Source organism: Hemitrygon akajei, chromosome 8 (genome assembly GCF_048418815.1).
Source record: "Hemitrygon akajei chromosome 8, sHemAka1.3, whole genome shotgun sequence".
Classification (NCBI taxonomy): Eukaryota; Metazoa; Chordata; class Chondrichthyes; order Myliobatiformes; family Dasyatidae; genus Hemitrygon; species Hemitrygon akajei.
In genome coordinates, this window is record NC_133131.1 from 78719808 (window position 1) to 79008165 (window position 288358).

General features: G+C 43.3%; 2 protein-coding genes across 3 annotated transcripts; both read left to right on the forward strand.

The window, feature by feature from the left end:
- The first annotated feature begins 21777 nt into the window (after positions 1–21777).
- LOC140732011 (cell adhesion molecule CEACAM1-like) lies at positions 21778–149055 on the forward strand. The gene is made up of 10 exons (XM_073054078.1): positions 21778–21947; positions 35426–35569; positions 65885–65976; positions 70713–71033; positions 104175–104459; positions 106937–107221; positions 110761–111045; positions 114501–114794; positions 146764–146892; positions 147292–149055. The coding sequence occupies exons 2-10, from the start codon at positions 35538–35540 to the stop codon at positions 147381–147383; spliced, it is 1815 nt and encodes a 604-aa protein (XP_072910179.1). The 5' UTR covers positions 21778–21947; positions 35426–35537; the 3' UTR covers positions 147384–149055.
- A 30756-nt stretch (positions 149056–179811) lies between these two features.
- LOC140732012 (T-lymphocyte surface antigen Ly-9-like) lies at positions 179812–243511 on the forward strand. 2 transcript variants are annotated; one of them, XM_073054079.1, is made up of 6 exons: positions 179812–179910; positions 198261–198581; positions 210998–211318; positions 217526–217810; positions 229551–229871; positions 237897–243511. In XM_073054079.1, exons 1-6 carry the CDS (start codon positions 179847–179849, stop codon positions 237923–237925), a joined length of 1341 nt encoding a protein of 446 aa, XP_072910180.1. In that variant the 5' UTR covers positions 179812–179846; the 3' UTR covers positions 237926–243511. The 2 variants fall into 2 exon arrangements, with proteins under 2 accessions (XP_072910180.1, XP_072910182.1); XM_073054081.1 differs by having other exon boundaries at positions 229551–229844.
- The last annotated feature ends 44847 nt before the right edge of the window (positions 243512–288358 follow it).

The following is a 288358-nucleotide window of genomic DNA, read 5'->3' on the forward strand; positions in this document are numbered from 1 at the left end:
TTCTTCCGGAGGCGACCGTCTCCTGGTCAAGGGCGCTCACCACGTGGTAGTAACACGTGGGATCAGAGGATATCTGCTGAATCTGGAACTGGGCTTCTGCTTGGCTAAATCACACACGTGGTCGCAGCGTCCAGAAAGTCGGCAGTTTTAGCGAAACTGCGTGAACAGATGAAGAGTCGGTCATCTTTGGTCCAAATCACGTTTGGACCGTCGGGGTCACCAATGTAGCGATGTGCTACACACAGCGCTGAAATAACGACACGCAGTCGGTAAGTCGTTTTGAGACTAGTTTATTCAAACTTCACGGCGCTGGCATTTAATCCCTAGTGCCCGCCCTCTCCGGGCAGAAATGACGTCAGAGGTGCATTACCAAAGTCTCCCCCCACGCGCTGGCTATTTGTGAGCTGGTTTGCCTGTGCAGAAAGTGGGTCGCCACAATGTTATAATATTAATGGTAAGACACTTGGCATTGTAGAGAATCTGAGCGATCTTGGGGTCTGTGTCCAGAGGACACTCAAAGCTGCTGTGCATTGATCATCTGAAAGTGACTGCTGAAGTTCCAGTTCCCAAGTATGTTTAACCTTATCATTAGACATCATTCGTAAATTCATAAGCCGTTTATATATAATGCCTATCAATCCTTTTTGTGATGGTTTAAGCTGAAAAATAACATCTATCATATTTGGTAATTCAGTAATAAATCTGGTAGAAAATTCCTAACTTGTAAATATCTAAAAATTGTGCATTAGATATATAATATTTATCCACTAGCTGCAAAAAAGACATTAAACAATTCTCTAAAAGCAAATCTAAAGAAGTTTTTATTCCCTTAGCTTTCCATATTAAAAAGGCCTTATCCAGAATTGATGGTTTAAAAAATAATTAAGATGGATATTACTCGAGAGAACGAAGTTATTCAAATAAAAATATCTGTGAAACTGAAACCAAATTTTTTAATGTATGTCTAACAGTGGGACTAAAATCTTGTCTACCAATCCTAGAAAACAAAATAGAAAACAAAAAAGGAAGCGGAGTTCCCAATAAGGAAGCCAAAGAAAAACCCCCTTACCGAGCTCTCCTCCAAGTCCAACCATGAAGGACAGTCTTGATTATCTATACCGTCAATCCAAAACGTAATATAACGAATATTAATTGTCCAATAGTAAAATCTAAAGTTTGGTAACACCAATCCTCCATCTTTTTTTGATTCTTGCAATAAAGGTTTACTCAATCTAGAACTCTTATTATTCCAAATATATGACAGGATCATAGAATCTATTCTATCAAAGAATGTTTTCGGGACAAAGGATGGAACAGCTTGAAATGTATATAGAAATTTTGGTAAAATTACCATTTTTATAGCATTTATTTGATCAATTAACAACATCGTCATAGGCGACCATTTAGAAAGCATTCGTTTTGTATATTCAATTAGAGGAAGAAATTTATACTTGTATAAATCTTTAAAATTTTTAGTAATTTTAATACCAAGATAGGTAAAGTAATTTTTAGCAATATTAAAAGGTATTTGTTCATAATAATCAGAATTATTATTAATAGGAAACAATTCACTTTGATGTAAATTTATATCCAGAGAAAATACTGAATTCAGTAAATGTGGATATCATGGAGAGAATAGATTTCCTAGGGTCTCTGAAATATAAACTAATAAATCATCTGCGTATAACGAAACCTTATGTAATTTATCCCCTCTCTTAATTCCCTGAACAGAGTTAGAATCCCTAAGAGCAATAGCAAGTGGTACTAAAACCAAATTAAATAATAAAGGGCTAAGAGGGCAACCCTGACAAGTTCCTCTATATGATCTAAAATAGGAGATTTTTGATTGTTAGTTATAACCATAGCCATCGGGGCTTGATATATCAGTTTGATCCAGCAAATAAATCCCGGACCAAAATTAAACCTCTCCAAAACCTGAAACAAATAAGGCCATTCCACCTTGTCAAAAGCTTTCTCTGCATCATGAGAAACAACACATTCAGATTGTTTGACTGAGGGGGAATAAATAATATTAAACAATCTTCAAATATTAAAATGTGAATACCTGTTTTTAATAAATCCATCTTGATCATTTGAGATAACAGTAGGCAAAATATTCTCAAGACTATTAGCTAAAATCTTAGAGAGAATTTTAAAATCCACATTCAATAGGGAAACTGGTCTATAAGAGGCACATTCAGATAAATCATTTCCTTTTTTAGGAATCAATGAAATTAAAGGTCTTTAAAGGTCTGATGAAATTCCACTGTATATCCATCTGTCCCCGGTGCTTTCCCTTATTGCTTAGAGGATATAGCCTTGGCTATTTCCTCTTGTTTAATAGGTGCATCTAGTACATTAATATCTTGAGTAGAAATTTTAGGTATATTTAATTTTTGCAAAGATCTATTCATAATAATAGTATTATCAGGGAATTCAGATTTATAAAGATTAGAATAGAAATCCATAAATATCTTATTAATTTCATAAGGGTCTAATGTTTCAGTTCTATCTGATCTACGTATTTTAAAAATCTGTCTTCTGACCATATTTGCCTTTAACTGACCAGCCAACAGTTTACTAAATTTATCATTTAGTTAACGATTCATCCATCTGCGCCCATCACTCCTTGATTCAGTTCAAGGTAGTGCACAGGGCGCATATGTCAAAAGATAAACTAGCGCATATTTTTTCTGATATAAATCCCACCTGTGATAAATGTAATGCTGAGGTGGCTACCTTAACTCATATGTTTTGGTCTTGAATAAAGTTAAATAATTTTTGGGGAGGTGTTTTTAGAACGTTATCCAAAGTCATAGGTTTGGACCTACAACCAAATTCACTTATGGCAATCTTTGGGATCACTCCAAAGGAAGCAGGAAATGTTTCTGCTTCCGCTCAACGTATTATAGCTTTTTCAACGTTATTGGCTAGGAGAGCTATTTTGTTGTATTGGAAAGATCCTAATCCAACTACTGCTCTTTTTGGCTCTCCTCCATTATGTTGTGTTTAAGCTTGGAGAAAATTAGAAGTCGGAATGTTTGATACATCTTTTGAATTTGAGCGAACCTGGTGACCTTTCATTCAATATTTTCATATGATGTAAATTTTCTTTTTACTTTTTTTCACTTTTTTAGGTAATCTTTTGTCTTCTCCGTGATGTTTCAGATTTGATCGGAAGGACTTTTCTCCCTTTTTTTGTAATTATATCCTCAAATGGAATGCCCAGTCTTTTTTTTTGGTTTTAGGTTAGTTTAGTGGGGTTTTTTCTTCTTAATAATAAAAATTTTTAGTCTATTTTTTCTTGAATTGTTAAGAGGAGTTGTGGTTCCTTTTATATATTAGCTCAAAATATTATATATGATTTTGATCATGCACACTCCTTTTTTTGTTTGTACTTTTATTGGAATATGTATTTGATATAACTTCTCTGATCTGTATTGTCTTTATATATTTTTAAATCAATAAAAAAAGATTAAAAAATGAAAGCTGCTGCGCAGGGAGACAGTGTTGTTAAGAAGGCATATGGTGTGTTGGCATTCATCATCTTTGGGACTGAGTTCAAGAGCCAAGAGGTAATGTTACAGCTATATAAGATCTTGGTCAGACCCAACTTGGAGTATGATGTTCAGTTCCGGTCACCTCACTACAGAAAGGATGTGGATACTGTAGAGAGAGTGCAGAGGAGATTTAGAAACATAGAAAACCTACAGCACAATACAGGCCGTTCAGCCCACAAAGCTGTGTCAAACATGTCCTTACCATAGAACCACCTAGGCTTACCCATAGCCCTCTATTTTTCTAAGTTCCATGGATCCATCCAGGGGTCTCTTAAAAGACCCTATCATTTCCGCCTCCACCACCGCCACTGGCAGCCCATTCCACGCACTCACCACTCTCTGCATAAAAAAAACATACACCTGACATCTTCTCTGTGTCTACTTCCAAGAACCTTAAAACTATGCCCTCATGTGCTAGCCATTTCAGCCTTGGGAAAAAGCTTCTGACTATCCACACAATCAGTGCCTCTCATTATCTTGTACACCTCTATCAGGTCATCTCTCATCCTCCGTCACTCCAAGGAGAAAAGGCTGAGTTCACTTAACCTATTCTCATAAGGCATGCTCCCCAATCCAGGCAACATCCTTGTAAATCTCCTCTGCACCCTTTCTATAGTTTCCACATCCTTCTTGTAATGAGGTGACCAGAATTGAGCATAGTACTCCAAGTGGGGTCTGAGCAGGGTCCTATATAGCTGAAACATTACCTCTCGGCTCTTAAACTCAATCCACGATTGATGAAGGCCAATGCACCATATGCCTTCTTAACCATGAAGTCAACCTTCGTAACAGCTTTGAGTGTCCTATGGACTCGGACCCCAAGATCCCTCTGATCCTTCACACATCCAAGAGTCTTACAATTAATGCTATATTCTACCATCATATTTGACCTACCAAAATGAACTACCTCACACTTACCTGGGTTGAACTCCATCTGCCACTTCTCAGCCCAGTTTTGCATCCTATCAATGTCCTGCTATAACCTCTAACAGTCCTCTACACTATCCACAACACCCCCAACCTTTGTGTCATCAGCAAATTTACTAATCCAACCCTCCACTTCCTCATCCAGGTCATTTATAAAAATCATGAAGAGTAGGGGTCCCAGAATAGATCCCTAAGGCACACCACTGGTTACTGGCCTCCATGCAGAATATGACCTGTCTACAACCACTCTTTTCCTTCTGTGGGCAAGTGGGTTCTGGATTCACAAAGCAATGTCCCCTTGGATCCTACGCCTCCTTACTTTCTCAATAAGCCTTGCATGGGGTATCTCATCAAATGCCTTGCTAAAATCCATATACACTACATCTACTGCTCTACCTTCATCAGTGCATTTAGTTACAGCCTCAAAAAATACAATCAGTCTCATAAGGCACAATCTGCCTTTGACAAAGCCATGCAGACTATTCTTAATCATATTATGCTTTCTCCAAATCCTCATAAATTGTGCCTCTCAGGATCTTTTCCATCAACGTACCAACCACTGAAGAGAGACTCACTGGTCTATAATTTCCTGGACTATCCCTACTCCCTTTCTTGAATAAGGAAACAAAATGCGTAACCCTCCACTCCTCTGGAACCTCTCCTGTCCTCATTGATGATGCAAAGATCATCACCAGAGGCTCAGCAATCTCCTCCTTGGCTTCCCACGGTAGCCTGGGGTACATCCCATCTGGTCCCTGTGACTTATCCAACTTGATGCTTTCCAAAAGCTGCAGCACATCTTTTTCCTTAATATCTACATGCTCAAGCTTTTCAGTCTGCTGCAATTCATCCCTACAATTGCCAAGATCCTTTTCCATAGTGAATACTGAAGCAAAGTATTCATTAAGTACCTCTGCCATCTCCTCCGGTTCCATACACTCTTTTCCACTGTCATACTTGATTGGCCCTATGCTGTCATGTCTTATCCTTTTTCTCTTCACATGCTTGTGGAATGCCTTGGGGTTTTCCTTAATCCTGTCCTCCAAGGCCTTCTCATGGCCCCTTCTGGCTCTCCTAATTTCACTTTTAAGTTCCTTCCTGCTAGCCTTATAATCTTCTAGATCTCTATCATTACCTACTTTTTTGAACCTTTTGTAAGCTCTTCTTCTTGACTGGATTTACAACAGCCTTTGTACCCACGGTTCCTGTACCCTACCATCCTTTCCCTGTCTCATTGGAACTTATCAATGCACAACCCACACAAATACCCCCTGAATATTTGCCACATTTCTTCCATACATTTCCCTGAGAACATCTGTTTCCAATTTATGCTTCCAAATTTCTGCCTGATAGTCTCATATTTCCCCTTACTCCAACTTGTCTGTTCCTATCCCTCTCCAATGCTATGGTAAAGGAGAAGAATTGTGATCACTAGCTCCAAAATGCTCTCCCATTGAGAGACCTGACACCCTGACCAGGTTCATTTCCCAATAACAGATCAAGTACAGCCTCTCCTCTTGTAGGCTTATCTACATCTTGTGTGAAGAAACCTTCCTGAATACACTTAACAAAACTCCACCCCATCTAAACCCCTCACTCTAGGGAGATGCCAATCAATATTTGGGAAATTAACATCTCCCACCACAACAACCCTGTTATTATTGCTCCTTTCAGAATCTGTCACCTTAACTGCTCCTTGATACTATTGGGTGGTCTATAAAAAACACCCACTAGAGTTATTGACTCCTTTCTATTCCTAACTTCCACCCACAGAGTGGGTAGACTCCGTAGACAACCCCTCAGTGACTTCCTCCTTTTCTGCAGCCGTCACACTATCTCTGATCAACAGTGCCACACACCCACCTCTTTTGCCTCCCTCCCTGTCCTTCCTGAAACATTTAAAGCCTGGCACTTGAAGTAGCCATTCCTGTCCCTGCACCATGCAAATCTCTGAAATGGCCACAACATCATAGCTCCAAGTGCTAATCCACACTCTCACTCATCCACTTTACTCATAATACCCCTCGCATTACAGTAGACACATCTCAAACCATTGGTCTGAGTGCCTCCCTTCTCTATCACCTGCCTATGCTCCCTTTTGCACTGTCTCCTAGCTTTGTCTATTTGTGAGCCAACCTCCCTTTCCTCTGTAACTTCAGTTCTATTCCCACCCCCCAGCAATTCTAGTTTAAAATCTCCCCAATAGCCTTTGCAAACCTCCCCGCCAGGACATTGGTCCCCCTCAGATTCAAGTGCAACCCGTCCTTTTTGTACAGGTCACACCTGCCCCAATAGAGGTCCCAATGATCCAGAAATCTGAATCCCTGCCCCCTGCTCCAATCCTTCAGCCACGCATTTATCCTCCACCTCATTGTACTCCTATACTCACTGTCACGTGGCACAGGCAGTAATCCCAAGGTTACTACCTTTGAGGTCCTGCTTCTTAACTTCCTTCCTAACTCCCTGTAGTCTGCTTTCAGGACCTCCTCCCTTTTCCTACCTATGTCGCTGGTACCAATATGTGCTCCTTCCGACTTCAAGATATCGTGGACGCGATCAGAAGCATCCTGGACCCTGGCACCTGGGAGGCAAACTACCATCTGCGTTTCTTTCCTGCATCCCCAGAATCGCCTGTCTGACCCCCTAACTATAGAGTCCCCTATCACTGTTGTCATCCTCTTCCTTTCCCTACCCTTCTGAGCCACAGGGCCAGACTCTGTGCCAGAGGCGCGGCTACCTTTGCTTCCCCCAGGTAGGTTCCCCCCCCCCCGCCAACAGTACTCAAGCAGGAGTACTTTTTGTTAAGGGGGGACAGCCACTAGGGTACTCTCTAGTACCTGCTTCTTGCCCTTCCCTCCCCTGATTGTTACCCACTTATCTGTCTCTCCAGGCCCCGGAGTGACTACCTGTTTATGGCTCCTCTCTATCACCTCCTCACTCTCCCTGACCAAAGGAGGGTCATCAAGCTGCATCTCCATTTCCCTAACGTGGTCCCTAAGGAACTGCAGCTCGACGCAACCGGTGTAGAACCGCTGGGAGCCTCCAGGATCTCCCACGTCTGACACTGAGCACAGAAAACACAGACTAACACACTTTCTTCCTGTCTGTATGTTGCTTCTTGTCCTTATGAGAATAGGTTGAGTGAACTTGGTCTTTTCTCCTTGGAGCGACGGAGGATGAGAGGTGACCTGATATAGGTATATAAGATGATGAGGAACATTAATTATGTGGATAGCCAGAGGTTTTTTTCCCAGGATTGAAATGGCTGACATAAGTGGGTATAGTTTTAAGGTGCTCAGAAATAAGCACCGAGGGGATGTCAGGGATAAGATTTTCAGAGAGAGTGGTGGGTACGTGGGATGCATTGCTGGCAGCAGTGGTGGAGGCGGATGCAATACGGTCATTTAAGAGCCTCTTAGATAGGTACATGGAGCTTAGAAAGGATAGAGGGCTATACGCTTGGGAAGTTCTAGGTAGTTTCTAGAGTAGGTTACATGGTTGGCACAACACTGTGGGCCGAAGGGCCTGTAATGTGCTGTAGATTTCTATCTTCTAAAATCGGACTGCTGTCTTCTCAACTTTAAGTATATGGCATTGGAAACACTTGGGTTCAGCTGAGTCGATGAAAGTCTAAGTAATCATTTTTAAATCCTTTTTTTAACAAGTGATATATTTTTTTATTGCCAGATCCGGTGACTTTTCTTGGAAATGAGCAGAAAGCAGCAATCAATACGGATCACCCAAAGAAATGTCTGAAAACAACTGGGTAATGGGGTCTAAGTCCTCACAGGATTTGGGCATGTACTCTACATCACGGGATTTTACATTTAACTGGCTTCTAAATCCAAAAATGCCAGTTGTCCATTGAGGGAATACTTTTGTGGTTGGTTGACACGTTAAGTCCTCTAGTTGGTGTGATAATTGCTGGTGAGTGAATTCCTTGCTCAAGAATTAGGATTTCGTGATAGAGTGTGAATAGACTGTGTGAAATCTCAGTGATAGATAAGACTAAATGAGATTCCAGATATTAGGCTACATCTGATGATCTAACACATAAAAGCAGAAAATAATATTCCCAATGTTTGAGCTACCATCATTACATAGAGACAACATGCCCACTGTACTTACAGAGTAAACAGCACATGGACACCGGAACAACAGAGTCATAGACCTGTACAACATGGAAACAAGGTCCCTAACTCGCCCATCCAAGCACGTCATCTGTCTAAGTTAGTCCCATTTTCCTGCATTTGACCCATTTCATCAATCTCAGAACATGGAACATTAGAGAGTGGGAATGGGTCCTCCGGCCTATGATGTGCCAAATTACTTATGTTAATGACACCCAATCCTTTCTGCCTGTACAGAGTCCATATCCATCCATTCTCTGCTTATTCATCTGCCTATCGTAAGAGTCTCTTAAACTTCTATATCATATCAGCCTCCACTACCACCACTGGCAATACATTCCAGGCACGCACCAATGCCGGTGTTAGAAACTTGCCTAGTACATCTCTTTTGAACTTTACTGCTGTCACCACAAATGCATGCCATCTAACTTTGTTCAAGTTTAATTGTCATTCAGCCATACATGTGTATACAGGCAAGCACAAGACGAAGGCGCAAGATGTAGTGCATAAAGTGATACAAAGCACACAGCACATGTGGTTACAATAGCACATACGGTCTGACAGCACGTCTAGTTACGACAGAGAAAACAGAGGCCGGTTTGCCCAGCCTCTCCTTGCAGTCTATGACCTCAAACTGGGCAGCATTCTGATAAGCAACCTCTACATCCTCTCCAAAACCTCCACATCCTTCCTATATTAGGGTGTCTGGAAATGAATTTAATCATCCAAATGTGGCCTATTCAGAATTTTATAAAACTGTAACATAACTTTATTTCCCATGAATTCAATGACTTGTAAAGGAAATCATGCCATTGACCTCCCCCCCACCCCTCCCCCCCGGTGGATTTGTGCTGCCACTTTTAGAGAACTGTATATTGGTGGTTTGCAGGGTGAGGTGGCGCATTGGGCCAGAAGGGTCTGTTCCCCACTGTATCTCTAAATAAATAATGCTGGAGGGATTCAGCAGGCCAGGCAGTATCTGTGGAGGGAAATAATTACTTGCCACTTTGGGATAAGACCCTTCCCTAGGCCTGCAATCAAATGGAGCAGATCCACAATCTTCAATTGCAGAATTGTGTTTCCATTGATAATTGGAGGCCAAAAACTGTTCATTGTGAAAAATCAAGAACAAATTTCAATAAATGAATCTAGGTTGACAAAAACATGCCTGATGCAACCCCCTGGTTATGTTGTTTGCTGACAAACATTTTAATGAGTGACGTCCAACTTGTATTTTAAACTGAACATTGGGACTGAAATTGACAGCAGAATGGTGACATCACTCCTGAACTGAGCATTAAGCGGTGTGACTTACTTTTTAATTGAATAGGGTTATGGACATTTTATTATGTTCCTTACATTAGCCATGTCCAAAGATCTTGATATCATAGAGGAATGTTATTTATTTTACGCAGCTGCATGTCAGAAAATTATAGAGTGTTTACTTAATTTCAAATGATAACTTCAAATTTCACACCACAAGGTAGCATTGCAAATTGCTTTAGTGACACTTGATATGATTATTCTGCCTATATTTATTCCATAGGGCCAATGTCCACCCAGTTGCTGTGTTGCTTTAGTTTTGCAGGTTTCACCATGGTAATGATTGTTGATGTGAAACTTCACAGGATGAACTTGACGCCAACCTAATAAACAGCAGTAACAGTTCTGGTTTCTGCTCTCAGATACAGCAAAATCACTTAAGAGTACTGGAAAGCAAATATTAATGATATTCATCAGTTGAGTTGCAAGCATGATGATTTTGGGGGGAGCATGGCATCTTGTAAACCTGTCTCGAACTGCTGAAAATGGCAATGCAGCTGGTGACCAGTGCGAGGCAGTATTGAGCTCTCTGAATGAAGATAAAACAGAATAATCTGGTTCAAGTTTTGCACAACCAGAGCACTTAATCCCTCATTGAACGGTGTAAATCAACATGAATACGAGGCAAAAATACCTTCAAACATGGTAATACCATCACAGGAAGTGGTAGAGAGTCACCTGAGTAATCGCAAGGGTGTCACCCTGAGAAAGATTGAGTGATACTGAGAACACATTATTCCAGAACAAATGATAAGAAATAGGAAAACACAGGGAACACTGTGACCAGGAGCAAAGTGTCATCTGGGAGAAACTGGAAGCGACAGTACAGATGTCCTAACAGTGAGAATGGTAGCATTGAGGACAGTTCTTCATTTTCTTTGTCTTCAATCAGTGACAGAACCAGCTTATTAGAATATCCTGTAAGGAAGACTGAAGTTTTTCACCACCAGACACTGAATCACAGATCAATGTCCAAAGGAATGGTGAATAGAGGTCTTCAGTCTATATATGGACCATATAGAAGAGGAAAACAGCAGAAGATTGAAAGAAACCTCACAGCACAGTGAGAAAGATTTATCATTACAACTGAAAGGATGCACTGTGAGGGAGAGACTTGCAGAAACGAAGTCAGCATCAGATGTCTCTGAAGAGCTTGCACAGTTGCGGCATAACCATTACTCTGGAACAGAAAATAAGTCAATCACACCGTAAAACAATGTACCCATATGAAACCCTGCACCACTGGTTTCAGCATCCTGTGCCCTGGATTCACAGCTCAGAATTTCACCAGAACATCAACTGGCATTTCCAGCCAGGAAACATTCTTGAGCAGGAACGATTCATAACTACAGTGAATCAGAGCATCCGAATGAAAACCTGCACAACTGGTTTCACCAGGCAGCGTCCTGTCTTCATGTCCAACCCAGCACATCAGAGGGACAGAAACTGGCATTTCCATACACTTTTATAAATATATTGTAAACAAAAACCCCTTGGGGGGCGTCATGTGATGACATAGGATCGAGACGTTGGGAATCCAGCTCCCTCATAAAAAATAATGAAATAGGGTTTAAATGAAGAAGAGTTAACAAATACCTACTAGAAACTATTTATAGGTAACTCAGGATTATCTTTTGATATGGCTCCTAAACCGAAACAGAAGAAAGCTACTACTTCGAAGACTGCGCAAATCGGCGGGGTAAAAGGTCTAACTGTCTCGGCGAAGCCTCGGACTCAAGTTGGATCTCCTCCCGGCGAAGTGCATGGCACTTCTGATGATGCGGGACAGGAAGTTGCAGCAATGTCGGCGGTCTCTAAGAAGAAACGGCAAGAACAACGCATGCGCGAAGAAACAAGTATGCATGAACAGATATTAACAAAACTACAAATCCCAACTATGGCTGGAAGTGAAATTGGAAGTGAATCGGAAGTGGAATCAGACTCTTTGGGGAAATTCAGAGGAAGAAGAAGAGGAAAAGAAGGAGGAGATTAAAGGAGACATAAGAGATATCCTGATATATATGATGAATGAATTAAAAGCTATAAGAACAGATATAAGAAGGATGCAGAATACACTCGATAATGTGGTGGAAAAACAAAAGAAGATGGATAATAAAGTTAAAGAGATGGAAGTAAAAGTGGAAGAAAACACTGAAAGAATAGATAAGATAGAAGACAATAATCTTGCCTGGACAATAGAAAGAAAACGGATGTTGGAAAAAATAGATGCGCTTGAAAACTCTAGTAGACAAAATAATATTAAAATATTAAAATTGTTGGTCTTGTGGAAAGTACAGAGGGAGAAAATCCAAAATCCAATAAAATTCTTTCAAGAATGGATTCCGAAAATTTTGGAAATGAAAGAAGGAAGCCAAGTAATTGAAATTGAAAGAGCACACTGAGCTTTAAGACCAAGACCTCAACAAGATCAAAATCCAAGATCAATTCTGATAAAATGCTTAAGATATCAAGATAAAGAAATGATCTTGAAGGCAGCTACTCAAGGTGCTAAAAAGAGAAATGGGCCATTGATAATAGAAGGGAAAAGAGTTTTTTTTAATCCAGACATAAGTTACGAAGAGGTGGAAGGAATTTAATCCAGTGAAAAAATCTTTATGGGAAAAGGGCTATAAATTTATCCAGGAATCTTCGTTTCCTGGATAACGAAGAAAGAAGATTTTTCGTTGACTACCGGAAAGCGGAGAAATTTGTACAAGAATTACCTGATGTCCATGAAGAGGAGTAAAGAATTATAGAAAGGAAGTGGACTAATGATGAAGACTGAAACAAGGTTGGACTTGATGGACATTTATAAGGAAAAAAATAGTTGATGAGTATTAATTGGGAGTAGAGACATTAATTATTTTCTTTTTTTTCTTCACTAATATATTTTCTTTTTTTTGCGGGGGAGCTAGAGGAGCTCCTGATCGATGGCTGCGAGTTTCACGTGTACAATCATGGCGATTACCATGACTCGTAAAATGGGGGGTGGGGGTAATGTTGTGTTCTTTTTATTTGCAACATTAGTGGGGGGGGGGGTATTTTGTTTTTTTTCCCCTCATATATTAGTTACTTTTCTTCTATTTTTCTTCTTTTTTGCCTGGATGGTTGGGGAGAGACTCATAGCAACATGGAGAATTTTAAAGAGTTCCCAAGGTATTATGAATGATTCATTTACTTAATTTTTAAGTTTTAATGTTAATGGACTTAATGGACCTGTGAAAAGAAAAAGTTTTAACATATATTAAGAAAATGAAAGGAGATATGTCTTTTTTTACAAGAAACACATTTAACAGAAATAGAACATAAGAAATTAAAGAGAGATTGGGTTGGAAATGTCATTGCAGCTTCATTTAATTCAAAATCGAGAAGAGTTGCAATTTTGGTTAATAAATCTTTACCAATTAAAATACAAAATGTAATAATTGATTCTGTGGGGAGATATGTGATTATACATTGTCAAATTTTTTCAGAATTATGGACTTTTATGAACATTTATGCACCAAATGAAAATGATGCAAAATTCATACAAGAAGTTTTTTAGAACTTGGCTGATGCACATGATAAAATATTAATAGGTGGAGATTTTAATTTTTGTTTACATCCAGTTTTGGATAGGTCAACTAAGGTTGCTACAAAATCAAAAGTAATAAAACTAACTTTATCATTAATGAAAGATTTAAACCTGATTGATATATGGAGAAAAATTAATCCAAGAGAAAGAGATTATTCATTTTATTCAAATAGACATAAAACTTACTCAAGGATCGATTTTTTTTTATTATCAAAAAATATTCAAGATAGAGTGAAAAGTGTGGAATATAAAGCAAGAATACTGTCAATCATTCCCCCTTGATAATGAAAATGATAATGATGGATAAGGAGGAATCGATTTATAGATGGAGATTTAATTCAATTTTATTAAAATGTCAAGATTTTTGTGATTTTATGAAAAAACATATTCAATTGTTTTTGGATACAAATTTACATTCAGTTGAGGATAAAATTGTATTATGGGAAGCAATGAAAGCATATTTAAGGGGTCAGATTATAAGTTATACATCTAAAATTAAGAAGGATTACATGGCAGAAATAGATCAATTGGAAAAAGATATCATAAAGTTAGAAAAAGAATCTCAAAGATATATGACAGAAGAAAAATGAAGACAACTTGTTAATAAAAAAACTACAATATAATACACTCCAGACATATCGTACAGAAAAAGTAATTATGAGAACTAAACAGAAATATTACGAATTAGGTGAAAGATCACATAAGATTCTTGCTTGGCAGTTGAAAACAGAACAGGCTTCTAAAACAATATATGCAATTAGAACAAGTGTAAATAAGGTTACTTATAAACCTTTAGAAATTAATGAAACTTTAAAATTTTTTTATACTGAACTATATCAATCAGAATCACAAAATAAGATTGCTGAGATAGATAATTTTTTTTTATCACAAATAACCCTTCCAAAATTAAATTTGGAAGAACAGAAAGGATTAGATATGCCCTTTACATTAAAAGAGGTTGAAGAAGCTTTAGGATCACTTCAGAGTAATAAATCCCCAGGAGAAGATGGTTTTCCTCCTGAATTTTATAAAAAATTTAAAGATTTATTAATTCCTCCTTTTATGGAATTAATATATCAAGTGGAAAGAATGCATAAACTCCCACAATCTTTTTTAACAGTGATCATAACTGTATTGCCAAAAAAAGATAGAGATCCTTTAAAACCAACATCATATAGGCCTATTTCTTTGTTGAATACAGATTATAAAATAATAGCAAAAATTTTATCTAATAGAATATCTAAATATTTACCAAAATTAATACATATGGATCAAACAGGTTTTATTAAAAACAGACAATCAATGGATAATATAACCTGGTTACTTAGTATTTGGCACAAAAAAGAGAGGAAATGAGTGTGGCCGTTGCTTTGGATGCAGAAAAAGCATTTGATAGATTGGAATGGGATTTTTTATTTAAGGTATTGGAAAAATATGAGTTAGGAAAATCTTTTATACAATGGATTAAAACCTTAAATACTAATCCTGAAGCTAAAGTAGTTACAAATAGTCAGATTTCATCACCATTTTGCTTAACGAGGTCAACTAGACAAGGCTGCCCATTATCAACTGCTTTATTTGTATTGGCAATAGAACCATTAGCTGAATTAATTAGAACAGATTCAGACATTGGGGGCTTTAGAGTTCATCAAGAAGAATATAAAATTAATTTATTTGCTGATGATGTTTTGATTTATTTAACAAACCCATTGCAATCTTTGCAAAGATTATCTTTTAGATTGGAAGAATATGGGAAAGTATCAGGCTATAAAGTAAATTGGGATAAAAGTGAAATTTTACCCCTTACCAAAGGAAATTATAATCAATGTCGATTAGTAACTCAATTTCGATGGTCAATAAATGGGATAAAATATTTAGGTATTAGAGTTGATAATGATGTAAAAAATTTATATGAACAAAAATATTTGCCATTATTAAAAAAAAGAGGATCTTGATAAATGGATGATGTTTCCAATAACATTAATAGGTAGAGTTAATGCTGTAAAAATGAATATATTTCCTAGATTGCAATATTTATTCCAAACTTTACCAATACAATTATCTCAGAAGTTTTTTTCAAGAACTGAATAAATATGTAAGGAAATTTCTTTGGAAAGGAAAGATGTCAAGAATATCATTGAAAAAATTGACATGTAAATTTGATTTAGGAGGGTTACAACTTCCAAATTTTAAGAATTATTATAAAGCAAATCAACTTAGATTTATTGCGTCTTTTTTTGATGAAGAAAAACTGGCATGGATTAGAATAGAATTAGATAAGATAGGAGAAAACATACCAGAAGATTTTATATATAAATGGGAATCCAAATGGATATGGGAAAAAAAAGAATCTCCTATATTAAGACACTTGATTGATTTATGGAATAAGGTAAATATGGACGATGAGATAAAGAAATCTTTATTAGCAAAAGGAACTTAAATCCAAAATAGGCTTATTCCTTTTACAATGGATAATAAACTTTTACATAATTGGTTCCAAAAGGGGATTAAACATATAGGTGATTGTTTTGAAGGAGGTATATTGATGTTGTTTGATCAATTAAAAAATAAATATCAAATATCAAATAACACTCTTTTCTGTTATTTTCAATTAAAGGCTTATTTACGAGAAAAGCTGGGTCAAACAATGTTGATGCCAAAACCTAGTGAAATAGAAATATTAATTCAAAAAGGAAAAATTAAAAAAATTACATCTTGTATGTACAATTTGATTCAAGAACAGACAATTAAATCAGGAATTGATAAATCAAGACAAAAATGGGAATCTGATTTGAATGTTAAAATTGATGGAAAAAGCTGGTCAAGATTATGTTCTGATAGTATGAGAAATACAATAAATGCTCGACTTAGATTAATACAATATAATTTTTTACATCAATTATATATAACACCACAGAAAATAAATAGATTAAATTCAAATATATCTGACCAATGTTTTCGATGTAATGAAGAAATTGGTACTTCTTTACATTCTACTTGGTCTTGTTTTAAAATTCAACCATTTTGGATAAATCTAAGACTTTTATTGGAACAAATTACTGGAGTACAACTCCCACATAGTCCAGTATTATTTTTATTAGGAGACATTGAAGGGACAATACTGAAACTTAAATTGAACAAGTATCAGAAAAAATTTATAAAAATTGCATTGGCAGTAGCCAAAAAAGTTATCGCAGTTACTTGGAAATCTGATTTATATTTAACTATGGATCATTGGAATAATGAAATACATAGTTGTATTCCACTTGAAAAAATTACATACAGTCTAAGAAATGAATATGATATATTTTTGAAAATTTGGCTTCCATACCTACAAAAGATAGGATTAAATACATAGGTCCTTTAAAGATAAAATTATAAAGTAATTGGGGAAAGTAAAAATAAATATTAAAATTATTTTGAACTCCATGGAGCATGTGGGGATCCTCCGATATCCAGGCAATCTTTCTCTCCTTTCTTTCTTTTTCTTTTCTTTCCTTAGATAAGGGTTAAGGGGGGGAGGGGGGAGGGTTAATATTATTTTTCTTTTTTTTTACTATTTTATCATCACATTTATTCTTCATAATTTTCTAAAAATTTAATAAACAAAAACAAAAACCTCTTCTGAATAGAAGTAAACTGGTCTGTTTAACGGCATTTTTCTGAAATTCAGCTGAAGTGGGTGGAATTATTTCTGGACTATTAGTAAAGTTAACAGTTTTGTCTCACATCTGCCTGGGACTGCCGTGTTTGGCACTATGCAGATTTAATGTTTTTTGTGAAATATTCATATATTAACTTGCGTCAGCCTTATAATTTTTATTATTGCGCTTTTTGCATTTCTACCGTGTTGTCTCACTTTTCTGAATAAGTAATATTTTCTTTTGAAGACATTAAATGGTGTAATTATTGAAGCCGATCAAGACTGTGACTGATAAACTTGTGCATGAACTGCACGACTGTCAAGCGATCCCTCACAGATGGCACAGAAAATCGATGAATGAGGTTTGTTGTGTTGTGACAGCAGGCATAACAAATCACTATAAACCAATAAAATAATAGAGATAAATGTAAAACAAATGTAGTAACACAGTGGTCATGGACTGTTTAAAAATCTGATGGCAGAGGGGAACAAGTTGTTAAACTGTTGAGTGCGTTTTCGGCTCCTTTACCTCCTCCCTGGTGGTAGCGATGAGAAGAAAACACATCCTGAGTGTTAGTATTAAATATAATAAGTGCTTTATTGATCCCGAGTGGAAATTATTTGATGACAGCAGCAACATTTAAAAACACACTTAGCGATAATAATAAATATAATAATAACTAATAATAAAGTACAGAATAATAATATACACAATAATTCACCAATATGCAATGATAATGTATGAAATAATAAAACAGACTATTGTACTATGATGTGTGTTCTCCTGTTGTGCAGAGATGTATATGCTTATTGCATTTGGTAGGAAAGATTTTCTGTAATGATCCTTGTAACAGTAGAGCTGAATGAGTCTGTTGGAAAGGGTGCTCCACTGCTTATTCAGTTGGTCATGGAGAGGATGTGCCAGATTGTCCATAATAGATAGTTTGTTTAGTGACCTCCTCTCCAGCACAAACTCAAAAGAGTCTGGGTTGTGATGGGGGTTCTTCATGCCACTCTATTCATTCACTGGCTTTGAACGGTCCTTGATGATGGGGAGGCTTGATTAATTTATATTTATAAATACATTATGGTGATTTTGTAGTATTTTCACACATTGCACTGCACAGCTACCACAAAACAAGAAATTTCATGAGAATCTTCCCCTTATGATTCTGTGAATCAATTATCATTATGACTCAAATTATATAATTTAAGTGGTGGGATGGAGGTTTATTGCTTGTCATACAAAATAATGACATAAAATGATGCTACAGAAGTAAATGATCACAAGTGCTGTTGCTGTAGATATTGTTGATTCTTCCTGTAATCATGGGAGGTTCCTCACACATGTACAGGTTGATTGATTTATTGATAAATTGTCCATAGTGTGAGGGTGAGTAGCGGAATTCAGTGTTTGCGGATAGTGATGAGAATGAGGAGAATAATGGGTCATATTGGTTGTAGACAGGTCATATTCTGCATGGAGGTCGGTGACCAGTGATTTGCCTCAGGAATCTGTTCTGGAACCCCTACTCTTAGTGATTTTTATAAATGACCTGGATGAGGAAGTGGAGGGATGGGTTAGTAAATTTGCTGATGACATAAAGATTAGGGGTGTTGTGGATAGTGTGGCGGGCTGTCAGAGGTTACAGTGAGACATTGATAGGGTGCAAAACTGCACTGAGAAATGGCAGATGGAGTTCAACCCAAATAAGTGTGAGGTGGTTCATTTTGGTAGGTCAAATATGATTACAGAATATAGTATTAATGGTAAGGCTCTTGGCAAAGTGGAGGATCAGAGGGATCTTGGGGTTCGAATCCATAGGACGCTCAAAGCTGCTGTGCAGGTTGACTATGTGGTTAAGAAGGCATATGGTGTATTGGCCTTCATCAATTGTGGAATTGAATTTAGGAACCAAGAGGTAATGTTGAGCTATATAGGAGACTAGTCAGACCCCACTTGGAACAGTTCTGGTCACCTCACTATAGGAAGGATGTGGAAACCATAGAAAGGGTGTAGAGGAGATTTACAAGGATATTGCCTGGATTGGGGAGCATGCCTTATGAGAATAAATTGAGTGAACTCAATCTTTTTTCCTTGGAGTGACGGAGGATGAGAGGTGACCTGATAGAGGTGTATAAGATGATGAGGGGCATTGATCGTGTGGATAGTCAGAGGCTTTTTCCCAGGGCTGAAATGGCTAGCACAAGAGGCCACAGTTTTAAGGTGCTTGGAAGTAGGTACAGAGGCGATGTTGGGTAAGTTTTTTATGCAGAGTGGTGAGTGTGTGGAATGGGCTGCCAGCAACGGTGGTGGAGGCGGATACGATAGGGTCTTTTAAGAGACTCCTGGACAGGTACATGGAGCTCAGGAAAATAGAGGGCTATGGGTAACCTAGGTAATTTCTAAGGTAAGGACATGTTCGGCACAGCTTTGTGGGCCAAAGGGCTTGTATTGTGTTGTAGGTTTCTATGTTTCTAATAATATGGGTAAGGTAAGATTTATGTTTAATAATGGGTAATTGATGGCCAGTATAAACTTAGTGGGCCAAATAGTCTGTTTCCATTCAGTATCTCTCTATGATCAATATGAACTCAATGGACCAAACAGCCTGTCTCTGTTCATTATCTCTCTGTAGTCAGTATGAACTCAGTGAGGTGAACAGTCTGTATCTCTATGACCCTACACCACTGTGAGGGTTATGTAACATATAGCATTGGTGGAATGAGTATGATTGTGAGATGTTCCTAAATATTAATATCAGGTCAATGTTAGACCTGTGGATTTAAAGTGTTATATAAACATGGAACACAGATGTATATAACATTGGGGATCTGATGTAATTATGCACTGAGTTGGCAAGCAGCAATCAAATGGCATCTTGTCTTCTGTGCCAGGAAATATATTTTGACCTGACAGAGCATTGGTTTTATTGCCAAGCATCATCACCACACATTTTGAGGTCTTACAGATTAAATATTAAATCAACACCCTCCCTGCACTTTCAAAGATTGAATCTATTTTAAAGAACAGAGGAGTTATTTTCAGTGCTCTGTCCAATATTTATCCCTGAATGAACATCAGGAATAGAGTTAGCTGATCATTGTTACTAGATGTGTATGTATCCTGTGGAAAAACTGACTGCTCTCAGAGAAACGTTTGGGACCTTCAGAGTCTGTGAATGGTATTCTCATGTATGCATTTACCAAATATTTATTCGCATGTGGTACATTTTGTATCATCAGATCCCAAGACTTTTCTTAGAAATTAGCAAAAAGAAACAATTAAAAGCACTATTGATCCCTTGAAGAAAATGTAAAGACCACTGGGTAACAGAAGACTGAATACTCATTTGATTTGGATATGTATACTGTGTCATAGTATTTTTAACTGACTTTTAAATCTAAAGATAGTTTTGACCAATCAAGGAGTAAGCTCATGATTTGGTGGAACGATAAGTCCACTAGTTCGTGTGATAATTACCGATAAGTATTCCCACTATTCAACAGAGGAGTGACATCTTTGCTCAAGAATTAGGACTTAGCGATAAGGGTGGTGGGAACAAACTATGTGAATTCTGTTTTAGATGAACTTGCAGTCATAATCGTTAAGCCTTCAGTGTGATGCCTTTAACCAGTTGTGAGCATCTGATGCTGACCCTGACATATTGCAGCCAAACAAAATGCTGAAAAAACATAAGTTCTCTACCCTTGGTCTCTCCATCCATAAATAGAATCAAGATATTGAGTGATCTGTGCTGAAGTCTGCTAAGTGAACATCAACCATCTGGGGTCCTAAATATCTGTGCCTCCTAACACCAGGATGGGACAAGATGAGGGATCATTTGTGAAGAGCAGCATGATTAAATAAGCTGCCAAAATCCAGAAGAACCATGATGACTAGACTCCAAATGAGATGTGAGACAGTAGTATTACCAAGCGTTGATAATATTATCTTTCAATTCAATGTGTTAAATCATCAGATGATGGAACATGTGGAAGTAGTAGATATTACCATCAAGGTTTGTGCTGCCATTGTTACATAGGCAACATTCCCACTGTAATTAGAGTCAATAACACATGAACACCGTAGAAACAAAGAGTCATAGATTTATACAGCATAGAAACAAGCCGATTTCCCAACTCGTCCATTCAAACCATGTCATCTATCTGAGTTAGTCCCATTTCTTTGCATTTGGCCAATATCATAGATCACAGAACATGGAACAGTGGAGAGTAGGGATGGGTCCTTTGGCCCATGATCTTGATCCATTTGAATCATATTAATGGTACCAATCCCTTTACCTGAACATGGTCCATATCCCATTATTCTCTGCATATTCATGTACCTATCTAACAGCACCTTAAATCCCTCTGACATTTTGAGGAATTATATGCAGAATGAAAAAGGCTAGAACCTAACTGACTTATTGACAGCATGAAAAGTTGTTTGTGAGAATAATGTGTGAACAAAGAAGTCTTTTTGCATGGAAAAGCTTATCAGTCTACCCTTATCTGTATGTGATAACAATGTATAACAGCGACTCCACGCAGTGTTCTGGGCTCACTTGGCTGCAGATTTTCTCAAGCTCAGTGAGCAGACTCTGTGTTACCAACTGAGCACGGAAGCTTGCTAATGAACAGTATGTACTTTTCTGTAAACTGTGTTCAACGGTTATTCCCTGGGTTTGAACCTAAAGGCCTCTGGTAGAGAGCCAGATGGACATCTTGACCCCTCGCCAAAATTGAGTACATAAGTGGATGGAGTAGGAAATGAACGGGACCACAAGGTAAGCTTTAACCTTGGTTAACCTCTGAAGACTCTGTGTTTTCCCTCATTTTTTTTGCGGGGAAAATTCACTGACGGGACCTAATCACCCAAAGGGAATAGTAAAGGCGGGCGGTTCAAGACCCCCGGAATACAAAGTTTGGGGGGGGGGGAGTTGTCCGTTACAGAAAATAATAGACAAATATTCAGACAAAGAAAAGAAACAGACAAATGTTCCAATTGTCTAAACATTTGGGAAAAGACAATTGGTCTGCAGGAGGGACATTTGATTTAAATTTAATAAGGAAAGGGAAGGCAGGGAACGAGTATGGTTGCCTGATTGGCCTATGGCGACAAGAGGCAGAAATAAAAGAAGAAAGACATAATTTTTTGGACCGATAACGCTAAGCGAAAAGGGATAGACGAAGAGGTAGTCCTAGGAGTTGGCAAGAGTTGAGAGCGATTTGTGAAGAATGTGATAACGGACAGAAACACAAAGGAAATGGGGAAAAATTGTATCAGAGACAAAACATACTGGCCACGGAAGAACAAATAAAGGGAAAAGTGAAACGGAAAACAAAAATAATTCTGGGGTACCCCGCCTCTATCCAGACATACCAACCAATTTCCCAAATGATACTGATGATGATTCGTTGTCGTTGTCACATCTGGAATTTCCATTTGGCGGACGATTTCCCTCCACTCCGCTCTGACATGTTGGGAAATCGTACTCGGCAGGTTACAGCAGTGGTTTGCCATTGCCTTCTGCCGGGCGAGTTTAAAGAAATCACCACCTCTTGCGGTGGATGATCAGAACGTCTAAGTGTCTTATCGTGCTCTTAGCGCTCCAGCAACGCCTGCTGGCCTGCCTTCTTGACCATTGGACCATTAATCGGTCTCCTCCGCTCAATCTGCCAGGGCCAGACGTCACACACTAGGACAGACAGATCCCCTACCTCACCGAGGGTCAAAGACCCCTCAGCTACCCTCACCTGGTTTGGCCCGTCTGCCGACACGGTTTACTGGGGTGTGGCTACTGAGCGTGTTACAGCTACTTGGAGCCACTGGTGAGAGCTGAGCACCAGGTGGGGACCAAAGGTGGATAAGCTGCCCTAAAAAAGGGCACGGCAGACCTCCCCACAGGAGGTGCTACCCCTCCCTAGACACCCCATGATGATTAGGAATGGGTAAGGTGATGTAATAATCCCGCTATACTATCAACAGCTGAGTCGGCGTCAGTTTTACCACGGTCAGGTTCCCCACCCCTATATGGTTCTCACCCTGGTGACTCAGCCACCAAATTGACAGTCATTGCATCGCCAGACTGATGTAGTTCCTCCAGAACGGTTGGGAAGCCCAATACTGTACCCATATCTGTCCGCACACGCAGTCAATCTGGACCCCTGAATAGGGCCCATTGGTTTTACTGGGATCGATACAGACTCATTATCATTTGCCCATGAGGACCGTTGCTAACCCACAAGCCGGAGTGGCAGGACTATGCAAATCTATAAACCCTGGACCCCTTCCGAACTCTGTGGTATACTGAGCCCTGCCCTGACAAAAAGGTCGACCCCCAAGGGTTTTGTAATTAGTAAAGAACTGTCCTGACTATTTATTACGCTAACTCCTGAGATTTGTTCCCTCTGGCCCTTACTCCGACTGATCAGACACGATTCACCACATGGCAACTACGACCAGTTAATCGAGACTGGGCAAACCAAACCACGGTTGATTGAAAATATATTGGATGCCTTGTCCCACGCTCTGGCTCCCTCCATATATGTAACTAAGGTCTTAGAGTGTAAACCTAGAAAAGGTGAGACCCCTAATGATTTCCTAGAACGCCTTAATGCCGTTTATTCTGCACAATCGGGAGATCCGCTCTATGCCACAGGGAACCAGTACCCACAGTACTGTGCTCTCCTCTTCCAAGCCCCGCCCAGTACGGTGGCTGAACAGGTTGAAGTCAACAATATGAACTGGTCGGAATCCATTCAAGCTTCAAAAACCCATTATAAATTAGTAGTTCACAAAGACAAAGTATTTCTAGGAAAGCTGTAAATCAGATAAAGATGTACATTATTTATCATTGTAGCTGTATTAACAATCTGTGGCCTTGTCAGAAAGAAGTGTCAATCTTTCAAAGCAAACCACAGAGGGAAAATCGTTCATTTAAATTTTCAGTGGGTGGCTAGAGCAATCTTCCATATTTTAATATATCTTTTCTTTCCCTGTGAGGGAAGGTTGATTTTTTTATTTTATCCAAGTCTGAACAAATATAAGGACACTACATAGATTTCTATGTTCTATGTTCTACATTATGCTTTAAAAAAAAGTCTAGTGTGTTAGTTTGTCAGAAAAAAAGATTGATTTGTTTTTAAAAGGTTTTGTTGTCAAGTGTGGCACCAATGTAGTACAGCTCTTAATAGACCAGAAGGTACCAGATTCAGCCCTTGACCTGTGCCAATTAACCCCCTTTGGTAACACACTACACACTGACTCAGACATGTAAATTCCTGGGCCTTGTCAACTTCTCCTACAGAACCCCCTTTTCCATCTTTTCCCCTGTTCTGCTATGAACCCAGCCACGTTTTCAGAATGCCCACCTGAGCATCTGGATTCTCTGCCCCATGATTGTGCAGCAATAAATCACCAGCTGACAGAAGTCCGACCTGACATGACTGACGTCTCCCTCGCTAACCCGGACTTAGTCTTCTCGGTTGATGGGAGCTCCTTTATTGACAACCAAGGCCAGCACCATGCAGGCTATGCAGTTGTTTCCAACATACAAACCGTGGAGTCCACTTCCTTTCTTTGTCCTCACCCAGCGCAGCAAGCTGAACTCTTTGCACTCACTAGAGCATGCATCCTAGCCACTGGGAAATCGGCCAATATTTTTACAGTCTCCACATATGCCTTTAGAGTTGCTCATGACTTCGGGCAACTTTGGAAAGCTAGGGGCTATATCACCTCCTCTGGTACACAAATCACAAATAAAATTTACATCAACAACCTCATGTCCACCATCTGTCTTCCTTCACAATTGGCCATTATTAAATGCTCTGCACATGCTAAAGGTACTACTGAAATTGACTGTGGAAACAACAGAGCTGACTGGGCTGTGAAACAAGCTGCCCTTACTGGAGCACTGAATGTTGCCCAAATGATGAATCGCCAGGGAAAAACTGAATCTCCTGTATCCAAATCAACCGGTATGCCTGGAATTGAGGATGTGCGTGTTTTACAGAGGGACACCTCTGAAAAAGAGAAAGCCACCTGGGAATCGGCTGGATGTTTTAACTCTTAGACCAAGGATCTTTGGCTTACTCCTCCCGTCAGGTCTGCATACCTGAACCGGGCTATACTGTAGATTTTGTACATATGAATACTCACCTTGGCAAAGAGGGAATGGTAAGGCAATATTTGGAATCATGGTGCCCGGACCTGGAGAAAGTAGCAGAGAATGTTGCCAGACGATGTCTGATATGCCAAGAACATAATCCAGGAAAAGCCACCCCACGCCCAAAGGGATATACCACATTGCTAAGGTACCCTTTCTGCCAACTACAACCCAATTTTATCAAATTACCACACATGCACTGTTATAAGTATTGTCTTGTAATTCTTGATGTTTTTAGTAAATGGATTGAAGCATATCCCAGCATTGGTAACAAAGTCGATACTGTGTTTGTGAATTTTGTTGAAGTAAATCATTCCCAGATTTGGGATACTGAAGCAAGTTGTATCTGACAACAGCTCTCATTTTGTGGGCGAGTTTAATACCCAACTCTGCCAGGCTCTGGGGATTAAACAGCCACTCCATTGCCCTGCACACCTCAGGCCACCGGCTTGATTAAAAGGGCTAATGGGACACTGAAAAGCAAATTGGCTAAATTAGGACAAGAAACCAGTCAAGATTGGTTCAAAGTGCTACCGATCGATAATCCTGTTCCAGACGAGAACTCATTATCAGACCAAACATGGTCTGTCAGCTGCCAAAATAGTATATGGTAGACCGTTAAGGAACACCCTGGAAGGCTGCCTTGCCAACCCCAAAATTATCTGAGATGGATCTGAATCAAATGTCGAATGAAATTATGAGGTATATCCTGGCACTAACCAAGTCTCTCCAGGTGTTGCAGTCACAGGTGAAGGAGGCCCACTGAGAAGGAGAGGAACTGGAAAGTGAACATCGAGTTCACCCAGGAGACTGTGTTCTCGTAAAGAACTATCTTAGAAAGAAGCTTAAGCCTCACTGGAAAGGACCCTACCAAGTGTTACTGACAGCAGTCAAACTACAAGGACTTCTGAAATGGACACATCAAACGTGTGCATTCATGATTAAGCTATTACTGTCTATACTTGTAATCTTAAGCACTTGTATTGTAGTAACCAAGCCAAACACCTTCCTGTTGCTTTGCTATAGTTATGCTGGGAAAACTAACTCATCTGCCTGCTCAGTGTGTGCAGCGATTCCTCCGCGTGGGAAGATAGAGGTTCCCCTAATAGCCATTCTGCTGACCAGCAGTGATAACAGTGAGTCTTTGCCTTTTCTAATGACACTCAGACAAGTGAAGTACAAATGCCCTGACTTTGATAGCCCTAGTTGTCATGGAATGACAAAAGGAGGGAATGAGGAATTATATGCAGAATTAAAAAAGTTAGGACCTAACTGACTTCTTGTGAGCTTGACAACTTGTTCTGTGAGAATAATGAGTGAACAAAGAAGTCTTTTTGCATGGGAAAGCTTATCGGTCTACCCTTATCTGTATGTGATAACAATATACATTTGTATAACAGCGGCTCCATGCAGTGTTCTGGGCTCACTTGGCTGCAGATTTTCTCAAGCTCGGTGAGCAGAGACTCTGTGTTGCTAACTGAGCACACAAGCTTGCTAATAAACAGTATGTACTTTTAAGTAAGCTGTGTTTGACTGTTATTCCCTGAGTCTGAACCTAAAGGCCTCTGATAGAGAGGCAGATTGACATTACCACCCCGGCAATGTATTCGAGTCATCCACCAATCTCCTATGGAACTTGCCCCCTCTCACCCTGAATGCATGAAATCTATTATTAGACATCTCAGTCCCTGGGAAAAAGATACCAGCTTTGTATTCTAACTATGCCTCTCATAATTGTGTTGACTTCCATTAAGCCTCATGTCAGCCTCCACTGCTCTTGAAAATACAACCCTAGTTTATCCAACCTCTCCCTATAACACAGACAACATCTTGATAAACCTCCACAAACTTCCTTTATTAGGGTGAGCAGAAATGTACTGTACTCCAATTTTGCAGCCTAACCAGAGTTTTATAAAGCTACAATGTGATGTCCTGACCCGTGACTAATAAAGCAAATCATGCCGTAGACCTCCTTTTCCTCCCTATTGATTTGTGCTGCCTCTTTCACGCAATTATTAGATCACTCTGTACATCCTGCACTTTCCCTTTATATTTGATCTCCCAAAGTGCAACACCTCACACTTAACCTGGATTAAACTGCAAATTCTCTATCAATATTTGCATTGGATCTATATCCTGCTGTATCCTTTAGATAGCTTCTACACCATCCACGACACCACCAATCTTTGTGTCATTGCAAATGCGCTAAACCACCCATCCAAGTCATAGTACTCTGAACTTTTCCTATTCATTTACTTGTCTAAATGCATTTTAAATGTTGTAGTACCTGTCTCTACAATTCTTCTGGCATCTGGTTCCATATCTCCACCAGCCTCTGAGGTGTGAATAATTTGAAATGACTCCTTTCACTGCTTGTTGATCTCCAGCAGAGGTGGACTGGACAGGACAGTGATCATGGTGTATCAGTAAGCATGATGTGATAGTTATTGTGAGCGGTGTTGTTGGGTTTGAGGGAGGGGAAATTGGGTATGGTGAAACAAAGATCTGACTACAGAACCTGCAAAAGCTCAGATAATCATCGGTCAATAAGCAGTTTTGACCAAGTGATTGAAGTGGTATTATTAAAGAAAATGGTGAAATAAAGATCTGACCTAAGAAAACAAAGGAGCAATGGAGACAGGCTAACCCCTATTGATGCAATGGATCTGGGGTTGAGAGGGTTAACAGCTTTAAGTTCTTGGGCATGCACATTACCGAGGATTTCATGTGCTCTGTACATACCAGCTGTGCAGTGAATTGAACACAGAAGCGCCTCTTTCACCTCAGATGGTTGAAGAAGTTTGGCATTAGTCCCCAAATCCTAAGGACTTTCTACAAGGGCACAATTGACAGCATCCTGACTGGCTGCATCACTGACTGGTATGGGAACTGTACTTCCCTAAATCTCAGGACTCTGCAGAGTGGTGTGGACAGCCCAGTGCATCTGTAGATGTGAACTTCCCAGTATTTAGGACACTTACAAAAACAGGTGCATAAAAAGGGCCCAAAGGATCACTGGGGTCCTGAGTCACCCCAACCATAAACTGTTCCAGCTACTACCATCTGGGAAGTTCTACCACAGCATAAAAGCCAGGACCAACAGGCTCCGGGGCAGCTTCTTCCACCAGGCCATCAGACTGATTAATTCACGCTGACACAATTGTATTCTGTGCTTTATTGACTGTCCTGTTGTACATACTATTTATTATATATTACTATAAATTGCACATTTGGATGGAGAAGTAACAAACATTTCTACTCTTCATGTATGTTAAGGATGTAAGAGATAAAGTCTGTTCAATTCAAGAACCTGCAACAGTGCAGATATTCATCAGTCAGTAAGTGTTGACCAAGTGGTACAGTGGATTGAAGTGGTTCAGTTCTATTCCCTCTGGATTAAGTGTGACAAAGTCCTGAATATCATCATAAATTACTGCGTAATATTTAATCGAGTTTGATCATCCAATTAAGTTACATTGATAACTGGAGCAACACACACAAAATGCTGTGGGAACTCAGCAGACCAGGTAACATCCTCAAAGGGAAAAGAACAGTTGATGTTTAGGGCTGTGACACTTCACTAGGACTAGAATTGAAGGGGGCAGTTCAAGAGAATCTGCATCTGTAGAATCTCTACTGATAATTGAAGGTTAATAACCATTATTTGAAATTTGCTCTTGATTTTCACAAAACTTAAGCTTGGTTGATAGAAGCACCCCAGGTACAACCAGAGCACCAATATTTTACATGTCTTTTGGTGGGGGCCATGAGGAACCAGAAAGATTTGTTATTGTTTTAAATCAATCTGGCTAAACTATTTAACCTTGTGGGTCTTGAGTCTGGTTAAGGCCATGGATCACTTCGGTCGCTGACAAACATTTTAATGATCTGAGCACTGACTTGTATTTTAACCTGAAAATTAGGATGCTGGGCATTTGAGTTACTGTGTGGTGGTCTCTCTCTCTCTCTCTCTCTCTCTCTCTCTCTCTCTCTCTCTCTCTCTCTCTCTCTCTCTCTCTCTCTCTCTCTCTCTCTCTCTCTCTCCTCTCTCCTCTCTCCTCTCTCCTCTCTCCTCTCTCCTCTCTCCTCTCTCCTCTCTCCTCTCTCCTCTCTCCTCTCTCCTCTCTCTCTCCTTTCTCTCTCTCTCCTCTCTCTCCCCCCCCTCTCTAACTTCAGGATACTGCCACGTCCACCTTCTGTCTGGAAACAGTCACCTCCTGCCCTCTGCCTTGCTCTTCGTCCACATCATGAAGAAGTGAATCCTTGCCACCATCATCTCCTTTGCAGGGACCTCTGTCTCACCAAGAGCTGGAACAGAGAGCTCCCTTGACCAGATGGAGATGGACAGAGGGACAGTGGGGAATGGGTTGGGGTAGATAGAAAGAAAGAGGAGAATAGGGAAGAGTAAAAGAGTGCGAGATGAGAGGGAAGGGGAGGGGGGACATTGTATGTTTGTTTCTGTGGGGCTGGAGAGAAGGAAGTTTTCAATGTTGCTGCTTGTCTTGGTCAAATGTACTTCCTGGCCTCTTCATTGTCCACATATATTGATGTTTAAAACTAATCTGAGGTCAGAGAAGAGATTACTCACCAAGTCAGGAGCTGATCGATTACAGGCATGGTGACAGACTCTCTACATGTTCACTAAAAATAATTTTACCACACTCAGTACTTGTCCTCAACTTTTCTGGGAGACAGAATTAGGGAGATTGAAATGGAGAAAGGTTTATTCTGGATTGTGTAGAGCACTGGTGTACATCACAGCTTGAGGACTGTGCACTGTTCCACTCAGCACCTGACAAGGAAGAAGTGACTGCACTGAAGAATTCCATTAGACATAGGAGAAAAATAGGCCATTCGGTCCATCAGATCTGCTCCCTGACTAATCAAGAACCTATCAACCTCTGTCTTAAATACACCCGATGACTTGGCCTCCATAGCTGCCTATGGCAATGGATTCCACAGATTCACCATCCTCTAGCTAAAGATTTTTCTCTTTAACTCTGTTCTAAATGGCCTTCCCTCTATTCCGAAGATATACCCACTGGTCATAAACCCCCACAATAGGAAAGATCTTCTCCACATCCACTATGAGATCCTCACTCATTCTTCCAAATCCCAGCAAGTAAAGGCCCAGAGCCATCAATCACTCCTCGTATGACTACCCTTTCATTCCCAGAATTATTAATATGAACCTCCAATGAAGTCTTTCCTATGTGAGCACACATTTCAAAATGAGGCACAAAACTCTAAGTGAAGCCTCACCACTGCTTTATAAAGCCTCAGCATTACATCCTTGCTTTCATATTTTAGTCCTCTCGAAATGAATACCAACATTGCATTCACCTTTCTCCCCACTGACACAACTTGCAAATAAACCTTTATGCAGTGCTGCATGAGGCCTCCCATGTCCCATTGCACCTTGGACATGTAAGTTTTCTCCCCATTAGAAAATAGTGTTTGCTTTGATTCCTTCTGCCAAAGTGCATGATCACACACTCTTGACACTGTATTTCATTTGCCACTTCTTTGCCCATACTCCAAATCTGTCCAAGTCCTTCTGCAGCCTCCTTGTGTTATGACATGTATCCAACCACGCCAGCTCCCAGGGTTATAAGCTTTAGCTCTCTGGTCCCTTTAAATATGCAGGCCGGACCCGCCAATTGGGGCCATATTTTGGTGCCAGGATTTTAATTTTAAAGAGCCCCTGAACTGAGGTTCGATGCTCAATTGTCCGCTCAACATTGGATTCTCGTCTCACATCTAGTTTTGAACCCTGTCTTTGTTTCAGTCTCGTAACGTGGTTCATAGGATTCCACACTGGAAATGTGGCTGCAGGTGGGATACAAGTGTGTTTAAGGTAACAGGGTTTTAAACTCACAATACTGACTATGTTGCTGGCAAACATGCAGTCTCTGGTGAATAAAATCAATGATTTCAGGGCCAGGTTGCTGAATCAGAGGGACATGAGGTGTCCTTTGGTTCATGGAATCCTGGTTAAACCCCTTCGTACCAGATGCAGCGATTCAGATCAATAGGTTTACTATATGCCTTCAGAAAAGATCTAAAGAATCTCTCAAAAGCAGAGTTGGAGGAGTATGCCTCATGATCAACTCTTCTTGGTGCACAAGTATATCAGTGCTGTCCCAATTTTGTTCAGCAGACCTGGAATATCTAACAGTCCATTTTACCTACCACAGGAGAGTTCAGGGATCATTTTGGTAGCAGTATACGTTCCACCTCAGGCAAACATCAATCAGGCTTTAGATGATCTGAGCAATCAGCACAACAGCGCACCCTAACACATTGTTTTGGAAGAGTTAGCTAGGCTAGTCTGAAAAAAAATCACTGAGCAATTACCATCAATAGCTCACTTGCAATACCAGAGGAAACAACATACTGGACTGCTGTTACACCACCATCAAGAATGCCTACCATGCTATTCCACACCCTCACCTCAGGAAGACTGATCACCTGGCTGTACTTCTACACCCTGAGTATAGGCAGAGACTGAAGACTGTAGCACCAGTCGTGAGGACCAAGAAGGTATGGACAAGGGAAGCACAGGAGTGCCTACAGGACTACTTTGAATCGGTAGACTGGACTGTATTCAGGGATTCATCTTCGAATCTGGATGAGTATGCTGCAGTTGTTACTGACTTCATTAAAACCTGTGTGGATGAGTGTGTGCCTACAAAGACTTACTGTACGTTCCCAAATCACAAGCCGTGGATGAACCAGGAGGTACGTCGTCTACTGGAAGCTAGATCTGTGGCATTCAATTCTGGCGACCCAGGACTGTACCAGAAAACCAGGTATGATTTGCAGGGGGCTATTTCAAGGGCAAAGAGACAATTTCGAACGAGGTTGGAGGCGACATCGGATGCACGGCAATTCAGGCAGGGTCTGCAAGACATTACTTTCCACAAAGTGAAACCCAATAGCATGAATGGCAACAATGCTTCACTACCAGATGAAATCAATGCCTTCTATGCACGCTTTGAAAGGGAGAACAGAACTACAGCTGTGAAGATCCCTGCTGCACCTGATGATCCTGTGATCTCTGTCTCAGAGGCCGATGTCAGTTTGTCTTTAAAGAGGGTGAACCCTCGCAAGACGGAAGGTCCCGATGGCGTACCTGGTAATGCTCTATAAACCTGTGCCAACCAATTGGTGGGAGTATTCAAGGGCATTTTCAACCTCTCACAACTACGGGCAGAAACTCCCACTTTCTTTAAAAAGGCAACAATTATACCAGTGCCTAAGAAAAATAATGTGAGCTGCCTTAATGACTATCGCCCGGTAGCATTCACATCTACAGTGATGAAATGCTTTTAGAAGTTAGTTACGACTAGACTGAACTCCTGCCTCAGCAAGGACCTGAGCCCATTGCAATTTGCCTATCGCAATAATAGATCAATGGCTGATGCAGTCTCAATGGTTCTTCACATGGCCTTAGACCATCTGGACAACACAAGCACCTATGTCAGGATGCTGTTCATCAGCTATAGCTCAGCATTTAATGCCATCATTCCCACAAGCCTGACTGAGCAGTTACAGATCCTGGGCCTCTGTACCTCCCTCTGGAATTGGATCCTCAACATCCTAACCAGAAGACCACAACCTGTGCGGATTGGTGATAACATCTCCTCACTGATGATCAACACTGCTGCACCTCGGGTGTGTGCTTAGCACACTGCTCTGCTCTCTCTATACCCATGACTGTGTGGCTAGGTATAGCTCAAATACCATTCTATAAATCTGCTGATGATACAACCATTATTGGTAGAATCTCAGATGGAGACGCAAGGGCAAGGAGTGAGATATGCCAACTAGTGGAGTGGTGTCACAGCAACAACCTTATTCTCAACGTTATTAAGACAGAAGAGCTGATTGTGGACTTCAGAAAGGATAAGTTGAAGGAACACATAGAGGGATCCATAGAAGTGGAGAGAGTGAGCAGTTTCAAGTTCCTCAGTGTCAAGATCTCTGAGGACATAACCTGTTCCCAACATATTGATGCAGTTATAAAGAAGGCAAGACAGTGACTGGCACCGAAAGAAGCTACAGAGGGTTGTAAATCTAGTCAGCTCCATCTTGGGTACTAGCTTACAAAGTACCCAGGACATCTTCAGGGAGCGGAGTCTCAGAAAGGCAGCATCCATTATTAAGTACCTCCAGTACCCAGAGCATGCCCTTTTCTCACTGTTACCATCAGGTAGGAGATACAGAAGCCTGAAGGCACACACTCAACAATTCAGGAATAGGTTCTGCCCCTCTGCCATTCGATTCCTAAATGGACATTGAACCCGTGAACACTACTTCAGTTTTTAAAATATATATTATTTTGTTTTTTGCATGATTTTTAATCTATTCGATATACATATATTGTAATTTATTAATTATTATTATTACTATTATTGTTATTTTATTTGTTTTTCTTCTATATTATGTATTGCATTGAACTGCTGCTGCTAAGTTAACAAATTTCATGACACATACCAGTGATACTAAACCTGATACTGAGATCACAGGCCTCAATTGGCATCATGTTTTGGAAGGCATTCTGTACACTGATTAGGGCAACTGCAAACCTTTCCGCTGGGTTTCACCTGCAGGCTAATGGCCAGATGAAGCAATTAACCAGGATATGGAATGAACCCTAAGGTGCCTGGCCTGAGAAAAACCAAATTACTGGTGCAACAATTTGATGGGGACAGAGATCACCCAGAACACTTGACAGTGTTTTGTGCATGAGATGTCTCTGTTCGAATTCCAGCTTGGGTATTCTCCCGCACTCTTTCCAAAGCAGGATGCTGAGGTTGGGGTTCCTGCAGCTGAAGATCTCGTCCGACACTGCAAGAAGAAATGGACCAATGCAAGGGAGGTTTTGTTTGCATCTACCCAGAAGGCAGAAATAAAGGTTAAGAGAAAACAAGGACCAGCTTTGCAGCCTGGGCAAAAGGTCTGTCTGTCTACTCAGGATTGCCTCTCTGGGTGGAGTCTAGGAAATTGGCGTCCAAGTTATTGGACCCTTCAATGTTCTCAAGAAAGTAAACCCAGTGACTTACTCATTGCAGCTCCCCAAGACTCACAAGATCAATTGCACCTTCCACATTTCCCAATTAAAACCTGTAAACACCAGTCCTTTAGTCTCACAACCATTCGACCCACCATCACCCAGGTTTGTCGATGGGGAACAGGTCTTCACTTTAAAGAGAATTCTTGATTTATGAACTGCTCGGGGAGTTGGCAGTTTCTAGTGGATGGGGAGGGATTTGGACCCAAGCAATAGTGCTGGGTTCCTGAAAGAGACATCTTGGATCCGGCTCTCATCCATGTCTACCATCATCGTCTCCTTGATCAGCCAGGATCATCACCAGTTAGCCATAGGGTAGGGGGTCCTGTTGTGACACACCCAACCATGCTCACTTCTGGAGTGTAGACACTCTAACTCTCTGGAATATGGAGAGTTGGCACCGGAACAATGTCTGTGCCAACCATGATGCCAAATTAAATTAATTCCATCTGTCTATACGTGGTCTATATCTCTCCATTCTCTGCATGTCCGTGTGTCTAATCTGGACACACTGACAATTCCGTTCCCACCAACTGATTCTATTCAACATGATAAGTTCCTCCAGCAGGTTGTTGCTCCTGGTGGGAAAAAGACTGAACAACAGATAAGTTTTACAAAATAATCAATTAAACTGTCAGCCTGTCTGAGATTGAGAGATTCTGGTGGTGACATAAGTCGCCCTGTCACCATTTCAAATGGACTCAATTTTGTTTTCTTCCCTGGGGTTCTGGGGCTGCTCTGATGCCACATAAAACCAAAGGGGCAGCTGGGAGCTGTTGACCATGGTACACCTTCTTTCCTTGTGATAACCAGTCAGCCGTTGTTTGATGATAAAAGCAAAGAGACAGTAACATGGCCATCCTCATCTGGGAATATAGGCCTTAATTAGAGTTTTGGCAGTAGCTTATCTTGTTGGCATGGCTTCCACCCACCTTGAAAATTTGTCCACTGTTACTAATATATCTGAATATACTTGGCAATTTAGTAAAGTAGTCCATTTGTAACTTCTCCATTGATCAAGGGTTCATCTTCCGGCATGCCACACATCTCTCAAACTGTTTGCCAAGCAGACATCCTGAACTTTGGATTCCACCACCATTGGGAGAACCTGTCGACCATCTTTTTGCACACCAATGTGTCCTGAGGAGTGTATCTGCTGTGTCGGGTAAGGAATCAGCTTGGCTGGGGCCACCAGTCTATGACTAGTGTCATCTCTCCATACTCTGTCATTTAAAAACCCACCATTTTCCATACAGTACCACTTCCCTTCATTTTAGTTCTGATCTTCCATTAGTTGAATACCTTGCATGTTGGTTTGTTGTGCAGCTCTTAACTTGGTTTCCATGGTTTCGATTATTGGGATTTCTTTCACTTCTCTGATTTTCATTATTCCTTCTTTCACTGCCCATTTTCCAGGTTCATCTGCCAATGTTGTCCATTGTGGTTATTTTCAAGTGACCTTTCTTTTTTAATGCAACAGCTCCTGATGGTAGCTGCATGACTTCCATAAGCTATCATGTCAGTTCGACATTCTCAGTTGGAGTTCCCATGACTGTAAGAAATCCTTGTTTTCCCCAAAATCATGAACAACTCTGAAAGCACATTGGGTATTCATGTAGTTGTTAGCTGATCTTCCTTCAACGAGCTTACAGGCTTCAATTCAAGCATTAAGTCTGCCTTTCTGCAGGGGTACCCACAGCCGTGTTTCCTAAGGCCATCACTTCATTTTTTGTGACAGCAGCTCAACCAGCTTTTCAAATTCCTCTCTCAGTGGTTGAGGAGCCATTGGTGTACAGAATCAGATCTTGGTTCAATAAAGACACTTCTTTATTATAATTTGCATCTTCTTGGCATCTTACTGTTCTTGCACAGTCACAATCATCATAATCTTCCATATCCACTGACGACAGTGCAGCTGGATTTGTTGAACTTGGACCATGAGACATAGGAACAGAATGAGGCATTTGGTCCATTCATTCTGGTAAGCCATTCAATCATGGCTGATCCTTTTTTTTACCCTCCTCTGCCCCACTCTCTGCTATGGCCAAACAAGAACCTATCAGTGTCTGTCCAAACAGCTCCACCTGGTCTCCACAGCTGCCTGCGGTAACAAATTCTACAAATTCACCACTGACTGGCTAAATAAATTTCACTGCATCTCTGTTGTAAACAGACACTTTTCTATCCTGAGGCTGTGCCCTTTTATTCTAGACTGCCGCACCATGGGAAACACCCTTTCCACATCTACTCTGTCTGGGTCTTTCAACATTCAAAAGGTTTCCCCCTTTATCCTTCTGAATTCCAGCAAGTACAGCCCCAGAGCTATCAAAAGTTCCTCATATGATAACCCTTTCATTCCCGGAATCATCCTCTTGAACGTCCTTTGAACCCTCTCCAATGCCAGCACATTATTTTTAGATGGGAAGCCCAAAACTGTTCACAATACTCAAGGTGAGGCCTCACCAGAGCCTTATAAAGCCTCAGCATCGCATCCTTGCTCTTGTATTCTAGAGCTCTCGTAATGAATGCTAGCATTGCATTTGCCTTCCTCACCCCCAACCCAACCTGCAAGTTAACCTTTAGGGCGTTCTGCACAAGGGCTCACAAGTCCCTTGCATCTCAGATTTTTGGATTTTCTCCCCACTTAGGAAATAGTCTGCACATTTATTTCTTCTACCAAAGTGCATGACCATGCATTTTCCAACATTGTATTTCATTTGCCTCTTTCTTTCCCATTCTCCTAATCTGTTTACGTCCTTCTACAGCCTACCTGTTTCCTCAACACTACCTGCCCCTCCTCCAATCTTCATATCATCTGCAAACTTGCCAACATTGACCCTTGCAGAACACAACTAATCACTGGCAACCAACCAGAAAAGGATCCTTTTATTCCCACTTACTACCTCCTACCAATCAGCCAATACTCTAACTATGCTAGTAACTTTCCTGTAATACCATGGACACTTAACTTGGTCAGCAGCCTCATTTGTGGCACCTTGTCAAAGGCATTCTGAAAGTCCAAATGTCCAACATCCACTGCATTCCCTTTATCTATCCTACTTGTAATTTCCTCATAGAATTCCAATAGGTTTGTCAGGCAGAATTTTTCCTTAAGGAAACCATGCTGACTTTGCCCTATCTTGTCCTGTGTCACCAAGTATTCGACAAACCTCATCTTTAGCAATTGACTCTAACATCTTCCCAACCATTGAGGTCAGGCGAACTGGTCTATAATTTCCTTTCTGCTGCTTCACTCCTTTCTTAATGAGTGAAATAATATTCACAATTTTCCAGTCCTCTGGAACCATGCCACAGTTGAATGATTCTTGAAGGGTCATTACTTATGCCTCCACTTTCTCTACTGCTACCTCTTTCAGAACCCTAGCATGCAGCTCATCTGGTCTGGGTGACGTATGTACCTTTAGGTCTTTTAGCTTTTTGAACATCTTCTCCTTTGTGATAGTAACTTCACTCACTTCTCCTTCCTCACACCTGGTACACTGCTAGTGTCTTCCCCAGAGAAGACTGATGCAAAATACTCATTTAGTTATTTTGCCATCTCCTTGTCCCCCATTATTATTTCTCCGGCTTCATTTCCTAATGGTCCTATATTAAATCTCATCTCTCTTATTTTTTATATACTTGAAAAAGCTTTTACTATCCACTTTATTGTTTGTGAGTTTGCTTTCATATTTCTTTATCCTCATAGGTTCTTTTAGTTGCTTTCTGTAGGTTTTTAAAAGTTTCTCAAATCTCTATCTTCTCATTAATTTTTGTTTTGCTGAATGCCTTCATGTTTGCTTTTACATCAGCTTTGACTTTCCTTGTCAGCCATGGTTGCACTATTTTGCCAGTTGAGTACTTTTCATTTTTGGAAAACATCTGTCCTGCACCTTCCTCATTTTTTTCCCAGAAGTTCACACCATTGCTGCTCTGCTGTGATCCATGCCAGTAGATCATTCCAATTTACTTTGGCCAACTCCTCTCTCATACACTGTAATTCCCCTACTCCAGTGAAATACTAATACATCAGACTTTACTTTCTCTCTATCAAGATTCCTAAGAGTTCCTTTACCTTAAGCTCCCCAATTCATTACATAACGCCCAATCCAGTACAACTGATCTCTAGTAGGCTCAATGACAAACTGTTCTAAACAGCCATCTTGTGGGTATTCAAAAAGTACGCTCTCTTGAGCTCCATTACCAGCCTGATTTTCCCAATCAACGTGTATGTTAAAATGGCCCATGACTATAATGTTGCCCTTTTGACATGCCTTTCCTATTTCCCATTATAATCTGTAGTCCACATCCCAGCTACTGTTTCGAGGCTTGTATATAACTGCCATCAGGGTCCTTTTACCCTTGTAGCTTCTGAACTCAACCCACAACCTCTTCCGATCCTATGTCACATCTTTCTAATGATTTGATGCCTTTCTGTACCAGCAGAGCCATGTTACTTCCTCTGCCTACCTTTCTATCCCTCCGACACAACGTGTAACCTTGGACATTCAGCTCCCAAGTACAACAATCTTTCAGCCACGATTTATTGATGGCCCCAGTATCATACCTGACAATCTGTGACAGTGCAACAAGATCATCTGCATATAGGCAGATGATCTCGTTGCACTGTCACAGATGTTGTGGGTTGAGTTCAGAAGCTGCAAGGGTATACTCTTTTGTTATTTTGTTATTCATATACTCTGTGCATTGATATATAACACTTCGAGTACTGTATTTGCTACGCTCTTTTATTCTGCACTGATATTCACCCTGCTGGCTGCAATTTGAGTGGTGCAACCCGTCCCTTTTGTAGAGTCCTCCCGCAGAAGAGATCCCAATGACCCAAGAACTCAAAGCCCTGCCAGATCATTCTGTTTCTACCATCATTGGTGTGGAGTGGCACAGGTAGCAATCCAGAAATTGCTACCTTGGAGATCCTACTTCTCAGCTTTCTGCCTAGCTCTCATTGAATGATGATGGTGCTTCAAGCACAGTGGACCTCTTGGAGCATCGAGCAGCTTCACTTGAGAGGCCTTGTACAGTCAATAAAGTGTGGACTGAGAGTGGACACCGAGTATTTAAAGTCTGACCCAGCACACTGTTAGAAACAGTCATGACTACCAGATAAGTTGCTTGCACTGCTTGTAGACATAAACCCCATCCTAAGGCCACATTGTCCATTTTGGTGGAGTAATAACCAACGGGACACTGCTGGTCTCCATGTTTTTCAGTTAAGACTGCAGTCATGCAGCCATGCTTCTCGTTGACATACAGGGTAAATGGCCATCCCATGTCAGGCATTCCCAACACAGGTACAGTATTTAATATCTTTCTTTATCAAATTTTATTAGTTAAATAAAAGAGTACATATATCTATAAACATGAGGAGAATTATCTCAAATATCTATATCTATAACAATTCATATTAAAGGTAAGATAAACATTATCAAGATCACACATAGTATTAATCTAATACTGTATAATAAAGAAAACAATAATTGATTCTTCTCTTATCTGTAAAAAGAAGAAAAAATATAAAGAAGCTTTTATAATTAAAATGTACACAAAAAACCCCAAAACATAAAAAAAAAGAACTGGGCATCTCAAACTGAGAGTGAAAGCGAGAAAAAAGGAAACACTTTCTGATCGAATCCAACACTTGGAAAAGGTAACTAGAAGGACCATATATCAGACTGTCCAGGAGGCGCTCATGGCATGAGGTTCACGCTGGCTTCACTACATTCCTTTTAATCTTTTTACCCATAATCACCCTTATTCATTTTGTTTATACCTACACTAAAGGGTTTATACCCAGATATATTTTTGGACTTTGATTTTAATTTGCTGAAAATGCAGACCATAGCTCAAGAATTTTAAAAGGGGAAAGACTTCAAAGGCAATGGAAAAAAAGATGGTGACCCTAAATTATGTAAGCAAGCTCCATTAACTTATGAAACGATGTTGAAGCTCCCAGATGAAAAACTCAGCCAAAGATACGCTGCATTTGAAGGAGTTTTAAAAGCAGTTGAAGATAATTTTAAATCATTTAAACATGAAATTGAATTACAACAAGCAAGAATTTCAGAACCTGATTAATCTGCCTGGCAGAGGGACCGTAGGTTTGATACTCTCGGAACAAAATCTATCTTTGACATCTCAACTGCTGGAACACTATAAATCCAAGATTATCGAACCCGAAATTGATCCTGGAAACAGAATATATGGATAATTGGGCTTCCCAAAGACATCGAGATGGGTGATCCTATCAAATGCTTTTCTCAATTTCTATATGATGTGTTTGGTTCAGAAGTTCTGGACTCCCCTCCGTTGGTTGATCACGTTCACCATACTTTGCGGGCTAAACCTCTGAGAGAATCTAAACAGAGACCAGTGATAATTTGGTTCCATTATGTTCACATCAAGGAGCGTTTAATACGAGCTGCCCGGCGGAAAGGTATGTTCGAATTTCAAAGTTTCAAATTCCACTTCGGTGAAGATTTTAGTCCCGAAGTTCTAAAGGGACAGATGGCTTTTAAACCTCTGATGTCCAAATACTATCAAAAGGATTTTAAACCAGCCTTGCTTGTTTAAATCTCTAACCAAGCTCAAAGATTTCTGGATGATCAGCGTTCGTTAGCTTTGGACTAATTAATGTACTGTCTTTTGTTTCATTTCTGTGTCTACTTGTTTTTTAAGCTAATAACTAGCTTGCAGATCTGGATTTTTATAATGTGAGTATTTTCATCTTTGCTTTGTAGTGTAGGTATTTTTCGTATTTCTAGGCTTAAGTTTTCTTTTTCCTTTTAATGATTCTGTTCTTTTTATTTTTAATCTTTTGTTTTTGAAAGTAAGTAGAAGATTTGATCTTTGATTCCTCTGTTTTGTAACTTTAATGGAGAAATATTCAGATTATTTTGTTATTTTACATTTCAAGATGTCTCGTCTTCTTCTTCTCCAATGATGCTAGCTTTTCATTGTGCCATTTTCAAACATTTGTGTTTGAAAGTAATTAACACTGAGTTGGTGCTGGTTGTTCTCTTTTTTTTTGGAAAAAAAATACTTTTCTACTAATTGCTGCAGTTTTTATTCCATTTATGATCATCTCTTTTTTAACTTTTTTTTGTTTTGACTGTGGGTGTTTTTTTAATAAACATATATCTTTTGAGCCGCCTTCTGGAGAGATGGGGTTAGATTTAGTGTTAGATTACTCTTTGGCCTATTTGTTTTGGGCTTTTGTGGGGGGGGGGAGGGGTGTTTCTATTTTAGTTTACATTTTTTACAACTGGGCTGATTTGAAACTATTAAAATAGCTGAAATGTCATAACTTCTGGTTCCTCTTCGAACGTTTTTTCCTCTTTCGGATTCATAAGTTTGTATTCTGGTTAACCCTTTACGTACCATATGGCTCATTCTAGTAACATGGATAATATTATCAATTTTGTTTCTTGGAATACAAATGGTTTAAACCATCCAATTAAATGGATTTTTTTTAAGTATTCCATAGAATGAATGCTCATATCATCTTTGCACAAGAAACTCAGCTTTTTTTTTTAGGTATTGGAAGGATAAACAATACCATTCAAATTCTCAGGCAAAAGTGCAAGGAGTTTCTACTTTTATAGATTCTTCAACCTCATTTGTTCATCAGGAAACACTTTCAGATCCAAATGGTAGACTGTTGTTAATTACTGGCTTACTCTGTAACAAAAAAGTTGTTATGGTTAATGTTTATGCTCCAAATGTCGAATTTTTAAAGTATTTATTTACATCCCTTCCTAATTTAAATGATTATATGTTGATAATGGGTGGGGATTTTAACTGCTGTCTAAATCTCCTGATAGATAGATCTGTGCCTAATCAGACATTTCTGAACAAATCGGCTACTCTTATCAATTCTTTTATGATTGATTCGAGAATTTCAGAAATCTGGAGATTTTTACATTCTAAGGATAAAGAATTTTTATTATTTTTTCATGTATATCACAACTATTCCAGAATTGATTTTTTATTGCTTCTCGTTTAATTCCACATTGTTGATTGTACCTATGATTCCATTGCCATTTCTGATCATGCACCCTTGAAACTTTCTATCAAGTTATTGGCTATACCTTCTAATACTAGACAATGGCGGTTCAATTCTGTCCTACTTCAGGACTCAGCCTTCATTAATTTTATTAAGGAACAGATTGATTTTTTCTTTTCAACAAATTCTATGGAAGAAACTTCCAGCAGGGTACTTTGGGACACTTTTAAAGCATTTATCCATGGACAAATTATTTCATATTCTGCTGGATTGAAAAAAAAACAAATTAATAATGAAATACTTAAGCTAGTTGACAAGATTAAGGAAAGTGAAGAAATATTCCACTGTTCCTAGTAAGGAGCTTTATAAAAAGAGGGTTGAACTTCAAATGGAGCATAGCTTATTATTAACATCCTTGATTGAAAATCAATTAATTAGAACTAGGATTCAATTTTATATACATGATGATAAATCTGGTAAATTATTGGCTACTCAATTGAAAACTGCTTTGGTTAAATGCCAGATTATTAGGATTCATAAATGAGATGGTACTCCAACAGTTAATCATAATGAGATAAATAAAGCTTTTCAAGAATTTTATACTACTGTATATCAATCAGAATTTCCCAATGACCCTACTATTACACATGAGTTTTTAATGAAATTGAATATTCCAAAACTACCACTCAATGAATGTTTAACATTAGATGCACCTATCACAGAAAAAGAAATAAAAGATGCTATTTCTTCAATGAATTCAGGTAAAGCACCTGGTCCAGACGACTATACAGCAGAATTTTTTAAATCCTTTTCTACTATACTTTCCCCTTGGTTGTGCAAAATCTTCTAAGGACGCATTATTTGCAGGTAAATTACCACAATATTTTTACAGAGCCCCTATTTCCCTAATTCTCAAAAAAGGCAAGGATCCTACTGAATGAGCATCATATAGGCTCATATCCTTGCTGAATGTAGATTCCAAGATTTTTCTAAAATACTGGCGACCAGGTTGGAGAATGTATTGTCTCAAATTATTTCTATTGATCAGACTGAATTTATTGAAAATCATTATTCGTCCTTTAATATTAGGAGACTAATGAATACTGTTTATACTCCTTCATCTAGATCTCCAGAATGTGTCATTGCACTGGATGCTGAGAAAGCGTTTGACAGAGTTGAATGGGCATATTTATTTAGTATGCTTGAGAAATTTAACTTCAGCCCAAAATTGATATCTTGGATTAATTTGATAAACCATACCCCTTTGGCTTTGGTATTTACCAATAATCAAAGATCTCCCTTTTTTCAGTTGTTTCGAGGCACCAGGCAGGGCTGTCCTCTTAGCACATTATTATTTGATATTGCCTTGGAATCCCTAGCTATTGCTTTTCGAGACACAACTAATATACTTGGTATTACCCGTGGGAATGAGATACATAAATGATCACTATATGCAGATGATTTTTTGCTATATATCTGTAATCCTGAGATATCCATTCCTGCAGTAATATCCCTGCTTGATCAGTTTAGTAATTTTTCTGGCTACAAATTGAATCTTAATAACAGTGAACTCTTCCCATTAAATATGCAGGTTCCAACTTATAGATGTTCACCACTCAGATAGGTTACTGACTATTTTACTTATCTGGGTGTTAAAATTACTAAGATACATAAGGATTTATTTAAGATTAATTTTTACTTTTAATTGATCAGCTTAAGCAAATGCTTACTAAATTGTCTCAATTGTCTTTATCACTGATTGGTGAAATCAATGCTATTAAGATGATTATTCTACCTAAATTTTTATATCTATTTCAAACGGTAACAATTTTTATTCCTAAATCCTTTTTTGATACTGTTGACTAAGATTTCTTCATATATATGGCAAAATGAAAATCCTAGGTTAAGTAAAAAATACCTACAAAAGCATAAAAATGATGATGGTTTGGCATTATCAAATTTAAGATTTTATTATTGGACAATTAATATTCGATATTTAATATTTTGGACACAGGATTTGGAGATAACTCCAAGTCCACAATGGGTAAACCTTGAATGTAAATTGGTACAAGGGTTTTCATTGGTTTCTATTTTAGGGACTTCACTTCCCTTTGTTCTTTCTAAACTGAATAAACAAATGGCTAATAGAGTAATTAAATATACACTACAAATATGGTTTCAGTTTCATAAATTTTTTGGTTTGAATAAATTTATCCTATCAAGCCCAATTATATCTATTTTTTTCCAACCCTCTGTTATGAAGCATACTTTCTTCAGCCAATGATTGGTGTGTCAAGGCCGACCTGGATGGGAAAGGCAGTTTCCTGGAGCAAATAGTTTTCGGCACATTGCGTCCAAATATAATCGTCTGGTCTGACACCAGTAGAGAAGTGGTTATTGGTGAACTCACAGTCCCCTGGGAAGACAACATTGATGAAGCCCATGAGCGCATGTTAACCAAGTATGCAGAATTAAGATCAGAGTGCAGAGACAGAGGGTGGAAGGTCTCATGCTATCCATTCGAAGTAGGATGCCGTGGCTTTATTGCATTCACTTTCCAGAAGTGGCTGTGTGACCTTGGCTTCACTAGAAGAGAGATCAAGTCAACCAGCCGGGCTGTAGCTGAGGCAGCAGAGGCAGGATCATCATGGGTGTTGACCAAGTACGTCCAGAGGGGCAGATAGTCTGACAGTGTATCCATCTTTTGTAAACACTTCAGTAGCTGCATTGATACCTGAAGAGTAGACTATCTGTTGGATGGAAGCGACCAACAACTCTGATAGAGGCAGATGCCAAGTTGTTAAGCTCATCAGTGGGAGGTGGTGCTTTAGCACTGCTGGCCCACCACCTCGAGGGAGTCTTGATCATAAGCGGGCCAAAACTCCTGAAGACAGGTGGTAGATCAACTGATGATCTCATTGATGACAGCACAGGACAGTTAACATCTTAGTCCACGTGTATTTTCAAATCTGGATCAAGCTTTTTTGATATGGAAAATGAAGGGCATAATATGCTTTCGTTTCTTATTTTTGGATAACTGTTTTATGTCTTTTGAGCAGTTGTCTAATAAATATAATTTGCCCAGATCCCATTTTTTTAGATACTTACAAATTAGAAATTTTCTGAATATAACATTATCTGCTTTTCCGACTTCATATCCAACTGATATCACAGAAAAAGTTTTAGGTTAAACCCTTATCAGAAGGTTTTAATAACTACTATCTATGATATGATTATGAAAATACAGCCAGGTATCTCTGATAAAATTAAAAATGAATGGGAAAGGGAACTTCAACTTGTATAACCGATAGAGAATTGGGAAAAAATTCTTCAATTAGTTAACTCTTCCTCTATATGTGCCAAACATGTGTTAATACAATTTAAGGTGGTGCATAGGGCCCACATGTCTAAAGGTAAACTAGCTCATTTTTACTCTCATATAAATCCTGTCTATGATAGATGTCATTCTGAGGTAGCTTCTTTGACCCACGTGTTCTGGTCTTGTCCGCTTTTGAAAAAATATTGGAAAGATATTTTTGATACTATCTCAACAGTTTTGCGTATTGATTTGTAACCTCATCCTATTACCACAATTTTTGGCTTACCAATGTAGGAACATAGTTATTTATCCTCCTCAGCTCGTCGGATGATTGCTTTTGCTACATTAATAGCTAGAAGATCTATTCTGTTAAATTGGAAAGAGATTAACCCTCCTACTATTCTTCAATGGTTTTCCCAAACTATATCATGTTTAAGTTTAGAAATAATCAGAAGTTTCACTTCTGATCCTTTGGTTACATTTTAAGAAAGTTGGAGACTATTCAACACTTTCATATGATGTAACTTGACCTTTAAGAATTCCTATTATCAACCTTAAATGTATAGATAGAGGAGCGGAACTAATGACATTAATGATTCTATCTGATGTAATATAATAGCCCAGCTTTGTTTAGTTTAGTATACTTCTTTTTTCAATTTGGGTTTTTTTTGATACTTTTTCACTTTTTATACCATCTAAAACTACATTAAGAGTTTGGGAGGCTTAGTATACTTATGTTATTTCTAGTTTATATTTGTATATGCAATTGTCAATAATGTAATCCCATTCTCTTTGTACTTTTACTGTTGTTGTGTATATAAATTTGAAAATTAATAAAAAAGATTGAAGAAGAAAGGACCATATGTCAGAACATATGAAAATATTGAATAGAAGGTCACTAAGTTTCCTTAAATTTAAAGGATGTATCAATGTATGGGACATTGGAAAAAAGTTGAATTTCCCCATGGGGTTGAATAAAGTATCTATCTATCTATCTATCTATCTATCTATCTAAATGTCAGGCTTGTTATTTTATCTAAACTTAAACAGGACATAATGGAGGTAAGCCAATAAATAGCAGTAGGTGGATTATAATCCTTCCATTTAAGCAAAATGGCTCTCCTAGCTAATATGGTTGTAAAAGCTATCATCTGTTGGGCGGAAACAGGAATATCTTTTGCCGCTGAAGGAATGATCCCAAAAATTGCTGTAAATAAATTTGGTTGTAGATCCAAATTCAAAACTTTTGATAATGTTTTAAAGACTTATTTCCAAAAATTATCTAACTTGATGCAAGACCAAAACATATCTGTTAAAGTAGCCACCTCAATATTATATCTATTGTAATTAGGATTAATATTGGAAAAGATACGGGCTAATTTGTCCTTTTACATATGCACCAAATGCACTACCTTGAACTGTATCAAGGAATGATGGGCACAAGTAGATGAAGTATTTACCAAATAAAAAATTTTATCCCATTGATTATCTGAAAGTGACTTTCAAAACTCCAATTCCCACAGGGCTTTAATTTTATCATTAGGATAACATACACAAATTCAATAACTATTTATAAATTATCGCTATCAGTCCTTTTTGAAATGGTTTAACCCGTAAAAGAGTATCAATACTATTGGGTGAATAAGCTGAGGGAAAATCTGGCAGTAAATTATGTAGAAAATTCCTAATTTGTAAATATCTAAAACAGTGTACATTAGATAGGTCATATTTATCCACTGAGTGAAAGACATTAGACAATTACCCATGAACAAATCTAAAAAAGTTACTATTCCTTTGGTTTTCCAATTTGAAAAGGTCTGATTGGAAATTGATGGTTTAAAAAATAATTAAGATGGATTTTACTAGAAAGAACAAAATTATTAAAGTCAAAGTATCTATGAAACTGAAACCAAATTCTTAATGTGTGTTTAATAATAGGATTAAGGTCTCGACTACCAATGTTAGAAAGCAAAAGAGGAAGTGGAGCTCCCAATAAAGAGGCCAAAGAATACCTCTTCAACGAGTTTTTCTCCAAATCCACCCATAAGGGACAGTCATGTATATCTGAAAAATGAATCCAAAAAGAGATACAACGAATATTAATTTCTCAGTAATACATTCTAAAATTTGACAAAGGGATACCACTATACTTTTTTAAAATTTCTGCAGTAAAGGTTTACTCAGTATAGGATTTTGATTATTCCAAACGAAAGATTAAATTTTAGAATCTATTCTATCAAAAAACAGTTTAAGAACAAAAGAGGGGATTGCTTGGAATACATATAGAAACTTCAGTAACACTATCATTTTAATAACATTATTACAGCCAATTAATGATAATGTCATAGGAGACCATTTAGATATTGCTTGTTGCATGTACTCAATTAATGGAAGAAAGTTATATTTATACAGGTCGTTGAAATTTGGTGATTTTAATGCCAAGATAAGTGAAGTTATTTTTAGCAGTACTAAAAGGAATTTGGTCATATTGAACCAAGTAGTTGTTAATAGGAAATAACTCACTTTTCTGCAAATTGAATTTATATTCAGAAAAACTACTAAAAACTACTGAATTCAGAAAATATAGATAACATAGCAGGAATAGATTTCTTAGGATCTGAAATATAAACTAACAAGTCATCTGCGTACAATGAAACCTTATGCACTTTATCTCATCTCTTAATACCTTGAACCTCATTGGAGTCCCGAAGAGCAATAGCAAGAGGTTCTAGAGCCAGGTTGAATAACAACGGACTAAGAGAACAATCCTGCCGGGTACCTCTATATAACCTAAAATAAGAAGAATTTTGATTGTTATTTATAACTGCCACCATAGGGGCTTGACAAATCAGCTTAATCCAGGAAATAAAACCTGAACCAAAATTAAATCTTTCTAAATCCTCAATAAATAGGGCTATTCTACCCTATCAAAGGCTTTCTCTGCGTCAAGGGAAATAATACATTCAGATTATTTAGGTGGAGAGGAATGAATGATGTTCAATAATCTCTGAATGTTAAAATATGAGTATCTATTCTTAATATATCCAGTTTGATCCTTAGATATAACCTTCAGTAAAAATTCTCGTCTATTAACCAAAATCTTAGAACAAATTTTTGCATCCACATTCAATAAAGAAATTGGTCTCTAAGAGGCACATTCAGATGAATCTTTTCCTTTTTTGGAAATTAATGAAATTTATGTCTCATAAAAAGTTTTCGGGAGGGTCCCAGAAGATATAGAGTCAGTGTAAATTTGGCATAAATGAGGTGTAAGTATATCTGTAAACATCTTAAAAAATTCTACCGTAAATCCATCTGGTCTCGGAGCTTTACCTGATTGAAAAGAAAGTATAACTCTTGCTATTTCCTCTCGATTAATGGGTGCATCTAAGGTATCTATATCTTGGGTAGAGATTTGGGGTATATTTAATCTTTGCAGAAATTCATTTATAAAAGTAACATTGTCTGGAAAATCAGAATTATAAAGATTAGAGTAAAAGTCCAAAGAAACCTTATTAATTTCCTGACAACCTGATGTTTCAGTTCTGTCAGATATTCGTATTTTCAAAATCTGCCTTCTAGCCATAGTTGCTTTGAGTTGAGCAGCCAACAATCTACCTGACTTATCTCCATGTATATAGAATTGACTTTACGATTTCAAAATTTGCTGCTCAATGGGATAAGTCAGTAACAAGTCATGCTGTGTTTGGTCTCACCCTTTCCTTATATAAATATTCAGTAGGTGATAGTGAATAATCTTTATCTATTTCTTTAATCCTGTTAGTGATTACTAAAAGCTCCACTTTAGTTTCCCTTCTTAAAGCTGCTGAGTATGAAATTATCTGTCCCCTAAGAAAAGATTTCATTGTATCCCAAATAACCAAATTTACATGCCCTCAGTTGTATTTAATTCAAAAAATAAAGAGATTTGCTCTTTTATAAAAACTTACAAATACTGAATCATGGAGCTGTGCAGCATTAAATCTCCACTGAGCTGCCTTCCGTGTATTATCAGGGAGCTTCAGTGTAAGTATCATGGGTGCATGATCCGAGAGCGCAATAGCATCATAAGCACAATCAGCAACAAAAGTCACCAATCGCATATCAACAAAAAATAATCAATTCTTGTATTTATGATGTACATGTGAAAAAAAAGTCCTTGTCTTTAGGATGAAGAAATCTCCAAATATACAACGAACCATATTCTAGTGAAAAGGAATAAATACAGTACACAGCCTTTATAGGAAGGCATGGATTGGTCGATGACCTATCAATCGAGGGATTGAGACAGCAGTTAAAATCACCGCCCATTATCAACTTATATTCATTTAAATTCAGCAGTGCAGAAAAATAACCTCTTAAAAATTTAGGGCTTTCAATATTAGGTGCATACACACACCCCAATGCCAACTTTTGACCACATAACAAGCCAGTAACAATTAGGCATCTTCCAATTGAATCAGTAACAGTATTAAAATGTACAAAAGAAACATTAAAATTAATAAAAATAGACACCCCTCTATTTTTTTGTTATTGATGAGTGAAACTGAGAGCCCTTCCAAAATTAAAAAAAAAGTTTTCATCCTCGCTATGGATGTGGGTCCCCTGCGCCAAAATAATATCAGCTTGAAATGTTTTCAATTTCTTAAAGATCTTTCTATGCTTAATAGGTTGATTCAAGCCATTCAGGTTCCAGGAAATTATATTAATTTTATTAACCTCCATACTGAGACTTTAATTTAAGGATCTATAAAATGAATTAATGCACTGATACAAACCAAACCTGCAGGGAAGAACAAATTATGGATTCAATCAGAAAGAAAAAAAAACATGATTGACAGGAAAACCTCTCTGGACTGCCCAATTGAATAAACCTAAACTAATAGCACCACCCCTCCCCCAAAGCCAGAAAAAAACATCAAATAGGCAGACAACACGCTAAGCTAAACACCTGAAACCCTTTGTCTCTAAAAGAAAATCTGTTTTTTAAAGAAAGGTTATATACTGACACCACTGACTAGAGACGCAACATCAGATATTTTTTAAAAAATCGAGGAATTCCAAATATTATGATATTATGTCTAACAGTGGTTAAAACGTAGTTAATAGCAGTCATCTTAAATTGATCATATATCCAAAAAAGAAATATCCAACCAAATATTATGATACGACTGATATTAAAAACTCTTACAGATACTAAAAAAAAGAAGAGGAAAAAAAAATAAAACTGCCAAATGATGTCTGGACCAACAAAGGATGTAAATTAAACTTTTAATGAATCAGCTGCAAATGACTCTGAGTTAAAGATTGAATTCAATATTATGTCTAATAGATGATAGAACGTAATTGACAGTGGCCATCATAAATTCATTTAATAAAAAATGATCATATATTCAGAAAAGATAAATCCAAGCAAATAATATGTTATGACTTGTGTTAAATTCAGACAAATCTTAAAGAAAGAAAAAAATACAAGAGTCGAAGCGATGTCTATATAGATGTAGAACGTAGATTAAACTTTTGACGATTCAGCTACAAATGATTCTCAGCTAAGGATTAAATGTTGGAGTTGCTTGCAAAACAAGCAGTGATGGAGTTGCTTACACGTCAGTCTTAAATTCCTTGAGAAATTTCCGAGCCTCCTCTGGAGAATCAATTCGTTTTGGACGTGTGTTAGGTGGAAAAATTATCAAATGGGCAGGATAGCGCAAAAAGGGACGACAGTCTTCCTCATAAAATTCAGCCATCACTTCCCGATATTTAATTCTTTCTGCAAAAATCTCAGAAGTGAAATCTTCAACTATACGAAACTTAACTCCATTGAAAATTAGTTTCCCTCACTTCCTGGCATCTCGAATAATTGCTTCTTTAGTAGCAAAATAATGCAGACACAGAATCACCGCATGCGATTTCATCTCAAACAATGTCTTCAGGTGGGGAATTCAGTGAACTCATTCTATTAACAGAAAAGTTTCGAGCATCTCACTACAAAGTGAGTATAACATATTCATAAAAAACTTTAATGGCTCACCGGTTTCCATATTTTCAGGCAAATCCAGTATACATAAATTCATCCTTTGACTTCTGCTTTCCAGATCAATCGTTTTCTTCTTAATTCTTGATAATTCCGAAGAAATCTCAACAATTCTCTTTTCCGTGGTAGAGAACTTTAACTCCTCTTCTTTAATCATGATGTATTGCCTCCTGTTGTCTTCTGATTTTATTGGTACCATTTTAAACGCTTGATATTGAGATTCCAGATTCCTCAAAGATTCCTGGACAGCAGAAACAGTTTTTTCAAGCTTTTCATTGGCATTCATCAGTTTATCAATTTTAGAGTCCACCATTCCAAGTTTGTTATTAGTATCTTGCATCAAAGAAAATATTCTTTCTGGAGTATAGGCTTCTTTTGTCTCCTTTGTTAATTCGGTTTGTTCAGTTTCAGAAACAATTTTGCCATGTCTTAATTCCTTTACAGTTCGGGTTCCAGCCATCGTAATTAAATCATAAATCCTTCACTAAAAGCAATGAATCTTCAAAGTTTAAACAGAAGTAGCAGTGGAAAGTAGGTTGTAAAAGGACGGAGTAGAGCCAACAAGCGCCTTACTCCATGAGCTGCCCGGAAGAGACCGCAGTATTTAATATCACCTTTAAAGTTTAGAAACTTCCAGCTGCTCTTCGTTAAGAGTCACAAGGTCATTAGAGTGCTTGCTGCCTTTCAGGAGACGACTGAGGGGTTGAGAAATTTCAGCATATGAATTGACCGATGCTCTTGTGGTTGCATAAACCTAGAAATGACTGAAGTTGTAGGGCAGTTGTTTTACACAGGACCTTTACAAAATCTTCACTGATTCCTTGTTTGCTGTGGGAAATTTTCTACTTCAAGTAAATCACTTCCTTTTGTTCTATTTGTGCCTTGTGTCCCTTGTAGGCAAGATGATTGAGCAGAGAGAGTACATCACTGTTGTTGCATGAATGAAATCATTGGAGAAAATTACTGGTAGATTCAAGGCAGCTTCTTTATTTGACAAAACAAGGTACAGCAGGTCTGTTGTAATACTTGTCTGCCCAATATTTTGTGCCAAACATCAAAGGACAACTCCATTTTTACAATGTATGGACAATGCTTTCTTTGAAATGACATACAACCTTCACACCTCCTGATTCACATCTGCACCACACACATCCAAATGAATTTTAATCAGCATTGTCTGGACTGGGACTCACAGCTTTTAGGAAGCCATTGTTCAGAGCTGCACTCAAAATTAAATCGACAATACATTTTCAGATGTGAGGACTGGTAGCCAAAGTCATTTGCTAAATGGATATGCCCTAAACTCAAAAATCACTCTAATAATCACGCTCATGCTGATCTGCGGTCTCAGGGGCAATCAGAATGTCATCCACATATTGTATGATAATTGAGTCAGTGCTTGGAAGGCCCCTCATATGTTGTAAGGTCCCGGTGGGAGCCTTGTCCACTGGTATTGTTGGTTAGCAGGAGTAGATAGATGCTTCATCTGTACTGATCTTATTTGGACTTTGATCACCCCACTTGTTTGGTAGTTTGCCTCAGATCTTTGCAGGAAACAACAGTGTCACTAAAACTTTCTTTTGTGTGCTTCACCATTTTGGCAACATCTGGTTTCAAACATCCATGAAAGTTGACTTGAGAGGGCCATATGGGGTTTCTTCCATATTACCTCCAGTTATCCCTTGAAATCCTGAGTAGCTGAACCAAATTATTCAATAGTGATCTTCATATTCAGAAACATCATCTGAAGCCTTTTGTTTGCAATCAATCACTTCCTTTCAATCAGCCTTGTGGTAACTTCTACTTTACAAAAGGACTACTCAAAAATTTTATGGCCAAAAGAACATCTTTACCTGGGACGGCAAATGGTATTTACAATACCAAGGCTTTCAGGTACCTCGTGCGGCGTGGGTGGTGGAACTACATACAATGCATACCGGAAATAAAACCCCATCCGTCCTGGAACACGTCTCTCGTTACCAACAGCTTCCCGATTCGTATTAACTTACTTTTAATAATACTCACATTACAACACTTCTCCCCCTTTAAAATCCAACATTCCCCAAATATAGAAGAACTGGGAAATAAAAACAGTGATGTCATTAGCAACAGGTTACCAATACAAAACACCTAAAAACGTGACAAATTCAACATTCATTCTAACAACAAAAAAACCGTCCAATCAAACATTCAGTCTGTCGGGAGGTTTGCGAGTGCGCTGTGATCTGTGCACTACCCCCGGTGACCCAGCAGGCACCGCTGGTGAGGATGTTTTGGGTGTATCTGGTGTTGGGGGCATGAGAGGGGTCTGTGTGTCTGCGTGAGAATGTCCATCCTCTTCAGGGGACTCTCTCCCCTCTGCCAGAGTCTCTCTCTCTCTCTCCCTCTCCAGCAAAGTCACTGGTGGACCTGTTCTCATAGTAGTCTGTCTCACCATTGGAAACTCCGTGGAACTGTCTACCTCTGAGCCTGTATCATGACACAGGCACACATGGTCCTGATGTCTGTGGAAAACATGTCCATCAGTCAGCTTATCAACGTAGGAGACTGGACCACTCTGCTTAAGAATAACCCCAGGTAGTCATTTCTGATTATTGCTACTGCTGAAGATTCTCACATAGACATTGTCATCCCGTTTTAACTGTCTCTCTCTTGCACATGTTGATCATGTCCCTCCTTCTGCTTTTCCTGATTTCTCTCCACTTTTGCCTTCATGTCCGGGCACAGCAGGTCCAATCTTGACTTGGGCCTACGCCCCATCAGCATCTCTGCTGGAGTGCGTGCAGTCGTTGTCTGTGGCGTGAGGTGGTATTTAAACAGGAAATGTGAAAGCTGAGTGCTAATAGAATCCCCTATCATCCACTTCAGGCCCTCCTTCACTGTCTGAACAGCCCGCTCAGCCAAACCATTTGAGGCTGGATGGAAAGGGGTCGTCCGAATGTGATGAATGCTATTCTGCTGCATGAACTCACTGAACAGCTCACTGGTGAACGTCGGGCCATTATCAGTGACCAGAGTGTCAGGCAACCCGTGGACTGCAAACACTTGCCTGAGTTTGTCTGTGGTTGAGTGGGCGTTGATGTTGCTCATGATGTGAGCTTCTATCCATTTGGAGTGCGCATCTACCATTACAAGAAACATCTGCCCCATAAAGGGGCCAGCAAAATCCAAATGTAGCCTAGACCAGGAGTAGACTGGCCACTCCCATGGGTGCAAAGGAGCTGGTGGTGGCATGTTCTGATTGGTCTGACATTGTGTGCATGATTTTACCTTGTTCTCCAGATCCTGATCCATTCTTGGCCACCAGACGTAGGATCCTGCAAGGCTTTTCATCCGAGACACCCCTGGATGAGTCTCATGAATGTCCTCCACAATCTGTGAACAGCCAGGGGGAGGCATGATGACCCATGCCCCCAAAAAATGCAGCCATCCTGCAGACTCAGTTCTGTCGCGTTTGTCATAAGGCCTCAGTTCCTCTCCTTCCACTACTCTGGGCCAACCTTGTAAAAGGAAAGTCTTGACTTGGCACAGGACTGGGTCCCTCTCTGTCCACTGCTTGATCCGGGTCACCTTTACAGGTGTCTCTGACAGTCTCTCCAGTGAAAACACAGTCTCTGGAGGCACATATGTAGTAGCAGGTGCCTCAGGTATAGGTAGTTGACTCAGACTTAATGCCCTGACAGTAACTGTGGCATCATGTGGTTCAGGTGGTTGCTCATCCGTTTCCACCCCAAACATGTTGTAGGCACATGCTGTCTCCTCGTCTGCTTCTCCTAGGTGGTGTGTGGCTGCCTGAGTCTGTTGAGCTTTCCCCTGCCCAGGCTTAACCTTACCCCTTATGCTCCTGCACTTTTTAGCTAAATGTCCCTTTTTGCTACAAGCATGGCAGACAGTATCTTTGAATTTGCAAACATTTGCATAACGTATCCCTACACACCAAAAACATTTCACCCGCTTTGCCTGTTTACCAGTCTCCGTCCTCACTTGGTGCACTGCCGCCGACTACGACCCCCATGTCCTTTCTGGATATCCTTAGCATTATTAGCAGCCATCTCCATGCCTTGGGCAATCTCTAGGGCTTTCTTGAAAGTCAACAGTGGGGTTTCCACCAACAAACGGTGTTGTACGGCGTCATTATTAATGCTGCATGTTAATCTATCATGGAGCATGTCATCCAACTCTGCTCTGAAATCACAATGCTCCGACAGCTGCCGAAGCTCGGCCACAAAATTGGCCACAGACTGACCCGGCTTCCTGAAATGTCTATGAAACTTACACTGTTGGAGTGTCACCAAAGGTTTCGGATTGTGGTGGTTCCCCACGAGCTGGACCAGTTCATCATATGGAATTTCCCCGTTTCCATGGTGTGGCTAAGTTCCTTATCAGCTTGTATGTCTTTACCCCACACACACTCAGGAGAATAGAGCACTTCTTAGCCTCCTCAGTAATTCCATTAGCACAGAAAAAGTGTCCCAACCTTTCCTCGTACTCCAGCCAGTCCTCGTTTCACTCCAGAAATTCACTGATAATCCCAAACGTAGCCACCTGAACGCGAGGCTTCTCGTTCGCTCACAGCTCCTGTTCGAAACGAGCCGACACATCCACAAAACCAGTTCACCTCGTTGCCAAAAAATATGTGGTAAAGGACCACTTGACAATTTTATGGCCGAAAGATGTTCTTTATCTGGGACGGCAAATGATATTTACAATACCGAGGCTTTCAGGTACCTCGTGCAGCATGGGTGGAGGAACTATGTACAATGCATACCGGAAATAAAACCCCATCAGTCCCTGGAACCAGCCTCTTGTCACCAACAGCTTCACGATTTGTATTAACTTACTTTTAATAATACTCACATCACAACAAGCCTGAATTTGGGATTGTTGTTCCAACCAGGTCTTAATTACATCCCAACCAGTTGTAGTCTCCGACACCACCCACAACTCGCTGTGTCATTAGGCTTATTTTTTGTCTTGTTCGCATAGTGGCTACAATTTGAATGCCATCATACAGATGAAATTTCTACATATTCTTAACTCGTTTTAGTTCAGCCAAGGTCAGTTCCACATCCTGTTTCCGGATGTGGAAATTCCCTGAACCACTTATCGACTATTTTCCAGATCTGGTGGCTGATGACAAGCCTCTTGTTTCCTTTCACACCCTCCATCATCAGTCTCGTGTTTTCACTCTCTTCGTTTTTAAAGGGACAAGTCTTGCCAAGTCTCTGACCGATCCCCTCATTACAGTTATCACTTCAATCACTAGAGCTCTCTACTGAGTCATAAACACAAAGTACACTGCAGATGCTGGGGTCAAAGCAACACGTACAACACAATGGAGGAACTCAGCAGGTCAGGCAGCATCCGTAGAAACGAGCAATCAACGTTTCGGGCCGAGACCCTTCGTCAGGACTGAAGAGGGAGGGGGCAGGGGCCCTATAAAGAAGGTGGGAGGAGGGTGGGAAGGAGAAGGCAATCAGAAGAAAGATCGGGTTGGGGGAGGGGAAGCAGGGAGGGTCTCGGCTGGAAAGGTGAAGAAGGAATGTAAGGGGAAAGCACGATGTGTACTAGAAGAAGGCAGAATCATGAGGGAGGTGATAGGCAGTTGGAATGGGAGAAGAGAGAGGGAGGGAATTACCAGAAGTTGGAGAATTCAATGTTCATGTCAAGGGGCTAGAGACTACCCAGATGGTATATGAGGTGCGGCTCCTCCAACCTGAGTTTGGCCTCATCATGGCAGTAGAGGAGGCCACGTATGGACATAACCGAATGGGAATGGGAATCTGAATGGGACTGACAAAGTCAAAGTAGGCTTTATTCTGTGAAGCAACACACACAAAATGCTGGTGGAACACAGCAGGCCAGGCAGCATCTATAAGGAGAAACACTGTCGAAGTTTCAGGCCAAGACCCTTCATCAGGACTAACTGACAGGAAAGATAGTAAGAGATTTGAAAGTAGCAGGGGGAGGGGAAATGCGAAATGACAGGAGTAGACCGGAGGAGGTGGGGTGAAGCTGAGAGCCGGAAAGGTGATTGGCAAAAGGGATACAGAGCTGGAGAAGGGGAAGGATCATTGGACAGGAGGCCTAGGGAGAAAGAAAGGGGGAGGGGAGCACCAGAGGGAGATGGAGCACAGTCAGAGTGATGGGCAGAGAGAGAGAAAAAAAAGGAGGGTGAAAAACTAAATATATCAGGGTTGGGGTAAGAAGGGGAAGAGGGGCATTAACAGAAGTTAGGTAAGTCAATGTCCATGCCATGTTGGAGGCTACCCAGCCGGTATATAAGGTGTTGTTCCTTCAAACTGAGTGTGGCTTCATCGTGACAGTAGAGGAGGCCATGGATAGACATATCAGAATGAAAATGGGATGTGGAATTAAAATGTGTGGCCATTGGGAGATCCTGCTTTCTCTGGCGGACCGAGCGTAGGTGTTCAGTGAAACTGTAACCTGTTGTTCCTTCTGCCTCCTAATCTCTCCAACCTGTGGCTGCCATTCCTGCCCAAATAAAGCACTTTGCTTCGCTAATTCGTCAGCTTTTCTATTCCCCTCAGGAGATAATTTACAGTGGGACTTCACCTTTATGACTCCATATTCTTTTCTCTTTGTCTCCTCGAATATATACTGCAACAGAGCAGCAGATGGGAGGGGCTTTCCGTCAGCTGAAACAAATGATCCTGCGGTCAGATTTTCTATAAGGCTGTAACAAATGCAAACACTGTCAGAGTGTATGACTGACCCTGGTGGAAAACATTCTGGGTGGCTAACCACATATGCTACAGCGGCTAAATCTGCTGCCTGTGTACTCATGGTTTTGGGTAACTTTATAGCTATACTATACCTTTCCTGTCCATGTTCATCCTCTACATAGGTTCTCCTCTCACCATCCAGTACTGATGAGGAGCCATCTACAAAAATTTTAAAATAGGGTTTTTATTTTTCCTTTGTGTTTTTGTTCTCAGTCATTACTTTCCCTGATCTGCTTCCACCCCCTCCTTTTTGTGTTGATACAAATGGCCCCGTGGGATCATTTGCTATCATAACCTGACACTCATGTTCACTTGCTTGGTACACCGGGTTACCGGCTAACTTTCAGGTAGAGCGTACTCGCTTTACATTAATATTTCTTCCTTGCAGCAGCAATGTCCATCTAGCAATTCTGTTTTGCTTACTGAACCATCTTTAATCCTTCCACTGTACAGTAATTGTATGGGGGTGTGTTCTGTCAGTATTGTAAGTGGATTAAGTCCCACTATGTAGGCAAAATGTCGTACTGCCCAGAAAACCGCTAACAAGTGTTTTTCACATACAGGACACCCCTGTTCTACTAGTGAGAGCATGTGTGATGCATATGCTGCTGGTCTTAACTTCCCATGTGTTTCCTGTAATTGAACTGCTGAGAGGGTGGTATTAGTTGTAGACAACTCCCATGAGAATGGTTCATTCGGATTTGGGTTTTTAAAGCAGGCGCAGGGCCCAATGCTTGCTTCAGGGCTGTGATGTTCTGGGTGTGACCCGGTTTCCATTCCCAACCACATTGTTTTTCAGTGACTCCATCAAAGGAGCTGCTTGAGTGGAAAATCCATCAATGTGATGCCTGCAGTATCCTGCCAACCTCAGAAATGACTGCAGCCCTTTCAGATCTCAGGGAGTAGGCAGTTTCATAACCTATTCTGCTCTTTCCTTATCAATTTCTCTTTTTCCTGCTGTCAAGACCATTCCCAAGTAACTAACTTCTTGTTTCATCACCTGTGCTTCTTTAGGGTTTTCCTTAAATCCCAAAGCAAGTGAGAATTGTAACAGTCCTGTCAATGGCTGATAATGTTCCTGCTTGGTTTCAGACTGCAGAAGTAGATCATCTACATATTGTACTAAGAACACGTGCTTTGAAAACCACTTTAACTTTTCCCCTAAGCTCCGGTGAGAAACAGATGGGGAATTATGAACCCCTGTGGTAGGGCAGTCCATGGAAACTGCTGTCTCTGAAAGGTAAATGCAAACTTTCGTTTGAGTAGATAGACTAAAATCCATTATTGATGTCAATAACTGTGAACCATTGTGCCCTTTCATTGGTTTGACCACTGTCTCCGGGTTAGTTGCTACAGGTGGGGCGGTTATCAGAGTTACTCTATTCAGCTCTCAATAGTCAATTGTCAACCTCCAACTACCATCTGGTTTCCTCACTGGCCATGTGGGTGAGTTATTAGTGGAGGCTGCTGACCGCAGTACCCTTGTTGTACCAAACTCTGTATTACCTTACCCACATCTTCTTCTGATTTTTTGAGAAACCCATATTGCTTCTGTGGTTTGATGTCAGGACCTTGTATGCACACACTGCCAACCATCTTTCCACAGTCATGCTTGTTTCTTGCAAATGCCCCTGAGTTCTCTGCAATAATTTGCTGCACCTTCTGATCTCAGCTCATCTCCATTTTCATCCACATTTCACTCATTGTGCATATTCTATCCTGATATTCTCCTACTGGGATCTGCACGTGGTTATATTATTCATGGCAGTTGGCATCTGCCAAATCATACATTGAACTGGGTCAAAACAAAGCCCCACTTTGGCCATGTAATCACACCCCAGTACATGTTCCTGCTCACTGGGTAATTCCACCAACACTACTGAATGCTCCAATGCGATGTCTCCTATCCTTACCTCCAACAGTACACTCACATGTCCCACTTGTGAATGTCCTGTGAATCCACTGAGGGCAGCTTTACCTTGTATTTCCCAATTTACATTATTTATATTAGTGGTGCTGACGGTGGTTCAGGATCCTCCAGTGTCTGATAAAGAGGTAACGGGGCATCTTCCGACCCTACCAGTCACTAGAGGTCTTCCAGTTTCATCCAACCTTGTGTCACACACCCACTTTGGTAAGGCCTGACACCATCATTGAGGCTCAGGGTACAATTCCCTGGACAGTGGTGTTTCCACCATGTTATTTTGTGGGCTCCATCTTTCTTGCCCCTCCAAGGGCAAACGGCATTGCTCTGCTCTTTCTCGTCTCAGGTTTGGACATTCTCTCTTAATGTGTCCTTCTTGACCAGAGTTTCAGCGTTTAACTACTCCACCTTCAGTTTTCCCTGTTACTGGCCCCGTTCCATTTCTCTGCCCTTCCCTCCCCTTGATAACGTGGCAGAGATGTCCTCAGGGTGGGTCCCTACCCTCATTTCTCCAGGCAGGTGCCTGACTTTTAACAGGCATCACTTTCTCATTAAAGGGTTGAGCTGGTCCTTGTATCTCCTTTCCCCACGCTCTACTCATTTTCCTCAGTACCCATGCCTCAGTACATGTGGGTTCAGAAGGATCAAACATTTCCAATGCCTTTTTAGATTTATCAGTACAGTGAGACACCAGTGTCCTCAAGCACCTGTTTGAGGCCTCTGGTCCTAAATGGTCCCGCTCTAATGCTGTCCCATAAACCCTTGGAACACTGACCATAAACGGGATGCAAATGCAGTGGGATGTTTACCTCTCCTCTGATCAGATCTGGCTAGCATGCCTACCAGGTCCCCTCTGTTAACTCCCATAACAGTCATTATTGTGTTCATCAGATCCTCACTTGTTCCCCCAACGTGTCGTTGTATATCTGGAACTGCTGTTGGTATATTTTGGTGTAAACACATTATAAACAGTTTTCTTTCCTCAGAGTCGTCTAGGCCATGTATTATTCTCTGATGACTAGTTGCTTGGAAAAACTCTCGAGGGTCGTCTCCGAGCACACTTATCCCGACGTCCTCAGCAATATCTCTAAGCTGCTGTACCCTGAACCGTGTGGTGTGTGTTATATTCTGATTTTGATTTGCTCCCCCCTCTCTGATAGTAACTAGGGGTGCCCATCATGTAGACGGTAGCACTGGCTTCCGTTGGTAGGGAGTCCCTGGGAGGTCGTCGGGAAATGGTGCTTGGTAATTATCATAACTGTATCTAGTTGCTTCATCTGCTGAATCATGTCAATTAATATCTCCATATTCACCTTCCTCCTCTTTTTCAGATCCAAAAGCACATTTTATTCCTCGCTGTGCAGCAAGTTGGTCCTGCAGCTTTTGAATCTGCTTTAAACACTTTGCAAGGTGGCCAGTGTTACTCTGTCTTTCCTGTGCCGATTTCCGAACTACATTCATCGCCGTCTTGAAATCTCTGCACTGTTTCCTTAATTCTTCCACTTCATCCCTCGCTAGTTCAGCTGCTTTCTCTAGTTTACTTTTTTCTGTAAGGAATTCCCCACACTTCAACTGAAACTGGTTCATATGCATCAAGTCCATACCTCTCTGACCCTGTAAATCACTAACCCTTTCTCTAAAGGTTTCTACCTCCTTTTGGAGCCCTTTCTGTGACATCCTACATCAGTTTTTGTGAGGATGCATGTGTACCCACAAAAACTTTCCGGACCTTCGCCAACAATAAGCCATGGTTTACCCCCAAACTCAGACATCTCCCCCAAGCTAAGGAGGACGCCCACAGGAGTCGGAATAGGGCCCAGTACAGGCTGGCCAGAAATGCACTGACCAGAGAAATCAGAGTGGCCAAGCGGTTCTACTCTGAAAAGTTGAGGAATAATTTCTCAGCTAATGACTCATTGTCGGTGTGGAGAGGCCTGCAGGAGGTCACTGGCTACAGGAGACGCCCTGCCCCCCCCCCGCTGAGGTTAACAAAGCTTTGGCTGACGACCTTAATACCTTTTACTGTAGATTTGAGAGGGTCCATCTTACACCTGTCCCTCCCCCCTCTTCGGTCTCTCTTCCTGCCTTCCCTCAACCATCACTCACTGGCACTCATCCCCCAATCACTGCAATCACCTCCCCACCATCTCTGCCCAGCCCCCCTGGATCACAGCTTAGAATCAGCGAAGGAGAAGTATGTCGACAGTTCCAGCGACTTAAGACCCGAAAATCTCCAGGCCCAGATGGGGTCTCCCCCTCCTGTCTATGAGCCTGTGCTGATCAGCTGGCTCCCATCTTCACTCAGCTCTTTAACAGATCTCTGGAGCTGAGTGAGGTTCCGACTTGCTTCAAGCGCTCTACCATCATCCCAGTCCCCAAGAAACCCACCATCACAGGACTGAACGACTACAGACCTGTCGCACTGACATCTGTAGTCATGAAATCCTTTGAACGCTTGGTGTTGAACCACCTGAAGACCCTCACCAGCAGCCTGCTGGATCCCCTGCAGTTTGCCTACTGGGCAAATAGGTCAGTAGACGATGCAGTCAACCTGGGACTGCACTATATCCTGCAATATCTGGATCGTCCTGAGACCTATGCTCGGATGCTGTTTGTGGATTTTAGTTCGGCGTTTAACACCATCGTCCCTCATACCCTCTGCTCCAAATTGTCTCACCGTACTGTGCCACCTGACCTCTGCGATTGGATTTACAGCTTCCTGACCAACAGAAGTCAGCAGGTAAGGATGGGACAGGTCACCTCGGATATTCGAATCACCAACACCAGCGCCCCCCAGGGGTGTGTCCTCTCTCCACTGCTGTTCTCCCTCTACACCAATGACTGCACCTCCTCCAACCCCTATGTGAAGCTTTTGAAGTTTGCAGACGACACTACCGTCATCGGACTCATCCAGAATAGTGATGAGTCTGCATTTCGACAGCAGGTGGACCAACTGGCGCTCTGGTGCAGTCGGAACAATCTGGAGCTGAACACGCTCAAGACAAAGGAGATGATAGTGGATTTCAGGAGACATCCCCCCGCTATGTCTCCCCTCACAGTCCTCAGCAGCCCTGTGTCCACCGTGGAGAACTTCAGGTTCCTGGGAACCACCATCTCTCAGGATCTGAAGTGGGAGCAGAACATCAGCTCCATCCTGAAGAAGGCCCAGCAGCGGATGTATTTCCTGCGGCTCTTGAGGAAATTTCCTGCTGCTGCAATTCTACACTGCAGTCATTGAGTCTGTCCTGTGCACCTCCATCATTCTGTGGTTTGGAGCCGCCACCAAGCAGGATAGAACCAGACTACAGCGCACAGTGAGGACTGCCGAGCGCATCATTGGAGACTCCCTGCCTTCTATTGTGGACCTGTACTCTTCCAGGTTGAAGAAGAGGGCGGGGAACATCATAAAGGACTCCTCCCATCCTGCGCACGGACTGTTTGATCTGCTTCCGTCTGGTAGGCGCTTCAGATCTCTCCAGACTAAGACTAATAGGCACTGGAGAAGTTTTTTCCCTACTGCGGTCACTTTGCTGAACAGTTAACTGCCGGTTAACTGTCGGCTAACTATTACTTGGATTGCACTACCTGTATGTATAATCTATATTTTCATTTATATTTATCATTATTATTGTTATGAGCAGAGAGACAACATCTGCCGGAAGTAAATTCCTTGTATGTGCATAGGTACTTGGTGATTAAAGTCTGATTCTGATTCTGATTCTGATTTCTGTTCTCCTTCTAAGCTATCTCGCTCGGCTTCTGCTTTATGTTGATATTCTAGAATTTCCTGTTGCCATCCCTCTCGCTCGGCTTCTGCTTTATGCAGACATTCATTTCCCGTTTCTGATCTGTGCCGTTCTGCCTGATCATTTTGTTGTAATTCTATCAAATCCTCAATAAAAAAGCCAATGCTACTGGTTTTGTAACTGTTTAAACTTCCTGCTCGACAGGTTTCCTTTGAGCGATTTTCCACAGGGCATCCCCAGCAGTTTTCTCTTCACACCCAGAGTGACTGGCAGACTTCTCAAATTGTGACCACTTCCCATCACATATTTCTGGAGGATCTCCTCCAATCAAAACTATCGAAGTCCTATGGACATGCACAATTTCCTGAATTCTTCATCCTGGGTTAGTAACTGCCAACCACCCAGCCCCAGATCTCTCTGTTCATCACCCATGTGATTGAACTCGAGTGTCTCGCTGAACAAAGAGGTTTATCCTCAAGCCCACCCAGGGATACCAATTCTGTTACAAGAATCACCCCTTGTAATGATGATCAGTGAGGCACAGAGAATCTGTATTTACTGATAAATAACTTTTATTGTTCCAACTGAAAAGCACGTGTGTTTACAAACTATCTACCTGTGTGCTTCCTACTAGAATCCCTGACCCTCCATGAACAGTCAATGAAGAGAAAAGGTATTATCCGGGAAAGGAGTCTACACTGGCCAGGCATTCCTCATGGTCCTGATCTCCACGTGTCCATGGGGTCCTCCTTATCCGCAATGGTTTGTCTCTGGTTGCTGGAGAGTTATCACACCTCCATATTTGGAGCTCCTGATTCTTATACTATTCCTCATCAATTGAACCATTGGATCTCCATCCCACTGGATCAAGGTCACCTGACCTACCTGAGTCACTTTCTTACTGGTCATTGTAGAGGGCTACAACGAACTGTGTTTCATGGTTCTGTGCAACCCAGCCTTGTGTATTTGTGTCCTTACTGGTCCAAACCAGTTAAATGAGGCAACCCAGACAGAGTCTAATGGGATTGCAGATTGCTTCTTTGGTAGGTATGGTATTTTACATAACAGCTACTCTTCTGAGAATGGTCTCAGGCTTATGGCTCTGACCAGATTGTCCCAGAGTCAAGAATCAGTTCAGAGTTCACAAAATGGGGAGAAACAAACAGAACTGGTTTGTCTGTTTCCCCTGTACTTTGTTAGACTGTAATTTCTTCTGGCCTGCATGCTGGAAAGAACTGATCCACTAGGATGGTCCGGTGAGGCTTGGGCAGTTGAAACAATTGATCTACCTGGTGAGTCCAGTAAGGCTTGGGCAGCTGAAACAATTGATCCACCTGGACTGTCCAGTCTTTTCTTTCCTTGAACAGAAGTTAGAAATAGGCTAGAAATGGCTATGCACCAGCAGGGAGAAGGGGAAATGACCCACGGAAATGAGGTCTGTTGCTGAGAGCTGATAGTGATCGGTTTTCCAAAGCAGAGTGGAATCATCCTTGTCAGTGTGCTTGAAAACAATGTAGAATTTGTTGTTGGTGAGGAGAGTGCTACAATTTCAAAACAGGAAAGTGGAAAACTTGAGTAAGAGAAAGGAAATGGAAGGGGCAATATGATGTTTTTGTCAATTACGTGCATCTCAGTTCATTATAACATATCTGTTCCTGCTCTTACTTCCTTCTGTGACAATCTCCAAGCCATCAAGCTCACCAGTCAAGGTCGAAGATGTGGAAGTGCTTGGAAAGGGTTCTCTGCCTGAAATGTGCTTGTTTATTTGCCATCTTTCTGGGTAAGTTCAGATTTTAATGTTTCGGCTTTGGTTACAGAACAGTTCAATGTGTTCAGGTTTTCAGTGTGTGAAAACACTGTTTATCATGATCATGTCCCAATCTGCTGATTCACACACTTTATCGGAACATGTTCAGTTCCAGATTTTCACTTTCAGCCTTTGCCTTCCTCAACTTCTGTTGAACTTCCTTAATCTCAGTCTCCCTCACCTAGTCTCTCTCTCTCTATACCTCCGCCTATCCACACACTTTCACCCTCAATGTCCTTGTCTTTCTTTTGGTCTCATTTAACTCTTTCATTATTTCTTTTCTTCCTTCAACACATCTATCAGTTGCTTTATGCAAATCCTTCTGTCTTTCCCTGTCCCCCTCCCTCTCTCATATTATTGTTTGAACGGTGAATAACGTTCCACTTTCTGCTGCACGTATTGCTGTCCTCTTGCTGTGACCATCGAACCATTTCCTGTCCGGTCACCGTTTGATGCTGTGTTTACCACATCCTGACCTGCTCCTCGCCTTTCATAGAAGCTCGAGGCACTCAGACCCACCAACTCTTTGACTCCAGCCCCTCCTTCCCTGTCCATCCCTACAGTGTTGAGAAACGAGGGAGACAGCTCCCTCCCAAAGAGAGAGGGAGGGGATATCACATTTTTTCAGGATGTTTTAATTGGTCTATTTGGATTTCAGAGAGGCATAATCTCATGGAACACCTCAGCCTAGAAACAGACCATTCAGCCCATCCAGACCATGCTAACCTGTGATTCTGCCCAGTCCATTAAACCAAAACCCAGACCACAGCCCTCCATACCCCTCCCAGTCATGTATTTATCCAAATTTCTCTTAAATTTAGAAATTGAACCCACATCCACCACTTCCTGTGGCAGCCCGTTCCACACCCTCACCACCCTCTGAGTGAAGAAGCTGCCCCAATGTTCACCTTTCACTCTTAACCCATGAACTCTAGTTCCACCCACCCAACTCATTTGAAAAAGCCTGATTGTGTTTACTCGATAGTCCTCATAATTTTGTAACAAACCTCCCCTCATCCTCCTGCAAACCAGGGAAACAATGTCCTAACCTGTTAGATCTTTTCCTGTAACTCAGGTCTTCAGTCCTGGCAAAGTCCTTGTGATTTGTCTCTGCATTTTTTCAATCTTATTGATATTGTTCCTGAAGGTACAATAGTGTGCGAGAGTCTTAAGCACACGTAAAAAAAATCTGTAAAGGAAAGATACTTTAAAAATAATGAAATGAAATGTTTCTAGATATCCAAACTTTACTATGAAGAGCAGTAAACAGTGAAAAACTAAATTAAATCAATATTTATTGTGACCACCCTTTGCCTTTAAAGCTGTATCATTTCTCTGAGTTCCCCTGTCGTGCAGTTCTACAAGAAAATCGGCAGGTAGGTTATTCCAAGTATCTTGGAGAACTTGCCACAGTTCTCCTACAGACTCAGGTGTCTCGCTTGCTTCTGTCTCTCCAGGTAATCCCAGACAGCCTCCATGATGTTGAGATCAGGGCTGTGTGGAGCCAAACCATTTAAAATCATATAAAATTCTTGGGTGCCGAAGAGTTTTGCACCGTACTGTGGATGACCAGAACTGAGCACAATAATCCTAGTTAGGCCTCAATTGTTAGGGACTTGTTAACAACCTGACCAGCTTACTTTGATCCTGTGCTGTGAACATTTAAACAGTAAACACTGAACATTTAAACAGTAAACAGTGAACAGGTAAACAGTAAACAGTGTACAGGTAAACAGTAAACAGTGAACAGGTCGCTGTCCAAGTGAGATCTTGGTCATCAGGACTGGACAGAAAGGGAGAAGATGTCAGAGTGAGTTGGTGGAGGGAAACGAAGGAGTACAAGCTAGAAACTGATAGGTGAAGCCAGGTGAGTGGGAAATCAGGCTATTGGACAGCTGGACAACAATTCCCTGATCTGCGTTACGGAGGAAGCCACACATTGAGATTGTTAAAACTGGTAATGACTCCTTTCAGACAGCAGGATGATGACTGCCTTGCACCACAGGAAGAACATCTTCCCATCACCGGGACTCACAAGTGGAGCTCCCACAACAGGAATTTCATGGTCAGTCTGTCACACTCTTGGGTTTGCACCTTGAGCTGTTGAAGGGAAGTGAACAACCCTCCGAATCTTCCCACAATGAAACCAAAGAGAGGAGAGCCCTACCCCCATTCCCACTCCCCATAAAGTGAGCAGAGTCTCACCCCCATTCCCACTCCCGATAAAGGGAGCAGAGCCCCACCACATTCCGACTCCCCACCTCGTTCCTACTCCCAACAAAAGGGAGCAGACCAAGCTAGCAGTTCCCTTTGGACCAATGACGCTGCTATTGCCCAGTGAGTGGAAGAGTGAGTGATGTAGGCTCTGGATCTGTGATCCTGCATTCTTGCCTTCAAGCTACCCTACTTGCCTTTGTCTGCTTTCTGTAGTGCTGGGTCTTCAACAAATCGAAGCAGAGCTCAGACTGGGTTCAAAGTTGAGCACATCTCTCTCAACCTGATTTGTGAGCCCTGCATCTTGGTCAATCCCATCACGTGCTTCTGTGAGTCTTCCCTCAAGATGGGGATCTCTGCTGGAATTGCTCGTCTTCTATCAGTCAGTTGTTAAGGTGCAGGAATGTGGAGCCACCCGTATGCACAGTGAGGACCTCTGCTCATACCATTGCATGGTACCAGATACATGGAGACCACCAGGAGAGGTGTATACTTGCAAAATGTTCAGATGGTTGACTTGAGTCTCCTCCTCCAGACCTCTGGGTGAAGGACTGGAGTGCATTCCAGATGTCCATTAATTTGAGGGAGTCAATCAGCTCCCACAGTTTTGCTGTAATACTTGGCCGTGCTGGGATCTGGAATGGTCCCTCTCCTTGTCAGTACAGTTAAAACCTGCTTCCTCCAGGGTTGAAGCCCTGCTATCATGAGTGATTATCAGAGCAGCTTCCTCTAACAGCTCAGACCTGGAGTGCAAATATTCACCCTGTGTAACAGTACACCATCCAGGCACGTGGTGAGCTGGGGCAATTGTCCCAAAGATCCCAAACAACCACAACTGAAAAGTCAGAGCGAACCAGATACCTATAAAAAGTATTCACTTGCTTGTAAATTTTCATGTTTTATTCTTTTACAACATTGAATCACAGTGGATTTAATTTGGCTTTTTTGACATTGATCAACAGAAAAATACACTTTTTTGTCAAAGTGAAAACAGATCTCTACTAAATGATCTGAATTAATTACAAATATAAAACACAAAGTTATTGATTGCATAAATAATCACCCCCCCCTTTAATATGACACACTAAACCATCACTGGTGCAGCCAATTGGATTGAGAAGTCACATATTTAGATAAATGGAGATCACCTGTAGTCAAGGTGTTTCAATTCATTGTAGTAAAAATACAAATGAATCTGAAAGGTTCAACTGTTGGTGAGTCAGTATCCTGCTGAAAACTAAACCATGAAGACAAAAGAACACATCAAGCAACTCCATGATAACGTTATTGAAAAGCACTGTTTCCCCAATCGCAGCTTTATGGAAGTGTGGCAAAGAAAAAGCCACTGTTGAAAACAATCTCACCTGAAATCTCAGTTAGAATTTGCCAGAAAGCATGTGGGAGATTCTGAAGTCAACTGGAAGAAGGTTCTATGATCTGATGAAATGAAAATTGAGCTTTTTGGCCAAAGCCAAACACCAAACATCATCAAACACACACCATCCCTACCATGAAGCACGATGGTGGCTGCATCAGGCTGTGGGGATGCTTCACTACAAGAGACTCTGGAAGACTTGTCAAGGTAGGGGGTAAAATGAAACCAGCATAAAACAAGGATATCCTGGAGGAAAACCTAATGCCGTCTGCCAGAACCACAGGGAATGGCTTAAAAACAACAAAGTTAATGTCCTGGAGTGGCCAATCAGAGCCCAAACCTCAAACAAGTTAGAATTTGTGGCTGGACTATGTGGCTCCTACTTTGCATATGTCTTTAATTTCACTAATTGTACCCAGGCCTACATCATGACTGACATCACTGCTTTAAACTATTTCTAATGTCTCAGACTCTCTCGTATTCGATTCTCCACCTCAACATATATGTATTTCACCATTTTCAGAAATCTTTTCCTCTACATGGTTCACACCCTCCCATTTACCCATATAATTTATTTATTGACTTAGAGATATGGCTGGGAACAGGTCATTACGGCCAGACGAGCTACCCAACTAGTTATCCCGAGCTTAGTCACAGGACAATTTACAATGAACAATTGACCTACTAACGGGTATGTCTTTGGGCAGTGGGAGGAGACACACACACTCACGGTAAGAATGGACAAACTTGCTTACACAGGATGCCAGAGTTGAACTCTGAACTCCACTGGCCTGAACTGTAAGAGTGTTGCTCTATTCCTTTTTTGTTCAAACTCCCCAAATGCTTCTACCTTCTCCACCGATACCATTCACTTCACCGAGTTCCTTTGCCATCTCTCTGCCTCCCTGACTTCATTTCTCAGGCCCGGCTGCAGAGAATCTTCACTCTGTTCCCCCCAAGAGCTCACTGTGTGGTGGAGGAACTGTGGGGCAGATCACTCGTGGGCCAGAAGCCAGAGAATGGGCCGCATGGCCTGCCCCTGTGTCTGTGATTCTGTAAGCTCTGATTCCTCCTCCAGTCACTGAGCTCACATTCTGACTGCCTCCTCTTGTCTCCTCAGCCAGGACTGGAGCTTCCCCTGCCATCGTGAATGGAGCCCTGGGACACTCGGTTTCCTTGTTTCCTTCGATCCCAATCAGACAGGACGTGGATGAGGTTGTGTGGAAAAGGTCATCACCCAGCACAAAGATAGCACGATACTTGGAAGGATCGATTAAATACTTTAATAGCAATTACAACAACCGAATAACTCTTCATTCCGGAAACTTCAGCCTGGAAATCCATGATCTGAGGAAAGAGGATGCTGATGAATATGAGGTCATTGTTACAGCAGGAGATTCAGGAAAAGAACACAGAGAGCATATCCAACTTAAGGTGTATGGTGAGTAAAACTTCTGTGGAGGGGCCTGGAGGAATGGGTGAGGGCAGATCCTGCATGTTCCCACTGTCTGCCTGTGTCCAGAGTTGGGCTCAGGGTCCCAGTGTAGTGGGGCTGTGACAGTGCAGGGCTGGGGGAACACACCCACTGCACCCCTGGGGATGAGGCCAGTAGCCGTGCAGGGTGACCCTATGGCTCCGAGCCTGTAGAAACAGCACACGGGGAGGAGTGTGGTACAAACACATACAATTAGAACAGAACCAGGATCAGATTCAATATCACTGGCATACGTCATAAAATTTGTTATGCAAAAAGAGAGCAAGCTAGTGAGGCAGAGTGCATGGGTTCATTGTCCATTCAGAAATCTGATGGAGGTGGAGAAGAAGCTTTTCCTGAAACGTCAAGTATGTGACCCCAGACTCCTGTACCTCCTCCCTGATGAAGCAATGAGAAGAGGGCATGTGCTGGGTGATGGGGTACTTAATGACAAATGCCACTTTTTGAAGGTATCCTCATTGTTGGGGAGGCCAGTGCCCATAATGGTTGTGTTTACAATTTTCTGTAATCACAGGATTGTCTGATTAGACATTTACATGAACGAGCACGGTGGACGAGTGTACCTGATAAAGTGACCTCCACCTCGCTCAATGTACTGTGCACACCCTACCCCAGTGCATTTCCCCAGAGGCACTTGCCCAGCAGCTCCCCCAGCCCGGCTCTGCCTCAGCCCCACTACACCTCAGCTCCATTTGCCATACCATATTCAAACTGGACACAGGTGAATTAAAACACTGTGACCTACAGGGATGGAGCCATGGTAGGAAGCTGAGATCAGGCTGGATATCAACATTCACTCAAACATTTTTTACAACTGTGCAGTCCAATCATTGTTTTGAACAGGAAAGTTTTAAATACCCTGGAAACATCACAGCACTTTAAATTTTTCTGCTATGTGCGGACTATGTATATTTAGAAAATTGAAAAATCACATACTTCTGATTTTATGAATTGAAGGATATATTTGAAGCCAATTCTGGATTTAGTGTTGTATAATGAACCGGATTTGATAAGGGACTCTGGGTAAAGGAGCCATTAGGAGGTAGTGACCATAATATGATAAGCTTTAATCTACAAGTTGAGAGAGAGAAGGGAAAATCAGAAGTGTCAGTATTACAGTTGAACAAAGGGCACTATGGAGCCACGAGGGAGGAACTAGCCAAAGTTGATTGGAAGGATACCCTAGCAGGGATGACAGTGGAACAACAATGGCAGGTATTTCTGCGAATAAATCAGAAGGTGCAGGATCAGTTCATTCCAAAGAGGAAGAAAGATTCTAAGGGGAGTAGATGACTGTGGCTGACAAGGGAAGTCAAGAACAGTATAAAAATAAAAGAGAAGAAGTATAATATAGCAAAGATGAGCAGGAAGCTAGAGGATTGGGAGCTTTTAAAGAGCGATAGAAGATAACTAAAAAGGCAATACGAGGAGAAAAGATGAGGTACGAAGGTAAGCTAGACAGGAATATAAAGGAGGATAGTAAAAGATTCCTCATGTATGTGAAGAGGAAAAAATTAGTTAAGACCAAAGTTGGGCCCTTGAAGACAGAAATGGGTGAATTTATTATGGGGAACAAGGAAATGGCAGACAAGTTGAACAGGTACTTTGGATCTGTCTTCACTCGGGAAGACACAGACAATCTCACAGATGTAATAGTGACCAGAAGACCGAGGGTAACGGAGGAACTGAAGGAGATTCACATTAGGCAGAAAATGGTGTTGGGTAGACTGATGGGACTGAAGGCTGATAAATCCCCAGGGCCTGATGGTCTGCATCCCAGGGTACTTAAGGAGGTGGCTCTAGAAATTGTGGATGCATTGGTAATCATTTTCAAATGTTCTATAGATTCAGGATAAGTTCCTGAGGATTGGAGAGTAGCTAATGTTATCCCACTTTTTAAGAAAGGAGGGAGAGAGAAAACAGGGAATTATAGACCAGTTAGCCTGACATCAGTGGTGGGGAAGATGCTGGAGTCAATTATAAAAGATGAAATAGCAGCACATTTGGATAGCAGTAACAGGATCGGTCCGACTCAGCATGGATTTATGAAGGGGAAATCATGCTTGACTAATTTTCTGGAATTTTTTGAGGATGTAATTATGAAAATGGACAAGGGAGAGCCAGTGGATGAAGTGTACCTGGATTTTCAGAAAGCCTTTGATAAGGTTCCACGTAGGAGATTATTGGGCAAAATTAGAGCACATGGTATTGGGGGTAGGGTACTGACATGGATAGAAAATTGGTTGGTAGATAGGAAACAAAGAGTAGAGATTAACGGGTCCCTTTCAGAATGGCAGGCAGTGACTAGTGGGGTACCGCAAGGCTCAGTGCTGGGACTGCAGCTATTTACAATATACATTAATGATTTAGATGAATGGATTTAAAGTAACATTAGCAAATTTGCAGATGACACAAAGCGGCGTGGCAGTGTGAAATGTGAGGAGGATGTTAGGAGAATGCAGGGTGACTTGGACAGGTTGGGTGAGTGGGCAGAAGCATGGCAGATGCAGTTTAATGTGGATAAATGTGAGGTTATCCACTTTGGTGTCAAGAACAGGAAGGCAGATTAATATCTGAATGATGTCAAGTTAGGAAAAGGGGAAGTACAACAAGATCTAGGTGTCCTTGTTCATCAGTCACTGAAAGTAAGCATGCAGGTACAGCAGGCAGTGAAGAAAGTTAATGGCATGTTGGCCTTCATAACAAGGGCAGTTGAGTGTAGGAGCAAAGAGGTCCTTCTGCAGTTGTACAGGGCCCTGGTGAGACCACACCTGGAGTATTGTGTGCAGTTTTGGTCTCCAAATTTGAGGAAGGCCATTCTTGCTATTGAGGGACTGTAGCGTAAGTTCTCGAGGTTAATTTCCGGGATGGAGGGACTGTCATATGTTGAAAGATTGGAGCGACTGGGCTTGTATTCACTGGAATTTAGAAGGATAAGAGGGGATCTGATCCAAACGTATAAGATTATTAAGGGATTGGACATGCTAGAGGCAGGAAACAAGTCCCAATGTTGGGGGAGTCCAGAACCAGAGGCCATAGTTTAAGAATAAGGGGAATGCCATTTTGATCGGAATTGAGGAAAAACTTTTTCACCCAGAGAGTTGTGGATCTGTGGAATGCTCTGCCACAGAAGGCAGTGGAGGCCAAATCTCCGGATGCTTTCAAGAAAGAGTGAGATAGAGCTCTTAAAGATATCGGAGTCAAGAGGTATGGGGAGAAGGCAGGAATGGGGTACTGATTGTGTATGATCAGCCATGATCACAGAGAATGGTGGTGCTGGCTCAAAGGGCCGAATGGCCCACTCCTGCAACTGTTATCTATTATTTATAATGAAAGACAGTACAACAAAGAAAATCTTCCACATTCTGTAATCTTTCTCTAGCTGTGTCCAGTTCCAATTAATTAGCAACATAGGCTACGTGTGTGGGAGTATTTCAGCCACTGCGTGGCCGTGCACCCACACAGCTTAGAGTGAACAGTGTGAGAAAGATCCATCCCAACTGACACAGCTGGGATTGGCTGAATGTCCGTTTTCTGCTTTATGAAGTATTTTCTGATCTGAGTGTGGCCTGACCAAGAGAGACCATAATATCTGTGAGTACATATTATGGGTGGCCTGAGCAAGGAAGACAGGGACTGGAATTGAATATGCTTCTCCCAATGTGGTCTGAATCAGGGAGATAGGTAATAAGGTGGTGCATGGTGCTCCCTGTGTGGTCTAACCCTGGCAAATGGGGACAAGATCCCTTGAGATAGCCATGCGGAACAGGAAAAGCTCCTTTAGCCCGTGGAACAGGAAAAGCCCCCTTAGCCACACAGAACAGGAGAAGCCCCTTTAGCCAATGATCCACGCTGACCATCTACCCATTCACACTAATCCTACACTAATTCCATTTTTTAATTCCTCCCACATTCTCGTTAACTTGCCCTAGACCTACTGCTTACATACAGACCTGTGGCAAAGTCTGTCCAATGACTAATTAGCTTACCTACCCTACTGATTTTAATTTGTGAAGGAAACCGAAGCTCCCGGGGAAACCAAAACTGAAACATAGAGAACATACAAAATTCCACATGGACACCAGCCAAGATCAAGATTGAACCTCGGTCTCTGGCACTGCAAAGCTGCAGCTGTACTTGGAGTGCTGCCCTTGAGTGATGGATGAATCTGTCATCCCAAATTACTGCCCATCACTGCAACTTACTCCCCACTCTGCCTCGTTTCCCCTCTCAGAATGTGCCACGTCAACAGATGGGAATTAACATCCCGACGACACCCTGATCTGTGAGCTGATGAATGGGGGAGAAGGTGTGTGACCCAGGATCTCCAGTTCACTCAGGTTCACTCTGGAACACTGCACACAGTTACCAGTCTAGCTCTGTGCCAGTCACAGTCCCATGGTTACTGCTCTTGCACCAGATTCAGGACCACTCCCAGGAGTGACATAAGACATGGAACTGAGAGAATTCCCAGCATACAGAGCCATAAACAAGACATAACAGAGTATTTGTGGATGACCCTTGGGAATTTTTTTGGAAAGAAGGAACAGCACATGTGGAAACTTCTTCTAGCAGCAACTGGATGAACTGAAGATGAGTGAAGGGTTAAATGGGTGGGGGGGATATGAGCTGGGATTAGCTTTATGTTCACTTGGGACTGTTCAGGATGGGATGGGGAAGTTGGTGATTGGAGTGTCCACAAAGATCTCCTTTATTCTCTTGCATCTCTCTACCCCAAACTCACGGCTTGCGTCAGGACCAAACATCACAGTTCAGAACTTCACTGGGATCTACAACCTAACCTTGAACTGCACCGTGACCTCAGGTAACTCTACCAGCTTTGGAGAAGCTTTGGTAAATGACAGCACGCAGCACATCCGGGTACTCGGAAATACGCTAGAGGTTCATCACACTGCAGAGGTCGAGGACGCTGTGTACAAATGTGAGGCCAGAAACCCCATCAGTAATGAAACAGCAGAGATCAAGCTGAGGGACATCTGCAAACTGACCACACGTGGTAACTGTCAGAGTAAAGAATCCAGGTTATTCTGAGGGTGTTGTTTCCCTGCAGAGGGAGCTTCAATCTGTATCGAGCCCATATCTTGAAGTGTTAGATGGGACAGTGTAAAGGGAGTTTCTAAACTTGTACAGTGAGTGTGGGACAGCAAAAAAGAACTTTACTCTGGATCTAACTTGTGTCTTGGCAGTGTTTAACAGATCACTGGAGAGAGGGGTTTATTCTGTACCCAATATTCTCCCCACTTATTTTAAGCAAAGCTTGATTAAAGCATTTGTCCCGTGCCCAGGATGGACCCAGCCTTTGTGGAGCCCACTGCTCCTTGAAAGTCTCCAGCAGACAATGCTGAATTCTTTTCATTTAACATCCATGAACGGATATATCCTCGGATGATGGGCAGGCTGTGGGTTCAGAAGGACCTTTCTATGGGTTACTGTCTGCACTGGAAAAGGCCACCTTGCTCATGAAGAAAATTATGGAGGTCTCACCCCCTTCTAACCTGGCCACCCATTGTTCAGAAACTAAGTCCAGGCAAAGACAGAGTACTTGTATTGAGACGCACCGTTTTGTACATGGAGTACATATTCATCCAGGCTATGAAAGGGAGGGGCCCACAAGACCACAGGTGAATATAAAATTAAAATTCTGTTGCACAGGATTGCTTCCACCAGCACACTCCACCCACGTACTGAATAGCCATATCCAGGCCATAGGTGGGGGAGACAACAGTGAACAGTCAGGGTACACAGGGACAGGCTGTACAGGAAATGCCTCTGTGTGGGGTGCAGCAACACGCAAGGCAGTTTCGAGAAGCAACCCATAATTCTGTAAGACCGGCTCTGAAGACTCTCAGCCCAAGAGACAATTCCCAGAAAATGGGAGTCAGTCCAGTTGGCAGCAGACAATCGTCATGAGACCCCTTATCAGGTTTAATATCACTGGCATATGTTGTTTTGTGGTAGCAGTGCAGTGAAGTACATAACAAAACTATAAATTACAGTGAGGAACTTGTGTCTGTGTATCATTTTTATATAGAGTTCACGAGTTGGTTCACCATCCATTCAGAAAGCTGATGGCGGAAGGGAAGAAGGTGTTGCTAAGAAGTCTTCATTGATGGTGCCAGTCCTGGGTAATGGGGGTCCTTAAAGACGGATGTCTCCTTTGTTGAACCGTCACCTTTTGAAGGTGTCCCCAATGCTCAGGAGTCTGGTGCCCATGATTGAGCTGGCTGAGATTGCAACCCTCTGCAGCTTTTCCCAATCCTTTGCAATGGTCCTTCATACCAGATGGTGATGCAACCAGTTAGAATGTCTCCACAGTATATCTGTAGAAATATGTAGAAATCTCTTATCACAAGGTGACATGGAGCCCAAAATCATCACCTTGAAGACTTGGTGTAGTGCAGCTTCGCTGTTCAAGCATTTCACTCCTTCCCTGTCAAGTCACAGTACCTGGAGGTAGGGATTCCCTGATTCCAGTGATAGGCAGGCAGCTTTAACAGAGAAACACAGCTGGTGCTCGCCACTGGGAACCGCGTGTTGTCCTGAAGGCCTGGCATCATAACGTAACACAGCTGAGAAAAGAGTCCTTCAGCCCGATTCCTGGGGGAAGAAATGCATCAGGAGTGACTACACTCTGGGAAGATGCTCAAAATACAGGTATCTGCAGGGTCCGGAGACAGAGGCAGAGGTGCCAGGGGCACGACTGCGCAAGCGCATGAAGGTCGGCCTGTGAGAACAGCGGGAGAGTTTAAAAAGCGAGCAGATTAACGGAGCGGGTGACGGAGTAGTGGGACACAGAGTAGGTAGACTTTGGCTCGAGAGGCTTCGGCCAGCGGAGGCAGAGGACGAGCTTGCTCCAAGTGAGGTAAGGCCGGGTAAGCTCCTTTAATTAATCTAATTAACGTAGAAGTAGGTAATGGTGGCAGCAGTTAGGGCAGTTGGGTGCTCCATTTGCAGTATGTGGGAAGTCAGGGACAGCACAATTGTCCCTGATGACTACACCTGCAAAAGGTGCATCCAGCTGCTGCTCCTGACAAACCGTGTTAGGGAACTGGAGCTGGAGCTGGATGAACTTCGGATCATTCGGGAGGCTAAGGCAGAAATAGACGGGAGTTTCAGGGAGTTAGTCACTCCTAAGAGTCAGGAGACAGGTAGCTGGGTGACTGTCAGGAGAGGGAAGGGGAATAGACAGGAAGAGCAGAGCACCCCTGTGGCCGTTTCCATCAATAATAAGTATACCATTTTGGATACTGGTGGTGGGGACAACCTACCAGGGACAAGTTGCAGTGGTTGCGTCTCTGGCACTGAGACGGGACCCTCAGATCAGAAGAGAAGGGGAGGAAAAAGAGGAGAGCAGTAGTGATAGGGGATTCGATAGTTACGGGGACAGATAAGGGGTTCTGTGGAAGAGATCGAGAATCCCTGATGGTCTGTTGCCTCCCTGGTACCAGGGTCTGCAATATCTCGGATCAAGCTCTCGGTATTCTCAGGAGGGAGGGTGAGCAGCCAGATGTCATGGTCCATGTAGGGACCAATGACAAGGATAGGAAGAAGGAGGAGGTCCTGCAAAGAGAGTTTAGGGAGTCAGGTGCAAAGTTGAAGAACAGGACCTCCAGGGTTGCAAACTCAGAATTTCTACCCGTGCCACATGCTAGTGAGGCTAGAAATAGGAAGATAATACAAGAGTTGGTGCAGGAGGGAGGGCTTCATTTTTCTGGACAATCGGGCCTTGTTCCAGGGAAGGTGAGACCTGTTCTGACGGGATGGGTTGCACCTGAATTGGAGGGGAACTAATATTCTTGCAGGAAGGTTTGCTCGTGCTGCTTCGTGGGGTTTAAATTAGATTTGCAGGGGGAGGGGAACCAGAGTGTTAGAACAGATAGTGAGTTGGAGAAGGATTAAGGTCATGCAAGAACTGCAAGTATAGTGCATGGAGTAAAGCCAGATCTAACTTATAAAGAGGCTTTGAGGAAAGAGAAGAGATGCATAGAGGGATAAAGGGTGTAAAGGTAGTAAGGCAGAAGGGCTAAAATGCATGTACTTCAAAGCAAGAAGCATCAGGAACAAAGGTGATGAACTGGGATACATACATGAAATTATGATGTAGTGGACATTGCAGAGACTTGGCTGGCACCAGGGCAGAAATGGATTCTCAATATTCCTGGGTTTCAGTGCTTTAAAAGGGATAGAAAGGGGGGAAAAGGGGAGGAGGGGCGGCATTACTGGTCAGGGATACTATTACAGCTACAGAAAGGATGGTAATGTAGCAGGATCCTCTTTTGAGTCAGAAAGGGTGGAAGTCAGGAACAAGAGGGGAGCAGTTACTCTACTGGGGGTATTCTATAGGCCCCCTGGTAGCAGCAGAGATACTGAGCAGATGATTTTGGAAAGGTGCGAAAATAACAGGGTTGTTAACATGGGTAACATTAACTTCCCTAATATTGATTGGCACCTGATTAGTTCCAAAGGTTTACATGGGGCAAAGTTTGTTAAGTGTGTCTAAGACAGATTCCTGTCACAGTATAGTGACAGGCTGACTAAGGGGACAACCATACTATATTTATTATCAGGTAACAAACCGGGTCAGGTCACAGATCTCTCAGTGTGTGAGCATCTGGGGGACAGTGATCACTGTTCCCTGGCCTTTAGCATTATCATGGAAAAGGATAGAATCAGAGAGGACAGGAAAATTTTTAATTGGGGAAGGGCAAACTATGAGGCTATAAAGCTAGAACTTGCGGGTGTGAAATGGGATGATGTTTTTGCAGGGAAATGTACTATGGACATGTGGTCAATGTTTAAGGATCTCTTGCAGGATGTTAGGGATAAATTTGTCTCAGTGCGGAAGATAAAGAATAGTAGGTTGAACGAACCATGGGTGACAAGTGAGGTGGAAAATCTAGTCAAGTCAAAGAAGGCAGCATACATGAGGTTCAGGAAGCAAGGATCAGATGGATCCATTGAGGAATATAGGGTAGCAAGAAGGGAGCTTAAGAAGGGGCTGAGGAGAGCAAGAAGGGGGCATGAGAAGGCCTTGGTGAGTAGGGTAAAGGAAAACCTCAAGGCATTCTCCAATTATGTGAAGAACAAAAGGATGACAGGAGTGAAGGTAGGGCAGATTAGAGATAAAGGTGGGAAGATGTGCCTGGAGGCTGTGGAAGTGAGCGAGGTCCTCAATGAATATTTCTCTTCGGTATTCACCAATAATAGGGAACTTGATGATGGTGAGGACAATATGAGTGAGGTTGATGTTCTGGAGCATGTTGATATTAAGGGAGAGGAGGTGTTGGAGTTGTTAAAATACATTAGGACGGCTAAGTCCCTGGGGCCTGACAGAATATTCCCCAGGCTGCTCCATGAGGGAAGGGGAGAGATGGCTGAGCCTCTGGCTAGGATCTTTATGTCCTCGTTGTCTGCGGGAATGGTACCGGAAGATTGGAGGGAGAAAAATGTTGTCCCCTTGTTCAAAAAAGGTAGTAGGCATAGTCTGGGTAATTATAGACCAGTGAGCCTTACGTCTGTGGTGGGAAAGCTGTTGGAAAAGATTCTTAGAGATAGGATCTATGGGCATTTAGAGAATCATGGTCTGATCAGGGACAGTCAGCATGGCTTTGTGAAGGGCAGATCATGTCTAACAAGCCTGATAGAGTTCTTTGAGGAGGTGACGAGGCATATAGATGAAGGTAGTGCAGTGGATCTGATCTACATGGATTTTAGTAAGGCATTTGACAAGGTTCCACATGGTAGGCTTATTCAGAAAGTCAGAAGACATGGGATCCAGGGGAGTTTGGCCAGGTGGATTCAGAATTGGCTTGCCTCCAGAAAGCAGAGGGTTGTGGTGGAGGGAGTACATTCGGATTGGAGGGTTGTGATTAGTGGTGTCCTACAAGGATCGTTTCTGGGACCTCTACTTTTTGTGATTTTTATTATTGACCAGGATGTGGGGGTAGAAGGGTGGGTTGGCAAGTTTGCAGATGACACAAAAATCGGTGGAGTTGTGGATAGTGTTGAGGATTGTCGAAGAATCCAGAGAGACACTGATAGGATGCAGGAGTGGGCTGAGAAGTGGCAGATGGAGTTCAAGAGGTGGAGTACAGTAACCAGGATTGGCAGAAACCTGTTATATTAATTGACAAATCACAAAAAGAACTGCAACTGAGACATGTCCTTTGGCCTTGGAACATCCACCACTGCATGAATTTTCTCAGTACACTTGTGTGTCAATGGTCTGAGCACAGTAACCGATGCTCGGTTGAAAGAATTCACACTTGTTGCATCATTCACTGAGCCCATGATCTTCTAAACTTTTTAACACTGTCTTTTGGTTTTGGAGATGTTGCTTGTCATCCTGACTGGTAACAATTAAACCATCCGGGTAACACTGAGTGCCATGACAGCAGAGCAGTACCTGGTTCATAGCTTTCTATCAGAGCACAGCAGCAAATGCTGCTCTAAAAACTATCCTATTATACTGATAAAGCCCTTTGTGAGGGTTCATGGTGAGAAACACTTCGAACTCTTCTTCCATCTCCATCTGTAGGTAGGCCTCAGCTAAGTCCACTTTGCTGAAGTGCTTTCCTCCAGAAAGGTTTGCAAAGATATCCTCTATCCTGGGCAGAGGGTATTGATCTACGTTCAGTACTGGGTGATGGTGACCTTAAAATCACCACAGATCCTGACAGACCTATTCTCGGCGGCTGGACCACTGGCATTACCCATGGGCTCCAGGCAAGCTTGGAGAGAATTCCTTCAGCCTCTATGCAGTGTAGCCTACCAGCTACTTTGTCACAGATGGTGTAAGAAACTGGACAGGATTTGTAAAACTTGTGTGTGGTATTGTCATTCAACGCTCTTTTACCCTTGATATGTTTGAGTTTTCCAATGCCATCCTTGAAAACCACCCTGGCATCATCCAATATCTTTCTTAATTCATTTTCAGTTTTCAGTAAATACAAAGAAACACCATAGAATCAATGAAACCTGCACACAAGATGAACAATCAATGAGTAAAAGACAACAAACTGTGCCATACAAATGTAGTAATAAATAAGTAAATGATAAATATCAAGAACATAACATGACGAGTCCTTGAAAGTGAGTCCATAAGCTGTGGGAAGGGTTCAGTGTAGGGTGAGTCAAGATGAGTGAAGTTATCCTTTCTGGCTCAACAACAGCTCCCCTCCCCCCACCTCCAGTTCATGACCAGAGGGAATAACTGGTGGTTGAGGGGTAATAAAATCCTGAACCTGGTGGGATGGGTCCTGAGACTCCTTTACCTGTAAGCTAACCCCATCTGCCTACACAATGACCGTATCCCTCTGATTTCCTCATATTCATGTGCCTATCTAAACATCTCAATAGGCAATAGACAATAGGTGCAGAAGTAGACCATTCGGCCCTTCGAGCCTGCACCGCCATTCTGAGATCATGGCTGATCATCTACTATCAATACCCAGTTCCTGCCTTGTCCCCATATCCCTTGATTCCCCTATCCATAAGATACCTATCTAGCTCCTTCTTGAAAGCATCCAGAGGATTGGCCTCCACTGCCTTCTGAGGCAGTGCATTCCAGACCCCCACAACTCTCTGGGAGAAGAAGTTTTTCCTTAACTCTGTCTTAAATGACCTACCCCTTATTCTCAAACCATGCCCTCTGGTACTGGACTCTCCCAGCATCTGGAACATATTTCCTGCCTCTATCTTGTCCAATCCCTTAATAATCTTATATGTTGCAATTAGATCCCCTCTCAATCTCTTTAATTCCAGCGTGTACAAGCCCAGTCTCTCTAACCTCTCTGCGTAAGACAGTCCAGACATCCCAGGAATTAACCTTGTGAATCTACGCTGCACTTCCTCGACAGCCAGGATGTCCTTCCTTAACCCTGGAGACCAAAACTGTACACAATACTCCAGTTGTGGTCTCACCAGGGCCCTGTACAAATGCAAAAGGATTTCCTTGCTCTTGTACTCAATTCCCTTTGTAATAAAGGCCAACATTACATTAGCCTTCTTCACTGCCTGCTGCACTTGCTCATTCACCTTCAGTGATTGATAAACAAAGACTCCCAGATCGCTTTGTATTTCTCCCTTACCTAACTTTACACCATTCAGATAATAATCTGCCTTCCTGTTCTTACTCCCAAGGTGGATAACCTCACACTTATTCACATTAAATGTCATCTGCCAAGTATCTGTCCACTCACCCAGCCTATCCAAGTCACCCTGAATTCTCCTAACATCCTCATCACGTCACACTGCCACCCAGCTTAGTATCATCAGCAAACTTGCTGATGTTATTCTTAATGCCTTCATCTAAATCGTTGATGTAAATTGTAAACAGCTGTGGTCCCAATACCGAGCCCTGTGGCACCCCACTAGTCACCACCTGCTATTCCGAGAAATACCCATTCACCGCTATCCTTTGCTTTCTATCTGCCAACCAGTTTTCTATCCATGTCAATGTCTTCCACCCCAATGCCATGAGCTTTGATTTTACCCACCAATCTCCTATGTGGGACCTTATCAAATGCCTTCTGAAAATCCAGGTACACTACATCCACTGGATCTCCCTTGTCTAACTTCCTGGTTACATCCTCGAAAAACTCCAATAGATAGTCAAGCATGATTTGCCCTTGGTAAATCCATGCTGGCTTGGCCCAGTCCTATCACTGCTATCTAGATATGCCACTATTTCATCTTTAATAATGGACTCTAGCATCTTCCCCACCACCGATGTCAGGCTGACAGGTCGATAGTTCTCTGTTTTCTCCCTCCCTCCTTTCTTAAAAAGTGGGATAACATTAGCCATTCTCCAATCCTCAGGAACTGATCCTGAATCTAAGGAACATTGGAAAATGATTACCAACGCATCTGCAATTTCCAGGGCCACCTCCTTTAGTACCCTAGGATGCAGATCATCTGGACCTGGGGATTTGTTAGCCTTCAGTCCCATCAGTCTACTCATCACTGTTTCCTTCCTAATGTCAATCTGTTTCATTTCCTCTGTTACCCTATGTCCTTGGCCCATCCATACATCTGGGAGATTGCTTGTGTCTTCCCTAGTGAAGACAGATTTAAAGTACTTATTAAATTCTTCTGCCATTTCTCTGTTTCCCATAACAATTTCACTCAATTCATTCTTCAAGGGCCCAACATTGTTCTTAACTATCTTCTTTCTCTTCACATACCTAAAAAAGCTTTTGCTATCCTCCTTTATATTCCTGGCTAGCTTGCGTCCGTACCTCATTTTTTCTCCCCGTATTGCCCTTTTAGTTAAGTTCTGTTGTTCCTTAAAAATTTCCCAATTATCTGTCTCCCCACTCACCTTAGCTCTGTCATACTTTTTTTTTTAATGCTATGCAATCTCTGACTTCCTTTGTCAACCACTGTGGCCCCTTTCCCCCATTTGAATCCTTCCTTCTCTGGGGGATGAACTGATTTTGCACCTTGTGCATTATTCCCAAGAATACCTGCCATTGCTGTTCCACTGTCTTTTCTGCTAGGCTATCCGTCCAGTCAACTTTGGCCAGCTCCCCCCTCATGGCTCCATAGTCTCCTTTGTTCAGCTGCAACACTGACACCTCTGATCTGCCCTTATCCTTCTCAAATTCCAGATAAAAACTTATCATATTATGGTCACTACCTCCTAATGGTTCCTTTACTTCAAGATCACTTATCAAATACTGTTCATTACACAACACTAAATCCAGAATAGCCTTGTCCCTGGTCGGCTCTCGTACAAGCTGTTCCAAGAATGCATCCTGTAGGCACTCTACAAACTCCCTATCCTGGGGTCCAGCACCAACCTGATTCTCCCAGTTCACCTGCATGTTGAAATCCCCCATAACTACTGCGACATTACCTTTGCCACATGCCAATGTTAACACCCTATTCAACTTGCACCCGATATCCATGCTACTGTTTGGGGGCCTGTAGACAACACCCATTAGGGTCTTTTTGCCTTTACTGTTCCTCAGTTCTATCCACACAGACTCTACTTTTCCTGATCCTATGTCCCCCCTTGCAAAGGACTGAATCTCATTCCTCACCAACAGGGCCACCCCACCCCCTCTGCCCACATTTCTGTCCCTATGATAGCACGTATACCCTTGTACATTCATTTCCCAGGTCTGATCTCCCTGCAGCCATGTCTCCGTTATCCCAACAACATCATAGTTACCCATTCGCACCTGAGCTTCAAGCTCATCTGCCTTATTTCTGACACTTCATGCATTCAGATATAGAATTTTTAGTCCATTTCTCCTCTCTCTGTTTAAATCGCTGCCTATTGTGCTTAACCCAGCTCCCCGAGCTCCCATCAGGCTATATGCCCCTTGAATTTTGTTGTCCTTCCTAAATTTACTTATTCTTTCTGCACATTTAACTCCATGTTCTGTCAGACCATCCCTCTGTACATGTGTCCTCCTTATCACTTGTTCCGCCTCACCTTTCTCTACTACACACTTAATATTCCAGAACCATGTAGTCCCCACCTGTTCTTTATTCTACATCTCGCTATCCTCTCTCACATTCTGGATCTCTGCCCCCTGCAAATTTAGTTTAAACCCCCCCCCCCCCCCCCGAGCAGCACTAGCAAACTTTCCTGCAAGAATGTTAGTACTGCTTAGTACTGCTCCAGTTCAGGTGTAAACTGTCCCGTCGGAACAGATCCCACCCTCCCTGGAACAAAGCCCAATTATCTAAAAACTTGAAGCCCTTCCTCCTGCACCATCCTCTCAGCCACGTATTAATCTTTATAATCCTTCTGTTCCTTGCCTCACTCGCACGTGGCACAGGTAGCAATCCTGAGATTGTTACCCTGGAGGTCCTGCCCTTCAGCTTCGCACCTAACTCACTGAACTCACTACACAGGACCCCCTCACTCATCCTACCCATGTCGTTGGTCCCTACATGGACCACAACATCTGGGTTCTTGCCCTCCCTCTCGAGAATAACCTGCACCCGATCTGAGATGTCTTGGACCCCGGCACCAGGGAGGGAACCTACCATCCGAGACTCCCGATCTTCCCCACAAAATCTCCTATCTGTCCCCCTGACTATAGAATCCCCTATCACTACCGCTCTCTTCTCTTCCCTCCTCCCGTTCCTAGTCGAAGGTCCAACCTCAGTGCCAGAGACAGGACCACTGCAACTTGTTCCTGGTAGGTCATCCCCACCAACAGTATCCAAAACAGTATACTTATTGTTGATGGGAACAGCCACAGGGGTGCTCTGCTCTCTCTGTCTGCTCCCCCTGCCTCTCTTGACTGTCACCCATTTGCCTACCTCCTGTCTTTTCGGTGTGACTACCTCCCAATAACTCTTATCCATCTCTGCCTCCCGAATGATCCGTAGTTCATCCAGCTCCTGCTCCAATTCCCTAACTCGGTCTGATAGGAGCTGCAGCTGGATGCACCTATTGCAGGTGTAATCATCAGGGACAACTGTGTTGACTCTGACCTCCCACATACTGCATATGGAGCACACCACTGCTCTAACTGTCTCCCTGATTACCTGATCCCAGATTAGTCAGAATAAATGAAAAAGCACCTACCGACCTTACCTTTTTTACCTCAGCAAGCACGTACTCCGGCTCACTGATTTCCTCTCACCGAAGTCCCCTTGCGCCAAAGCCCAGCACTCTGCTCCCGCGCTGATGCTGCCTGCTCCTAAAAGTGGGCCTCTTTTTAAACTCTGCACTCGCCGCTGACGTCACCCACGCCTGCGCAGTTTTACCTTCATCCTCAGGTACTGAGGAGTAAGATATCTCTTAAAAGTCCCTGATGTACCTGCCTCTATCACCACTCAAGGCAGCTTATTTTAGGCATTCAGTACTCCCTGTGTTACATTTTTAAAGAGAGCAAAAATAACTTTCTTCTCACATCTCATTTAACATTAACCCCTCTCACTTTAAATGATGCCCAATAGTGTACCCCCAATAAATATTTACTCCTAATGTTCTAGGGTATTTCATCTAATGGTTTTCTGTAGAAGCAATGTGTGCTGTTGGTAGTGTTTGATTTCTGTTAAAGATAAGGGATGCTTAGGTATATTGTGTCTTCCAATCTGGCGAAACTGGGAGAAGTTTCGAGAGAATGCTAGGGTAAAGGTTTTGTGGGAGACACTGAGGTGGGTCAAGATCTTTTTTTCGGTGAAGAATGGAGAGAAAGGATCCAAAGAACTGGCTATAGGATTTGATCTGATGGGAATGCACAATCTGATGGAGCCCAAGAGGGGGAATTCTAGCAGTGATCAGTGAAAATGACTGTCAGTACATCAGAAGGTTTGAGCTCCAACCAGTGCAGATTAGACAGTCCAATTATGATGAGTTCTTTTTAAAAATTTCTTTACTAAGCTTTACCTTCTTTACAACATACTTTCTTTATTATTGTATGTTGTGTACAGGGGGTTCGCGTGGGTGAGACATCCTAACTTTTCAGGTTTGACGGGACTAAAGTCATATTGACCCTAGATCTGCGGAGTTTTCTCTCTGCTGAGTCCGGTAGCTGTAAGCAAGGGGTTAATGAGCCGTATATCTAGAGATGCTAACTGAAAAGGAGACTCATTGTAGGGGCTGACTTTGGTGAATACTGTGTAGTTGCTGTAAGAATTGACTAACACAAACAAAATGGGCTTTGGGCTCTCCTTTCTTCTCCATCTGTAGGTAGGCCTCAGCTAAGTCAACTTGGCTGAAGTGTTTTCCTCCAAAAATGTTTGCAAAGTTACCCTCTATCTTGGGCAGAGCGTATTGATTAGCGTTCAGTACTGGGTGGTCCCGATAAAGGGAGCAGAGCCCCAACCCCTTTCCAATTCCCGAGAAAGAGAGCAGAGCCCCAACCCCTTTCCAATTCCCGAGAAAGAGAGCAGAGCCCCGCCACACTTCCAACTCCGCATAAAGAGATCAGAACCCAACCCCCATTCTGCCTTCCGACAAAGGGAGCAGAGACTCAGCACCATTCTGATTCTCCATAAAGAGAGCAGAGCCCCACCCCCATTGTGACTCTCGATGGAGAGCAGAGCCACACCCTCATTCCGACTTCTGATAAAGGGAGCAGAGCCCCACCCCCATTCCGACTCTCCATAAAGAGAACAAAGCCAAACCCCCAATCCAATTCCCCATAAAGGGAGCAGAGTTCCACTCCCAGTCCAACTCGCCACAGAGAGCAGAGCCCTACAGTCATTCCGACTCCCCATAAAGAGAGCAGAAACCCACCCCCATTCCGACTCCCCATAAAGAGAGCAGAACCCCACCCCCATTCCGACTCTCGATAAAGAGAGCAGAGCCACACCCTCATTCCGAATCCCCATTAAGGGAGCAGAGTCCCATTCCCACTCCGACACACCATAGAGAGCAGAGCCCTACACTCATTCCGACTACCGATAAAGGGAGCAGAAACCCACCCCCATTCCGAATCCTCATAAAGAGAGCACAGACCCACCTCCATATTCAGACTCACTTTAAATGGAGCAGAGCCCCACCCCCATTCCAAATCCTCATAAAGGGAACAAAGCTCCACCCCCATTCCGACTCCAAAGAAAAGGAGCAGAGTCTCACTCCCAGTCCGACTCACCATTAAGAGAGCAGTGATCCACCCCAATTCTGACTCCTGACAAAGGGAGCAGAGCCACACTCCCATTCCGACGCCCGATAAAGGGAACAGAGTCCCACGCCGTTCCAAATCCCCATAAAGAAAGCAGAGCCCTGCACCCATTCCCACTCCCGATAAAGAGGGTCGAGCCACACGCCATTCCAACTCCCTTTAAATGGAGCAGTGCCCCACCTCCATTCCGACTCCCCATAAAGAGAGAAGAGACCCATCCCCATTGCGACTCTCGATGGAGAACAGAGCCCTACACTCATTCCGCTTCCCTATAAAGGGATCAGAGACCCACCCCCATTGCGACTCCCCATAAAGAGAGCAGAGACCCACCCCCATTCCGACTCCCCATAAAGAGAGCAGAGCCCCACCCCCATTCCGACTCCCCATAAAGAGAGCAGAAACCCACCCCATTCCGACTCCCCATAAAGAGTGCAGAAACCCACCCCCATTCCGACTCCCCATAAAGAGAGCAGAAACCCACCCCCATTCCGACTCCCCATAAAGAGAGCAGAGCCCCACCCCCATTCCGACTCCCCATAAAGAGAGCAGAGACCCACCCCCATTCCGACTCCCCATAAAGAGAGCAGAGCCCCACCCCCAATCCGACTCCCCATAAAGAGAGCAGAAACCCACCCCCATTCCGACTCCCCATAAAGAGAGCAGAAACCCACCCCCATTCCGACTCCCCATAAAGAGAGCAGAGCCCCACCCCCATTCCGACTCCCCATAAAGAGTGCAAAAACCCACCCCCATTCCGACTCCCCATAGAGCAGAAACCCACCCCCATTCCGACTCCCCATAAAGAGAGCAGAAACCCACCCCCATTCCGACTCCCCATAAAGAGAGCAGAGCCCCACCCCCATTCCGACTCCCCATAAAGAGAGCAGAGCCCCACCCCCATTCCGACTCCCCATAAAGAGAGCAGAGCCCCACCCCCAATCCGACTCCCCATAAAGAGAGCAGAAACCCACCCCCATTCCGACTCCCCATAAAGAGAGCAGAGCCCCACCCCCATTCCGACTCCCCATAAAGAGAGCAGAAACCCACCCCCATTCCGACTCCCCATAAAGAGAGCAGAGCCCCACCCCCATTCCGACTCCCGATAAAGGGAACACAGACTCACCCCCATTTCGTCTCCCTATAAAGGGAGCAGAAAACGAACCCAATTCTGAATGCCCATAAAGAGAGCTGAGCCCCACCCCCATTCTGACTCGCGTTAAATTGAGCAGAGACCCACCCCCTTTCCAAATCTCCATAAAGGGAGCAGAGTCCCATCCCCAATCCGACTCCGATAAAGGCAGCAGAGTCCCACTCCCATTCCAACACACCTTAGAGAGCAGAGCCCTATCCTCATTTCGACTACCGATAAAGGAAACAGAGACCCACCCACATTCCGTATTCCCATAAAGGGAACAGAGATCCATCCCCATTCCGACTCCCGATAAAGGGAGCAGCGAAACACCCCAATTCTGAATGCCCATAAAGAGAGTCGAGCTCCACACCCTAACTGACACCCTTTAAGTGGAACAGAGCTACACTCCAATTCCGACTCCCGATAAAGAGAGCAGTGCCTCACCCCCATTCCGACTCCCCACAAACAGAGTTGAGCTCCACACCCATTCCGATTCCCCATAAAGAGAGTTGGCGCCACAATCAATCTGTCTCCCGATAAAAGAGGCAGAGCCCCAACCCCATTCCGAATCCCAATAGAGTCGAGCCCCACCAGCCTTCTGACTCTGCATAAAGAATGCAGAACCCTACCCCCATTCCGATTCCCCATAGAGAGTCGAGCCCCACGCCTATTCCGACAACCTTTAAATGGAGCAGAGCCCCACTCCCATTTCGACTCCCGATAAAGAGAGCAGTGCACCACCTATATTCCGATTCAACACAAAGGGAGCAGAGCCCCACCACTAGTCCGACTCCCCATAAAGAGAGCTGAGACCCATCATCATTCTGACTCTCCATGAAGAGAGCAGAGCCACACCCCCATTGCGACTCTGGATGGAGAGCAGAGCCCTACACTCATTCCGCTTCCCGATAAAGGGATCAGAGACCCACCCCCATTTCGACTACCGATAAATGGAGCAGAGAACGACCGCAATTCTGAATGCCCATAAATAGAGCTGAGCCCCACTCGCACTCTAACTCCCGTTAAATGGAGCAGAGACCCACCCTCATTCTGACTCCTGATAAGGGGAACTGAGCCCCACCCCTTTCTGAATCCCCATAAAGAGAGCAGAACCCCACACCCATTCCCACTCCCCATAAAGAGAGTCGAGCCCCACACCCTAACTGACACCCTTCAAATGGAGCAGAGCTACACTCCAAATCGGACTCCCGATAAAGAGAGCAGTGCCTCACCTCCATTCCGATTCCCCATAAAGAGAGCAGAACCGAGTCCCCAGTCCGATACCCCATAAAGAGAGTTGAGCCCCACAATCAATCCGACTCCCGATGAAAGTAGCAGAGTCCCAACCCCATTCCGAAACCCAATAAAGAGAGTAGAGCCCTACCAGCCATCTGACTTCGCATAAAGAATGCAGAACCCTGCCCCCATTCCGACTTCCGACAAAGGGAGCACAGCCCCACCTCCATTCTGACTCCCGATAAAGGGAGCAGAATCCCACTCCCAGTCCGACTCACCATAGAGAGCAAATCCCTACACTCATTCCGACTACCGATAAAGGCTAGAGACCCACCCACATTCCGTCTCCCAATAAGGGGAACAGAGATCTATCCCCATTCTGACTCCCATTAAAGGGAGCAGAGAAACACCCCCAGTCCGACTCTCCATAAAGAGAGCAGAGACCCACCGTCATTCTGACTCTCCATGAAGAGAGCAGTGGCCAAACCCCATTTCCAACTCCCGATAAAGAGAACAGAGACCGACCCCCATTCCGACTCCACATAGTGGGAGCAGAGCCACACCCCCATTGCGACTCTTGATGGAGAGCAGAGCCCTAAACTCATGCCGCTTCCCGATGAGGAGAGCAGACACACCCCCATTCCAACTCCCAATAAACGGAGCAGAGAACGACCGCAATTCTGAATGCCCATAAATAGAGCTGAGCCCCACCCGCACTCTAACTCCCGTGAAATGGAGCAGAGACCCACCCCATTCTGACTCCCGATAAAGGGAACCGAGTCCCACCCATTTCTGAATCCCCATAAAGAGAGCAGAACCCAACCCCATTCCAACTCCCCATAAAGAGAGTCGAGCCCCTAACCCATTCTGATTCCCCATAAAGAGAGTTGAGCGCCACAATCAATCCGAATCCCGAGAAAAGTAGCAGAACCCCAACCCATTCCGAATCCCAATAAAGAGAGTAGAGCCCACCAGCCTTCTGCCTCCGCATAAAGAATGCAGAACCCAAACCCTCATTCCCACTCCCCAGAAAGAGAGCAGAGACCCACCCCCATTCCAACTGTCCACAAAGAGAGCAGAGTTCCACTCCCAGTACAACTCACCGTAGAGAGCAGATCCCTACACTCATTCCAACTACCGATAAAGTGACCAGTGACCCACCCACATTCCGTGTCCCGATAAAGGGAACAAAGAACTACCCCAATTCTGAATGCCCAGAAAGAGAGCAATGCCCCACGGCCAGTACCAGTTCCCATAAAGAGAGTCGAGCCCCACGCCAATTCCGACACCCTTTAAATGGAGCAGAGCCCCACTCCCATTTCGACTCCTGCTAAAGAGAGCAGTGCAACACCTCCATTCCGATTCCCCGTAAAGGGAGCAGAGCCCCACCCACAGTCCTACTCATCATAAAGAGAGCAGAGACCCACCATCATTCTGAATCTCCATGAAGAGAGCAGAGACCCAGCCCTATTCCAACTCCACATAGTGGGAGCAGACCGACAACCTCATTGAGACTCTCGATTGAGAGCAGAGCCCTACACTCATTCCGCTTCTCCATAAAGGGAGCAGAGCCCATCTCCCAGTACGACTCACCATAGACAGCAGAGCCGTAGACTCATTCCCACTACCGATAAAGGGATCAGAGACCCACCCCCATTCTGCCTCTCCATGAAGAGAGCAGAAATCAACCCCAATTCCAACTCCCGTTGATGGGAGCAGAGCCCCACCCCAATTCTGACTCCCCATAAAGAGAACAGAGCCCCACCCCCATTCCAATTCCCATTAAAGGGAGCAGACTCCTACTCCCAGTCTGACTCACCATACAGAACAAAGCCCTACACTCATTCCGACTACCGATAAAGGGATCAGACCCACCCACGTTCCGATTCCCATTAAAGTGAGCAGACTCCCACTCCCAGTCCGACTCACCATAGAGAACAGCCCTACACTCATACAATTAACGATAAAGGGAGCAGAGACCCACCTCCATTCCGACTCCTGATAAAGAGAGCAGAGACCCACCCCCATTCGATTCCCCATGACGAGAGTTGAGTCCCACAATCAATCCGATTCCCGATAAAGGGAGCAGAACCCCAACCCCATTCCGACTCCCGATAAAGAGAACAGAGCCAAACCCCCATTCCGGTTCCGCATAAAGGGAGCATAGTTCCACTCCCAGTACGACTCACCATACAGAGCAGATCCCTACACTCCGACTACTGATAAAGGCAGCAGAGTCCCACTCCCAGTCCAACTCACCTTAGAGAGCAGAGCCCTACACTCATTCCATCTACCGATAAATGGACCAGAGACCCATCCACATTCCGTCTCCCGATAAGGGGAACAGAGATCCATCCCCGTTCTGACTCCCGATAAAGGGAGCAGAGAAACACCCCCAGTCCGACTCCCCATAAAGAGAGCAGAGACCCACCGTCATTCTGACTCTCCACGAAGAGAGCAGTGGCCCAACCTCATTTCCAACTCTCGATAAAGAGAACAGAGTCCCACCCCCATTCCGACTCCACATAGTGGGAGCAGAGCCACACCCCCATTGCGACTCTCGATGGAGAACAGAGCCCTAAACTCATTCCGCTTCCCGATAAGGAGAGCAGACACACCCCCATTCCAACTCCCAATAAAGGGAGCAGAGAACGACTGCAATTCTGAATGCCCATAAATAGAGCTGAGCCCCACCCGCACTCTAACTCCCGTGAAATGGAGCAGAGACCCACCCCATTCTGACTCCCGATAAAGGGAACCGAGTCCCACCCATTTCTGAATCCCCATAAAGAGAGCAGAACCCCACGCCCATTCCCACTCTCCATAAATAGAGTCGAGCCCCACAATAATTTCGACTCCCGATAAGGGGAGCAGAGACTCACGCCCATTCCCACTCCCGATAGGGGAAGCACAGACCCAACCCATACCAACTCCCCATAAAGAGAACAGAGCCATACCCCCATTCCGACTCCCGATAAAGGCAACAGTCCCACTCCCAGTCCAACTCACTTTAGAGAGCAGCGCCCTACACTCATTCCAATTCCCCGTAAAGGGAACAGAGCCCCGCCCACAGTCCGACTCCACATAGTGGGAGCAGAACCACACCCCCATTGTGACTCTCGATTGAGAGATGAGCCCTACACTCATTCCGCTTCCCAATAAAGGGACTAGAGACCCACCTACATTCCATCTCCCGATAAGGGGAACAGAGATCCATCCCCATTCCGACTCCCCATAAAGAGAGCAGAGACCCACTCCCATTCCGACTCCCCATAAAGAGAGCAGAAACCCACCCCCATTCCGACTCCCCATAAAGAGAGCAGAGACCCACCCCCATTCCGACTCCACATAGTGGGAGCAGAGACCCATTCCCATTGCGACTCTCGATGGAGAACAGAGCCACACCCCCGTTCCGACTCCCGTTAAAGTCAGCAAAGCCCCACCCCCATTCTGACTCCCGATAAAGGGAACACAGACTCACCCCCATTTCGTCTCCCTATAAAGGGAGCAGAAAACGAACCCAATTCTGAATGCCCATAAAGAGAGCTGAGCCCCACCCCCATTCTGACTCGCGTTAAATTGAGCAGAGACCCACCCCCTTTCCAAATCCCCATAAAGGGAGCAGAGTCCCATCCCCAATCCGACTCCGATAAAGGCAGCAGAGTCCCACTCCTATTCCAACACACCTTAGAGAGCAGAGCCCTATCCTCATTTCGACTACCGATAAAGGAAACAGAGACCCACCCACATTTCGTATTCCCATAAAGGGAACAGAGATCCATCCCCATTCCGACTCCCGATAAAGGGAGCAGCGAAACACCCCAATTCTGAATGCCCATAAAGAGAGTCGAGCTCCACACCCTAACTGACACCATTTAAGTGGAACAGAGCTACACTCCAATTCCGACTCCCGATAAAGAGAGCAGTGCCTCACCCCCATTCCGACTCCCCACAAACAGAGTTGAGCTCCACACCCATTCCGATTCCCCATAAAGAGAGTTGGCGCCACAATCAATCTGTCTCCCGATAAAAGAGGCAGAGCCCCAACCCCATTCCGAATCCCAATAGAGTCGAGCCCCACCAGCCTTCTGACTCTGCACAAAGAATGCAGAACCCTACCCCCATTCCGATTCCCCATAGAGAGTCGAGCCCCACGCCTATTCCGACAACCTTTAAATGGAGCAGAGCCCCACTCCCATTTCGACTCCCGATAAAGAGAGCAGTGCACCACCTATATTCCCATTCAACACAAAGGGAGCAGAGCCCCACCACTAGTCCGACTCCCCATAAAGAGAGCTGAGACCCATCATCATTCTGACTCTCCATGAAGAGAGCAGAACCACACCCCCATTGCGACTCTCGATTGAGAGATGAGCCCTACACTCATTCCGCTTCCCAATAAAGGGACTAGAGACCCACCTACATTCCATCTCCCGATAAGGGGAACAGAGATCCATCCCCATTCTGACTCCCGATAAAGGGAGCAGAGAAACACCCCCAGTCCGACTCCCCATAAAGAGAGCAGAGACCCATTCCCATTCCGACTCCCCATAAAGAGAGCAGAAACCCACCCCCATTCCGACTCCCCATAAAGAGAGCAGAGACCCACCGTCATTCCGACTCCACATAGCGGGAGCAGAGCCACACCCCCATTGCGACTCTCGATGGAGAGCAGAGCCCTAAACTCATTCCGCTTCACGATAAGGAGAGCAGACATACCCCCATTCCGACTCCCAATAAAGGGAGCAGAGAACGACTGCAATTCTGAATGCTCATAAATAGAGCTGAGCCCCACCCGCACTCTAACTCCTGTGAAATGGAGCAGAGACCCACCCTCATTCTGACTCCCGATAAAGGGAACCGAGTCCCACACTTTTCCGAATCCCAATAAAGAGAGCAGAACACCACGCCCATTCCCACTCCCCATAAAGAGAGTCGAGCCCCACACCCTAACTGACACCTTTTAAATGGAGCAGAGCTACACTCCAATTTGGACTCCCAATAAGGAGAGCAGTGCCCTACCTCCATTCCAATTCCCCATAAAGAGAGCAGAACCCAACCCCCATTCCGACTGTGCATAAAGAGAGTCGAGACCCACACCCATTCTGATTCGCCATAAAGAGAGTTGAGCGCCACAATCAATCCCACTCCCGAGAAAAGTAGCAGAGCCACAACCCCATTCCGAACCCCAATAAAGAGAGTAGAGCCCTACCAGCCTTCTGACTCCGCATAAAGAATGCAGAACCCTACCCCCATTCCGACTTCCGACAAAGGGAGCACAGCCCCACTCCTAGTCCGACTCTCCACAGAGAGCAGAGTCCCACCCCCATTCTGACTCCTGATAAAGGGAGCAGAGATCCACCCCCATTCCGACTCCCGATAAAGGGAGCAGAGACCCACACCCATTCCGACTCCCGATAAAGGGAGCGGAGTCCCACTCCCAGTCCCACTCACCATAGAGAGCAGAGCTCTACACTCATTCCGACTACCCATAAAAGGATCCGAGACCCACCCACATTCTGACTCCCTATAAAGAGAGCAGAACCCAACACCCTTTCTCACTCCCCATAAAGGGAGCAGAGACCTACCCCCATTCCCTCTTCCCATAAAGAGAGTCGAGCCCCACTCCCTTTTGATTCCCCCTGTTGAGCCCCACAATCAATCCGATTCCCGATAAATCTAGCAGAGCCCCAACGCCATTCCGACTCCCAATAAAGGGAGTAGAGCCCCACCAGCATTCTGACTACGCATAAAGAATGCAGAACCCAACCCCCATTCCGACTCCCCATAAAGGGAGCATAGCTCCACCCTCATTCGACTCCCCATAAAGAGAACAGAGCTAAACCCCCATTTTTATTCCCGATAAAGGGAGCAGAGTTCCACTCCCAGTACGAATCACCATAGACAGCAGAGCCCTACACTCATTCCGCTTCACGATAAAGAGAACAGACACACCCCCATTCCGACTCCCAATAAAGGGAGCAGAGAACGACCGCAATTCTGAATGCTCATAAATAGAGCTGAGCCCCACCTGCACTCTAACTCCCGTGAAATGGAGCAGAGACCCACCCCCATTCTGACTCCCGATAAAGGGAACCGAGTCCCACCCCTTTCTGAATCCCAATATAGAGAGCAGAACACCACGCCCATTCCCAGTCCCCATAAAGAGAGTCGGGACACACGCCCATTCCGAGACCCTTTAAATGGAGCAGAGTCGCACTCAAATTCCGACTCTTGATAAACAGAGCAGTGCCCCACCTCCATTCCGATTCCCCGTAAAGAGAGCAGAGCCCCACCCCCATTCTGACTCTCCATGAAGAGAGCAGAGCCCCAACCCATTTCCAACTCCCGATAAAGAGAGCAGAGCCACACCCCCATTCCGACTCCACATAAAGAGAGCAGAGCCCCAACTCATTTCAAATCCCCATAAAGAGAGCAGAACCCAAACCCCATTCCTACTCCTGATAAAGGGAGCAGAGCTCCACACACATTCCCACTCCCCATAAAGAGAGTTTAGCCCCACAACCAACCCGATTCCCAAGAAAGAGAGCAGAGGTCCACCACCCTTCCGACTCCGCATAAAGAAAGTAGAACCATTCCGATTTCCGACAAAGGGATTAGAGCCTCGACACCATTCTGATTCTCCATTAAGAGAGCACAGCCCCACCCCCATTCTGACTACCGATAAAGAGAACAGAGCCCCGCCCCAATTCCGAGTTTCCACAGAGAGCAGAGCCCCATCCATTTCCGAATCCCCTCAAAGAGAGCAGAGCCCCACGCCGATTCCCACTCCCCATATAGAGTCGAGCCCCACCCCCATTCCAACTCCCAATTAAGAGAACAGAGCCCCACCCCCATTCCGACTCCCGATAAAGGGAGCAGAGAAACACCCCCAGTCCGACTCCCCATAAAGAGAGCAGAGACCCACCGTCATTCTGACTCTCCACGAAGAGAGCAGTGGCCCAACCTCATTTCCAACTCTCGATAAAGAGAACAGAGTCCCACCCCCATTCCGACTCCACATAGTGGGAGCAGAGCCACACCCCCATTGCGACTCTCGATGGAGAACAGAGCCCTAAACTCATTCCGCTTCCCGATGAGGAGAGCAGACACACCCCCATTCCAACTCCCAATAAAGGGAGCAGAGAACGACCGCAATTCTGAATGCCCATAAATAGAGCTGAGCCCCACCCGCACTCTAACTCCCGTGAAATGGAGCAGAGACCCACCCCATTCTGACTCCCGATAAAGGGAACCGAGTCCCACCCATTTCTGAATCCCCATAAAGAGAGCAGAACCCCACGCCCATTCCCACTCTCCATAAATAGAGTCGAGCCCCACAATAATTTCGACTCCCGATAAGGGGAGCAGAGACTCACGCCCATTCCCACTCCCGATAGGGGAAGCACAGACCCAACCCATACCAACTCCCCATAAAGAGAACAGAGCCATACCCCCATTCCGACTCCCGATAAAGGCAACAGTCCCACTCCCAGTCCAACTCACTTTAGAGAGCAGCGCCCTACACTCATTCCAATTCCCCGTAAAGGGAACAGAGCCCCGCCCACAGTCCGACTCCACATAGTGGGAGCAGAACCACACCCCCATTGTGACTCTCGATTGAGAGATGAGCCCTACACTCATTCCGCTTCCCAATAAAGGGACTAGAGACCCACCTACATTCCATCTCCCGATAAGGGGAACAGAGATCCATCCCCATTCCGACTCCCCATAAAGAGAGCAGAGACCCACTCCCATTCCGACTCCCCATAAAGAGAGCAGAAACCCACCCCCATTCCGACTCCCCATAAAGAGAGCAGAGACCCACCCCCATTCCGACTCCCCATAAAGAGAGCAGAGACCCACCCCCATTCCGACTCCACATAGTGGGAGCAGAGACCCATTCCCATTGCGACTCTCGATGGAGAACAGAGCCACACCCCCGTTCCGACTCCCGTTAAAGTCAGCAAAGCCCCACCCCCATTCTGACTCCCGATAAAGGGAACACAGACTCACCCCCATTTCGTCTCCCTATAAAGGGAGCAGAAAACGAACCCAATTCTGAATGCCCATAAAGAGAGCTGAGCCCCACCCCCATTCTGACTCGCGTTAAATTGAGCAGAGACCCACCCCCTTTCCAAATCCCCATAAAGGGAGCAGAGTCCCATCCCCAATCCGACTCCGATAAAGGCAGCAGAGTCCCACTCCTATTCCAACACACCTTAGAGAGCAGAGCCCTATCCTCATTTCGACTACCGATAAAGGAAACAGAGACCCACCCACATTTCGTATTCCCATAAAGGGAACAGAGATCCATCCCCATTCCGACTCCCGATAAAGGGAGCAGCGAAACACCCCAATTCTGAATGCCCATAAAGAGAGTCGAGCTCCACACCCTAACTGACACCATTTAAGTGGAACAGAGCTACACTCCAATTCCGACTCCCGATAAAGAGAGCAGTGCCTCACCCCCATTCCGACTCCCCACAAACAGAGTTGAGCTCCACACCCATTCCGATTCCCCATAAAGAGAGTTGGCGCCACAATCAATCTGTCTCCCGATAAAAGAGGCAGAGCCCCAACCCCATTCCGAATCCCAATAGAGTCGAGCCCCACCAGCCTTCTGACTCTGCACAAAGAATGCAGAACCCTACCCCCATTCCGATTCCCCATAGAGAGTCGAGCCCCACGCCTATACCGACAACCTTTAAATGGAGCAGAGCCCCACTCCCATTTCGACTCCCGATAAAGAGAGCAGTGCACCACCTATATTCCCATTCAACACAAAGGGAGCAGAGCCCCACCACTAGTCCGACTCCCCATAAAGAGAGCTGAGACCCATCATCATTCTGACTCTCCATGAAGAGAGCAGAACCACACCCCCATTGCGACTCTCGATTGAGAGATGAGCCCTACACTCATTCCGCTTCCCAATAAAGGGACTAGAGACCCACCTACATTCCATCTCTCGATAAGGGGAACAGAGATCCATCCCCATTCTGACTCCCGATAAAGGGAGCAGAGAAACACCCCCAGTCCGACTCCCCATAAAGAGAGCAGAGACCCATTCCCATTCCGACTCCCCATAAAGAGAGCAGAGACCCACCGTCATTCCGACTCCACATAGCGGGAGCAGAGCCACACCCCCATTGCGACTCTCGATGGAGAGCAGAGCCCTAAACTCATTCCGCTTCACGATAAGGAGAGCAGACATACCCCCATTCCGACTCCCAATAAAGGGAGCAGAGAACGACTGCAATTCTGAATGCTCATAAATAGAGCTGAGCCCCACCCGCACTCTAACTCCTGTGAAATGGAGCAGAGACCCACCCTCATTCTGACTCCCGATAAAGGGAACCGAGTCCCACACTTTTCCGAATCCCAATAAAGAGAGCAGAACACCACGCCCATTCCCACTCCCCATAAAGAGAGTCGAGCCCCACACCCTAACTGACACCTTTTAAATGGAGCAGAGCTACACTCCAATTTGGACTCCCAATAAGGAGAGCAGTGCCCTACCTCCATTCCAATTCCCCATAAAGAGAGCAGAACCCAACCCCCATTCCGACTGTGCATAAAGAGAGTCGAGACCCACACCCATTCTGATTCGCCATAAAGAGAGTTGAGCGCCACAATCAATCCCACTCCCGAGAAAAGTAGCAGAGCCACAACCCCATTCCGAACCCCAATAAAGAGAGTAGAGCCCTACCAGCCTTCTGACTCCGCATAAAGAATGCAGAACCCTACCCCCATTCCGACTTCCGACAAAGGGAGCACAGCCCCACTCCTAGTCCGACTCTCCACAGAGAGCAGAGTCCCACCCCCATTCTGACTCCTGATAAAGGGAGCAGAGATCCACCCCCATTCCGACTCCCGATAAAGGGTGCAGAGACCCACACCCATTCCGACTCCTGATAAAGGGAGCGGAGTCCCACTCCCAGTCCCACTCACCATAGAGAGCAGAGCTCTACACTCATTCCGACTACCCATAAAAGGATCCGAGACCCACCCACATTCTGACTCCCTATAAAGAGAGCAGAACCCAACACCCTTTCTCACTCCCCATAAAGGGAGCAGAGACCTACCCCCATTCCCTCTTCCCATAAAGAGAGTCGAGCCCCACTCCCTTTTGATTCCCCCTGTTGAGCCCCACAATCAATCCGATTCCCGATAAATCTAGCAGAGCCCCAACGCCATTCCGACTCCCAATAAAGGGAGTAGAGCCCCACCAGCATTCTGACTACGCATAAAGAATGCAGAACCCAACCCCCATTCCGACTCCCCATAAAGGGAGCATAGCTCCACCCTCATTCGACTCCCCATAAAGAGAACAGAGCTAAACCCCCATTTTTATTCCCGATAAAGGGAGCAGAGTTCCACTCCCAGTACGAATCACCATAGACAGCAGAGCCCTACACTCATTCCGCTTCACGATAAAGAGAACAAACACACCCCCATTCCGACTCCCAATAAAGGGAGCAGAGAACGACTGCAATTCTGAATGCTCATAAATAGAGCTGAGCCCCACCTGCACTCTAACTCCCGTGAAATGGAGCAGAGACCCACCCCCATTCTGACTCCCGATAAAGGGAACCGAGTCCCACCCCTTTCTGAATCCCAATATAGAGAGCAGAACACCACGCCCATTCCCAGTCCCCATAAAGAGAGTCGGGACACACGCCCATTCCGAGACCCTTTAAATGGAGCAGAGTCGCACTCAAATTCCGACTCTTGATAAACAGAGCAGTGCCCCACCTCCATTCCGATTCCCCGTAAAGAGAGCAGAGCCCCACCCCCATTCTGACTCTCCATGAAGAGAGCAGAGCCCCAACCCATTTCCAACTCCCGATAAAGAGAGCAGAGCCACACCCCCATTCCGACTCCACATAAAGAGAGCAGAGCCCCAACTCATTTCAAATCCCCATAAAGAGAGCAGAACCCAAACCCCATTCCTACTCCTGATAAAGGGAGCAGAGCTCCACACACATTCCCACTCCCCATAAAGAGAGTTTAGCCCCACAACCAACCCGATTCCCAAGAAAGAGAGCAGAGGTCCACCACCCTTCCGACTCAGCATAAAGAAAGTAGAACCATTCCGATTTCCGACAAAGGGATTAGAGCCTCGACACCATTCTGATTCTCCATTAAGAGAGCACAGCCCCACCCCCATTCTGACTACCGATAAAGAGAACAGAGCCCCGCCCCAATTCCGAGTTTCCACAGAGAGCAGAGCCCCATCCATTTCCGAATCCCCTCAAAGAGAGCAGAGCCCCACGCCGATTCCCACTCCCCATATAGAGTCGAGCCCCACCCCCATTCCAACTCCCAATTAAGAGAACAGAGCCCCACCCCCATTCCGACTCCCGATTAGGACAGCAGAGATACACCCCCATTCTGACTCTCCATAAAGAGAGCAGAATCCAAATTCCATTCCAACTCACCATAAAGTGAACAGAGACCCATCCCCATTCAGACTGCACATAGTGGGATCAGTGCCCCACCCCCAATGAGACCCTCGATGGAGAGCAGAGCCTCACCCCCATTCCGACTCTCCATAAAGAGAGCAGAGCCAAACCCCCGTTCGCACTCCCGATAAAGGGAGCAGAGAACAAACCCAATTCCGACTCCTGATAAAGGCAGCAGAGCCCCACCCCAATTCTGACTCCCGTTAAATGGAGCAGAGACCCACCCCCATTCCAATTCCCCATATAGGGAGCAGAGCCCCACTCCTAGTCCGAGTCACCATAGAGAGCAGATCCCTACACTCATTCTGACTACCGATAAAGGGAGCAGAGATTCAACACCATTCCTACTCCCGATAAAGGGAGCAGAGTCCCACACCCATTCCCATTCCCCATGAAGAGAGTTGAGCCCCACAATGAACCCGACTCCCGATAAAGAGAGCAGAGCCCCACCACCCTTCCGACTCCACATAAAGAAAGCAGAACCCCACCCCCATTCTGACTTCCGACAAAGGGATTAAAGCCTCAACACCATTCTGATTCTGCGTTAAGAGAGCACAGCCCCACCCCCATTCTGACTACCGATAAAGAGAACTGAGCCCCACCCCAATTCCGAGTTTCCATTGAGAGCAGAGCCCTACACTCATTCCGCTTCCCCATAAAGGGAGCAGAATCCCACCCCCATTCCGACTTCCCATAAAGAAGAAATGTGACTGTGGAATGATTGTTGGTGCAAGATGGGGTGCGTTGAGTATTTCAGAAACTGTTGATCTTCTGGGATTTGATGCTCAACAGATTCTAGAGCTGGGGTTCCATGGACCCTACCATTAGGCCGGTCTCCTCGACATTGGTGAGACCCATCGTATATTGGGGGATCCCTCCATTGAGCACCTACCCTACTGACTTTAATTTGTGAAGGAAACCAAAACTCCCAGGGTAAACGAAAGCCAAAACTTAGAGAACATACAAATTCCACATGGACACCAGCCAAGATCAAGATTGAACCTCGGTCTCTGGCACTGCAAAGCTGCAGCTGTACTTGGAGTGCTGCCCTTGAGTGGACGCTGAATCTGTCATCCTAAATTACTGCCCATCACTGCAACTTACTCCCCAGTCTGCCTCGTTTCCCCTCTCAGAATGAGCCACGTCAACAGATGGGAATTAACATCCTGACGACACCCTGATCTGTGAGCTGATGAATGGGGGAGAAGGTGTGTGACCCAGGATCTCCAGAGTCAGGTTCACTCTGGAACACTGCACACAGTTACCAGTCTAGCTCTGTGTCAGTCACAGTCCCATGGTTACTGCTCTTGCACCAGATTCAGGACCACTCCCAGGAGTGACAAAAGACATGGAACTGAGAGAATTCCCAGCATACAGAGCCATAAACAAGACATAACAGAGTGTTTGTGGATGACTCTGGGCAATTTTTTGGAAAGAGGGCACAGCACATGTGGAAACTTCTAGCAGCAACTTAATGAACTGAAGATAAGTGAAGGGTTAAATGGGTGGGGGGATATGAGCTGGGATTAGCTTTATGTTCACTTAGGACTGTTCAGGATGGGATGGGGAAGTTGGTGATTGAAGTGTCCACAAAGATCTCCTTTACTCATCTTGCATCTCTCTGCCCCAATCTCAGAGCTTGTGTCAGGAGCAAACATCACAGTTCAGACCACTGGGATCTGCAACCTCACCTTGACCTGCACCGTGACCTCAGGTGACCCAACCAGCTTCACGTGGTGGAGGAATGGAGAAGCTTTGGTAAATGGCAGCACGCAGCACATCCGGGTACTCGGAAATACGCTAGAGGTTCATCACACTGCAGAGGTCGAGGACGCTGTGTACAAATGTGAGGCCAGGAATCCGATCAGTAATGAAACGGCAGAGATCAGGCTGAGGGACATCTGCAAACTGGACACATGTGGTGAGTTTCAGAGTGAAGAAACGTGGTTAATCCTAGGGTGTTGGAGCAGAGCCCCATCTCCATTCCGACTCCCGATAAAGAGAGCAGAGCCCCACCCCATTCCAACTTCCCATAAAGAGAGTTGAGCCCCACAACGAACCCGATTCCCAAGAAAGAGAGAAGAGCTCCACCAACCTTCCAACTCCGCATAAAGAAAGCAGAACCATTCCGACTCCTGATAAAGGGATGAGAGCCTCAACACCATTCTGATTCTCCATTAAGAGAGCACAGCCCCACCCCCATTCTGACTACCGATAAAGAGAACAGAGCCCCGCCCCAATTCCGAGTTTCCATAGAGAGCAGAGCCCTATACTCATTCCGCTTCCCCATAAAGGGAGCAGAGACCCACCCCCATTCTGGCTTCCCATAAAGTGAGCAGAGCCCTAAACCATTCCCACTTCCCATAAAGAGAATTGATCCGCACAACCAATCCGAGTGCTGATGAAGTGAGCAGAGCCCCAACCCCATTCCAATTCCTGAAAAAGAGAGCAGAAACCCACCCCCATTCCGACTCCCCATAAAGAGAGCAGAAACCCACCCCCATTCCGACTCCCCATAAAGAGAGCAGAAACCCACCCCCATTCCGACTCCCCATAAAGAGAGCAGAATCCAAACTCCATTCCAACTCACCATAAAGTGAACAGAGACCCATCCCCATTCAGACTGCACATAGTGGGAGCAGTGCCCCACCCCCAATGGGACCTTCGATGGAGAGCAGAGCCTCACCCCCATTCCGACTCTCCATAAAGGGAGCAGAATCCGAACTCCATTCCAACTCACCATAAAGTGAACAGAGACCCATCCCCATTCAGACTGCACATAGTGGGAGCAGTGCCCCACCCCCAATGGGACCCTCGATGGAGAGCAGAGCCTCACCCCCATTCCGACTCTCCATAAAGAGAGCAGAGCCAAACCCCCGTTCGCACTCCCGATAAAGGGAGCAGAGAACAAACCCAATTCCGAATCCTGATAAAGGCAGCAAAGCCCCACCCCAATTCTGACTCCCGTTAAATGGAGCAGAGACCCACCCCCATTCCAATTCCCCATATAGGGAGCAGAGCCCCACTCCCAGTCACCATAGAGAGCAGAGCCCTACACTCATTCTGACTACCGATAAAGGGAGCAGAGTTTCAACACCATTCCTACTCCCGATAAAGGGAGCAGAGTCCCACACCCATTCCCATTCCCCATGAAGAGAGTTGAGCCCCACAAAGAACTCGACTCCCGATAGAGCAGAGCCCCACCACCCTTCCGACTCCACATAAAGAAAGCAGAACCCCACCCACATTCTGACTTCCGACAAAGGGATTAAAGCCTCAACACCATTCTGATTCTGCGTTAAGAGAGCACAGCCCCACCCCCATTCTGACTACCGATAAAGAGAACTGAGCCCTGCCCCAATTCCGAGTTTCCATTGAGAGCAGAGCCCTATACTCATTCCGCTTCCCCATAAAGGGAGCAGAATTCCCCATAAAGGGAGCCCAACCCCCATTCCGACTTCCCATAAAGAAGAAATGTGACTGTGGAATGATTGTTGGTGCAAGATGGGGTGTTTTGAGTATTTCAGAAACTGCTGATCTTCTGGGATTTTCATGTTCAACAGTCTCTAGAGCTGGGGTTCCATGGACCCTACCATTAGGCCGGTCTCCTCGACATTGGTGAGACCCATCGTATATTGGGGGATCCAAAGTCCTACCCTACTGACTTTAATTTGTGAAGGAAACCAAAACTCCCGGGGTAAACGAAAGCCGAAACTTAGAGAACATACAAATTCCACACGGACACCAGCCAAGATCAAGATTGAACCTCAGTCTCTGGCACTGCAAAGCTGCAGCTGTACTTGGAGTGCTGCCCTTGAGTGAAGGCTGAATCTGTCATCCCAAATTACTGCCCATCACTGCAACTTACTCCCCAGTCTGCCTCATTTCCCCTCTCAGAATGAGCCACATCAACAGATGGGAATTAACATCCTGACGACACCCTGATCTGTGAGCTGATGAATGAGGGAGAAGGTGTGTGACCCAGGATCTCCAGAGTCAGGTTCACTCTGGAACACTGCACACAGTTACCAGTCTAGCTCTGTGCCAGTCACAGTCCCATGGTTACTGCTCTTGCACCAGATTCAGACCACTCACAGGAGTGACATAAACATGGAACTGAGAGAATTCCCAGCATACAGAGCCATAAACAAGACATAACAGAGTGTTTGTGGATGACCCTGGGCAATTTTTTGGAAAGAGGGAATAGCACATGTGGAAACTTCTAGCAGCAACTGAATGAACTGAAGATGAGTGAAGGGTTAAATGGGTGGGGGGATATGAGCTGGGATTAGCTTTATGTTCACTTAGGACCATTCAGGATGGGATGGGGAAGTTGGTGATTGAAGTGTCCACAAAGATCTCCTTTACTCATCTTGCATCTCTCTGCCCCAATCTCAGGACTTGTGTCAGGAGCAAACATCACAGTTCAGACCACTGGGATCTGCAACCTCACCTTGACCTGCACCGTGACCTCAGGTGACCACACCAGCTTCAAGTGGTGGAGGAATGGAGAAGCTTTGGTAAATGACAGCACGCAGCACATCCGGGTGCTCGGAAATACGCTAGAGGTTCATCACACTGCAGAGCTCGAGGACGCTGTGTACAAATGTGAGGCCAGGAATCTGATCAGTCATGAAACGGCAGAGATCAAGCTGAGGGACATCTGCAAACTGGACACATGTGGTGAGTTTCAGAGTGAAGAAACGCAGTTAATCCTAGGGTGTTGGAGCAGAGCCCCACCCCCATTCCGACTCCCAATAAAGAGAGCAGAGCTCCACCATCCTTCCGACTCCGCATAAAGAAAGCAGAACCATTCCGACTCCCGACAAAGGGATTAGAGCCTCAACACCATTCTGATGCTCCATTAAGAGAGCACAGCCCCACCCCCATTCTGACTACTGATAAAGAGAACAGAGCTCCGCCCCCATTCCGACTCCCCATAAAGAGTGCAGAAACCCACCCCATTCCGACTCCCCATAAAGAGAGCAGAAACCCACCCCCATTCCGACTCCCCATAAAGAGAGCAGAGCCCCACCCCCATTCCGACTCCCCATAAAGAGTGCAGAAACCCACCCCCATTCCGACTCCCCATAAAGAGAGCAGAAACCCACCCCCATTCCGACTCCCCATAAAGAGAGCAGAAACCCACCCCCATTCCGAATCCCCATAAAGAGAGCAGAAACCCACCCCCATTCCGACTCCCCATAAAGAGAGCAGAGCCCCACCCCCATTCCGACTCCCCATAAAGAGAGCAGAAACCCACCCCCATTCCGACTCCCCATAAAGAGAGCAGAAACCCACCCCATTCCGACTCCCCATAAAGAGTGCAGAAACCCACCCCCATTCCGACTCCCCATAAAGAGAGCAGAAACCCACCCCCATTCCGACTCCCCATAAAGAGAGCAGAGCCCCACCCCCATTCCGACTCCCCATAAAGAGTGCAGAAACCCACCCCCATTCCGACTCCCCATAAAGAGAGCAGAAACCCACCCCCATTCCGACTCCCCATAAAGAGAGCAGAAACCCACCCCCATTCCGACTCCCCATAAAGAGAGCAGAAACCCACCCCCATTCCGAATCCCCATAAAGAGAGCAGAAACCCACCCCCATTCCGACTCCCCATAAAGAGAGCAGAGCCCCACCCCCATTCTGACTCCCCATAAAGAGAGCAGAAACCCACCCCCATTCCGACTCCCCATAAAGAGTGCAGAAACCCACCCCCATTCCGACTCCCCATAAAGAGAGCAGAAACCCACCCCATTCCGACTCCCCATAAAGAGTGCAGAAACCCACCCCCATTCCGACTCCCCATAAAGAGAGCAGAAACCCACCCCCATTCCGACTCCCCATAAAGAGTGCAGAAACCCACCCCCATTCCGACTCCCCATAAAGAGAGCAGAAATCCACCCCCATTCCGACTCCCCATAAAGAGAGCAGAGCCCCACCCCCATTCCGACTCCCCATAAAGAGAGCAGAGCCCCACCCCCATTCCAACTCCCCATAAAGAGAGCAGAAACCCATCCCCATTCCGACTCCCCATAAAGAGAGCAGAAACCCACCCCCATTCCGACTCCCCATAAAGAGAGCAGAACCCCACCCCATGCCGACTTCCGACGAAGGGATTAGAGCCTCAACACCATTCCGACTCTGCATAAAGAGAACAGAATCCGAACCCCATTACAACTCCCCATAAAGAGAGCAGAGCCCCACCCCCATTCCGACTCCCCATAAAGAGAGCAGAAACCCACCCCCATTCCGACTCCCCATAAAGTGTGCAGAAAACCACCCCCATTCCGACTCCCCATAAAGAGTGCAGAAACCCACCCCCATTCCGACTCCCCATAAAGAGAGCAGAAACCCACCCCATTCCGACTCCCCATAAAGAGTGCAGAAACCCACCCCCATTCCGACTCCCCATAAAGAGAGCAGAAACCCACCCCCATTCCGACTCCCCATAAAGAGAGCAGAAATCCACCCCCATTCTGACTCCCCATAAAGAGAGCAGAGCCCCACCCCCATTCCAACTCCCCATAAAGAGAGCAGAAACCAATCCCCATTCCGACTCCCCATAAAGAGAGCAGAAACCCACCCCCATTCCGACTCCCCATAAAGAGAGCAGAAACCCACCCCCATTCAGACTCCACATAGTGGGAGCAGAGCCCTACCCTCAATGGAGAGCAGAGCCACACCCCCATTCCGATTCTCCATAAAGAGAGCTGAGCCCAACCCCCGTTCGCACTCCTAATAAAGGTAGCAGAGAACAATCCCAATTCCGACTCCCGATAAAGGCAGCTGGGCCCCACCCCAATTCTGACTCCCATTAAATGGAGCACAGACCCACCCCTATTCCAATTCCCCATATAGGGAGCAGAGCCCCACTCCCAGTCCGACTCACCATAGAGAGCAGAGCCCTACACTCATTCCGACTCCCGATAAAGGGAGCAGAGATCCAACCCCAAACCTACTCCCGATAAAGGGAGCAGAGCCCCACACACATTCCCATTCCCCATGAAGAGAGTTGAGCCCCACAACCAACCCGACTCCCGATAAAGGGAGCAGAGCCCCACCACCCTTTCAACTCCGTATAAAGAAAGCAGAACCCCACCCCCATTCCAACTTCCGACGAAGGGAGCACAGCCCCACCCCCATTCTGACTACCGATAAAGAGAACTGAGCCCCGCCCCAATTCCGAGTTTCCATTGAGAGCAGAGCCCTACACTCATTCCGCTTCCCCATAAAGGGAGCAGAATCCCATACCCATTCCGACTTCCCATAAAGAAGAAATGTGACTGTGGAATGATTGTTGGTGCAAGATGGGGTGGTTTGAGTATTTCAGAAACTGCTGATCTTCTGGGATTTGATGCTCAACAGTCTCTAGAGCTGGGGTTCCATGGACCCTACCATTAGGCCGGTCTCCTCGACATTGGTGAGACCCATCGTATATTGGGGGATCCCTCCATTGAGCACCTACCCTACTGACTTTAATTTGTGAAGGAAACCAAAACTCCCAGGGTAAATGAAAGCCGAAACTTAGAGAACATACAAATTCCACACGGACACCAGCCAAGATCAAGATTGAACCTCGGTCTCTGGCACTGCAAAGCTGCAGCTGTACTCGGAGTGCTGCCCTTGAGTGATGGATGAATCTGTCATCCCAAATTACTGCCCATCACTGCAACTTACTCCCCAGTCTGCCTCGTTTCCCCTCTCAGAATGAGCCATGTCAACAGATGGAAATTAACATCCTGACGACACCCTGATCTGTGAGCTGATGAATGAGGGAGAAGGTGTGTGACCCAGGCTCTCCAGTGTCAGGTTCACTCTGGAACACTGCACACAGTTACCAGTCTAGCTCTGTGCCAGTCACAGTCCCATGGTTACTGCTCTTGCACCAGATTCAGGACCACTCACAGGAGTGACAAAAGACATGGAACTGAGAGAATTCACAGCATACAGAGCCATAAACAAGACATAACAGAGTGTTTGTGGATGACCCTGGGCAATTTTTTGGAAAGAGGGAACAGCAAATGTGGAAACTTCTTCTAGCAGCAACTGAATGAACTGAACATGATTGAAGGGTTAAATGGTTGGGGGGGGGGATATGAGCTGGGATTAACTTTATGTTCACTTAGGACTGTTCAGGATGGGATGGGAAAGTTGGTGATTGAAGTGTCCACAAAGATCTCCTTTACTCATCTTGCATCTCTCTGCTCCAACCTCAGGACTTGTGTCAGGAACAAACATCACAGTTCAGACCACTGGGATCTGCAACTTCACCTTGACCTGCGGCGTTACCTCAGGTGACCACACCAGCTTCACGTGGTGGAGGAATGGAAAAGCTTTGGTAAATGACAGCACGCAGCACATCCGGGTACTCAGAAATATGCTAGAGGTTCATCACACTGCAGAGGTCGAGGACGCTGTGTACAAATGTGAGGCCAGGTACCCCGTCAGTAATGAAACGGCAGAGATCAAGCTGAGGGACATCTGCAAACTGGATGCATGTGGTGAGTGTCAGAGTGAAGAACCCTGGTTAATCCTAGGGTGTTGGAGCAGATCCCCATCTCCATTCCGACTCCCGATAAAGAGAGCAGAGCCCCACCCCCATTCCAACTTCCCATAAAGAGAGTTGAGCCCCACAACCAATCCGAGTCCCAATGAAGTGAGCAGAGCCCCAACCCCATTCCAATTCCCGAGAAAGAGCAGAGCCCCACCACTCTTCCGACTCCACATAAAGAAAGCAGAAACCCACCCCCATTCCAACTCCCGATAAAGGGAGCAGAGCCCCACCCCCATTCCAACTCTACATAAAGAGAACAAAGCACAAATCCCATTCCGACTTCCCATAAAGAGAGTTGAGCCCCACAATCAATCTGACTCCCGATAAAAGGAGCAGAGCCCCAACGAAATTCCGATTCCCGAGAAAGAGAGCAGAGCCCCACCATCCTTCCAACTCCACATAAAGAAGGCAGAGATAAAGGGAGCAGAGACCCACCCCCATTCTAACTACCGATAAAGAGAACAGAGCCCCACCACCATTCAGATTCCCGATAAAGGGAGCAGAGACCCACGCCCATTCCGACACCTTTTAAATGGAGCAGAGCCTCACTCAAATTCTGACTCTTGATAAACAGAGCAGTGCCCCACCTCCATTCCGATTCCCTGTAAAGAGAGCAGAGCCCCACCCCCATTCTGACTCTCCATGAAGAGAGCAGAAACCCACCCCCATTTCCAACTCCCGATAAAGAGAGCAGAGCCCCACCCCCATTCCGACTCCCCATAAAGAGAACAGAACCCAAACCCCATTCTCACTCCCCATAAAGTGAACAGAGACCCACCCCCATTCAGACTCACGATAAAGAGAGCAGAGCCACACCCCATTCCGATTTTCCATAAAGGGAGCAGAGCCCCACGCCGATTCCCACTTCCCATAAAGAGAGTGTAGCCCCACGCCCATTCCGACTCCCTTTAAATGGTGCAGAGCCCCACCCCATTTCCAACTCCCGATAAAGAGAGCAGAGCCACACCCCCATTCCGACTCCCCATAAAGTGAACAGAGATCCACCCCCATTCAGACTCCATATAGTGGGAGCAGTGCCCCACCCCCAATGGGACCTTCGATGGAGAGCAGAGCCTCACCCCCATTCTGAATCCCCATAAAGAGAGCTGAGCCCCAAACCGATTCTGATTCCCGTTAAATGGAGCAGTACATGATTAAAAAGGCTATAATTAACAATAAAGAATATATATTAAAATGTGCAAAAAGAGAGCAAACTAGTGAGGCAGAGTGCATGGGTTCATTGTCCATTCAGAAATCTGATGGCAGTGGCGAAGAAGCTTTTCCTGAAATGTCAAATGTGTGACTTCAGGCTCCTGTACCTCCTCCCTGATGAAGCAATGAGAAGAGGGCATGTGCTAGGTGGTGGGGTATTTAACGGCAGTTGCCACTTTTTGAAGGTGTCCTCATTGCTCGGGAGGCTAGTGCCCATGATGATTGTGTTTTCAACTTTCTGTAGTCACAGGATTGTCTGATTAGACATTTACATGAACGAGCAGGGTGGACGAGTGTACCTGATAAAGTGACCTCCACCTCGCTCAATGTACTGTGCACACCCTACCCCGGTGCATTTCCCCAGAGGCACTTGCCCAGCAGCCTAATCTCCCCCAGCCCGGCTCTGCCTTAGCCCCACTACACCTCAGCTCCATTTGCCATACCATATTCGAACAGGACCCAGTTGAATTAAAACACTGTGACCTACAGGGACGGAGCCATGGTAGGAATTTGGGATGAGGCTGGATATCAACATTCACTCAAATATTTTTTTACAACTGTGCACACCAACCATTGTTTTGAAAACGAAAGCTTTAAATGGCCTGGTAGCATCGCAACACTTTAAATTTTTCTGCAATGTGTAGACTATGAATATTTAGAAAATTGAAAAATCGCATACTTTTGATTTTATGAATTGAAGGATATAATGAAAGACAGTACAACAAAGAAAATCTTCCACATTCTGTAATCTTTCTCCAGCTGCATCCAATTCCAGTTAACGCAGCAACATAGGCTACGTGAGCGGGAGTATTTCAGCCACTGTGTGGCCGCGCACCCACACAGCTTAGAGTGAACAGTGTGAGAAATATCCATCCCAACTGACACAGCTGGGATTGGCTGAATGTCTGTTTTCTGCTTTATAAAGTATTTTCTGATCTGAGTGTGGTCTGACCAAGAGAGACCATAATATCTGTGAGTACATACTATGGGTGGCCTAAGCAAGGAAGACAATGACTGGAATTGAATATGCTTCTCACAATGTGGTCTGAATCAGGGAGATAGGTAATAAGGTGGTGCATGGTGCTCCATGTGTGGTCTAACCCAGGCAAATGGGGACAAGATCCCTTGAGATATACGGAACAAGAGAAGCTCCTTTAGCCCACGGAATGGGAAAAGCCCCTTTAGCCACACGGAACAGGAAAAGCCCTTTAGCCACACCAAACAGGAGAAGCCCTTTTAGCCACACCAAACAGGAGAAGCCCTTTTAGCCACACAGAACAGGAGAAGCCCATTTGGTCCATGATCCACGCTGACCATCTACCCATTCACACTTTTCCTACACCAATTCCATTTCTTAATTCCTCCCACCTTTTCATCAACTTGCCCCAGACCTCACTGCTTACATACAGACCAGTGGCAACATATCTCCAATGACTAATTAGCTTACCTACTCCACTGAGTTTAATTTGTGAAGGAAACCAAAACTCCCGGGGTAAATCAAAACCGAAACATAGAGAGCATACAAATTCCACACGGACACCAGCCAAGATCAAGATTGAACCTCGGTCTCTGGCACTGCAAAGCTGCAGCTGTACTTGGAGTGCTGCCCTTGAGTGGACGCCGAATCTGTCATCTCAAATTACTGCCCATCACTGCAATTTACTCCCCACTCTGCCTCGTTTCCCCTCTCAGAATGAGCCATGTCAACAGATGGGAATTAACATCCGGACGACACCCTGATCTGTGAGCTGATGAATGGGGGAGAAGGTGTGTGACCCAGGCTCTCCAGTGTCAGGTTCACTCTGGAACACTGCACACAGTTCCAGTCTAGCTCTGTGCCAGTCACAGTCCCATGGTTACTGCTCTTGCACCAGATTCAGGACCACTCACAGGAGTGAGATAACCATGGAACTGAGAGAATTCCCAGCGTACAGAGCCATAAACAAGACATAACAGAGTGTTTGTGGATGACCCTGGGCAATTTTTTGGAAATAGGGCACAGCACATGTGGAAACTTCTTCTAGCAGCAACTGGCTGTACTGAAGATGAATGAAGGGTTAAATGGGTGGAGGGATATGAGCTGGGATTAGCTTTATGTTCACTTAGGACTGTTCAGGATGGGATGGGAAAGTTGGTGATCAAAGTGTCCACAAAGATTTTCTTTATTCATCATGCATCTCCCTCCTCCAGCTGTAGGGCTTGTGTCAGGAGCAAACGTCACAGTTGAGAACATCACTGGGTGCTGCAACCTAACCTTGATCTGTACCGTGACCTCAGGTGACCCCACCAGCTTCACGTGGTGGAGGAATGGAGAAGTTTTGGTAAATGACAGCACGCAGCATATTTGGGTACTTGGAAATATGCTAGAGGTTCATCACCCTGCAGAGATTGAGGACGCTGTGTTCAAGTGTGAGGCCAGGAACCCGATCAGTAATGAAACAGCAGAGATCAAGCTGAGGGACATCTGCAAACTGGACGCATGTGGTGAGTGTCAGAGTGAAGAACCCTGGTTAATCCTAGGGTGTTGAAGCAGAGCCCCACCCCCATTCCGACTCCTGATAAAGAGAGCAGAGCCCCACCCCCATTCCGTATCCAGGAAACATTAAATGGGACAGTGTAAAGGGAGTCTTTAACCTTGTACTGAGTGTGTGTGGTGGGACAGCAAAGAAGAACTTTACTCTGGATCTAACTTGTGTCTTGGCAGTATTTAACAGATCACTGGAGAGAGGCATTTATTCTGTACCCAATATTTTCCCCAGTTTTTTAAATTTAAGCTTGATTAAAGCATTTGTCCCATGCCCAGGATGGACCCAGACTTTGTAGAGCCCACTGCTCCTTGAAGGTCTCCAGCAGACAATGCTTACTTCTGATATTGGAACTCTGACAAAGAAGAAGAGAGAGATGTATGACATGTATAGGAAACAGTTAGCTAATAAAGTTCTTGAGGAGTATAAAAACTGCAAAAAACACTTGAGAAAGAAATCAGGAGGGCTAAAAGAAAACATGAGGTAGCTTTGGCAGTCAAGGTGAAGGATAATCCAAAGAGCTTCTACAGGTATATTAAGAGCAAATGGATAGTAAGGGATAAAATTGGTCCTATTGAAGATCTGAGTGGTCAGCTATGTATGGAACCAAAAAAAATGGGGGAGATCTTAAGTGAGTTTTTTTTGCATCTGTATTTACTAAGGAAACTGGCATGGAGTCAGTGGAAATAAGACAAATAAGTAGTGAGGTCATGGATCCTATACAGATTGAAGAGGAGGAGCCTTTATCAATCTTTTCATTAGTTAAGTAAAAAAGTACATATATATATAAACAAGAGGAGAATGATCACAAATATCTATATCAATAACAGTTCAAATAAAAGGAAAAAAAACATTATCAAGATCAAACAAAGTATTAATCAAATAGTATATAATAAAGAGAAAGGTAACTGATTCTCCTCTTATCCATGAAAAGAAAAAAAAGGTAAAGAAACTTTTATAATTGAAATGTACAGAAAAAAATCCAAAACACAGAAGAAAACAAAAAAAAGAAAAAAAGAACTGGGCCCCTCAAACTGAGAGTGAAAACAATCCAAAAAAAACCACAAGGAGAAACTTTCTGATCAAATCCAAAACTTCAAAAAGGTAACTGGAATGGCCATAAGTCAGAGCATATGAAAATATTGAATAAAAGGTCACCAAGTTTCCTCAAATTTAGGGGATGTATCAAACGTCTGACTTTTTATTTTCTCTAAACTTAAACAGGACATAATGGAGGTAAGTCAATATATAACAGTAGATGGACTAGAATCCTTCCATTTAAGGAAAATGGCTCTCCTGGCCAATAAAGTTGTAAAAGCTGTCTTCCGTTGAGCGGAAACAGGAATATCTCCTGCTTCCGATGGATTGATTCCAAAAATTGCTGTAAATAAATTTGGTTGTAGATCCAAATTCAGAACTTTTGATAAAGTTTTAAAGACTTCTTTCCAAAAATTTTCTAAATTGATACAAGACCAGAACATGCATGTTAAAGTAGCCAGCTCAATATTACATCTATCACAAACAGGATTACTATCAGAGAATATACAGACTAATTTGTCCTTTGACATATGCACCTGATGCACTACCTTGAACTGTATCAAGGGTGACAGGCACAAATAGAAGAGGTATTTACCAAATCAAAAATTCTTTTCCATTGATTATCTGAAAGTGACTTTCAAAACTCCAATTCCCACACAGCTTTAATTTTATCATTAAATAAAATACGCAAATTCAGTAACCATTTATAAATTATAACTATCAGTCCTTTTTGAAATGGTTTGACCTGAAAAAGAGTATTAATAATATTGGGTGTATAAGCCAAGGGAAAATCTGGCAGTAAATTATGTAGAAAATTCCCAATTTGTAAGTATCTAAAAAAGTGTACATTAGATAGGTCATATTTATCCACTAACTGTGTGAAAGACATTAAACAATTACCCATGTACAAATCTAAAAAAGTTACTATTCCTTTGGTTTTCCAAATTGAAAAGGTCTGATCAAAAATTGAAGGCATAAAAAAATAATTAAGATGGATTTTACAAGAAAGAACAAAGTTATTAAAGTCAAAGGATCTACAAAATTGAACCCAAATTCTTAATGTATGTTTAATAATAGGCTTAAAATCTCGACTACCAATCTTAGAGAGCAAAAAAGGAAGAGGAGCTCCCAATAAAGAGGCAAAAGGCTACCCCTTCACTGAGCTTTTCTCCAAATCCACCCATAAGGGACAATTGTGCATATCTGAGAAATGAATCAAAAAAGTGATATAATGAATGTTAATTGCCCGGTAGTACAATCTAAAATTTGGCAAAACCATACCACCATAATTTTTAATTTCCAGAATAAAAGTTTACTCAATCTAGGATTTTTATTATTCCAAATAAAAGATAAAATTTTAGAGTCTATTCTATCAAAAAACAGTTCAGGAACAAAAGAGGGGATTGCTTGGAATATGTATAAAAACTTCAGCAGCACTATCATTTTAATAGCATTAATACAGCCAATTAATGATAATGTCATAGGAGACCATTTAGAAATTACTTGCTGCATATACTCAATTAATGGAACAAAGTTATATTTATACAGGTTGTTAAAATTTTCGTTAATTTTAATGCCGAGATAAGTAAAGTTATTTTTAGCAATACTGAAAAGAAATTGGTCATATTGATCAAGATAATTGTTAATATGAAATAACTCATTTTTATGCAAATTTAATTTATATCCATAAAAACAACTAAATTCAGAAAATATAGATAACAAAACAGGAATCGATTTCTTAGGATCTGTATTATAAACTAACAAGTCAACTGCGTACAATGAAACCTTATACACTTTATCTCCTTTCTTAATACCTAAAACCTCATTGGAGTCCCGAAGAGCAATAGCAAGAGGTTCTAGAGCCAAATTAAAAAACAATGGACTGAAAAGAAATAAGAAGATTTTTGATTATTATTTATAACTACCGTCAAAGGGGCTTGATAAATCAATTTAAGTCAGGAAATAAAACCTGGACAAAAACTAAATCTTTCTAAAACCTGAAATAAATAAGGCCGTTCTACCCTATCAAAGACTTTCTCTGTATCAAGAAACAACACATTCAAGTTCTTTAGATGGAGAGGAATGAATGACATTCAGTAATCTTCAAATATTGAAATATGAATATCTATTCTTAATAAATCAATTTTTGATCCTTAGGAATAACCTTAGGTAAAACATTCTCAGCCCTGTTAGCCAAAATCTTAGAAAGAATTTTGGAATCAACATTTAATAAAGAAATTGGTCTGTGAGAGGCACATTCAGATAAATCTTTACCTTTTTTAGGAATTAATGAAATTGATGCCTCATAAAAAGCTTTCAGGAAGGTCCCAGAAGATATTGATTCAGTAAAAATTTGGCATATATGAGGTGTAAGAATATCCATAAATGTCTTAAAAATTTCTACTGTAAATCCATCCAGTCCCAGAGCTTTACCAGATTGAAAAGAAGTTATAACACTTATTACTTCTTCTTGATTAATGGGTGCATCTAAACTATTCATATCTTGGGTAGAAATTTGGGGTATATTCAATCTTTGCAGAAATTCATTCATAGAATTAGCACTGTCTGGAAAATCAGATTTATAAAGATGAGAGTAAAAGTACAAAAAAAGTCTTATTAATTTCCTGACAATCAGATGTTTCAGTTCTGTCAGATCTTTGTACTTTCAAAATCTGCCTTCTAGCCATAGTTGCTTTAAGTGGAGCATCTAACAGTTTACCTGATTTATCGTCATGTATATAAAAATTGACTTTTTGATTTCAAAAGTTGCTGCTCAATATGATAAATCAATTGCAAGTCATGCTGTGTTTGAAGTTTCACCCTCTCCTTATATAAATCTTCGGTAGGTAATACTGAATACACTTTATCTATTTCTTTAATCCTGTTAGTAATCACTAAAAGCTCCACTTTAGTTTTCTTTCTTAAAGCTGCTGAATATGAAATTATATGTCCCGTAAGAAAAGATTTCATTGTATCCCAAATAACCAATTTTGACATACCCTCAGTTGTATTTAATACAAAAAATGAAGAGATTTGCTCTTTTATAAAACTTAGAAATGTTGAATCATGGAGCAATGCAGCATTAAATCTCCATTGAGCTGCCTTCCGTATGTTATCAGAAAGCTTCAGTGTAAGTTTCATGGGCGCATAATCTGACAGCACAGTAATGTCATACACACATTCAGCAACAAAGGATACCAATCACGTACCCAACAAAAAATAATCAATTCTTGAATATTTATGATGTACATGTGAAAAAAAGGAAAAAATCTTTATCTTTAGGATGTAGAAATCTCCAAATGTCTAATACACCGTATTCTAGTAAAAATGAATTAATGCAGGACGCAGCCTTATTAGGAAGGCACGGATTGGTTGATGACCTATCAATCGAGGGATTGAGACAGCAGTTAAAATCACTGCCCATGGGGTTTCCAGTGATGTCATTGTTGAGAATGGCAGCTTAAGTCACTAGCTCCTCCGGGAAAATGCGTATTAAGCCCCGTTAACCCATCAAATATAGTATTTTTCAAAAAACATTTGAACTGAAAAGAGGGGCAAGAATAGGGAAAAAGAATGGAAATAAAAAAAGCGACACTGCGGAGCCTGCGTCTGAGAGGAGTACAGCGAGTGGCTCTCCTACTCGACCGCGTGCTAGTGAGGCAGACGCTGGGCCTCGTTCAGGTGAAGCGGCAAATATGATCAAAATTCTGAAAGAGATAAAGGACTTCCAGAAAGATATAAAGCAGCAGCTACATGATATTAAATCAGAGCTCGTCAACGTCAATCAAAAAATAGCGGTGGCAGAGACTCGAATTGAGAAGGTGGAAGATCGTGTTCAAAACGTGGAATGGATACTGAGTAAGACAATAAAAATATTAAATCACCAAGAAGTTAAATAACTTGACCTGGAGGGAAGCTCATGGCAGAAAAATATCAGAATATACAACGTTCCCGAAGGAGCGGAGGGCTCGTCCATGACGGAGTTTGTCGGAAAGTTGCTGCGGGATGCGCTGGAGCTTCCCTCAACTATGGAGCTGGAAATCAAGAGATTGCATTGTGCACTAGTCCAGAAGTCTACCCGGGATAAGCCATGTTCAATAATAATTAAATTCCTTCGGTTCAGTACCATGCAGAGATTCTACGAAGGGCCTGGGGTAAGAAGAGGGTTTTTTTAAGCAATAAATTTATATATTTCAACCAAGATTACCCCCCCTCCCACGTGCGGTCCTGCAGAAATATAAAGAATACTCTGAAGTAAAGCGAGTACTAAAGCAAAAAAGGATTAAATTTCAAATTCCGTACCCTGCTAAACTTCGAGTGTTTTATGAAGACGGGACGCGGTTGTACCAGACAGTGGAAAAGGTGACTACAGACATGAAGGCCAGAAGGTTGGCCGAGGGAAAGCCTGGCAGGGGAATTATCCTGCTCCACTTGGGAAATAGTACGAGAATCGAGAAGGCAAGAGACGGGAGGAGGCCGAAAGAAGTATATCAGAATGAGACTGGGAGTTTTCCAAAGACAGTCCTCACCCCCTCCAGAAGAGCCATAAGGTTTGGCTAACTTTAAAAATGTTGAGAAGCTAAACGGAAGCAAAAGTAGACGGTGATATACCTATCTCGAGAAATACTTATTATAATGTGGATTTTATGTTACTTAGTTGTTATTCTTTATTTGTTCACTTACTCCTTTTTCCCCACCAAAATGAGAATACATATATGCATATGTGTGTATATGTATAGGAGCAGTACACAGGGAAAACTTTTCTGTGTAATGGATTTGTTCACTGACTTTTATGAATACTGCAATTGGGGCCCTCAACTCACAAGTAGGAGGGGTTATCCCCCACAGCTAGACATTTCCTCTAGCTCAACGCAGGGTCATCTACTAGAGACCTCAGCCTTGGAATCACATGTTCGTTGCCATTTTTGTTATTATTTGCGTTTCTTGGTTCTTATTTGTTCAGGGAGTAGATCGATTAAGTTTTATTCTGCTAATTTCAATGATACATTGACAGATAAATACAGATGGCTAAGGACAAAGTAAAATTCATTTCTTTTAATGTCAATGGGCTATTAAATCCAATCAAACATAATTGAGTTTTATCCAAAATGAAAAAAGAACAAGCCCATGTAGTACATTTAAAGGAAACTGATTTAGGTGATAATGAGCATAGAAAACTAAAGAGAATGGGTTCACTAATTTGTTTTTTTCCTCACATAAATCAGGACATAGGAGAGGAGTTGCTATTCTTATCTCAAATAAGCTAAATTTTGAAAAAGTATTCAAAATAGGAGATAAAGAGGGCAGATATATTCTGGTAAGGGGGAATATAGATGGAAATTCAGTTACTCTATTGAATATATATGCACCCCCCGGGAAGTGATACTGGTTTCTTCCAGAAAATTACTGATATTATGGTAATGGAAACAGAAGGTCTCCTGATATGTGGGGGAGACTTAAATTTACAATTACAACCGAACTGAGACTCTTCCAATAGAAAAACCTATGAAACAAAATCTTTACATAAGTAAGTTAATACACTTTTTGAGGATGTTGGTTTAATTGATATATGGAGGGACCTTTTCCCCGACAGAAGGGATTACACTCATTATTCTGCTCCCCATTCTGTATATACAAGAATAGACTATTTCATAACATTTGGAAAAGACAAAGACAAAATAAACACCTGTTGAATTGGGATAATAGATGTAAGTGACCATGCATCTATATATTTATCTGTTGATTTTGACCTACAACCAAAGAATACTATTTGGAAACTAAATTCAAGTCTACTCAATGATCTGTACTTTAAGGAACAAATTTAAAAAGAAATTGGTCTCTACTTAGAATTTAATGATAATGGAAAGGTTTCACCTCCCATTTTATGGGATACACTGAAGGCTGTCTTAAGAGGGAAAATTAAAGCGATATCTTCAATTAAGAAAAAAATAAGGAATAAAAAATCAGAGGAGTTACAAAATAGGTTGAAGGAACTAGAAAAAACACAAATTGAATTTGGCACAAGATACATTAGAGGAAATTTTAAAAAATTGAAATGAAATTAATAGTTTGGCTACGCAAGAAATCAGGAGAAATTTAATGTTTCTGAAACAGAGACATTATGAAAGTGGATGAAAATCTATAAAAATACTGGCGTGGAAACTGAAAAAAAAGATAGCAGAAAATACAATTGATAGAATTAGGGACCCAAGAACGAAAATGATAAAAAAATAAGCTAAGTGTAATTCAAGAAGCTTTTGAAGTGTTTTACAAAACTCTATATTCCAACGTTCCAGGGGGAAGCATAACCCAAATTGACACCTTCTTGAATTCTCTAGAGTTACACACTTTAAGCGAAGAACAAAATAGAATGATGACTGCTGACATAACTGAAGTTGAATTAAAAGCTGCAATTAGTAGGCTTAAATTAAGCAAATCACCAGGATCAGATGGGTATATGGCAGAGTGGTACAAAGAATTTAAAAATGAGTTATTTCCTGTTTTACTCCCCACACTGAACTGGGCTCTTAGAAAGGCACAAATGCCACCCAGTTGGAAAGAAGCGATAATCTCAGCTATACCAAAAGAAGGCAAGGATAAAATGGAATGCGGGTCATTTAGACCAATATCCGTACTTAATGTAGATTATAGGTTATTTACCTCCAACATGGCCAAACGATTAGAGGAGATTCTACCCATACTGATACGTAACGATCAGACAGGTTTTATATGACAACGCCAGACACAAGACAATATATGAAGGACACTTCACATTATAGATGATATACAAAAAAATAAAATCAAAGCAATAGTGATAAGTGTGGACACTGTAAAAGCATTTGATTCAGTTAATTGGAATTTTCTTTACAGAGTTTTACATAGATTTAGTTTCCAAGACACAATTATTAAAACTATACTGACACTATATGACAACCCTAATGCTAGTATTAAAATCAATGGATATTTATCGAATAGTCTTACCCTAGAAAGGGGCATGAGACAGGGTTGTGCATGGTCACTGCACTCTTCGCGTTATATCTGGAACCATTAGCTCAATATACCAGACAAAATGAAGATATCAGGGGAATTACTATTAAAGGGACAGAGCATAAATTGGCTTGTTATGTGGATGACATTTTGATCTATCTAGGGCAACCAACATACTCTTTACCTAAATTGATGCAATCCTTTGAACAATATGGTCAATTATTAGGATACAACATCAACATAGATAAAACCCAATTACTTTCATATTACTATAGCCCACCAAGAGAAATTGAAAGTAGATATCCCTGGGCATGGCACATAGAGTCTTTCAAATATTTGGGCATCATTATGCCAAAAGATTTGGCAAAATTATCAGAATGTAATTATCAATGTAATAAAAAATTAAATGTAATAAAAAAATTAAAGAAGATATGGCAAGATGGAACCTGATTCCCTTTTTCAGTCTCTGTTCAAGGATTGAGTCTATTAAAATGAATATACTGCCCAGACTGTTATATCTCTTTCAGACCCGACCAATAGAGATTAATCAAAATCAATTCAATGAATGGAACAAGATGTTATCAAGGCCTAGAGTTTGTCTCAAAACTTTGCAATTAGCAAAGGAAAACGAGAGATGGGGCCTACCTTCTCTTAGAGATTATTATTTTGCAGCACAGTTGAAATCTGTGATATGTTGGTGCAACCCATCATATGACGCTCAATGGAAAAACATTGAGGAGTGGGTACTTCCCATCCCCATACAAGCAATTTTGGCTGATAACAACCTGCAAAGGTATATAAATACTATTGATAAACCATGGGTGAAATTGACTCTTAAAATATGGAAAACTACTATAAAAGAATATAATCTAGAGGGAGATATTGCAATTCTTAAATGGTGTGCATATGACTCAGATTTTACACCAAATAAATTGGATGCTAGATTTAAGGACTGGACAGCTAAAGGAATAACAGTTCTTTGCAACATAATGAAAGAAGGAACACTACTCAGTTTTGAAATGCTGAAAGAGAAACACTTATTAGAAAAACAAGATTTTTATCGGTATTTACAGATATGACAATATGTTAATAAGACACTTAAAAATGTAACCAAGGCAAGTACATACTTGATAGAGTTATTTAGAAAAGTATATAATTCAGATAACAGTAGTAGAATTATTTCAAGCATGTATAAGTGGTTGTCAAATCTTAAAACACATTCGACTTCATACATTAAAACAAAATGGGAGAAGGAAGGAGGGATAATTATATCTGAGGAAGAATGGACAATAATATGGAGGTATCAATGGAAGTGTACCAGTTCACAGAAATGGAGGGAGTTTGGATGGAAAAACTTGATAGGATATTTTATTACACCCTCTCAGAAATCCCATTAAGATAGTAACCTCCCTGCTTGCTGGAGAAGTTGTGGAAATCAAAATGCAAATCATTATCATATTTTTTCGGACTGCCCTGTTATCAAAAACTATTGGAAGGGGATACACAATGCCCTACAAAACATCTTTAAATGTGAAATACCCTTAGAGAGTAAGAGCATATATTTTGGATACATACCTCAAGAGTGGTTGAAAAGAGATAAATATTTAATGAATGTACTGTTGGTGGCTGGTAAAAAGACTCTTACTAGGAAATGGTTATCACAGCAGAGCCTAACTTTAAATACATGGATGGAAATTACAATGGCCATTTACAAAATGGAGAAGATAACAGCATCTGTTAACCATAAGCTGGAACAATTTGATTCATACTGGGAAAAATGGTTTAACTACATAATGCCTCATAGACCTGATTTTATTCTCACAAATCAATATGTTGTAAAAAATGATCACTCCCTACTTGTACATAGTTTTTTCCTTTTGCTTGTTTTTTCTTTCCGCTCTTTTCTATAAGTGTATACCTCAGATAAATACTTTGTGGAGATTTGTGATATGTATGATTATATGACATATATGTACAATGTCTGAAGTACATCTTATGGAAATGTTTGTTTGATAATGAACTTCCTTTAAAAAAATAAATTACAAAAAAAAATCACCACCCATAATCAACTTATATTCATTTAAATTTGGCAGTGCAGAAAATATCCTCTTAAAAAATTCAGGACTATCTACATTAGGTGCGTACACACATGCTAGTGCCACCTTTTGACCACATAACAAACCAGTGACAATTAAGTAACTTCCAATTGATTTAGTAACAGTATTAAGATGTATAAAATAGACTTTAAAATTAACAAAAATAGACACTCCTCTATTTTATGAATTGATGAAGAGTAATACTGAGAACCCTTCCAAAATTAAAAAAAAACGATTTTCATGTTTCCTACGGATGTGGGTCTCTTATGCAAAAATAATATTAGCTTGAAATGTTCTCAATTTCTTAAAGTCTTTTCAACACTTAATAGGTTGATTCAAGCCATTCATGTTCCAGGAAATTATATTAATTTTATTAACATCCATACTGAGACTTTAATTTAAGGATTTATAAAAAAGAATTAGTGCACTGAAACAAACAAAACCCACAAGGAGGAACAGAATGGATTCAATTAGAAAGAGACAAAACAACATGATTGACAAGAAAACCTCTCAGGACTGACCAATCAAAAAAACCTGAACTAATAGCCCCATCCCCCACCCTAAGCCAGAAAAAAAACATCCAATAGGTGGATAGCATGTTAACTACACACCCTAAACCCTTTGTCTCTAATAGACAGATTCTTTTTTTTTTAAAAAAAGTTATATTTTAACACCATTGACTCAAGACACAACATCAGATGCGTAGAAAAAATTGAAAAATTCCAAATATTTTGATATTATGTCTAACAGAGGTTAAAACGTAGTTAACAGCAGCCATCTTAAATTCATTTAAGAAGCCTTGATCATATATTCAAAAAAGAAAAATCTAATCAAATAATACGATACAACTGATATTAAACTCTTACAAATCCTAAAAGAAAGCAGAAGGGAAAAAAAACTGCCAGATGATGTCTGGACCAACAACAAAACGTAAATTGAACTTTCAACGATTGAACTGTAAACACCTCTTGACTAGAGACTGAATTCAATATTATGTCTAATAGATATTAGCATGTGATTAACAGCAGCCATCTTAAATTCATTTAGTAAAAATTGATCATATATTAGAAAAAAAATTCAAGCAAATAATATGTTGTGACTTATGTTAAATTCATACAAATCTTAAAGAAAAAAAATACAAGAATCAAAGCGATGTCTATACAGACATGGAACATTGATTAAACTTTAAATGATTCAACTACACATGATTGTCAACTAAGGATTAAATGTTTGGAGTTGCTTGCAGAACAGCAATGAAGGAGTTGCTTACATGACAGACTTAAACTCATTGAGAAACTTCCTAGCTTCCCCAGGAGAATCAAGATGTTTAGGACGAGTGTTAGGCAGAAAAATTATCAACCTGGCAGGATAGCGCAACGATGGAAGAAAGCTTTTCTTATACAATTCTGCCATCACTTCCAGATATTTAATTCTTTCTTCATAAACTTCAGGGCAAAATCTTCAACTATATGAAATTCTGCACAGTTGTAAGTTAACTTCCCCTGCTTCCTGGCATCTCAAAGAATTGCTTCGTTAGTAGCAAAATAATGGAAACACAGAATAATCGCTCGTGGTTTCATCTCAATCAATGGCTTGTTGCGAGGGATTCGGTATGCCCTGTCTATTAATGGAGTGGTTTCAAGTATCTCACAAAAAGGTGAGTATAACATACTCGTAAAAAAACTTTAATGGCTCACCGGTTTCCATATTTTCAGGCAAACCCAGTAGATGTAAATTCATCCTTCGAATTCTGCTTTCCACATCGATCATTTTCTTCTTAATTCTTGATAATTCCGACAAAACCTCAGCAATTTTCTTTTCCATGGTAGAGAACTTTAATTCCTGCTTTTTAATCACTTGATGTATTGTCTCCTGTTGACATCTAATTATATTAGTATCCGTTTTAAGCGTTTGATATTGAGATTCCAGATTCCTCCAAGATTCTTGGACGGCAGATACAGTTTTTTCAAGCTTTTCATTAGCATTCATCAGTTTATCAATTTTAGAGCCCACCATTCCAATTTTGGTATTAGTATCTTGCATCAATAAGAACATTCTTTCAGGAGTATAGGTTTCTTCTACCTCCCTTGTAAATTCGGTTTGCTCAGTTTCAACACAGCTGAGAAAAGAGTCCTTCAGCCCTATTCCTGGGGGAAGAAATGCATCAGGAGTGACTACACTCTGGGAAGATGCTCAAAATACAGGTATCTGCAGGGTCCAGTGTCAGAGTACCCACCTAGTTTTAGAAGCACACTCGTGACTGGCCACTCTCCTCAATCAGGAGTCTCAGAACCATACCAGAGATCCTTGCCACACTGAAAAACCACCATCTGCTTCTGGATCTTGGCAGAAGAGACAAGCGGTGGGAGCAAGGTTTCCATGGTATGGAAGTAACCAATTGGTTTACAACCAGCGCTCAGCCCTTATTGGAAAACACTTGGAACAGTCATGTCTAAAATATTCGTGGCTGGAGACTTTCAAAAGCTACCTCCTATCAATTTGTCAGAGTGGGACCCAGCTAAGTTCTCAGATAGATTAGATAAATGAGAATCAGCTGTGCTCCACCAGTTAAAGAGACAGTGTGCTGCACCCTACCCACATGCGTAGAGGGGTGAGCTTCACCCACACCACATGTTATTCCAAGCATGGCATCACTATGATGCAGAACACATACACATACACAGGTACAGAGAGTCTATTCTTCCAGGAATCATGACTATTCCCTTTTCTCAGTTCTTCCATCTCTGCCACATCTGTTCTTATGATGAGGCTTTCCATTCTGGACCATCTGAGATGTCCTCCTTCTTTAAAGACCAGTGTTTCCCTTCCTCCACCATCAATGTTGCCCTCACCCACATCTTCTACATTTGGCGATATCCACCTCAGCCTATCTTCCTGCCGCCATATCAGGGATAGAGTTCCCCTTATCCTTCCCTACCACTCCATGGGCCGCCATATACAGCACATCATTCTCCATAACTTCCGCCATGTTCAACAGGATTCTACCACAAGGCACATCCTTCCTTCACTCTCTATTTTCCATAGGGACGGCTCTCTCTGAGGCACCCTTGTCCACTTGTCCTTCCCCACTGATCTGCTTCTTGACACTTATCCCTGCAAGCAGGACAAGTCCATCACCCTTCAGGGCCCCAAATGTTCCTTTCAGGTGAAGTGACACCTGAAAGTCTGATGGGCTCATCTGCTCTATCCAGTGCACCTTGTGCAGCCTCCTCTACATCAGTGAGACCCGATGTAGACTGGGGACTGCTTTGTGTCGCACCTTTGCTCTATCTGCCACAAAAGGCAAGATTCCCTGGAGGCCACCCTTTCAAATCCACATTCCACTCCCGTTCTGACAGGCTGACCATTGGCCTCCTCGACTGTCACGATGCGACCAGTCTCAGGTTGGAGAGCAGCTCCTGATATTCTGTCTGAGAATCGCATGAAGATGGATTTCTCTAACTTCCTGCAATTTCTCACCCCTCCCCTTCTATACTTTCATAATCAGAATCGGGTTTAATATCACCAACATATATCATGAAATTTGTTAACATTGAGGTAGCAGTACAGTGCAATAGATGATAAATATGGAAAGAAAAAATAAATATGTAAATCAATTACGGAAGTATATATATGTATATTAAATAGTTAAATTAAAAAATAGAGCAAACACAGAAATAATATAAGAACAAAAACAGTGAGGTAGTGTTTTTGGTTCAGTGTCCATTTAGGAATCTGTTGGCAGAGGGTAAGAAACTGTTCCTGAATCACTGAGTGTGTGCCTCTCTGCAGACTTCTCTACATCATTCCTGACAGTAACAATGAGAAAAGGGCATGTCCTAGGTTAACGTGTGTGCTTTATGATGGATGCTTCCTTTCTGAGGCACCACTCCTTGAAGATGGCTAGTACCGCATTTGGAGCTAAGTAACTTTACAACTTTTTGTAGCTTCTTTTGATCCTGTGCAGTAGCAACCCCCCCCCCACCCCCTGCCATACCAGACAGTGATGCAGCCTGTCAGAATACTCTCCATTTGTAGAAGTTTTAGAGTGTCTTAGTTGACAAACCAAATCTCCTCAGACTCCAAATGGAACATAGCCATTGTCTTGCCTTCTTTATAAGTACTTCAATATGTTGGGACCAGTTTAGTTTCTCAGAGATCTTGACACCCAGGAACTTGAAATTGCTCATTCTCTCCACTTCTGGTTCCTTTATGAGGATTAGTTCATGTTCCTTTATCTTGCTCTTTCTGAAGTCCACAATCAGCTCTTTGGTCTTACTGACATTGAGTGCAAGGTTGTTGCTGCAACACCACTCAGCTAGCTGGTATATGTCGCTCCTGTATGCCCTCTTGTCTCCATCTGAGACACTGCCAAACAATGGCTGTATCTTGAGCAAATTTATAGGTAGCATTTGAAGTGTACCTAGTCACAAAGTCATGGGTAACAGAAAGTAGAACAGTGGGCTAAACACACATTCCTGAGGTGCACCATTGTTGATCATCAGCTAGGAGGAGATATTATACCAATCCGCAGATTTTGGTCTTCCAGTTAGTAAATTGAGATACAATTGGAACGGGAGGTAGAGAAGCGTAGGTTCTGTGACTTATCGATCAGGATTGTGGGAATAGTGTTAAACACTGAACTATAAACAATGAATATAGGTATTTGTATTGTCCAGGTGATCTAAGACCATGTGAAGAGCCATTGAGATTGCATCTGCCATAGACCTACTGTGGCAATAGTCAAGTTGTAGTGGGTCTACAGTATGTCCTTACTGAGACAGGAGTTCAGTCTAGCCAATACCAACCTTGGGAGTGCTTGTGCATGAATCACAAAAGGTTGGTTTGCAGGTGCAGCAGGCTATCAAGAAGGCCAATGGAATGTTGGCCTTAATTTCTTGAGGGATTGAATTTAAAAGCAAGGAGGTTATGCTGCAACTGTACAGGGTACTGGTGAGGCTGCATCTGGAGTACTGTGTGCATTTCTGGTCTGCTTACTTGAGGAATGATATATTGGCTTTGAAGGCGGTGCAGAGGAGGTTCACCAGATTGATTCTAGACATGAAGGGGTTAGGCTATGAGGAGAGATTGAGCCACCTGGGACTGTACTCACTGGAATTCAGAAGGATGAGAGGATATCGTATGCAAACAGATGAAGTTATGAAAAGGATAGATAAGAAAGAGGCAAGAAAGTTGTTTCCACTGGCTGGTGAGACTAGAACCAGGGAACATAGACTGAATATTCAGGGGAGTAGATTTAAGACAGAGATGAGGGGGATCTGCTTTTCCAAAGAGTGGTGAATCTGTGGAATTCTCTGCCCAATGAAGCAGTGGAGGCTACCTCAGTAAATATACTTAAGACAAGGTTGAATAGATTTTTGCATAGTAGAGGAATTGAGGGTTATGGGGAAAAGACAGGTAGGTGGAGATGAGTCCATGATCAGATCAGCCATGATCTTTTTGAATGGCGGAGCAGGTTCCACAAGCCAGATGGCCTCCTCCTGCTCCAATTTCTTATGTTCATGCTATTGGGTTTTGCTTTATAGGAAGTAATGTCCTGCAAACCCTGCCAGAGTTGACGTGCATTTGATATTACCTCCAACCTCTCTCAAAGTTGTCTCTTTGCCTTTGAAATAGTTCTCTGCAAGTCATACCTGGTTTTCTTGTACAGACCTGAGTCGCCAGACTTAAATGCCACAGACGTAGCCCTCAGCAGATAGCAAATCTCCTGATTCATCTACAGCTTTTGGTTCGGGATTGTACAATATGTTCTCGTAGGCACATGCTCATCCACACAGGTTTTAATGAAGTCAGTGACAGCTGTGATGTATTCATGCAGGCTCGAAGATGAATCCCTGAATACAGTCCAGTCCAGTGTTTATGACTTCTGTTACATTCTGTAACTCCAGAAACTGAATGAAAGGAAAACATGGAATCTGGGATATATGTGTGCACTCTTAGTTTCTCCTTTAGTGAAGTGCACACGTATGACGAGGTGGCGTAATGATGTGCGCTGTTCACGCACCGTGCACATAACTGTAATAAATTATGTAAACAGACAAGAATTCTTAATTAAACCATATATTTACAATATTACTGAAAGATTGAACATACTACACTCCTCCCTGCTTAGCGAGAATCTCCAACTCAGTTCATTTGTGAATTTATTTATTTAGATATGGTGTGAAACCGGCCCTTCAGGACCTATTAGCCATGCTGGCCAACAACCCCTAATTTAACCCTTACCTAACCACAGGACAATTTACAATGACCAGTGTCACTGGGACACCTTGGAAATCTATATTTTATATATATATATAATACAACTACTATATAAACTGCTACAGCAGAGTGAATTTTATCCTGTCCCATTCAGGTCTTGAATGGGACAAGATAAACAGCTTAAAAACCAAAATGGCTTAAAGGAACTGACTTTTTTGCTGGAGGGTGAACACTGCACAAACCTTCCTGATCTTGCAAGGGGTTATTTCAGATGCAGGCCACTATTCCTGAACGAAGATTCAATAAGGTTGATCCTTTATAAAACCACTGAACAAAACCAACTTTACTCAATCCTTCAGGTTCCCGTACATTGGTAAGGTCTTCACTCTTCAATGCTAGACTGTAATGGTAAAATAAAGGTGCAACAAACAAAACTGGCAGCGATTGTTGAATCTGCTGATAAACAACCTTTGCACCTTAAAATAGAAAGTAAAACTCCACTTTAAAATGAAAACTGTGTCATGAGACGATACATAGCAAAACTAACTAATTAGCTAATTGTGTGACAACAAGGGTTTCCCTTTATTTACCTGTTGGAACATGCCATCAACGTGACCTCACACTAATAGGAAAATTACATCATGTGACCTCACACTGGTGGGAAAATTACATCACCCCATCATCACAAGACAATTATATCATGCTCACAAGATACACAATTTTGACAGTCACAAGATACCCACGGGTATGTAACAGTCTAAAGAGTCAGTCGCTGTGGAGGATTTTTTACTCTTGCAAGATAATGTCTTTCCTGACAAGGGGATCACTCTGCCAGAGCAATGCAGGGCATTCCGGGGATGGAGAGGCACTGCACTTGGCATCTTCTGGACCATGTTGGCATCCTGAACAGGTGCATGGCAAGTTGCTTGATCTGCTGATCTATCCCAGGCCACCAGACAAATCTTTCAACCAACACACACAAAATGCTGGTAGAATGCAGCAGGCTAGGCAGCGTCTATAGGAAGATGCACTGATGACGTTTTGGGCTGAGACCCTTCGTTCCTGATGAAGTGTCTTGGCCCGAAACATCGACAGTGTTTCTTCCTATAGATGCTGCCTGGCCTGTTGTGTTCCATCGGCATTTTGTGTATGTTGCTTGAATTTCCAGCATCTGCAGATTTCCTCAGGTTTACTTTAGCTGTCTGCTTGGATGGTACAAAAACTCTCTCAAGCCCCACATAAGGAAAAATCCATCAAGGCTAAGTTCATCCCGGCGCTGGTAAAAATGGGGCAACTGGAATTTCTGCAGCACACTCCAGCCACTTTGGTGGCCACTTAGAACAGAGGCAGTGTAGAGACCCTTCTGGTTTACCTTTCGATCATCTTTGCTGTAATAGGAGACCTTCGATTTGCATGCAGGAGAATATGTCAAAAGGAGTGTCCTCTTCCGTAAATTTTGCAGGTAGTTCCTTTCTGAAGGTAAACGGGACAATCTATCAGCATTTCCATGATTAGTTGTCCTCTTGAATTTGATCCTTGTCATCGTGTCTCTTGGGCTCCAAGAAACAGGTCCATCTCTCCATTTGTGCAGCTGCTGTTAGTGGAACAACCATCTGTGGATTGAAAATGGACACCAGTGGTTGAGGAACAGTAATGAGGGTAAACTCCATCCCATGCAAGTACCGATTGAAATGTTTTACACCCCCAAATCAGATTCAAGCCCTTTCTGTCAATCTGTGCCTAATTTTTATCTGTAGCGGTAAGAGAGCATGATGCAAAGCCTACGGGGCTTTCACTTCCATCACTCATAGCATGTGACATGGCTGAACCTGTACCATATGATGAGACATCAGGGGAAAGTTTCACTGGAAGGTGTGATAACCCTCTCACTGAGGCTCGTAACCAACTCAGCTCATTAGCTAACTCTGGCCAACAGCCACGTTTGCATTGGTAATGGTGAGAAGGCCACCTTCAATAAGCAACATGCCTCTCTGGTTGGTATGATTCGGGTTTAACCAAATAGGAAAGTTGGAATGCTGAGGGGAATGCAGATTTGAGGTGAATGTTGTATCAACACTGCCCAGTGCCAAGGTGTTGTTCATCAGGAAATAACAGACCTTACACTGGCATAAACTTACAGTGCAAGTAGATTTACAGATATTTCACTTTAACAAACACTTTAGAAGAGACGAAAAGATAAAAGAGCCCATTACAGTTCAACCCATCTAAAAGTGCACATAAATGTTGGAGCTCGTTCCTAAAGTAGTTGGGTGTATCACTTTCCTCACAGTGCTGAACCCACGTCCACCAGCCACAGTTCGATCTTTCCTCAAGAAAAAATATGAACAAACTGGCTAACTCCTCTTCTATGCCATTCACCTACACAAAGCACTCAGTTATGAACAATTATGACAATCTGGCTAACTCCCCCTCTATGCCATTCATCAGCACATTCTTGCAGAAGGGTCTCCCCTTTAGGCTGGATTCTGTGAGTGTCTTCCCCTGTGTTCCTTTCCGCACCTTCTTCTTCCAACATCTGCCAAACAAAACAGCCCACTGTTCCTCAGAAGTCTGATCCCATTTGACTTCTCTCAAATGTTTCATAGCATCCCACTGAACAGACTGATACAACACGTTGCAAAGACAACTCAACTGGCTGACATAACATTCCTAAGTTGAGCAAATGGCCCCTTATCTCAGTGGAAACAAAAAACACTAATGTATGAAGCTAACTAACCAAACACACTGTGTTTGCAGAAAAACTGCTAAAATAAAATACCTTTTTTAGATTTAGGTTTTTTTTAGATTATGAGGACACTCAGTCCTCGTTTATTGCCATTTAGTAATGCATGCATTAAGAAATGATACAATGTTCCTCCAGCATGATATCACAAAAACTCACGACAGATCAAGACTAACTGACAAAAACCACATAATTATAACATATAGTTACAACAGTGCAAAGCAATACTGTAATTTGATAAGAGCAGATGATGGACACAGTAAAAAAAAGTCTCAAAGTCCTCAATAGCCCATCATCTCACGTAGTGGTAGAAGGAAGAAAAAACTCTTCCTGCCATGAACCTCCAGCGCTGCAAAACTTCCGATGCAGCCTCTGGACAGCATCCGACCACAGCCACTCTGAGTCTGTCCAAAAACTTCGGCCTCTGACACTGAGCACCGAGCACCATCTCTACCGAGTGCTTCAACCCTGGCTCCGGCTGCCAAGCAACAGGCAAAGCCGATGATTCGGGGCCTTCCTCTCTGGAAATTTTTCAATTGCACAGTATCAAGCAGCAGCGATACAGGCACGTCAGAAGTTTCACCAGATGTTCCTCTGTGCTTCTCACGTCTGTCCCCATCAAATCAAGATTGTGCACGGCCTCTTATTTAACAGGAAACAGATATTCATTCCTGGAGTGGCCGCGCACAGCTGCTGTCGTGCCGCCATCGTCACAGCATAAGAGAAGAAATACAATAAAACTGTCCTTAACCCGGGCATTACTTGTGAGTACAGTGTCTGATGTCACCAGTTCCTTTGCCCTTTGGAAATCTGCTCATATTAATTTCTCCATTGCCATTTCTTCGTAATCTGTAGTAATGAGTTCAAGGGGTGGAGCACAGTAACCAGGATTGGCAGAAACCTGTTATATTAATTGACAAATCATAAGAAGAAACTGCAAATGAGATACATCCCTTGGCCTTGGAACATTCACCAATGCATGAATTTTCTCAGTACACTTGCATGTCAATGGTGTGACCACAGTAAGTGATGCTCAGTGGAAAGAATTCACATTTGTTGCATCATTCACTCTGCCCATAATCTTCTAATCTTTTAACACCGTCTTTTCATTTTGAAGATGTTGCTTGTCATCCTGACTGGTAACAATTAAGCCATTCAGGTAACACTGAGTACCTGAACAGCCTTGCAACACCTGGTCCATAGCTTTCTGCCAGATTTCAGTGGCAGATGCTACTCCAAAAATTACCCTATTGTACTGATAAAGCCGTTTGTGAGGGTTCATGTTGAGGAAACACTTTGAACTCTTCTTTCATCTCCATCTGTAGGGTGGCCTCAGCTAAGTCCACTTTGCTGAAGTGTTTTTCCTCCAGAAAGGTTTGCAAAGATATCCTCTATCCTGGGCAGAGGGTATTGATCTACGATCAGTACTGGGTGATGGCGACTTTAAAATCACCATAGATACTGACAGACTTATTCTGGCTGCTGGACCACTGGCATTACCCATGGGCTCCAGGCAAGCTTGGAAAGAATTCCTTCAGCCTCTATGCAGTGTAGCCTACCAGCTACTTTGTCATAGATGGTGTAAGAAACTGGACAAACTTTGTAAAACTTGTGTGTGTTATTGTGTTACGTACCCTGTAACTGAGTTAACAAGCCAGTAGAAATGGAATGTTACGTTGGAGTCTGGTGGGTACTGTAACTAAATGTGTTTATTAGTAAACTAAACAATACAATATCAAAAATCCCAATATACATATAAAACAAGTTAGCAATAATAAAAACAGAAGTGTAGGAATAATGATCAACAATAAAAAGAAGCTCTATCAAATTCTAGGGGTAAATGAATTGTCATAGGAGAATATGAGTTCAGTTCAGTTCGTGCTGAGGTAGTTGTTGTTGCTTTGGTGTGTTGGAGAGAGAGAGAGAGAGAGAGAGAGAGAGAGAGAGAGAGAGAGAGAGAGAGAGAGAGAGAGAGAGAGAGAGAGAGAGAGAGAGAGAGAGAGAGAGAGAGAGAGAGAGAGAGAGAGAGAGAGAGAGAGGAGCAGCTGCAGTAGGCAAACCTTCCGTCGTTTTCTTGTTCCGTTGTACTGTTGGGGTCACCGATTATGACCCTTCTGTTCCAGGCTAGACCATTCTTCAGTGATGGACTCGTCACCCAGGCAAGGGCGGACACACACACAAGTCCCTGCCAGTCTGCTTTCCTTCACCGTGCTTCAGACCGATTCTCCTGAACCGATCCTCCAAGCCCCTACCTTCCTGTGGGTGCACAACACTCTTTCAGTGTCCACTGGTGTATCTAAGGGTGTCTCCCCAGATCGTCTTTTATCCCCATTGACGGGGTATCAGCCATCCATCAACTCCACATGACCATGTCCATCAAACTAGTCCACTCCCTGCTGTCTCAGCAAGAATGTTATTGAGCAAAGAAGTGTCCTTGTAGCAAAAGTGAAGAAGCCATAATACCTAAATCAGTTGTCTCTCTCTCTCTCTCTTATCTGTAACAGATGCCTCTACCTCTGTTCTTTATCTCTCTCTCTCTCATTAGCAGCATAGTTCCCATGGGGGGAATGGGTAGCTCTGTACCCCCATTTCCATCTGGTTTGTTCAGCACACATAACACCCCCACCCTTCAAGGAATTTTCACTGGGTGAAAATTAACTAATAAGGCACATTAAAAAATCTAATATAATACAGAAGTGGTTATTAATCAACAGGGTAACACAGATATGATTTCAAATTAACACCTGGATAAACAATCAGCAATGCCTTTGTCAGTCCCCTTTACATGTTGTATTTTAATATCAAATTCTTGTAACAACAGACTCCAACTTAATAACTGTCTATTTTTATTCTTCATGTTAGTCAAAAATACCAAGGGGTTGTGATCAGTATAAACTATCAATGGTTTCTGTGCTGGACAAATGTAGACCTCAAAATGCTGTAACGCCAGGATAAGTGCCAGTAATTCTTTTTCTACAGTGGAATTAATTCTTAGCTTAGGAGTATATTACAAAGTGTGAACCAATACATGAGTGATTATAATGTAGTACATTACAGAAGTTTGTGCAAATACTAATCTCTATTTTACTTTTAAACTTAACATTCAGTCAATCTACTATGATGTTTTTATCTTTCACAAGCTTCGTCTAAAAAAAAGTCAAATTCCCGCAAAACCAGATCCTGTTATTCAAAGTGGCATTTGGTCAACCCTTGCCTCTTTTCCACTTAACTTTTACGTGGTTAGCTGGCTCACCAGCCCAGATTAGGCCTTCACAGGTGCTACCGTATCACCAATATTTTCCAAACTAAGCCCATTTGCTGAACTTCCACACCACTCATTAATTTTAAGCAAGTCATTAATTTTATCTTTTAGATCTTTACTTCGATCAGTTTCCAATATAACACCTGCAGGTGATCCCTCTTGGTCAAAACAACACTTCAAGTTCTGCCTCTCCAAATCACATACTTGAACAACATCACCAAATTGTTTATCCTTAAATTTCAAAACAAACTGTAATTGACTAGCAGGCACCTTGTAAACAAACCATTGTTTAGTTAATGGTTCCTTCACTTTGATCAACAGTCCTGGAACCAAACCTGACTTTAAATTTACTTTATTCAGAAGTCCAGTAACACTTTTCCCCTCAATATCTTCAATAATATCCATCTCACCAGCTTTCATCTCATCACTAATTTTTAACACAAGTGACTGAGAATCCCCACTTTCCACTGGTGTCAAGGTTAACCCTTTCTTCACTGAACCAAGTCCATCTGGCCCAAAAGGACTGCATTCCTTTTCAGCTAAGGCAGACCCCTCAGACTTTTCCTGAGCTTCAACACTAGGTTCAGTACCCTGTGCCTCCACAGGTACTTTCACAACCTGCACACAGGCAAACGGGACATCTGCCTCTCCTAGGCTCTCAATACCAGTCCCCATTTCAAATTCCAAGTTCCCCTAATCCTCCCAGTTACTCTCTGAACAACTCCATTCGGGAGTAAAATCAACCTTGCGGGTTAAAACAACCTCGTCTGCTAACCCAGCAGACTCCCTCAAGGTAGTGGCATCCTTTTCATCTAGGACTGCCCTCACATCATCGGGAACACACTTAAATTCTTCAACTATGACCAGCTCTTTCAAGCTACATAAATCATCAGTGTCCAACCCTGGACCTTCTAGCTGCCACATCTGTTTCTCATCTTGGCTCTGTGACTCCAAAATGTCCACCTAGGGGTAGCTTATGGGCAAGGCTCAAAATCTCATTCTGTGACAACCCTAAATTTGCCTCGCCTCTATTACTTTCCTTAGCTCCACTATTCTCCATTTTACCACCCTCTAACCCCTCTTGGTACAGGGCTGGTAAAAACGTCTCAGCTAAATCAACGCTGGACTCATTTAAACTGGCGCCTGTCTCTGCCGCTTTTCTGGCCATGCTTCGAGTCACTGCACAGGCGGAATTAACTTCAGAAACTATGGGCAGGTCCTCAGCACTTACAGGCTTGCTCGTCAGCTTCACTGCTGAATACACATCCCCACCTGCAAGGTCATTACCGAGTAGGACGTCCCACACCGTCCATCGGTAGTTCAGACCGCACCCCTATTTCGACTGGTCCAGATACCAGGTCACAGTTCAGATATATCTTGTGCAAAGGTACGGCTTCAGTCCCTTGTCTGATACCTTTTATCACATTTACCTCCCTAGTCTCGGTCTCAGCACCGAATGCTAACACCTTCCTTCAGCTCAATGACTGACCAGCCCCAGTATCTCTCCAGATCCACACTGGAACCGGGGTTTCTTCCTCCATCGGGGATACCATCCCTTCTGAAATAAACTTCTCGCGCTCCTCTTGGGCTCGATCTAACCTCGCCTTCTTCATCGGTCTGTTGACCGGCTCAATGCAACCAGTCAGGGTTGTTGTCTTTCCTTTACCTGTCTCCTTCTTTGGAGCCATGCACTTAGATGCTATGTGACCAGCTTTCCCACAATTATAACACGTAAAGCTGGGAAACTTCTTGCCAGCCTGCTTTTCTTCCTTCTTGCCTTTTCTGCTAGTTCCCAGCTTATTCTCTGACTTAGCCGGTGGGCTTTCTCTACCATCCCTACTACCCCTCTGGTATCTCTTACTTGGTGAAAATTTTATCTTATGGGTTAAGACGTATTCATCTGCTAGCTTGGCAGATTCTGATGTCGACTTATTCTTCTTCTCGTCCAAGTATGTCTGGATATTATCCGGAACACAACCTTTAAATTCTTTGATCAGGATCAACTCTCTTAGGCGGTCGAATTCATCCTCCACCCCTTCTGCAGTGCACCAGAGGTCAAAGTACACACACTTCTCATAGGCAAACTCTATGAATGTCTGATTCCACTGCTTCCTTAAGTCCCTGGACTTTTGTCTATACACTTCGGGTACCAGGTCATAGGCCTGAAGAATAGCCTGTTTTGCTTCCTTATAATCCTCTGCAACCTCCGCAGCCAATGCCGCATGTGCTCGTTGAGCCTTCCCTTTAAGTACACTTTGGAAAAACACCACCCACTTATCTTTAGGCCACTTCTGGTTCATGGCCACATTTTCAAAATGCAAGAAGTACCGATCAATGTCCGTCTCCTCGAATGGAGGTACCAACCTAATCTCCTGACTAACAATAAGCTTTTCCCCATGGTCTGCCCCGCTATCCACGTGTTGCCATTTCTCCCTCTTGAACTGTCACTGTTTTTCTGCCTCCTCCACCTCCAATTTAATTCTCTCCAGCTGCATCTCTTCTAGACGTAACTGGACCTCCCCTTTCCCTACTGGAAAGTGTTCTAACACCTCCGACTTGAATATCAGCATTGTGACAAAACATTCAGCTATCTTACGTTGTATCTCATCTTTTGTCATCCCTTTCGTAACCTCCTCAAGTTTCAAGGTTCCCACCATTTCCCATAACTCAGACTTTTTAGCCTTCTTTAAACCCACAGGGTCTGGACTTAACAGAAACTCGTCAACATCCATTTCTGCTGTTTGCCTTTTTGGTTTCTCACACAACCAGAACAGATTAAGTGAATTCCACCCTGATTCACTGGCCCCCCAATTTCTTAATTGAATCCCGGACGAGCCCCCAATTTGTTACGCACCCCGTAACTGGGTTAACAAGCCAGTAGAAATAGAATGATACGTTTGGGTCTGGTGGTACTGTAACTAAAGGTGTTTATTAGTAAACTAAACAATACAGTTCAAAATGCCAATATACATATAAAACAGGTTAGCAATAATAAAAACAGAAGTGTAGGAATAATGATTAACAATAAAAAGAAGCTCTATCAAAGTCTAGGGGTAAATGAATTGTCATAGGAGAATATAGAGTTCAGTTCAGTTCGTGCTGAGGTAGTTGTTGTTTTACAGTGTTGGAGAGAGAGAGAGAGAGAGAGAGAGAGAGAGAGAGAGAGAGAGAGAGAGAGAGAGAGATGAGCAGCTGCAGTAGGCAAACCTTCCGTCGTTTTCTTGTTCTGTTGTACCATTGGGGTCACCGATTATGACCCTTCTGTTCCAGGCTGGACCATTCTTTAGTGATGGACTCGTCACCCAGGCAAGGGCAGATACAAACACAAGTCCCTACCAGTCTGCTTTCCTTCACCGTGCTTCAGACCGATTCTCCTCAACCGATCCTCCAAGCCCCCACCTTCCTGTGGGTGCACAACACTCTTTCAGTGTCCACTGGTGTATCTAAGGGTGTCTCCCCAGATCTGTCTGTTATCCCCATTGACGGGGTATCAGCCATCCATCAACTCCACATGACCATGTCCATCAAACTAGTCCACTCCCTGCTGTCTCAGCAAGAATGTTAACGAGCAAAGAAGTGTCCTTGTAGCAAAAGTGAAGCCATAATACATAAAGCAGTCATCTCTCTCTCCCTCTTATCTGTAGCAGATGCCTCTACCTCTGTTCTTCATCTCTCTCTCTCTCTCATTAGCAGCATAGTTTCTGGGGGGGGGGGTAGCTCTGAACCCCATTTCCATCTGGTTTGTTCAGCACACATAACAATTGTCATTTAATGTTCTTTTACCCTTGATATGTTTGAATTTTCCAATGCCGTCCTTGAACACCACCCTGGCATCATCCAATATCTTTCTTAATTCATTTTCAGTTGTCAGTAAATACAACGAAACACCATAGAATCAATGAAACCTGCGCACAAGACAAACAATCAATGAGCAAAAGACAACAAACTGTGCCATACAAATGTAATCATAAATAATTAAGCAATAAATATCACAACAGGACATGACAAGTCCTTGAAAGTGAGTCCATAACTGTGGGAACGGTTCAGTGTAGGGTGAGTCCAGATGAGTGAAGGTATCCTTTCTGGTTCAACACTGGCCCCCCCCCCCCCACCCCCGGTTCAAGACCAGAGGGACTAATTAGTGGTTGAGGGGTATTAAATTCCTGAACGTGGTGGATGGGTCCTGAGGCTCTCGTACCTATAAACTAACCCCATCTGCCTACACAATGTCTGTATCCTTCTGATTTCCTCATATCCATGTGCCGATCTAAATATCTTATAAAAGTACTTGACGTAACTGCCTCTATCACCACTCAAGGCAGCTTATTTTAGGCATTCAGTACTCCCTGTGTTACATTTTTAAAAGAGAGCAAAAGAACTTTCTTCTCACATCTCATTTAAAATTATCCCCTCTCACTTTAAATGATGCCCACTAGTGTACCCCCAGTAAAAAATTTACTCCTAATGTTCTAGGGTATTTCTTCTAATGGTTTTTTGTAGAAGCAATGTGTTCTGTTGGTTGTATTTGATTCCTGTTAAAGATAAGGGATGCTTAGGTATATTGTGTCTTCCAATCAGGATGGTGAAACTAGGAGAAGGTTCGAGAGAATGCCGGGATAAAGGTTTTGTGGGGGACACTGAGGTGGGTCAAGATCTTTTTTTGGTGGAAGATACAGAGAGAAGCTCCAGAGAACTGGCTATAGGATTTGATCTGATGGGAATGCAAAATCTGATGGAGCCCAAGAGGAGGAATTCTAGTGGTGATCAGTGAAAATGAGTCAGGACTGTCAATACATCAGAAGATTTGAGCTCCAACCTGTGCAGATTAGACAGTCTAATTATGCTAGGTCCTTTTAAAATTTTATTTCCTAACTGTTTGGTTAAACTTTGCTTTCTTTATAACAGACTTTCTTTATTATTGTATGCAGTGTACAGTCTGTTATTTCTTGCTGCCTGTTGATTACATGGGAGCAGTAATTACACAGTCTTCACAGAAATTGGGGTTCGGGTGGGACAGAGATCCCAACTTCTCAGGTTTGACGGGACTGAAGTCATATCGACCCTAGACAAGTGGAGTTTTCTCACCGATTAGTCCGGCAGCTGTTAGTGAGAGTTTAATGAGCTGTGACTCTAGAGATGCCCACTGAAAAGGGGTTCCATTTTGGTGGTATTGTACTAGATTGAATTAGTTGAATACTGTGTAGTTGCTCTAAGAATTGATTAACGCACACAAAATGCTGATTTCCTCCAGCATTTTGTGTGTGTTGCTTGGACTTCCAGAATTTGCAGTTTTTCTCTTGTCTGTGTTAAGAATTGATTAAGTGGGTTTGTGCTTAAGCCTGTGTTATCCAGGAAAGTGATGAAGATATGTGGTTATGGACAAGGCAGGGATTAAGCATTGGTGTGAATCAAAGAAATTACTTATAACTAAGGCTTGTATTCTGGGCGGGGTGGGTATCCACAGCCTAGTTGAATTGTTGATTAGGGTTTTAAGTACCATTAAAGTATTGAGGAAAGCTACGATTATGCATGATCACTGTTACAGTATTAGGGAAAGCTACAATCATGTATGATCACTGTTAAAGTATTAAGGAAATCAGTTTGACCAGAAGGCCGGCAAAGATGCTGTTTTAGTTCAGACTTGCAATGACGTGACTGGAGTGGGTCTGCCCGGTACTATTGGGTTCCCTGGAGAGGCGGGGCCATGGGCCATCCATACTTTCAGTGAAGAGGGAAGTGTAGGCGATGGTGCTCAATTGGAAGCAGAGTATTCCATAGCAGAAGATGAAGACTCTAAAGGCAAGTTGTTTTCATTTCTGCGAAATGATGGGAAGGAGTTGTCTGATGTGAAGGGTCTAATGAGTCCTCAGGTGACTGGTGAAAATTTGGTGTCGGTATCAGCAGTTACATCCCTGGTGGATAAATAGCAAAGTGCTCTGCTGGAGAGTCAAAGTTATCGTAGGCTGAGAATATTCTCGGGAGTGAAGCCCACCCCGAAGGGGAGGACGAATATGAGACTTGAGACATCTCAGCTGCTGGGTGAGTGGCAGTGCCCTGATAATGTGAAAAGACTCCCCCGGCTGCTGAATGAAAAAAAAATCCATCAAAAGAACTGCCCAATCAAGAAAAAAACCTACTCTAATAGTTCTCTCCCCCCTCTAAAAAGATAAGAAATCCAGCGACCAATAGGCTGGCCACATGCTAAACTAATAACCCTTGACCCTATTCTCCATTTTGCAGCCACATACTAAATTAAAGCAAAAATTCCGCATAAAATGGCCATAATAAAAAGCACAAAGTTCAACTACTACCATGTTATGTCTAACAGTAATAAAAAAGAATGGCAACGGCCATCTTAAAATCAACTGAAGTATCTTAATCACTTATTCAAAAAAGAATAAATCTGAGCAAATAATATTACAGACAGAGTTCTTTCTCTTGAAAAAAAAGAGTATATATATATATATATGAAACCTAAAACTATGTTAGTATTAAAACAAATAAAAGAAATAAAAAGATTAATACACGACAGGTCCTGTATGGACCATTAGATTATAATACTATAAAAGTTCCCTACAGAACAGTTATGTATATAGTAAATATTAATAAGTAAAACAAAGTTTAGTCAGCCACGTCCCATACCAGAGACTAAAAAAAGTATAGAATAGACTTAACTCAGAAAATCCATAAACATCTCATACAACAAAATACTTCAGAATTACCTATTGAGTAATCGGGTTAACTTTAAAATTTTATTCAGTAAGCTTAACTTTAAGATTTTTAATGTACTCCCATACCTCCTGAGGAGAATAGATTCTTAATGACTGAGACTTTTCAGAATGAATTATCAGCCTTGCTGGGTTGTGAAGGGAGGGGTATAAATCTAATTTATACACTTCACTCATAACTTCTCGGTATTTCCTTCTTTCGGCAAAGGTTTCAGGAGGATAATCTTCTACTATACGAATTTCTGTTGATTTAAAGTTTAACTTTCGTTTTTTTCTGGCTTCTCGAAGTATGGCTTCCTTGGTTGTATAATAATGCAGAGAAAACACAATTGGTCAAGGATGTAATTCAGGTGAACGCTGAGAAAATGGAATTCTATGGACTGTGTCAATTAAAGGGCTAGCTTCCAGGGTCTCACTAAAAAGTGAGTACAACATATCTGAGAAAAATTTTATCAGATCGCCAGCTTCTGTATTTTCAGGCAGTCCTAGAATACACAAATTCCTCCAACGCCCTCTACTATCTAAATCAACCATTTTTCCCTACATTTTAGATAGTTCTGAGGTGATTTCATTGATTTTCTTTTCAATCGAAGATATCTTCTTTCCTTGATCTTTAATAGTTTGCTTGAATCGATCATGCTCATTCTCAATTTGGGTTGTAGTCTGCTGAAGTGTTTGAAGTTGACAGTCCAGATTTTTCAGAGAATCTTGAACCATAGAGATTGCTTATTCAAGCTTCCCATTTGAGCCGGTCAGCTTATCAATCTTGATATTAAGTGACCCGAATTCTGACTTCATGTCTTGTATTGAAGAAAACATTTCTGCTAAAGTAACAGGTTCCTCCGCCTTCTTAGTTTGTTCCCATTTGTTCCGTTTCAGGAAAAGACTTGCCGCTTCTCAGTTCAAAGCCAAAACGACTTTTATCAGCCATTGTAATTAGATCATAAATCCTTCAGTAAAAGTAATAAATCGTCAAAGCTAAAAAGGATCTGTCAGTGGGATATAAAGTATATTAAAAAAAGGGAGCCGCTAAGAATGCGACTACTCCATGCACTGCAAAATCCTCCCGGCTGCTGAAGTGGTGATGTCCTCAAATCTCCTTTGCTACTTCTGTGGCTATCTGCAAGTGCTAGGAAGTGTTTCTGACATGACGGGAAGCCCAATGGAGCTTATGACAGGGTTTAGCAATGGGTTCCGGGAAAAAGGGGAGAAATTCTCTGCCTAAATTTTTCAGCGAGAGAGAAAGGTGCTTTGCTTGTGGTGTAAAGGGGCCATTCCACTGGCTGATGTGAATCAATTAAGGATGGGCGAGTGGTGAAGGGTCCACAGTCACGTGAGATTGAAACCTCAAAATGTCTCAACAGACGCGACACTCCCGCCCCCCCCCCCCCCCCCCGTCAGGGGGAATAGGATAACTTTGGAGAGACCCAGTGAGGGAATAGCCTGGTGTCTCAGGGGGAGAGGGGACATGTTCCTATCAAGGAGAACGGTAAAGTGAAAGACCCTATTCCTGAAGGCTTAGTGGGGCTAAGTTCCAGTGCATCCCTACGGATCGAGAGTATTCATGCTAGAGCCATACTTGACACAGTTCTCAGGTTACTCTGCTGTAGGATCCTTCTACAATCGGGATTTGACTCACTCACTATTGAGGTCACTCAGTGCACTTGGGATCTGGGGCCTTCGTACTGATGACTACCCGTACGATGGTTACTGGTCGTTGAAGCTGGAGTTTTCAGAGGCTGATGTGGGAGTAGCTGAGGTCCTCGTTGGTTACTATTGGTTTCTCTGGACCTGGTTGGGAAGGGTGAAGCTTCAGTTCTTTTGGGAATAAATACCCCTATCGTGAGGCAGCTAGTGGGAATCTACAAGGAGAGAATTGGAGAGAGTTTTCTAAAACCTTGTCCATTCACCCAGTGTTCAGAGCTGTTTTTGAGAAAAGCCCATCCTAGACTGGATAATGAGCGCAGACAAGAAACTGTGTGGTACACCCGGTCCAAACACATTGTGTTACAGCCTCACGGGGTCAAGGGAATTTGTGTGTGTGTGTGTGTGTGTGTGTGTGTGTGTGTGTGTGTGTGTGTGTGTGTGTGTGTGTGTGTGTGTGTGTGTGTGTGTGTGTGTGTGTGTGTGTGTGTGTGTGTGTGTGTGTGTGTGTGTGTGTGTATGTGTTTTCTTATGGACATGCAGTGAATAACAGTGCACATGATTGACACAGGAGCTGATTTCAACAGAAGAAACACTTCAATAGTGGGAGAGCAAGGAGATGGGTTACTGACGTATGGAGAGGTAGAATGTGGCAGAGCGTGGGGGGAGGGCAGTGAGGAGTGATGAGGGGAGTGATGTGAGGAGTAATGAGGGGTAATGAAGGGGATAGGAGTGATGAGGGATAATGGAGGGGAGGGGAGTGATGTGACGAGTAATGAGGGGTAACGGAGGAGAAGGGAGTGATGTGGGATAATGGATAGGAGTGACATGAGGAGTGACTAGGGGTAATGGAGGTGAGGGGAGTGATGAGGGGTAATGGAGGTGAGGGGAGTGATGAGGGATAATGGAGAGGAGTGATGTGAGGAGTAATGAGGGGTAATGAAGGGTAGGTTCAGTGATGAGGGGTAATGGAGGTGTGGGGAGTGATGAGGGTTAATGGAGGGGAGGGGAGTGATGAGGGATAATGGAGAGGAGTGATGAGGGGTAATGGAGTGGAGAGGAGTGATGTGTGAGTGGTAGGAATCAGCACTGGGGTGAATGGTTTTTTTCTTCAGCCGGAGGGGGATGGAATCGATCCATCGATCTCCCACCATTGGAAGTGAGAGGATGGAGTTATTCACAGAAGCTTTTCTCCTCTCCTGGTGTAGGTGACGATTTTCTAAAGAGCATCTCTGCACTCAGTGCAAGCATCAACATCGTCGGTGTCATTGTGGGACTTATTTTCTCGCTATATTTCACCCTCAGGAGGAGTGCAACAGGAGAGAGAGGGTCTGCAGGCAAGTACCCAACAGTCCTACCGTTAGGACAGGAGGTCCAACCAAGTCCGGGCAGGGGGAGCAGGAGAGGGGTTTAGGCAGGTGTCTCACATCCTGACCCTCACGTATTGGGACAAAAGGTGGGAGAAGGGATGTAGTTGGTGTCAGAGTGTGTGGGTGACAGAAATCGGGGTGCAGGTGGGAGAGGGAGGAGGTGGACGGTTGGAGGAAGGAATAAGGAGGTTGGAGGGAGCAGGAAGTCCTGCATTGTGGGTGGGATGGAAAGGAGAGTTGAGGGAGGGATTCAGGAGAGATGGGGTCTTAGCAGTGGAGAGGGTGTGGAGGGGTGACAGTAATTGGGGTATGAAGGAAACATTGGGGTGGGGGCAGGTTCTCATTGCCTCTTTCTCTGCTCCACAGACCCACTTCCCAACAGCTCAATTTGTGCAGAATTTCAGGCAACAAAGAGTTCAGCAGCAACCGGCAGCCTCTCGAAGGAAATGAGATGGTAAGAGCGGATGTATTACCCCAGTGAGGGGAGTTGAACTGCAGACTGAACTCTTCAATCCCCTGGGACCACTCTCACAGTCTGAAGGACAGCCACATTACCTCGAGACAGGGGTACTAGTGTAATCTCCTCGGACCACCCTCACCACCCTGACAGACCACTGGATGTTGCTGGCACAAAGGACAATCACAGTCTCATCGAGAGCCAACGCTGAGCGTCCTTACAGTTCTGTCAAAGATTCCACAGAGCTGAGCAACATAAACAAAGGCACCGGGCAATAAACAAAGAGATTGTCCCTCAAACTGAGCAGTGACCTTCATAATGGTTCAATCAAAGCAGCAAGATTCCATTTCCACTCATATACAGGGGTACTCTGTCCCCACACACCCGGTCACTGGGGTACACTGTCCCCACACACCCGGCCACTGGGGTACACTGTCCCCACACACCCAGTCACTGGGGTACACTGTCCGAACCCCACACCGGCCATGGGGATGTACACTGTCCAATCCACACACCCGGTCACCAGGAGGGTACACTGTGCCCCCCACACTGGCACACACACCCAGCCACTGGGGTACACTGAACACCTCCCCCCCTCCACACACACACACACACACACACACACAGTCACTGGGGTACACTGTTCTCTCCCCAATTGCTCAGTCACTGGGGTACAGTGTCTCCACGCACAGTCACTGGGGTATGCTGTCTCCCTACACACCCATTAACTGTGTATGCTGTCTCCCTACACACCCATTAACTTGGTATACTGTCCACACACCCAGTCGCCAGGGTACACTGTCACCCCCCCCCACACACCCGGTCACCAGGGGGTTCCCCCTGCACACCTGGTCATTGGAGATACATTGTCAATCCCCCCTTAACACACACCCAGTGATTGGGGTACACTGTCCCCAATTCACACACACCCAGTGCCGGGGCATACACTGTCCCCTGTGACGAGATCTAAAGGATTATTCTAAAATGGACTGTTTCTTTAAAAGAGAGAGAGGGGGAGTGAACAGTTGGTGTGCTATTTCAGCAGCAGGGAGAGAGAGAGGAAGTATGTGAGTTGCCTTGGAAACTGGAAGGCAGAGCTATATGATGGACAGCTCGTGTTCCACACTTGTGAGATATATGAAAGGTCAGTTGACTTTTTAATCAGACACACAGGAGACACACGACGCCAGAGGCAAGGAGGACGCTGGTGAGCTTTGTGTGCCCACAACAAGGGTGGGGTTTTTGCTCACAGCGTGGACAAAGGAGTGATCAGTGGGGAGTTATCGGTGTCTTTAACCCTGGCCTGGGTTGACAGCTCACTGTGGAAAACCGGCATTCCTCTTTCTGTGGTCCAAAGTGGTGACTTTAAATAAGTTTCGGGAGCAGAAGGACGATGTGAAGGATTGGCATCGACATCGGCATTGGGAAGACAAACCAACTCTCTCTCTCTCTCTCTCTCTTTCTCTCTAACTCTACTCAAATCAAATTCCATAACTGAGCTGATTACTCACTATACCACCGTAAGACAGTTTTACCTAACCATCTGAGTTGGGAAGCTTGGGAACTTTATTTACTCACTTATATATGCATATACTCTGATAATCTGTTCACCTTATCCTGTTTTATATTACTTTATTCATGTAGTTATTAATAAAATAGAGTTAATAATGGAAGGCTCAGACTCCACATGTGTCTATTTCTGGTGGTTCTTTTTAACCGGTTACGGGGTACGGTAACATCCCCCCACATACAGTGACTGACGTGCACTGTGCCCCTACAACAGGTCACCAGGGGGTTCAATGTCCCCGCCCCACACCCAGTCACCAGGTTTGCACTGTCCACCCCACACATCCCCAAGACTGGGGTACACTAACCCCTTCCCTCACACCCATTCACTGGGGTACAGTGTCTGCACACACAGTCACTGGGTACACTGTCCCTGACACACTGATTAACTGGGTACACTGTCCACACCCATTAACTGTGTACACTGTCCACACACCCATTAACTGTAGAAGCAGTGTTTGGGTTATGGCTAGAGATAACGGGTGCTTTGGAATGTGAATCATGCAACGAAGGGAGTGTGTTTTTCGTGTTGTGTGCCTGACACCGGAGTCTTTTGTTTGGTGGGAGATGAATAGAGAAAACACCGGACAGGAGAGGTTGTAGGGGAGTTCTCTTGGGGCACTAGATGGAGGAAGTTGTATTTTGGCTTTGCTCCGTTCATTTCTCAATCTTTTTAACCACCCTTTCACTACCTATATTAAAGTGTTTATAACACTTTTATATGCCTGAACTTTGATTTTTAATCACTGGAAATGAATACCAGAGGGCAAAAGGCATCAGCCAAAGGCAAGGAAGCCGGTAATGGAACTGGAAGGAGAGAAGGAGATTCTAAACAGCTTAAACAGACTCAACTCACTTTGGAAGCTATGTCAAAGCTCCTGGATAATAAATTCAATAAAAAAAATTCTACTTTGGAAGTATTGTTAAAGGAGATCGAAAGTAGACTGGAAGCACTTAAGCCGGAGAGTGAAAAACAACAGCGGCAAATTTCTGAATTCGATGAAGCTGGAAGACAGAGAGAGTGCAGATTGGAAGCATTGGAAAAGAAATTAACTTTGACCACTCAAACACTGGAACAGTATAAACTCAAGATTATTGACCTGGAAGGTCGCAGTCGTAGACAGAACCTGCGAATAATAGGACTCCATGAAGACATTGAGAGTGGTGACCTTACTAAATTCTTTTCTCAGTTTTCAATGGATGTGTTTGGCTCTGAAGCTCTCTCTACTACCCCTGTACTTGATCGTGTCCACCGTGCTTTAAGACCAAAACCTCCTAAAAGCAGTGGAAAGCGGGCAGTGAGTGAATGGGCCAGTAAAGGAGTGGAGCTTTGAGGCTTTGACTCGGGGAGCGGCCTTGTCGAGGGAAGTGCCTTGTGAGAAAAGTGTGAGTCTTTGGCTCGAGAATCTTCGGTGAGGAGGCTGAGTGAGGAGACTACGCCACAGTTGGAGAGGGTGAGAGGTGGTGAAGAGATGACAGGTAAACTGATTCAGTGTGGTGCTTGCCTGATGTGGGAGGTCAGGGACACTGATGGTGTCTCCGGTTGCTACAACTGTGAAAAGTGTGTCCAGGTTCATCTCCTGAAGGACTGTGTTGGGGCACTGGAGAGGCAACTGGATGACCTCAGGTTCATCCGTGAAAATGAGAGTTTTCTGGACAGGACCTACAGTGAGATCGTTACACTGAAGATACTGGAAGAGAGAAGGGGGTTGACGATGAGGAAGGGATAGATTCTTGAAGTACAGAAGACCCTGGGAGATGTGCCTCTTGAAAACATGTCCACCCTCTTGGAAGCTGTCGAGACAGAGGACACTGCCAGTCTGAAAGGCGGACAGGTCTGCGAGTCAAAAATTGGCACTGAAGCAAAGCTGAAGAGACAGACATCAGGCAGAGCTGTGGTAGTAGGGGACTCCATAGTGAGAGGTACACAAAGGGGTTTCTGTGGCAACAGGCAGGATTTAAGGTTGGTGTGTTGCCTCCCTGCTGCCAGGATCCAGGACATCACGGACCGATTGCAGGGCATCCTCAAGGGTGAAGGTGAACAGCTGGAAATGGTAGTGCATGTCGGCAGAAATGATGTCGGGAAGAAGAGGAAAGAAATTCTGCAGTGTGACTTCAGAGAACTTGGAAGAAGGCTGAAAAGCAGGACCTCCAGGGTGGTTATCTCCAGTTTGCTTCCAGTTCCTCGTGCTGGTGAGGGCAGGAACAGGGAGATATGGGATCTCAATGTGTGGCTGAGGAGCTGGTGTGGCAAGCAGGGTTTTAGATTCTTAGACCACTGGAATCTGTTTTGGGGTAGGGATGAATTGTGCAAAAGGGATGGGTTGCACCTTAACAGGCGGGGGACCAGCATTCTAGCAGGCAGATTTGCCACTGCTACATGGGTATGTTTAAACTAATAAGTGCGGGGGAGGAGACAAACTGGAAACATAAGGATGGAGTTAGAGGGAAAGAGAGAATAAGAAAAGATAAGAAAGACAACAAAATTGACGGGGCAAAAAGCTCAGGAAGGGATCGGAGAGTATGACCAAGTGCAATAGGCATCAATGTGAGAAGCGAGGGGAGTAATGGATTAAAAGTATTATATATGAATGCACGAAGTATAAGAAATAAAGTGGATGAGCTTGATGCTCAGTTGGAAATTGGCAAGTATGATGTTGTAGGAATAACAGAGACATGGCTGCAAGAGGACCAGGGCTGGGAAATGAATATTCAAGGATGTACGTCCTATTGAAAGGACAGACAGGTGGGCAGAGGGGGTGGGATGGCTCTGCTGGTGAGGAATGCAATTCAGTCCCTTGCAAGGGGTGACATAGAATTAGGAGATGTAGAGTCAGTGTGGATAGAACTGAGAAATTGTAATGGCAAAAAGACCCTGATGGGAGTTATCTACAGGCCCCCAAATAGAAGCCTGGATATAGGGTGCAAGTTGAATCAAGAACTAAAATCAGCATGTCGCAAAGGTAATGCAATGGCTGTAATGGGGGATTTCAACATGCAGGTAGACTGGGAAAATCAGGTTGGTACTGGACCCCAAGAAAGGGAGTTTGTGGAGTGCCTCTGAGATGGATTCTTAGAGCAGCTTTTACTGGAGCCTACCAGGGAGAAGGCAATTCTGGATCTAGAATTTTGTAATGAACCAGATTTGATAAGGGAACTCGAGGTAAAGGAGCCATTAGGAGGTAGTGACCATAATATGATAAGTTTTGATCTACAATTTGAGAGGGAGAAGGGAAAATCGGAAGTGTCAGTATTACAGTTGAACAAAGGGGGTTATGGAGCCATGAGGGAGGAACTAACCAAAGTAGACTGGAGGGATACCCTAGCAGGGATGACAGTGAAACAACAATGGCAGGTATTTCTGGGAATAATTCAGAAGGTGCAGGATCAGTTCATTCCAAAGAGGAAGAAAGATTCTAAGGGGGGTAGGGGGTGACTGTGGCTGACAAGGGAAGTCAAGGACAGTATAAAAATAAAAGAAAAGTATAATATAGCAAAGATGAGCGGGAAGCCAGAGGATTTGGAAACTTTTAAAGAGCAACAGAAGATTACTAAAGAGGCAATATGGGGAGAAAAGATAAGGTACAAAGGTAAGCTAGCCAAGAATATAAAGGAGGATAGTAAAAGCTTCTTTAGGTATGTGAAGAGGAAAAAATTAGTTAAGACCAAAGTTGGGCCCTTGAAGGCAGAAATGGGTGAATTTATTATGGGGAACAAGGAAATGGCAGACAAGTTGAACAGGTGCTTTGGATCTGCCTTCACTAGGGAAGACACAGACAATCTCCCAGATGTAATAGTGGCCAGAGGACCTAGAGTAATGGAGGAACTGAAAGAAATTCACATTGGGCAGAGAATGGTGTTGGGTAGACTCATGGGACTGAAGACTGATAAATCCCTAGGGCCTGATGGTCTGCATCCCAGTGTACTTAAGGAGGTGGCTCTAGAAATCGTGGACACATTGGTAATCATTTTCTAATGTTCTATAGATTCAGGATCAGTTCCTGAGGATTGGAGGGTAGCTAATGTTATCCCACTTTTTAAGAAAGGAGAGAGAGAGAAAACAGGGAATTATAAACCAGTTAGCCTGACATCAGTACTGAGGAAGATGCTGGAGTCAATTATAAAAGATGAAATAGCGGCACATTTGGATAGCAGTAACAGGATTGGTCCAAGTCAGCATGGATTTACAAAGAGGAAATCATGCTTGACTAATCTTCTGGAAATTTTTGAGGATGTAACTATGGACAAGGGAGAGCCAATGGATTTAGTGTACCTGGATTTTCAGAAAGCCTTTGATAAGTTCCCATGTAAGAGATTCGTGGGCAAAATTAGGTCACATGGTATTGGGGGCAGGGTACTAACATGGATAGAAAATTGGTTGGCTGACAGGAAACAAAGAGTATGGATTAACGGGTCCTTTTCAGAAAAGCAGGCAGTGACTAGTGGGGGTACCACAAGGCTCAGTGCTGAGACTGCAGCTATTTACAATATACATTAATGATTTAGATGAAGGGATTAAAAGTAACAGTATCAAATTTGCAGATGACACAAAGCTGGGTGGCAGTGTGAAATATGAGGAGGATGTTAGGAGAATGCAGGGTGACTTGGACAGGTTGGGTGTGTGGGCAGATGCATGGTAGATGCAGTTTAATGTGGATAAATGCGAGGTTATCCACTTTGGTGTCAAGAACAGGAAGGCAGATTAATATCTGAATGGTGTCAAATTAGGAAAAGGGGAAGTACAACGAGATCTAGGTGTCCTTGTTCATCAGTCACTGAAAGTAAGCATGCAGGTACAGCAGGCAGTGAAGAAAGCTAATGGCATGTTGGCCTTCATAACAAGGGCAGTTGAGTATAGGAGCAAAGAGGTCCTTCTGCAGTTGTACAGGGCCCTGGTGAGACCCCACTTGGAGTACTGTGTGCAGTTTCGGTCTCCAAATTTGAGGAAGGACATTCTTGCTATTGAGGGAGTGCAGCGTAGGTTCACAAGGTTAATTCCCGGAATGGCGGGACTGTCATATGTTGAAAGATTGGAGCGACTGGGCTTGTATACACTGGAATTTAGAAGGATGAGTGGGGATCTGATTGAAACATATATGATTATTAAGGGATTGGACACACTAGAGACAGTAAACATGTTCCCGATGTTGGGGGAGTCCAGAACCAGAGGCCACAGTTTAAGAATGAGGGGTAGGCCACTTAGAACAGAGTTGAGGAAAAACTTTTTCACCCAGAGAGTTGTGGATCTATGGAATGCTCTGCCTTAGAAGGCAGTGGAGGCCAATTCTCTGGATGCTTTCAAGAAAAAGTTAGATAGAGCTCTTAAAGATAACGGAGTCAAGGGATATGGGGAGAAGGCAGGAATGGGGTTCTGATTGTGGATGATCAGCCATGATCACAGTGAATGGCAGTGCTGGCTCGAAGGGCCAAATGGCCTACTCCTGCACCTATTGTCTATTGCCTATTGTCTAAAGAGTTGAAGCCTCAACCTGTTGTACTCCGATTCTACTATGTGCATATAGAGGAGCATTTAATTCGAATTGCCCATCGGAAAGGGGTTATTGAACATGGAGACCTCAAGTTTCATCTGGTTGAAGACCACTGTCCTGAGGTAATGTGAGAAAGATCGCTTTTTAAACCGGTGATAGCCGAGCTTTATCAAAGAAAGTTTCAACCAGCTCTGCTATTTCCAGCTCGTATAAGGGTTGTTCTGTCTGATAAATCACATAAATGGTTTAAATCCGTGGAAGAAGCTCAATTCCTTGAGGATCAATGTTTGATCTCAGCTGTCTAATAAATTTACTGTCTCTTCGTGTCTGTATTCATTTGGTTTATAAGTTGATAACCAGTTCATAGATCTGGACTTTCTGAAGTTTAAGGATTTTTGCCCTTGGTTTGATAACACTCGTACTCTGTTTTGGAGTATGGATGTTTATCATGCTTCTATGTTAAAGTTCCTCTTTTTTCCTTTATTATTTTATTTTATTATTTTCAATTGTTTGTTTTTGAAAATAATTAAGCATTTGATTTGGTGATTGACTGTTTTCCCCCCCTGAAATATTAATAAGATTGTATTCTGTTTCACTTTTCAAGATCTCACCTTTCAAAATGTTTTGTAAACGTGGGGCTATTTTTAGTTTAGCTCTTTTCATCTGGGCTGATCTGAAACTGCAAATGTGTCTGAATTGTCGTAACATCCGGTTCCCCTTTAAACCTCTTCCCCTCTTCCTGACTGATGAGCTTCCTATGCAGTAAGGTTAACCCTTTATCTAACATATGTTTTTTTCAAATAAAATAGATAATATTAACTTTGTCTAATGGAATATGAATGGTTTGAATAATCCAATTAAATGGAAGAAGATTTTTAAAGTTTTTCATAGATTGAATGCTCAGATTATCTTTGCCCAGGAAACTCATGTGAGGAAGGAGGATAATCAGCATTTTTTTTAGATTTTGGAAAGATCAACAATTTCACTCCAACTCACAGGCTAAAGGGGAAAGGGTTTCTATTTTTATAGACTCCTCGATTTCATTTGTTCACTATGAAACAATTTCAGGCCTGAATGGTAGATTTCTATTAATTACTGGTTTACTTTATAACCAAAAAAGGTGTTGTGGTTAATATCTATGCACCAAATGTCGACTATCTTGCATTCTTTAAACATCTATTTGCATGTCTTCCTAATCTAAATAAATATACGTTGATAATGAGCGGAGATTTTCACTGTTGCCTGAATCTCTCGATGGACAGGTCTGCATCCAATCAGGTACTTCCAAACAAATCCACTATTTTTATTAATTCGTTTTTAGTTGACTCTGGAATTTTAGAAATTTGGAGGTTTTTAAGTCATAACGATAAAGAGTTTTCATTCTTTTCTCATGTATATCATAATTACTCTAGAATTGAATACCTTTTTATCGACTCTCAATTAGTTCCATCTGTTACTGCCTGTGAGTATGATGCAATCACCGTTTCCGATCATGCACCCTTGAAACTATCAATCAAATTAACTGATGTAACTTTTAGCGCTAGACAATGGCGGTTCAATTCTACTCTGCTTCTAGACATAAACTTTGTTAACTTTATTAAACAACAGATTGCCTTTTTCTTTTCAACTAACTTTACGGAAGAAATTTCAAGTGGGATATTATAGGATACTTTTAAAGTATACATCTGTGGGCAAATTATTTCATATTTTGCTGGATTGACGAAACAAATTAATAATAAAATACGTACATTGGTTGATAAGATTAAAGAAATTGATAAAAAATATTCTGCTGTTCCTAATCTGGAGCTTTATAAAAAGAGAGCTGAACTTCAGATGCAACACAGTTTGTTATTAACATCCCCGACTGAAAATCAATTACTGAAAACTAGGTGTCATTTTATATATATGGTGATAAATCAGGTAAATTACTAGACAACCAATTGAAAGTTGCTTCAGCTAAATGTCAGATTATTAAGGTTCATAAACGGGATGGTATTTTGACAGTTAACCATGACAAAATTAATAAATCTTTTCAAGAATTCTACACCTCTTTATACCAATCAGAATTTCCTGATGATTCTACCATAATGCATGAATTTTAAAGGAAATTGAATAGTCCAAAACTACCACTTAATGAACCTTTAACATTAGATGCACCCATCATGGAAGAAGAAATAAGGAAAGCAATTTCTTTGATAAATTCTGGTAAAGTACCTGGTTTGGATGGGTATACAGTAGAAATTTAAAAATCTTTTTCAAATCTACTTTCTTCTTGGAATCTTTAAGGATGCTTTATTTGTAGGTAAATTACCACAATCCTTTTATGAAGCAACTATTTATTTAATTCCTAAAAAAGATAAAGACCCCACTGAATGTGCATCATATAGACCTATATCCTGGTTAAATGTGGACTCCAAAATCTTTTCCAAAATATTGGCAATTAGATTGGAAAGTGTATTGCCACAAATTGTCTCTGATGACCAGACAGAATTGATTAAAAATCGTTATTCGTATTTTAATGTTAGGAGGTTAATGAATATTATATATACTTCTTCACCTAAAACTCCAGAATGTGTTATTTCACTTGATGCAGAGAAGGCGTTTGATAGAGTTGAATGGGAATATTTATTTAACATGCTTGAGAAATTTAATTTTAGCCCAAAATTCATATCTTGGATTAAATTGATAAACCATACCCCTTTGGCTTCTGTATTTACCAATAATCAGAGATTCGCCTTTTTCAGGCTTTTTCGAGGTACTAGACAGGGCTGTCCTTTAAGTCCTTTACTATTTGATATTGCCTTGGAGCCCTTGGAAATTGCTCTTTGTGATTCACCCAATATATTTGGTATATTTGTGGGAATGGGGCGCATAAGGTAACACTATATGCAGATGACCTGTTACTCTATATCTCTAACCTAGAGAAATCCATCCCTGCAATAATATCACTACTTGCTCAGTTTTGTAGTTTTTCTGGTTATAAATTGAATCTTAATAAGATGAGCTTTTCCCATCAAATATGCAAGTTCCAGTCCATAGACAATCATCATTTAGATTGGTTACTGATTACTTTGCTTAGTTGGCTGTTAAAATTACTAAGAAACATAAGGATCTATTTAAAGTTAACTTTTTACCCTTAATTGATCATGTTAAACAACTGCTTACTAAATGCCCCCCCCCCATCCTTATCATTGATTGGTAGAATTAATGCTATTAAGATGATTATTTTACTGAAATTTCTGTATCTATTTCAGGTGGTACCAATTTTCATTTCTAAATCCTTTTTTGATACTATTGATTCTAAAATTTCTTCATATATATGTCAGAATAAAAAAAATCCTAGGTTAAGTAAGAAATATTTACAGAAATTAAAAAAGGATGGTGGTTTGGCAATGCCGAATTTAAGATTCTATTATTGGGCTCTTAATACTTGATATATAATGTTCTGGACACAAGATCTGGATGAAATTCAATGTGCACGATGGGTGAACCTCGAGTGTGAGTCTGTACAGGGTTTCTTATTGGCTTCTATTTTAGGGGCCTTGCTTCCCTTTGCACTTACTAAACTGAATAAATTAATGACTAATCCAATAACTAAACATACAATACGAATGTGGTTTCAATTTTGTAAATTTTTTGGATTGAATAAATTTATCTTATCAAGTCCTATTATATCTAATTTTTTCTTCCAACCATTCAGAACTGATCAAGCTTTTCTTTTATGGTAAATGAAGGGAATAATATGTTTTCGTGATTTATTCATGGATAACTGTCTCATATCTTTTGAACAGTTGTCTAATAAATATAATTTGCCTAGATCACATTTTTTCCAGATATTTACAGATTAGAAATTCCCTGAATTTCATTTTACCTACTTTTCCGATATCACATCAAACTGAAATTACAGAATTTTTTTTAGGTTTAAACCCCTATCAGAAGAGTTTAATAACAATTATTTATGATCTGATTACGAAAATATGTCTAGGTACATCTGATAAAATTAAGAATGAATGGGAAAGAGAACTTCAGGTATCTTTACCTACAGAGAAATGGGAGAAAATTCTCCAACTAGTTAACACTTCTTCAATGTGTGCTAGACATGCTTTGATACAGTTTAAGGTGGTTCATAGGGCCCATATGTCCAAGGATAAGTTATCTTGTTTTTATTGCCATATAAATCCTGTCTGTGACAGATGTACAAAGTAAGTCTGAGGTAGCCTCCTTGACACATATGTTCTGGTCTTGTCCTCTTTTGAAAAAATATTGGAAAGCTATTTTTGATATTATTTCAGCAGTTTTGTGTATTGATTTACAACCTCATCCTATCACTGCAATTTTTGGATTACCAGTGATGGACTCTAGTCAATTATCCCCTTCAGCTTGCCATTCGATTACATTTGTTACATTAATAACTAGAAGATCCATTTTATTTAAATGGAAAGATTCTAATCCCCCTGAGTTTGCTGTTTTTATTAACCCTGTAGTTAAATTAAGAATTATAAAGCTAAATTGTTTAATTGTATGTGGTGTACTGTCTGTTATTTTATGGTCATTTGTAACAGGGTAACACATCACGCAGTGTCCACACAAACAGGGGGTTCTGATGGGCTTGTGTTTCTATCTCCCATGTTTGGTGGGGCAGGAGATTTTCTTCCCTAGACTTATGCAGCCGATGGAACCAAAGTGTTTCATAGGGTCACACCGTCCCCCCAGGCACTCAGTCACTGGGGTGCACAGAACACCCCCTCCCTCCCACAGACATACACACTCAGTCACTGGGGTGCACAGAACACCCCCTCCCTCCCACAGACATACACACCCAGTCACTGGGCTGCACAGAACACCCCCTCCCTCCCACAGACATACACACCCAGTCACTGGGGTGCACAGAACACCCCCTCCCTCCCACAGACATACACACTCAGTCACTGGGGTGCACAGAACACCCCCTCCCTCCCACAGACATACACACTCAGTCACTGGGGTGCACAGAACACCCCCTCCCTCCCACAGACATACACACTCAGTCACTGGGGTACACTGTCCCCCCACACACCCCTTAACTGGGTAGACTGTCACTCACACACCCAGTCATTTGAGTACACTGTTCCATCACACCCAGTCACTGGCATTTGATCAGATTTCATTAGGGAGCTTAAGGTAAAGGAACCCTAGAAGACAGTGATGATGATATGACAGATTTCTCCCACGGTCTGAGAGGGAGAAACTAAATTGAGGTTTATTAGTAGTACAGTAGGACAATGGGTATGACAGAGGAATGAGAGAGAGCTGGCCGAGAGAAAAGAGAGATCTTCCGGTGGCAACCCATGTCATTTCTACTTCCCATTTCCATTCTGAGATGCCAGTTCATGGACCCTCTGTTTCCACACTGAGGCCACACTCAGGTTGGAGGAGCAACACCATATATTCTGTCTGGGTAGCCTCCAAATTGATGGCATGACAATCAATTTCTCTAACATTTGGTAATTTCCTCCCCCTTTCACAATTCCCTCTCTGACTTTATCTCCTTACCTGCCCATCACCTCCCTCTGACGCTCCTCCCCACCCTTTCTTCCATGGTCTTCCAAACTCTCCTATGAAATTCCCCCTTCTCCAGCCCTTTATTTCTTTGACCAATCCACTTCCCAGCTCTCTATTTCACTCCTCCCCTCTCCGGGTTTCACCTATCACTTACCACCTTGTACTCCTTCCTCCCCAACTCCCCCCACCTTCTTTCTCTGACCTCGTCTTTTCTTCTAGTTGTGATGAAGGGTCACAGTCTGAGACTATTCCATAGAATCTGCCTGGTCTGTTGACTTCCTCCAGTAATTTGTGTCTGTTGCTTGGATTTACAGCATTTACAGATTTTCTTGAGTATGGACAGAAGATTGGCTGACTGGCAGGAGACAAAGAGTGGTAATAAAGGGGACCTGGTCTGGTTGTCTGCCGGTGACTAGTGGTGTTCCGTAGGGGTTGGTATTGGGGACTTTTGATGTTGTATGTCAATGGTTCTGATCACAAAACTGATGGATTTGAGGCAAAGTTTGTGCATAATATAAAGGTTGGTGGAGGGGTATGTACTGCTGAGGCAGGAGGGTATCTGCAGAATTTACAGATTGAGAAAATATTCTTGTGTCTTCCCACCTACATTTACCATATCCAGGATTGCATCTCCTGTCTCTGAATTCTGTGCTTTCTCTCCAGGTTCACAGACAAGAGGAGACGATAGAGATTTCTCCCACTGTGTATGACACCATCAAGTTTCCTAGGTCCCCTCAAATGATCCACCCATTGTAAACCAAGAGACATCCATCCTCCATGGATGTGATCAGTGTCCTACATCCACTGACACGAATACATGGGTGTTGTATGAGTACCATCTGTACCAAACCCATTCACCAACACTTGCTCTGTAGCCTCTGTACCTTGACTATTCGAGTGCTCACCAGATACTTTTTAAAATATTGTGAGAGAACTGTGTTTCAGGTTGCAAACTTGCTTTCTCGAGATCCCCTCAAATCCCCTGATCCTCAGTTTAAACCTGTGCCTTCTGGTGCCAGATGCCTCCATTATCTGCCCATCACTAATTCAAGTTCAAGTTTATTCTCATCTAACTTTTTATTTACAGCCAAATGAAACAACGTTCCTTCTGGACTGTGACACACCCACAAGACATAGACCACACACAGCACATAAAACATTACGTTATTCCTACAAATAATAAACTGTAATTCAGAGCTCATGTGGTGTTCAGCACAGGTAAGCTGTTCCCTATCCGAGTGATGAGACCTCGGTGCTGACAGGGGAGTCATCAGTCTCAGAGCCTGGGGGAAGAAGCTGTTACTCAGTCTGGTAGTCCTAGTCCTGATGCCTCTGTACCTCCTTCCTGATGGTGGTGGTGAGTTTGAGATGGGTGGAAGGGATCTTCATCAATACTTTGGGCTCTTCATATACAGTGCTCACAGTAAATGTGACGAATGGCGGGAGGGTGACCCTACTGAACCTTGTGGTGGCTTTTACCGTCCTCTGTAGGGACTGTGGTCCGATGGTTTGCAGCTTCTATATCACACAATGATGCAGCCAGACAGGACACTTTCAATGGTTCTCCTGTAGAAAGTTGTTAGAATGGGGGCAGGGATCCTTGTATGCCTCAGTCTCCTCAGAAAGTGTAGATGATGCTGTGACTTCTTGACGAATGAGGAGGAGTGACAGGTCCAGATTAGATTGTCTGTTCTGAGTGCACCGAAGAACTTTGTGTTCTTCACTCTCTCCACAGCAGAGTCCCTGATGTGCAATGGAGAGTGGTCGACAAAAGCCTTCCAGAAGTGCACGATCACCCCTTTTGTCTTGTCTACATGGAGACTCAGGCTGTTACTCTCTCACTATGTGACAAGCCTCTCTACTCCTCTCTGTATGCCGGCTCGTCACGCATACAAAGTCAACAAGAGTCACGGGAAACTGGAATTGGGAAACTTTAAAAAGCAACAAAGATCCACTAAGCGAGCAATACAGAAAGGGAAGGTAGATTATGAGATTAACTAGCACAAACTATAAAAAAGGATAGTAAAAGTTCTTATAATTATATAAAGTGGAAAAGTGTGGCTAAAGTGAACATAGGTCCCTTGGATGATGAGAAAGGGGAATTGATATTGGGCAATGAGGAAATGGTAGAGGCTTTGAATGACTATTTTGTGTCAGTTTTCATGGTGGAGGACTCGTCTGACATACCAAAGAGAGATCTTATGGATGCGATGGGAGGTGAGGACCTCGATACAATAGCCATTACTAAAGAGGTAGTGTTGAACAAACATCTGGGCCTGAAGATGGATAAGTCCCTGATAGAATGCATCCCAGGATACTGAGAGAAATGGCAGAAATTATGGAAGATAATTATAGAAAAAATTATTGAAGTTATAGAAGCTTTGGTAATGTTTTACCAAAATTCTCTAGACTCTGGGCAGGTCCAGGCAGATTGGAAGATGACAAATGTCACATCGCTGTTCAAAAAGTATGTGTGCAAAAGGCAGGTACCCATAGACCAATTAGTTTAACATCTGTAGTTGTGAAAATGCTTGAAACTATCATTAAAGATTAAATAGCAAGGCATCTGGAAAGAAATGGATAAATCAGGCAGATGCAGCATGGATTCAGCAAAGGTAGGTCATGTTTGACAAACTTACTGGAATTCTTTGAGGATATAATGAGCACAGTGTATAGAGGGGAACAGATGGGCGTTATTTACTTGGATTTCCAGAAGGTGTTCGATAAGGTGCCGCATAAAAGACTTCTCTGTAAGATAAGGATGCATAGAGTAGCGTAGACAAAGAATTAGTTAACCAATAGAAAGCAGAGAGTTGGTATACATGGGTGTTCCTCTGGTTGGCAATCAGCGGTGATTGTGTACAGCAGGGGTTGGTTCTGGACCCGCAATTGTTCACGATATACATTTGCGATCTGGCGGAGGGGAGCAAGAGCAGTGTAACTAAGTTTGCTGATGACACTAAATTCAGTGGAAAAGCAAAACGTGCAGAGAATTTGGAGAGTCTGCAGAAAGATATAGACAGGTTAAATGATTGGGAAAGGGTCTGGCAGATGGAGTATAATGTTGGTAAATGCGAGGTCATCCAGTTTGGAAGGAAAAATGGAAAAACAAATTAATATTTAAATGGTAAAAAATTTCCAGCGTGCTGCTGTGCAGAGGGACTTGGGAGTGCTTGTGCATAAATCACTAAAGGTTGGTTTGCAGGTGCAAAAGGCCATCAAGAAGGCAAATGGGGTGTTGGCCTTCATTGCTAGAGAGATTGAATTTAAGAGCAGGGAGGTTATGTTGCAACTGTACAGGGTACTGGGAAGGCTGCATCTGGAGTACAGCGTGCAGTTCTGGTCTCATTACTTGAGGAAGGATATACTGGCTTTGGAGGTGGTGCAGAGGAGGTTCACCAGGTTGATTCCGGAGATGAGGGGTTAGACGATGAGGAGAGATTGAGTCACCTGGGAGTCAGTAGAATGAGAGGAAATCTTATGGAAATATATAAAATTATGAAAGGGATAGATTAAGTTAGAGGCAGAAAAGTTATTTCCACTGGTTGGTGAGACTAGAACTAACGGGCATAGCCACAAGGTTTGGGGGAGTAGATTTAGGATGAAGATGAGGAGGAACTACTTTTCCAAAGAGTGGTGAATCTGTGTAATTCTTTCCCAATGAAGCAATGGAGGCTACCTCAGTATGCGACACGGACGTGTCAGAAAAACGAACCCAAGTGCAGGACTCTGACGCGGAGGCAGGATCAGAAGGCAGAATCTCCGTAGCGAGTGTAGAACCGGGACCAGGCTGAGTCAGGATCCGGGGTCCGGTGTTGGTCGGCTGTGTCCTTGTAGTGATCTGCTGAACGGGCTAGGGCCGCACGTGTCTCCTGCAGCACCAGTCGATACGATCGCGGACATATGGTACTGCAATCTCTGCTTCTTGTGCGGGAAACAACGCGGGCTGGTACCCCAGTGAGCACTCGAATGGGGACTTTCCTATGGCTGAACTCACGAGGGAGTTGTGGGCGTACTCGACCCATGGGAGTTGGTCGTTCCAGGTGACTGGGTTGTTTTCGGTCACGCAACGCAACGTTGCTTCCAGGTCCTGGTTAATCCGCTCCGTCTGTCCATTGTCTGGGGGTGGAAGCCGGATGATAGGCTGACTGATGAACCCAAGGCTTGGCAGAATGCTCTCCATACCTTGGAGACGAACTGGGGACCTCGGTCCGAGACGATGTCGGCGGGGAAGACATGGTTGACAAGGAGGTCAGCGGTCTCTTGGGCCAAAGGGAGTTTAGGTAGGCCCACAAAATGCACAGCCTTCTGCCTACCATGATGAGAATGGTCATATTTCCGCGGGATTTGGGAAGACCTGTGACGAAGTCCAGGGTGATGTGCGACCATGGGCGGCCAGGAACAGGCAGGGGGCGAAGCAATCCCGCAGGCCATCGATGAGAGGCCTTCCCCCGGGCACAAGTGGGACATGCCGCGACATAGGAGCGGGTGTCTGCCTCCATGGAGGGCCACCAAAAATGTCTTCTCAGGAGTGCCAGGGTTCGATTACTTCCAGGGTGGCAGGCAAACTGAGTTGCATGCCCCTACTAGAGGACCTGAGATCGGACACGTTCGGGCACATAGAGGCGGTCGCTGGGTCCCTTACCTGGGTCCGGGTCATCTTGTTGGGCTTCTTTTACCACGGACTCGATCTCCCAGGTGAGGGAGGCCACCATGCAGGGGATGATCGTTTCTGAACTGGAGGTATCCTCCCTGGGGTCATATTGGCGGGAGAGCGCGTCCGGCTTTCCGTTCTTGGACCCTGGACGGTAAGTGATGGTAAACTTGAATCGCCCAAAGAATAATGCCCAATGGGCCTGTCGGGAGTTCAGGCGCTTGGCGGTCTGAATATACCCCAGGTTTTTGTGATCTGTCCAGACGACGAATGGATGCTCTGCCCTCTCCAGCCAGTGCCTCCACTCTTCCAATGCCAGTTTGACCGCCAATAACTCAATTTCCCACATCATAATTCCGTTCCACCGGGGACAATCGGTGGGAAAAGAAGGCACAGGCGTGAACCTTTTCGTCCGTACCTGACTGTTGGGACAGGACTGCTCCCACCCCGGAATCTGAAGCATCCACCTCCACGATGAATTGTCAGGGCGGGTCCGGATGGATCAGGATGGGGCCGGTGGTAAAGCATCTCTTTAAGTTAGTGAATGCTGCTTCCACTTCTGTGTCCCAGGAAAAGGTTGTGGAGGGCGAGGTAAGCTGGGTGAAGGTGGCTGCCACCCGACAGTAGTCCCTGATAAAACAGTGGTAGAAGTTTGCAAACCCCAGGAACCGCTGGAGTTGTTTGTGGGTCATGGGCCTAGGCCATTCCTCCACTGCACGGATCTTCTCGGGGTCTGCTCTCACCTGCCCGTCTTTGATGATGTAGCCCAGGAAACTGACCAAAGGGACATGAAACTCACATTTCTCTGCCTTCACAAACAGTTGGTTTTCCCACAGCCTCTGAAAGACTCGACGGACATGGTGAACATGTTCCTGCAGGCTGCGGGTAAAGATCAGGATGTCATCTAGATAGATGAACACAAAATGGTTAATGAAGTCCCTTAACACATCGTTGATGAAGGCCTGGAAAACGGCGGGAGCATTAGTAAGGCCAAACGGCATTACAAGATATTCAAAATAGCCCAGAGGGGTGTTAAAGGCTGTCTTCCACTCATCCCCTTCCCATATCCTAACGAGGTGGTAGGCATTCCGTAGATCCAGCTTGGAAAAGATGGTCATTCCGTGTAGTGGGTCGAAGGCTGAACTAATGAGAGGTGGTGGGTATTTGTTCCTAATGGTTATATTGTTCAAGCCTTGATAATCGATGCAGGGGTGAAGTGATCCATCTTTCTTTTCCACAAAGAAGAACCCGGCAGCCACAGGGGAGGAAGAGGGCCTGATGAGGCCCGCTGCGAGGGACTCACCCGGGTACTTCTCCATGGCCTCCCTCTCTGGCCGCGATGAATTATAGAGGCGACTGGTGGGTAGTGGGGCCCAGGGAGGAGGTCGATGGCACGGTCATAAGGGCGGTGCGGAAGCAGGGCAAGTGCTCGTTGTTTGCTGAACACCTGTCCCAGGTCGTGGTATTCAGCAGGTACCCTGGAAAGGTCAAAGTCTTCGGAGACCAGTGGGGTCGCTGGAGCCTCCCTGGGAGGTGGGGCCGACCGTAGACAGTGGGCGTGGCATGCCAGACTCCACCTGGCTATCCTCACGGATGTCCAGTCAATCTGGGGATTGTGGGTATCCTAGTACCACCGGGGCTCGAGGCGAGTGGATTAGATTGAATCTAACCTTCTCTTGGTGGTTACCGGACAGGATTAGTGTTAAGGGCGGAGTGCGGTGGGATACCTGAGCCAGCAGCCTACCATCCAGGCCTCCGGCCTCCAAGGGGGTGGTGAGTGGTTCCCGAGGGATTCTGGCCCGGGCGGCGACGTCCTCATCCAACAGATTGCCCTCAGTGCCATGCTGAAAAGGTCCCGTTTGATAAAAAGGCTTTGATACAAACTGCACTTTAAATCATCCACTGGACAGAGGAAATGGAAAAGGCCTTCACCGGCCTGACACAAGCTCTGACACAGGCTCCCGCACTAGGACTACCAAACTATAATAAGCCCTTCCTGCGATTTGTCAATGAAAAGGAGGGTTTTGCTAGTGCAAGAACACGGTGGACTTTGGTGGTCTGTAGCCAACTATTCGACCCTTCTGCCCCCTGAGGCCCGCGGCATGCCTACCTGCCTCCGTGCCGTGGCCGCCACCGTCATTATGGTGGGAAAGGCCACGCCATTGGTCTTAGATCATGGCTGCACCGTTCTCACTCCCCACTCAGTGCTGCCGCTCCTCAACTCAGCAGCAACACAGCATTTGACCGTAACTCGCCAAACCGGCTAAGAAGTGATGTTGCCTTGTAAACTGAACCTCTCTTTTCACACAGCAACAGCTCTAAATCCTTCCACTTTAATGTCTCTCCCTGGTCCTGCTGAACCCCATGATTGCCTGAATGTAGGGGAGATAGTAACATCAGCCCTCCCCCTCGGCACATCCCCTGAGGCAGGCGAGTCCTGTGCGTTAACCCGGGCGTGTATCTTCACCGCCGGGAAGACCGCCAATATCTATATTGACTCTTGTTTTGCCTTTGGGGTAGTACATGACTTCGGGACCCTGTGGAAAAATAGGGGATTTATTACTTCATATGGGAAGCCCACACAACACACTAGTTTGATGGTGAACCTGCTACAGGCAGTGCAGCTGCCAAATAGTTTAGCAATAATCAAGTGCGACAAACACACTGGTACCATGGATCCCGTAACACAGGGCAACGTGACAGCAGATACAGCAGACAAGCAGGCTGTTGTGGGAGACGTGAACCTACAGGTCCCTGTCCAAGCCGTGTGTAAAATTACATCTCCCATGCAGCCCACTCTAGAGGACCTTGTAGTGACACAAAGATCTGCCCCAGCCCTGGGCTGGTGGAATGAATGAACGGGATACAAAGATATACATTGACTAAAGCATGTCAAGAAACTGGGTAAAAATGGCCCAAGGCACTGCCCATCGTCCTGTAGACCTTACAAAATCATGCCAACTGAACAACTAAACTGACCCAGTTCGAGGTTCCAGTTGGACACCCCATGCCTGCCGGATCCTGTCCCATTGGGAGGAGGTAACAAGTCGAGGCGGCACTACCTCCACCGGGAGAGGGAAACACTCATCCAGGTTACCTGGTTCTCCAGTTAACCAGGGGATCCGAGCTCCCCGACACGAGCCTGAGCAGTGATCCGGAGTACGATGAGGAAGACTGTCCGGCTCTGCATTCCTTAAACCCTTCATTGAAACCCCTTTTCCCGAGGAGGAGAGTTTATCAGTTTGGAGCCTGTTACAGAGATAGGGAGGTCTATAGAGGTTGGAGCGGGTTACAGAGGTGATAAGGTCTGTAGGGGTTGGAGGGGTTTACAGACACAGGAGGTTTATAGGGGTTGGAGTGGGTTACTGAGACATGAAGGTCTCCAGGGGCTGTAGACTGTTACAGAGACAGGGAGGTCTCTAGGGATCCGGAGGGTGTTACAGAGACAGAGAGGTCTATATGGGTTGTAGGGATTACGGAGTCAGGGAGGTCTGAAGGGCTTGGAGGGGGTTATGGAGACTGGGAGGTGTATATGGGTTGGAGGGTGTTACAGAGAGGGTGGACTATAGGGTCTGGAGACTGTTACAGAGATAGGGAGGTCTATAGATGTTGCAGGTGGTTACAGAGAGAGAGGGAGGTGGTTTACAGATAGAGGAAGGTCTATCACAATTGGGTGACTGTTACAGAGAGGTCCATAGGGGGTAGGGGGGTTTATAGAGATGGAGGCCCATCAGTTCTGCAGACTGTCACATGAGGGTTGGAGACTGTTACAGGGATAAGGAGTTCTATAGAGGTTGGAGGGTGTTACATTGAAAGCGAGGTCTATTGGTGTTGGAGGGGATTACAAAGACAGGGTGGTGTATAGGCATTTGAGGGGGATATAGAGACAGGGAGGACAAGAGTGGTTCAATGGGATTACAGAGGCAGGAGATTGTATGGGAGTTGGAGGAGGTTACAGAGATAGGGAGATCTATATGTATGGTGGGGGTTTCAGAGACAGGGAGGTCCAAAGGTACTGGAGATGGTTTTAGAGATATGTAGGTCTACAGGATCTGGAAACTGTAACTGAGACTGGGATGTCTGTAGAGGTTGCAGGGGGTTACAGAGAGGGGGTCTGAAGGGTTCTATTGGGTTTATAGAGACAGGGAGATCTCTCTGGTCTGGAGACTGTCACAGAGCCAGGAAAGTCTATAGGGATTGGAGGTGTGTTACAGAGAGCGAGGTCAAAAGGGTTTGGAGCTGGGTTATTGAGACAAAGAGGTCTGTATGGTCTGGAGACCGTCAAAGAGAGTTCTATAGAAGTTGAAAGGGGTTACCGAGACGGAGGTCTATAAGGGTTGGAGGGAGTAACAGGCATAGAGTAATATAGGGTCTGGAGGCTGTAACAGGTACAGAGGGAATCTGTCGAGTCTGGGACTACTACAGAGATGGGGGTTGGATTGGGATTAGAGAGAGGTCTAATGGGGTTGGCATGGGGTTAAGAGTCAGGGAGGTCTCTGGGGCCTGGAGGGGGTTACTGTGGTAACTTCTACTTTGAAAAAGGACCACTCGACAACTTCATGCCCAAAGGAACAACTTTATCTGGGACGGCAAAACCGATATTTACATACAGAGGCTTTCACTGAACGGTACTGCATGGCGGAGAAGCTACACACGTGCACACCAGACAAGAAAACGGAAGTAAAACCCCCGCAACCCCGGAACCAGCCTCTCTTTACAAACAGCTTCCCCTAGCGGGAGTATTGCTACATTACCATTATCCTCATTAGTAATAGCTTATTTTTATAATGCTCACGTTACAGCACTTCTCCCGCTTTAAACTCCAACATTCCCCAAATGGATAAGAACTGGGAAATAAAAACAGTGATGTCATTAGCTTGCGTACCCCTGAAACTTATACTAGTGTCTCAGCAACAGTTTACCAATACAAAACACCTGAAAAACGTGGCAGGTTCAACATTCAGTCAAACACAACAAAAACAGTCCAGTCAAACATTCAGTCTGTCAGGAGGTTTGCGAGTGCGCTGTGATCTGTGCACTACCCCCGGTGACCCAGCAGGCACCGCTGGTGAGGATGTTTTGGGTGGATCTGGAGTTGGGGACATGAGAGGGGTCTGTGTGTCCGTGTGAGAATGTCCATCCTCTTCAGGGGACCCCTACCCCTCTCCCAGTGTCTCTCTCTGGCAAAGTCACTGGTGGACCTGTTCCCATAGTAGTCTGTCTCACCATTGGAAACTCCATGGAACTGTCTACCTCTGAGCCTGTATCATGACGCAGGCGCACTTGGTCCTGATGTCTGTGGAAAACATGTCCATCAGTCAGCTTATCAACGTAGGAGACTGGACCACTCTGTTTAAGAACAACCCCAGGTAGCCATTGCTGATTATTGCTACTGCTGAAGTTTCTCACATGGACATTGTCATCCCGTTTTAACTGTCTCTCTCTTGCACATGTTGATCATGTCCCTCCTTCTGCTTTTCCTGATTTCTCTCCACTTTTGCCTTCATGTCCGGGCACAGCAGGTCCAATCTTGACTTGGGCCTCCGCCCCATCAGCATCTCTGCTGGAGTGTGTGCAGTCGTAGTCTGTGGTGTGAGGTGGTATTTAAACAGGAAACGTGAAAGCCGAGTGCTAAGGGAGTCCCCTGTCATCCACTTCAGGCCTTCCTTCACTGTCTGAACAGCCCACTCAGCCAAACCATTTGAGGCTGGGTGGAAAGGGGCCGTCCGAATGTGACGAATGCCATTCTGCTGCATGAACTCACTGAACAGCTCACTGGTGAATGTCGGGTCATTATCAGTGACCAGAGTGTCAGGCAACCCGTGGACTGCAAACACTTCCCTGAGTTTGTCTATGGTTGAGGGGTGGTGATGTTGCTCATGATGTGAGCTTCTATCCATTTGGAGTGTGCATCTACCATTACAGAAAACATCTGCCCCTTAAAGGGGCCAGCAAAGTCCAAATGTAGCCTAGACCAGGGGTAGTCTGGCCACTTCCGTGGGTGCAAAGGAGCTGGTGGTGCCATGTTTTGATTGGTCTGACATTGCGTGCATGAGTTTACCTTGTTCTCCAGATCCTGATCCATTCTTGGCCACCAGACGTAGGATCCTGCAAGGCTTTTCATCTGAGATACCTCTGGATGAGTCTCATGAATGTCCTCCACAATCTGTGAACAGCCAGGGGGAGGCATGATGACCCATGCCCCCAGAAAATGCAGCCATCCTGCAGACTCAGTTCTGTCGCGTTTGTCATAAGGCCTCAGTTCCTCTCCTTCCACTACTCTGGGCCAACCTTGTAAAAGGGAAGTCTTGACTTGGCACAGGACTGGGTCCCTCTCTGTCCACTGCTTGATCCGGGTCACCTTTACAGGTGTCTCTGACAGTCTCTCCAGTGAAAACACAGTCTCTGGAGGCACATATGTAGTAACAGGTGCCTCAGGTATAGGTAGTTGACTCAGACTTAATTCCCTGACAGTAACTGTGGCATCATGTGGTTCAGGTGGTTGCTCATCCGTTTCCACCCCAAACATGTTGTAGGCACACGCTGCCTCCTCGTCTGCTTCTTCTAGGTGGTGTGTGGCTGCCTGAGTCTGTTGAGCTTTCCCCTGCCCAGGCTTAACCTTACCCTTTATGCTCCTGCACTTTTTAGCTAAATGTCCCTTTTTGCTACAAGCATGGCAGACAGTATCTTTGAATTTGCAAACATTTGCATAGTGCGTCCTTCCACACCGAAAACATTCCACCCGCTTTGCCTGTTTACCAGTCTCCCTCCTGACTTGGTGCACTGCCGCCGACTATGACACCCCCCCAAGTCCTTTCTGGATATTCTTATTAGCAGCCATCTCCATGCCTTGGGCAATCTGTAGGCCTTTCTTGAAAGTCAACGGTGGGTTCCCCCAGCAAGTGGCGTAATACAATGTCATTATTAATGCTGCATACTAATCTATCACGGAGCATGTCATCCACAACGGCTCCGAAATTATAATGCTCGGACAGCTGCCGAAGCTCGGCCACAAAATTGGCCACAGACTGTCCCGGCTTCCTGAAATGTCTATGAAACTTACACTGTTGGAGTGTCACCAAAGGTTTCGGATTGTGGTGGTTCCCCACGAGCTGGACCAGTTCATCATATGGAATTTCCCCGTTTCCATGGTGTGGCTAAGTTCCTTATCAGCTTGTATGTCTTTACCCCACACACACTCAGGAGAATAGAGCACTTCTTAGCCTCCTCAGTAATTCCATTAGCACAGAAAAAGTGTCCCAACCTTTCCTCGTACTCCAGCCAGTCCTCGTTTCACTCCACAAATTCATCGATAGACCTGAACGTAGCCATCTGAACGTGAGGCTCCCCATCTGCTCACAGCTGCTGTTCGAAACGGACCAACACGTTCACAAAACCAGTTCACCCCGTCGCCAAAAAAATGTGGTAAAGGACCACTCGACAATTTTATGGCCGAAAGAAGATCTTTATCTGGGACGGCAAATGATATTTACAATACAGAGGCTTCCAGGTACCTCGTGCGGCATGGGTAGTGGAACTACATACAATGGATTCCGGAAGTAAAACCCCGCCAAACCCGGAACCACCTTCTTGTCACCAGCAGCTTCATGATGTGTATTAACTTACTTTTAATAATACTCACATCACAACAAGCCTGAATTTGGGATTGTTGTTCCAACCAGGTCTTAATTACATCCCAACCAGTTGTAGTCTCCTACACCACCCACAACTTGCTGTGTCATTAGGCTTATTTTCTGGCTTGTTCGCATGGTGGCTACAATTTGAATGCCATCATACAGATGAAATTTCTACATATTCTTAATTCGTTTTATTTCAGCCCAGGTCTGTTCCACATGCTGTTTCAGGATGTGGAATTCCCTGAACCATTTATCAACCATTTTCCAGATCTGGTGGCTGATGACAAGCCTCTTGTTTCCTTTAATGCTCTCCATCATCAGTCTCATGTGTTTTCACTCTCTTCGTTTTTAAAGGGACAAGTCTTGCCAAGGCTCTGACCAATCTCCTCATTACAGTTATCACTTCAGTCACTAGAGCTCTCTACTGAGTCATAAACACAAAGTACACTGCAGATGCTGGGGTCAAAGCAACACATACAACACAATGGAGGAACTCAGCAGGTCAGGCAGTATCTGTGGAAACGAGCAGTCAACGTTTTGGGCCGAGACCCTTCGTCAGGACTGAAGAAGGAAGGGGAGGGGGGAAGGGGAGGGGGGAAGGGGAGGGGGGAAGGAGAAGGCAATAAGAAGAAAGATCAAGGGGAGGGGGAGGGGAAGCAGGGAGAGGATAGGCAGGAAAGGTGAAGAAGGAATGTAAGGGGAAAGCACTATGTATAGTAGAAAAAGGCAGAATCATGAGGGAGGTGATAGGCAGTTGCAATGGGGGAAGGGCGAGGGAGGGAATTAACAGAAGTTGGAGAATTCAATGTTCATGTCAAGGGGCTGGAGACTACCCAGATGGTATATGAGGTGCGGCTCCTCCAACCTGAGTTTGGCCTCATCATGGCAGTAGAGGAGGCCACGTATGGACATAACCGAATGGGAATGGGAATCTGAATGGGACTGACTTTTGAGTCAAAGTAGGCTTTACTCTGTTACTTCTTTCCTGTTTGGTGGGCTGCCACATAATTGGTCTCTTTCACGGTCTCTACCAACTGTTGTACCCACTTTTCTGACACAATCCATCAATCTTGGGTTCTGACAAATCTAACCATAACAGCTCCTCTAATCCTCTCATGTCCCTTCCGGTCATGAGTTTATAAGGGGTGTAATCTGTTGATGATGCCACTGTATTTCTTATTATCAACAGAACATAAGGTAAAACTACCTGCCATATTGTTCATGATGTTGCACCATTTTTGCAATCATACTTTTTAGTGTCTGATTCATCGTTTCCACAATTCCACTAGACTGAGGTCTATAGGGAATATGAAATCTCTGCTTGATCCCTAAAAGAGCCATCACATCTTGCATTATCTCTGACATGAAATGTGTGCCTTGATCTGATTCAATATTCCAGGGTGGTCCCCAGCGAGTGAATATCCTTTCCAATAAGATTGTTGCAGTGGCCTTTGCTGTGTTTGTCTTAGCTGGGAAAGCTTCCACCCACTTCATAAAGGTATCTATTACCACCAGAATATATTTGTACCCTGCTGGGGTGGGTGGTAAGGGACCAACGTAATCTATCTGCAAATTAGTCCAAGGCCCATCCACTGGTCTGGTGTGTCGAAGGGCTCCTTCCTTTACATTTCTACCAGGATTATATTGTGCACAATTCAAGCAATTTTTGACATAATACTCAACATAATCCTTCATCTTAGGACACCAGCCCAATTCCTTGATCTTTTCCAGGGTGCTAGTGTCCCGATAGATCATGGTACCAATGGGTCATCTGGTTTCTTCCTCTCTCTGGAACCACAAACTTTCCTTCATTAAGGACAACTCTATCTTTGACAAATACTCCCTTGTGCTCTTTGTATATTTCAGACTGTGCACCTTCTATCTATTTATTTACTCCTTTATCTTTCTTCTGTTCCTCAGTTAAATCCACAACTGTAATCTGTTGTTCCTTATGCCTCCCAATCTCCCCAACCTGTGGCTGCCATTCCTGCCCAAATAAAGCACTTTGCTTCGCTAATTCGTCAGCTTTTCTATTCCCCTCAGGAGATCATTTACAGTGGGACTTCACCTTTATGACTCCATATTCTTTTCTCTTTGTCTCCTCAAATATATACTGCAACAGAGCAGCAGATGGGAGGGGCTTTCCATCAGCTGAAACAAATGATCCTGCGGTCAGATTTTCTATAAGGCTGTAACAAATGCAAACACTGTCAGTGTGTATGATTGACCCTGGCGGAAAACATTCTGGGTGGCTAACCGCATATACCACAGCAGCTAAATCTGCTGCCTGCGTACTCATGGTTTTGGGTAACTTTATAGCTATACTATACCTTTCCTGTCCATGTTCATCCTCTACATAGGTGCCACACCCAGTTCTCCTCTCACCATCCTGTACTGATGAGGAGCCATCTACAAAAAATTTAAAATAGGGTTTTTCTTTTTCCTTTGTGTTTTTGTTCTCAGTCATTACTTTCCCTGATCTGCTTCCACCCCCTCCATTTTGTGTTGATACAAATGGCCCCATGGGATCATTTGCTATCATAACCTGACACTCATGTTCACTTGCTTAGTACACCGGGTTACCGGCTAACTTTCAGGTAGAGCGTACTCGCTTTACATTAATATTTCTTCCTTGCAGCAGCAATGTCCACCTAGCAATTCTGTTTTGCTTACTGAACCATCTTTAATCCTTCCACCGTACAGTAATTGTATGGGGGTGTGTTCTGTCAGTATTGTAAGTGGATTAAGTCCCACTATGTAGGTAAAATGTCATACTGCCCAGAAAACCGCTAACAAGTGTTTTTCACATACAGGATACCCCTGTTCTACTAGTGAGAGCATGTGTGATGCATATGCTGCTGGTCTTAACTTCCCATGTGTTTCCTGTAATTGAACTGCTGAGAGGATGGTATTAGTTGTAGACAACTCCCATGAGAATGGTTCATTTGGATTTGGGTTTTTAAAGCAGGCGCAGTGCCCAATGCTTGCTTCAGGGCTGTGATGTTCTGGGTGTGACCCGGTTTCCATTCCCAACCACATTGTTTTTCAGTGACTCCACTAAAGGAGCTGCTTGAGTGGAACATCCATCAATGTGATGCCTGCAGTATCCTGCCAACCCCAGAAATGACCGCAGCCCTTTCAGGTCTCGGGAAATAGGTAGTTTTATAACCTATTCTGCTCTTTGCTTATCAATTTCTCTTTTTCCTGCTGTCAAGACCATTCCCAAGTAACTAACTTCTTGTTTCATCACCTGTGCTTCTCTAGGGTTTTCCTTAAATCCCAAAGCAAGTGAGAATTGTAACAGTCGTGTCAAAGGCTGATAATGTTCCTGCTTGGTTTCAGACTGCAGAAGTAGATCATCTACATATTGTACCAAGCACATGGGGTTTGAAAACCATTTTAACTTTTCCCCTAGGCTCCAGTGAAAAACAATTGGGGAATTATGGAACTCCTGTGGTAGGGCAGTCCATGGAAACTGCTGTCCCTGAAGGGTAAATGCAAACTTTTGTTTGAGTGGATAGACTAAAATCCATTATTGATGTCAAAAACTGTGAACCATTATGCTCTTTCATTGGTTTGTCCACTGTCTCCTGGTTAGTTGCTACAGTTGGGGCGGTTGAAAGAGTTACTTAATTCAGCTCTTGATAGTCAATTGTGAACTTCCAACTACCATCTGGTTTCCTCGCTGGCTGTATGGATGAGTTATTAGTGGAGGCTGCTGGCTGCAGTACCCTTGTTGTACCAAACTCTGTATTACCTTACCCACATCTTCCTCTGATTTTTTGGGAAACTCATATTGCTTCTGTGGTTTGAGGTCAGGACCTTGTACACACACACTGCCAACCATCTTTCCACAGTCATGCTTGTTTCTTGCAAATGCTCCTGAGTTCTCTGCAATAATTTGCTGCACCTTCTGATCATCGCTCATCTCCAGTTTTATCCACATTTCACCCATTGTGCATATTCTATCCTGATATTCTCCTACTGGGATCTGCACGTGGTTATGTTATTCATGACAGTTGGCATCTGCCAAATCATACACTGAACTGGGTCAAAACAAAGCCCCACTTTGGCCATGTAATCACTCCCCAGTGCATGTTCCTGCTCACTGGGTAATTCCACCAACACTAGTGAATGCTCCAATGTGATGTCTCCTATCCTTACCTCCAACAGTACACTCACATGTCCCACTTGTGAATGTCCTGTGAATCCACTTAGGGCAGCTTGACCTTGTATTTCCCAATTTACATTATTTATATTAGTAGTGCTGATGATGGTTCGGGATCCTCCAGTGTCCGATAAAGAGGTAACGGGGCATCCTCCGACCCTACAACTCACTAGAGGTCATCCAGTTTCATCCAACCTTGTGTCACACACCCACGTTGGTGAGGCCTGACACCATTATTGAGGCTCAGGGTATAATTCCCTGGACAGTGGTGTCTCCACCATGTTATTTTGTGGGCTCCATCTTTCTTGCCGCTCCAAGGGCAAACAGCATTGTTCTGCTCTTTCTCATCTCAGGTTTGGACATTCTCTCTTAATGTGTCCCTCTTGACCAGAGTTTTAGCGTTTAACTACTCCACCTACGGTTCTCCCTGTTACTGGCCCTGTTCCATTTCTCTGCCCTTCCCTCCCCTTGATAACGAGGCAGGGGTGTCCTTGGGGTGGGTCCATACCCTCATTTCTCCAAGCAGGAGCCTGACTTTTAACAGGCATCACTTTCTCATTAAAGGGTTCAGTTGGTCTTTGTATCTCCTTTCCCCGCGCTCTACTCATTTTCCTCAGTACCCATGCCTCAGTACGTGTGGGTTCAGAAGGATCAAACATTTCCAATGCCTTTTTAGATTTATCAGTACAGTGAGACACCAGTGTCCTCAAGCACCTGTTTGAGGCCTCTGGTCCTAAATGGTCCCGCTCTAATGCTGTCCCATAAACCCCTTGGAACACTGTCCATTAAGGGGATGCAAATGCAGTGGGATGTTTACCTCTCCTCTGATCAGATCTGGCTAGCACGCCTACCAGGTCCCCTCTGTTAACTCCCATAACAGTCATTATTGCGTTCATCAGATCCTCACTTGTTCCCCCAACGTGTCATTGTATATCTGGAACTGCTGTTGGTATATTTTGGTGTAAACACATTATAAACAGTTTCCTTTCCTCAGAGTCGTCTAAGCCGTGTATTATTCTCTGGTGACTAGTTGCTTGGAAAAGCTCTTGGGGGTCGTCTTCGAGCACACATATCCCCATGTCCTCAGCAATATCTCTAAGCTGCTGTACCCCGAACGGTGTAGTGTGTGTTATATTCTGATTTTGATTTGCTTACTCCTCTCTGATAGTAACTAGGGGTGCTCATCATGTAGACGGTAGCACTGGCTACCCTTGGTAGGGAGTCCCTGGGAGTTCCTCGGGAAATGGTGCTTGGTAATTATCATAACTGTATCTAGCAGCTTCATCTGCTGAATCATGTCAATTAATATCTCCATATTCACCTTCCTGCTCTTTTTCAGATCCAAAAGCACATTTTATTCCTCGCTGTGCAGCAAGTTGGGGTCCTGCAGCTTTTGAATCTGCTTTAAACACTTTGCAAGGTGGCCAGTGTTACTCTGTCTTTCCTGTGCCGATTTCCGAACTACATTCATCGCCGTCTTGAAATCACCACACTGCTTCCTTAATTCCTCCACTTCATCCCTCGCTAGTTCGGCTGCTTCCTCCAGTTTACATTTTTCTGTAAGTAATTTCTCACACTTCAGCTGAAACTGGTTCATATGCATCAAGTCTATACCTCTCTGACCCTGTAAATCACTAACCCTTTCTCTAAAGGTTTCTACCTCCTTTTGGAGCCCTTTGTGATCTCCTTCTAAACTATCTCGCTCGGCTTCTGCTTTACACTGATATTCTAGAATTTCCTGTTGTAACCCCTTTCGCTCGGCTTCTGCTTTATGCAGACATTTATTTCCCGTTTCTGATCTGTGCCATTCTGCCTCATTATTTTGTTGTAATTCTATCAAATCCTCAATAAAAAAGCCAATGCTACTGGTTTTGCAACTGTTTAAACTTCCTGCTCGACAGGTTTCCTTGGGCGATTTTCCACAGGGCATCCCCAGCAGTTTTCTCTTCACACCCAGAGTGACTGGCAGACTTCTCAAATTGTGGCCACTTCCCATCACATATTTCTGGAGGATCTCCTCCAATCAAAACTATCGAAGTCCTGTGGACATGCACAATTTCCTGAATTCTTCATCCTGGGTTAGTAACTGCCAACCACCCATCCCCAGATCTCTCTGTTCATCACCCATGTGCTTCGACTCGAGTGTCTCGCTGAACAAAGGTTTATCCTCAAGCCCTCCCAGGGATGCCAATTCTGTTACAAGAATCACCCCTTGTAATAATGATCAGTGAGGCACAGAGAATCTGTATTTACTGATAAATAACTTTTATTGCTTCAACTGAAAAGCACATGGGTTCACAAACTATCTACCTGTGTGCTTCCTACTAGAATCCCTGACTCTCCATGAACAGTCAATGAAGAGAAAAGGTATTATCCGGGAAAGGAGTCTACACTGGCCAGGCATTCCTCATGGTCCCGATCTCCACGTGTCCGTGGGGTCCTCCTTATCCGCAATGGTTTGTCTCCGGTTGCTGGAGAGTTATCACCCCTCCGTATTTGGAGCTCCTGATTCTTATACTGTTCCTCATCAATTGAACCATTGGATCTCCATCCCATTGGATCAAGGTCACCTGACCTATCTGAGTCACTTTCTTACTGGTCGTTGTAGAGGGCTACAACCAATAGTGTTTCATGGTTCTGTGCAACCCAGCCTTGTGTATTTGTGTCCTTACTGGTCCAAACCAGTTAAATGAGGCAACCCTGACAGAGTCTAACGGAATTACAGATTGTTTCTTTGGTAGGTATGGTATTTTACATAACAGCTACTCCTCTGAGAATGGTCTCAGGCTTATGGCTCTGACCAGATTGTCCCAGAGTCAAGAATCAGTTCAGAGTTCACAAAATGGGGAGAAACAAACAGAACTGGTTTTGCTGCTTCCCTTTGCTTGGTTAGACTGTAGTTTCTTCTGGCCTGCATGCTGGAAAGAATTGATCCACCAGGATGGTCCAGTGAGGCGAGAGCACATGAAATGATTGATCAACCTGGACTGTCCATTGAGTCTCGGGCAGCTGAAACAATTGATCTACCTGGACTGTCCAGTCTTTTCTTTTCTTGAACAGAAGCTAGAAATAGGCTAGAAATGGTGATGAACCAGCACTCAGAAGGGGAAATGTCCCACAAAATTGAGGTCTGTTGCTGAGAGCTGACAGTGATCGGTTTTCCAAAGCAGAGTGGAATCATCCTTGTCAGTATGCTTGAAAACAATGTAGAATTTGTTGTTGGTGAGGAAAGTGCTACAAATTCAAAACAGGAAAGTGGAAAACTTGAGTAAGAGAAAGGATCTGGGAGGGCCAGTATGATGCTTTTGTCAATTACGTCCATCTCACTTCATTATAACATATCTGTTCCTGGTCTTACTTCCTTCTGTGACAATCTCCAGGCCATCAAGCTCACCAGTCAAGCTTGAAGATGTGGAAGTGCTTGAAAAGGGTTCTCTGCCTGAACTCTGCTTTTGTATTTGCCATCTTTCTGGGTAAGGTCAGATTTTAATGTTTCAGCTTTGGTTACAGAACAGTTCAATGTGTTCAGGTTTTCAGTGCGTGAAAACACTGTTTATCATGATCATGTCCCAATCTGCTGATTCACACACTTTATCGGAACATGTTCAGTTCCAGATTTTCACCTTCAGCCTTTGCCTTCCTCAACTTTTGTTGAACTTCCTTAATCTCAGTCTACCTCACCTAGTCTCTCTCTCTATACCTCCGCCTATCCACACACTTTCACCCTCAATGTCCTTGTCTTTCATCTGGTCTCATTTAACTCTTTCATTATTTCTTTTCTTCCTTCAACACATCTATCAGTTGCTTTATGCAAGTCCTTCTGTCTTTCCCTGTCTCCCTCCCTCTCTCATATTATTGTTTGAACGGTAAATAACGTTCCACTTTCTGCTGCACGTATTGCTGTCCTCTTGCTGTGACCATCGAACCATTTCCTGTCCGGTCACCGTTTGATGCCGTGTTTATCACATCCTGACCTGCTCCTCGCCTTTCATAGAAGCTCGAGGCACTCAGACCCACCAACTCTTTGACTCCAGCCCCTGCTTCCCTGTCCATCCCTACAGTGTTGAGAAACGAGGGAGACAGCTCCCTCCCAAAGAGAGAGGGAGGGGATATAACATTTTTTCAGGATGTTTTAATTGGTCTATTTGGATTTCAGAGAGGCATAATCTCATGGAACACCTCAGCCTAGAAACAGACGCTTCAGCCCATCCAGAACATGCTAACCTGTGATTCTGCCCAGTCCATTAAACCAAAACCCAGACCACAGCCCTCCATACCCCTCCCAGTCATGTACTTGTCCAAATTTCTCTTAAATTTTGAAATTGAACCCACATCCACCACTTCCTGTGGCAGCCCGTTTCACACCCTCACCACCCTCTGAGTGAAGAAGTTGCCCCCAATGTTCACCTTTCACTCTTAACCCACGAACTCTAGTTCCACCCACCCAACTCACTTGCAAAAGCCTGATTCTGTTTACTCGATAGTCCTCATAATTTTGTAACAAACCTCCCCTCATTCTTCTGCAATCCAGGGAAACAAAGTCCTAACCTGTTAGATCTTTTCCTATAACTCAGGTCTTCAGTCCTGGCAAAGTCCTTGTGATTTGTCTCTGCATTCTTTCAATCTTATTGATATTGTTCCTGTAGGTACAGTACTATGCAAAAGTCTTAGGCAAATGTAAAAAAAGTCTGTAAAGAAAAGATACTTTAAAAATAATGAAAAGTTTGTAGATACCAAAACTTTACTGTGAAGAGCAGTAAACAGTGAAAAACTAAATTAAATCAATATTTATTGTGACCACCCTTTGCCTTTAAAGCTGTATCATTTCTCTGAGTTCCCCTGTCATGCAGTTTTACAAGAAAATCGGCTAGTTGCTTGTTCCAAGTATCTTGGAGAACTTGCCACAGTTCTCCTCCAGACTCAGGTGTCTCACTTGCTTCTGTCTCTCCAGGTAATCCCAGACAGCCTCCATGATGTTGAGATCAGGGCTGTGTGGAGCCAAACCATTTAAAATCATATAAAAATCTTGGGTGCCGAAGAGTTTTGCACCGTACTGTGGATGACCAGAACTGAGCACAATAATCCTAATTATGACTCACTTGTTGGGAACTTGTTAACCACCTGACCAGCTTACTTTGATCCTGCGCTGTGAACATTTAAACAGTAAACACTGAACAGTGAACAGATAAACAGTGAACAGTGAACAGGTAAACAGTAAAGTGTACAGGTAAACAGTAAACAGTGAACATTTAGAGAGTAAACAATGAACAGGTCGCAGTCCAAGTGAGATCTTGGTCATCAGGACTGGACAGAAAGAGGGAAGATGTCAGAGTGAGTTGATGGAGGGAAGTGAAGGAGTACAAGCTAGAAACTGATAGGTGAAGCCAGGTGAGTGGGAAATCAGGCTATTGGACAGCTGGACAACAATTCCCTGATCTGCGTTACGGAGGGAGCCACACATTGAGATTGTTCAAACTGGTAATGACTCCTTTCAGACAGCAGGATGATGACTGCCTTGCACCACAGGAAGAACATCATCCCATCACCGGGACTCACAAGTGGAGCTCCCACAACAGGAACTTCATGGGCAGTCTGTCACACTCCTGGGTTTGCACCTTAAGCTGTTGAAGGGAAGTGAACAACCCTCCGAATCTTCCCACAATGAAACCAAAGAGAGGAGAGCCCTACCCACATTCTTACTCCCCATAAAGTGAGCAGAGTCTCACCCCCATTCCCACTCCCGATAAAGGGAGCAGAGCCCCACCCCCATTCCGAATCCCCATAATGGGAGCAGTGACCCACCCCCATTCCGACTCCCAATAAAGAGAGCAGAGCCCCACCCCCATTCCGAATCCCCATAAAGAGAGCAGAGTTCCACTCCCATTCCGTCTCCCCACCCCCACAAAGGGAGCAGACCAAGCCAGCAGTTCCCTCTGGACCAGTGACGCTGCTATTGCCCAGTGAGTGGAAGAGTGAGTGATGTAGTCTCTGGATCTGTGATCCTGCATACTTCCCTCCAAGTTACCCTACTTGCCTTTGTCTGCTTTCTGTAGTGCCGGATCCTTGACAAATCGAAGCAGAGCTCAGACTGGTTTCAAAGTTGAGCACATCTCTCTCAACCTGATTTGTGAGCCCTGCATCTTGGTCAATCCCATCACGTGCTTCTGTGAGTCTTCCCTCAAGATGGGGATCTCTGCTGGAATTGCTCGTCCTCTATCAGTCAGTTGTTAAGGTGCAGGAATGTGGAGCCACCTGTATGCACAGTGAGGACCTCTGCTCATACCATTGCACAGTACCAGATACATGGAGGCCACCAGGGGAGATGTATACTTGCAAAATGTTCAGATGGTTGACTTGAGTCTCCTCCTCCAGACCTCTGGGTGAAGGACTGGAGTGCATTCCAGATGTCCATTAAGTTGAGGGAGTCAATCAGCTCCCACAGTTTTGCTGTAATACTTGGCCGTGCTGAGGTCTGGAATGGTCCCTCTCCTTGACAGTACAGTTAAAACCTGCTTCCTCCAGGGCTGAAGCCCTGCTATCACGAGCGATTATCAGAGCAGCTGCCTCTAACAGCTCAGACCTGGAGTGCAAATATTCACCCTGTGTAACAGTACACCACCCAGGCACGTGGTGAGCTGGGGCACTTGTCCCAAAGATCCCAAAGATCCAGACAGAGCTAACCAGATACCTGTAAAAAGTATTCACCCACTTGGAAGTTTTCATGTTTTATTCTTTTGCAACATTGAATCACAGAGAATTTAATTTGGCTTTATTGACACTGATCAACAGAAAAAAATCACTTTTTTGTCTAAGTGAAAACAGATCTCTACAAGATGATCTGAATTAATTACAACATAAAACACAAAATAATTGATTGCATAAATATTCACCCCACCCCCTTTAATATGACACACTAAATCATCACTGGTGCAGCCAATTGGTTTGAGAAGTCATGTAATTAGTTAAATAGATATCACCTGTGTGCAGTCAAGGTGTTTTAATTAATTGTTGTAAAAATACAAATGTATCTGGAAGGTTCAACTGTTGGTGAGTCAGTATCCTGGTAAAAACTCCACCATGAAAACAAAAAAACAGTTCAAGCAATTCCACAAAAAGGTTATTGAAAAGCACAAGTCAGGAGCTGGGTAAAGAAAATTTCCATGTTACTGAATATCCCTTTGAGTATAGTTAAGACAATGATCAAGAAATGGAAAGAATATGGCACAGCTATAAATCCGCCTGGAGCAGACGGTCCTCAAAAACTGAGTGACCGTGCAAGAAGGGGATCAGTGAGGGAGGCCACCAAGCTATCTATGACAACTCTGGAGGAGTTACAAACTTCAGTGTTCGAGATGGGAGAGAGCTTGCATACAACTGTTGCCTGAGTGTTTCCCCAGTCGCAGCTTTATGGAAGTGTGGGAAAGAGAAAGCCACTGTTGGAAAAAAAACTCACCTGAAATCTCAGTTAGAATTTGCCAGAAGGCATGTGGGGGATTCTGAAGTCAACTGGAAGAAGGTTCTATGATCTGACAATACCAAAATTGAGCTTTTTGTCTATCAGACTGAATGTTATATTTGGCATAAGCCAAACACCAAACATAATCAAACACACACCATCCCTAACATGAGGCACGATGGTGGCTGCATCAGGCTGTGGAGATGCTTCACAACAAGAGACTCTGGAAGGCCTGTGAAGGCAGGGGGTAAAATGAAACCAGCAAAAAACAAGGATATCCTGGAGGAAACCCTGATGCAGTCTGCCAGAACCACAGGGAATGGCTTAAAAACAACAAAGTTAGTGTTCTTGAGTGGCCAAATCAGAGCCCAAACCTCAAACAAGTTAGAAATTGTAGCTGGACTTGGAATGGTCTGTTCACTCACGATCCCCTTGCAATCTGACAGCTTGAGCAGTTTTGTAGAGAAGAATGGGGAAAAATTGCAGTGTCCAGATGTGCAAACCTGATAGAGACCTATCCACACTGACTCAAGGCTGTAATTGCTGCTAAATGTGCATCTACTAAATAGTGATTTGAAGGGACATGAGTAATTATGCAATCAATTATTTTGTGTTTTATATCTGTCATAAATTTAGATCACTTTGTAGAGATATGTTTTCACTTTGACATGAAAGTCTTTTTCTGTTGATCAGTGTCAAAAAAGTCAAATTAAAACACTGTGAATCAATGTTGTAAAACAATAAAGCATGAAAATTTCTGGGGGGAGAAGGGTGTGTGTGAATACTTTGAATAGACACTATAGATACCAGGCTGGAAATAGAATTAACATGGCTTGACTTCTAGTGTAACAGCTGCATGGTTAGTCCTTCTTGCCAACTCAGGAGCCAGGTGGCGTCATCTCCCAAACCCAGTGGGTTTCCTGTCAGACATTTACTGCATTTCTGCTGTTCTTAAGGATGGAGAGAAATGCTGACGTCTGCGGAAAGATTCTCTGTTGCCTTTGAGGGCAAGGTTTGGCATGGTAACCTTCACGTCCATAACAGTTCAATCCTCAGTTCCAACACCAGAGTGACTCTTACCCTTCCTCATCACCCTCCACACTCTAATTTCTAGCTCTGCAGAATTTCTTGTGTTTATGCCTTCCAAAGTGCTTCCTGCATCTAAACATTGATTCCCCGGGACATGTACAAAGGGGATCCATTTCTTTTGAAAAACACTTCCTAAACTTAGTAATTTAGTCTTTTCTATTGAGGATAACTTCATGTTTTTCAGCCTTGTACTCAATCTGTCATGCTCTTGTTCACCCACACAGCCTGTCTATCATCTTAATATGTCTTTGCACTCACAATACAACTCTAAATCTTAATTCATTTGTCATCATTGGCAAAATTGAAAATATTAGGTTTGGTATCCTCATCTCGGTCACAGATATGACTGGATATAGTCTGGGGCCTGAACAATGTCTTTAAAGAACTTCACACTGATATAACTGTGGATCATCTGGGACAGAAACATTGTCTCTACAGTACTCCATAATGAAAATTGTAATGGTTTATTCACGTTTGTTTCTCAGATACACAGAATTATCTGCAGTTCCAGGCAGTCTCACTTAGTTGATGAACTTCCTGTATAGAACCTTCCCGAAAGGGTTCTGAAAATCTGGACAAGTCATATTGAGTAGTGTTTCCCACTATTACCACGTGCACCCTCTTTAATGTACACTCAGTGGCTACGTTATTGTGTCAACTTGTACACCAGATCACTCGTGCAAATATCTGATCAGCCAATCAGGAGGCAGCAACTCAATGCTTAAAAGCATGCAGACACGGTCAAGAGGTTCAGTTGTTGTTCAGGCCAAACATCAGAATGGGGAAGAAATGTGACTGTGGAAGGATTGTTGGTGCTAGATGGGGTGGTTTGAGTATTTCAGAAACTGCTGATCTTCTGGGATTTGATGCTCAACAGTCTCTACAGCTAGGGTTCCATGAACCCTACCATTAGGCCGGTCTCCTCGACATTGGTGAGACCCATTGTATATTGGGAGACCCCTCCATTGAGCACCTCTGCACAGTAGCCACAAGTGGGACATCCCAGAGCCCAAACATTTTAATCCAATTCCCATCCCTGTTTGGACTTGTTGATACATGGCTTCCTCTTCTGCCAAGATGAGGCCAGCCTCAGGGTGGAGGAGCAACACCTTGTATTCTGCCTGGGTACCCTCCAACTTGACAGCATGAATATTGATTTCTCTTCCTGGTAAGCAATTTGCTCTTCCCCATTCCCCAGTCTGACCTTTTCTCACCTGCCTATTACTTCCTCCAGGTCACCTTCTCTTCCCCTTTCTCCACTGGTCCACTCTCCTTTCCTGCCAGATTCTTTCTTCTCCAGCACTTGACTTTCCACATCAACCTGGCTTCACCTATCACCTTTCAGTTCGCCTCTTTCCCCTCCCCTCACATTTTTTATTCTGGCATCTTCCCCCTTCCCTCTCAGTCCTGAAACAGTGTCTTGGCCCAACTCACTGAGGAAAGAGGAAAGAGCAGCAGAATAAATGGTATAAAGGTAGTAAGGTAGAAGGGCTAAAGTGTGTGTACTTCAATGAAAGAAGCATCAGGAACAAAGGTGATGAACTCAGAGCTTGGATACATACATGGAATTATGACATAGTGGCCATTACAGAGACTTGGCTGGCACCAGGGCAGGAATGGATTCTCAATATCTCTGGATTTCAGTGCTTTAAAAGGGATAGAGAGGGGGGGAAAGGAAGGAGGGGTGGCATTACTGGTCAGGGATACTATTACAGCTGCAGAAAGGGTGGGTAACATAGCAGGATCCTCTTTTGAGTCAGTATGGGTGGAAGTCAGGAACAGGAAGGGAGCAGTTACTCTACTGGGGGTATTCTATAGCCCCCCTGGTAGCAGCAGAGATACTGAGGAGCAGATTGGGAGGCAGATTTTGGAAAGGTGCAAAAATAACAGTGTTGTTATCATGGGTGACTTTAACTTCCCTAATATTGATTGGCACTTGATTCGTTCCAAGGGTTTAGATGGGGCAGAGTTTGTTAAGTGTGTCCAGGATGGATTCCTGTCACAGTATGTTGACAGACTGACTAGGGGGAATGCCATACTAGATCTAGTATTAGGTAACGAAACGGGTCAGGTCACAGATCTGTCAGTGGGTGAGCATCTGGGGGACAGTGATCACCACTCCCTGACCTTTAGCATTATCATGGAAAAGGATAAAATCAGAGAGGATAGGAAAATGTTTAATTGGGGAAGGGCAAATTATGAAGCTATAAGACTAGAACTTGCGGGTGTGAATTGGGATGATGTTTTTGCAGGGAAATGTACTATGGACATGTGGTCGATATTTAAGGATCTCTTGCCGGATGTTAGGGACAAGTTTGTCCCAGTGAGAAAAATAAAGAATGGTAGGGTGAAGGAACCATGGGTGACAAGTGAAGTTGAAAATCTAGTCAGGTGGAAGAAGACAGCATACGTGAGGTTTAGGAAGCAAGCATCAGATGGGTCTATTAAGGAATATAGGGTAGCAAGAAAGAAGCTTAAGAAAGGGCTGAGAAGGGCCAACCCGAGTGCCCTAACTGGGTGGCAATGGAGTTGAGCTCCACTAAAGAATTATCTATCTCTGCACTTCTTGGCTCTGCACTCCCTAGTAGTCTGCCCAGATCAATAGCTAATCCTCTTGTTAGACACACTTTGCGTATATGGGCTCAGTTCAGGAAATGCTATGGTTTCCAGCCTTGTCGCACATAATCACCTTTTTTTACCTACTACGTACGATTCAGCATTCCATGTTTGGTATAGGAAGGGCATTAGACATTTTGAAGATCTTTTCATTGATAATCGCTTCGCTTCTTTTCAACAGCTCTCTGTTAAGTTCAATCTGGCCAACACTAATTTTTTCAGATATCTCCAAATCAGACACTTTACTGCTCCTTTAATTCCTAACTTTCCTGAAATGCCTGCGAAAAATGCTATGGACCTATTTCTTTCCATTAATCCACTAGGTAAAGGTTTAATATCAATTATCCAAGATAAACTAGCAGCCTTACGACGGGCCCCTGTGGATAAAATTAAAATGGCCTGGGAGCAGGATTTAAATATCTCCTTTTCCAATGAGAGCTGGGACTCAGTTCTCAAATCGGTTACCTCACCCTCTCTTTGTGCTCGCCATTGCCTTTTACAGTTTAAGATTGTTCACAGAGCCCATATGTCTAAATCTAAACTATCTCGATTCTACCCTAGCATTAGTCCGCTCTGTGATAAATGCAAGAGGGGCGTGGCCTCTCTCATCCATATGTACTGGCTCTGTCCTAGCTTGGAGAAATTCTGGAAAGATGTCTTCACTACATTATCGTGTATTCTGAATCAGCACCTAGAACCAAACCCCTTAATTGCTCTGTTCGGTTTTTGGGGCGAGACAGATTTATGTCTGGGTCCGACCAAGTGCCGAATATTATCCTTTGCCTCTCTCCTGGCTAGATGCTTGATCCTCCTTAGATGGAGAGATGTTGCCCCGCCCACTCATGCGCAATGGCTTAACGACATTATGGCCAGCTTGGACCTCGAAAAAATTCATTATTCAGTTCTTAAGTTGGATCTAAAGTTCCATAAGGTCTGGGGACCTTTTATTGAGTACTTTCATAACCTTCCTCTTGACTAGGGTTTTTTTTTCTTTTCGGTCCCTTGCTTTCAGCTCCCTTTTTTTTCTGGTAGTAGGCATTATTATCCTCTGTTGCTAAGTGTATTCACAGTCTGGGAGTTTGACTGTCCTGATTTATACTCTCTATATTGTGTTGTGGTTGGTCTGGAGTTGTGCTGTTTTTTCTTGTGTTGTGGGGCTTGGGGAGGATACTAAGCTTACTTGTCTTTAATTTAGGTGCTTTTTTGTTAAATTTTCTTCCTTTGTAGCATATTGTCATTGTATGCTTAATTTTGCACTGTATTAATGTTCCTCATTGGGATTTGGGGTTTTTTAATTTGTAAAATGTTTTGAAAAACTAATAAAAAATAAGAAGAAAGGGCTGAGAAAAGCAAGAAGGGGGCATGAGAAGGCCTTGGCAAGTAGGGTAAAGGAAAACCCCAAAGCATTCTTCAATTATGTGAAGAACAAAAGGATGACAGGAGTGAAATTAGGACCGATCAGAGATAAAAGTGGGAAGAAGTGCTTGGAGGCTGTGGAAGTGAGCGAGGTCCTCAATGAATACTTCTCTTCAGTATTCACCACTGAGAGGGAACTTGATGACGGTGAGGACAATATGAGTGAGGTTGATGTTCTGGAGCATGTTGATATTAAGGGAGAGGAGGTGTTGGAGTTGTTAAAATACATTAGGACGGATAAGTCTCCGGGGCCTGACAGAATATTCCCCAGGCTGCTCCACGAGGCAAGGGAAGAGATTGCTGAACCTCTGGCTAGGATCTTTATGTCCTCGTTGTCCACGGGAATGGTACCGGAGGATTGGAGGGAGGCGAATGTTGTCCCCTTGTTCAACAAAGTTAGTAGGGATGGTCCAGGTAATTATAGACCAGTGAGCCTTACATCTGTGGTGGGAAAACTGTTGGAAAAGATACTTAGAGATAGGATCTATAGGCATTTACAGAATCACAGTCTGATCAGGGACAATCAGCATGGCTTTGTGAAGGGTAGATCATGCCTAACAAGCCTGATAGAGTTCTTTGAGGAGGTGACCATCTTGTTACATACCCCGTAACTGGGTGTCAGACCAGCAAAGATAGAAGTATCCATTGGAGTCTGGTGGTACTATATTCAAAAGTGTTTATTAGTAAAATAAGCAAAACAATACCAATAATACAAATATACATGTAACACAAGTTAGCAATAATAAACCTAAAAGTGTAGGAATAATAATAAGCAATAATAAACAAGCTCTATTGATGTCTAGGGGTAAATGAATTGTCATTGAAAAGTATAAAGTTCAGTTCAGTTCATACATGCTGAGGTAATTATGGTTGTTGGGTTGTAATCGTTGGAGAGAGAGAGAGCGAGAGATTAAGCAGTTGCAGTCAGCAAACCTTCCTGTTGCCTTTTGATTCCATTGCACTGTTGTTGTGGTGGTCATTCAGCTATGACCCCTCCATCCTTCAGCTAGACCGTTCTTCTGTGGTGGACTCGTCATTCTGGCATGAGTGGACACACACACAAGTCCCCACCGTCCCTGCTGTTACACTGAGTTTTATTGACTGATCTCCTGATTCGGTTTCTGAAATCCCCACCTTTCTTGTGGGTTCACAACCACTCAATCAGTGTCCACTGGCGTGTCTGGAGGGTGTCTCTCCAGACCTGTCTTTTATCCCTACTAACGGGGTCTCAGCTATCCATCAACTCTGAATGACTGTGCCCATCAAATCAGGCCACTCCTACTGTCTCCTGAGGAATGTTAATGAGCAAAGTAATGTTCTTGTAGTGTAAGTAAATAATCCAGGAAGAGTCACAATAAATCAACAGTCTCTCTCTCTCTTATCTGTAGCAAATGTTCGTGCCTGTGTTTCATCTCTCTCTATCATGAGCAGCATAGCAACAGCAATAGTTCATGTTTCTCAGGAGTGGGGGGGGGGGGGTGGTTAACTCTGCACCCCATTGTCCATCAGGTCTGTTCATCACTCATAACACCCCCATTCTTCCAGGAATTTTCACCAAGGTGAAAATTAACTAATAAAGCATATTACAGAATTACAGAGTTTAACAAAATACAGAAGTTGTCTTAACTACAAAAATAATACAGATACACGTTCAACTTAACTTCTGGATAAACAATCAGCAATTACATTGTCACTCCCCTTTACATGTTGTATTTTAATATCGAATTCCTGTAACAACAGACTCCGCCTTAATAACCACCTATTTTTATTCTTCATGTTAGCCAAAAAAAAAACAATGAGTTGTGTTCTTAGCTTAGGTGTATATTACAAAATGTGAACCAATATATGTGTGATTATAATGTAGTACATTACAGAAGTTTGTGTGAATACTAATCTCTATTTTACTTTTAAACTTAACATTCAAACAGTCAATCTTCCATGGTGTTTTTATCTTTCATATGCTTTACCTAAAAAGTCAAATTCCCGCAAAACCAGATCCTGTTATTCAAAGTGGCATTTGGTCAACCCTTGCCTCTTTTCCATTTAACTCTCACGTGGTTAGCTTGCTCATCAGTGTGGAATAGGCCTTCACAGACTCCTTTCACAGGAGCCACCTTATCACTAATGTTTTTCAAACTAAGCCCTTTTGTTGAACATCCACACCACTCATTAATTTTAAGCAAGTCATTAATTTTATCTTCAGGATCTTTAATTCTATTAGTTTCCAGCTTCACATCTGCAGGTGACCCCTCTTTGTCAAAACAACACTTTAGGTTCTGTCTCTCCAAATTACATCCTTGAACAACATCACCAAGTTGTTTATCCTTAAACTTCAAAACAAACTGTAATTGATTTGCAGACACCTTGTTAACAAACCATTGTTCAGTTAATGGTCCCTTCCCTTTTATCAACAGTTCTGAAACCAATCCCGACATAAAATTTTCTTTATTCAATAGTTTAGGAACAATACTTTTCCCTTTTCCTTCAATAATATCCACATGACCAGCTTTCATCTCCTCACTAACTTTTAACACACCTTCTAACACAAGTGACTGAGAATTCTCACTTTCTACTGGTGCCAAGGTTAACCCTTTCTTCACTGAACCAAGTCCATCTGACCCAAAAGGACTGCATTCCTTTTCAACTAAATCAGATACCTCAGACCCTTTCTGAGTTTCAACACAAGGTTCAGTACCTTGTGACTCCACATCCTTTACATCCTGAACACAAGCAAATGGGACAGCTGCCTCTTCTAGGCTTTCAATACTAGTCCCTCTTTCAAATTCTAAGTTCCCCTGATCCTCCCAGTTACTCTCTGGGCAACTCCCCTTCGGAGTAAACTCAACCTTGTGGGTTAAAACAACTTCATCTGCCAACCCAGCAGAATCCCTCAAGGTAGCGGCATCCTTTGCATTTAGGACTGCCCTCATATCATCGGGAACACACGTAACTTCTTCAACTGAAAACAGCTCTGTCAAACCAGACAGATCATCCGTGTCCAACCCTGGACCTTCTAACTGCCCCATCTATTTCTCATCTTTACTCTGTGCCTCTATAACCTCCTTCCCCACTCCAAAGTTTCCACTTAGGGGTATCTTATGAGTCAGGTTCAAAATCTCATTCCTTGACAACACTAAATCTGCTTCGTCTCCCTTACTTTCCTTAGCCACACTATTCTCCGTTTTACCATCCTCTAACCCCTCTTGGTACAGGATCAGTAAAAACGTCTCCATTAAATCACCACTGGACTCATTTAAACTGGCTTCTTTCTCAGCCGCCTTTCTAGACACGCTGCGAGTGACTGTGCATGCGGGATAAATCTTAGAATCTATGGGCGGGTCCTCAGCATTTACAAGCTTACTTGTTAATTTCACTGCTGAATACACGTCACCACCTGCCAGATCGTTACCAAGTAGGACGTCCACGCTGTCCATCGGTAGTTTTGACTGCACCCCTACTTCGACTGGTCCAGATACCAGGTCACATTTCAAAAATATCCTGTGCAAAGGTACGGCCTCAGTCCCTTTTCCGATACCTCTTAACACAACCTCCCCAGTCTCAGTCTCAGGACCGAAGTCTAACATCTTCCTTAGAATCAATGACTGATCAGCCCCAGTATCTCTCCAGATCCGCACTGGAACCGGGGTTTCACCCTCCTTCACAGACACTGTCCCTTCCAAGATAAACTTCTCACGCCCCTCTTGTGCTCTATCTACCTTTGTCTTCCTCATCGATCTATTGACCGGCTCAATGCAACCAGTCAGGATTGCTGTTTTCCCTTTTCCTGTCTCCTTCTTCGGAGCAAAGCACTTAGATGTGATATAACCAGCTTTCCCACAATTATAACACGTAAAGCTAAGAAACTTCCTGCCAGCCTGCTTTTCCTCCTCCTTACCTTTTCCACTAGCTCCCGCCTTATTCTCTACCTTAGCTGGTGGGCTTTCTCTGCCATCCCTACTGCCTCTCTGGTAACTCTTATTTGAGGAAAACTTTGTCTTGTGGGTTAAGGCATACTTGTTTGCTAGCTTGGCAGTCGCAGACAGAGTCACTGTCTCCTTCTCATCCTAGTACGTCTTCATACTTTCAGGGATACAACCTTTGAACTGCTCAATCAGCATTAACTGTAACAATTTATCATAATCTCCAACAACCCCTTTTGAGGCGCACCAATGCTCACAATACATTTGCATCTCACGGGCAAAATCTAAATATGTGTGGTTCCACGGCGTTCTCAAGTTCCAGAACTTCTGCCGGTATGCCTCTGGTACCAACTCGTAACTCCTCAATAGAGCCCTTTTTACTTCCTCATTGTCCCTAGTCTCATCCACGGACAATGCCAAATACACTTGCTGAGCCTTCCCCCTAAGTATGCTCTGTAACAGGACAGCCCATTTTCTCTTAGGCCAGTTCTGATTCACAGCCACTTTCTCAAAATGGAGGAAGAACTTACCAACATCCATCTCCTCGAATGGAGGTACCAACTGGATCTCCTGACCAATCTTGAACCCCTCATTTGGGTCTGCTGCCCGGTCTCTTCCCTGCGATGCCTTTAACTTCTCTATTTCTAGCTCATGCTGCCTCTCTTCATCCCTTTCCTTCCTCTGCTTATCAGCCTCTTCTCTCTACCTTGCAGCCTCCAACTCCTTTATCTGGCACTCATGCTCCCTCTTCTCCTTCTCCGCAGCCAACCTTAATCTTTCTATCTGTAACTGAACCTCACCCTCCACTGGTTTCCTCTCAGGGAACAGGTCCGATGTCCCCGACGGAAACACACCTTGGGATACATAATACTCAGCTATTGCTCTCTGTATTTCCAACTTTCTCATCGCCGGTTTCACCGCCGAGAGATTCAATCGTCTCACAACACTCACCAATTCCAACTTTCTGGCATCCTCTAATGCCCCCATAGTTGGTTCTTTAAAAAATTTGTCAATTTCCATCTTTGCTGGTTTCCCGTCTGGTTATCCACACAACCAGATCAAATAAGGGACTTTTATCCCGATTCACTGGCCCTCCAATTTGGTAATCAAATCTCGAGATGAGGCCCCAATTTGTTACGTACCCTGTAACTGGGTGTCAGACCAGCAAAGATAGAAGTATCCATTGGAATCTGATGGTACTATATTCAAAAGTGTTTATTAGTAAAATAAGCAAAACAATACCAATAATGCAAATATACATATAACACAAGTTAGCAATAATAAACCTAAAAGTGTAGGAATAATAATAAGCAATAATAAACAAGCTCTATTGATGTCTAGGGGTAAATAAATTGTCATTGAAAAGTATAAAGTTCAGTTCAGTTCATGCATGCTGAGGTAATTATGGTTGTTGGGTTGTAATCGTTGGAGAGAGAGAGCGAGAGATTAAGCAGCTGCAGTCAGCAAACCTTCCTGTTGCCTTTTGATTCCATTGCACTGTTGTTGTGGTGGTCATTCAGCTATGACCCCTCCATCCTTCAGCTAGACCGTTCTTCTGTGGTGGACTCGTCACTCTGGCATGAGTGGACACACACACAAGTCCCCACCGGCCCTGCTGTTACACTGAGTTTTATTGACTGATCTCCTGATTCGGTCTCCGAAACCCCCACCTTTCTTGTGGGTTCACAACCACTCAATCAGTGTCCACTGGTGTGTCTGAAGGGTGTCTCTTCAGACCTGTCTTTTATCCCTACTAACGGGGTCTCAGCTATCCATCAACTCTGAATGACTCCATCCATCAAATCAGGCCACTCCTGCTGTCTCCTGCGGAATGTTAACGAGCAAAGTAACGTCCTTGTAGTGTAAGTAAATAATCCAGGAAGAGTCACAATAAATCAACAGTCTCTCTCTCTCTCTCTATCATCTGTAGCAAATGTTCATGCCTGTGTTTCGTCTCTCTCTATCATGAGCAGCATAGCAACAGCAATAGTTCATGGTTCTCAGGAGTGGGGGGGGGATGGTTAACTCTGCACCCCATTGTCCATCAGGTCTGTTCATCACTCATAACAATGCATATAGTGCAGTGGATGTGATCTACATGGATTTTAGTAAGGCATTTGACAAGGTTCCACACGATAGGCTTATTCAGAAAGTCAGAAGGCATGGGATCCAGGGAAATTTGGCCAGGTGGATTCAGAATTGTCTTGCCTGCAGAAGGCAGAGGGTCGTGATGGAGGGAGTACATTCAGACTGGAGGGTTGTGACAAGTGGTGTCCCACAAGGATCTGTTCTGGAACCTCTACTTTTCGTGATTTTCTATGTTTAAAACATTCACTATTTATTCATTTGCACAGATGCTGCCTGAGCTGATGAGTCCATCCAGCATTTTGTCTGTGTTGATTTTGATTCACTGTGACATGTACAAAAGGGGATCTATTTCCTTTGAAAAACACTTCCTAAACATAGTAATTTTGTCTTTTCTATCGAGCATAACTTCATGTTTTTCAGCATTGTACTCAATCTGTCATGCTCTTGTTCATCCACACAGCTTGCCTATCATCTTAATACATCTTTGCACTCACAATACAACTCTAAATCTTAATTCATTTGTCATCATTGGCAAAATTGAAATTATTAGGTTTGGTGTCCTCATCTCGGTCACAGATATGACTGGATATAGTCTGGGGTGTGAGCAATGTCTTTAAAGAACTCCACACTGATATGACTGTGGATAGTCTGGGACAGAAACAATGTCCCTATGGTATCCACACTGATATGACTGTGGATCATCTGGGACACAAACAATGTCCCTATGGTATCCACACTGATATGACTGTGGATAGTCTGGGACAGAAACATTGTCCCTACAGTACTCCATAATGAAAATTGTAATGGTTTATTCAAGTTTGTTTCTCAGATACACAGAATTATATGCAGTTCCAGGCAGTCTCACTTAGTTGATGAACTTCCTGTATAGAACTTACCTGAAAGAGTTTTGAAAATCTGGACAAGTCATATTGAGTAGTGTTGCCCACTATTACCATGTGCACCCTCTTTATTGTACACTCAATGGCTATGTTATTCGGTGTACCTGTACACCAGATCATTCATGCAAATATCTGATCAACCAATCATGAGGCAGCAACTCAATGCTTAAAAGTGTGCAGACATGATCAAGAGGTGCAGTTGTTGTTCATACCAAACATCAGAATGGGGAAGAAATGTGACTGTGGAATGATTGTTGGTGCTAGATGGGGTGGTTTGAGTATTTCAGAAACTGCTGATCTTCTGGGGTTTGATGCTCAACAGTCTCTAGAGCTGGGGTTCCATGGACCCCACCATTAGGCCGGTATGCTCAACATTGGTGAGACCCATTGTACATTGGGAGACCCCTCCATTGAGCACCTCTGCACCAGTAGCCACAAGTGGGACATCCCAGTGCCCAAACATTTTAATTACAATTCTCATTCTTGTTTTGACACCTTGTATTCTGTCTGGGTACCCTCCAACCAGATAGCATGAACATTGATTTCTCCTTCTGGTAAGCAATTTGATCTCCCCCATTCCCCAGTCTGACCTTTATTCACCAGCCTATTACTTACCCCAGGCCACCTTCTCTTCCCCTTTCTCCATTGGTCCACTCTCGTTTCCTGTCAGATTCTTTCTTCTCCAGCACTTGACCTTCCACACCCATCCGGCTTCACCTATCACCTTCCAATTCGCCTCTTTCCCCTCACCTCACGTTGTTTATTCCGGCATCTTCCCCTTCCCTCTCAGTCCTGAAACAGTGTCTTGGCCCAAAATGTTGACTATTTATTAATTTGCACAGATGCTGCCTGAGCTGATGAGTCCATTCAGCATTTTGTCTGTGTTGATTTGGATTTCCCGTGTCTACAGACTTTCTAGTGCTTTTAACTCCTACTGTTGCCTAAACCAACCATCTTGATCAGACAAAAAAATGTGGACTCGAAGAAGACTATGATCATACCCACTTTATTTACAAAATACATCATGGGGAGTCCGTCTAACAATCGGGACATCCTGGACTCCAAATGAGCAGTAGAAAGTTCCTGCTTTTATACAGTACAGAAATGAGATGTTTGTAATTTTCCTTGTTAAAATTCCCAGATTACTGAATGACCACTTTGCATACGTCTTTAATTTTATTAATTGTACCCAGGCCTACATTATGACTGACATGAAATAGGCAACCTGATCACTGCTTTAAACCATTTCTAATGTCCATCTCTATTCCAAAGGTACCAACCTCAGACTCTCTTGTATTCGATTCTCCATCTCTCCATTTATGTCTTTCAGCATTTTCAGAAATCTCTTCCTCCACATGGCTCACACCTCCCATTTACCCATATAATTTATTTATTGACTTAGAGATATGGCTTGGAACAGGTCCTTACAGCCAGACGAGCTACCCAACTAGTTATCCCGAGATTAACCACAGGACAATTTACAATGAGCAATTGACCTGCTAACGCAAGGGTGTCAAACTCATTTTAGGTCACGGGCCGGATTGAGCAAAATGCAGCTTCATGCGGGCCGGATCAGTCGGACGCGTGCGAACGCAGCTTTCGTTGCCTCCGTTTTTTCAGCATGCTCTCATGTGTCTCAGTCTCTGCTATAACTACAAAGTGTTTCACTTTACAAATTCCGTTTCTTATGAAGAAGACTGCTGAGCAAGACTGCCGAATAAACACTAAAAACCCTGAAAACCTGGTACCTGAATAAACTCAGCATTAGCCATATCATACGCCATAGGCGCTTCGATTACTGGGGCCAGCTTTAATAGTAATTAGATATTATCTCGCGGGCCAAAGATAATTCCACCGCGGGCCGGATTTGGCCCGCGGACCTTGAGTTTTACATATATGTGCTAACGGGTATGTCTTTAGGCAGTGGGAGGAGACACACACACTCACGGTAAGAACGGACAAACTTGCTTACACAGGATGCCAGAGTTGAACTCTGAACTCCACTGGCCTGAACTGTAAGAGTGTTGCTCTATTTCTTTTTTTGTTCAAACTCCCCAAATGCTTCTACCTTCTCCACCGATACCATTCACTTGACCGAGTTCCTTTGCCATCTCTCTGCCTCCCTGACTTCATTTGCTCAGGCCTGGCTGCAGAGAATCTTCACTCTGTTCCTCCCAAGAGCTCACTGTGTGATGTAGGAACTGTGGGGCAGATCACTCGTGGGCCAGAAGCCAGACAATGGGCCGCATGGCCTGCCCCTGTGTCTGTGATTCTGCAAGCTCTGATTCCTCCTCCAGTCACTGAGCTCACATTCTGACTGCCTCCTCTTGTCTCCTCAGCCAGGACTGGAGCTTCCCCTGCCATCGTGAATGGAGCCCTGGGACACTCGGTTTCCTTGTTTCCTTCGATCCCAGTCAGACAGGACGTGGATGAGGTTGTGTGGATAAAGTCATCACCCAGAACTAAGATAGCACGATACTCGGAAGGATCGATTAAATACTTTAATACCATTTACAACAACCGAATAACTCTTCATTCCGGAAACTTCGGCCTGGAAATCCATGATCTGAGGAAAGAGGATGCTGATGAATATGAGGTCATTGTTACAGCAGGAGATTCAGGAGATGAACGCAGAGAGCGTATCCAACTTAAGGTGTACGGTGAGTAAAACTGTGGAGGGTCCTGGATGGATGGGTGAGGGCAGATCCTGCGTGTTCCCACTGTCTGCCTGTGTCCAGAGTTGGGCCCACGGTCCCAGTGTAGTGGGGCTGTGACAGTGCAGGGCTGGGGGAACACACCCACTGCATCCCTGGAGATGAGGCCAGTGGCCATGCAGGGTGACCCTGTGGCCCCGAGCCTGTAGAAACAGCACACGGGGAGGAGTGTGGTACAAACACGTACAATTAGAACAGAACTAGAATCAGAATCAGGTTCAATATCACTGGCAAACATCACAAATTTTTTTTGTTTTTTGGCAGCAGTACATGATAAAAAAGTCATAATTAACAATAAAGAATATATATTAAATTAAATCAAATGAACAGTGCAAAAAGAAAGCAAACTAGTGAGGCAGAGTGCATGGGTTCATTGTCCATTCAGAAATCTGATGGTGGAGAAGAAGCTTTTCCTGAAATGTCAAATGTGTGACTTCAGGCTCCTGTACCTCCTCCCTGATGAAGCAATGAGAAGAGGGCATGTGCTGGGTGGTGGGGTACTTACAGACAGACAGACAGACATACTTTATTGATCCCGAGGGAAATTTGGTTTCATTATAGCCGCAGCAACCAAGAATAGTGAAGAAATATAGCGATATAAAACCATAAATAATTAGATAATAATAAGTTAATTATGCCAAGTAGAAATAAGTCCAGGACCAGCCTATTGGCTCAGGGTGTCTGACACTCCGAGGGAGGAGTTGTAAAGTTTGATGGCCACAGGCAGGAATGACTTCCTATGACACTCAGAGTTACATCTTGGTGGAATGAGTCTCTGGCTGAATGTACTCCTGTGCCTAACCAGTACATTATGGAGTGGACGGTAGTCATTGTTCAAGATGGCATGCAACTTGGACAGCGTCCTCTTTTCAGACACCACCATCAGAGAGTCCAGTTCCACCCCCAGAACATCACTGGCCTTACGAATGAGTTTGTTGATTCTGTTGGTGTCTGCTACCCTCAGCCTGCTGCCCAGCACACAACAGCAAACATGATAGCACTGGCCACCACAGACTCATAGAACATCCTCAGCATCGTCCGGCAGATGTTAAAGATGTTACTTCTCCTCGGGAAGTAGAGACGGCTCTGACCCTTCTTGTGGACAGACTCAGTGTTCTTTGACCAGTCCAGTTTATCATCAATTCGTATCCCCAGGTATTTGTAATCCTGCACCATGTCCACACTGACCCCTTGGATGGAAACAGGGGTCACCGATGCCTTAGCCCTCCTCAGGTCCACCACCAGCTCCTTAGTCTTTTTTACATTAAGCTGCAGATGATACTTAATGACAGATGCCACTTTTTGAAGGTGTCCTCATTGCTGGGGAGGCTAGTGCCGATGATGGTTGTGTTTACAACTTTCTGTAGTCACAGGATTGTCTGATTAGACATTTACATGAACGAGCAGGGTGTACGAGTGTACCTGATAAAGTGACCTCCACCTCGCTCAATGTACTGTGCACACCCTACCCCGGTGCATTTCCCCAGAGGCACTTGCCCAGCAGCCTAATCTCCCCCAGCCCGGCACTGCCTCAGCCCCACTACACCTCAGCTCCATTTGCCATACCATATTCGAACTGGACACAGGTGAATTAAAACACTGTGACCTACAGGGATGGAGCCATGGTAGGAAGCTGAGATCAGGCTGGATATCAACATTTATTCAAACATTTTTTACAACTGTGCGGACCAACCATTGTTTGAACAGGAAAGTTTTAAATGGCTGGAAACATCGCAGCTCTTTTAATTTTTCTGTAACGTGCAGACTATGTATATTTAGAAAATTGAAAAATCACATACTTCTGATTTTATGAATTGAAGGATATAATTGAAGTCAATTCTGGATTTAGTGTTGTGTAATGAACCGGATTTGTTAAAGGAACTTGAGGTAAAGGAGCCATTAGGTGGTAGTGACCATAATATAATAAGCTTTAATCTGCAATTTGAGAGGGAGTAGGGACTATCGGAAGTGCCAGTATCAGAGTTGAACAAAGGGGACTATGGAGCCATGAGGGAGGAGCTGGCCAAAGTTGACTGGAAGGATACCCTTGCAGGGATGACAGTGGAACAACAATAGCAGGTATTTCTGGGAATAATACAGAAGGTGAACGATCAGTTCATTCCAAAGAGGAAGAAAGATGTTAAGGGGAGTAGATGACCGTGGATGACAAGGGAAGTCAAGGACAGTATAAAAATAGAACAGAAGAAGTAAAATATAGTAAAGATGAGTGGGAAGCCAGAGAATTGGGAAATTTTTAAAGAGCAACAGAAGATAACTAAAAAGACAATACAAGGAGAAAAGATGAGGTACGAAGGTAAGCTAGCCTAGAATATAAAGGAGGATAATAAAATTATTTAAGACCAAAGTTGGGTCCTTGAAGACAGAAACGGGTGAATTTATTATGGAGAACAAGGAAATGGTTGACGAGTTGAACAAGTACTTTGGATCTGTCTTCACTAGGGATGACACAGACATACTCTGAGATGTAATAGTGGCTAGAGGACTGAGGGTAACGTAGAAATTGAAGGAAATTCACATTAGGCAGAAAATGCTGTTGGGTAGACTGATGGGACTGAAGGCTGATAAATCTCCAGGCCCTGATGGTCTGCATCCCAGGGTACTTAAGGAGGTGGCTTTGGATATCGTGGACACATTGGTAATCATTTTCCAATGCTCTATAGATTCAGGATCAGTTCCTGAGAATTGGAATGTTTCCTAGATTTTAAGAGAGGAGGGAGAGAGAAAACAGGGCATTATAGACCAGTTAGCCTGACATCAGTGGTGAGGAAGATGCTGGAGACAATTATAAAAGATGAAATAGTGGCACATTTGGATAGCAGTAACAGGATCGGTCCGAGTCAGCATAGATTTATGAAGGGGAAGTCATGCTTGACTAATCTTCTGGAAATTATTGAGGATGTAACTATGAAAATGGACAAGGGGGAGCCAGTGGATGTAGTGTACCTGGACTGTCAGAAAGCTTTTGAGAAGTTCCCACATGGGAGATTAGTGGCCAAAACTAGAGCACATGTTATTGGGATTAGGGCACTGACATGGATAGAAAATTGATTGGTAGATAGGAAACAAAGAGTAGGGATTATGGGTCCCTTTCAGAATGGCAGGCAGTGACTAGTGGGGTACCGCAAGGCTCAGTGCTGGGACCGCAGCTATTTACAATATACATTAATAATTTAGATGAAGGGATTAAAAGTAACATTAGCAGATATGCAAATGACACAAAGCTGGGTGGCAGTGTGTAATGTGAGTAGGATTGTGTGAGAATGCAGGATGTCTTGGACAGGTTGGGTGAGTGGGCATATGCATGGCAGATACAGTTTAATGTGTATAAATGTGAGGTTATCCACTTTGGTGGCAAGAACAGGAAGGCAGATTACTATCTAAATGGAGTCAAGTTAGGAAAAAGGGAAGTACAATGAGATCTAGGTGTCCTTTTTTATCAGTCACTGAAAGTAAGCAGGCAGATACAGCAGGCAGTGAAGAAAGCTGGTTGCATGTTGGCCTTCAACACAAGGGGAGTTGAGTATAGGAGCAAAGACGTCCTTCTGCAGTTGTACAGGAAGGACATTCTTGTTATTGTGGGAGTAGGTTCACAAGGTTAATTCCCGGGATGGCAGGACTGTAATATGTTGAAAGATTGGAGCGACTGGGCTTGTATTCACTGGAACTTTGAAGGATGAGAGGGGATCTGATTGAAACATATAAGATTATTGAGGGATTGGACACGCTAGAGGCAGGAAACACGTTCCTGTTGTTGGGTGAGTCCAGAACCAGAGGCCACAGTTTAAGAATAAGGGATAGGCCATTTAGATGCAGTTCAGGAAAAACTTTTTCACCCAGAGAGTTGTGGATCTGTGGAATGCTCTGCCTCAGAAGGCAGTGGAGGCCAATTCTCTGGATGCTTTCAATAAAGAGTTAGATAGAGCTCTTAAAGTTAGCGGAGTCAAGGGATATGGAGAGGGCAGGAACGGGGTACTGATTGTGGATGATCAACCATGATCACAATGAATGGTGGTGCTGGCTCAAAGGGCCGAATGGCCTACTCCTGCATCTATTGTCTATTGTTTATAATGATGAGAGTACAACAAAGAAAATCTTTCACATTCTGTAAACTTTCTCTAGCTGTGTCCAATTCCAGTTAACGCAGCAACATAGGCTAAGAGTGCGGGAGTATTTCAGCCACCATGTGGCCGCGCACCCACACAGCTTAGAGTGAACAGTGTGAGAAAGATCCATCCCAACTGACACAGCTGGGATTGGCTGAATGTCTGTTTTCTGCTTTATGAAGTATTTTCTGATCTGAGTGTGGTCTGACCAAGAGAGACCAAAACTGTGAGTACATACTGTGGGTGGCCTAAGCAAGGAAGACAGGGACTGGAATTGAATATGCTTCTCACAATGTGGTCTGAATCAGGGAGATATGTAATAAGGAGGTGCATGGTGCTCCCAGGTAAATGGGGACAAGATCCCTTGAGATATATGGAACAGGAAAAGCCCCTTTACCCACACAGAATAGGAGAAGCCCCTTTACCAACACGGAACAGGAGAGATCCCTTTACCCACACCTACCAGGAAAAGCCCCTTTTGCCACACAGAACAGGAAAAGCCCCTTTAGCCACACGAAACAGGAAAGGCCCATTTACCAACACGGAACAGGAAAAGCCCCTTTAGCCACATGGAACAGGAAAAAGAGAGCAGAACCTCACCACCATTCTGACTCCTGATAAAGGGAGCAGAGCCCCACCCATTCCGATTCCCAATTAAGAGAGAAGAGCACCACCCCCATTCCGAACCCACGTAAGGTGAGCAGAGCCCCACCCCCATTCCGACTCCCCATAATGGGAGCAGAGACACACACCCATTCCGACTCCCCATAATGGGAGCAGAGCCCCACCCCCATTCCGACTCCCCATAATGGGAGCAGAGACACACACCCATTCCGACTCCCCATAATGGGAGCAGAGCCCCACCCCCATTCCGACTCCCCATAATGGGAGCAGAGACACACACCCATTCCGACTCCCCATAATGGGAGCAGAGACACACACCCATTCCGAAACTGTTTAAACAGAGCACAGCCTCATCCCCATTTCGAATCCAATAAACAAAGCAGAGCCCTACCCCCTTGCAAATCACCATAAAGGGAGCAGAGCCCCAACCACAATCTGACCCCACATAAAGGGAGCAGAGCCACACCCACATTTCAAATCCCCATAAAGAGAACAGAGCCCCACCCCCATTTCCAATCCCTATAAAGAGAACACAGTCCCACCCCATTCTGACTCCAGATTAAGGGAGTAGAGCCCCACCCCCATTTCAAATCCCCATAAAGAGCGAAGAGCCCCACCCCATTTCAAATCCCCAAAAAGAGAACAGAGCCCCACCCCCATTTCAAATCCCCATAAAGAACGAGGTGCCCCACCCCATTTCAAATCCCCATAAAGAGAGCAGAGCCCCACCCCCATTTCCAATCCCTATAAAGAGAACAGAGCCCCACCCCATTCCAACTCCAGATTAAGGGAGCAGAGCCCCACCCCCATTTCAAATCCCCATAAAGAGAGCAGAGCCCCACCCCCATTTCAAATCCCCATAAAGAGATCAGAGCCCCACCCCCATTTCAAATCCCCATAAAGAGAGAAGAGCCCCACCCCCATTTCAAATCCCCAAAAAGAGAACAGAGCCCCACCCCCATTTCACATCCCCATAAAGAACGAGGAGCCCCACCCCATTTCAAATCCCCATAAAGAGCGAAGAGCCCCACCCCCATTTCAAATCCCCATAGAGCAGAGCCCCACCCCATTTCAAATCCCCATAAAGAACGAGGAACCCCACCCCATCTCAAATCCCCATAAAGAGCGAAGAGCCCCACCCCATTTCAAATCCCCAAAAAGAGAACAGAGCCCCACCCCATTTCAAATCCCCATAAAGAGCGAAGAGCCCCACCCCCATTTCAAATCCCCATAGAGCAGAGCCCCACCCCATTTCAAATCCCCATAAAGAACGAAGAGCCCTTCCCCCATTTCAAATCCCCATAAAGAGAACAGAGCCCCACCCCCATTCCAACTCCTGATAAAGAGAACAGAGCCCCACCCCCATTTCAAATCCCCATAAAGAGAACAGAGCCCCACCCCCATTTCAAATCCCCATAAAGAGAACAGAGCACCACCCCCATTTCAAAACCCCATAAAGAGAGCAGAGCCCCACCCCCATTTCAAATCCCCATAAAGAGAACAGAGCCCCACCCCATTTCAAATCCCCATAAAGAGAACAGAGGCCCACCCCCATTTCAAATCCCCAAAAAGAGAACAGAGCCCCACCCCCATTTCAAATCCCCATAAAGAACGAGGAGCCCCACCCCCATTTCAAATCCCCATAAAGAACGAGGAGCCCCACCCCATTTCAAATCCCCATAAAGAATGAGGAGCCCCACCCCATTTCAAATCCCCATAAAGAGCGAAGAGCCCCACCCCATTTCAAATCCCCATAGAGCAGAGCCCCACCCCATTTCAAATCCCCATAAAGAACGAGGAGCCCCACCCCATTTCAAATCCCCATAAAGAGCGAAGAGCCCCACCCCCATTTCAAATCCCCATAGAGCAGAGCCCCACCCCATTTCAAATCCCAAAAAGAGAACAGAGCCCCACCCCATTTCAAATCCCCATAAAGAGAACAGAGCCCCACCCCCATTTCAAATCCCCATAAAGAGAACAGAGCCCCACACCCATTTCAAATCCCCATAAAGAGAACAGAGCACCACCCCCATTTCAAATCCCCATAAAGAGAACAGAGCCCCACCCCCATTTCAAATCCCCATAAAGAGAACAGAGCCCCACCCCCATTTCAAATCCCCATAAAGAGAGCAGAGCCCCACCCGCATTTCAAATCCCCATAAAGAGAGCAGAGCCCCTCCCCCATTTCAAATCCCCATAAAGAGAACAGAGCACCACCCCCATTTCCAATCCCCAAAAAGAGAACAGAGCCCCACCCCCATTTCAAATCCCCATAAAGAGAACAGAGCACCACCCTCATTTCAAATCCCCATAAAGAGAGCAGAGCCCCACCCCCATTTCAAATCCCCATAAAGAGAGCAGAGCCCCACCCGCATTTCAAATCCCCATAAAGAGAGCAGAGCCCCACCCCCATTTCCAATCCCCAAAAAGAGAACAGAGCCCCACCCCCATTTCAAATCCCCATAAAGAGAGCAGAGCCCCACCCCATTCCAACTCCTGATAAAGAGAACAGAGCCCCACCCCCATTTCAAATCCCCATAAAGAGAACAGAGCACCACCCCCATTTCAAATCCCCATAAAGAGAGCAGAGCCCCACCCCATTCCAACTCCTGATAAAGAGAACAGAGCCCCACCCCCATTTCAAATCCCCATAAAGAGAACAGAGCACCACCCCCATTTCAAATCCCCATAAAGAGAGCAGAGCCCCACCCCCATTTCAAATCCCCATAAAGAGAACAGAGCCCCACCCCATTTCAAATCCCCATAAAGAGAACAGAGCCCCACCCCCATTTCAAATCCCCAAAAAGAGAACAGAGCCCCACCCCCATTTCAAATCCCCATAAAGAACGAGGAGCCCCACCGCATTTCTAATCCCCATAAAGAACGAGGAGCCCCACCCCATTTCAAATCCCCATAAAGAGTGAAGAGCCCCACCCCCATTTCAAATCCCCATAGAGCTTAGCCCCACCCCAATTCAAATCCCCATAAAGAACGAGGAGCCCCACCCCATTTCAAATCCCCATAAAGAGAACAGAGCACCACCCCCATTTCAAATCCCCATAAAGAGAGCAGAGCCCCACCCCCATTTCAAATCCCCATAAAGAGAGCAGAGACCCACCCCCATTTCAAATCCCCATAAAGAACGAGGAGTCCCACCCCCATTTCAAATCCCCATAAAGAGAGCAGAGCCCCACCCCCATTTCAAATCCCCATAAAGAGAACTGAGCCCCACCCCCATTTCAAATCCCCATAAAGAGAACAGGGCCCCACCCCCATTTCAAATCCCCATAAAGAGAGCAGAGCCCCACCCGCATTTCAAATCCCCATAAAGAGAGCAGAGCTCCACCCCCATTTCAAATCCCCATAAAGAGAGCAGAGCCCCACCCCCATTTCAAATCCCCATAAAGAGATCAGAGCCCCTCCCCCATTTCAAATCCCCATAAAGAGATCAGAGCCCCTCCCCCATTTCAAATCCCCATAAAGAGAGCAGAGCCCCTCCCCCATTTCAAATCCCCCTAAAGAGAAAAGAGCCCCACCCCATTTCAAATCCCCATAAAGAGAGCAGAGCCCCACCCCCATTTCAACTCCTGATAAAGAGAACAGAGCCCCACCCCATTTCAAATCCCCATAAAGAGAGCAGAGCCCCACCCCCATTTCAACTCCTGATAAAGAGAACAGAGCCCCACCCCATTTCAAATCCCCATAAAGAGAGCAGAGCCCCACCCCATTTCAAATCCCCATAAAGAGAGCAGAGCCCCACCCAATTTCAAATCCCCATAAAGAGAGCAGAGCCCCACCCCCATTTCAAATCCCCATAAAGAGAACTGAGCCCCACCCCCATTTCAAATCCCCATAAAATGAGCAAAGTCCCACCCCATTCCGACTCCAGATAAAGGGAGCAGAGCCCCACCCCCATTTCAAATCCCCATAAAGAGAACAGAGCCCCACCCCCATTTCAAATCCCCATAAAGAGAGCAGAGCCCCACCCCATTCCAACTCCTGATAAAGAGAACAGAGCCCCACCCCCATTTCAAATCCCCATAAAGAGAACAGAGCACCACCCCCATTTCAAATCCCCATAAAGAGAGCAGAGCCCCACCCCATTCCAACTCCTGATAAAGAGAACAGAGCCCCACCCCCATTTCAAATCCCCATAAAGAGAACAGAGCACCACCCCCATTTCAAATCCCCATAAAGAGAGCAGAGCCCCACCCCCATTTCAAATCCCCATAAAGAGAGCAGAGCCCCACCCGCATTTCAAATCCCCATAAAGAGAACAGAGCCCCACCCCCATTTCCAATCCCTATAAAGAGAACTGAGCCCCACCCCCATTTCAAATCCCCATAAAGAGAGCAGAGCCCCACACCCATTTCAAATCCCCATAAAGAGAGCAGAGCCCCACCCGCATTTCAAATCCCCATAAAGAGAGCAGAGCCCCACCCCCATTTCAAATCCCCATAAAGAGAACTGAGCCCCACCCCCATTTCAAATCCCCATAAAATGAGCAAAGTCCCACCCCATTCCGACTCCAGATAAAGGGAGCAGAGCCCCACACCCATTCCGATTCCCATTAGAGAGCTGAGCCCGAACCCCATTCAGAATCCCCATAAAGGAAAGAGAACAACACCCCCATTTTGACTCCTGATAAAGGGACCAGAGACCCACTCACATTCCAACTCCACATAGAGGTAGCTGAGCCCCATCCCCATTCCAACTTCTGATAGAGAGCAGAGCCCCACCCCCATTTCAAATCTCCATAAAGAACGAAGCGCCCCACCCCCATTTCAAATCCCCATAAAGAGCGAAGAGCCCCACCCCATTTCAAATCCCCACAAAGGAAGCAGAGGCCCAACTCCATTGTGACTCCCAATAAAGGGAGCAGAGCCCTACCTGCTGACATTTACTGTATTTCTGCTGTCCTTAAGGACGGAGAGGTGGTGAAGTCTGCAGAGAGACTCTCTGCTGCCATTGAGGTCAAGGTTTGTTGTTGTTTCCTTCAAGTCCATAACATTTTAATCCTCAGTTCCAACGCCTGAGTGACTCTCACTCTCACTCATCACCCTCCACACTCTTATTTCTAGCTCTGCAGAATTTCTTGTGTTTATGCCTTCCAAAGTGCTTCCTGCATCTGAACATTGATTCCCCGTGACATGTACAAAGGGAATCTATTTCCTTTGAAAAACACTTCCTAAACATAGTAATTTTGTCTTTTATATCGAGGATAACTTCATGTTTTTCAGCATTGTACTCAATCTGTCATGCTCTTGTTCACCCACACAGCTTGCCTATCATCTTAATACGTCTTTGCACTCACAATACAACTCTAAATCTTAATTCATTTGTCATCATTGGCAAAATTGTAAATATTAGGTTTGGTGTCCTCATCTCAGTCACAGATAAAACTGGATATAGTCTGGGGTGTGAACAATGTCTTTAAAGAACTCCACACTGATATGACTGTGGATAGTCTGGGACAGAAACATTGTCCCTACAGTACTCCATAAATACAAAAGTTGTAAAGGTTTATTCACTTTTGTTTCTCAGATACACAGAATTATCTGCAGTGCCAGACAGTCTCACTTAGTTGATGAACTTCCTGTATAGAATCTTCCCGAAAGGGTTCTGAAAATCTGGACAAGTCATATTGAGAAGTGTTTCCCACTATTGCCACATGCACCCTCTTTAATGTACACTCAGTGGCTACGTTATTGGGTGAATCTGTACACCAGATCATCCATGCAAATACCTGATCAGCCAATCAGGAGGCAGCAACTCAATGCTTAAAAGCATGCAGACATGGTCAAGTGGTTCAGTTGTTGTTCAGACCAAACATCAGAATGGGGAAGAAATGTGACTGTGGAATGATTGTTGGTGCTAGATGGGGTGGTTTGAGTATTTCAGAAACTGCTGATCTTCTGGGATTTGACGCTCATCAGTCTCTAGAGCTGGGGTTCCATGGACCCCTACCATTAGGCCGGTCTGCTCGACATTGGTGAGTCCCATCGTATATTGGGGGATCCCTCCATTGAGCACCTCTGCACCAGTAGCCACAAGTGGGACTTCCCAGAGCTCAAACATTTTAATCCAATTCCCATCCCTGTTTGGACTTGTTGCTACATGGCTTCCTCTTCTGCCAAGATGAGGCCAGCCTCAGAGTGGAGGAGCAACACCTTGTATTCCATCTGGGTACCCTCCAACCTGACAGCATAAATATTGATTTCTCCTTCTGGTGAGCAATCTGCTCTCCCCCATTCCCCAGTCTGACCTTTGGTCACCAGCCTATTACTTCCCCCGGGTCACCTTCTCTTCCCCTTTCTCCATTGGTCCACTCTCCTTCCCTGTCATATTCTTTCTTCTCCAGCACTTGACCTTCCACAACCATCTGGCTTCGCCTATCAACTTCCAGTTCTCCTCTTTCCCATCTCCTCATATTTTTTTTGTTCTGGCATTTTCCCCTTTCCCTCTCAGTCCTGAAACAGTGCCTTGGCCCAAAACGTTGACTGTTTATTAATTTGCACAGATGCTGCCTGAGCTGATGAGTCCATCCAGCATTTTGTCTGTGTTGATTTGCATTTCCCGTGTCTACAGACTTTCTAGTGCTTTTAACTCCTACTGTTACCTAAACCAACCATCTTGATCAGACAAATAAATGTGGACTCGAAGAAGACTATGACCATACCCACTTTATTTACAAAATACATCATGGGGAGTCTGTCTAACAATCGGGACATCCTGGACTCCGAATGAGCAGTAGAAAGTTCCTCCTTTTATACAGTACAGAAATGAGATGTTCGTAATTTTCCCTGTAAAAATTCCCAGATTACTGAATGACCACTTTGCATATGTCTTTAATTTCATTAATTGTACCCAGGCCTACATTACGACTGACATGAAATAGGCAACCTCATCACTGCTTTAAACCATTTCTAATGTCCATCTCTATTTCAAAGATACCAACCTCAGACTCTCGTATTCGAATCTCCACCTCTTCATTTATGTCTTTCATCATTTTCAGAAATCTCTTCCTTCACATGGCTCACAGCCTCCCATTTACCCATATAATTTATTTATTGGCTTAGAGATACAGCTTGGAACAGGTCCTTACGGCCAGACGAGCTACCCAACTAGTTATCCCGAGCTTAACCACAGGACAATTTACAATGAGCAATTGACCTACTAACGGGTATGTCTTTGGGCAGTGGGAGGAGACACACACACTCACGGTAAGAACGGAAAAAACTTGCTTACACAGGATGCCAGAGTTGAACTCTGAACTCCACTGGCCTGAACTGTAAGAGTGTTGCTCTATTCCTTTTTTGTTCAAACTCCCCAAATGCTTCTACCTTCTCCACCGATACCATTCACTTCACCGAACTCCTTTGCCATCTCCCTGCCTCCCTGACTTCATTTGCTCAGGCCTGGCTGCAGAGAATCTTCACTCTGTTCCCCCCATGAGCTCACTGTGTGATGGAGGAACTGTGGGGCAGGTCACTCGTGGGCCAGTAGCCAGACAATGGGCCGCATGGCCTGCCCCTGTGTCTGTGATTCTGCAAGCTCTGATTCCTCCTCCAGTCACTGAGCTCACATTCTGACTGCCTCCTCTTGTCTCCTCAGCCAGGACTGGAGCTTCCCCTGCCATCGTGAATGGAGCCCTGGGTCACTCGGTTTCCTTGTTTCCTTCGATCCCAGTCAGACAGGACATGGATGAGGTTGTGTGGATAAAGTCATCACCCAGAACAAAGATAGCACGATACTCAGAAGGATGGATTAAATATTTTAATACCAATCACAGCAACCGAATAACTCTTCATTCCGGAAACTTCAGCCTGGAAATCCATGATCTGAGGAAAGAGGATGCTGATGAATATGAGGTCATTGTTACAGCAGGAGATTCAGGAGACGAACGCAGAGAGCGTATCCAACTTAAGGTGTACGGTGAGTAAAACCTGTGGAGGGGCCTGGAGGAATGGGTGAGGGCAGATCCTGCTTGTTCCCACTGTCTGCCTGTGTCCAGAGTTGGGCCCACGGTCCCAGTGTAGTGGGGCTGTGACAGTGCAGGGCTGGGGGAAAACACACCCACTGCATCCCTGGAGATGAGGCCAGTGGCCGTGCAGGGTGACCCTGTGGCCCCGAGCCTGTAGAAACAGCACACGGGGAGGAGTGTGGTACAAACACGTACAATTAGAACAGAACCAGAATCAGAATCAGAATCAATATCACTGGCATACATCATAAAATTTGTTGTTTTGTGGCAGCAGTACATGATAAAAAAAACTATAATTAACAATAAAGAATGTATATTAAATTCAATAAACAGTGCAAAATGAGAGCAAACTAGTGAGGCAGAGTTCATGGGTTCATTGTCCATTCAGAAATTTGATGGTGGTGGAGAAGAAGCTTTTCCTGAAATGTCAAATGTGTGACTTCAGGCTCCTGTACCTCCTCCCTGATGGAAGCAATGAGAAGAGGGCATGTGATGGGTGGTGGGGTACTTAATGGCAGATGCCACTTTTTGAAGGTGTCCTCATTGCTGGGGAGGCTAGTGCCGATGATGGTTGTGTTTACAACTTTCTGTAGTCACAGGATTGTCTGATTAGACATTTACATGAATGAGCAGGGTGCACGAGTGTACCTGATAAAGTGACCTCCACCTCGCTCAATGTACTGTGCACACCCTACCCCGGTGCATTTCCCCAGAGGCACTTGCCCAGCAGCCTAATCTCCCCCAGCCCGGCACTGCCTCAGCCCCACTACACCTCAGCTCCATTTGCTATACCGTATTCAAACTGGACACAGGTGAATTAAAACACTGTGACCTACAGGGATGGAGCCATGGTAGGAAGCTGAGATCAGGCTGGATATCAACATTCACTCAAACATTTTTTACAACTGTGCAGTCCAATCATTGTTTTGAACAGGAAAGTTTTAAATGGCCTGGAAACATCGCAGCACTTTAAATTTTTCTGCAATGTGCATACTATGAATATTCAGAAAATTGAAAAATCACATACTTCTGATTTTATGAATTGAAGGATATATTTGAAGGCAATTCTGGATTTAGTGTTGTGTAATGAACCGGATTTGATAAGGGACTCGAGGTAAAGGAGCCATTAGGAGGTAGTGACCATAATATGATAAGCTTTAATCTGCAATTTGAGAGGGAGTAGGGACTATCGGAAGTGCCAGTATTAGAGTTGAACAAAGGGGACTATGGAGCCATGAGGGAGGAGCTGGCCAAAGTTGACTGGAAGGATACCCTAGCAGGGATGACCGTGGAACAACAATGGCAGGTATTTCTGGGAATAGTTCAGAAGGTACATTATCAGTTCATTCCAAAGAGGAAGAAAGATTCTAACGGGAGTAGGGGGGACCGTAGCTGACAAGGGAAATCAAGGACAATATAAAAATAAAAGAGAAGTATAACATTGCAAAAATGAGTGGTAAGTCAGAGGATTGGGAAACTTTTGAAGAGCAACAGAAGTTAACTAAAAAAGCAATACAGGGAGAAAAGATGAGGTATGAAGGTAAGCTAGCCAAGAATATAAAGGAGGATAATAAAATTAGTTAAGACCAAAGTTGGGCCCCTGAAGACAGAAACGGGTGAATTTATTATGGGGAACAAGGAAATGGCAGATGAGTTGAACAGGGACTTTGGATCTGTCTTCACTAGGGAAGACGCAAACAATCTCCCAGATGTAATAATGGCCAGAGGACCGAGGGTAACGGAGGAATTGAAGGAAATTCACATTAGGCAGAAAATGGTGTTGGGTAGACTGATGGGACTGAAGGCTAATAAACCTCCAGGGCTTGATGGTCTGCATTTCAGGGTACTTAAGGAGGTGGCTCTGGATATCGTGGACACATTGGTAATCATTTTCCAATGCTCTATAGATTCAGAATCAGTTCCTGAGAATTGGAATGTTTCCTAATTTTTAAGAAAGGAGGGAGAGAGAAAACAGGGAATTATAGACCAGTTAGCCTGACATCAGTGGTGAAGAAGATGCTGGAGACCATTATAAAAGATGAAATAGTGGCACATTTGGATAGCAGTAACAGGATCGGTCCAAGTCAGCTTGGATTTACGAAGGGGAAATCATGCTTGACTAATCTTCTGGAAATTTTTGAGGATGTAACTATGAAAATGGACAAGGGAAAGCCAGTGGATGTAGGGTACCTGGACTGTCAGAAAGCTTTTGAGAAGGTCCCACATAGGAGATTAGTGGGCAAAACTAGAGCACATGTTATTGGGATTAGGGCACTGACATGGATAGAAAATTGATTGGTAGATAGGAAACAAAGAGTAGGGATAAACGGGTCCCTTTCAGAATGGCAGGCAGTGACTAGTGGGGTACCGGAAGGCTCAGTATTGGGACTGCAGCTATTTACAATATACATTAATGATTTAGATGAAGGGATTAAAAGTAACATTAGCAGATATGCAGATGACACAATGTTGGGTGGCAGTGTGTAATGTGAGGAGGATGTTAGGAGAATGCAGGATGACTTGGACAGGTTGGGTGAGTGGGCAGATGCATGGCAGATACAGTTTAATGTGTATAAATGTGAGGTTATCCACTTTGGTGGCACGAACTGGAAGGCAGATTACTATCTGAATGGTGTCAAGTTAGGAAAAGGGGAAGTACAATGAGATCTAGGTGTCCTTTTTTATCAGTCATTGAAAGTAAGCATGCAGATACAGCAGGCAGTGAAGAAAGCTGGTTGCATGTTGGCCTTCAACACAAGGGGAGTTGAGTATAGGAGCAAAGCGATCCTTCTGCAGTTGTATAGGGCCCTGGTAAGACCACACCTGCAGTATTGTGTGCAGTTTTTGACTCCAAATTTGTGGAAGGACATTCTTGCTATTGAGGGAGTAGGTTCACAAGGTTAATTCCCAGGTTGGCAGGACTGTAATATGTTGAAAGATTGGAGCGACTGGGCTTGTATGAACTAGAACTTAGAAGGATGAGAGGGGATCTGATTGAAAGATATAAGATTATTGAGGGATTGGACATGTTAGAGGCAGGAAACATGTTCCTGATGTTGGGGGAGTCCAGAACCAGAGGCCACAGTTTAAGGATAAGGGGTAGGCCATTTAGATTGGAGTTGAGGAAAAACTTTTTCACCCAGAGAGTTGTGGATCTGTGGAATGCTCTGCCTCAGAAGGGAGTGGAGGCCAATTCTCTGGATGCTTTCAATAAAGAGTTAGATAGAGCTCTTAAAGATAGCAGAGTCAAGGGATATGGAGAGAATGCAGGAACGGGGTACTGATTGTGGATGATCAGTCATGATCACAGTGAATGGCGGTGCTGGCTCGAAGGGCCGAATGGTCTACTCCTGCACCTATTGTCTATTGTTTATAATGAAAGACAGTACAACAAAGAAAATCTTTCACATTCTGTAATTGTCCAATAATTGTCCAATTCCATAACTGTCCAATTCCAGTTAACGCAGCAACATAGGCTACGTGTGCGGGAGTATTTCAGCCATTGCGTGGCCGTGCACCCACACAGCTTAGAGTGAACAGTGTGAGAAAGATCCATCCCAACTGACACAGCTGGGATTGGCTGAATGTCTGTTTTCTGCTTTATGAAGTATTTTCTGATCTGAGTGTGGTCTGACCAAGAGAGACCAAAACTGTGAGTACATACTATGGGTGGCCTAAGCAAGGAAGACAGGGACTGGAATTGAATATGCTTCTCACAGTGAGGTCTGAATCAGGGAGATAGGTAATAAGGTGGTGCATGGTGCTCCCTGTGTGGTCTAACCCTGGCAAATGGCGTCAAGATCCCTTGAGATATACTGAACAGGAAAAGCCCCTTTATCCACACGGAACAGGAAAAGCCCCTTTACCCACACAGAACAGGGGAAGCCCCTTTAGCCACACGGAACAGGAGAAGCCCCTTTACCCTCATGGAACAGGAAAGCCCCTTTACCCTCATGGAACAGGAGAAGCCCCTTTACCAAAATGGAACAGGAGAAGCCCTTTTACCCACATAGAACAGGAAATCCCCTTTAGCCACACGGGACAGGAGAAGCCCCTTTACCCTCATGGAACAGGAGAAGCCCTTTTACCCACACGGAACAGGAAAGCCCCTTTCACCACATGGAACATGAAAAGCCCCTTTAGCCACATGGAACAGGAAAAGCCCCTTTAGCCACACGGAATGGGAAAAGCCCCTTTTGTCATGGTCCGGTCCGCAAAGTTTGAGTTCCCGCTCACTGTCCGGTCCGGGTCTTCTGGCGTTCCCTTGTCTCATTTGGGCTTAATTGTAGGCACCTGATTCTCATCTTGGGGCTGGGAATATAAGTGGCCATAGGTTCAAGGCTGGGGGGGGGTTAGTTTGTCTTGTCAGTATCATGTCTTTGCCTCTGTGTGGGTTTGTCCTGTTGGTATCCTGTCCATGCCTCTGTGGGGTAAGTCAGGCTGTCCTTGCTGTTACCCTATGGTGGGATCTGTCCCTCCTGGTCCCAGTCCTTATCTCCGTTGGGTAAGTCAGGCCATCTTTGTTGTTACCTTGAGGCTGGACTGTTCCTTTCCTTCCCTCTGAAACCCTGCCTGCAACCTGTGTCTAGGGCCTCACCTCGCCCTGCCTGGAGCCCTGCCTCACCTCGCCCTGCCTGGAGCCTTCCTTTGCCTTGCCTGTGTCTGGAGCCTCATCCTGTTTGGAAACGTCTGTCCATGTCCATGCCTTGACTAGGTAGCTCCAGCCGTTTTACCGCTACCTAGCGTTGGGAACTGTCTCGTCGTGTTTAGTGTTCTGTGCAATGAGTCCTGGCCCTACGTTCTGTATTCAAGGAGGGGTCCCGGCTTGGTGTTCCATGTTCCTGTCTTTCCCTCAGCTCTCTTCTGCATTTCTGTTCTCCCTTGACCAAGGCTCCATGTTCCCATCTTGTTGATGTGCTTTGCCCAGCCCAGGAGAACCTTGACCAGCCCAGTACTGGGATTCCCTCGTCCTGCGCTGGGGTTCCCTTGTCCTGTCCAGGAGTCTCACATCAAGTCCTGGGACTCTCCTCATCCTGTAGCCACGTCTTGCCCTCACCTGGTTATGGAGTCCGAGCCCAAGTCAAGACCCAGGTTCTGGGTCCTTGTCCAGTCTCTGGCTCGGAGTCCAAGCCCAAGCTTCTAGTTCACGGTTCCATGTCCTGGTTCCACTATCCTTGTCAAGTCCTAGCCCAGGCCTGGAATCCTTGTCTCATCCAGGGCCTTTGTCATGTCCAGTGACCTTTCTTCCTCAATTCCCTTGCTTACGCATAGTCCTGTTCCTGGTAGTTCAGTGTCTGTGTCTTGCTTTTGGGTCCACTCCCAATGCCCTCCATATGACACCATTTGCCCTACAGAACAGGAGAAGCCCCTTTAGCCCTACAGAATGGGAGAAGCCCCTTTAGCCACACGGAACAGGAAAAGCCCCTTTAGCCCATGATCCACGCTGACCATCTACCCATTCACACTAATCCTACACTAATTCCATTTTTTAATTCCTCCCACATTCTCATCGACTTGCCCCAGACCCACTGCTTACATACAGACCAGTGGCAATGTCTGTCCAATGGGTAATTAGCTTACCCACCCTACTGATTTTAATTTGTGAAGGAAACCGAAGCTCCCGGGGAAACCAAAACCGAAACATAGAGAACATACAAAATTCCACACGGACACCAGCCAAGATCAAGATTGAACCTCAGTCTCTGGCACTGCAAACCTGCAGCTGTACTTGGAGTGCTGCCCTTGAGTGGAGGCTGAATTACTCTGGAACACTGCACACGGTTCCAGTTTAGCTCTGTGCCAGTCACAGTCCCATGGTTACTGCTCTTGCACCAGATTCAGGACCACTCACAGGAGTGACAAAAGACATGGAACTGAGAGAATTCCCAGCATACAGAGCCATAAACAAGACATAACAGAGTGTTTGTGGATGACCCTGGGCAATTTTTTGGAAAGAGGGAACAGCAAATGTGGAAACTTCTTCTAGCAGCAACTGGATGAACTGAAGATGAGTGAAGGGTTAAATGGGTGGGGGGATATGAGCTGGGATTAGCTTTATGTTCACTTAGGACCGTTCAGGATGGGATGGGGAAGTTGGTGATTGAAGTGTCCACAAAGATCTCCTTTACTCATCTTGCATCTCTCTGCTCCAACCTCAGGACTTGTGTCAGGAGCAAACATCACACTTCAGACCACTGTGATCTGCAACTTCACCTTGACCTGCACCGTGACCTCAGGTGACCACACCAGCTTCATGTGGTGGAGGAATGGAGAAGCTTTGGTAAATGACAACAGGCAGCACATCCGGGTACTTGGAAATACGCTAGAGGTTCATCACACTGCAGAGGTCGAGGACATTGTGTACAAATGTGAGGCCAGGAACCCCATCAGTAATGAAATGGCAGAGATCAGGCTGAGGGACATCTGCAAACTGGACACATGTGGTAAGTGTCAGAGTAAAGAACCCAGGTTATTCTGAGGGTGTTGTTTCCCTGCAGAGGGAGCTTCAATCTGTATTGAGCCCATATCTTAGAAGCATTAGATGGGACAGTGTAAAGGGAGTTTCTAACCTTGTACTGAGAATGTGTGGTGGGACAGAAAAGAAGAACTTTACTCTGGATCTAATTTGTGCCTTGGCAGTATTTAACAGATCACTGGAGACGGGTTTGTTCTGTACCCAATATTCTCCCCACTTATTTTAAGCAAAGCTTGATTAAAGCATTTGTCCCGTGCCCAGGATGGACCCAGCCTTTGTGGAGCCCACTGCTCCTTGAAAGTCTCCAGCAGACAATGCTGAATTCTTTTCATTTAACATCCATGAACGGATATATCCTCGGATGATGGGCAGGCTGTGGGTTCAGAAGGACCTTTCTATGGGTTACTGTCTGCACTGGAAAAGGCCACCTTGCTCATGAAGAAAATTATGGAGGTCTTACCCCCTTCTGACCTGGCCATCCATTGTTCAGAAACTAAGTCCAGGCAAAGACAGAGTACTTGTATTGAGACGCACCTTCTTGTACATGGAGTACATATTCATCCAGGCTACGAAAGGGAGGGGCCCACGAGACCACAGGTGAATATAAAATTAAAATTCTGTTGCACAGGACTGCTTCCACCAGCACACTCCACCCACGTACCGAATAGCCATATCCAGGCGTAGATGGGGGAGACGCTGGTGAACAGTCAGGGTACACAGAGACAGGCTGTACAAGGCATTTTCGAGAAGCAACCCATAATTTTGTAAGACCGGATCTGAGGACTCTCAGCCCAAGAGACAATTCCCGGAAAATGGGAGTCAGTCCAATTGGCAGCAGACAATCGTCATGAGACCCCTTATCAGGTTTAATATCACTGGCATATGTTGTTTTGTGGTAGCAGTGCAGTGAAGTACATAACAAAACTATAAATTACAGTGAGGAACTTGTGTCTGTGTATCATTTATTCTTAGAATATAAAATCTATTAATTTAAATAAATAGTGCACAAAGAGAGCAAAACAAATATTGTGACAGTGTTCACGAGTTGGTTCACCGTCCATTCAGAAAGCTGATGACGGAAGGGAAGAAGGTGTTGCTAAAAAGTCTTCATTGATGGTGCCAGTCCTGGGTAATGGGGGTCCTTAGTGATGGATGTCTCCTTTGTTGAACCGTCACCTTTTGAAGGTGTCCCCAATGCTCAGGAGTCTGGTGCCCATCATTGAGCTGGCTGAGATTGCAACCCTCTGCAGCTTTTCCCAATCCTTTGCAATGGTCCTTCATACCAGACGGTGATGCAACCAGTTAGAATGTCTCCACAGTATATCTGTAGAAATATGTAGAAATCTCCAGTCACAAGGTGACATGGAACCCAAAATCATCACCTTGAAGACTTGGTGTAGTGCAGCTTCGCTGTTCAAGCATTTCACTCCTTCCCTGTCAAGTCTCAGTACCTGGAGGTCGGGATTCCCTGATTCCAGTGATAGGCAGGCAGGTTTAACAGAGAAACACAGCTGGTGCTCGCCACTGGGAACCGCGTGTTGTCCTGAAGGCCTGGTGTCATAACGTAACACAGCTGAGAAAAGAGTCCTTCAGCCCAATTCCTGGGGGTAGAAATGCATCAGGAGTGACTACACTCTGGGAAGATGCTCAAAATTTATAATTTAAAATTTAAAATTATGATTTATAATTTAAATTTTTGTTATATTTATTTCAATTTGTACTTCAGAGAGCGCGAAGTGCAGAATCAGATATCGCTGTGATGATTGTACGCTCTAGTATTAATTGTTTGGTGACAATAAAGTAAAGGAAATACAGGTATCTGCAGGGTCCGGAGACAGAGGCAGAGGTGCCAGGGGCACGACTGCGCAAGCGCATGAAGGTCGGCCTGTGAGAACAGCGGGAGAGTTTGAAAAGTGAGCAGATTAACGGAGCAGGCGACGGAGTAGTGGGAGACAGAGTAGGAAGTCTTTGGCTCGAGAGACTTTGGCGAGCAGAGGCTGAGGATGAGCTTGCTCCCAGTGAGGTAAGGCCGGGTAAGCTCCTTTAATTTAAATAACTTAGAAGTAGGGAATGGAGACAGCAGTTAGGGCAGTCGAGTGCTCCGTTTTCAGTACGTGGGATGTCAGGGGCATCACAATTGTCCCTGATGACTACACCTGTAAAATATGCATCCAGCTGCAGCTCTTGACAAACCAAATTGGGGAGCTGGAGCTGGATGAACTTTGGATCATTCGGGAGGCAGAGGCAGAAATAGACAAGAGTTTCAGGGAGAAAGTCACCCCTAAGAGTCAGGAGACAGGTAGCTGGGTGACTGACAGGAGAGGGAAAGGGAATAGACAGGAACAGCAGAGCACCCCTGTGGCCGTTCCCATCAATGATAATACACAATTTTGGATACTGTTGGTGGGGACGACCTACCAGGGACAAGTTGCAGTGGTTGTGTCTCTGGCACTGAGACTGGACCCTCAGCTCAGAAGAGAAGGAGGGAAAAACGGAGAGCAGTAGTGATAGGGGATTCGATAGTTAGGGGGATAAATAAGAGGTTCTGTGGGAGAGATCGAGAATCCCGGATGGTCTGTTGCCTCCCTGGTGCCAGGGTCCGCGATATCTCAGATCGAGTTCTCGGTATTCTCAGGAGAGAGGGTAAGCAGCCAGATGTCGTGGTCCACGTAGGGACTAATGACGTGGATAGGAAGAAGGAGGAGGTCCTCCAAAGAGAGTTAAGGGAGTTAGGTGCAAAGTTGAAGAACAGGACCTCCAGGGTTGCAAACTCAGGATCCCTACCCATGCCACGTGCTAGGGAGGCTAGAAATAGGAATATAATGCAGGAGTTGGTGCAGGAGGGAAGGCTTCATGTTTCTGGACAATCGGGCCTTGTTCCAGGGAAGGTGAAACCTGTTCTGATGGGATGGGTTGCACCTGAATTGGGGGGGGGGGAACTAACATTCTTGCGGGAAGGTTTGCTGCTCCGTGGGGTTTAAACTAGATTTGCAGGGGGAGGGGAACCAGAGTGTTAAAGCAGATAGTGAGGTGGAGGAGGATTAAGGTCATGCGAGAACTGCAAGTATCGTGCTTGGAGTAAAGCCAGATCTAACATATAAAGAGGCTTTGAGGAAAGAGAAGAGAAGCAGAATAAAGAGTGTAAAGGTAGAAGGGCTAAAGTGCATGTACTTCAAAGCAAGAAGCATCACAAACAAAGGTGATGAACTGAGAGCTTGGATACATACATGGAATTATGATGTAGTGGCCATTACAGAGACTTGGCTGGCACCAGGGCAGAAATGGATTCTCAATATTCCTGGATTTCAGTGCTTTAAAAGGGATGGGGCGGGGGGGGGGGGAACGGAGGAGGCGTGACATTACTGGTCAGGGATACTATTACAGCTACAGAAAGGGTGGGTAATCTAGCAGGATCCTCTTTTGAGTCAATATGGATGGAAGTCAGGAACAGGAAGGGAGAAGTTACTCTGTTGGGAGTATTCTATAGGCCCCCTGGTAGCAGCAGAGATATCGAGGAGCAGATTGGGAGGCAGATTTTGGAAAGGTGTGAAAATAACAGGGTTGATATCATGGGTGACTTTAACCCCTAATATTGATTGGCACCTGATTGGTTCCAATGGTTTACATGGGGCAGAGTTTGTTAAGTGTGTCCAGGACGGATTCCTGTCACAGTATAGTGATAGACTGACTAGGGGGAATGTCATAGTAGATCTAGTATTAGGTAGCGAACCAGGTCAGGTCACAGATCTGTCAGTGTGTGAGCATCTGGGAGACAGTGACCACTGCTCCCTGGACTTTAGCATTATCATGGAAAAGGATAGAATCAGAGAGGACAGGAAAATTTTTAATTGGGGAAGAGCAAATTATGAGGCTATAAGGTTAGAACTTGCAGGTGTAAATTGGGATGATGTTTTTGCAGGGAAATGTATTATGGACACATGGTCAATGTTTAAGGATCTCTTGCAGGATGTTAGGGATAAATTTGTCCCGGTGAGGAAGATAAAGAATGTTAGGTTGAAGGAACCATGGGTGACAAGTGAGGTGGAAAATCTAATCAGGTGGAAGAAGGCAGCAAACATGAGGTTTAGGAAGCAAGGATCAGATGGGTCTATTGAGGAATATAGGGTAGCAAGAAAGGAGTTTAAGAAGGGGCTGAGGAGAACAAGAAGGGGGCCTTGGCGAGTAGGGAAAAGGAAAACTACAAGGCATTTTTCAATTATGTGAAGAACAAAAGGATGACAGGTGTGAAGGTAGGACCGATTAGAGATAAGGATGGGAAGATGTGCCTGGAGGCTGTGGAACTGAGCGAGGTCCTCAATGAATACTTCGCTTCGGTATTCACCACTGAGAGGGAACTTGATGACGGTGAGGACAATATGAGTGAGGTTAATGTTCTAGAGCACGATGATTTTAAAGGAGGGGAGGTGTTGGAGTTGTTAAATTACATTGAAACATAGAAACATAGAAAATAGGCCCTTCGAGCCTGCACCACCATTCAGTATGATCATCCAACTCAGAACCCTGTACCTGCTTTCTCTCCATACCCACTGATCCCTTTAGCCACAAGGGCCATATCTAACTTCCTCTTAAATATAGCCAATGAACCGGCCTCAACTGTTTCCTATGGCAGAGAATTCCACAGATTCACCACTCTGTGTGAAGAAGTTTTTCCTCATCTCAGTCCTAAAAGGCTTCCCCTTTATCCTTAAACTGTGACCCCTTGTTCTGGACTTCCCCAACATCGGAAACAATTTTCCTGCATCTAGCCTGTCCAATTCCTTTAGAATTTTATACATTTCAATAAGATCCCCCCTCAATCTTCTAAATTTCAGTGAGTATAACCCTAGTCTATCCAGTCTTTCTTCATATGAAAGTACTGCCATTCCAGGAATCAATCTGGTGAACCTTCTTTGTACTCCCTCTATGGCAAGAATGTCTTTCTTCAGATTAGGGGACCAAAACTGCACACAATACTCTAGGTACGGTCTCACCAAGGCCTTGTACAACTGCAATAGAACCTCCCTGTTCCTGTACTCAAATCCTTTTGCTATGAATGCCAACATACCATTTGCCTTTTTCACCACCTGCTGTACCTGCATGCCCACCTTCAATGACTGGTGTACAATGACACCCAAGACTCGTTGCACCTCCCTTTTCCTAATCGGCCACCGTTCAGATAATAATCTGTTTTCCTGTTCTTGCAACCAAAGTGGATAACCTAACATTTATCCACATTAAATTGCATCTGCCATGAATTTGCCCACTCTCCTAACCTATCCAAGTCACCCTGCATCCTCCTCACAGCTAACACCGCCGTCCAGCTTCGTGTCATCCGCAAACTTGGAGATGCTGCATTTAATTCCCTCATCTAAATCATTAATATATATTGTAAACAACTGGGGTCCCAGCACTGAGCCTTGCGGTACCCCACTAGTCACTGCCTGCCATTCTGAAAAGGTCCCGTTTACTCTCACTCTTTGCTTCCTGTCTGCCAACCAATTCTCTATCCACATCAATACCATACCTCCAATACCGTGTGCTTAATGTTTGCACACTAATCTCCTGTGTGGGACCTTGTCAAAATCCTTCTGAAAATTTAAATACACCACATCCACTGGCTCTCCCCTATCCACTCTACCAGTTACATCTTCAAAAAATTCTATAAGATTCGTCAGACATGATTTTCCTTTCACAAATCCATGCTGACTTTGTCCGATGATTTCACCTCTTTCCAAATGTGCTGTTATCACATCTTTGATAACCGACTCCAGCATTTTCCCCACCACCGATGTCAGACTCACCAGTCCATAATTCCCCGGTTTTTCTCTCCCTCCTTTTTTAAAAAGTGGGGTTACATTAGCCACTCTCCAAACCTGAGGAACTAATCCAGAATCTAAGGAGTTTTGAAAAATTATCACTAATGCATCCACTATTTCTTGGGCTACATCCTTAAGCACTCTGGGATGCATACCATCTGACGGATTAGGACGGATAAGTCCCCGGGGACTGACAGAATATTCCCCAAGCTGCTCCATGAGGCAAGGGGAGAGATGGCTGAGCCTCTGGCTAGGATCTTTATGTTCTCGTTGTCCATGGGAATGGTACCGGAGGATTGGAGGGAGAAAAATGTTGTCCCCTTGCTCAAAAAGGGAGTGTGTTGCCCTTAAGGCATTCGTTTAGTTTATTATATTTTCACTTTAGTAATTCATTTGTAATCATTTTCTAGTTGAAGTTAAGGTTGTTGAAAGTAAATTTGTTGTCTGTGATATATCGTGGCATGTGATGACGTCACACCCAGTTTTGCTGGATCTTGTGGGAAAATACTGGTTTGGAGAAACAGGAAGGGGGGCTTGTGTGTGCAGGATCAGCGCGAGAAAAGTTTTCTTTCTTCGCACTAGAAACATTATAGAAGCAACGCCTTAAGTTCATAAGATAATCGATATGTCGAAGTAAAAATGTTAACGCTGATTCTGTTAAAAGTAATGACGGTTGATAAAGTTGATGTTCTTTGTTATTCAAAGAGTTGCAGATAGTTTGTGTTGAAGTATTTAAAGCAGTTGATGGCGTAGGTAGATTCTGACTGTGTGTTGTACTTTAATGTAATATAGTTTGTTTTGGTTTTATTTTTGCAAGTATTTAAGATGTAAATGTGATGCCAAGAAGGAAACAAATACTGTATATATTTTGTATTGTTTTATCAACAGTTTTCACCATATGTTAATGTGGAAGAGTGAACAGTAAACAGTTAATCTTACTGGGACTGCGCCTCATTGTCTCAGGTTTATACTTGGTGTTTAGTTCAGAGTTTTTACACCTGTGTGAGAACACTACAGGTGGTAGGGATAGTCTGGGTAATTATAGACCAGTGAGCCTTACATCTGTGGTGGGAAAGCTGTTGGAAAAGATTCTTAGAGATAGGATCTATGAGCATTTAGAGAATCATGGTCTGATTAGGGACAGTCAGCATGGCTTTGTGAAGGGCAGATCATGTCTAACAAGCCTGATAGAGTTCTTTGAGGAGGAGACCAGGCATATAGATGAGGATAGTGCAGTAGATGTGATCTACATGGGTTTTGGTAAGGCTTTTGACAAGGTTCCACATGGTAGGCTTATTCAGAAAGTCAGGAGGCATGAGATCCAGGTAAGTTTGGCGAGGTGGATTCAGAATTGGCTTGCCTGCAGAAAGTATAGGGTCGTGGTGGAGGGAGTACATTCAGATTGGAGGGTTGTGACTAGTGGTGTCCCACAAGGATGGGTTCTGGGGCCTCTACTTTTCGTGATTTTTATTAGCAACCTAGATGTGGGGGTAGAAGGGTGGGTTGGCAAGTTTGCAGATGACACAAAGGTTGGTGGTGTTGTGGATAGTGTAGAGGATTGTCGAAGATTGCAGAGAGACACTGATAGGATGTAGGGTTGGGCTGAGAAGTGGCAGATGGAGTTCAAGGGGTGGAACACAGTAGCCAGGATTGGCAGGAACCTTTTATATTAATTGACAAATCACAAAAAGAACTGTAACTGAGGTACGTCCTTTGGCCTTGGACATCCACAACTGCATGAATTTTCTCAGTACACTTGTGTGTCAATGGTGTGACCACAGTAACCGATGCTCGGTTGAAAGAATTCACACTTGTTGCATCATTCACTGAGCCCATAATCTTCTAATCTTTTTAACACTGTCTTTTGGTTTTGGAGATGTTGCTTGTCAACCTGACTGGTACCAAGTAAACCATCCAGGTAGCACCGAGTTCCTGCACAGCCTTGCAACACCTGGTCCATAGCTTTCTGCCAGAGTTCAGGGGCAGATGTTACTCTAAAAAATTACCCTATTATAGTGATAAAGCCCTTTGTGAGGGTTTATGGTGAGAAACACTTTGAACTTTTGTTTCATCTCCATCTGTAGGTAGGCCTCAGCTTAGTCTACTTTGCTGAAGTGTTTTCCTCCAGAAAGGTTTGCAAAGGTATCCTCTATCCTGGGCAGAGTGTATTGATCTACGTTCAGTACTGGGTGGTCCCAATAAGGAGAGCAGTGTCCCATCCCCATTCCGACTCCTGATAAAGGGAACAGAGCTCCCACCCCATTCCAACTCCCGATAAAGGAAGCAGAGTCCCAACCCCATTCCGACTCCCCATGAAGAGAGCAGAGTCCCAACCCAATTCTGCCTCTTGATAAAGGGAGCAAAGACCCACCCCCATTCCGACTCCTAATAAAGTGAGCAGAGCCCCACCCCCATTCCGACTCCTGATACAGAGGGCAGAAACCCATCCCCATTCCAACTCACCATAAAGGGAATAGAGTCCCACCCCCATTCCGAATCCCCATAAGGACAGCAGAGCCCCACCCCAATTCCAAAACACAATAAACAGAGCGGAGCCCCACCTCCATTCTGATGCCCGATAAAGAAAGCAGAGCCCCACCCCCATTCTGAATTCCAATAAAGGGAGAAAAACCCCAACCCCATTCCGACTCACCATACAGAAGGCAGGAACCCACCCCCATTCCAACTCACCATAAGGCAGCAGAGACCCACCCCCATTCCAAATCCCAATAAAGAGAGCAGAGCCCCAACCCCATTCTCAATCCCAATAAAGGGAGCAGAAGAGCCCTATCCCCATTCCAAATCTGCATAAAGAGAGCAGAGACCTACCCTCCATTCTGTCTCTGGTTAAAGGGTGCAGATCCCCATTCCGAATCCGAATTCCGACAAAGGGAGCAGAGCCCCATCCACATTCAGACCCGATAAAGAGAGCAGAGCCCCACTCCATTCCAACTCATCATAAATGTAGCAGAGCCCCACCCCCATTCCGACTCTTGATAAAGGGAATAGCATCCCACCCCCAATCTGACTCACCAAAAAGTGAGAAGAGCCCCACCCCCATTCCAAATCCCTATAAAGAGAGAAGAGACCCACCTCTATTCGGATTCCCCATAAAGTGAGCAGAGACACAACCCCATTCTGACTCCCCCATAAAGAAAGCAGAGACACAACCCCATTGTGACTCCCAATAAAGGGAGCAGAGGCCCAACCACATTCCCACTCCCGATAAAGGGAGCAGAGCCCTACCCGCTGACATTTACTGTATTTCTGCTGTCCTTAAGGACGGAGAGGTGGTGAAGTCTGCAGAGAGACTCTCTGCTGCCATTGAGAGCAAGGTTTGTCATGGTAACCTTCATGACCATAACATTTTAATCCTCAGTTCCAACGCCTGAGTGACTCTCACTCTCACTCATCACCCTCCACACTCTAATTTCTAGCTCTGCAGAATTTCTTGTGTTCATGCCTTCCAAAGTGCTTCCTGCATCTGAACATTGATTCCCCGTGACATGTACAAAGGGGATCTATTTCCTTTGAAAAACACTTCCTAAACTTAGTAATTTTGTCTTTTATATCGAGGATAACTTCATGTTTTTCAGCCTTGTACTCAATCTGTCATGCTCTTGTTCACCCACACAGCCTGTCTATCATCTTAATATGTCTTTGCACTCACAATACAACTCTAAATCTCACTTCATTTGTCATCATTGGCAAAATTGAAAATATTAGGTTTGGTGTCCTCATCTCGGTCACAGATATGACTGGATATAGTTTGGGGCCTGAACAATGTCTTTAAAGAACTTCACACTGATATGACTGTGGATAGACTGGGACAGAAACATTGTCCCTACAGTACTCCATAATGAAAATTGTAAAGGTTTATTCACTTTTGTTTCTCAGATACACAGAATTATCTGCAGTTCCAGGCAGTCTCACTTAGTTGATCAACTTCCTGTACAGAACTTACCTGAAAGAGTTCTGAAAATCTGGACAAGTCATATTGAGAAGTGTTTCCCACTATTACCATGTGCACCCTCTTTAATGTACACTCAGTGGCTACGTTATTGTGTGAACCTGTACACCAGATCATTCATGCAAATACCTGATCAGCCAATCAGCAGGCAGCTACTCAATGCTTAAAATCATGCAGACATGGTCAAGAGATTCAGTTGTTGTTCAGACCAAACATCAGAATGGGGAAGAAATGTGACTGTGGAATGATTGTTGGCGCTAGATGGGGTGGTTTGAGTGTTTCAGAAACTGCTGATCTTCTGGGGTTTGATGCTCAACAGTCTCTAGAGCTGGGGTTCCATGGACCCTACCATTAGGCCGGTCTGCTCGACATTGGTGAGACCCATTGTATATTGGGAGACCTCTCCATTGAGCACGTCTGTACCAGTAGCCACAAGTGGGACTTCCTGGTGTCCAAACATTTTAATTACAATTCCCATTCTTGTTTTGAAACCTTGTATTCCATCTGGGTACCCTCCAACCTGATAGCATGAACATTGATTTCTCCCTCTGGTAAGCAATTTGATCTCCCCCATTCCCCTGTCTGACCATTATTCACTAGTCTATTACTTCCCCTGGGTCACCTTCTCTTCCCCTTTCTCCATTAGTCCACTCTCCTTCCCTGTCAGATTCTTTCTTCTCCAGCACTTGACCTTCCACACCCATCTGGCTTCTTCTATCACCTTCCAGTTTGCCTCTTTCCCCTCCCCTCACATTGTTTATTCTGGCAACTTCTCCCTTCCCTCTCAATCCTGAAACAGTGTCTTGGCCCAAAATGTTGACTATTTATTAATTTGCACAGATGCTGCCTGAGCTAATGAGTCCATCCAGCATTTTGTCTGTGTTGATTTGGATTTCCCGTGTCTACAGACTTTCTAGTGCTTTTAACTCCTACTGTTGCCTAAACCAACCATCTTGATCAGACAAAAAAATGTGGACTCCAAGAAGAATAGGATCAAACCCACTTTATTTACAAAATACATCATGGGGAGTCCGCCTAACAATTGGGGCATCCTGGACTCCAAATGAGCAGTAGAAAGTTCCTCCTTTTATACAGTACAGAAATGAGATGTTCGTAATTTTCCCTGTTAAAATTCCCAGATTACTGAATGACCACTTTGCATACGTCTTTAATTTAATTAATTGTACCCAGGCATACATCATGACTGCAACCTCCTCACCGCTTTAAACCATTTCTAATGTCCATCTCTATTCCAAAGATACCAACCTCAGACTCTCTCGTATTCGATTCTCCACCTCACCATTTATGTCTTTCAGCATTTTCAGAAATCTCTTCCTTCACATGGCTCACATCCTCCCATTTACCCATATAATTTATTTATTGGCTTAGAGATATGGCTTGGAACAGGTCCTTACGGCCAGACGAGCTACCCAACTAGTTATCCCGAGTTTAACCACAGGACAATTTACAGTGAGCAATTGACCCGCTAACGGGTATGTCTTTGGACAGTGGGAGGAGACACACGCACTCACAGTAAGAATGGACAAACTTGCTTACACAGGATGCCAGAGTTGAACTCTGACCTCCACTGGCCTGAACTGTAAGAGTGTTGCTCTATTCCATTTTTATTCAAACTCCCCAAATGCTTCTACCTTCTCCACCAATACCATTCATTTCACCGAGTTCCTTTGCCATCTCTCTGCCTCCCTGACTTCATTTCTCAGGCCTGGCTGCAGAGAATCTTCACTCTGTTCCCCCCAAGAGCTCACTGTGTGATGTAGGAACTGTGGGACAGATCACTCATGGGCCAGAAACCAGAGAATGGGCCGCATGGCCTGCCCCTGTGTCTGTGAATCTGTAAGCTCTGATTCCTACTCCAGTCACTGAGCTCACATTCTGACTGCCTCCTCTTGTCTCCTCAGCCAGGACTGGAGCTTCCCCTGCCATCGTGAATGGAGCCCTGGGTCACTCGGTTTCCTTGTTTCCTTCGATCCCAGTCAGACAGGACGTTTACGAGGTTGTGTGGAAAAGATCATATCCCAGCACAAAGATAGCACGATACTTGGAAGGGTCGATTAAATACTTTAATAGCAATTACAACAAGCGAATAACTCTTCATTCCGGAAACTTCAGCCTGGAAATCCATGATCTGAGGAAAGAGGATGCTGATGAATATGAGGTCATTGTTACAGCAGGAGATTCAGGAAATGAACGCAGTGAGTGTATCCAACTTAAGGTGTACGGTGAGTAAAACCTGTGGAGGGGCCTGGAGGAATGGGTGAGGGCAGATCCTGCTTGTTCCCACTGTCTGCCTGTGTCCAGAGTTGGGCCCATGGTCCCAGTGTAGTGGGGCTGTGACAGTGCAGGGCTGGGGGAACACACCCACTGCACCCCTGGGGATGAGGCCAGTGGCCATGCAGGGTGACCCTGTGGCCCCGAGCCTGTAGAAACAGCACACGGGGAGGAGTGTGGTACAAACACGTACAATTAGAAAAGAACCAGAATCAGAATCAGGTTCAATATTACTGGCATACATCATCAAATGTATTGTGCAAAAAGAGAGCAAACTAGTGAGGCAGAGTGCATGGGTTCATTGTCCATTCAGAAATCTGATGGAGGTGGAGAAGAAGCTTTTCCTGAAACGTCAAGTGTGTGACCCCAGGCTCCTGTACCTCCTCCCTGATGAAGCAATGAGAAGAGGGCATGTGCTGGGTGATGGGGTACTTAATGACAAATGCCACTTTTTGAAGGTGTCCTCATTGCTGGTGAGGCTTGTGCCCATGAAGGCTGAGTTTACAACTTTCTGTAGTCACAGGATTGTCTGATTAGACATTTACATGAACGAGCAGGGTGCACGAGTGTACCTGATAAAGTGACCTCCACCTCGCTCAATGTACTGTGCACACCCTACCCCGGTGCATTTCCCCAGAGGCACTTGCCCAGCAGCCTAATCTCCCCCAGCCCGGCTCTGCCTCAGCCCCACTACACCTCAGCTCCATTTGCCATACCGTATTCAAACTGGACACAGGTGAATTAAAACACTGTGACCTACAGGGATGGAGCCATGGTAGGAAGCTGAGATCAGGCTGGATATCAACATTTATTCAAACATTTTTTACAACTGCCTGGACCAACCATTGTTCTGAACAGAAAAGTTTTAAATGGCCTGGAAACATCGCAGCACTTTTAATTTTTCTGTAATGTGCAGACTATGTATATTTAGAAAATTGAAAAATCACATACTTCTGATTTTATGAATTGAAGGATATATTTGAAGGCAATTCTGGATTTAGTGTTGTGTAATGAACCAGATTTGATAAGGGGCTTGAGGTAAATGAGCCATTAGGAGGTAGTGACCATAATATGATGAGCTTTAATCTACAATTTGAGAGAGAGAAGGGAAAATCAGAAGTGTCAGTATTACAGTTGAACAAAGGGCACTATGGAGCCATGAGGGAGGAACTAGCCAAAGTTGACTGGAAGGATACCCTAGCAGGGATGACAGTGGAACAACAATGGCAGGTATTTCTGGGAATAATACAAAAGGTGCAGTATCAGTTAATTCCAAAGAGGAAGAAAGATCCTAAGGGGAGTAGGAGGGACCATGGCAGACAAAGGAAATGCACAGAGGACTCTGTGTCTCACAAGAGGATCCAGGTATTCCTTAACCGGAAACCTTGGGTGTATTATGAGGTCCAGTCCCTTTTGCAGGCTGGAGCTGCGGCTTTTAGATCCGGGGATACCAGTCACTACATGGAATCCAGGTGTGGACTCCGGAAAGCCATTAAGGGTGCCAAGAGGCAATATCAAGCCAAGTTTGGAAGCCCAGGCTAACCAGAGGGATACCAGTAGAATGTGGCAGTGTCTAAATGAGATCACTGGGTGCAAAGAAAAGGCTGGGAATATCAATAACTGTAACGCTTCTCTTCCTGATGAACTTAACGTATTCTAGACAAGATTCGAACAGGAGATTCCCACCCCCTCTGGATGAACCGGACCTGGTGGCATCGAGATTCATCACCACCGAGGAAGATGTTAGAAGAGCCTTCCTGAAGATAAATCCAAGGAAGGCGATGGACCCAGATGGCATCCCAGGACGGGTTCTCCGGGTCTGCGCAAGAGAGCTAGCTGGAGTGTTTACTGACATCTTCAACTGCTCCCTGCTTCAGTCCAAGATCCTCTTGTGTTTTAAGAAGGCAACGATAATCCCAGTGCCCAAGAAAAGCAAGGTGGCGTGCCTGAATGACTATCGACCTGTGGCTCTGACATCAATTGCTATGAAGTGCTTCGAGCGATTGGTTATGGCACTCATCAACCATAGCCTACCGGTCAACCTCGATGCTTTGCAATTCGCCTACCGGAGCAACAGGTCAACGGCAGATGCCATCTCTCTGGCACTACATTCCTCCTTAGAACACCTGGAGAATAAAGACGCATATGTAAGGCTCCTTTTCATTGACCACATCTCTGCCTTTAATACCATCATTCCAAATAAACTGATTCCTAAGCTCCAGAACCTGGGTCTTAGCACTCTCATCTGCAGCTGGATCTTCAACTTCCTCACAGACAGGACCCAGGCTGTAAAAATAGGGGACAAGCTCTCCTCTACAATCACTCTGAGCACCCATGCCCCAGAAAGCTGTGTACTCATACCCCTGCTGTACTCACTGTACACCCATGATTGTGTAGCCAAGTTTTCATCGATCTCAATATATAAGTTTGCTGATGGCACCACAATTGTAGGCTGTATCTCGGGTAATGACGAGTCTGAGTACAGAGAGGAAATTAAGAACCTGGTGGCATGGTGCGAAGACAATAACCTATCCCTTAACTTCAACAAGATGAAGGAAATGGTTGTTGACTTCAGAAGGAGTAGCGGACCTCATGACCCTATGTCGGCGGTGCACAGGTGGAACAGGTCAAAAGCTTTAAATTCCTCGGGGTGAATATCACAAATGACCTGACTTGGTCTAACCAAGCAGAGTTCGCTGCCAAGAAGACCCACCAGCGCCTTTACTTCCTGAGAAAGCTGAAGAAATTTGGCCTGTCCCCTAGAACCCTCACTAATTTTTATAGGTGCACTGTACAAAGCATTCCTCCAGGGTGTATCACAACCTGGTATGGAAGTTGTCCTGTCCAAGACTGGAAGAAGCTGCAGAAGATCGTGAACATAGCCCAGCACATCACACAAACCAATCTACCATCCTTGGACTCACTTTACACCGCATGCTGTAGGAGCAGTGCTACCAGGATAATCAAGGACATGTCCCACCCAGCCAACACACTTTTTGTCCCTCTTCCTTCTGGGATAAGGTTCAGGAGCTTGAAGATTCATACTTTTGGGAACAGCTTCTTTCCACTGTGATAGGACAGCTGAATAGATCCTGACCCCAATCTGGGCCGTACCTTCCAAATATCCGGATCTGACTTGCACTACCTTACTTTCCCTTTTTTATTTTCTAATTATGATTAATAATTTAAATTTTTATTATATTTACTCCGATTTGTACTTCAGGCAGCGCGAAGCGCAGAATCAAATATCGCTGTGATGATTGTATGCTCTAGTATCAATTGTTTGGTGACAATAAAATAAAGTAAATCAAGGACAGTATAAAAATAAAAGAGAAGAATTATAACATAGCAAAGATGAGTGTGAAGCTAGATGATTGGGAAACTTTTAAAGAGCAACAGAAGATAACTAATAAGGCAATATGGGGAGAAAAGATGAGGTATGAAGGTATGCTACCCAAGAATATAAAGGAGGATAGTAAAAGCTTCTTTAGGTATGTGAAGAGGAAAAAATTAGTTAAGACCAAAGTTGGGCTCTTGAAGACAGAAACAGGTGAATTTATTATTGGGAACAAGGAAATGGCAGACAAGTTGAACAGGTACTTTGGATCTGTCTTCACTAGGGAAGACACAGACAATCTCACAGATGTAATAGTGGCCAGAGGACCGAGGGTAATGGAGGAATTGAAGGAAATTCACATTAGGTAGAAAATGGTGTTGGGTAGACTGATGGGACTGAAGGCTGATAAATCTCCAGGTCTGATGGTCTGCATCCCAGGGTACTTAAGGAGGTGGCTCTGGAAATTGTGGATGCATTGGTAATTGGTAAATGTGAGGTTATCCACTTTGGAGGCAAGAACAGGAAGGCAGATTACTATCTGAATGGTGTCAAGTTAGGAAAAGGGGAAGTACAAGATCTTGGAGTGCTGCCCTTGAGTGAAGGGTGAATCTGTCATCCCAAATTACTGCCCATCACTGCAACTTACTCCCCAGTCTGCCTCGTTTCCCCTCTCAGAATGTGCCATGTCAACAGATGGGAATTAACATCCTGATGACACCCTGATCTGTGAGCTGATGAATGGGGAGAAGGTGTGTGACCCAGGCTCTCCAGTGTCAGGTTCACTCTGGAACACTGCACACAGTTACCAGTCTAGCTCTGTGCCAGTCACAGTCCCATGGTTACTGCTCTTGCACCAGATTCAGGACCACTCACAGGAGTGACAAAAGACATGGAACTGAGAGAATTCCCAGCATACAGAGCCATAAACAATACTTAATGGAGAGTTTGTGGATGATCCTGGACAATTTTTTGGGAAGAAGGGACAGCACATGTGGAAACTTCTTCTAGCAGCAACAGGCTGAACTGAAGATGAGTGAAGGGTTAAATGGGTCGGGGGATATGAGCTGGGATTTATTCTGTACCCAATATTCTCCCCAGTTTTTTTTTTAAATTAAAGCTTGATTAAAGCATTTGTCCCGTGCCCAGGATGGACCCAGCTTTTGTGGAGCCCACTGCTCCTTGAAAGTCTCCAGCAGACAATGCTTACTTCTGATATTGGAACTCTGATAAAGAAGAAGTAGAGAGACGTATGACATGTATAAGAAACAGGGAGCTAATAAGGTTCTTGAGGAGTACAAAATATGCAAAAAGATACTTAGGAAAGAAATCAGGAGGGCTAAAAGAAGACATGAGGTTGCTTTAGGAGAAGGATAATCCAAAGAGCTTCTACAGGTGTAATAAGAGCAGAAGGATAGTAAGGGATAAAATTTGTCCTCTTGAAGATCAGAGTGGTCGGCTATGTATGGAACCAAAAGAAATGGGGGAGATCTTAAATGTTTTTTTTGTGACTGTATTTACTAAGGAAATTGGCATGGAGTCAATGGAAATAAGACAAACAAGTGGTGAAGTCATGGAACCTATACAGATTGAAGAGGAGGAGGTGCTTGCTATCTTCCTTTATCAATCTTTTCATTAGTTAAGTAAAAAAAGTATGTGTATGTATGTGTGTATGTATGTGTGTATATATATATGTATATATATATGTGTGTGTGTGTGTGTATATATGTGTATATATACGTATATATATGTGTGTATATATATACATATATATACACATATACATATATATATATGTGTGTGTATATGTATATATGTATGTATATATATAAACAAGAGGAGAATTAATCACAAATATCTATATCAATAAAAGTTTGAATAAAAGGAAAAATAAACATTATCAAGATCAAACATTGTATTAATATAATAGCATATAATAAAGAGAAAGGTATTTGATTCTCCTCTTATCCATAAAAAGAAACAAAGATAAAGAAACTTTTCTAATTGAAATGTACAGAAAAAAACCCAAAACACAAAAAGAAACAAAAAAAAGAAAAAGGAACTGGGCAGCTCAAACTGAGAGTGAAGGCAAAAAAAAACAAGGAAAAACTTTCTGATCAAATCCAAAATTTCAAAAAGGTAACTGGAAGGGCCATAAGTCAGAGCATATGAAAATATTGAATAAAACATTGCCAAGTTTACTCAAATTTAGAGAATGTATCAAATGTATGACTTCTTATTTTCTCTAAACTTAAACAGGACATAATGGAGGTAAGCCAATATATAACAGTAGGTGGATTAGAATCCTTCCATTTAATCAAAATTGCTCTCCTGGCCACTAAGGTTGTAAAAGCTATCATCTGTTGAGCGGAAACAGGAATATCTCCTGCTTCCGATGGAATGATTCCAAAAATCGCTGTAAATAAATTCAGTTGTAGAATCAAAATGTAGAACCTTTGATAAAGTTTTAAAGACTTCTTTCCAAAAGTTATCTAACTTGATACAAGACCAGAACATATGTGTTAAAGTAGCCAGCTCAATATTACTTCTATCACAAATAGGATTAATATTAGAAAAAAATACAGGCTAATTTGTTCTTTGACATACGCACCCGATGCACTACCTTGAACTGTATCAAGGACTGATGGGAGTAAATAGAAGAGGTATATTACCAAATGAAAAATTCTATCCCATTGATTATCTAAAAGTGACTTTCGAAACTCCAATTCCCATGCAGCTTTAATTTTATCTTTAGATAACACATGCAAATTCAGTAACCATTTATAAATTATAGCTATCAGTCCTTTTTGAAGCGGTTTGACCTGAAAAAGAGTATCAATAATATTGGGTGAATATGCCAAGGGAAAATCTGGCAGTAAATTATGTAGAAAATTCCCAATTTGTAAATATCTAAAACAGTGTACATTAGATAGGTCATATTTATCCACTAACTGAGTGAAAGACATTAAGCAATTATGCATGAACAAATCTAAAAAAGTTACTATTCCTTTGGTCTTCCAAATTGAAAAGGTCAGATCAAAAATTGAAGGTTTAAAAAATAATTAAGATAGATTTTACTAGAAAGAACAAAGTTATTAAAGTCAAACGATCTACGAAATTGAACCCAAATTCTTAATGTATGTTTAATAATAGGATTAAAATCTTGACTACCAATCTTAGAAAGCAAAAATGGAAGAGGAGCTCCCAATAAAGAGGCAAAGGACATCCCTTCACCGAGTTTTTCTCCAAATCCACCCATGAGGGACAGTCATGTATATCTGAAAAATGAATCCAAAAAGTGATATAACGAATGTTAATTGCCCAGTAGTACAATCTATAATTTGGCAAAGCCATACCACCATACTTTTTTAATTTCTGCAATAAAAGCTTACTCAATCTAGGATTTTTATTATTCCAAATAATAGATAAAATTTAGGGTCTATTCTATCAAAAAACAGTTTAGGAACAAAAGAGAGGATTGCTTGGAATACATATAAAAACTTCAGTAACACTATCATTTTAATAGCATTAATACGGCTAAGTAATGATAATGTCATAGGAGACCATTTAGAAATTACTTGCTGCGTATACTCAATGGAAGAAAGATATTTATACAGGTAATCAAATTTTTTGGTAATTTTAATACCAAGTTAAGTAAAGTTATTTATAGCAATACTAAAAGGAAATTGGTCAAATTGATCAAAGTAATTGTTAATAGGAAATAACTCACTTTTATGCAAATTTAATTTCCAGAAAAACTACTAAATTCAGAAAATATAGATAACAAAGCAGGAATCGATTTTGTAGGATCTGAAATATAAACTAACAAGTCATCTGTGTACAACGAAACCTTATACACTTTATCTCCGCTCTTAATACCTAAAACCTCATTGGAGTCCCGAAGAGCAATAGCAAGAGGTTCTAGAGCAAGATTAAATAACAATGGACTAAGAGGGCAACCCTAAATGGCACCTCTATATAACCTAAAATAAGAAGATTTTTGATTATTAGTTATCAAAACTAATAATCGACTGCCTAAGGGGCTTACTAAATCAATTTAATCAAAGAGATTAAGCATGGACCAAAATTAAAGCTTTCTAAAACCTGAAATAAATAGGGCCATTCTACCCTATCAAAGGCTTTCTCTGCATCAAGAAACAACACATTCAAGTTCTTTAGATGGAGAGGAATGAATGATATTCAGTAATCTCCAAATATTAAAATATAAATATCTATTCTTGATAAATCCAGACTCCATTTTGCAGTGCATGGAATGAGATGCGCTTTATAGCGGCTTCACTTTTTAAAAATATATTTTACATCCCACTGACAGACTCCTTTTAAGTCTGATGATTTATTACTTTTGTTGAAGGATTTATGATTTAATTATGATGGCTGGAAGTCAATCTGGTATTGAATTGAGAAGTGGCAAGACTTTTCTTGGAACGGAACAAACTGAACAAATAAAGAAACCAGTTGAACCTGTTACTTTAGCAGGAATATTCTCTTCAATACAAGATATGAAGTTTGAATTTGGATCGCTCAGTATTCAGATTGATAAGCTGATGGATACCAATGGGAAGCTTGAAAAATCTATTTTTAATGTCCAAGAATCTTCAATAATTTAGACTTTCAATTTCAGATGCTCAAGCAGACTACACATTGAATTGAAAACGAACACAAAATTCAGGCAAACTATTAAAGAACAAGAAGTGAAGATGTCTTCGATGGAAAATAAAGTTAATGAAATTACCTTGGAACTATCAAAAATGAAGAAGAAAATGATTGATTTAGACAGTAGAGCATGTCAGAGGAATTTGCATATATTAGGATTTCCTGAAAGTACTGAACCTGGTGACCTGTTAAAGTTCTTCTCAGATATGCTGTACTCACTTTTTAGTGAGACTCTTGAAGCAAGCCCTATATTCGATAGAGTCCACAAAGTTCCAAGATTTTGGCGTTCATCTGAATTACACCCTCAGCTAATCGTACTTTGTTTGCATTATTATACAACCAAAGAAGCCATACTTCAAGACGCCAGAAGTAAGTGAAAGATAATCTTTAAAATCAACAGAAATTCATTTAGTCGAAGATTTTCCTCCTGAAATTTTTGTCGAAAGAAGAAAATACCAGGAAGTCATGAGCAAAATGTATAAGAAAAATCTACATCCATCCCTTCAGTATCCAGCATGGCTGATAATCTTCCCTGCTGATTCTCAGCCACAGAGGATCTACTCCCCTGATGAAGGCTGTGAGTATATTAAAAATCTCAAAGTTAGGCCGAGTGTTACCTGAATAGATAATTCTGATGTATGAGATGTTTATAGATGCCCTAAGCAAAGTCTATTCTATGCTTTTTGAATATCCATATGGGACTTGGCTGACTTAATTTTTCTCTTTATTTGTTAATAATTAGTATATATTCATAATTGCTTTGTAGTGAACCTTTACAGTATCATATTATAGAGATCCATATAGGACCTGTCTTGAATTACTTTTTCTATTCTTTCGCTTGTCTTAATATTAATATAGTTTTAGGTTTGATATATTTTTTGTATGACTTGTAAGTTTTTTTGAAAGAAAGAACTTCATTTGCATGGATTTACTTTTCTCTGAGTACATGATTAATATACTATAGATGAATTTAAGATGGCCGTCGCTAGTTACATTTTTATTATTGTTAGATAACATTGCAGTATTTGAAAGTTGTTAGTCTCTTTTATTATGGCAAAAATGGGTGGGATGAATATTTCAATTTTAATATACGTAGCTGGAAAATGGATAGGGTTAAGGGTCATTAGCTTAGCATGCGATCACCCTGTTGGTCGCTGTTTCTCGAGCTTTGCGGGGGGGGCTATAAGAATAGGTTTCTTTCTCGATTGGGCGGTTCTTTTGATGGACATTTTCTCTCAAATATGTCATCCCTTCTAGTCATATCTGTTCCTTTTGGATTAATGTGTGCTTGCGGAATAGTTTTCTTTATAAAATATTAAATTAAATCTTAAGCGTGGATGTTAATAAAATTAATATAATCTCTTGAAATCTGAATGATGTGAATCATCCTATTAAGCATAAAAAGATTTTTAAGAAATTAAAAAAACAATGCAGATATTATTTTTGCGCAAGAAAATCTTATACGGAGACGGGATGAGGACCAGTTTTTCAAATTTTGGAAAGGCACTTTATTTCATTCTTTATTGACTAATCAAGTTAGAGGGGTATCTATTTTTGTTAACTCTAAAATCCCTTTTGTACATTTTAATACTATTACTGATTCGATTGGAAGATATTTAATAGTTACTGGTTTATTATGCAATCAAAAGGTAGCTTTGGTGTGTGTATACACACCTAATTTAGACAGTCCTGAATTTTTTAAGAAGCTTTTTTTTGAGCTATCAAATCTGAATGAATATAAGTTGATCATGGGTGGTGACATTAATTGCTGTCTGAATCCAGCGATTGACAGGTCATCAACCAATCTGTCACTTCCTAATAAAGCGGCAGCTTGTATTAATTCTTTTCTACTAGAATATGACCTGGTTAATATCTGGAGATATAAACACCCTAATGACAAAGATATTTCATTTTTTTTCACACGTTCGTCATAAATACTCTAGAATTGATTACATTTTTCTAGACACATGCTTGCTACACTCTGTTGTTGAGTGTGCGTATGACGTCATTGGGTTGTTGGATCATGCGTTTCTGAAATTAACCCTGAAGCTCTCTGATAATTTTTTGAAAATGTCACAGTAGAGATTGAATCCTGTATTGTTAAAGGATTCAACCTTTGTTAGTTTTATTAAGGAGCAAATTTCTATATTTTTTGAATTGAATACTACTGAAGGAATGTCAAACTTGGTTATATGGGATACGATGAAATCTTTTCTTAGGGGACAGATAATTTCATATTCAGCAGCTTTAAGAAAGAAAACGAAAGCAGAATTGTCAGTGCTTACTAATAAAATTAGAGAGATAGATAAAGCTATTCAGTAAAACCTACTGAAGATCTATATAAGGAAAGGGTTGAATTTCAAACAATATGATTTGCTTCTAACCTCTCCCATCGAACAGCAAATTTTTAAATCTAGAAGTTTATTTTATATACATGGAGATAGGTCAGGTAAACCTTTGGCTGGTCAGTTAAAGGTAGGCAAGGTCAGAAGACAGATTTTGAAAATACGTAGACTAGATAGAACTGAAATGTTAGATCCTTAAGAAATTAATAAGGTATTTATGGATTTTTGCTCCAATCTTTATAAATCTGAAATCTGACAATACTTTTATTATGAATAGATTTTTGCGAAAATTAAATATACCTAAAATTTCAACTCAAGATATTAATATATTAGATACACCTATTAAACAAGAGTAAATAGCCAAAGCTATATCCTGTATGCAATTAGGGAAAGCTCCGGGACCAGATGGTTATACGATGGAATTTTATAAGACTTTCAATGACATGCTTATACCACATCTTTGTCAAACTTTTACTGATTCTATATCCTCTGGGAATCTTCTGAAATCTTTTTATGAGGCATTAATTTCATTGATTCCTAGAAAAGCAAAGATTTATCAGAATGTGCATCCTATAGACCTATCTCCTTACTGAATGTAGATTTTAAAATTCTCTAAGATTTAAGCTAATAGATTTGAGAATATTTTGCCTACTGTTATCTAAAATGATCAAACTGAATTTATTAAAAATAAGTACTCAGATTTTAATATTCAAAGACTGTTAAATATCATTTATTCCCCCTCAGTTAAAGAATCTGAATGTATTGTGTCTCTGGATGCAGAGAAAGCTTTTGACAGGGTGGAGTGGCCTTATCTGTTTCAGGTTTTGAAGAGGTTTAATTTAGGTCCAGGATTTATTTCCTGGATTAAACTGATTTATCAAGCCCCAGTGGCTGCAATTATAACTAATAATCAAAAGTCTCCTTATTTTAGATTATATAGAGGAACCCATCAGGGTTGTCCTCTCAGTCCTTTATTATTTAATTTGGTTTTAGAACCACTTGCTATTGCTCTTAGGGATTCTAATTCTGTGCTGGGTATTAAGAGAGGGGATAAACTACATAAGGTTTTGTTATATGCAGATGATTTATTAGTTTACCTTTCAGATTATAGGAAATCTATACCCTTTATGTTATCTATATTTATTGAATTTAGTATTTTCTCTGGATATAAACTAAATTTACATAAAAGTGAATTATTTCCTATTAATAATTACTCTGATTATTATGATCAAATACCTTTTAATATTGCTAAAACTATTTTACTTATCGGTATTAAAATTACTAAAAATTTTAAAGACCTATGTAAGTATAATTTTGCTCCTCTAATTGAATATACACAACAAACACTCTCTAAATGGTCACCTATGTCGATGTCATGAATTGGTCGAATAAATGCTATAAAAAGGTTATTTTACCAAAAATTTTATATACATTTCAAGCGGTTCCATCTTTTGTTCTGAAAATTTTTTTGATAGAATAGATTCCATGATCCTGTCATATATTTGGAATAATAAAAGCTCCAGAGTGAATAAATCTTTATTGCAAAAATCAAAAAAAAGTGGAGGACTGGTGCTACCAAACTTTAGATTTTATAATTGGGCAATTAATATTTGTTATATCACCTTCTGGATTCATGGTATAGATAACCAGGACTGTCCTTCATGGCTACATTTGGAGGAGAATTCAGCAAGGGGGTTTTCTCTGGCTTCTTTATTGAGAGCTCCTCTTCCTTTTTTGTTCTCTGAGATAGGTAGACAAGATCTTAGTCCTATTGTTAAGCATACTTGAAAAATTTGGTTTCAGTTTCGTAGATTTTTTGAATTAAATAACTCTAGTAATTTCCATTTTAACTTTTTCTTTAAACCATCAACTCTGGATAAGGCTTTTTTAATATGGAAAACCAAGGGAGTAAAAACTTTTTTAGATTTGTTTTTAGAGGATTGTTTAATGTCTTTTTCAGTTAGTGGATAAATATGATATATCTAATGCACATTTTTTAAAATACTTATGAGTTAGGAATTTTTAATGTGATTTTTTACTGAATTATTCATTCGTTCATTTACCAAATATGAAACATGCTATTTTTCAGCTTAAACCACTTCAAAAACGATTGATAGCCATTATATATAAACAGTTAATGAATGCACGTATGATGCCTAATGATAAGGTGAAACGTGCTTGGGAAGTGGAACTTCAGCATTCACTTTCAGATGATCAATGGAGTAAAATATATTATCTAGTTAATAATTCATCTATCTGTGCACATCACTCCCTAATTCAGTTTAAGATAGTACACAGGGCGCATATGTCAAAAGATAAACTAGTGCATATTTTCTCTAATATAAGCCCCGCCTGTGACAGATGCAATGCTGAGGTGGCTACTCTAACTCATATGTTTTGGACCAGTGCAAAGTTAAACAAATTTTGAAGGGATGTTTTTAGAATGTTATCAAAAGTCATAGGTGTGTACTTACAACCTAATTCACTTACAGCAGTCTTTGGTATTATTCCCAAGGAAACAGGAAGTGTTCCTACTTCCGCTCAACATGTGATAGCCTATTCAATTTTACTGGCTAGGAGAGCTATCTTTTTATACTGGAAAGACTCTAATCCTTCTACTGTTTTTCATTGGCTCTTCTCCATTATGTCCTGCTTAAGTTTGGAGAAAATTAGAAGCTGGATGTTTGACACATCTTTTAATCTTGAGCAAGCCTGGTGACCTTTTATTCAATATTTTCATATGATTTAATTTTTTAAAATCTTTTTAGGTAGTTTTTTTCTTTTTTTCTCTTTTTGTACCTCTTTATCTGCAAAGGTTCAGATCTGACCAGAAGGATGTTTTCTTTTTTCTTTTCTAATTTTAGTCTCAAATGGACTGCCCAGTCTCTCTTTTTTGTTTTAGGTTAGTTTAGCAGGTTTTTTCTCCCTTTATTATAAAAATTTCCAGTCTTTTTTTCTCCATGATTTGCCAAGAGGAGTTGTGTTTTCTTGTTTATATACGATAGCTTAATATTATATTTATATGACTTTGACAGTATATATCCCTTTTGTTGTTTGTACGTTTTTGCATTTTGTGTTTGCTATAACTTCTCTGTTTTGTATCCTTTTTTTGTTTAAAATTAATAAAAAAAAGATTGAAAATGAAATGAATAAATCCAGTTTGATCCTTAGAAATAACCTGTAGTTTTAACTTCACAAGCCTGTTGGCCAAAATCTTAGAAAGAATTTTGGAATCGACATTTAACAAAGAAATTGGCCTGTAAGAGGCACATTCAAATAAATCTTTTCCTTTTTTAGGAATTAGTGAAATTAATGCCTCAAAGAGTTTTCAGGAAGGTACCAGAAGATATAGATTCAGTGAAAATTTGGCATAGACAAGGTGAAAGAATATCCGTAAACGTCTTAAAAAATTCTACTGTAAATCCATCCAGTCCTGGAGCTTTACCAGATTGAAAAGAAGATATAACTTTTACTATTCATATCTTGGGTAGAAATTTGGGGTATATTCAATCTTTGCAGAAATTCATTCATGGAAGTGGCGTTGTCTGGAAAATCAGATTTATAAAGATTAGAGTAAAAGTACAAAAAAACTTATTAATTTCCTGACAATCAGATGTTTCAGTTCTGTCAGATCTTCATACTTTCAAAATCTGCCTTCTAGTCAAAGTTGCTTGAAGTTGAGCATCTAACAGTTTACCTGATTTATCTCCATGTATATAAAAATGACTTTTTGATTTCAGAAGTTGCTGCTCAATATGATAAATCAATAGCAAGTCATGCTGTGTTTGAAGTTTCACCCTTTCCTTATATAAATCTTCAGTAGGTAATACTGAATAAACTTTATCTATTTCTTTAATCCTGTTCGTAATCGCTAAAAGCTCCACTTTAGTTTTCTTTCTTAAAGCTGCTGAATATGAAATTACATGTCCCCTAAGAAAAGATTTCATCGTATCCCAAATAACCAAATTTGACATACCCTCAGTTGTATTTAATTCAAAAAATAAAGATATTTGCTCTTTTATAAAACTTAGAAGTGTTGAATCATGGAGCAATGCAGCATTAAATCTCCATTGAGCTGCCTTCCGTATGTTATCAGAAAGCTTTAGTGTAAGTTTCATGGGCGCATGATCTGACAGCGGAATAACATCACACGCACATTCAACAACAAAGGATACTAATCATGTATCCAACAAAAAATAATCAATTCTTGAATATTAATGATGTACATGTGAAAAAAAAGAAAAATCTTTATCTTTAGGATGTAGAAATTTCCAAATGTCTAACACACCATATTCTAGTAAAAAGGAATTAATACAGGATGCAGCCTTATTAAGAAGGCACAGATTGGTTGATGACCTATCAATCGAGGGACTGAGACAGCAGTTAAAGTCACTGCCCACAATCAACTTATATTCGTTTAAATTTGGCAGTGCAGAAAATAACCTCTTAAAAATATCAGGACTATCTACATTAGGTGTGTACACACATGCCAGTGCCACCTTTTGACCACATAACAAACCAGTAACAATTAAGTCAGTAACAGTATTAAAATGTATAAAAGAGACTTTAGAATTAATAAAAATAGACACTCCACTATTTTTTTGAAATTGACAGAGAGTAACACTGAGAACCCTTCCAAAATTTAAAAAAAATGATTTTCATCTTCTCTATGGGTGTGGATCTCTTGTGCAAAAATAATATTGGCTTGAAATGTTCTCAATTTCTTAAAGATCTTTCTACGCTTAATAGTTTGATTCAAGCCATTCAAGTTCAAGGAAATTATATTAATTTTAATTAACATCCATACTGTGACTTTAATTTAAGGACTTATAAAAAGAATTAGTGCGCCGAGACAAATAAAACCCGCAGGGAGGTACAGAATGGATTCAATCAGAAGGAAAAAAAACATGATTGACAAGAAAACCTCTCAAGACTGCCCAATCAAGAAAATCTAAGCTAATAGCCCCACCCCTCCCCCAAAGCCAGCAAAAAAACATCCAATAGGTAAATAGCATGCTAACTATACACTCTGAACCCTTTGTCTCTAATAGACAGACACTTCTTTAACAAAAAAGGTTATATACTAACACCACTGACTCAAGACACAACATCAGATGCGTAGAAAAAAAATGGAAAAATTCCAAATATCATAATATTATGTCCAACAGAGAGGTTAAAACGTAGTTAACCACGGCCATCTTAAATAAACCTTGATAACATATTCATGAAACAATATAATCAAGTAATATGATATGTAAGGGGGTTTCTTATTGGTGTAAGGGGGTTTCTTTTTTCTTTGTTACTGCGTATGTTAATCAAAATGGCTTCTTTGTTTTGTTAAAAGTAGGAATACTTATGATAAGTGCTTTCTCTGGCGGTTTGCTTGGCTTTAGAGTTGCTGATAATGGGGATTGTATTCATTAGTTAACCAATTGGGATAGATGTTATTCACTCTTCTGGGTCTGTAAGCTATTGTTGGCGGGCATTTGGTGAGTCGGCGCGAGGGGGTGAGAGAGAGAGGGGATGCAATGCTGTAAGCTGGCGATGGAGCAGACCCCGAGCAGGGGTCCGAGGCCAAGGTTTTCGGCGAGGAGAGGAGACAAAGACAGACGTGCCAGGGGTGCTTGGTTGATCACTTCAGATGGTCCTGAGCCACAAGTCGAGGAGGACGGAGGGGATCGAATGGTGGCCAGAAGACTTCATTAATTGAGCTCCAACGGTTGTGCACGACGTGGTTTGGACTTTGATAAGTTGGTGCCTTTTCTTTATTTTCTTTTCCTTCATATATACTGTATGGTTTTTAATCACTTAGTTCTAGTAATATCTATAAAGTGTAATCATTTAATCACATATGGTGTCCTGTCTGTTATTTGGTGGGGTGGGGACATCACACAGCATCCACACAAGCTGATTATCCAGTTTGGCGGGGCCGAAGGCTGCTCCCCCTAGATGGAAGCGAACTGAGCGAGCCTACGGCCTGCCAGGGGCTACAAATATGACTGATATTAAACTGTTAGAGATCCTAAAAGAAAGCAGAAGGAAAAAAAAAACTGCCAGACGATGTTTGGACTAACAAAAAATGTAAATTGAACTTTCAACGATTGAGCTGTAAATGATTCTCCACTAAAGATTGAATTCAATTGATTATATATTCAGAAAAAAATAGATTCAAACAAAAAATGTTGCGACTTATGTTAAATTCATACAAATCTTAAAGAAAAAAATACAAGAATCAAATTGATGACTATACAGACATAGAACATAGATTAAAATGTAAACGATTCAACTACACAGGATTGTCAGCTAAGGATTAAATGTTGGAGTTGCTTGCAGAATGGCAATGAAAGAGTTGCTTACACAACAGACAAACTCGTTGAGAAACTTCCTAGCTTCCTCAGGAGAATCAAGACGTTTAGGACAAGCATTAGGCAGAAAAATTATCAACCAGTCAGGATAGCGCAACGATGGACGTAGGTTTTTCTTATACAATTCTGCCATCACTTCCCGATATTTAATTCTTTCTGCATAAACTTCAAGGGCAAAATCTTCAACTAAATGAAACTCCGCTCCATTGTAAGTTAACTTCCCCGCTTCCTGGCATCTTGAAGAATTGCTTCTATAGTAGCAAAGTAATGTAAACACAGAATCATCGCTCATGGTTTCATCTCAACTGATGGCTTGTTGCGGGGGATTCGGTGAGCCCTGTCTATTAATGGAGAGATTTCAAGTATCTCACTAAAACGTGAGTATAACATACTCTACAAAACTCTAATGGCTCACCAGTTTCCATATTTTCAGGCAAACCCAGTAGACAGCTTCTACTTTCCAGATCGATCGGTTTCTTCTTAATTCTTGATAATTCTGACAAAACCTCAGCAATTTTCTTTTCCATGGTAGAGAACATTAATTCCTTCTCTTTAATCACTTGATGTATTGTCTACTGTTGCCTTCCAATTTTATTAGTATCTATTTTAAGTGTTTGATATTGAAATTCCAAATTCCTCAAAGATTCTTGGATGGCAGATAGTTTTTTCAAGCTTTTCATTAGCATTCATCAATTTATCAGTTTTAGAGCCCACCATTCCAATTTTGGTATTAGTATCTTGCACCAATAGAACATTCTTCCAGGAGTATAGGTTTCTTCTACCTCCCTTGTAAATTCAGTTTTTTCAGTTTCAGAACCAATTTTGCCACGTCTTATTTCCTTTCCAGTTCGGGTTCCAGCTTTCGTAATTAAATTCAGATTCAGATTCAGTTTATTGTCATTTAGAAACCTCAAATGCAATGCAGTTAAAAAATGAGACAACGTTCCCCCAGAATGATATCACAAAAGCATATGACAAAGCAGTCTACACCAGAAAATCCACGTAACGTTTGGCAATCCCCAATCCAGAGTCTGGAGAGGCTGCTGCGTATTAATATCGCACTACCATCTAGCGCCTTCCCTGGAAAGGAGCTCCAAATCCACCAGACAAAACAAAACCAAACACTAAAGCTACAAGACCTGCACAAAACCACATAATTACAACATATAGTTACAACAGTGCAAACAATAGCATAATTGATTAAAAAAACAGACTATGGGCACAGTAAAAATAGTCCAAGATGTTAAAGGACTGTAAGTTCAAAAGAAATCACCACAGTTTCCACAAGTCCCCAGGGTCCCGACAGACTCGCCATCCCACGCCGGCGGCAGAAGGGAGTACCCCCGCTATGGACTTCCAAGGTGCCGCCCGGCTCAGCCTCGCAGACACAGCACACAATGGAAGCTCCGTTGAAACCAGCCTCGCAGACGCAGCACACACTGAAAGCGACCTGAAAGCGGCTTGGAGGTTCGACGGCCATCCCCTCCGGCACAGCTTCTCCGAGCACCATCCTCTGCCGAGCGTATTAAGACGTCCCCCACCAATGGCCATCGGCAACGTGACCCCGAGGACTGGGGGCCTGCTCTTCCCAGCAGAGTCCCGGACCTCACAGCAGCAGCAACGAAGAAGGTCTTCCTGGAATTTCCCGATGTTTCTCAGTGCTCCCACGTCCATTTTCAATCGATTATGATTGTGCACGGCACCCCACTTCACAAATAACAGATAATCAGTTCCGGAGTGGCCGCTGCAAGCTGCGTTGCACCGCCATCTTGGATCATCAATATCTAAGGTTAATCATAAATCCTTCACTAAAAGTAATGAATCTTCAAAGTTTAATTAAATGTAGCAGTGGAAAGTAAGCTGCAAAAGGATAGAGAAGAGACAACAAGCTTCTTACTCCATGAGCTGCCCAGAAGAGACTTGGTGGAGGTCTCATCCCCTTCTGACCTGGCCACCCATTGTTCAGGAACTAAGTCCAGGCAAACATATGAGTACTGCATTGAGATACACCTTCTTGTACATGGAGTACATATTCATCCAGGCTACGAAAGGGAGGGGCCCACGAGACCACAGGTGAATATAAAATAAAAATTTTGTTACACAGGACTGCTTCCACCAGCACACTTCACCCACGTCCCGAATAGCCATATCCAGGCCAAATATGGGGGAGACGTTGGTGAATAGTCAGGCTGTACAGGAAATGCCTCCGTGTGGGGTGCAGCAACATGCAAGGCATTTTCGAGAAGCAGCCCATAATTCTGTAAGACCGGCTCTGGGGACTCTCAGCCCAAGAGACAATTCCCGGAAAATGGGAGTCAGTCCAGTTGGCAGCAGACAATCGTCATGAGACCCCTTATCAGGCCTCATGAATCAGGTTTAATATCACTGGCATATGTTGTTTTGCGGTAGCAATACACTGAAGTACATAAAACTATAAATTAAGGTAAGGAACTTGTGTATGTGTATCATTTATATATAGAATATTTAATATATTAAAAAGTTAAATAAATAGTGCACAAAGAGAGCAAAACAAACAGTGCAACAGTGTTCACAAGTTGGTTTACCGTCCATTCAGAAAGCTGATGGCGGAAGGGAAGAAGGTGTTGCTAAAAAGTCTTCAATAATGGTGCCACTCCTGGGTAATGGGGGTCCTTAATGATGGATGTCTCCTTTGTTGAACCGTCACCATTTGAAGGTGTCCCCAATGCTCAGGAGTCTGGTGCCCATGATTGAGCTGGCTGAGATTGCAACCCTCTGCAGCTTTTCCCAATCCTTTGCAATGGTCCTTCATACCAGATGGTAATGCAACCAGTTAGAATGTCTCCACAGTATATCTGTAGAAATATGTAGAAATCTCTTATCACAAGGTGACATGGAACCCAAAATCATCACCTTGAAGACTTGGTGTAGTGCAGCTTCGCTGTTCAAGCATTTCACTCCTTCCCTGTCAAGTCTCAGTACCTGGAGGTAGGGATTCCCTGATTCCAGTGATAGGCAGGCAGGTTTAACAGAGAAACACAGCTGGTGCTCGCCACTGGGAACCGCGTGTTGTCCTGAAGGCCTGGCGTCATAACGTAACACAGCTGAGAAAAGAGACCTTCAGCCCAATTCCTGGGGGAAGAAATGCATCAGGAGTGAGTACACTCTGGGAAGATGCTCAAAATACAGGTATCTGCAGGGTCCAGAGACAGATTTCACACCTGGTTTCAGATCACAGCCGTGACTGACCACTCTCCTCAATCAGGAGTCTCAGAACCATATCAGAGATCCTTGCCACACAGAAAATCCACCATCTGCTTCTGGATCTTGGCAGGAGAGACATGGGGTGGGAGCAAGGTTTCCATGGTATGGAAGTCACCAATTGGTTAACAACCTTATTGGAAAACACTTGGAACAGTCATGTCTAAAACCCTCATGGCTGGAGACTTTCAAAAGCTACATCCTATCAATTTTTCAGAGTGGGACCCAGATGTTCTCAGATAAATGAGAATCAGCTGTCTTCCACCAGTTATATGTTGAAGAGACAGTGTGCTGCATCCTACCCACTTGCATAGCGGGGTGAGCTTCACCCACACCACATGATTACCAAGCATGGCGTCACTATGATGCAGAATACATACACATACACAGGTACAGAGAGTGAATGAGCAAGTGCAGCAGGCAGTGAAGAAGGCTAATGGAATGTTGGCCTTTATTACAAAGGGAATTGAGTACAAGAGCAAGGAAATCCTCTTGCATTTGTACAGAGCCCTGGTGAGACCACACCTGGAGTATTGTGTACAGTTTTGGTCTCCAGGGTTAAGGAAGGACATCCTGGCTGTAGAGGAAGTGCAGCGTAGATTCACGAGGTTAATTCCTGGGATGTCTGGACTGTCTTACGCAGAGAGGTTAGAGAGACTGGGCTTGTACACGCTGGAATTAAGGAGATTGAGAGGGGATCTGATTGAAACATATAAGATTATTAAGGGATTGGACAAGATAGAGGCAGGAAATATGTTCCAGATGCTGGGAGAGTCCAGTACCAGAGGGCATGGTTTGAGAATAAGGGGTAGGTAATTTAGGACAGAGTTAAGGAAAAACTTCTTCTCCCAGAGAGTTGTGGGGGTCTGGAATGCACTGCCTTGGAAGGTAGTGGAGGCCAATTCTCTGGATGCTTTCAAGAAGGAGCTAGATAGGTATCTTATGGATAGGGGAATCAAGGGATATGGGGACAAGGCAGGAACCAGGTATTGATAGTAATTGATCAGCCATGATCTCAAAATGGCGGTGCAGGCTCAAAGGGCCGAATGGTCTACTTCTGCACCTATTGTCTATTGTCTTCCAAGAATCATGATTATTCCTTTTTTTCAATTCCTCCATCTTTGCCACATCTGTTCTTATAATGAAGCTTTCCATTCCAGACCATCTGAGATGTCCTCCTTCTTTAAAGAAGAGTGTTTCCCTTCCTCCACCATCAATGTTGCTCTCACCCACATCTTCTCCATTTCCCAGATATCCACCTCAGCCTATCTTCCTGGCACCATATCAGGGATAGAGCTCCCCTTATCCTCCCCTACCACTCCATGGGCCGCCATATACAGCACATCATTCTCCATAACTTCCACCATCTTCAACAGGATTCTACCGCAAGGCACATCCTCCCTTCACTCTCTGTTTTCCATAGGGACGGCTCTCTCTGAGGCACCTTTGTCCACTTGTCGTTCCCCACTGATCTGCTTCATGATGCTTATCCCTGCAAGCAGGACAAGTACATCACTCTTCAGGGCCCTAAACATTCCTTTCAGGTGAAGTGACACTTCACCTGTGAGTCTGATGGGCTCATCTGCTCTATCCAGTGCACCTTGTGCGGCCTCCTCTACATCAGTGAGACCCGATGTAGACTGGGGACTGCTTTGTGTCGCACCTTTGCTCTATCTGCCACAAAAGGCAAGATTCCCTGGAGGCCAACCTTTCAAATCCACATTCCACTCCCGTTCTGACAGGCTGACCATTGGCCTCCTTGACTGTCACGATGCGACCATTCTCAGGTTGGAGAGCAACTCCTGATATTCTGTCTGAGAATCGCATGAAGATGGATTTCTTTAACTTCCCGCAATTTCTCACCCCTCCCCTTCTATATTTTCATAATCAGAATCGGGTTTAATATCACCGGCATATATCATGAAATTTTTTAACATTGCGGCAGCAGTACAGTTCAATAGATGATAAATATGGAAAGAAAAAATAAATATGTAAATCAATTACAGGAGGTACATATATGTATATTAAATTGTTAAATTAAAAATAGTGCAAAAACGGAGATAATATAAAAACAAAAAAATTGAGGTAGTATTCATGGGTTCAGTGTCCATTTAGGAATCGGATGGCAGAGGGTAAGAAACTGTTCCTGAATCACTGAGTGTGTGCCTTCAGGCTTCTGTACCTCCTACCTGACAGTAACAATGAGAAAAGAGCATGACCTAGGTTAGTGAGTGTCCTTTATGATGGACGCTGCCTTTCTGAGGCATCACTCCTTGAAGATGGATAGTACCCTATTTGGAGCTGACTAACTTTACTACTTTTTGTAGCTTCTTTTGATCCTGTGCTCCTCGCCATACCAGACAGTGATGTAGCCTGTCAGAATGCTCTCCATTTGTTGAAGTTTTAGAGTGTCTTATTTGACAAACCATATTTCCTCAGACTCCTAATGGAACATAGCCACTGTCTTGCCTTCTTTATTTCTTTCTTTTACAATCTTTTTATTAAGTTTTTCAAAAGTAAATATATAATAATCATAGTAGTATAAAGGAAGTGGGATTACATTGTTGGTTATTAACATAGGGGAAAAAAGCTATAAATAACACCAATATAATTGACCTCCCAAACCCTTGATACTCAAAATAAAAAAAATAAAAAGATGGAAAAAAACCCAAACTGAAATAGAAATAAAAAAACTAAACTAAACTAAACCAAACTAAGACAAAACTAAACAAAGCTGGGCTATTCAATTTTATCTAATAAAATCTTTAATGTTAACTCCACTCCTCTACTCAAGCCAATGAATAAAATAAAGGCATCAGAAAAGGTCAGATTATGTTCTATGAAGGTATTGAATAAAAGGCCTCAAAGCCTCTTCAAATTTAACTGAGGGGTCAAATGTACCACTTCTAATTTTTTCTAAATTTAAACAAGATATGGTTTGGGAGAACCATTGAGATGTGCTTGGAGGATTAATCTTTTTCCAGTTCAATAGAATAGATCTTTTAGCCATTAAAGTAGCAAATGCAATCATCTGCCAAGCTGGAGAGTGCAAATCAATCATTGGTAAGCCAAAAATTGCAGTAATTGGATGAGGTTGTAAATCCATATGTAAAATTATAGAGAATATATCAAAAATATCTTCCCAAAACTTTTTGAAAAGATGGCAAGACAAAAACATATGAGTCAAAGAGGCTACCTGAGAATGACATCTATCACAGATCGGATTTATATGAAAATAAAATCGAGCTAACTTATCTTTGGACATATGTGCCCTACGTACCACTTTAAATTGAATCAATCTATGTTTAGCACTAATAGAAGAAAAATTAACTAATTGTAAAATTTTCTTCCATTTCTCTATAAGTACAGAAAGTTGAAGTTCCTTCTCCCATTCGTTTATAATTTTATCAAATATATCTGGCTGTATATTCATAATCATACCATAAATGATTGCTATTAAATCCTTTTGATAAGGATTTAAGCCTAAAATTTTTTCCATGATATCAGTTGAATATGAAATCGGAATGGTTGGTAACATCGTATTTAAAAAATCTCTAATCTGTAAATATCTTTAAAAAATGGGATTTGGGCAAATTATATTTATTGGACAACAGTTCAAAAGACATGAAACAGTTATCCAAAAATAAATCATAACATATTATACCCTTCATTTTCTAAACCAGAAAGGCTTGATCCATGACAGAGGGTTGAAAGAAAAAATTCAATATAATAGGACTTGATAAAATAAATTTATTCTTGCCAAATAATTTACGAAACCGAAACCATATTTGTAATGTATGTTTAATTATAGGATTAACCATTGGTTTATTCAATTTAGAAAGAACCAAGGGAAGCAAAGTCCCTAAGATGGAGGCCAATAAAAATCCTTGTGCCGAATTGCATTCAAGATTAACCCAATGAGGACTAACATTCAAATCCACATCATGTGTCCAAAATATTAAATATCTAATATTAATTGCCCAATAATAAAATCTTAAATTCGGCAAAGCCAAGCCACCATTCTGTTTGGATGTCTGCAAATATTTTTTACTTAGCCTAGGATTTTTATTCTGCCATATATAAGATGAAATTTTGGAGTCAATAGTATCAAAAAAGGATTTAGGAATAAAGATTTGTATCACTTGGAAAAGATATAAAAATTTAGGTAAAATAATCATTTTTATAGCATGAATTTGGCCAACAATGACAGACAATAAGGACCATTTAGTAAACAATTGTTTGACCTGATCAATTAAGGGTAAAAAATTAACATTAAATAAATTCTTATGTTTTTTAGTAATCTTAATGCCCGGATAAGTAAAATAATCTGTAACAAATCTAAAAGATAAACGTCTATAAATTGGAATTGGCAAATTTAAGGGAAAAGTTCACTATTATTAAGATTCAGTTTGTAACCAGAAAAGTTACTAAACTGAGCGAGCAAGGATATAACAGCAGGAATGGATTTCTCAGGATTTGAAATATATAATACCAAATCATCTGCGTATAATGATAATGAAATCTTGTACTGTTGGTAAGTACCGAAGCCAGAGGGGCATAATATATCAATTTAACCCAAGATATAAATTGTGAACTAAAATTAAATTTCTCAAGCATGGTAAATAATTATGGCCATTCAACTCTATTGAATGCTTTGTCGGCATCCAATGAGATGGCACGTTCTGGAATTTTAGATGAGGGAGTATAAACAATATTCATCAATCTCCTAATATTAAAGGATGAATAGTGTTTTTTAATAAATCCGGTCTGATCGACCAAGATAATTTGAGACAATACATTCTCCAATCTAGTAGCCACTATTTCTGAAAAATTCTTAGAGTCTGCATTCAATAAGGATAAAAGCCTATATGAAGCACATTTAGTAGGATCTTTATCTTTTTTAAGAATTAAAGAAATAGAGCACCATAGAAAGATTTTGGTAATTTACCTATTAGTAGTGCATCCTTAAAGATTTTACATAACCAAAGAGAAAGTATAATGGAAAAAAATTTGAAAAATTCTACTGTAAAATTGTCTGGGCTAGGTGCTTTACCTGAATTCAATGAAGAAATAGCATCCTGTATTTCTTGTTCTGTAATAAGAGCATCTAATACTAATCATTTGTTAGGTGATAGTTTCGGAACATTCAATTTCCTTAAAAATTCATCCACTGTTTTGTCTTCTTTATAAGTACATCGATATGTTGGGACCAGTTTAGATCCTCAGAGGTCTTGACACCCAGGAACTTGAACTTGCTCATTCTCTGCACTTCTGATTCCTTTATGAGGATTGGTTCATGTTTCTTTGCCTTGCTCTTTCTGAAGTCCACAATCAGCTCTTTGGTCTTACTGACATTGAGTGCCAGATGGTTGCTGAGATACCACTCAGCTAGTTAGTATGTCTCGCTCCTGTATGCCCTCTTGTCTCCATCTGAGACACTGCCAAACAATATCCGTATTATCATCAAATTTATAGACAGCACCTGAGGTGTACCTAGCCACAAAGTCATGGGTATAGAGAAAGTAGAGCAGTGGGATAAGCACACATTCCTGAGGTACACCAGTGTTGATCATCAGCTAGGAGGAGATATCACACCAATCCGCACAGATTGTGGTCTTCCGGTTAGGAAGTCGGTATACAATTGGAAAGGGAGGTACAGAGGCCCAGGTTCTGTGACTTTTTGATCAGGATTGTGGGAATAGTGTTAAATACTGAACTATAATCAATGAACATAGGTATTTGTATTGTCTAGGTGAGCGAAGACCATGTGAAGAACCATTGAGATTTCATCTGCCATAGACCTACTGTGGCAATAGGCAAGTTGTAGTGGGTCTACAGTACGTCCTTACTCAGACAGGAGTTCAGTCTAGCCAATACCAACCTTGGGAGTGCTTGTGCATGAATCACAAAAGGTTGGTTTGCAGGTGCAGCAGGGAATCAAGAAGGCAAATGGAATGTTGGCCTTCATTTCTTGAGGGATTGAATTTAAAAGCAGGGAGGTTACGCTGCAACTGTACAGGGTACTGGCGAGGCTTCATCTGGAGTACTGTGTGCATTTCTGGTCTCCTGACTTGAGGAAGGATATACTGGCTTTGAAGGTGGTGCAAAGGATGTTTCCCAGGTTGATTCCAGAGAGGAAGGGGTCAAATTTTGAGGAGAGATTGAATTGCCTGGGACTGTACTCACTGGAATTCAGAAGGATGAGAGGAGATCGTATACAAACAGATAAAATTATGAAAGGGATAGATAAGATAGATGCAGGACAGGAAAGTTGTTTCCACTGGTATGTGAGACTGGAACTAGGGGACATAGCCTGAATATTCAGGGGAGTAGATTTAAGACAGAGATGAGGAGGAACTGCTTTTCCAAAGAGTTGTGAATCTGTGGTATTCTCTGTCCAATGAAGCAGTGGAGGCTACTGCATGTTAGGGGAATTGAGGGTTATGGGGAAAAGACAGGTAGGTGGAGATAGGTCCATGGCCAGATCAGCCATCATCTTTTTGTATGGCAGAGCAGCTCAATGGGCCAGATGGCCTCCTCCTGCTCCAATTTCTTATGTTCATGCTATTAGGTTTTGCTTTGTAGGAAGTAATGTCCTGCAAACCCTGCCAGAGTTGACATGCATCTGATATTGCCTCCAACCTCGCTCGAAGTTGTCTCTTCGCCCTTGAAATAGCCCTCTGCAAGTCATACCTGGTTTTCTGGTACAGACCTGGGTTGCCAGACTTAAATGCCACAGACGTAACCCTCAGCAGACAGCCAATCTCCTGATTCATCCACAGCTTTTCGTTTGGGATCGTACAATATGTTCTTGTAGGCACACGCTCATCCACACAGGTTTAATGAAGTCAGTGACAGCTGTGGTGTATTCATGCAGACTCGAAGATGAATCCCTGAATACAGTCCAGTCCAGTGTTTATGACTTCTGTTACAGTCTGTAACTCCAGAAAGTAAATTAAAGGAAAACATGGAAACTGGGATATATGTGTGCACTCTTCGTTTCTGTTTAGTGAAATGTGCACATATGACGATATGTGCTATTCACGCACTTCGTGCACATAACCTGTAATAAATTATGTAAACAGACAAAAATTCTTAATCAAACCATATATTTACAATATTACTGAAATATTGAACACACTACACTCCTCCCTGCTTAGCGAGAATCTCCAGCTCAGTTCACTTGTGACTTTATTTATTGAGATATGGTGTGAAACCGGCCCTTCCGGCACTTTCAGCCGTGCTGGCCAGCAACCCCTGATTTAACCCTTACCTAACCATGGGACAATTTACAATGACCAGTGAACCTGTCACTGGTACACCTTTGAATTCTATGTTTTATATATATATATATATATGTATATATATAATACATCTACTATATAAACAGCTACAGCAGAGTGAATTTTATCCTGTCCCATTCAGGTCTTGAATGGGACAAGATAAACAGCTTGAAAACCCAAATGGCTTAAAGGAAAACACTAGGAAATCTGCAGATGCTGGAAATTCAAACAATACACACAAAATGCTGGTGGGACACAGCAGGCCAGGCAGCATCTATAAGGAGAAGCACTGTCAATGTTTCGGGCCGAGACCCTTCGTCAGGACTAACTGAAGGGAAGGAGGGGGAAGTGCGAAATGATAGAAGACCGGAGTGGGTGGGATGAAGCTAAGAGCTGGAAAGGTGATTGGCGAAAGTGATACCGAGGCTGGAGAACAGAAAGGATCATGGGACAGGAGGCCTCGGGAGAAAGAAAAGGGGGGGGGGGGGGGAGAGAAGCACCGGAGGGAGATGGAGAACAGGCAAACAACTAATTATGTCAGGAATGGGGTAAGAAGAGGAGGAGGAGATTTATGGAAGTTAGAGAAGTCAATGTTCATGCCATCAGGTTGGAGGTTACCCAGCCGTTATATAAGGTGTTTTTCCTCCAACCTGAGTTTGGATTCATTTTGACAGTAGAGGAGGCCATGGATGGACATATCAGAATGGGAATGGGACGTGGAATTAAAATGTGTGGCCACTGGGAGATCCTGCTTTCTCTGGCAGACAGAGCATAGGTGTTCAGCGAAACAATCTCCCAGTCTGCGTTGGGTCTCACCAATATATAAAAGGCCACACTGGGAGCACCGGACGCAGTATACCACACCAGCCGACTCACAGGTGAAGTGTAACCTCACCTGGAAGGACTGTCTGGGGCCCTGAATGGTGGTGAGGGAAGAAGTGTAAGGGCAGGTGTAGCACTTGATCCGCTTACAAGGATAAGTGCCAGGAGGGAGATCGGTGGGAAGGGATGGGGAGGACTAGTGGACAAGGGAGTCGCATAGGGAGCGATCCCTGTGGAAAGCAGAAGGGGGGAGGGGAAGATGTGCTTGGTAGTGGGATCCTGTTGGAGGTAGTGGAAGTAACGGAGAATTATACGTTGGACTTGGAGGCTGGTGGGGTGGTAGGTGAGGACAAGGGAAACCCTATCCCGAGTGGAGTGGCGGGTGGATGGGGTGAGGGCAGATGTGTGGGAAATGGGAGAGATGCATTTGAGAGCAGAGTTGATGGTGGAAGAAGGGAAGCCCCTTTGTTTAAAAAAGGAAGATATCTCCTTTGTCCTGGAATGAAAAGCCTCATCCTGAGAGCAGAAAAGGAACAGGCTTAAAGGACTTGACTTTTTTACTGGAGGGTGAACACTGCACAAACCTTCCTGATCTTGAAGGGGTTATCTCAGTTGCAGGTCACTATTCCTGAATGAAGATTCAATAAGGTTGATCCTTTATAAAACCACCGGACAGAACCAACTTTACTCAATCCTTCAGGTTCCCGTACATTGGTAAGGGCTTCTCTCTCCAATACTAGACTGTAATGGTAAAATGTAGGTGCAACAAACAAGAACTGGTAGCGATTGGTGAAACTGCCGGCAACAACCTTTGCACCTTAAAATAGAAAGTAAAACTCCACTTTAAAATGATCACTGCGTCATGAGACGAATACGCAGCAAAACTAACAATCAAACTAACAAACAAACTAACTAACAAGCTAAATGTGTGACAACAGGGGTTTCCCCTCATATACCTGTTGGATCATGCCATCGCGTGACCTCACACCGATGGGAAAATTACATCATGTGACCTCACACTGGCATGAAAATTACATCACCCCATCATCACAAGACAATTACATCATGCTCACAAGACACTCAATTACAAAAGTCACAAGATACCCACAAGGTATGTAACAGTCTAAAGAGTGCGTCACTGTGGAGGATTTTTTACTCTTGCAAGGTAAAGTCTTTCCTGACAAGGGGATCACTCTGCCAGAGCAATGCAGGGCATTCCTGGGGATGGAGAGGCACTGCACTTGGCATCTTCTGGACATGTTGGCATCTTGAACAGTGCATGGCAAGTTGCTTGATCTGCTGATCTTTCGCAGGCCACCAGACAAAGCTTTCAGCCAACGCTTTCACTTTGACCACATCTAGATGACCAGCCTGTAGGTCCTCTAACACGTTAGGGGTCTGCCTGGATTGTACAAAAACTCTCAAGCCCCACAAAAAGAAAACTCTATCAAGGGTAAGTTCTGCAATTTCTGGAATTTCTGCAGCACACTCCAGCCACTTTGGGTGGCCACGTAGATCAGAGACAGTGTAGAGTCGCTTCTGGTTTACCTTTTGATCATCTTTGCTGTAATAGGGAGACCATTGATTTGCATTCAAAAGGAGTGTCGTCTTTTCTAAATTTTGCAGGGAGTACTTCCCTAAGGGTAAACAGGACAATCCATCAGCATTTCCATGATTAGTTGTCCTCTTGAATTTGATGTTGTCATTGCTGTCTCTTGGGCTCCAAGAAACAGGTCCATCTCTGCATTTGTGCAGCTGCTGTTAGTGGAACACCCGTCCGTGGATTGAAAATGGACACCAATGGCTGATGAACAGTAATGAGGGGAAACTCTATCCCATGCAAGTACTGGTTGAAATGTTTTACACCCAAGTCAGATTCAAGCCCTTTCTGTCAATCTGTGCCTAATTTTTTAAATCTGTTGCTGTAAGGGAACATGATGCAAACCTTATGGCCTTTCACTTCCATCACTCATAGCATGTGACATGACTGAACCTGTACCATATGGTGAGACATCATGGGAAAGATTCACTGGATGATGTGGATAACCCTCTCATTGAGGCTGGTAACCAACTCAGCTCATTAGCTAACTCTGGCCAGGAGCCACGTGACTCAGTATTGCATGGGGAATGGTGAGAAGGCCACCTTCAATAAGCAACACACATCTCAGGTCGGTAGGATTCGGGTTTAACTAAATTGGAAAGTTGGAACGCTGAGGGAATGCAGATTTGAGGTGAATGCTGTATCAACACTGCCCCGTGCCAAGGTGTTGTTCATTAGGAAATAACAGACCTTACACTGGCATAGACTTACAGCGCAAGTATATTTACAGATATTTCAATTTTAACAAACACTTCAGAGGAGAAGAAAAGAAAAAAGAGCCCATTACAGTTCAACCCATCTAAAAGTGCACATAAACATTGGAGCTTGTTCCTAAAGTAGTTGGCTGTATCACTTTACTCACAGTGCTGAACCCACGTCACCAGCCGCAGTTCGATCGTCCCTCAAAAAATATTATGAACAAACTGGCTAACTCCTCCTCTATGCCATTCATCTGCACATTCTTGCAACAGGGTCTCCCCTTCAGTCAGGATTCTGCGAGTGTCTTCCCCTGTGTTCCGCTCCGCACCTCCTTCTTCCAACATCTGCCAACTAAAACCAGCCCACTGTTCCTCAGAGTTCTGATCCCACCCAGGTCTCTCAAATGTTTCATGGCATCCCACTGAACGGACTGTTACAACACATTAGAAAGACAACTCATTTGGCTGACATAACATTCCTAAGTTGACCAAATAGCTCCTTATCTCAGTTGAAGCCAAAAACACTAGTGTATGAAGCTTAACTAACCGAACACAGTGTTTGTAGAAAAACTGTTAAAATAAAATACCTTCCAGCACAAGAGAAGTAATACAATAAAACATGTTCTTAACCCGGGTATTACATGTGAGTACAGTGTCTGATGTCACCAGTTCCTTTGCCTTTTGGAAATCCACCTCACATTGCTTTCTCCATTGCCATTTCTTTGTAATCTGTAGTAATGAGTTCAAGAGGTGGAGTACAGTAACCAGGATTGGCAGAAACCTGTTATATTAATTGACAAATCATAAAAAGAACTGCAACTGAGACATGTCCTTTGGCCTTGGAACATCCACAACTGCATGAATTTTCTCAGTACACTTGTGTGTCAATGGTCTGAGCACAGTAACCGATGCTCGGTTGAAAGAATTCACACTTGTTGCATCATTCACTGAGCCCATAATCGTCTAATCTTTTTAACACCCTCTTTTGGTTTTGGAGATGTTACTTGTCATCCTGACTGGTAACAATTAAGTCATCCAGATAACACTGAGTACCTGAACAGCGTTGCAACACCTGGTCCACAGCTTTCTGTCAGATTCCAGTGGCAGATGCTGCTCCAAAAAATTATCCTATTATAGTGATAAAGCCCTTTGTGAGGGTTCATGTTGAGAAACACTTTGGACTCTTCTTTCATCTCCATCTGTAGGTAGGCCTCAGCTAAGTCCACTTTGCTGAAGTGCTTTCCTCCAGAAAGGTTTGCAAAGATATCCTCTATCCTGGGCAGAGGGTATTGATCTACGTTCAGTCCTGGGTGATGATGACACTAAAATCACCACAGATCCTGACAGAACTATTCTTGGCTGCTGGACCACTGGTGTTACCCATGGGCTCCAGGCAAGCTTGGAAAGAATTCCTTCAGCCTCTATGCAGTGTAGCCTACCAGCTACTTTGTCACAGATGGTATAAGAAACTGGACAGGCTTGGTAAAACTTGTGTGTGGTATTGTCATTCAACGCTCTTTTACCCTTGCTATGTTTGAGTTTTCTGATGCCATCCTTGAACACCACCCTGGCATCATCCAATATCTTTCTTAATTCATTTTCCGTTTTCAGTAAATACAAAGAAACACCATAGAATCAATGAAACATGTGCACAAGAGGAACAATCAAGGAGTAAAAGACAACAAACTGTGCCAGACAAATGTAGTAATAAATAAGTAAATGATAAATATGAAGAACAAGACATGACGAGTCCTTGAAAGTGAGTCCATAAGCTGTGGGAATGGTTCAGTGTAGGGTGAGTCAAGATGAGTGAAAGTATCCTTTCTGATTCAACACTGCACCCCCCTGGTTCAAGACCAGAGGGAATAACTGGTGTTTGAGGGGTAATAAATTCCTGAACCTGGTGGGATGGGTCCTGAGATTCCTGTTCCTGTAAACTAACCCCACCTCTCTACACAATGTCCTCATCCTTCTGATTTCCTCATATTCATGTGCCTATCTAAACATCTCTTAAAAGTCCCTGATGTATCTGCCTCTATCACCACTCAAAGCAGCTTATTTTAGGCATTCAGTCCTCCCTGTGTTACATTTTTAAAAGAGAGAAAAAAACTTTCCTCTCACATCTCATTTAAAATTAACCCCTCTCACTTTAAATTATGCCCACAAGTGTCACCCCTGGTAAAGACTTTACTCCTAATGTTGTAGGGTATTTCATCTAATGGTTTTCTGTAGAAGCAGTGTGTTCTGTTGGTAGTGTTTGATTCCTGTTAAAGGTAAGAGATGCTTGGGTATATTGTGTCTTCCAATCAGGATGGCGAAACTGGGAGAAGGTTCCAGAGAATGCTGGGGAAAGGTTTTGTGGGGGACACTGCGGTGGGTCAAAGTCTTTTTTTGGTGAAAGATGCAGAGAGAAGCTTTGGAGAACTGGCTATATGATTTGATCTGATGGGAATGCAAAATCTGATTGAGCCCAAGAGGGGGAATTCTAGTGGTGATCAGTGAAAATGATTCAGGACTGTCAGTACATCGGTAGACTTGAGCACCAACCTGTGCAGATTAGACAGTTTAATTATGATGGGCCTTTTTAAAATTTTCTTTCCTAACTGTTTGGTTAAGTTTTACTTTCTTTATTATTGTACACAGTATACAGTCTGTTATTTCTTGCCGCCTGGCGATTGCATGGGATCAGTAATTACACAGTCTTCACAGAAATCGGGGCTCGGGTGGGAGAGACATCCCAGCTCCTCAGGGTTTGACGGGACTGAAGTCATATCAACCCTAGACATGCGGAGTTTTCTCACCGCCGATCCAGCAGCTGTTACCGATGGGTTACCAAGCAGCTTTTCTGGAGACGCCACTGAAAAGGGGTTTCATTGTGGGGGCTATCATACTAGATTGAATTTGTTAAATACTGTGTAGTTGCTGTATGAATTGATTAACACACACAATTTCCTCCAGCATTTTGTGTGTGTTGCTCGGATTTCCAGCATCTGCAGATTTTCTTTTGTTTGTGCTAAGAATTGATTAAGTGGGTTTGTGTTTAAACCTGTGTTATCCAGGAAAGTGATGAAGATATGTGGTTATGGACAAGACAGGGATTAAGCATTGGTGTGAATCAAAGAGATTACTCTTAACTAAGGCTTGTGTTCTGGGCGGTGTGGATATCTGCAGCCTAGATGAATAGCTGATTAGGGTTTTAAATACCATTAAAGTATTGAGGAAAGCTATGATCATGCTTGATCACTGTTACAGTATTAGGGAAAGCTACGATCATGTATGATCACCGTTAAAGTATTAAGGAAAGCAGTTTGACCAGAAGGTGGGTAAAGATTTTGTTTTAGTTCAGACTAGTGATGACGTGACTGGGGTGGGTCTGCCCGGTACTATTGGGGTCTCAGGAGAGGTGGGGCCATGGACCATCCATACATTCAGTGAAGAGAGCAGTATTGGCGAAGGTGCTGAATTGTAAGCCGAGTCCTACATAGCAGGAGGTGGACACTTTAAAGACAAGTTGCTCTCGTTTCTATGGAGTGATGGGAAGGAGTTGTCTGATGTGGAAGGTCTAATGAGTCCTCCAGTGACGGGTGAAAATTCTGTGTTGGTATCGGCAATTCCATCCCTGGTGGATAAATAGCAAAGTGCTCCACTGGAGAGTCAAAGTTATCGTAGGCTGGGAATACTCTCGGGAGTGAAGCCCGCCCCGATGGGGAGGAGGAATATGAGACTTGGGCGGATCAGACATCTCAGCTGCTGGGTGAGTGACAGTGCCCTGATAATGTGAAAAGACAGCTCCGGCTGCTGAAGTGGTGATGTCCTCAAATCTCCTTTGCTACTTCTGTGGCTACCTGCAAGCACTAGGAAGTGTTTCTGACATGACGGGAAGTCCAATGGAGCGTATGACGGGGTTTAAGAACATTTCCCAGGAGAAAGGGGAGAAATTTTCAGCCTACATTTTTCAGCTAGAGAGAAAGGTGCTTTGCTTGTGGTGTAAAGGAGCCATTCCACTGGCTGATGTGAATCAATTAAGGATGGGCGAGTGGTGAAGGGCCCACAGTCACGTGAGATTGAAACCTCCGAATGTCTCAACAGACGCGACAGCCCCCCACTCCACTCCCTCAGGAGGAATCGGATAACTTTGGAGACATCCAGTGAGGGAATGGCCTGGCGTTGTGTGGGGTGGAGGACACGTTCCTATCAAGGAGAACGGTAAAGTGAAAGACCCTATTCCTGAAGGCTTAGTGGGGCCAAGTTCCAATGTATCCCTACGGATCCAGAGTATTCATGCCAGAGCCATACTTGACACAGTTTCTCGGGTTACTCTGCTGTACAGATCCTTCTACAAACGGGATTTGACTCACTCACTATTGACGCCACTCAGTGCGCTAGGGATCTGGGGCCTTCGTACTGATGACTACCCGTACGATGGTTACTGGTCGTTGAAGCTGGAGTTTTCAGAGGCCGATGTGGGAGTAGCTGAGGTCCTCGTTGGCCAGTGTTGGTTTCTCTGGACCTGGTCGGGAAGGGTGAAGCTTCAATTCTTTTGGGAATAAATACTCCTATTGTGAGGAGGCTAGTGGGAGCCTGCAAGGAGAGAATTGGAGAGAGTTTTCTGAAACCTTGTACATTCACCCAGTGTTCAGAGCTGTTTTTGAGAAAAGCCCATCCTGGAGGTGAAGGGGGTGATGAGGGGAGTGATCTGAGGTGAAATGAGGGGTAATGAAGGGGAAGTTCAATGATGTGAGGAATGATGAGGGGTAATGGAGGGGAGGGAGTGATGTGAGGTGACAAGGTGTAACAGAGGATAGGAGAGTGATGTGAGGAGTGAAGGAGGTAATGGAGGGGAGGGGAGTGATGAGGAGTAATGGAGGTGAGTGGTGTGATGAGGGGTAACGGAGGGGAGAGGAGTGACGTGTGGGTGGGAGGAATCAGCACTGGGGTGAATGGTTTTTTTCTTCAGCCAGCGGGGGATGGAATCGATCCATCGATCTCCCACCATTGGAAGTGAGAGGATGGAGTTACTCACAGAAGCTTTTCTCCTCTCCTGGTGTAGGTGCCGATTTTCTAAAGAGCATCTCTGCACTCATTGCAAGCATCAACATCGTCGGTGTCATTGTGGGACTTATTTTCTCGCTATATTTCACCCTCAGGAGGAGTGCAACAGGAGAGAGAGGGTCTGCAGGCAAGTACCCAACAGTCCTACCCTTAGGACCGGAGGTCCGGCCAAGTCCGGGCAGGGGGAGCAGGAGAGGGGTATAGGCAGGTTTCTCACATTCTGACCCTCACGTATCGGGACAAAGGTGGGAGAAGGGATGTAGTTGGTGTCAGAGTGTGTGGATGACAGGAATTGAGGTGCAGGTGGGAGAGGGAGGAGGTGGACGGTTGGAGGAAGGGATAAGGAGGTTAGAGCAGGAAATCTGGAGCATTGAGGGTGGGATGGAAAGGAGAGATGAGGGAGGGCAAACACGAGGAAATCTGCAGATGCTGGAAATTCAAACAACACACACAAAATGCTGGTGGAACACAGCAGGCCAGGCAGCATCTATAAGGAGAAGCACTGTCGACGTTTTGGGCTGAGACCCTTCGTCAGGACTAACTGAAGGGAAAGATACTAAGAGATTTGAAAGTAGTGGGGGGGGGGGGAATGCAAAATGATAGGAGAAGACCAGAGGGGGTGGGATGAAGCTAAGAGCTGGAAAGCTGATTGGCAAAAGTGATACAGAGCTGGAGAAGGGAAAGGATCATGGGACAGGAGGCCTCGGGAGAAAGAAAGGTGGGGGGGAAGCACCAGATGGAGATGGAGAACAGGCAGAGTGATGGGCAGAGAGAGAGAAAAAAACAAACAACTAAATATGTCAAGGATGGGGTAAGAAGGGGAGGAAGGGCATTAACGGAAGTTAGAGAAGTCAATGTTCATGCCATCAGATTGGAGGCTACCCAGCCGGTATATAAGGTGTTGTTCCTTCAACCTGAGTTTGGATTCATTTTGACAATAGAGGAGGCCATGGATAGACATATCAGAATAGGAATGGGACATGGAATTAAAATGTGTGGCCACTGGGAGATCCTGCTTTCTCTGGCGGACCGAGCATAGGTGTTCAGCAAAACGGTCTACCAGCCTGCGTTGGGTCTCACCAATATATAAAAGACCACACCGGGAGCACCGGCCGCAGTATACCACACCAGCCGACTCACAGGTGAAGTGTCGCCTCACCTGGAAGGACTGTCTGGGGCCCTGAATGGTGGTGAGGGAGGAAGTGTAAGGGCGGGTGTAGCACTTGTTCCGCTTACAAGGATAAGTGCCAGGAGGGAGATTAGTGGGAAGAGATGGGAGGGATGAGTGGACAAGGGAGTCACATAGGGAGCGATCCCTGCGGAAAGCAGAAAGGGAGTGAAGGGAAAGATGTGCTTGGTAGTGGGATCCCGTTGGAGGTGGTGGAAGTTATGGAGAATTATACGTCGGACCTGGAGGCTGGTGGGGTGGTAGGTGAGGACAAGGGGAACCCTATCCCGAGTGGGGTGGCGGGCGGATGGGGTGAGGGCAGATGTGTGGGTAATGGGAGAGATGCGTTTGAGAGCAGAGTCGATGGTGGAAGAAGGGAAGCCCCTTTGTTTAAAAAAGGAAGACATCTCCTTTGTACTGAAATGAAAAGCCTCATCCTGAGAGCAGATGCGGCGGAGACGGAGGAATTGTGAGAAAGGGATAGCATTTTTGCAAGAGACAGGGTGGGAAGAGGAATAGTCCAGGTAGCTGTGAGAGTCTGTAGGCTTATAGTAGATATCAGTAGATAGGCCATCTCCAGAGATGGAGACAGAAAGATCAAGAAAGGGGAGGGAGGTGTCGGAAATGGACCAGGTAAATTTGAGGGCAGGGTGAAAGTTGGAGGCAAAGTTAATGAAGTCAGTGAGCTCAGCATGCGTGCAGGAGGCAGCACCAATGCAGTCATCGATGTAGCGAAGGAAAAGAGGGGGATGGATACCTGTATAGACTTGGAACATTGACTGTTCCACAAAGCCAACAAAAAGGCAGGCATAACTGGGACCCATGCGGGTGCCCATGGCTACACCCTTGGTTTGGAGGAAGTGGGAGGAGCCAAAGGAGAAATTATTGAGAGTAAAAACTAATTCCGCTAGATGGAGGAGAGTGGCAGTAGAGGGGAATTGGTTAGGTCTGGAATCCAAAAAGAAGCGAAGAGCAAAGTTTGAAGAACTTTGAGCTTTGAAGATGAGAGAGGGATTCAGGAGATGGGGGCTTGGCAGTGGAGGTGGTGCGGAGGGGGATGACAGTAAATGGGGTGCGAAGGAAATATTGTGGTGGGGGCAGGTTCCTCTGCTCTACCGACCCACTTCCCAACAGCTCAATTTGTGCCGAATTTCAGGCAACAAAGAGTTCAGCAGCAACCAGCAGCCTCTCGAAGGAAATGAGATGGTAAGAGGAGTTGTGTTACCCTAGTGAAGGGAGTGGAACTGCAGACTGAACTCTTCAATCCCCTGGGAACACTCTCACAGTCTGAAGGACAGCCACATTACCTCGGGACAGGGGTACTAGTGTAATCTCCTCAGACCATCTTCACCACCCTGACAGACCACTGGATGTTGCTGGCACAAAGGACAATCACAGTCTCATCGAGAGCCAACGCTGAGCGTCCTTACAGTTCTGTCAAAGATTCCACAGAGCTGAGCACCATAAGCAAAGGCACCGGGCAATAAACAAAGAGATTGCCCCTCAAACTGAACAGTGACCTTCATATTGGTTCAATCAAAGTAGCAAGATTCCATTTCCACTCATATACAGGGGTACACTGTCCCCACACACAGTTACTAGGGTACACTGTCCCCCCACACACAAACCTAGTAACTGGGATACACTGTCCCCCTTCACACACACCCGGTGACTGGGGTACACTGTTCCCCCCTACACACTCGGTCACTGTGGGTTGCACTCCCCCCCCCCCCCCCCCAACACACTCACCCAGTTACTGGTGTAACTCTCTGGGAAGGGGAAAGGTTTCACTGCTAACGTAATGGTCTTTCTGTAGAGCCAGTGTCTGGGTTATGGTTAGAGATAACGGGTGCTTTCTAATGTGAACCGTCCAATGAAGGGAGTGTGTTTTTCATGTTGTGTGCCTGACACCGGTGTGAGTGGGGTCTTTTATTCAGTGGGAGATGAAGGGAGATGATGCCGGAGAGAAGAGGTTGTAGGACTCGACCCAGAGTGGGGTCGTGATTCGATGAAACCCGGGGAGATCGAAGGAGGATCGAAGAAGGGGAACCCGTGAGCTCCAGCTTGTGCACGTTAGACTGTTTTGCTAAAATGGGCCCTTTACTTTTTTTGCTTTTTCTTTACTAACCTCTAGGCAAATTAAGAATTATAGAGCTAAATCTTTTAACTGTATGTGGTGCACTGCCTGTTATTTAATGGTCCTTATGTGTAACAGGGTAATGAATCACGCAGCATCCACACAAACAGGGGGTTCTGATGGGCTTGTGTTTCAACCTCCCATGCTTGGCGGGGCCGCAGATTTTCTTCCCTAGACTTACACAGCCGACGGAACCAGAGTGTTTCACTGGGGCACACCGTTCCCCACGTACTTAGTCACTGGGGCACACCACCCACTCAGACACCCAGTCACTAGGCACACTATCCCCCACACACCCAGTCACTGGGGCACACTCTACCCCCCTACACCATCACTTGGGTACACTCTTCACAAACCCAGTCAACGGTGGGGGGAGGGGTTTACACTGGACACCCACACACCCAGTCACTGGCATTGATCAGATTTCATCAGGGAGCTTAAGGTAAAGGAACCCTAGAAGACAGTGATGATGATATGACAGATTCCTCCCGTGGTTAGAGAAGGAGAAACTAAAGTGAGGTTTATTAGTAGTACAGTAGGACAATGGGTATTACAGAGGTATGAGAGAGAGCTGGCCGAGAGAAAAGAGAGATCTTCCGGTGGCCACCCATGTCATTTCTACTTCCCATTTCCATTCTGAGATGGCAGTTCATGGACGCTCTGTTTCCACACTGAGGCCACACTCAGGTTGGAGGAGCAACACCTTATATTCTGTCGGGGTAGCCTCCAAATTGATGGCATGACAATCAATTTCTCAAACGTTTGGTAATTTCCTCCCCACTTCACATTTCCCTCTCTCACATTAACTCCCTACCTGCCCTTTACCACCCTCTCATGCTCCTCCCTACCCTTTCTTCCATGGTCTTCCAGCCTCTCCTATCAAATTCCCCCTTCTCCAGCCCTTTAGTTCTTTCACCAATTCACTTCCCAGCTCTCTATTTCAATCCTCCCCCCTCCGGGCTTCACCTATCATTTACCACTTTGTACTTCATCCTCCCCAACTCCCCCCACCTTCTTTCTCATCTTTTATTCCAGTCCTGATGAAGGGTCACAGTCTGAGACTATTCCAAAGAATTTTAAACACGAAGTACACTGCATATGCTGTGGTGTTTGTACTTATTGTTTTTCCATAGAATCTCCCTGGTCTGTTGACTTCCTCCAGTAATTTGTGTCTGTTGCTTGGATTTCCAGCATTTACAGATGTTCTTGAGTACGGACAGAAGATTGGCTGACTGGCCGGAGACAAAGAGTGGGAATAAAGGGGACCTGGTCTGGTTGTCTGCCGGTGACTAGTGGTGTTCCGCAGGGGTTGGTATTGGGGACTTTTCATGTTGTATGTCAATGATTCTGATCATGAAACTGATGGCTTTGAGGCAAAGTTTGTGCAAAATATAAAGGTTGGTGGAGGGGTAGGTAGTGTTGAGGCAGGAGGGTATCTGCAGAATTTACAGACTGAGAAAATGGACTTGTATCTTCCCACCTACATTTACCATGTCCAGGATTGCATCTCCTGTCTCTGAACTCAGTGCTTTCTCTCCAGGTTCACAGACAAGAGGAGATGATAGAGATTTCTCCCACCGTGTATGACACCATCAAGTCTCCTAGGTCCCCTCAAATGATCCACCCGTTGTGAACCAGGAGACATCCATCCTCCATGGATGTGATCCGTGTCCTACATCCGCTGTCACGAGTACATGGGTGTTGTATGAGGATGGGGATGGTGGTGGGGGCAGATATGGCAATGGGTGTCTCTTGTGGCCCAGGGCAGTGCTCTCAGGAGGGTAGATGTGGATGGAGTTGATACAACATGTGTATTGGGTAACTTGCCCACCCCATCCTTCATCCTTCCTGTTCATACAGCTCACCGAGTACCATCTGTACAAAACCCATTCACCAACACTTGCTCTGTAGTCTCTGTGCCTTGACTATTCGAGTGCTCACCAGATACTTTTTAAATACTGTGAGAGAACTGTGTTTCAGGTTGCAAACTTGCTTTCCCAAGATCCCCTCAAATCCCCTGATCCTCAGATTAAACCTGTGCCCTCTGGTGCCAGATGCCTCCATTATCTGCCCATCACTAACTCAAGTTCAAGTTTATTCTCATCTAACTTGTTATTAACAGCCAAATGAAACAACATTCCTTCTGGAGTGCGACACACCCACAAGACGTAGACCACACACAACCCATAAAACATCACGTTATTCCCACAAATAATAAAATGTAATTCAGAGCCCCTGTGGTGTTCAGCACAGAGAAGCTGTTCCCTATCCAAGTGATGAGACCTTGGAGCTGACAGGGGAGTCATCAGTCTCAGAGCCTGGGGGAAGAAGCTGTTATTCAGTCTGGCAGTCCTAGTCCTGATGCCTCTGTACCTCCTTCCTGATGGTGGTGGTGAGTTTGAGATGGGTGGAAGGGATCTTCATCAATACTTTGGGCTCTTTGTATACAGTGCTCTCAGCAAATGTGACAAACAGAGGGAGACCCTACTGAACCTTGTGGTGGCTTTTACTGTCCTCTGTAGGGACTGCGGTCCGATGGTTTGCAGCTTCCCTATCACACAATGATGCAGCCAGACAGGACACTTTCAATGGTTCTCCTGTAGAAAGTTGTTAGAATGAGGGCAGTGAGCCTTGTATGCCTCAGTCTCCTCAGAAAGTGCAGACTGCTGTGACTTCTTGATGAATGAGGAGGAGTGACAGGTCCAGATTAGATTGTCTGTTCTGAGTGCACCAAGGAACTTTGTGTTCTTCACTCTCTCCACAGCAGAGTCCCTGATGTGCAATGGAGAGTGGTCGACAGGAGCCTTCCTGAAGTCCACAATCACCCCTTTTGTCTTGTCTACATGGAGACTCAAGCTGTTCTCTCACCATGTGACAAGCCTCTCTACTCCTCTCTGTATGCAGGCTTGGGGCAACAGGGTCACCCTGCACGGCCACTGGCCTCATCCCCAGGGATTCAGTGGGTGTGTTCCCCCAGCCCTGCACTGTCACAGTCCCACTACACTGGGACCCTGAGCCCAACTCTGGACACAGGCAGACAGTGGGAACACGCAGGATCTGCCCTCACACATTCCTCCAGGCCCCTCCACAGTTTTACTCACCATACACCTTAAGTTGGATACGCTCTCTGCGTTCTTTTCCTGAATCTCCTGCTGTAACAATGACCTCATATTCATCAGCATCCTCTTTCCTCAGATCATGGATTTCCAGGCTGAAGTTTCCAGAATGAAGAGTTATTCGGTTGTTGTAAATGGTATTAAAGTATTTAATCAATCATCCCGAGTATCATGCTATCTTTGATTTGGATGATGACCTTCTCCACAGAACCTCATCCACATCCTGTCTGACTGGGATCAAAGGAAACAAGGAAACCAAGTGTCCCAGGGCTCCATTCACGACAGCAGGGGAAGCTCCAGTCCTGGCTGAGGAGACAAGAGGAGGCAGTCAGAATGTGAGCTCAGTGACTGGAGGAGGAATCAGAGCTTGCAGAATCACAGACACAGGGGCAGGCCATGCGGCCCATTGTCTGGCTTCTGGCCCACGAGTGATCTGCCCCACAGTTCCTACATCACACAGTGAGCTCATGGGGGGAACAGAGTGAAGATTCTCTGCAGCCAGGCCTGAGAAATGAAGTCAGGGAGGCAGAGAGATGGCAAAGGAACTCGGTCAAGTGAATGGTATCGGTGGAGAAGGAAGAAGCATTTGGGGAGTTTGAACAAAAAAGGAATAGAGCAACACTCTTCCAGTTCAGGCCAGTGGAGTTCAGAGTTCAACTCTGGCATCCTGTGTAAGCAAGTTTGTCCATTCTTACTGTGAGTGTGTGTGTCTCCTCCCACTGCCCAAAGACATATCAGTTGGTAGGTCAATTGCTCACTGTAAATTGTCCTGTGGTTAAGCTCGGGATAACTAGTTGGATAGCTCATCTGGCTGTAAGGACCTGTTCCAAGCTGTATCTCTAAGCCAATAAATAAATTATATGGGTAAATGGGAGGTGTGAGCCATGTGGAGGAAGAGATTTCTGAAAATGGTGAAAGGCATAAATGTAGAGGTGGAGAATCGAATACAAGAGTCTGAGGTGGGTATCTTTGGAATAGAGATGGACATTAGAAATGGTTTAAAGCAGTGATGAGGTTGCTTCTTTCACATCAGTTGTGATGTAGGCCTGGGTACAATTAATGAAATTAATTAAAGACATAAGCAAAGTGGACATTCAGTAATTGAGAATTTTAACAGGGAAAATTAAGAAGATTTTATTTCTGTACTGTATAGAAGGAGGAACTTTCTACTGCTTATTTGGAGTCCAGGATGACTCCCCATGATGTAGTTCATAAATAAAGTGGGTTTGATCCTATTCTTGTTGGAGTCCACATTTATTTGTCTGAACAAGATAGTTAGTTCAGGCAACAGTAGGAATTAAAAGCACAAGATAGTCTGTAGACATGGGAAATGCAAATCAACACAGACAAAATGCTGAATGGACTCATCAGCTCAGGCAGCATCTGTGCAAATGAATAAATAGTCAACGTTTTGGGCCAAGACACTGTTTCAGGATTGAGAGGGAAGGGAGAAGATGCTAGAATAAAAAATGTGAGGGGAGGGGAAAGAGGCTAAGTGGAAGGTGATAGAAGAAGCCAGATGGGTGTGGAAGGTCAAGTGCTGGAGGAGAAAGAATCTGACAGGGAAGGAGAGTGGACCAATGGAGAAAGGGGAAGAGAAGGTGGCCTGGGGATGAGAAAAGGTCAGACAGGGGAATAGAGGAGATCAGATTGCTTGCCAGAAGGAGAAATATTAATGTTGGATGATGTTGGATTGATGCTGACATGTTGGATGGTACCCAGACGGAATACAACGTGTTGCTCTTCCACCCTGAGGGTGGCCTCATCTTGGCAGAAGAGGAAGCCATGTATCAACAAGTCCAAACAGGAATGGGAATTGGAATTAAAATGTTTGGGCACCCAGAAGATCAGCAGTTTCTGAAATACTCAAACCACCCCATCTAGCACCAACAATCATTCCACAGTCACAGTTCTTCCCCATTCTGATGTTTGGTCTGAACAACAATTGCACCTCTTGACCATGTCTGCATGCTTTTAAGAATTGAGTTGCTGCCTCATGATTGGCTGATCAGATATTTGCATGAATGATGTACAGGTTCACCCAATAACGTAGCAACTGAGTGTACATTAAAGAGGGTGCATGTGGTAATAGTGGGCAACACTACTCAATATGACTTGTCCAGATTTTCAGAACTCTTTCAGGAATGTTCTATACAGAATGTTCATCAACTAAGTGAGACTGCCTGGAACTGCAGATATTTCCGTGTACCTGAGAAACAAAAGTGAATAAACCTTTACAATTTGCATTTATGGAGTACCATATGGACATTGTTCCTGCCCCAGAATATCCACCATCACATCAGTGTGGATACCATAGGGATATTGTTACTGTCCCAGTCTATCCACAGTCTTATCAGTGTGGAGTTCTTTAATGGCATTGCTTATGCCCCAGACTATATCCAGTCTTATCTGTGACTGAGCTGAGGACACCAAACCTAATAATTTCAATTTTGCCAATGATGACAAATGAAGTGAGATTTAGAGTTGTATTGTGAGTGCAAAGATGTATTAAGATGATAGGCAGGCTGTGTGGATGAACAAGAGCATGACAGATTGAGTACAATGCTGAAAAACATGAAGTTATCCTCAACAGAAAAGACAAAATTACTATGTTTAGGAAGTGTTTTTCAAAGGAAATAGATCCCCTTTGTACATGTCACAGGGGATAAATGCTCAGATACAGGAAGTATTTTGGAAGGCATAAACACAAGATTCTACAGAGCTGGAAATCCAGAGCAACACATAGAAAGTGGAGGGATTTGAGTGAGAGTAACAGTCATTCTGGCATTGGAATTGAGGATTAGAGTGTGGAGGGTGATGAGTGAGAGTCACTCTGTTGTTGGAATTGAGGATTAACCTGTTATGGACGTGAAGGTAACCATGACAAAACTCACCCTCAATAGCAACAGAGAGTCTCTGTGCAGACTTCACCATCTCTCTCCATCCTTAATGACAGCAGAAATGCAGTAAATGTCTGACAGGAAACCCACTGGGTTTGGGAGATGAAGCCACCTAGCTCCTGGGTTGGCAAGAAGGACTAACCATACAGCTGTTACACTAGAAGTCAAGCCATGTTAATTCTATTTCTAGTCTGGTATCCATAGTGTCTATTCAAAGTATTCACACACACCCTTCTCCCCCCAGAAATGTTCATGCTTTATTGTTTTACAACATTGATTCACAGTGTTTTAATTTGACTTTTTTTGACACTGAAACACAGAAAAAGACTCTTTCGTGTCAAAGTGAAAACAAATCTCTACAAAGTGATCTAAATTAATTACAGATAAAAAGCACAAAATAATTGATAGCATAATTACTCATGCCCCTTCAAATCACTATTTAGTAGATGCACCTTTGACAGCAATTACAGCCTTGAGTCTGTGTGGATAGGTCTCTATCAGCTTTGCACATCTGGACACTACAATTTTTCCCCATTCTTCTCGACAAAACTGCTCAAGCTGTCAGATTGCAAGAGGATTGTGAGTGAACAGACCATTCCAAGTCCAGCCACAAATTCTAACTTGTTTGAGGTTTGGGCTCTGATTTGGCCACTCAAGGACACTAACTTTGTTGTTTTTAAGCCATTCCCTGTAGTTCTGGCAGACTGCATTAGGTTTTCCTCCAGGATATCCTTGTTTTATGCTGGTTTCATTTTACCCCCTACCTTCACAAGTCTTCCAGAGCCTCTTGTAGTGAGGCATCCCCACAGCCTGATGCAGCCACCATCATGCTTCATGGTAGGGATGGTGTGTGTTTGATGATGTTTGGTGTTTGGCTTTGGCCAAATATAGCATTTAGTCTGATAACCAAAAAGCTCAATTTTGGTTTCATCAGATCATAAGAACCTTCTTCCAGTTGACTTTAGAATCTCCCACATGCCTTCTGGCAAATTTTAACTGAGATTTCAGGTGAGTTTTTTTTCCAATGGTGGCTTTCTCTTTCCCACTCTTCCATAAAGCTGCAACTGTTGAAACACCCAGGCAACAGTTGTTGTATGCACAGTCTCTCCCATCTCCAGCAGTGAAGCTTGCAACTCCTCTCGAGTTGTCATAGGTTTCTCGGTGGCCTCCCTCACTCGCCCCCTTCTCACACATTCACTCAGTTTTTGAGGACAGCCTGCTCTAGGCCGATTTGCAATTGTGCCATATTATTTCCATTTCAAGATGATTGACTTAACTGTACTCCAAGGGATATTCAGTAATGTGGAAATTTTCTTGTATCTATCTCCTGACTGTGCTTTTCAATAACCTTTTCATGGAGTTGCTTGAAGTGTTCTTTTGTCTTCATGGTGTAGTTTTTACCAGGATACTGACTCACCAACAGTTGTTCCTCCTCCTTCTTTTTCCAGTTTAAACGTATCTAGGCTTATTACTGCCCTCCGCAGGATGTATAATTAATTATAGAATTTCAAGAAACTCAAATTCTCGAATATAAACTAGTCACATGTAGAAACTGAATGATAAATTGTTCAATCAGATGGTGGCTCTCTTGGTGGCCAAACAAAGATTTAATAGAAAAACAAAATACGTTTAAGTCAGACACCCTCTTGAACAACATTCTTCTTTCAATTTTATATCGATTACAACTCAGCAAAATATGTTGAACTGTCTCTGGACTACCACAGTCACATAATCCAGTTGGACATTTTCCTATTATCTTTAAATAATAGCTTAGCCCACAATGTCCCAACCTAAGTCTTGTTAATTTCACCACATCTCTATGATTTAAAGAGTAACAGTCTGAGACCTTTTTAACAAGTGGGTGACTAGAAAAGAAATACCTTCCTTTTAATTCATTTTTCTAATCCTCCTACCACTTCTTCTGTCTACTTTTTTTTATCTTACTTCTCAATTCTGCTCTGCCTAGGGGTACTCTAATTCCTACTTGCCCACTCTGGAAGGAAGACTTTGCAATACCATCCACAATTTCATTTCCCTCCACCCCAGCATGCCCAGGTGTCCATGAAAATCTAACTTCACAACCCATCTTCCCTAGTCTAAACAAAACTAAGAGACTCTCAATAACTATGTCAGGACGAGCTTTTGATTTATTCCCTTTTATAGCCTCTAAGGCAGCAGCAGAATCCAAAGAGATGATAACCCTGCATGGCCGAGAGTCTTCTATCCACCATAAGGCCCAGAGGATTGCTAATAATTCTGTTGCAAAGACAGAAACACCATCTGAGACGCAGTGACCAATCTCAACTCCAAGTTGAGACACGTACATCCCAAATCCTGCCTTACTGCTCTCTGAGTCCACTGAGCCATCAGTAAAAATAGAACATAGAGAACATAGCATATTACAGCACAGTACAGGTCCTTCGGCCCACAATGTTGTGCTGACCCTTAAACCCTGCCTCCCATATAACCCCCCAACTTAAATTCCTCCAAATACCTGTCTAGTAGTCTCTTAAATTTCACTAGTGTATCTGCCTCCACCATTGACTTAGGCAGTGTATTCCACACACCAACCACTCTTTGAGTTAAAAACCTTCCTCTAATATCCCTCTTGAACTTCCCACCCCTTACCTGAAAGCCATGTCCTCTTGAATCGAGCAGTGGTGCCCGGGGGAAGAGGCGCTGGCTGTCCACTCTATCTATTCCTCTTAATATCTTGTACACCTCTATCATGTTTCCTCTCATCCTCCTTCTCTCCAAAGAGTAAAGCCCTAGCTCCCTTAAACTCTGATCATAATCTATACCCTCTAAACCAGGCAGCATCCTGGTAAATCTCCTCTGTACCCTTTCCAATGCTTCCATATCCTTCCTATAGTGAGGTGACCAGAACTGGACACTGTACTCCAAATGTGGCCTAACCAGAGTTTTAAAGAGCTGCATCATTACCTCACGACTCTTAAACTCTATCCGTCAAATTATGAAAGCTAACATTCCATAAGCTTTCTTAACTACCCTATCTACCTGTAAGGCAACTTTCAGGGATCTGTGGACATGTACCCCCAGATCCCTCCACTCCTCCACACTTCCAAGTATCCTGCCAATTACTTTGTATTCTGCCTTGGAGTTTGTCCTTCCAAAGTGTACCACCTCACACTTCTCCGGGTTGAACTCCATCTGCCACTTCTCAGCCCACTTCTGCATCCTATCAATGTCTCTCTGCAATCTTCGACAATCCTCTAAACTATCCACAACATCACCAACCTTTGTGTCATCTGCAAACTTGCCAACCCACCTTTCTACCCCCCACATCCAGGTCGTTAATAAAACTCATGAAAAGTAGAGGTCCCAGAACAGATCCTTGTGGGACACCACTAGTCACAACCCTCCAATATGAAGGCATTCCCTCCATCATGACACTGCTTTCTGCAGGCAAGTCAATTCTGAATCCACCTGGTCAAACTTCCCTGGATCCCATGCCTTCTGACTTTTTGAATAAGCCTACTGTGCGGAGGCTTATTCAGATAATAATCTTCAGATAAGATCCCTGTTTATTAATTAAATATTCACTTATGATCGACGCTGTTGAAATTGCTCTGCTTCCTTGAAGCTGAAAAAGGAGGAATAGGTCTAACTCTGGTTCTGGTAAAGGTCGAAGAGGAATGGGTGGCAAGCCAATTTGGTCAGCTTCCTCAATCAGTTTCAATTTCCCAGCCTAGCTATTAACCAAATCTAAAAATGGATATCTTTCAATTTTACTTTGGCGCTCCAACAGCTCCTGCAAAAGACATTTTGATGGACAGCTGTGATTAAAGCCATTTAGTTTTACCCAATACTGCAGGCCCAACTTAACTCGTCTTAAATGTAGAGGAGCTTCTCCCATCTCCACACATAATGCAGGGACTGATGTTGTTCTGAAAGCTCCACAGCAGAGCCTGAGTGCTTTGGACTGCACAGTGTCTAATTTTTCAAGCACTGCTGTAGCAGCAGAACCATAAGCAATACAACCATAATCAATTACTGATCTAATCATAGCTAGATATATTAAGTACATAGTTTCCCGCCCTGCTCCCCAGTCACATCCAACAATACTTCTCATAACATTTCAAACTTTCTCACACTTTCCAATTGTTTTATCTAGATGAACACTCCAAGTAAGTCTTTCATTAAACCAGATACCTAAAAACTTGAATACCTTGACTTTTTCTAATGGAGAATCATATAGACGCAATTCACAATCAGGAACCTTTCTTCTAAAGCCAAGAATCATGTATTTGGACTTAGAAGCAGAAATCCTGAAACCCCATTTACTTGCCCAGTTTTCAACTGATCTTAAAGGCTTTTGTACCTGATTTAATATATACTTGACATTTCTCCCTCTTTTCCAGATTGCAGTCTACAAACAATGATTTGCCAAATCCTGTCCCTACCTGATCAAAGATATCGTTTATCATGACATTAAAAAGAACTGGACTAATGACGCTTCCTTGAGGGGTACCATTGCCTCTTTTAACTGACTTGGAGCTTGTTCTGCCTAATTTTACTTGAATTGTCCTTTTCAAATCTTTGATCAGGTTAAACATTCTACCTCTAATTCTCGCATCATAGAGTTTAATTAATAAACTATCCTTCCACACTGAGTTATATCCTCTTTTAGTATCTAGAAATACACTTACCATTACTTCTCTATTTTGAAATGCTTTTTAAATATCATAATCTAAAAGGGCAACATATTCCATTGTTGATCTTCCAATTCTAAAACCATTTTGATAGGCAGAAAATTGCCCCTTATTTTCTAAAAAATAAACAAGTCTGTTGGTGACCATTCATTTCATAGTTTTACCAAGCACTGATTTTAAAGCTATAGGCCGATATGAACTAGGACGAGACGTGTCTTTACCTGGCTTTAAAACTGGAACTACCACCGCATGCTTCCATTCTACTGGTAATTTTCCTTCTTTCCACACTGAATTAAACAAAGCTAGCATTTCTACTAATACAGGGTCATCAAAATGCTTGAGCAATTCTTAACACAGTCAATCCCTACCAGGAGAAGTGTTTGAACCTGATTGTACAGCTTCCTGCAATTCCTGAAGGAACTTCATGGAGCTATTATCATCCAAACTCCTATCCAATTTCCAATGTTCCTCTAAGGTAATTTCCTTTCTCAAATCACCTGGCTCTCCAGAACTGTGTAATGCTTGGAACACCTCTACAAACATATCAGCCTTTTCCTTGTCAGTTACAGCTTCAATATCTCCTTCCTGCAAAGCTGGGATAGATGGTTTTCTATACATCTCTGACATTCTGTGAATGATCATCCATAGCTGCTTTATAGGTGTCTCAGGGCCCAGGGTTCTCCAACTATCCCTCTTTGCATTTTTAATTACTCTCCTTGCTACTGCTATTTCCTTTTTATACTTCATTACATTATCTAACACTGGGTATTTCCTTAATTTCCTGTAAGCTGTATTTCTGTATCTTACTGCTATATCACAATTTTTATTCCACCATGGAACTAACGCTTGAGCCTTAGGAACATACTGCAGCGGAATAGTCAACTGAGCAACTTTATGATTAGAACAGGGGGATTCATTCCAATCATCAATGGAGCCCTCACTATCAATTTCTTCTATTATATCCACAGCTTTCTCCTGGTACTCATCCTAATGGGCCAATGAAAAACTATACCATCCAGCCCTCTCCTCAACTTCTACTATCAAATTTCTACCAAATCTACATAACATAGGATAGTGATTACTTCCTAGTGTGTATCCGTCCATAACATCCCATTCCCCAACCCTGGCTAAGTTTGAGGAAGTGATTGATAAGTCTAAGTGACGACAAGTATTCTTTACAATATTAAATCTTGTAGGCCTTTCGTCGTTTAGAAGTACCATGTTGTATTTATCTAGAAACTCCTCTTCTACCGCTCCATTACTATCTTTAATTTCACTACCTCACATAGGATTATGGGCATTGAAATCTCCAACCCAGATTACTGGGGATCTTACCTTATTCATAATTCCATCAAAATCTGATAACATCATCATATTTCTACCCTGCCCAGCCCAACTACCCTCCTGGCACCGCTCGCCAAGAAGCTCCCACCCCCACAGTTGAACCTTCCAGATACATTTGTATTTTTACTACAATGAATTAAAACAACTTAACTGCACATAAGTAATCTCCATTTAACTAATTATGCAAATTCTCAACCCAATTGGCTGCACCAGTGATGATTTAGTGTATCATATTAAAATGCGGGGGGGGGAGGTGAATTCTTATGCAATCAATTATTCGTGTTTTATATTTGTAATTAATTTGGATCATTTTGTAGAGATCTGTTTTCACTTTGACAAAAAAGCCAAACTAAATTCTCTGTGATTCAATGTTGTAAAAGAATAAAACATGAAAACTTCCAAGCGGATGAATACTTTTTACAGGTATCTGGTTAGCTCTGACTGGTTCTTTGGAATCTTTGAGACAATTGCCCCAGCTCACCACATGCCTGGGTGGTGTACCGATGCACCTGGTGAATATTTGCACTCCAGGTCTGAGCTGTTAGAGGCAGCTGCTCTGATAATCAATCGTGATAGCAGGACTTCAACCCTGGAGGAAGCAGGTTTTAACTGTACTGTCAAGTAGAGGGACCATTCCAGTCCCCAGCACGGCCAAGTATTACAGCAAAACTGTGGGAGCTGGTTGACTCCCTCAACTTAATGGACATCTGGAATGCACTCCAGTCCTTCACCCAGAGGTCTGGAGGAGGAGACTCAAGTCAACCATCTGAACATTTTGCAAGTCTACATCTTTCCTGGTGGCTTCCATGTATCTGGTACCATGCAATGGTATGAGCAGAGGTCCTCACTGTGCATACGGGTGGCTCCACATTCCTGCACCTTAACCATTGACTGATAGAGGACGAGCAATTCCAGCAGAGATCCCCATCTTGAGGGAAGACTCACAGAAGCACGTGATGGGATTGACCAAGATGCAGGGCTCACAAATCAGGTTGAGAGAGATGTGCTCAACTTTGAAACCAGTCTGAGCTCTGCTTCGATTTGTCAAGGACCCAGCACTACAGAAAGCAGACAAAGGCAAGTAGGGTAGCTTGAAGGCAAGAATGCAGGATCACAGATCCAGAGACTACATCACTCACTCTTCCACTCACTGGGCAATAGCAGCGTGTCACTGGTCCAGAGGGAACTGCTGGCTTGGTCTGCTCCCTTTGTGGGGGTGGGGAGTCAGAATGGGGTGGGGAGTAGGAATGTGGGTGGAGCTCTGCTCCCTTTATCAGGTATCGGAATGGGGGAGAGGCTCTGCTCCCTTTCTGAGGAGTAGGAATGGGGTGGCGATTCGGAATAGGGGTGGGGCTCTACTCCTTTCATAGGGAATAGTAATGGGGAAGGGGCTCTGCTCTCTTTCTCAGGAGTCAGAATTGGGGTAGGGCTCTCCTCTCTTTGGTTTCATTGTGGGAAGGTTCGGAGGGTTGTACACTTCCCTTCAACAGCTCAAGGTGCAAACCCAGCAGTGTGACAGACTGACCATTAAGTTCCTGTTGTGGGAGCTCCACTTGTGAGTCCCGGTGATGGGAAGATGTTCTTCCTGTGGTGCAAGGCATTCATCATCCTGCTGTCTGAAAGGAGTCATTACCAGTTTGAACAATCTCAATGTGTGGCTCCCTCCGTAACGCAGATCAGGGAATTGTTGTCCAGCTGTCCAATAGCCTGATTTCCCACTCACCTGGCTTCACCTATCAGTTTCTAGCTTGTACTCCTTCGCTTCCCTCCACCAACTCACTCTGACATCTTCCCTCTTTCTGTCCAGTCCTGATGACCAAGATCTCACTTGGGCAGCAACCTGTTCACTGTTTACTGTCTGAGTGATCACTGTTTACTGTCTACCTGTTCACTGTTTACTGTTTACCTGTTCAGTGTTTACTTTTTACCTGTTCACTATTTACTGTCTACCTGTTCAGTGTTTGCTGTCTACCTGTTCATTGTTTACTGTTTAAATGTTCACTGTACTCTTTACCTGTTGACTGTTTACTGTTTACCTGTTCAATGTTCACTGTTTATCTGCTCAATGTTTAGTGTTTACCTGTTCAGTGTTTACTGTCTACCTGTTCATTGTTTACTGTTTACCTGTTCAGTGCCTACTGTTCACCTGTTCACTATTTACTGTCTACCTGTTCAGTGTTTGCTGTCTACCTGTTCACTGTTTACTGTTTACCTGTTCAGTGCCTACTGTTCACCTGTTCACTATTTACTGTCTACCTGTTCAGTGTTTGCTGTCTACCTGTTCATTGTTTACTGTTTAAGTGTTCACTGTACTGTTTACCTGTTCACTGTACTGTTCACCTGTTGACTATTTACTGTTTACCTGTTCAATGTTTACTGTTTACCTGTTCAATGTTTACTGTTTACCTGCTCAGAGTTTACTGTCTACCTGTTCAGTGTTTACTGTTTACCTGTTCAGTGCCTACTGTTCACCTGTTCACTGTTTACTGTCTACCTGTTCAGTGTTTGCTGTCTACCTGTTCATTGTTTACTGTTTACCTGTTCAGTGTTTATTGTTTACCTGTTCACCATTTACTGTTTACCTGTTTACTGTACTGTTGTCCTGTGCTGTGCAGTACATGCATTTATAATTATATTTTATTAACTTATTTATGGTAATATTTTGTTTTATGTGCTGTTTGAGATACATGTTGTGCAGGGGCAAATGCAAATTCAAAATAAATGATAATACATCAATAAATAAGGAAAAAATATCAACAAAATGAAGCCTGCTTGAAGCTAATGGGTACCTCAAACTGCCGAGTGAGAGATTAAAGCTCTCAGTGAACACTCCAGCCGTCTGGTATGGGGGGAGGGGGAGGCTACTGCCCAGGATCAAAGTAAGCTGCAGGGAGTTGTAAACGTCATCAGATCCATCATGGGCACTAGCCTCTGTAGTATCCAGGATATCTACAAGGAGCAGTACTCGAAAAGGTGACATCCATTGTTAATGCAACCCATCATCCAGGACATGCCCTATTCTCATTGCTATCATCAGAGAGGAGGTACAGGAGCCTGAAGGCACAAACTCAATAATTCAAGAACAGTTTCTTCCCCTCTGCCATCACATTTCTGAATGGACACTGAATCCATGAACACTCACTCAATTCTATTTTATTTCTACTATTGCGCTACTTATGTAATTTAACTATTTAATATACACTTTGTATATACGTACTGTTTTTCTCTATTATTATCTATTGCATTGTACTGCTGCTGCAGAGTCAACAAATTTTGCAAAATATGCCGGTGATGTTAAACCTCATTCTGACTCTCTCCAGTGCCAGAACATGTTTTCTTAGATCAGGGGTTCAAAACTGCTCACAATACTCCAGTCTGACCAATGCCTCACAAACCCTTAGCATTACATCTTGCTTTTATGATCTTGTACTGTTGAATGAATGCTGATATTGCATTTGTCTTCCTTACACAAGGACTCCCAAGTCCCTTTGCATTTCAGATTTTTGAAGTTTCTCCCTGTTTAGAAAGCAGTGCTAGGAAGTGCCTGGCCGTGCTCTTTGGTAGAAGAAAGAAAAACGTAGACTGTTTCCTGCTGGGTGTCTGCAGAAGGACTTGGACAGATTAAGTGGATGGGCAGATGGAATAATGTCAGGAAGCGTAGGGTCATGGACTTGGGTAGGAGGAATAAAAATGGACACTGTTTTCCATCTGCCACTTCATTGCCCATTCACCTAATCTGTCAACGACCTTCTGAAGTGTCCCTGCTTCCTCAACACTACCTGCCCCTCCACATACCTTTGTATTGTCCTCCAACTTGCCCAGAAATCCATCAATTCCATTATCCAAATCAGTGAAAAGTATCGGTCCAAACACCAACCCCGTGGAGCACCTCTCGTCTCCAGTAGCCAACCAGAAAAAGCACTCTTTGATCCCTTCTTTCTCTCCTGTCTGTCCATGTTAGTAACACAGCTCCCTCTATGTACAAATTCACAGAATAATTTATAACACAAGAGAATATACAGTTTGTTATTCATGCTACTAAGAGAAAGACCCTGAGCCTTATCCCAAAGAGCCAATATCCATATAGATCCCAGTTCATTGTCCATCCTTGAAAGGTGTTTAAATGTGGGGTGCGTCTCTGCCTCATTCACCCTGTCGGTTCCCAGAACCTACCATCCTCTGATCCTTCCTCCCTCTCCCCACTAACCCTTGCTCCTGTTCCTGTAAATCTCTGCCCCAGTCTCTGGCCCTTTGGTCAGGGATATTGACTCTTTGCAGGCTTGTCATCGCTTTACACATTTGAGTAGTCTCCCCTCACTCTCATCTGTCCTGGGGAGCATGACTCCAGCCTGCTAGATCTGCCCTCTCAATAACAATGTTAGGGTCTCACCAACATTACCATGAACACGACGCCCCATGGGCTCTTACATTCTTCATCAGCTGGTCCTGTGGGACTTGGTAAACAAATTCCTAACAACTGAGGCCTAACTAGGATTATTGTGCTCAGTTCTGGTCATCTACAGTACGGTGCAAAACTCTTCGGCACCCAAGATTTTTATATGATTTTAAATGTTTTGGCTCCACACAGCCCTGATCTCAACATCATGGAGGCTGTCTGGGATTACCTGGAGAGACAGAAGCAAACGAGACACCCGAGTCTGGAGGAGAACTGTGGTAAGTTCTCCAAGATACTTGGAACAAGCAACTAGCCGATTTTCTTGTAGAACTGCATGACAGGGGAACTCAGAGAACTGATGGAGTTTTAAAGGCAAAGGGTGGTCACAGTAAATATTGATTTAATTTAGTTTTTCACTGTTTACTGCTCTTCACAGTAAAGTTTTGGTATCTACAAACTTTTCATTATTTTTAAAGTATCATTGTTTTACAGGTTTTTTTTTACATGTGCCTAAGACTTTTGCATAGTACTGTACCTACAGGAACAATATCAATAAGATTGAAAGGATGCAGAGACAAATCATAAAGACTTTGCCAGGACTGAAGACCTGAGTTACAGGAAAAGATCTAACAGGTTAGGACATTGTTTCCCTGGATTGCAGGAGGATGAGGGGAGGTTTTTTACAAAATTATAAGGATTATCGAGTAAACACAATCAGGCTTTTTCAAGTGAGTTGGGTGGGTGAAACTAGAGTTCATAGGTTAAGAGTGAAAGGTGAACATCAGGGGAGCTTCTTCACTCAGAGGGTGGTGAGGGTGTGAAATGGGCTGCCACAGGAAGTGGTGGATGTGGGTTCAATTTCTAAATTTAAGAGAAATCTGGATAAATATGTGACTGGGAGGGGTATGGAGGACTGTGGTCTGGGTTTTGGTTTAATGGACTGGGCAGAATCACAGGTTAGCATGGTCTGGATGGGCTGAATGGTCTGTTTCTAGGCTGAGGAGTTCCATGAGATTATGCCTCTCTGAAATCCAAATAGACCAATTAAAACATCCTGAAAAAATGTGATATCCCCTCCCTCTCTCTTTGGGAGGGAGCTGTCTCCCTCGTTTCTCAACACTGTAGGGATGGACAGGGAAGCAGGGGCTGGAGTCAAAGAGTTGGTGGGTCTGAGTGCCTCGAGCTTCTATGAAAGGCAAGGAGCAGGTCAGGATGTGGTAAACACGGCATCAAACGGTGACCGGACAGGAAATGGTTCGATGGTCACAGCAAGAGGACAGCAATACGTGCAGCAGAAAGTGGAACGTTATTTACTGTTCAAACAATAATATGAGAGAGGGAGGGGGACAGGGAAAGACAGAAGGATTTGCATAAAGCAACTGATAGATGTGTTGAAGGAAGAAAAGAAATAATGAAAGAGTTAAATGAGACCAAATGAAAGACAAGGACATTGAGGGTGAAAGTGTGTGGATAGGCAGAGGTATAGAGAGAGAGAGACTAGGTGAGGTAGACTGACATCAAGGATGATCAACAAAGATTTAGGAAGGCAAAGGCTGAAGGTGAAAATTTGGAACTGAACATGTTCTGATAAATTGTGTGAATCAGCAGATTGGGACGTGACCATGATAAACGACGTTTTCACGCACTGAAAACCTGCACACATCGAACTGTTCTGTAACCAGAGCTGAAACATTAAATTCTGACCTTACCCAGAAAGATGGCAAATACAAAAGTAGAGTTCAGGCAGAGAACCCTTTTCAAGCACTTCCACATCTTCCAGCTTGACTGGTGAGCTTGATGGCCTGGAGATTGTCCCAGAAGGAAATAAGACCAGGAACTCATATGTCGTAATTAAATATGATGTACGTATTTAACAAAAACATCACACTGACCCACCCACTTCCTTTATCTCACACGTTTTCCATTTTCCTATTTTGAACTTGTGGCACTCTCCTCATGAACAACAAGTTCTACAGTGTTATCAAGCATACTGACAAGAATGATTCCACTCTGTTTGGAAAACCAATCACTATCAGCTCTCAGCAACAGACCTCATTTCCGTGGGACATTTCCCCTTCTCCCCACTGGTGCATTGCCATTCCTAGCCTATATCTAGTTTCTGTTCATGCAAAAGAGATTGGACTGTCCTGGTGGATCAATTGTTTGAGCTGCCCAAACCTTACTGGACTCTTCAGGTCAATCAATTATTTCAGCTGCCCGAGCCTTACCGGACCATCCTGGTGGATGAATTGTTTTCAGTTGCCCGAGACTCACTGGACGGTTCCCGGTGATCAATTATTTCATGTGCTCTAGCTTCACTGGACTGTCCAGGTGGATTTGTTGTTTCCAGCTACCTGAGCCTCACTGGACTGTCGAGGTGGATCAATTCTTTCCAGCATACAGGCCAGAAGAAACTACAGTCTAACCAAGCACAGGGGAAACAGACAAACCAGTTCTGTTTGTTTCCCCACCATTTTGTGAACTCTGAACTGATTCTTGACTCTGGGACAATCTAATCAGAGCCATAAACCTGAGACCATTCTCAGAGGAGTAGCTGTTATGTAAAATACCATACCTACCAAAGAAGCAATCTGTCATCTTGTTAGACTCTTTCTGCGTTGCCTCATTTAACTGGTTTGGACCAGTAAAGGCACAAATACACAAGGCTGGGGAGGCCAGAACCATGAAACGCTGTTGGTTGTAGTCCTGTACAATGGCCAGTAAGAGAGTGACTCAGGTAGGTCAGGTGACCTTGATCCAATGGGAAGGAGATCCAATGGTTCAATTGATGAGGAACAGTACAAGAATCAGGAGCTCCAAATATGGAGGTGTGATAACTCTCCAGCAACCGGAGACAAACCATTGTGGATAAGGAGGACCCCATGGACACGTGGAGATCAGGACCATGAGGAATGCCTGGCCAGTGTAGACTCCTTTCCCGGATAATACCTTTTCTCCTCATTGACTGTTCATGGAGGGTCAGGGATTCTAGTAGGAAGCACACAGGGTGATAGTTTGTGAACACACGTGCTTTTCAGTTGAAACAATAAAAGTTATTTATCAGTAAATACAGATTCTCTGTGCCTCACTGATCATTATTACAAGGGGTGATTCTTGTAACAGAATTGGCATCCCTATGTGGGCTTGACAATAAACCTCTTTGTTCAGCGAGACACTCGAGTCGAAGCACATGGGTGATGAACAGAGAGATCTGGGTCTGGGTGGTTGGCGGTTACTAACCCAGGATGAAGAATTCAGGAAATTGTGCATGTCCACAGGACTTCAATAGTT

Coding starts and splice junctions, on each gene's coding strand:
- LOC140732012 (XM_073054079.1), top strand. CDS start 179,847: ATGTGGAAGTGCTTGAAAAGGGTTCTCTGCCTGAACTCTGCTTTTGTA. Junction 211,319..217,525: donor TATCCAACTTAAGGTGTACG/GTGAGTAAAACC, acceptor CTCCAACCTCAG/GACTTGTGTCAGGAGCAAAC. Junction 217,811..229,550: donor CTGCAAACTGGACACATGTG/GTAAGTGTCAGA, acceptor TTGTCTCCTCAG/CCAGGACTGGAGCTTCCCCT.
- LOC140732011 (XM_073054078.1), top strand. CDS start 35,538: ATGTGTCCTGAGGAGTGTATCTGCTGTGTCGG. Junction 71,034..104,174: donor TATCCAACTTAAGGTGTATG/GTGAGTAAAACT, acceptor CCCCAATCTCAG/AGCTTGTGTCAGGAGCAAAC. Junction 104,460..106,936: donor CTGCAAACTGGACACATGTG/GTGAGTTTCAGA, acceptor CCCCAATCTCAG/GACTTGTGTCAGGAGCAAAC.